Genomic DNA, 288358 nt, shown 5'->3' with positions numbered 1-288358 from the left:
ACTGTGGCCCTGCTCTATATGTTTTCAAATTGTTAGTGGGGTTTTTCCTAAATTTTGACAGCCATTGGACTCACTAGATACCCTATAACTGAATGGCAGACCCCCACCTTTCTAATGGGAACATGTCATACTCGTTACTGTGGCCCAGCTCTATGTGTCTTTAAATTGTTAGTGGGGTTTTTCCCAAATTTTGGCAGCCCTTGCAGTCACAGCATGGGCATTTATAATGGCAACAATTTTTTTACTGAGACCCTCCTCTATGTCTCTTCAAAGGGGTATTGGGTTGCGTCCAACTTTTTGGCAGCCCTTGCAGTCACTGCATATGCAATAACAGTATAGGAGACCCACTCATTAATAATGGGAACAACAAAGAATAGTCGGCTGATGGTTCTCTAACAAAAGCGAGGGCCGACTGCTGGCCCTTTAAGGATAGTAAGGGCCACCTAATGGCCCTATAAAAATAGGCTTTGTGACTTTCAGAGTCCCTCCATCATAAATGAAACAAGATGTGTCTGATGATTTGTCACACACCACATGGCCAGATAAGGTTGTAAAATGTTAAAATGACATTTCCTGGTGATTGCATTTGTCAATGGAAATAAAGGGTCCTTCCACATTACTGGTAGTGCAAAGGCGCTGGAAAAGCGTGCTGTCCCCTCATACCCCAAAATAAATCCAGCAAATATTGCACTCCCAAATGCAAATACCCCTTTCCCTTCCGAGCCCCAGTATGCCTAAACCAAATTTAGTATCCACATGTTTGGCATTTCGGTAACGATGAGAGCCCCTTAATTTATGAGTTGAGTGTCTCCAGAAGCACGAGCTGGGCACAATGTATATAAGCACTACAATGTACTGGGCACTACAGCATACTAGGCACTGCAATGTATGGGCAATACAACGGCAGATTTTCAATTTTCACTCAGCAGCATCCACTGCAGCTTTTTTCTGGAAAACACCCATGGAGTCAAAATTGTCACTACACCTCTAGATAAATTCCCCGAGGGGTGTAATTTCCAAAATGGCGTCACTTGAGGGGCGAGTCTGTTCTTCTGGCAATTACAGGTTCTCTATATGGAGTCTGCAAACTATTTTGTGATAATTTTTTCTCCCAGTCAAACAGTGCCTCTTCCTGCCCGAGTCTCGCCGTGTGGCTAAGCAGTACTGTACTGCCACATATGGGGTATTGCCCAGTATGCTGTAGTGCCCAGTACATTGTAGTGCTTATATACATTGTGCCCAGCTCGTGCTTCTGGAGACACTCAACTCATAAATTAAGGGGCTCTCATCGTTACCGAAATGCCAAACATGTGGGGCCAAAGCAACATTTTTGTGGAAAAAATAGTAATTTTACAATGACTCAGCCCAATGTTATACAATTCTGTGAATCGCCTGAGGATTAAAAATGCTCACTACACACCTAGATGAATTCCTCAAGATGTGTATTTTACAAAATTAGGTGAGCTCTGGGTATTTCTGCTGTTTTGGCATGTCAGGGACTCTTTAAATGTGACATGGCATCTGCAATCTATTCCAGATAAAATTGCCCTCTAGAATTCAATTGACGTTCCTTCCCTTCCGAGCCCTGCCGTGTGCCCAAACAGTAGTTTTCCACCACATATAGAGTATCGGCATACTCAGGAAAAATCACACAACAAATTTTGGGGTCCATTTTCTACTGTTACCCTTGTGAACGGAAAAATTTGGGACTAAAGCAACATTTTTGCGGGAAAAATTTATTTTTTCATTTCCGCGGCTCAACGTTATAAAATTCTGTGAAGCACCTGCTAGTTCAAGGTGCTCACCACACCTCTAGATAAATTCCTTGAGGGGTGTAGTTTCTAAAATGGGGTCACTTATGGTTTTTTTTTACTGTTTAGTAACATCAGGGGCTCTGCAAATGCGACAAGGCATCCACTATCTACTCAAGCCAATTTTGCTCTCCAAAAGTCAAATGGTGCTCCTTCCCTTCTGAGCCCTGCTCTGTGCCCAACTCTTCCATTCAGGCCCGGGGCAGCACTATGGTGCTTTAGGCCCCCTTCAGAACTGGAGTGGTGTAGTGTTGAGTGTGTGGTTGGGGTCCTGTGAGGTACTCCATCCTTACCTGGGAGAGGAGATACCACACCTCGTTCTGAGGTGTAGTACCCCTGTGGCGACTGAACCCTCAGGGGCGCCACATTTACAAATATGGGTATGCATTGCACAGGAGTAAGCAGCAGCAGTAAAAAAAGATTATTTACTCTTTCCCATGACGGTCATCCTAGTGAAGAAGACGGACAGTGTGTGACATGATTTGCAGATCACACCAGATACTGACAGTCTTCATCATCAGGAGTAGTGTTGAGCCACCCCCGTAATGTTCGAGTTCGGTTCGGTTCGTCGAACACCCGTGTGTTCGCCAAACTGTTCGTCGAACTGTTCGTCGACCACCTTCGAACACCGTTAAAACCAATGGCAGGCAAACAAAAACACATAGAAACACATAGAAAACACCTTCAAAGGTGTCCAAAAGCTGACAAACTGCTCAGAAGATATAACTAACACATGGAAAAGTGACAAGTACATATAGTCATGCGAAAATAAAAGAGGTGGAGGAGTAAAAGGAGGGGGAGACACAGATATAGGCATGTCATGCCCTTCTAAAATCCAAAAAGTGAGAAGCCGACACGGCCAGTCCGCTCCTGCCCGTGCCACCTCCGTGTCGCCGGGTTTGTGCCAGAGCCGCGGTGAACCCTGATGGCCAGCCCCCCTCTCCCAATACTGGTGCCTGTCCGCTGGTGGGTCGAGCGAGCCCCCCTGTGGTGGAGGCAGCTCTAAGCTTTTTAATTTAAATTGTCTCTCTAATTTGAATGAATACACTTTAAATCCATTTACAAGGATCTATTGGAGGGCAAGTCTCATGCCAGCAGCCGCGTAATTCCAGCTCCAGTAGCGTCCACTAAAGCTGCTGCAGTTAAAAAGCTTTTATAAGGATCGAGCTCGGCTGTCCACCGCAAGGCATCCTACTGCCAGTCCCAGCCCCTATGCCTTGGGGTGCCTCCTGATGCTCTTCACTGAGTATCCCATGGTCCCGAAGCATTTCCTTTGAAAAAATTAAGTGTCTAAACTACAGGTGGTGTAGCTTGCTTAACAGCCGGGATAATCCGCTGACTAGCAGACACTGCTACTAGGCACAAAGTATTTCCTGGGCTAGATGCAGTTAAAAATTTGTAATTAGATACTCTCGTTGGATGCTGAGAAAGCATTCCATAGAGTCTCCTGGCACGCCATATATGATTCTCTTAAAAAGCTTGGGGTAGGGGTCTAGGGGACCCTTTTATAGCCAAAATCACGGCCCTGTATCACAATACGTCACCTAGGCTGAAGATAAATGGAACTGTAGCACCCTGAGGGCTCGGTTGCTACAGAGGTATTGCACCTCACCCAGAGGTGTGATATCTCACTCTCAGGTAAGGATGGAGTGTGGATCAGGACCCGACACCTGCATGCATTACACCACATTGCCGTGGGGCAGGGCGACCAATATGCCTCTGAGATGGGCACGACAGTCCCTGTCCCTGGCTGGAGTGGGGGGAGGGAACACTGAGGAAGGGGAACCCTGTAGTGCAGGAGCAGGGAGGAAGCAGTTCCTGGGTGCATTGAGAAGGGAGTATAAAAGGTGGGCACCATCTTAGTTCAGTGCAGAGAAGTCTGAGCAGAAGTGGCAGGGAGCAGGGGCTCTGCATGAGCTCTGCTCCGGAGGCGGGCCTAGTAACAGAGGCCCAGGCCTGGAAGAGGGAGAAGGAAGGAAGAGGAGCGGAGAAGGCTCCAGGAACGAGGAATGAAGGGATGCCAGGGGTGCGAACGGGCGAGTCGCCACCGCATGCCCGAATCCACCTGCGTGGAGGGGTCAGGCCAAAGGGGGAGACCGGTCCCCGAAACTAGTGGAGGCAGGAAACGACCCTCAGCTAGAAACAGGAGGCTGTGACATTTTATGTGGCGCAGCCCCTCGCTACACCCGCTAGGAAGGCACCACATAGGGTCAGGGAAACTGGCGCCAAGTTTACCAAGAGGAGGCCCGAGGCAGCCGGACAGAAGGGTTGGTAAGAAAGGCCAGACAAAGGACACACAAAGGGGGTTCTGTGAAGCGCTCCAAAGTTATCTGGGAGTTGTCTGAGCCCCTCACCTGGTGAGCACAGTACGACGTGGGCAGCCGTTACCTGCAGACGTGGTCTGGATAATAAGAACTGTGAGTAAAGGCCCTGGACTGCATCACTGACTCCGTGTCATTACTGCTGCTGCCCTGCACCATCACCCCCATCCTCCGCATACACTGCCCTGAGGCTATACTCCTCCCGTGGGGAGTTATGCTACGCTCTGCTGCACCCACAACACCAGCCTCAGCGGTCTGCCCTGCAGCGGCGGTTCACTCTGACCGCAATCCACGGGTGGCGTAGTCGGACATTTAAACATCAAAACCACATAAATAGTTCCGCCACTGGTTTGACCACCCTGAGCCACGGAACCGGGTCGCCGCCACCAAGACTACAACCACCAGCATCCACCAAAAAGGGTCCGGCTCCGGGTGTCCCAAGGCCCAGGGGGTGCATCAGAACATTTTCATCACCTTTCACAATCACCAATGGGACAAGGCAGGGATGTCCTCTGTCCCCTCTCTTATACATCCTAGTGACGGAGCACCTGCTCTCATCAATTCGCCATAACCCCAATATTAGGTGGATTGAGGTGGGAGGCACCGAGTACAAGTGCTCTCTATTTGCTGATGATGTCCTAGTATATATCACTCAATCACATATATCCATCCATGCTGTTATGGCTGAAATAGATTACTTTGTTACATGGTCAAATTTTAAAATCAATGCAGCGAAGTCTGAGGCCCTCGATGTCTCCCTCCCCAAATCCATATAGGATTCCATCCAGTCCAACTTTCCCTTTGCCTGGCTCTCACAGGGTATCAAATACTTAGGAATTCCTATTCATAGAGACCTCTCCCATCTATGTTATCTTAATTTTGGGCCCTTTATTGAACCACTGGTGTTTTGTGGAAAAGCACATGTACACTGCGTTCCAAATTATTATGCAAAAAGTGTTTAGGAGTGATAAGGGAAGAATTTGTTTGTTTGTCAGTTAAACTCATTGATGGTGATGTGTGTCAGGGCTCTTTATATCACTGTAAGCAATTGCAGACACCTGTGCTAATTAGTTTGGCAGGTGTGTCCAATGAAAGGCAAGACTACTTAAGAAGGCTGTCTCACATTATTAAGCAGCCTACATTTTCTGCCAAAATGGGAAAGAAAAAGGATGTGTCGGCTGCTGAGAAGCAACAAATTGTGGAGTGTTTAGGTCAAGGCATGACTACAATCAACATTGTGCGATGATCAGGATGAAGTGTCTTGGCAATCAAGAAGTATGTAGCTGATTCATAGTACACACGTGTGCGTGCTGATAAGGGCAAATTGAGGACTCTTTCCTACAGGCAATTACGTCAGGTTGAAAGAGCAGCGGCAAAAAAGCCTTGTCATAGCAGCAGACAAGTTTTTGAAGCTGCTTGTGCCTCCAACGTCCCCCGAACAACAAGATGCAGGGTCCTTCAGAGGTTTGCAGCTGTGCATACGCCATCCTGTCGACCTCCTCTATCCACTTCACACAAGCAGAAACGGCTCCAGTAGGCCAAACATTACATGAAGACTGATTTCAAAACTGTTTTGTTCACGGATGAGTGCCGTGCAGCGCTCGATGGTCCAGATGGATGGAGTGGAGGATGGCTGGTTGATGGACACCCCACGCAAACACGGCTACAGCGCCAACAAGGAGGAGGTGGAGTAATGTTTTGGGCTGGAATCATGGGGAGAGAGATTGTCGGCCCCTTTAGGATCCCTGAAGGCGCTAAAGATGAACTCCATAATGTATGTGGATTTTCTCAAACAGCACTTCCTGCCATGGTTCAAGAAGAAGAACCGTGTATTTCACAGCAAGATCATTTTTCTGCATGATAATGCACCATCTCATGCTGCACATAAAACATCTGCATCTCTGGCTGATATGGGCATAAAAGGGGACAAACTTATGGTGTGACCCCCATGCTCCCCTGACCTGTACCCCATTCAGAACCTTTGGAGCATCATTAAAAGGAGTGTCTATGATGGCGGGAGGCAGTTCACATCTAAGCAACAGCTCTGGGAGGGTATTCTGTCCTCATGCAAAACAATTGCAGCAGAAACCATCCAAAACCTGACAAATTCAATGGACGAGAGAGCTCAGAAGCTCCTTTCGAACAAGGGGTCCTATGTGAAAATGTAACATCACCTAGAATAAAGTTTTGAGTTGAAAACTGTTTGATTTCAGTTTCTAACAACCTGCTAATGCTTATAATTTCAAAAATGACCATTTTTTTGGTCTTTATTAAAATGAAAAGGTTGATCGAAAAGTTTGGGGGATCTAAGAGTGTGGCAACCCAGTAGTCATGATTACTTCGAATTCTGACAATATGAGGGTCATGCTGCAGGTAGTGCAGCAAGAAGGCACTTATGTGTCTTGCGAATCTCGGAGCCCCAAAATTATTTTCCGGGCTAGATGCAGCTAAAAATTATTATTAATTTTAAATCTGGTGAAGCTTTAGTATAGATGGCCTAATAGGATCAGTGCTGCACACTGCTACAAAGCCCAAATTATTTTCCAGCCAAGATACAGATAAACATGATTAGTAATTTGAAAGCTTAAAACGGTTGGTAGGGTGATTTTAACCAATCATCAAGCTTTTACTCTCCCCAGGATGACACAGGGGTAGAAAAGTCGTTTCGGATCCATGATTTGTTCATCTTTATGAACGTGAGTCTGTCTACATTATCAGTGGAGAGCCGCGTGCGCTTATCTGTCAGCACACCACCAGCAGCGCTGAACACACGTTCAGACAGAACGCTGGCTGCGGGGCATGACAAGATCTCCAAGGCGTAAGTGGCTAGCTCCGGCCATTTATCCAGATTGGAAGCCCAAAAAGAGCAAGGGTCCAGTGACACAGTCGTGGCTTCAATGTTTACTTGGAGATACTCCTGTACCATCGTCTCTAGGCATTGACTATGTGTCAGACTTCTTGTCTCCTGTGGCCTTGCAAAGGATGGGCTAAAAAAGTGGTGAAATGATTCCGCAAAATTGATGTTACCAGCAGATACTGTGGTTCTGTTACGGTTTGAGTGCTGAACACTTGACGGTCCCACGGTTGGCAAGTTGGAACTGTGAGATTCACTACGTGCACCACTGGTATTTTGTGGAAAAGCACATGTAAGATTCTGCAACAGTCACTGCTGATACTCCTGCATGCGTGCATCCCTTTCTATGGCAGGAATAATTTCTGCAAATTTACTTTTGTACCAGGGATCTAACAGTGTGGCAACCCAGTAGTCAGGATTATTTCTAATTCTCACAATTCGAGGGTCATGTTGCAGGTAGTGCAGCAAGAAGGCACTCATGTGTGTTGCGCATCCAGGAGCACCAAGTCCCTGTTGTGTTGGTGGCGAGGTAACAATCATGCTTCCTTCCTCTGTCCTCTCCCCCCAACCTCGCACAACAGAAATGTGATCAAGGTCTTCCTCATCTGATGAGTCTTCCATCAGTTCGTCCTCCACTTCTTCCTGGGCTCCTGCACCTTCCTCACTAGTTTGGCTGCTACCATGCGCCCTGGTAAAACCATCTACCCCACCCTCACATGCCTGCCGCCTTGGTGCTGCCGACCGTCTGGACCTTGCAGATGTTAGCCCTTCCGCATACAACTCCTCCTCCTCTACTTCCTCCACCTCCTCTTGTGCCACCACCTGACTCCGAATTCTGTTTAACATGTGCTCCAGCATGTAAATCACCGGAATAGTCATGCTGATAATGGCATCGTCAGCACTAAACATCTTCGTCGCCATTTCAAAACTGTGCAGAAGGGTGCATAGGTCCCTGATCTGAGACCACTCCTCCAGCGTGATTTGCCCCACCTCTGAATCTCGTTGGCCCAGGCTATACGTCAGAACGTATTGCACCAGGGCTTGTCGGTGCTGCCACAGTCGCTGCAACATGTGCAGAGTTGAATTCCACCGGGTAGGCACATCGCATTTTAGCCGGTGAAGTGGCAGGCCCAACGACTTCTGTAGAGATGTAAGTCGCTGAGCTGCGGGATGCGAACGGCGGAAGTGAGCACACAGCGACCGTGCCCTCTGCAGAAGGCCATCTAGTCTGGGATAGTGGGCTAAAAATTGCTGGACAACCAGGTTCAACACGTGAGCCATACAAGGCACGTGTGTGACATTGCCCCGGCGAAGGGCCGCACCCAGGTTTGCAGCATTGTCGCACACGGCCTTCCCTGGTTTCAGGTCCAGTGGAGACAACCATTCATGAAATTGGTTCTCCAGAGCTGACCACAACTCCTCAGCTGTGTGACTCACATTTCCCAGACATTTCAATGTAAAAACCGCCTGATGACGTTGAGCCCTACTGCCAGCATAGTAAGGAGGTGTGCAGGATCCCTTCTGAGCAGTTAGAAAGCTTGTGGCATGACCAGACAGGCTTTGGGTGCAGGTGGAAGACCGAGAGGAGGTTGAGGAGGCAGAAGCAGTGGAGGAACTTTGACATAAAGAGGATTGACGCACAACTCGTGGGGACGGCAAGACTTGGACAGCAGCCCCTTGTCCTGCTGTCACCATAGTTACCCAGTGCCCAGTCAGCGACATGTAACGCCCCTGTCCATGCCTACTCGTCCAAGTGTCTGTGGTGAAATGCACCCTGTCACACACAGAGTTTCTCAAAGAAGCGGTGATGTTGTGTGCGACATGCTGGTGGAGCGCAGGCACACCTTTCTTTGAGAAGTAGTGCCGACTGGGCATCTGGTACTGGGGCACTGCGACGAACATAAGGTCTCGAAAATCCTCTGTGTCCACCAGGCAGAAAGGCAGCATTTCTGTAGCCAAGAGCTTGCAGATGGTGAAATTCAACCTCTTAGCTTTCTCATGGCTAGGAGGAAATGGTCTTTTACTTGTCCACATCTGAGGGACCGAGGGCTGGCTATTGTGCTTAGACGGGGTTGATAAGGGTGTCCCCGGCAAACTGCCGGTCTGTGAGGAAGATGCAGGCGGACATGTTAGGTTGCCTTGATCCAAAGGTGGTGCTATCGATGTCGGACAGCGCTCAACACCAGCTGGTGTTACCACCTCCAAAGAAAATGATGACCTGCCAATCACGCTGGCTGTTTCGGGTAAAGAGGTGGCAGGTCTGCGCCCCAAAACAGGTGTGACTGCTGTCCCCCCAGTCACAGAGGATGAAGAGGCCGCGGATGCACAAGATATGGCAGACGGTGGTTGGCCCGGCCGGCTAGGCCGCATTGTAGCACACTGAGCTTCCCACTGCAACTTATGCTTCATGTCTACAGCATGCAGACTGTACCTTACCGGCCACCACCGCACTCTAATCAGCATCTCTGTTTATCCATTCCTCTTACAGGTACGTGACCCAACTTTTCCATCCTGATTTCCATGCAGCCTTCCCTATATCTCTCTGCTCCTACTATATACTAATGGTACGTGACCCAAGTTACACTACCCACCCCCCACTTTCATTTATGACCTTGTTTACTGAACCTTTGAGTATCCTACATCTGGTTCAGCCTTAATCAGCTGATCAAGATGAGCACAGACCACTCCCCTCTGATTCACAGCTGAATGCATTCTGTAGGCCATATATTGAGAACTAGGAGTCTGTGTCAGACTGAAGTCTGTGTCCCTCAGCTTAAGTGTCCATGAGCTGAAGTGTCTGAAATTTGAATTAATCCTGAATTGAACCTGAAGTGAACTGAAGGTACCTGGATACTAAATCACAGTAAACAATGTTTGTTTTTGTTTTCACTCTCACCCCCTTAATCCTTCACTTCTTTCAACCACCCCTAATCCCTACACCTGGAAAGGAACTCTTCATCTCTCCCTCCATTCTCCCCACCCATCTCACCTCTTCCTCAGAGCTATTCCACAACATACAATCCTTTGTCTCCAAACACAGACAGCCACCTCATGCCCTCTCCTGCTCCCACCTAATAACGCTTTCTCTGCTCCTCCTTACTGCCGGCGACATCTCTCCAAATCCTGGCCCTCCTCACCACATCCCTACATTCACTTCCACCCCCTACCCCCGATCTATCCCAAACTCTCGTAACCCTTCTAACCTTACACCCATCCGCCCAGCCCCCGCTTCCCCAGTTCCACTAACAGGAGCTCTATGGAACGCTCGCTCTGTCTGCAATAAACTTTCCTACATTCACGATCTCTTCATCACTAACAAGCTTTCCTTCCTCGGAATCACTGAAACCTGGCTCACCCCCTCCGACACAACCTCTCCTGCTGCACTTTCGTATGGCGGATTCCACCTCTCCCATACCCCCCGCCCCAACGGCAAGCACGGTGGAGGAATAGGTTTCCTCCTCTCAGAAAACTGCTCCTTCACCCAGATCCCACTGCCGCCCGCAATTACTCTCCCGTCTTTTGAAGTGCACTGTGTGCGCATCTACTCCCCCTCCAACCTCCAACTGGCTGTCATCTACCGCCCCCCAGGATCAGCCACCACTTTCTTTGACCACTTCACCACCTGGCTACTTCATTTCCTCTCTGTTGACATCCCCACTATCCTCATGGGCGACTTTAACATCCCCATTGATACTTCCCTCTCAGCTGCCTCTAAGCTTCTATCCCTCACTTCCTCCTTTGGTCTTACCCAGTGGTCTTCCACACCCACCCACAAAGACGGCCACACACTGGACCTCATCTTCACCCGCCTCTGTTCCCTATCTAACCTCTCTAACTCACCTCTCCCTCTCTCTGACCACAACCTACTCACATTCTCTTCTCTCTCCTCCCCGGGGCAACAATCCCCACTCCACAAACTTGAATACCCTCGTAGAAATCTCAAACACCTTGACCTACACTCTCTCTCTGAATCCCTCCTCCCTCTTACAGACATTAGTTCCTTACATGATGCAGATGCTGCTGCCACTTTATACAACACCACAACAGCTGCAGCTCTCGATTCGGTCGCCCCCCTCATGCATACCAAGACTCGCACAATCAACAGACAACCCTGGCACACCAGCCTAACTAAAGAACTGCGACGGGCCTCCAGGGCTGCTGAACGTAGATGGAAAAGGTCCCACTCCCATGAGCACTTCATCGCATTCAAACAGTCCCTCACTACCTTCAAGTCCACACTCACTGCAGCAAAACAAACATACTTCACATCTCTCATATCCTCCCTGTCCCACAACCCCAAACAACTATTCAACACCTTCAATTCTCTCCTCCGTCCCCCAGTGCCTCCTCCCTCTCCTCTTATTTCAGCCGAAGACTTTGCCTCATTCTTCAAGCAGAAGATTGACACCATCAGACAAAGCTTTTGCCTAAAGCCCCCACAGCCCCTCCCCACACCTACTCAACCCTCCTCCTCCAAAACTACATTCTCCACCATTTCTGAAGATCAACTTTCCTCCTTACTCTCCAAATCACACCTCACCACCTGTAAACTTGACCCAATCCCGTCCCACCTCATCCCAAACCTTACCACTATCTTCATCCCAGCCCTAGCCCACCTCTTCAACCTGTCACTAACAACTGGTGTCTTCCCCTCATGTTTCAAACATGCCTCAATCACACCCATCCTCAAAAAGCCCTCCCTTGACCCATCCTCTGTGTCTAGCTATCGCCCCATATCACTTCTCCCCTATGCCTCAAAACTACTGGAACAACATGCCCATTCTGAACTGTCCTCCCACCTCTCCTCCTGCTCCCTCTTTGACTGCCTACAATCTGGTTTCCGACCGCACCATTCTACTGAAACTGCACTGACTAAAGTCACAAACAACCTACTAACCGCCAAATCTAAGCGACACTACTCTGTCCTCCTCCTCCTAGACCTGTCATCTGCCTTTGACACAGTGGACCATTCCCTCTTACTACAGACTCTCTCATCTCTTGGCATCACAGACTTGGCCCTATCCTGGATCTCCTCATACCTAACAGACCGGACATTCAGTGTCTCCCACTCACACACCACCTCTTCATCTCGCCCCCTATCTGTCGGTGTCCCCCAAGGTTCAGTTCTAGGACCCCTGCTCTTCTCCATCTACACCTTAGGCCTGGGACAGCTCATAGAGTCTCATGGCTTTCATTATCACCTCTATGCTGATGACACACAGATCTACCTCTCTGGACCCGATATCACCTCCGTATTAACCAAAATCCCACAATGTCTGTCTGCTATTTCATCCTTCTTCTCTGCTAGATTTCTAAAACTTAACATGGACAAAACAGAATTCATCATCTTTCCGCCATCTCATTCAACCCTCCCAACTGACCTATCCATCATAGTCAATGGCTGCCCACTCTCCCCAGTCCCTCAAACTCGCTGCCTCGGGGTAACCCTGGACTCGGAACTCTCCTTCAAACCACATATCCAAGCCCTTTCCACTTCCTGCCGACTCCAACTTAAAAATATCTCCCGGATCCGCACATTCCTAAACCATGAGTCTGCAAAAACACTAGTGCACGCCCTCATCATCTCCTGCCTTGACTACTGCAACCTCCTGCTCTGTGGCCTCCCCTCTAACACTCTCGCACCCCTTCAATCTATCATAAACTCTGCTGCTCGACTAATCAACCTGTCCCCCCGCTATTCCCCGGCCTCTCCTCTCTGTCAATCTCTTCACTGGCTCCCCATTGCTCAGAGACTCCAGTTCAAAACCCTAACCATGACAAACAAAGCCATTCACAACCTGTCTCCTCCATATATCTCCGACCTAGTCTCCCGTTACATACTTGCACGCAACCTCAGATACTCACAAGATCTCCTGCTCTACTCCCCTCTTATCTCCTCCTCCCACAACCGTATACAAGATTTCTCCCGTGCTTCCGCCCTACTCTGGAACTCTCTACCCCAACGTATCAGACTCTCGCCTACCGTGGAAACCTTCAAAAGGAACCTGAAGACCCACCTCTTCCGACAAGCCTACAACCTGCAGTAACCACCGCTCCACCATACCGCTGCACGACCAGCTCTACCCTCACCTACTGTATCCTCACCCATCCCTCGTAGATTGTGAGCCCTCGCGGGCAGGGTCCTCGCTCCGCCTGTACCAGTCGCTGTCACATTGTGTTCAAGATTATTGAAATTGTTCTTGTATTATACCCCCTTTTTCACATGTAAAGCGCCATGGAATAAATGGCGCTATAATAATAAATAATAATAATAATGTCCATGTGCCGGTTCATGCATGAAGTACTCAAACTATGTATTTTTTGGCCTCTACTTAGCTTTTGCTGACAAATGTTACAGATAACACGAGTTGGGTCATCTTTATCGATCTGAAAAAATGCCCAGGCTATGCAAGGCTTAGCATCCATGCGACCTGAAGAGCCACCACGACTTGTGGTGAGAGGCAGAGTTGTGTTTGAGGATGCAGTTGTTGACGTGCTTCCAGTACTACGTCTCTGTGCAGGAAGGCGCAACCTGACCTCGTCGTCACTAGCATCTTCCTCCACCTCCTCTGCTGACCTCATCTCTTGGCTGACTGTGGGTTGACAGTAAGTGGGATCTCCAACCTCATCATCATCACCCTGTGCGTTATCACACCCGTCGTCCTCAGAGCCAACCTGTTCCTGCCCTGACAAAAAACTAAAGTTGTCGCTCCAATCAGGTATTTGAGTCTTATCATCGTCTTCCTCATTGTCTCCACCAACAGGAGTTACAGTTTGGGAATGAGGGTCTACATTATGGTCAGAACCTTCTGCGTCTGGTCCTGGATCCGACTCATAAAGATTCTGGGCATCAGTGCAGATCATTTCCTCGTCTGGATTCACAGAAGCGCTGGAGTCGACCTCTGATTCCCAGGCTATAGTATGAGTAAACAGCTCTGCAGACTCAACCATCTGTTCTACCTCATACTCAGACGGGCAGCTGGAGATTTGGGAGCTGTGAGGAAGCAAGTGCGATTGGGGTGACACCTTTGAGGACTGGAGTATTTGTGATGATGAAGTTGATGTGGAGGAGAGCCCACTTAAAGGAGCACTTGATATCCGTTGAAGCACCTGCTGTTTTTGTGCCTCATCTGGAATTTGTAGCGATTGGCGTGGCCGTAAGAAAGGGATCTTATCACATTGTCCGCTAAAAGAAGTAGACATTTTAGTTTGGCTGGAAGATGGTCTTTCTTCTGCAGATGTTACTGTTGCTTTAACACCTACCCCACAGACACAACCTTTTTTCCCCTTCCCAACACGCCTATTCCCCTTTCCACCAGCAGCAGGCCTTTTTCCACTCCTTTTGGTGGTTAACTAATTCACAACTCTGGAGTTGTTTGCACAAAAAAACAATGGATGGTAACCGAGCAGAGCTGAGTGGCCAAACTGTGGTATTAGGCCAAAACTATTGGCTGGGTTAGATGCAGAAAAAAATTATATTCAATTTGCAACCTGATGGAGGTCTGTATAGATGGATTAATAGAACAAGTCCCACACACAGCTAGAAGCCCAATATTTTTTCAGAGGTAGATGCAGAAAAAAATATATTCAGTTTGCAACCTGATGGAGGTCAATATAGATGGACTAATACAACAAGTCCCACACACAGCTAGAAGCCCAATATTTTTTCAGAGGTAGATGCAGAAAAAAATATATTCAGTTTGCAACCTGATGGAGGTCTGTATAGATGGATTAATAGAACAAGTCCCACACACAGCTAGAAGCCCAATATTTTTTCAGAGGTAGATGCAGAAAAAAATATAATCAGTTTGCAACCTGATGGAGGTCTGTATAGATGGATTAATAGAACAAGTCCCACACACAGCTAGAAGCCCAATATTTTTTCAGAGGTAGATGCAGAAAAAAATATATTCAGTTTGCAACCTGATGGAGGTCTGTATAGATGGATTAATAGAACAAGTCCCACACACAGCTAGAAGCCCAATATTTTTTCAGAGGTAGATGCAGAAAAAAATATATTCAGTTTGCAACCTGATGGAGGTCTGTATAGATGGATTAATAGAACAAGTCCCACACACAGCTAGAAGCCCAATATTTTTTCAGAGCTAGATGCAGAAAAAAATTATATTCAATTTGCAACCTGATGGAGGTCAGTATAGATGGACTAATAGAATGATGCTATGCCCAAAAGATTTTACTTCACTAGGTGCAGTAAAAAAATTGGTATTCTATACACAGGTGGTATATCTTGCAACACAGATAGGCTACTCCACTGACTAACACACTCTGCAATAGGCCAAAAAGGATTAGCTTTGCTAGATTCAGCCAAATGCTGTGAAAAAAACTTGCACAGCACTGGCACAGACCTGGCTGGCAAAAACTGATAGGAACTGATGTAACCTAGTCCTGAAAAGGACTCCAATTACAATTAGTCTTTACTCCCACAATCTATCTATTTAAGATCACAGACCTGCCTGATAAAAGTCGTAGGAAATGCTGTAACCGAGTCCTTAAAAGGACTGCAATCACAACTATTCCCTACTCCCAAGCTATCTGTAGATTTGTGCGAAAATTGGCTTGAAATTAACAAGGTATAGCGCACACAGCAACAGCGGTGCCGTCTAACACGCAGCTGCAGCAGTGAGAAAATGGTGGCGACGGGGAAAATGGCTTGGTCTTATAGGGCAAGGACATGTGACATACACTGCCAATGACACATGCCCTTGCTTGTGTGAAAAAAAGCACTTCGCTCCGTGTGTGCGCTGCTGATAGGCTGACAGATTGCACCTCCCCACTGCAAATGCGGGAAAGAGAAAAAAAAATGGAGATCTTCATTGTTCCTGCAGAGATCCATCCCCTGCCCCTCCCCCCACCCCGCTGTACACTCAAACTGCGTATTAACATTAATTTTCATCATTACTGAGAAAAAATCCAGTTATGATTTTGGTGCACGAACAGTTATCGAACATAACCTCGAACAGCCGAATTTTTCTCAAATTGTTCGTGTTCGCCGAACGGCTCGAACACCGCCCAAAACAGCTCAAATTTGAGATTGGCGAACAGTTCGAGTAGAACAACGCTCATCTCTAATCAGGAGCTTTCTATGCATGCACCTGAACAGGGAATGACATTCTTGGGTACCCAAGCAAATCCACACTCTACCTGAGAGAAGCAAGATCCCATCTCTATCAGTTTGCTGGAGGAAGGAGGTTACCGAAAGAAAGTAACCTATCAAAGACTGACAGGAGACAGGCAGCAAGCGTGAAGGATGGGGAAGAGAGGGAGAAGTGATGTATGTGCAATGCCCAAGCACTGCACCTGTGGCTCATATGCATAACTATTCAACAGTACATTTTTCTAAAACACAAACACAGGTTTCTAAAGTAAAGCTGTAGATGTAATCAGCATTACAGTGCCCATGCACAGATAGCAATAGTTTGGGGTAGAAAAACTGATGTCAGGCTCCTATAAATGATTGACTTATGGCAGTATGATTTATGGCAGAGTGAAACTAGCACTTGACTACTGTTTGTTTTCTCCTTCTTTTGACAGGACCTTATGGATTTGGTTAAAGGGACACGAAACCTAGACCTAAATGAGGAATCAAACAGAAATCAAACAATTAGCTATTTACCAGTCTGTAAATCTAATACATTATGCAAAGTTCTTTCTTGTAGAAATCAGGGAAATAAACTGGAGTCCTTTCAGTGGAAGTGTGGGTTTAGCTTGTAAGGGGTTTTCCACTACTTTTTAACCCCTTCACCACCTAGCCTGCTTTCACCTTTCTGATCAGGATACGTTTTTCAATTCTGACAAGTGTTACTTTATGAGGTTACAACTCTGGAACTCTTCAACATATCCCAGTGATTCTGAGACTGTTTTTTCATGACAGGTTGTACTTCATGTTAGTAGTAAATTTTGGTCAATATGATTTGCATTTATTTATAAAAAAATCGAAATTTGACAAAAAATTAGAAAATGTTGGCAATTTTCAAACTGTGAATTCTTATGCCCTTAAACCATATAGTTATATCACAGTAGTTAATAAAAGTTATTAAATAATATTTATCACATGTCTATTTCACATCAGAATGAATTTTTTTTTGTTAGGAAGTTAGAAAGTTTATCAGCAATTTCTAATTTTTCCAACAAAATTTACAAAACCAATTTTTTTAGGAACCACATCCCATTTGAAGTGACTTTAAAGGGCCTATGGGATAGAAAGTACCCCAAAGTGGCACCATTGTAAGAATTACACCACTCAAAGTTTATTAACCCTTTAGGGCTTCACCTGAATGTGGAAGGAAAAATCGAAAATTTTACTTTTTCTCACAAAAATATTGCTTTATCTCCAAATTTTGCATTTTTAAAAGGGTAACAGGAGAATATGGACAATATCATTTGTTGTGCAATTTCTCCTGAGAACACTGATACCTCATATGTGGTGGAAAACTACTATTTGGACGCATGGCAGGACTCGGAAGGGAAGGAGAACCAGTTGACTTTTGGAGCACAAAATTGTCTGGAATAGATGGCAGATGCCATGTCATGTTTGCAGAACCCCTGATGTGCCTAAACAGTGGAAACCTCCCACAAGTGACCTCATTTTGGAAACTACACCACTCAAGGAATTTATCTAAAGGTGTTGTGAGCACCTCAAACCTGCAGGTGCTTCACAAACTTTAATAACTTTGAGCAATGAAAATAAAAAATCACAGTTTTCCTATGAAAATTTTGCTTTAGCCTCAAATGTTTTATTTTCATAAAGGTAACAGGAAAAAAAACAATAGCTTTCCACCACATATAGAGAATCAGTGAGAGATTGCACACCAAATTGTATGGTACAATTTGGTGTGCAATCTCTCACTGGTTCTCTATATGTGGTGGAAAGCTATTGTTTTTTGTCAACGGATTGCTTCTGGATCCGTTCTAAGGGATGACTACTGGACATGTGAACATAGCCTTACTTTGTATTTTGCTAACTGATAACAATAAACTGTTAACAATTCTATTTTTAAAAACATTCTAACTTTAGAGAGTTTATTTCCACACTTTGCATAGTATTATACATCAGTATATCAGTTATTTCAACACCTAAAACAATGAGTTTAGTGCCTCTCACTGAATCCTGTTGTGGATAATTAGCAAAGTATCTACACACAGATATGCTGATTGTTTTTAAACACTAGGGCAGCTCCAGCTTTCTTTTTATAACCGTCTTTTATTTTCTTTTGATTTTTGCTGTTTACATACAGCAGTTTTATAGTCTTACACTGATAGTATGTTCTTTATTGCTCCTGTGCAATTGCAAATAGTTTAAGCGTCATAATATACATAAATATTTGAACAGCGGAGGAAAGTCTGTTTCTCCCAGAGAGTAGAGGGAATACTTTAAAGCAAACAATGCCACTAGAGGGATCTTGAATAGGAAACGCGGCCGTATTCTGCCGAGGTCAATACAATAATATGCAGATATATATTTTTGGAATAATAAGTAGCTGATCAGTGATTTGTTTAATTCTAGACTAGCAGATTAAACGTTGTGCTTTGTCTATATTGCAGTTATTGCTATCTTTGTTTGAGAAGGATCACTAAAATAATTCCACTTGAGAAAAATAAATTTGTTTTCTTTTCTGACTTCAAGACCTGAGCTGGTTTAATTAGTTTACTTGCTCTTTGCATTTGGTCAACGAATGTGTCGGCTACAAAGAACAGGCTGCCTTGTGTCTTTTTTTAATATTGTCTGTGAATGGTTGAAAATCAGAGTAAAAGACATCGGTCTTAGAAAGTGGAATCTCCAGGAAGCAAAAATGGAGGCAAACAGTGGAGCTAATTTAGCCAGGCATAGCTGGTGTTGTTTGTGGTTGTCCCTGACAGCAGTGCTGACTCCGAGCACCTGTGTTTGCTTACTAGATTTCCCCAATCTGCTAGAAAATGGCCTGAGCATGTCACATGGCAGCGAGATAGTCCAAGTACCATGGGAATACAAAAGCCTGGGCTTTTAGCAGAGTTAATCATTAATGCGCCTTTTCTTTGTCCCATTCAGGAGTGCTGACAAGCTCTTTGATATTTCATATTTGCCATAAGGTCAGTTGCAGTCATAACCAGGAACTAATGAACACATTGACTCATAGGTTCCAGTTCCATTGCCTTCCTGCACTCAATGTGCAGCCTATCGATTTAATTTTACCTGATTTCAGCCCTTCCTGTTGCCACTTTTTTCCAAATTGTATTTAAAGAGTCCTTGTATTCGATGCCAGGTAAACTGTCAAACAGCATATCCAAGTGTGCTACAATATCCATTCAAATATGGGAAGTAGATGCAGGAGCTGAAAAATCTCCAGTGGTTTTCCCTATCTAGTAACTAGATTTTAAACTGATAGATTTGCAGAACACTGTATTCACAATTGCACTCTTTATGAATCGGGTTTTTGCACAATTATTCTCTGTTATATTTGGCTAATTTGAGAGATCTTCCTTTTGCATGATTTAAGGCCCCCATACACATTAGACTAATGTCAGTTAAACCTGTCAAAATCAATGAGTTCGGCCAACAGTCCAATATAGCGATGCCGGTGATTTTCGAAGAAGATGTAGATCGGGCATGTCCAATTTCAGACTGACAATTGAATTGTTCTACCAGAGATAAGCTGATGGCCGATATGTCAGCCAGCGGTTTTCTCACATAGAACGAGTGCTCCTGTGTATGGGAGAGTTGTCTAATATGACTCTCAGTCGAACGATCGGCCGAAACATCGTTCAGCTGACAGTTATGTAATGTGTATGGCCGGCTTTATGGTATTTACTTGCAGACAACACCTCACACAAGCCCATTTTTTTACTGATTATCTTTTTGGGATTCTTGTTCTTGCATTTTCACAAGAAGAGCTGAATCCCAGATAGACACACTTGAGTAGATGTTGGTCTGAGAAATAGTAGATTTAGGATTTTCGCTCTATGCCTTTTTATATATAGTATTTAAAAAAAGTAAATCCTAATTATTTTATAGATTTTAAATATATGACAAATAAATCAGTTTACCCCTTTTTTCTAGGCGTTTTGGAAGCAGAAACTAAGTAGAAACTCACCAAATCCTCCTCCAAATCACAACACTCCTCAAAAACTTGGAGTTTCTGCTCAGATTCTACTCCAAGAACTCAGCAATAAGACTCCATGTGCACATAGCTACTGAGCAAAAATAATGTTTTTGAGGAGTTTTGAGATTTGGAAAAGTATTTCGGCTTTGTGCGCACAGAGTTGTTTTAGGTGTTTTGGGGCAGAAGGTCTCCAAATCTTCCTCCAAATCCAATGAAAGCAGATTCGCCTCCACCACCCCAAAAAGTTAGCGATTTTGTTATATACTTTTGGGTCAATTTATTAAACAGTTCATGCCAGTTTTCTAGCCTAAGACTGCTAAAAATATTACAAAATTAACTGGTAGTTGTGCAAAAATGTTGTGACTTTATCCATTTTTACACCAGTCAGAGCTAACACTGACAACTTTTTGAAAAATGGAAGGAGCTAGGTTAGGAGAGGGCAAGGCAGAAAGCACCTGAAAATGTATTATAATTTTCCACACTATAGTGGCATAAATTATGACAGAAATGTACACCTGCCATATATCATATGAGTGTTGTGGTGCGATTTTTTTTTCCTGATACTAGCACTGTATCATCTGAAAAAAATTACAAAAATAGTGCTTGCTGTGCTTTTATGGTCTGTGTGGAAAATCATTCATGTGCGCTAGGACACTTATCTATGTTGGTCAGTCTGCTGTTTATGCACAGTATGTTGTACACACGAATTAAATAAAAATATATTCATCTGAATACAGCCTATGAGTTATTAAAGAATCCCTCCCAGGAATTGTTTTATTTCATAAACCTATCTAAATGTTTATGTAAGACCTCTTTCACATGTCAGTGTCTCCAGTACATGTGGTGCCAGCTTTCACAGGTACTGGAGACACTTACACACATAGATCCATTCAAATGAATGTGTCTGCGCACATGTCAGTGTGTTCCATGGACCATGGGCAAAACATGCTGACATGTCTGTTTTTTGCTTACCGCACGGGCCGCAAAACGTCCAAACACATGCACACTGATGACACACAGATGATATCCGTGTGTCATCAGTGTGACAAGTACCGGCGCCTGGGAATTAGCGGCACAGTTCACGCTGTTCCAAAGCGCCGGGTGCTGAAGGAATCTCTCATCATTGTCCCCTGCTTGAGCTGCGATCAGTGCTAGCAAGGGACAATGTTGAGAGTAGTATTCTGCTGCCGCTGTCTCCAAAAAGTGTAAAAATAAGAATAAACTTAAAAAAAATCATTATACTCACCTGGCTTGCGGTGACCGTACACGCTGAGAAGCAGAGGAGAATTACTCGATGCAGCGAGCGGGCCCCTGAACTGCGCTGAGCTCAGTGAGTGGTGTCCTGTCACTCAGTGAGCTCAGTGTAGTTAAGGGGCCCGCTCGCTGCAGCGAATCATTCTCCTCTGCTCCTTAGCGTGTGCGGTCGCTTCAAGCCAGGTGAGTATAATGATCGATAATGCATGTAGTGTATTTGATAAAGGTAATGTGTCATCAGAAAATTACCTACTGTTTCAATCAGGTTTTTGTGTTACATTCATTTTCCATATTACGTCCTTTAAAAAAAATAAAGTGATCTTGTAATTTTCACACTGGCCATTGGGGTTATTTCAGACTTATTTACGGTTTCTTTTTAGGAAAGGGTTTTCAGCAGACTCCTTATCAGCAGAGACAGGATTACAATGACGAGTAATAACATCTCTGTACACAACTAATAACACAGAATCCACCATTCACAAAAACTGATGTCAAAGCTGACCCTGCTCCCCTTCCCTTTACAATGATCTTTGCTTACGCTCATTAGATGCTTCAATATTTGGGTCTGAGTATAATCATTGCTGCTAATATACATGTGAATTTCCTGAAACAACAGTGCGTTACAGCCTAAAAAAGAACCAGTGGCAAGTGGAAAATTGCAAGATTTCTAGTTTTTTACTTTAAAAAAAAGATTGTGATATCTTAAAAAAACTGCCAACATTTTTTTAGAAATACATTTAACACAAAAACCTGATTTAAACAATAGATTATTTTCTGATGACATATTCCCTTACGCTTTTCTTTATATAGAGAAATCCAACGTAGACAAGGTAGGAATTTCTGCATGTCTTACCCTGAGTTGGTGATATTGCTACCATTTATGGGTATTATAATATATAAACTACAGTGGTGGCCAAAAGTATTGGCACCCCTGCAATTCTGTCAGATAATACTCAGTTTCTTCCTGAAAATGATTGCAATCACAAATTCTTTGGTCTTATTATCTTCATTTAATTTGCTTGCAAGGAAAAAACACAAAAGAGAAATGAAGCAAAAATTAAATCATTGATCATTTCACACAAAACTCCAAAAATGGGCCAGACAAAAGTATTGGCACCCTCAGCCTAATACTTGGTTGCACAACCTTTAGCCAAAATAACTGCGAACAACCGCTTCCGGTAACGATCAATGAGTTTCTTACAATGCTCTGCTGGAATTGTAGACCATTCTTCTTTGGCAAACTGCTCCAGGTCCCTGATATTTGAAGGGTGCCTTCTCCAAACTGCCATTTTGAGATCTCTCCACAGGTGTTCTATGGGATTCAGGTCTGGACTCATTGCTGGCCACCTTAGAAGTCTCCAGTGCTTTCTCTAAAACCATTTTATAGTGCTTTTGGAAGTGTGTTTTGGGTCATTGTCCTGCTGGAAGACCCATGACCTCTGAGGGAGACCCAGCTTTCACTCACTGGGCCCTACTTTATGCTGCAAAATTTGTTGGTAGTCTTCAGACTTCATAATGCCATGCACACGGTCAAGCAGTCCAGTGCCAGAGGCAGCAAAGCAACCCCAAAACATCAGGGAACCTCCGCCATGTTTGACTGTAGGGACCGTGTTCTTTTCTTTGAATGCCTCTTTTTTTTCCTGTACACTGTATGTTGATGCTTTTTCCAAAAAAGCTCTACTTTTGTCTCATCTGACCAGAGAACATTCTTCCAAAACATTTTAGGCTTTCTCAGGTAAGTTTTGGCAAACTCCAGCCTGGCTTTTTTATGTCTCGGGGTAAGAAGTGGGGTCTTCCTGGGTATCCTACCATACAGTCCCTTTTCATTCAGACGCCAACGGATAGTACGGGTTGACACTGTTGTACCCTCGGACTGCAGGGTTGCTTGAACTTGTTTGGATGTTAGTCAAGGTTCTTTATCCACCATCCGCACAATCTTGCGTTGAAATCTCTCGTCAATTTTTCTTTTCTGTCCACATCTAGGGAGGTTAGCCACAGTGCCATGGGCTTTAAACTTCTTGATGACACTGTGCACGGAAGACACAGGAACATTCAGGTCTTTGGAGATGGACTTGTAGCCTTGAGATTGCTCATGCTTCCTCACAATTTGGTTTCTCAAGTCCTCAGACAGTTCTTTGGTCTTTTTTCTTTTCTCCATGCTCAATGTGGTACACACAAGGACACAGGACAGAGGTTGAGTCAACTTTAATCCATGTTAACTGGCTGCAAGTGTGATTTAGTTATTGCCAACACCTGTTAGGTGCCACAGGTAAGTTACAGGTGCTGTTAATTACACGAATTAGAGAAGCATCACATGATTTTTCAAACAGTGCCAATACTTTTGTCCACCCCCTTTTTTAGGTTTGGTGTGGAATTATATCCAATTTGGCTTTAGGACAATTCTTTTTGTGTTTTTTCATTGAAGACAAATTAAATGAAGATAATAATACCAAAGAATTTGTGATTGCAATCATTTTCAGGAAGAAACTGAGTATTATCTGACAGAATTGCAGGGGTGCCAATACTTTTGGCCACCACTGTAACATAGGATACTTAATTAACACTATTTTGATCAAAAAAGAGTAAAAGCCATCCCAACGCGACAAGGTGTACCTAAGCGGGACAGTCCCTATCTCTTGTAGTTCACATCATAATGTGTCAACATTCAACAACTGTCAAAATAGATAAGGGCAAAGCAGGACTGGGTCCTGACTGTTAAGACACCTGCCCATGGAAAGTTACTGTATATAAACAAAATGAACAGCCCAAAAAGGGAGAGCCACACCCCTGTTTGTTCAAAGTGCATAAAAAACTAAAGCAAAACCCAAAAAAAATTGAGCCGGAGCATGTGTTAGTAAAAGTGCAATGCATAAGTGTACATTCACACTGTAGCCATTTAACAAACAGATCCTAAGCTAAAATCAAAATGAGTGAATACCCTGTAGTAAGTATATGAATAAATAGTGCATGTAAATAGCAGAGTACTAAGTTAACACTATTTTGATAAAAAAAAAAAAACGTAAAGGCCATCCACTGCGACAAGGTGTAACCAAACGGGGCGGTTCCTAACTGTTGTACTTTACCTCACTATGTGTCAGCAGACGTTAAAATAGACAATAGAATAGTTAGAGACTTATACCCTTTATATGTGCTGACATACAGTATAGTGAGATGAGCTACAAGAGTTAGGGACCATCCTGATTGGGTTATTTACATGTACTATTGCTATTTATTTATTTATTTACTTACTACAGAGGATTTGCTCATTTTTTATCTTAGGTTCTGTCTGTTAAATAGTCACAGTGTGAATGTACACCTATGCATTGCACTTATACCAACATATGCTCCGGCTCAATTTTTGGGGTTCAGCCTACAGCTTTCTAGCTCGCTAGCAAGACCAAGGGTTCCATTAGTTTATTTTCATCACCCCGCTGCAACAACTGATTATCATGACTAGCTTTGTCTTGACTAGCAGCCTCATCCCCTGCCTGTACCAAGTCTATGTCCCCATCTACTGTACATCTACCTGCTGCTGCTTTTCCTGCTCCCCTTCCTCCAAATTCTAGGTATGTAAAATGGACTTTAAGGGTCCCCAACAGACACTGGGTCATGATAGAATCATAAAATCATAAATTGTTAGAGTTGGAAGGGACCTCCAGGGTCATCGTGTCCAACCCCCTGCTCAATTCAGGATTCACTAAACCATCTCAGACAGATGTTTGTCCAGCCTCTGAAGACTTCCATTGAAGAAGAGCTCACTACCTCTCGTGGCAGTCTGTTCCACTCATTGTCATTGTTCACCTTCACTGTCATAAATTTTTTTCTAATATGTAATCTGTATCTCCTCCCTTTCAGTTTCAATCCATTGCTTCTCGTGTTTCCATGTGTATATGAGAATAAGAATGATCCCTGTACAAATATCTGATGGGATTTTGTTGCAAGCTAAACATTCCCAGATCCTTTAACCATTCCTCGTAGGATATAGTTTGCAGTCTGCTTACCATCCTGGTCGCTCTTCTCTGAACTTGGTCCAGTTTTTCAATGTCTTTTTTAAAATGTGATGCCCAGAACTGGACACAGTATTCCTGATGAGGTCTGACCAAAGAGGAGTAGAGGGAGATAATGACTTCACGTGATCTAGACTCTATGCTTCTCTTAATACATCCCAGAACTGTGTTTGCCTTTTTCGCTGCTGCATCACACTGTTGACTTATGTGCAGTCTGTGATCTATTAGCATACCCAAGTCTTTTTCACATGTGCTGTTGCTTAGTTCTATTTCTCCCATTCTGTAAATGTAATTTTCAATTTCTTGCCCACATGTAAAATCTTGCATTTCTCCCTGATAAATACCATTCTATTAGTTGCTGCCCATTTTCAAGCTTATCTAGATCCTTCTTAATCCTTTCTCTGTCTTCTCTAGTGTTAGCTATTCCTCCTAGCTTTTTATAGTCTGCAAATTTGATTAGTTTACATTCAGTTCCCTTATCTAGATCATTTATAAAAATGTTGAACAGCACTGGAGCCAGGACAGAGCCTTGTGGTACCCGACTTGAAACATTATTCCAATTGAATGTGCAACCATTTATTACCATTCTTTGAGTACGATCACTGAGCCAGTTATGAATACACCTAACCGTAGGCCTGTCAATCCCATACTTGGTCATTTTTTCAATAAGAATAGTATGAGATACTTTATCAAATGCTTTGCTGAAGTTGAGATATACTATATCTACTGCATTTACCTGATCCACCCAGTCAATGATTCCATCATAGAAGAAAATTAGATTAGACTGCCATGACTTGTTTGCTACAAACACATGCTGGCTCTGGTTAATTACTGTATTCCTATCCAAGTATTTACATATATGTTATTTAATAATTTGTTCAAAGATCTTTCCTGGTAAAGAAGTAAGGCTCACTGGCCTGTAATTTCCTGGCTCCATCTTCTTTCCTTTTCTGAAGATAGGGACAACATTTGTCCTTCTCCAATCTTCTGGGACTTTTCCTGTTCTCCAGGAATTTTCAAAGATTCTGGCTACTGGTTCTGCAATTTCCTCTGCTATCCCTTTCAGTACCTTAGGATGTAATTCATCTGGATCAGGAGATTTAAATTCATTTAAATTAGCTAAGTGTTCACTCACCATCTCTCTCTTTATAGTTAGTGTGGATTATTTTATTCCTTTGATAGCACAGTGAAGATCAGTTGATGTTACATTTGCTTTCTTAGAGAACACAGATGCAAAATAGGAATTTAAAAGTTCAGCCTTCTCAACATCATTTTTGACCACTTATCCCCTCTTTTCATCCTGTAAAAATCCTATACCATCTTTGGCTTTTCTTTGGCTTTTGACACACCCCCAAAATCATTTTTGTTGCTTTTGGTCTCCCTTGCAAGCCTCACTTCATTGCTGGCTTTAGCTCTTCTAATGCTTGCCCTGCATTCCCTGCAGACAGCATTATGTTCTTCTTTAGATATGCCCCCTCTTTCCATTTCATATACATTTCTTTTTCTCATTTTTAACAAGTGTTGAAGTTCTGTGTTCATCCATCCTGGTATCTTTAAATGCTTCCAATTCTTCCTTCATTTTGGGATTGTTACTGATTGTGCACTGAGAATTTCATTTAGCAAAATCTCCCATCCTTCTTGGACAAGTAGCTGTTCTTCCTAAATCTGTTCTTTCATTCTGGTGAGTGCTTTTCCTGGATAAAAAAAGAGGGGCATGACATAATTGATTGCACACGTGTCTTTCCTGACAAGTTTTGTCACCTATTTGAAGATCGTTAGTAAGCGACTCGCATCGCTCATCAGCTGACAATGTTAGATCTCAAGCCATGCTTCAATTTGTCTGCTGCATGATGTAGTCTTTTACCACTTTACACTGTTTGTACAAATGCTATACACATTCAATTTCAAATTCCAGTGGGTTGCGACAATGCAAACCAACTGGCGCGCTAGCAGACCTTTTTGTTTTTGCAGAGCAAGAAGGGTGTGCATTGAAACTAAGGTCATTTCAAATAAGCAGACACTTTCCTGGCCATGGCCACCACCTTCCTCAAGCGAGAATATTAATGAAAGGAATGTTACACAATTAAATTCAGGCTGTGTTCCATCATGGAGCGGGAGTTACTTTGCCTGACCATGAGGCAGCAGAAAGTTGTGCGCATTGTCATTTACAATAATTCTAAGTTGCAACAGATGACAGTGAGTGAACATTTCCTCAGCACACAATCAGAGATGAACATTTGCTTACATGAAGGACTCGAAGTATGACAAGCACTAGTGGTGGAGGACTATGTTGATGGTGGTGATGATGACACTGATCAGGTACTACTTGAGGATGCATCCTGGCTGACAGAAAGATGAACGTGGTTAGAAAGGGGAGAAGAACACCTTGAGGTGTCTTCGGCTGGCCAGCTGGACTTTGCTAAATGTGCAGGTGATGTTCTTTCATATGCTTTTGGAAAGCCATAGTTCCTAGTCTATATAAGCCAGGATGCCTTCCATTTGCAGAGCCTGCAGACTGCCAAAGAATTATCTGGTAGCAATGTACAAAATAATTCCCACAAATGAGATTCCCTTACAAATGGCACATCACCACTGCGACCAGAGCTTTCAGGTGTGGTTGAGCCTCTTCCACCAACAGCACATGCGGCATCACCTTCTCTATGGCTGATTTTACCCCAAGAATCTTTTAGCCTGTGCCAAGTATCATTGAGGTCAACAACCTTCTTCTCTTATGACTCCCCTCCTTGGCACCCATGTGGTTCCTAGGCCTTGTCCACCACAGAGTCATCATCATTGACATGCTTTATTCTGCTGACAGTTGCCTCAGTGTGTTAAAAACTCAGAGCTAAGTGAAGATGGTAAAATAATAGCTAGATAGATTCATATGCTCGCTATGGCAGCCCCTCCTGATTCTATGCGCTAGACCGCATGATGTGAAATGAAGCCAGGCTTTTTTTATTTTTATTGGCTGAATTGGACTCATGAATCAAATATTCAAATTTGCTGGGACTTGCGAATTTCATGAAATTTTACTAGAAGCTAATCCTTCATGGACAAATCAACTCATCTCTAACAGGAACTAATAAAAGATGAGGGCAGGGAAAGCAAAAGGCCTTTAAGTGTTTTTCAGCCTAAGGTGCAGCCTAATAGTGCACAGCTCATTATCACAAATAGAAATAGAAAGTACCAGTACCAGTAAACATTAAGAGAAAAAAATGAAAATGCCAGAATTGTGGGGTTTTCTGTTACCTCATATCCCAAAAAAGTGCAATAAAAAGTTAGCAAAATTTTGCATGCACCTCAAATTAGTATCAATAAAAATGTCACTTCACTTCATAAAAAAAGAAGTCATCAGTTATATCAACATGAAAATGAAAAAGTTGTAGGTCTCAGAATAAGGCAAAACAAAGCTAAAAAAATTTAAACCACCTCCGTGGGCAGGGTGTATAGTAGTTTTCACCTCAGTATGGAGCACTGCCTCCACCCAAATCTTGCTTTGATCTCTAGGGGAATGCAAGAGTGTTTTCCTCTTCCTCTTCTGGCAGGGAGTGACTCGGGAAACCCGTTTCCACGCTCCGTACACACTCACAAGAGATGAGATTGAAACACTTAACAGGTTTATTTATAAGGGGATAAATGGTGAAAAAGGCAGAGAGAATAACAAGGAATAGCAAAACAAATAGTATTACACAATCTGAGATACAGGTACAATATCTGCCTTGCAGTAGACCTGAATGATATGAGTTACACTTTTCCTTTAAGTGATAGCAGACACACTCCTAACTAATCACACTTAACCCACAAATAGCTGCAGCACTGAAAATAATGCAGTCCAACGTTGGGGCCTGATTACTGCGGAGCGCTTACAGTAACCGTTGGTGCACTTTAAGGTCACAATCAAAGCAAAATCCCTTCAGTAACAATTCTCGTATGAACTTCTTAGCAGCAGAACAAGTCCCAGTAATATCTCCTCAATAACATTTCTCTTATAGATTCTTTTGTAGTCGAAGTCACAGCAGGATGTACCCACTCCTTGATGCAGCGACTCTCTGGTCTCCTTGACCCCGCTTCGGGATGCAGTGTTCAGACACCTGTGAACGAATGGAGTGTGGACAGTATCCTTCTTTGAGATAGACCGGGCATTGATTTTTGCATTGCTGTATATTCCATGAATTGTTACTATTTTTGTCCATGTTATTCACTTTGAATGTGTAGCAAAAGAAAAAAATAATAGCATTTTTTGAAAAAGACTATATGGGTTTATGTCCCTTTATTATACAGATTTTATGAAGCCAACTATACCTGGTCTCTGAGCCAGCTATCATTTTAAAAAACGGTTTAGAGAACGTCTGAAACCCACTCCTGGGAGACACTAAAATGCACTCAGCACAGTTAAAAGGTGTCACTGAGGAATAAAGACCCTTAAAGGGAATCTGTCACCCCCTTGGATGTACCTAAGCTTCTAACAAGGGCATATAGGTTCTAGAATACTTAAAATAGTCATACCTGTATGCCTCATATCTGCGGTCTTGTTCTTTAGAAATCATTTTTTAATCCTGCTTTCTTCCAGGCTCTGGGGTGTGCAGTGCCTGGAAGGAAACTCCTGCCTCTGGTCTTCATTTGCGTGCCTGTCGCCTCCCATCAGCATCACAGCGCCCTGTGATGTCTAGTGGTTGTCCCGCACCTGCGCCTTGCAATTGCAATATTCTACCCTTCTATGGGAATTGGCTTCTTGTTTCTTCTGCGTAGGTGCCGGCATGTCCGGAATGACCAGATCTATAAAAACAATAAATAAATGTGGTATTGCTGTAATCATACTGACCCGATTAGTTTTACCACACTGTGAACGGTATAAAGAAAAAAAAAATTCCTGAATTGGTGTTTTTTGTTCATCCTGCCACCCAAAAATCAGAATAGAAAGCAATCAAAAAATGTTATGTGCCCGAACATGGTACAATAGAAACTCCGACTCATCCCGCAAAAAACAAGCGTTTACATGACTCTGTTGACAGAAATATAGAAAAAGTATAGCTCTCAAAGTATGGCAATGCAAAAACTTTTTTTCGTAAAAAAAAAAAAGTTTTTTTTGTGTGTGACAACAGCCAAATATAAAACACCAATATAATTCTGGTATTGCTGTAATTGTACCGTTCATAAGAATAAAGTCGCCTTATCATTTATACCGCACGAGGAAATGTGTAAAAAAATACATAAAACCAAATCTTGACCTGCTGTTGATTTGTTCATTCTGCATCACAAAGATCGCAGTAAGGCCCGGCTCACATTTATCCTGCACTCTGTGCTGAGCGTTTACACCGGGGGTTTCCATGTAAATCTCTGAAAAGTGTGATTCCAACGGAACGACCGGTGGAAGATTCCCTATAATGAGGCAGATGGAGGCACTGTGGACACTGTCTGGCTTATGAAACAGCAGCGTCCGTCCTTTTAAGCGTGCATAAAAGCACGGTCGGCCACAGTTTTGTGCACTTCTGAAAAGAGGGACAACGCTGAACAGAGGCCAGATGGAGTCCAGAGTAACTCTGCTGCCTCATTATAGTGAATTGATCCCGCAGAGGTTTCATTTGAATGATGTCATTTGGAGAGTTAGATGGAAACCCCGATGTTAGTGCTCAGTGTAGAGTGCCAGATAAATGTGTCCCAAAATTTTATGTAAATTGTTCCCAATAAAACCTTCAACTCAGTCCACAAAAAAAACAAGTCCCCACTCAGGTCCATCATCTGTAAATGTTGGGGCTTCCAAAATGTGGCTACTTGAGGGGGAATTCTGCTGTTCTGGCACTCGGGGACTCTGTATATGGAGTCTTCAAACTGTTCTATGAAAATCTGTGCTCCAATAGGCAAATAGTGCTCCTTCCTTCCTCAGTCTCGTTGTGTGGCTAAGCAGTACTGTACAGACACATATGGGGTATTGCCACATTCAGCAGAAATTGTGTATCAAATTTTGGTGCCAATTTTACCCATTTTGCCATGCCATGTGAAAATATAAAATCTGGAGCTATACCCCTAGATGAATTCCTCAAGAGTTGTAGTTTCCAAGGTCACTTGTGGTGGTTTCTGCTGTTTTGGCATGTCAGTGACTCTTCAAATGTGACATGGCATTTGCAATCTATTCCAGAGAAAATTGAGCTCCAGAATTCAATTGGCGTTCCTTTCCTTCCGAGCCCTGCCATGCGCCCAGTAATTTTCCATCACATATGGGGTTTCAGTCTACTCAGGAAAAATCGCACAACACATTTTGGGGTTAATTTTCTCCTGATATTCTGGTGAAAATGAAAAATTTGGGGCTAAAGCAACATTTTTGTTGGAAAAAATGTTATTTTTTCATTTTCACACCTCAACGTTATAAAATTCTGTGAAACACCTGTGGGTTCAAGGTGCTCACCAAACCTCTAGATAAATTCCTTCAGAGGTCTAGTTTCCAAAATGTGGCACATCATGGGCTCGGCAAACGCGACATGGCATCTGCTATGAATTCCAGCCAATTTGGCACCTCAAATGTCAAATAGTGCTCCTTCCCTTTCGAGCCCTGCTGTGCGCCCAAACAGTAGTTTTCCACCACATATGGGGTAAGAACGTACCCAGGAGAAATTGCACAACAAATTATATGGTCCATTTTCTCTTGGTAATTTTGGGCTAAGGCAACATTTTTGTGGGAAAACATAATATTTTCATTTTTTTTCCACATTGCTTTAATTCCTGTGAAGCACCGGAAGGGTTAATAAATGTATTGAATGTGGCTTTGAGCACCTTGAGGGGTGCAGTATTTAGAATGGTGTCACTTTTGAGTATTTTCTGTCATATAGGACCCTCAAAGTCACTTCACATGTGATTTGGTCCCTAAAAAAATGGTTTTCTAAATTTGGTGGAATAATGAGAAATTGCTGATAAACTTTTAACCCTTCTAACTTCCTTAAAAAAATAATGATTCAAAAATTCTACTGATGTAAAGTAAACATGTAATAAATGTTATGTATTAACTATTTTGTGTGATATAACTTTGGTTTTAGGGAATAAAAATAAGAAATTTGTGAAATATTCAAAATTTTTGCCAAAATTTTCGATATTTCCACAAATAATCTAAAAGAATATTGTCTTAAATTTACCAGTAACATAAAGTACAATGTTTCATGAAAAAAGCAGTCTCCGAATCACTGGGATACGTTGAAATGTTCAAGAGTTATTGCCACATAAAGTGACACTGGTCAGAATTAAAAAATTTGGCCTGGTCAGGAAGGTGAAAAAAGGCTTCGGGGTGACTGGGTTAACATGAGAGCTCGGCTCAGTTAGCCACTGATGTCTTTTCCATGGAGAGAGAGGAGAACGTTTTCTTCAATTTTCATTTGTGATAATAAAGTATATGAATCATTTGTTGACTGAGTGTCTCCACTCCCCTTGTAAAGTGGGTATGTCTTGTACTGACAATGTCCACCCTATCGATCAGATGAATTGTAACCATTATTTGTCAATGTATACATACATTTCCAGGAGGAATAACAAGGAAATTGCACAGTGTAGTACTACATATTCTCCAGCATTCTTTTATGGTGGCCACAAGTATTTACTAAAAATTACATTTGAATGACAAGTTCTCTTTAATCTCAACATTGAAGAAAATAAAGAAAATACAATCATTCCCACCAGACCATCTACCAATCAAATTCAAACTCACAATGCAATGTTTTTACACCTGTTCATACACACACATGCACAGATTAAGAGATATTAGATATATTTTAGAGGTTGCACATGAATCGTTTACAGGCTGAGTGTCCAGAAAGTTTCTTTTCTAGTATTAGAAACATAACAAGTCATTGTTTCTGCAATGTTCTGGACAGACATAAGTGGAAAAAGACAGCTGGAGTACAGTATGCTAATGAAATCAATTGAAAACATAACAGGAGCCCACAATGTGCTGATGTTTGCCCAAGCCAGACATTTGTATGTTAAGTCGGTGTTTAGTAGACATCACTTTGTCTTACTCAGGATGTTGGCTGCTATTTCAAAAATGTCTGTGCAAATGAATTTCTAGTAAACACTTTTATATATTTAATTACTGCTTTAATATCTTCTCCAATGCTAAGTTCCTACAGCAGCTAGAGAAAGGCATATTACAAAAATTCAACAAATATTTGACCATTGTGACAAAAAAACACGTAAAATAATGCCAGCCAAAAAAATCAAGCACCAATAAAAAAAATTTGCAAACATGTTTGATATGAATTCATTATTGTCTGAAAATAAATTGCATGAAGCATGAAATGTATAGACAAACATCCCAAGGCCACCAGGCCATGCTTACTACATTCTCAATGCAAATGACCACACACATGGGAAACTATACTTTTGGCCAAATAGGATCTTCATTTTAATCTATTGAACAAATAGGAACCTCTTTAGGATAGCCACTAGTGATGATCGAGTATGTTTCATTAACCCTTTCCGACGAGCGTGCTCGTTTGCTCACTGAGTATTTTGGCGTGATCTGCATTTCTTTTAATGTCGCCGCGCCTTCAAACAGGCAATCTCTGCATGTGTCACAGCTGTCTAACAGCCGTGACACCTGCAGGCATGGCGACATTAAAAGCAATGCAGAGCATGCCAAAATACTCGGCGAGCACCCGAGCGTGCTCGCTGGAAAGGGTTAATGAAACATACTCAATCATCACTAATGGCCACCAAAAATTGCATTGAAAAGTGGAGTTTTCGGGCATGGTCTTCTGAGAAAAGATGGCTATTTTGCATAATATACTATGTTTTGTAACAAAAGTTTGGTCTTGAGAGTAGGGTGGTCTTCTTGAATAGGTGATCTTTTGGAGAGTTTTCACTGTTTACAGAAATTTAATGTATACAAGGTATATTTAAAATGTTCTTATTCTACAATGACAGCTATGTTTTCCCTGGGAGAAGAGAATTTGAAAACTCCAGTGTGGAAAGCTTTGAAACAATGTGATGATCATATTCCTTATATAAACTAGATGCAAGAAATAAAAAAAAGATGTTTTCCATAGTGAAGAAGACCCTTAAAAATATATGGCAACAGTGGTGATCCACAGGGCAAGTGTGGGTGTAATGCACACGCCCGGACTGACTGGCGTGTGCGTGTTTATGTAGTGATTCCACTGTGCCATGAACCGGAGAGTGCCTGGAGGGGCGTAACTAAGTATCTGCCCGATCCGACCAAGGTCGCACGACGGCATACGACGCCAGTGCACCAGGGAGGAACCGAGCAGAGGAACCAGGGTCTACTCCAGGTCAGACTCCGGACACGGCTGTTGACCCACACCGGGGAATACAGGAACAGGCAGACTAGAGCACAGGCTGGGTAGGGTCCAGTACAGACTGGGAAACAAATTCGAAACCGCAGACGCGGTAGACAGAGCTGAGCAAAGCGAAAACCGCAGACGCGGTGGACAGAGCTGAGCAAAGCGAAAACCGCAGACGTGGTGGACAGAGCTGAGCAAAGCGAAAACCGCAGACGCGGTGGACAGAGCTGAGCAAAGCGAAAACCGCAGACGCGGTGGACAGAGCTGAGCAAAGCGAAAACCGCAGACGCGGTGGACAGAGCTGAGCAAAGCGAAAACCGCAGACGCGGTGGACAGAGCTGAGCAAAGCGAAAACCGCAGACACGGCGGACAGAGCTGAGCAAAGCGAGAACCGCAGACGCGGTGGACAGAGCTGAGCAAAGCGAAAACCGCAGACGCGGCGGACAGAGCTGAGCAAAGCGAAAACCGCAGACGCGGCGGACAGAGCTGAGCAAAGCGAAAACCGCAGACGCGGCGGACAGAGCTGAGCAAAGCGAAAACCGCAGACACGGCGGACAGAGCTGAGCAAAGCGAAAACCGCAGACGCGGTGGACAGAGCTGAGCAAAGCGAAAACCGCAGACGCGGCGGACAGAGCTGAGCAAAGCGAAAACCGCAGACGCGGCGGACAGAGCTGAGCAAAGCGAAAACCGCAGACGCGGCGGACAGAGCTGAGCAAAGCGAAAACCGCAGATGCGGCGGACAGAGCTGAGCAAAGCGAAAACCGCAGACGCGGAGGGAACAGGGCTCTGTTCACACGGAACAGACTAGAAGGGAAAGGCAGAACCAGATACCCACAGGGTACTTGCAGAGAAGTAGCGAGTGGACCACAAACTCACAAACGGAAGTACAGTGACAATGAGCAGGAGTAGGTACGAGTTCAGACTCTGCAGAAAAAGGAAAGGAACGGACATAGAGAAAAAACAGGTAAAAGATAGGAGAGAGTTCAGACTGGAACTGAGTGTACGGAGGAGACCGACACTACAGCGGGATACAGGAGCGGGTCTGGGAATACGGCCCCCAGAGAGGCGGGACGAACAGGCAAGGAGCGTGTTCAGACTGGCCTGGAAATACAGCCTCCAGGAAAGCGGAACGAACAGGCAAGGAACGAGTACAGACTGCAGGTTAAGGTACACAGATAGGACACAGTACAGACATGGGAACAGATACTGCAAGACAGGTAACATAGACAGGACCTGGCATGTCAGAGACAAAAGCCAACTGACAGGGCAAGATGCTCAGGCATGGGTTAATTGGAGCAGCTGTTTTAAATACCAGGTGACAGACAGCAATAGGCTGAGGACGCACAAGGGGTGTGCCTGCAGCAGGTACAAAAAGCAGGAAGTGATCGGGCGCCGCCCTTAAGCAGCAGACACAGTGGCAAACAGACAGCATGGAGGGAAGCCAGAGAGACATTCTGGACTGGAGCTCAAGTGCGCGCTCTTGCACAGTGGGAGATGGACCACTATGCAAGGACGCCGCCAGGTATGTTACAGTGGGTAATAGGCTCACCTTGAAAGGAGATGCTTTTGGCATGCACAATTATCTTTAGCGTGTTTTCTGCAGCCCCTTTTGACTGGACAGGTACAGTACTGCGACCAACAACTCCAAAAGCACTATAACATGAAAAATAGTAATTGGTCTGACCCTGAGTTTCACCTCTCCATAAGCTTTTTTCTTGGCACAATAGAAGACCAAAAGGAGACAAAATCCAGAGTCGGAATTTTGTATTTTAGATTAGTAAGTATATGAATTACAGACTTTCCACTCTTTTAAACTTTTGCATGCTGCACTATGTTCAAACTCTATAAATCCCTCCTTGGCCATAGTCATTGAAATTGTGTAAGATAATTCATTTGCTGAATTCTACATTATAGGATCAGAGAGAAGAAGGGAGTGTGTGAAAACCTGTAATGCTAAGGCTTCCATCACATGTACATTTCCGATACATGTGGCATCCGTTTTTTTCATGGATATCACATGTACCCATTATAACCTAATGTGATCTTCACATGTCCGTGTTTTTACATGGACCGTGTGTTTGTGTGAACCACAATGAGACATGTCCATTTTTTTCTGGCATTGTAAGGAGATGGAGATATTGCCCGTATTCCCCCTTGAAGAACAAGTATGTTATCGTAATATGTAATGTGAATTATGACTTGTGTAAATGATGTTAGTGTTGTGGGCTGCCTGACAGTAGAGAAAGTGAGAGTTAATGTTTGGGACTAGCCCAGAGCCAGAGTAGGAGGGGATAGAGGTAGTTTCCTGTCAGAATGTCAGAAAGGGCCCAGAGGATGTAGAAAGAAGACCTAAGATCTGATCTGGGGAGTGCTGCATGACGTGGATGTCTCTAACAAGAGGAGACAGAGAAGAAAGATAGATAGATCCTAGCGGAGAGAATGCGATAGAAGTAACCGAAAATACAGAGTAATTGATCAGAGACAGGTCTTGTGTCAGGACGTCTAGCAGTGTGGCACAGAGTTTAGAACTCATAAAGGTAACCGGCCTAGTCAGGATCAGAGTTCATAAGATGAAGAGAGTGCCCCGGGCGGGAGTTCCAGAGCATCAGAGACAGAGAAGACAAGTAACGGCCATACTGGCAATATACACTGGGGAAAAAGAGTATTTAGTCAGCCATCAATTGTGCAAGTTCTCCCATTTAAAAAGATGAGAGAGACCTGTAATTGACATCATAGGTAGACCTCAACTATGAGAGACAAAATGAGAAAGCAAATCCTGAAAATCACATTGTCTGATTTGTAAAGAATTTTTTTCAAATTTTGGTGGAAAATAAGTGTTTGGTCACCTACAAAAGTTCATCACAATACTTTGTTATATATCCTTTGTTGGCAATGGCAGAGGTCAAACGTTTTCTGTAATTCTTCACAAGGTTGGCACCACACTCTATTGCTGGTATGTTGGACCATTCCTCCATGCAGATCTCCTCTAGAGCAGTGATATTTTGGGGCTGTCGCTGGGCAACACGGACTTTCAACTCCCTCCAAAGGTTTTCTACAGGGTTTAGATTTGGAGACTGGCTAGGCCACTCCAGGACCTTGAAATGCTTCTTACGAAGCCACTCTTTTGTTGCCTTGGCGGTGTGCTTGGATCATTGTCATGCTGAAAGACCCAGTCACTTTTCATCTTCAATGCCCATGCTGGTGGAAGGAGGTTTGCACTCAAAATCTCACGATATATGGCTCCATTCATTATTTCATGTACATGGATCAGTCTTCCTGGTCCCTTGGCAGAGAAACAGCCCCAAAGCATGATGTTGCCACCCACATGCTTCACAGTAGGTAAGGTGTTCTTTGGATGCAGTTCAGCATTCTTTCTCCTCCAGACACGACAAGTTGTGTTTCTACCAAACAGTTCTACTTTGGTTTCATTTGACCATTCTCCCAATACTCTTCTGGATCATCCAAATGCTCTTTAGCAAACTTCAGACCGGTCCAGACATGTAATGGCTTAAGCAGGGGTTCACGTCTGCCACTGCAGGATCTGAGTCCCTGGCAGCGTAGTATGTTACTGATGGTAGCCTGTGGAACGTTGGTCCCAGCTCTCTGCAGGTCATTCACTAGGCACCCTTGTGGTTCTGGGATTTTTGCTCACCGTTCTTGAGATCATTTTGACCCCACGGGGTGAGATCTTGTGTGGAGCCCCAGATCGAGGGAGATTATCAGTGGTCTTGTATGTCTTCCATTTTCTAATTATTGCTCCCACAGTTGATTTCTTCACACCAAGCTGCTTGCCTATTGCAGATTCAGTCTTCCCAGCCTGGTGCAGGGCTACAATTTTGTTTCTGGTGTCCTTCGACAGCTCTTTGGTCTTCACCATAATGGATTTTGGAGTGTGACTGTTTGAGGTTGCGGACAGGTGTGTTTTATACTGATAACAAGTTCAAACAGGTGCCAGTGCTACAGGTAATGAGTGAAGGACAGAGGAGCCTCTTAAAGAAGAAGTTACAGGTCTGTGAGAGCCAGAAATTTTGCTTGTTTGTAGGTGGCCAAATACTTATTTTCCACCAAAATTTGAAAAAATTTCTTTCGAAATCAGAAAATGTGATTTTCAGGATTTGTTTTCTCATTTTGTCTCTCATAGTTGAGGTCTATCTACAGTATGATGTCAATTACAGGTCTCTCTCATCTTTTTAAGTGGGAGAACTTGCACAATTGGTGGCTGACTAAATACTTTTTTTCCCCACTGTAGTTCCCTAAAGGGGAAAGAAGATTCAGAACCACAGGTATAGAATAGAACATTTGCTAGCTGGACTGTAGTATGAGCTGGGCTGTGGTAAACTAGAAAGGAATGTTGAAGTATAGGCCAATGCAAGATAACCAGTATTCCTGATTAAAAAAAAGTGTACACAAGAGGTTCTCCTTAAGTCGATTCCATCTCATATATAGTTTACCAAATGCAAGTAGAACAATACTCCAGTTTTTCTTTGCACTTGAATACAAAAGCAACTTCACATATAACATGGTTGAAGAACATGCTTGTAGCATATTCACAGCATGATCAGTGCATTCTATAAAATAACAGTTTCCAGATATTACAAGTAGAAAGAATCAATTTTCACAGCAGGTAGATGATGTGGCTACCACCACATTTGCTACATTTCAGGTGTCCACACATGTTTGGTAAAGAGGGCAGACAAAACACAGGAAAGATGGCATGTCACTGAATCATCTTCCTGCTACGAAATATTAGAGATGAGTGAATATATTCAAGTGCAATTGAATTGTATTTGAATTTCCCTAAAATACACATTCACTAAAATGATGATTTTTTTTGTAAATCACTTCCACACGGATTAATCAAAATTGTGGCCACTGGATGCCATTTTACTGAACCATGAAGGGTCATCAAAAATGTAAAAAATAACAGAAAAATACTTTGAATCTCCTTACAATTCACCTCTCCAGCCCCTCTGCTCCTCACCGTCACCTGTTCAGTTCCCATCACAACTTCTGATCACTACCTCAAGCACATAAATCCCCTGGTCTATCACACTAGAAAACTGCACTTAATCAGTATTTTTGACCCACTACTGGTGTTGATGCACAATATTGGTCAAAATACTCCCATGTGAAACTGGCCTCAGAGAATTTTTACTTGTAGCAGATTTGTTATATGAAATTCTATACCTGTCCCATTAATCTCAAGGGGCAAAAAGATGTCCATGTACCTGCATGGAACTGACTTTTGCTACTTTTCCACGATGAGCTTTTGGTGAGTTTTTGATGTTGCAGATTTTCTGCATCTTTTTTGTATCCATTAGGCTGTTTGCCCCAGATCAGGAATTGCAGTGTTTTGGACGCAGCCCACCTGCATCCAAAATGCTGCATTCTATGATACAATCACAGTGGATGGGATTTATAGAAATCCTATGCCCACTGTGCTTCTATTTGACGCTTCATAAACTCACCAATGGAGCGGGTTTACAAGCCGCAGCATGTCAATTATCTGCAGCTGAGACGCTAGTCTCCGCAACAGAAATTTTCCCAATAGAATGTATTGGATACGGTAAATAAGCATTGTTTAATGAGCACATGCAGATTTACCTGCATGATTAGAACGCAGCATTTTGGAAGCAGAGAAAATACACTGCTTCCAATAAATAGGTAGCTTACATTTTTTCTGGAATCCAAGGGGTAACGTTTCTCCTCGTGGAGAGTGACATGTTAAGCATTTCAAGGTGAGGAGACTTTTAAGCCGCAATGATCCTCTGGGAAATATGCAAATTGTCTCTTCAGAGAGGAAGAGGACTAGAACTCTAGTGCCACCTATAGGAAGTAGCAATCCTAAAAGTCAGTATCGACTCTCTAACGAGCCTTGTCACATAACTTAGGATAAAAGCCAGAACCAGACTCTCAATTTGCAGACAACTGTTTTTAGGGGTACTGCCCCTCGTCAATGCAAAGTGTGAAATCTGGTTTGGCTGGGTGAGAGGCATCTAATCCAGCCAAAGCAGATCTCACACTTTGCACTGATGAGGGGCAGTAACCCGAAACACAGTGTCTGCAAATTGAGATTCTGGTTCTGGCTTTTATCCTAAGTCAACTGACAAGACTCGTTAGAGAGTCGATATTGACTTTTAGGATTGCTACTTCCTATAGGTGCCACTATAGTTCTAGTCCTCTTCCTCTCTGAAGAGACAATTTGAATTTTTTTATAAAATACACAGCATTAAAAACTCACCAACATCTCATTGTGGGGATGTAGCATTAGTAGAAATTTCTGCCGAGTTATTCCAGTATTTGTTTAGTCACCCTTTGATGTAAGTACTGCATACTGTATTATATTATATTATTTATATTACTATGTAATAAGCAATAAATCAACTAATCCAAGCAAATTAAAGACCTTTCTCCAGGACCACCAAGATGAGGCCCTTTGACATGAAGGAGCATTGTGAAATAAATATATTGATAAATAGTGGATTAATCTTGCTGATAACAGAAAGTAGTACTACTGAATAGGTGCATGCTTCAAACAAAGGATTCTGTTGAGCAGGAACAGGTAAAAGATGGATGGTTTGTTAAACATTGCCAGCATACTTTGCTTGTGCCATTCAGCGGTCATAGCTAATGGTAACAAGGGCATTGTGTAGCAGACCCATTTGCTAATTTCAGCCAACTTAATGCTATTCCTTATCTTTGTTAGTTTTACAAAGATTAAGGTGGTTTCTATGTTTTCAATGCACTACACTCCTTCCTTCATGAAAAACATTCCTGAAGGTCTAACGTCTTAAATACACATGTCCAATGACATTAGAAAAGCCGGGGCAGGTCCCAGCCTCTTTCAGAAAATGATTTACATAGTTTTCTTTTCAACTGTATTATGCGAAATGTGATCATGACAACACCTCGCTTAATTACCATTGTAGATAAATTATTGTAGCATCATGGCTGCAGGTTACTATTGAATGTTACTACAAGGCAATAGAAATATCCTGAAATGAAAGTGTGGCTCCACTTTCTCCCAATGTCACAAAGCTATTCATAAAAGAAAGCTGGTAAATTTATGATGACATCATGTTCATACAAATTTATTTTTCTACCTAATGTGTTCCACAATTCAAGTTACTTGTAACCTTGCAATTTATTGATATCAAAGAGGTTGTATTGTGTAAAAGCTGTAACACCCGGGCCTCAGTGGTCAGGTGATTGAAGAAAGGGATGACATTTTTTGTAGGGATGACATCATTTTTCGTACCACCAGAAACTTCCAGAGCACCAAGAACTGGAATCACCTGGGGTTAAAGTGGGTTAGTATACCTTCTCGTATTCGATTTTAACTGTTCAGATCATTCCTTTAAAAGAACATATTATTATGGCCAACAAGCCAAATTACCTACATACCAAGCCCATTTCCAGAGTGTAAAGCTTAGAAGGAACAGTGCCTACACATCTTCAGTATCTGTCAGTAAGACGTTGGTTTCACTGACAACTAACTATTCCTCTTGACTGTCCCATTCACATTCCCACCTGCTTCAGTTGAGAGAGAAGGCAATAATGTGCTGGGAGACATCTCTGGGAGCTTATCTACTGAGAGAACAAATCGAGTGTTGAGACTTAACATGCCCATTTGTTTTTCCATCAATATCACAAGAAGTTTGAAGCCTTCTGTCATATGTCATAATAGACCTTCGACAAACTACTAGAGAAACTGTGGTCTGGCTCGGTGGTAGGAGATGTCACGTTCATCCCTTAGGACACACCTGTCCTGGACAAAAACATTCAGCCTCTCAACATTCAGTGGCTTTGGCATTACTGCTCTATTCTATTATAGTTCACTTCACCTTTTTTTATGTAACAACTTCTTGTGACAAATCACAGTTTCCTGAGTCATTTATCTATGGATCCACAAAAATCGAATGTGATCCACATGGGATTAAATTAGTATTTTTGCACACCTATAGATTTGAAAGGACAAGTCCGATATGAAGCACAAAAGAGAATAGTGCACACTGTGATTTTTTTCACAGGGATCCTCGGTCCCTGTGAAAAATCTGCCATCTGAACAGTAAAGTCTGAATTATATTAATCACAGGATATATTAATGAGGATTTTTTACATGCATTTTGGATCAGATTCTGCTCTAAAATTCACAGAAAAATGCTTCAAATATTATTTGATTAAGCTTCTAATTCACTTCAATGGGAAAACACACCTTTAGTCTACATAGTGATTTTTTTTTACACATTTTTTTCTATGTGGAAAAAGAAGTGATTTGTCAATCTTTGACATATTTGTGCCTGAAAAGGAGCTCTAAATTTGAGATCTGAATAAAGCGATATAGAAAAAACATCCCATATGCAAAAAAAGCGCATAAAAAAACACACCAAAAACGAGCCAAAAAACTGTATGGCTTTTTTTACATGAATTATTCAGCCTGAAAATTCGACATTAAAAACTCTTTGTGCATATAACCTCAGACCCTGTCATCAGCTTATTAATATTTGTACTTTTGACAAATTTGAGATAACATGCAATGGTGGTATAATGAAAACCTAGTCATGCACTTCTGGTAAATTCTCTACCTACTTAGATGCGGTTTTGTAGGTGGAATGCCTGGGTGATATCTTGATCTTCAGATCAGGTTTCTCATGTTAAGCATGTCAGATCTGTCCTTCTAAAGCTTCGTGAGAGTTTCTTTTTTTCTACAGTAGATGAATGTGTGCTGAACATTGAGAAGTTTCCTTTCTGAGGATGTTGGACCCATGGGTTTCAAAATTAACTCCTATCTGGTGCTAGAAATATTAAATAGGATTCAAACCACAAATCTGTAGGTGCATAAACAATTTTCGGCATATGCCAATTAATATAACATATTTAATTCCCCAGGGGAGCTTTGCATGGTCTATAACTCTTACGATGCCAACTTGGAATTCCTCACAAGGAGAAATTTTACCCCTTAGACACCTTGTCAAAGGTCTTCCACCTAGCCAACCAGTTATTTTGCTTTTGAACTGATGAGGGGCAAAAACCTTGAAACACATGTCTGCAAATTGAGCTTCTGGTTTGGTTACAGTATATATCCAAGGGCATGTGGCAAAGCTCTTTAAAGGGTTATTCCAAAAAAATTAAGTAACACCCTATCCATGGGATGTTGAATACCTTGATGATCACTGGATGCCTGACTGCTGAGACCCCCAGCAATCCCAAGATCTGCTCCATGAGAATGGAGCCCTGCGGCCCTGTCCTGAATGAAATGTTTGTGCACATCCTAAGCCTCCAGTCCATTTATTGTCTATGGGACTGCTGGAAATAGCCAAACACTGTACTCGGCAGTCCCATAATTAATTAATCTAGCAAAGGCTGTTAGCAGAGGATATTTGTATAAGGAGTTAGTAAAACATATACAATTGCCACTAGACCACATATCAAAATAAAAAAGGGTTCAAAGTTTCTTAAAGTTTTGAGAAGTTGAATATGGAAAAGAGATCCCTTGTATTTAAAGGATTATTCCCATTTCTGCCATTTCCTGAGTTACAGAAACAGCATAGCTTACCGTGACACATCATTTCCTTAGTTCTCATTGACTTCCTGGTGAGCAACCACAACACCATAAATCAGACGCCATTGCCTATTTCCAGAGCCTCATCTCCTGGGGCCAGAGCTTGGACACTGTGATTTCAATTCAGCCATTAACTGACATAGAATAACCCTTAAACTTCTATGTATTATAAGAGATGCTTTTAAGAAGTTCCTTTTAAACAATGGTTGCAGAATGTTATAGTTAAAAAAAAAATGTTTTCTTCGCTAAAGGCACTAATACTTGATGATTGCAAATTCACAATAAGGCCTTATTCAGACATGCATTTTTGTGTACGCTCAAATAAATTAACTATTTTTCATCCATATGCTGGATTCAGTTTTCATCGGCTTTACCACCCGTGTGACATCCATTTTTCTTGAAGGGAAAAACAATAAATAAATTGTGAGCTTCTTCTGCCCATTGTTTTAAAACACACACCAGGTAAAAAACAGAAAGCACTTAGATGACACAGATAGGATCCAAGTAATGTTGTGTTTTTCACGGTCCAATTCACTTGAATTGGCAAGTTTTTTTCTACAAATCAGAAAATATGTCCAAGAAATATAGACATGTGAACATATCTATAGACTACAACAGACACGCAATGTCCAAAGAAGAAGGAACAGCACTCAGCAAAATGGACGCCCGTTTACTCCAAGGAACCAACTTGGAAAAATAGTAGCATATAAAAGGAAAAACAGCATCCAATCCAGGGTGTTCAAGGTATCAAAATTGTAGTTTATTCCCCCAGATTAAAAAATACAGTAATACAGCAATCTGGTGGAATAAACTACAATTTTGATACCTTGAACACCCTGGATTGGATGCTGTTTTTCCTTATATATGCTACAACAGATATGCATTCTATCCAGGAAAAACACACATATAGAACACGAATGTGAAACATGAATGTCTGAATGAGGGTAAGATTGATGACTGTAGAGTAAACTTGATGGCAACAAATGCTAGAACATTGCTAAACTAAACCTTACAGTTCTCATCTGATGCAGTCCTTCAATGGGGCCAAAGACGACACAATCCTGCAACATTCAGCTGGCCCACAAGAGTTGGGTTGCGCCTAAAGAGGCCAACATCTCACTTATCCTTAGTGCTTCTATAGTTTCGAAGGGGAAGCTACCTTTTACCGTCAGCATACCATGTCTAACACTCTGTGTTGATTTGCACCTCCAAAGGTCCTCATGACTGCAAAATCACTACATTTCAGGCTATGTGCCCACGTAGCAGATTTGATGCAGAGCGTTTTTGCCTCTCTCTGGCAGAAAAAAACGCATGCAGATTTACATGCGTTTTTTCTGCCAGAGAGAAGCGTTTTTTCAGCGTTTTTACATGCGTTTTCGCATGCGTTTTTTCAAGCAGTTTTCCAAGCGATTTTGAGCATCGCTTGGTAAAGTGCTTGACAAGTTGGTCACACAATATAAATCCATGCAACCGGCATGGATTTATATAGTGTGACCAAGTAATAGTTAAAAAAAAGAATAAGAATGGTAAAAAATAAAAAAAAAAAAAGATTATACTCACCTTCCGATGTCCTCCCGGTGTTTTGTCCACGCCGTCCGGTCTCTTGCAATGCTCGCGGTGGTGTGAAGGACCTGCGGTGACGTCATTGAGTCATGACTACCCCTCTCTCTCAGCTCCTGTTGTTATCAGTCCTGCAAAATCACCTGCCCCCAGCATCTGCATTTTCCAGAGCAGTTCTCCTAATCACTGCTGGCTTATTAAAAGGCACTGCTATCCATATGCAAATAAAGTGATAAACAGACTTTAGAACAAGAACTGACAGGCCAATAATGTGTCACTGTAGCAGGATAAGTTCAAAAGTAGGACACAGCTACAGAAACAGAACTGCCACTCAAGGAGAAGTGCCCCCGCCCCACCCTCCTACTCCCCCCCCCCAGCCCCAGCAACAAGGAAGTAAGGAAACTAAATACCTGTGCTTGCCTGAAGACACATGTTGAGATTAACCCTTTAAATTTGGGATTATTGTCTCACCAAAAATATAATATTATAAATAGATGCTGTCTTCTTACAAACTTCAACAGGTTTTCCTCTAGGCTTCCCAAGGCAGCAATTATTATATGCTCATTAGTAATGAGTCATTATACTAGAAGGTTTATAAAATTGTCAAAGTCAATCTTTAAAGTCATAGGACTATTTTTGGACAACATATTGTATATAAATTCATAGTTTTGATGTATCATTTCCTTTTCTCTTAACGAGTGACTTAGTTATATTAAACATACTTTTATAAACTGCATTTGCACTGACCTCTTTAAACTGTTGTTTTATCTTTATTATATCACTTGTCCAGAAAACTCATTGGTAGCTGGATGATTAAGATACTGGAGTGATTACGACACAATAATTGCAAACACATATACTAAACACAAGCAATTTCAGGTGATTTATAAAGCAAAATCTGATTGTGCATAGCCAACAGAAGGAAACTAAATTACATCTTATCCAAATTCAAAGAATGACCTGCCCTGGAGATCAGCTGGTATACTTTTTATTAATTTTATAAATGAGCAAATGTACCAGCAAGTAGAGGAAAATCACTAGTGGGCATTGTCCACTACCTGCCTATGAGTAATCCTGAAGAGAGGCATACAGTATAATCTGAAATATTTCATTCTTTATTTGGCAGTTTGTCATGAGGCACAACTAGTTTGCATAATACTAAGCTGCATGCATTAAATTTTGGCATGCTTATGAGACAAAAACTATCTTGACTGACTTATAGAAGCTATCATCAGAAAATTAACAATTATTTCCATCAGGTTTTTGTGTTCCCTGTGTTTAAAAAAAAGAAAACATTTTTGACAATATTTCTTTTTTCATATCACCATCTGACTTTAAAAACAAAATTTGTAATCTTGCAGTTTTCACAGTGGTCACTGGAGCTTTTTAAGTCTCACACTTACTGTACTTACAACAGGGCTCCTTGTCAGAAGAGACAGGTTTTCAATGACAGGTAATACCTATAGCATTGAAGGACTCGTAGAAAGTTGCAAATGATTGTGTTTTATGTACATGTGCAATCTACTGTTTAATGCATAATGTTTCGGTCAGATCCCTGACCTGAATCAAATGTACTGATTGCTTTTAAACAGGGGTTTAGAAAATGTAAACTATATGTTCAGAGAATAGCGTGTCACCGCATTGCTGCTAAAACAACAGGGAGTATGAATCTCAAATAGCCCCAGTGGTCAGTGTTAAAATTGCAAGATTACTAATGTTTTATTTTTTTATTAAAACATACATGTAACACAAACACCTTTAAGGGGTTGTCCAAAACCAGCACTGCCCCCAAATCAGACCATACTGGTTGGGGCGACGTTGGTCTCTGTTTGCTCGTTCTCACCTTACAATGCACACTGACAGTGCACTCTCTTGCTGGCTTGTCACTTGTTGGGCGAGGGAGTGCATTGTCACTGTGCACTGAGAAGAGTAGTGCACAGTGATAAAATCCTACTGAGCATCCAGCAGATATGACAACTAATGCATGCTCAGTAGAGCAGGGATAGCCCAGTCCCTGAAAAGGACATTACTGATGACTATTCCTTTCAAGGTGGGGGCAGATGCTGCGGCAATGTCCACAGCCTCAGCCACCTGATGAAATCTCGTTTGAGTATCCCAGCATGCATTGGGATTCTCAAATGAAGCATCATCACAGAGGAAGTAGTGAAATAAAAATAGAGCTGTTAAATAGCAAAGTGGGGGAACGATAGGGATTCTTTAATTAAAGTTTATTAGAAAAGAGACTAGATTATGACATTAAATAAACAGACATTTAGATTTAAAATAAATTTTAGCTTCTCATCACCCGTTTAAAGATGATTGCTTCGTTACCAGCTACAATTTTATGAGAACACAGCTTGTGATTGGATTACTATGCAGTTGTGGACCATTAAACAACAGTGATTGAAGTTGGACACTTTTTCTATAAAAGGCCACTTTCTGTATTTGTTGCATATAAGAACTATCAGTTGGGTCAGTTACATGTAATTCTTGGAATAACTAGATTGGCACATGTGTAAAACCCAACATTGCTTTTCAACTGTTTACCTGCTCAACGATATCTCTCTATATCTTCCTGTCCCCATCTGGCTCCTCTTCTGTCTGTCATGAATCCTTTCCATTCTGTCTCTTTTGAAGAAGTTTTGTCATTTGTCCTCAATGAGCTTACCCTACTATCTTGAAATCTGTGACCACAGTGTCTGGACTTTGGTTACATAGGCAGTTAAGCCTATTCAAGAAGATTATCAAACCAGCTAATCAGTTGTGCAAATGTACTTCTACAAAGTAAAATTTGCATGTCTCTCTTTTTGAACCTTTTTCTGCTTTGTCTTTTTTAAACCTTAACAATGCTCCCCGTCACTGGAACACTTTTTCAAAGCTAAAGTCTAGCCTATGAATTATATTTTTATGTCTACTGTTAAATTTAGCTTTGTCAAAAGGAGATTAATTTTAGGCCATGTTCATTATTTGGTCAGTATTTTACATCAGTATTTGTAAGCCAAAACCAGGAGTGGGTGATAAATGCAGAAGTGGTGACGTGTTTCTATTACACTTTTCCCATGATTCTTCCACTCCTGATTTTGGCTTACAAATACTGATGTAAAATACTGAAATACTGACCAAACACTGAATATGTGAACATGGCCTATATGAAGATTTTGTCAATGCTAATTTGCTCATATTTAGAAATGAGAGAATCGATTCACAGGAGTCCGGTCTATCAGACAGATCAATAACCTGTTTTCACTGGACCTCTGGGAGGCCTGCACACGCTCTTACCTCCCAGCATTCCTGGCTCTTTTTTTGATTAGCTGGGCTGGTGCAAAGTCATCCTTGTGGCGTGATGCACATACAACGTTACTCTGTGGGAAGCATTCAGAGGAATTCAATTTTTTTCAGATTAGTTAACCTCTATTAAGTGTGAATATTAGAAATTAGCAAATCAATACAAGGCAAATCGAATTTGCCTCAAATTTCTCAAATCTGAATTTATTTTAATTTGCTTTGCCGATGTCACGGGTGTGTAAGAAGTGACAGACAGTCACCCTGCAGTTGGTTGCAAGAGATCTCTACATTTGGCATTACAGACATCTTCTTGGAGGCTGTCTCTAGGACCCATTGGCTACCTCCCTCTGGCTAATTAACAACCTGCCTGGGTGTATTCAGTGTTTCAGAGGGAGGTGCCCGGTGATATTCATTACTACCTGTGAAAGCTTTAGCAAGAGCTGTACTTCGTCCTCTCCGGAGCTTGAGGACGTGTGCGCATTTGTCTGAAGTTCATCTAAAGCTAAGCAATTTCCCCCTGTTTGTCCTCCCCTGTTGTCTATAGTGTTTAGAGGAGATCGACTAGTGCTCATCTCCTCCCTTCCCTAGCCTTAGTCATACACCAGGGAAAGACAGGGCGAGGCATGCGTGCGGTGATTGGTGAAGAGACAATACAGGGACGTTAGGGGAGACAGGGTGACGCTAGATCAACCTAGGAGGTCTCCACTTCCCCCCTTTCCCTAGAGTCTGGGCTCCCTTTCCCTCTTCCCTTTGTGTTGCACTAAGTCTTTCCCCCACCTTGCGTTACAGCCGAATCCAGCAAAATAACAGGTGCTATTTTACCTGATCAAAAAAGGTTGGAAGAGGTTAAAAAAATTAAAATATCATATTCACCTGGTCCTTACCTGTCCTACCACGCAGCCCCGTTTTGGTCTGGTCATCTTTTTCTGTTCATTCAGTGGTGATGTCTCTTAAAAGGCATCTTTGATTCCTCCTTCGGCATATTGTTGCATGGCCTCATAATTGTTGGAGATGTCTTCGAAGAGACCACAACAGTGACTGCACATAAGATGAAAACAAGACACGAGTTGAGCTGTACCGCCGGACAGGTGAGGGACGGGTGAGAATAATTCATTTTTCATATGTTTTACCTATGTTTATTTTGTTCTCGTAAGTGGAAAAATTGAAGAGTTTAATAAAGCATTCTATTCGTACTTAAAGGGGTCTTCCTATAAACAAAAGTTCATTTTAATCAATAGATCTTGGAATAATAATAACTTCCACAATTGAATGTGTTTAAAAAATATATTTCTGTGCTGAGATAATCTTATAAATGTGCCCCTGCTGTGTACTGTGTAATGGCTGTGTCTGACCATGCAGAAACATGGTCTGATCATACTATGTCTTCTGGGCCCGGGGGAGAAAAAAGGCAGAAAGGACTGCACAGGATCACAAATTATTCTTTCTTTGAAGTAAAACATTGTTTGAAAGCAGGCAGGGAAATGTTTTACCTCACGAAAAGAATTAGCTGTGATCCCGTGCCGTAATGTCTGTATACTCTTCTTCCCTGCCCAGGAGATGTGGTATGATCAAACCATGTCACTGTATTGTCAGACACAGCCATTACACAGTACACAGCAGGGGCACATTTATAAGATTATCTCAGCACAGGAACATTTTTTTTAAACACATCCAATTGTGGAAGTTATTATCATTCCAAGATCTATTGATTAAAATCAACTTTTGTTCATGGGAAAACCCCTTTAATGCGAATACGAATCAAATGTATCGGTCTCATTTGAGCAAATTTCCTGAATTTGAATTTTGGCAGATTCGCTAATCCTTGGTAAATATGGTACACATCTAATTGCAATTGCGAAACAGTCTTGATACATTATATACGTTCCATAAGAAAAAGATGTTTATCTTTGAAGGAACATTCCTGTAGTAAGTGATCATTATCTCAAGAGCTTAAGTAGTTTAAAATGCTATAGTCAAATTAGCCAGTATTACTTCAGAAGTAGGTACCTTATCCTTTATAGTTACTGCAAAGTAACATCAGTACTTACTGCATTTTCAGAGCTCATCAACAAAACAAGTATGCAGCCTAAAAGGGAACTGATATGATTAGGGTCACCTGAACTTTAGATTCATGGAGATGCATTTTATTGCAATAAACAGCTAAAAACTGGGATGTGATTATTATGAGGCAGAAAGTAATAATACATAAAGAACTGGTTAGTCTCATTAACAATTATTATATTGACTGTGGTAACAACATATTTTTCCATTCTTCTTTGAATTCTTCACTTTCAGCTTCATGACAATTCTCTCTGCATGCACAAAGGCCATGATTCATCAAGGCTGGCATTTTTCCTTCCACTCTTGATGAACAGTGCGCAAAGGGGTTAAATTCACTAAACTTATTGAGGTGTGTGTCCATTAATGAATTACAGCTGTCATGCACCGCCATAAGAAATGTAATCCTGTCATGGACCGGAGTACATATCTATCATATTTTACCTCCTTTTTGTGGCAGAAATTATCTTGAAGCTTCCCAAACAGTTGCGCAGCAGCACAAAACTAGCGTAAAAATGCCAAAAGTCACTAAATTATTGCGCAACTTCAAGTTGTGTAGAAATTTGGAGACTTTTTAAGCAGTTTTACGCCAAAAAACTGGCAAAAACTGCTTGGCTAATGTGAGCCAATGTTTTTAGTTAATGGGCAATAAATGGAATTATTGTGCCTATTAAGTTGGAGCCTATTTTGCATCAAGTTATGCTTTGTGGTAAACGTGGTAATTCAAATGTATGAGCAGAATACAATGGCAATATTCAGTAGACTCTATTCTTTATGTCCATGTAAAGGTCTATTTTTGAGTAATAAACAATAGGATTTCCTAGTTGGTCTGAACAACTGTTGCTTATATTAAATTTTAGATCTTATCCACACAGATATAATGGAATCCATTTTTCTCCAGTAGTGATTTTTTTATGTTAGGTTAGGTGTGTTTCGACATTAATTTTGGTTAGTGTTTTAAAAGTTTTATACATGTGCCCTACACAACTTTATGTTTATACTTTTGTATAGGTTTACCATGTACTTGGAATTTAAAAAATATCCACAAGTCAACATTAGAGATGAGCGTTGTTCTACTCGAACTGTTCGCCAATCTCAAATTCGAGCTGTTTTGGGCGGTGTTCGAGCCGTTCGGCGAACACGAACGATTTGAGAAAAATTCGGCTGTTCGAGGTTATGTTCGATAACTGTTCGTGCACCAAAATCATAACTGGATTTTTTCTCAGTAATGATGAAAATTAATGTTAATACGCAGTTTGAGTGTACAGCGGGGTGGGGGGGAGGGGCAGGGGATGGATCTCTGCAGGAATAATGAAGATCTCCATTTTTTTTTCTCTTTCCCGCATTTGCAGTGGGGAGGTGCAGTCTGTCAGCCTATCAGCAGCGCACACACGGAGCGAACTGCTGTTTTTCACACAAGCAAGGGCATGTGTCATTGGCAGTGTATGTCACATGTCCTTGTCATATAAGACCAAGCCATTTTCCCCGTCGCCACCATTTTCTCACTGCTGCAGCTGCGTGTTAGATGGCACCGCTGTTGCTGTGTGCGCTATACCTTGTTAATTTCAAGCCAATTTTCGCACAAATCTACAGATAGCTTGGGAGTAGGGAATAGTTGTGATTGCAGTCCTTTTAAGGACTAGGTTACAGCATTTCCTACGACTTTTATCAGGCAGGTCTGTGCTCTTAAATAGATAGATTGTGGGAGTAAAGACTAATTGTAATTGCAGTCCTTTTCAGGACTAGGTTACATCAGTTCCTATCAGTTTTTGCCAGGCAGGTCTGTGCCAGTGCTGTGCAAGTTTTTTTCACAGCATTTGGCTGAATCTAGCAAAGCTAATCCTTTTTGGCCTATTGCAGAGTGTGTTAGTCAGTGGAGTAGCCTATCTGTGTTGCAAGATATACCACCTGTGTATAGAATACCAATTTTTTTACTGCACCTAGTGAAGTAAAATCTTTTGGGCATAGCATCATTCTATTAGTCCATCTATACTGACCTCCATCAGGTTGCGAATTGAATATAATTATTTTCTGCATCTACCTCTGAAAAAATATTTGGGCTTCTAGCAGTGTGTGGGACTTGTTCTATTAGTCCATCTATACTGACCTCCATCAGGTTGCAAACTGAATATAATTTTTTTCTGCATCTAGCTCTGAAAAAATATTTGGCCTTCTAGCAGTGTGTGGGACTTTCTCTATTAGTCCATCTATACTGACCTCCATCAGGTTGCAAATTAAAAATAATTTTTATCTGCATCTAGATCTGAAAAAATATTTGGCCTTCTAGCAGTGTGTGGGACTTTCTCTATTAGTCCATCTATACTGACCTCCATCAGGTTGCAAATTAAAAATAATTTTTATCTGCATCTACCTCTGAAAAAATATTTGGCCTTCTAGCAGTGTGTGGGACTTTCTCTATTAGTCCATCTATACTGACCTCCATCAGGTTGCTGTTATGTTCTGCTACCATAGCTAAGGAAAGAGAGGAGATCTGTCCCTACGATAGAACTCAGCTTTATCCCTACGATGTAACAGGGAACCTGATCCTGCGATCAGACCTGCTAAAGTCCTAAGCTAGTCTGTACGGAGACCTATAGATGTGGGGAAGGAATCCCTACAAGTACTAAGGACTGGGAGGAAAATGGGACACCTCCTAACAGAAATAGTAGCAGACAGACGAACAAACAAAATATATAGAACATAGAGGTCCATAGACCAAGCAAACTAACAGAGTTAGATACAGAGCACAGGCTAGCTAGAAAGTAGTTAAACAATGAAGTCCAGCAAAGCCAGAAGGGCGGAGCAGGATTAAATAGGCCAACAAGGTCATGTGACCAGCAAAGGAAAAAACCTAAGAACAAGGTTCTAACAGTACCCCCCCTTCTAAGAGGATCCTCCGGATCCCCTAGGACCAGGCTTATCAGGAAATCTCCTGTGAAACGCTCTGATAAGTCTGGACGCGGAAACATCATCCGACCTCACCCAAGAGTTATCCTCGGGTCCGAAACCTTTCCAGGCCACAAGATACTGCAAACTACCTCTATACTGTCTAGAGTTAAGGATGCGAGAAATTTCATATTCCCCGTCCTCCACCACCGGAGGAACAGAGGCAGAGGTGTCACAATCTGATACAACAGCTTTTTTCAACAAAGAGACATGAAATACCGGATTAATTCTCCAGGGGGTAGGAACCTCCAACCTAACAGCAGATTGGTTGACAACCTGAAGCACCTTAAAGGGCCCTACAAACTTGGGACCCAATTTCTTAGAAGGAATCCTCAACCGCAGATTCCTAGAGGACAACCAGACCATGTCACCAACAGCGAACAAAACCTCCTGTCGTTTCCTATCAAAGTAGTCTTTAGATTTTCTGTTGGCCTCCTGAAGATTACCACGCACATCCGACCAAACTCTCTCCAAATCACCGGAAAAATTCTCCTCCTCAGGCACGGCAGATCCCAACTTGGAGAACGACCCAAACGACGGATGTCTCCCAGAACAACAAAAAAAAAGGCGAACAACCAGCAGAAGAAGATGTATGATTGTTCAGAGCAAATTCAGCAAGTGGCAGAAACTCAGACCACCCCTCTTGATTGTCTGCCACAAAACAACGCAAGAACTGCTCAACATCCTGGTTTTTCCTTTCTGTCTGGCCATTAGATTCAGGATGATATCCGGACGAGAACGACAAATGAACTCCCAACCTGTCACAAAAGGCACGCCAAAAACGAGCCACGAACTGAGGACCCCTATCAGAAACAATGTCAGTAGGAACGCCATGAAGTCTGACAATTTCCTTGACAAAGGCCTTAGCGAGAGTTTTAGCGCAGGGCAGTTTGACGAAGGGGACCAAGTGACACATCTTGCTAAAACGGTCCACGACCACCCAGATGACAGTAAAACCCTTAGAGGGGGGAAGGTCAGTTATAAAGTCCATAGCCAAATGTGTCCAAGGAGCACTGGGAACCTCCAAAGGACAAAGCAACCCCGCAGCAGGAGTATGTGAGGACTTAGATCTAGCACATATAGTACATTGACGCACCCACTTAATGACTTCCTTCTGCCATCCAGGCCACCAAAAACTGCGACCCACCAGTCTCTTGGTCTCAGAGATTCCGGGATGACCTGCCAACCGAGATTCGTGACACTCAACAAACAAATCTCTCCTAAAGGTCCCAGGCACAAACAACCTCCCATGAGGAGTGTTAGAAGGGGCATTCTCCTGTGCTTTAAGAATCTCATCTTCCAAAACGGAGTCCAAAGCAGCTATCACAACACCTTCTTGTAAAATGTTCTCCTCTTTCTCAGCACCGACTATGGGAGAAAAACTGCGAGACAAGGCATCCGCCTTAACATTCTTAGTACCAGGGATGTAAGTAACGGAGAAATTAAACCGCGAGAAAAACAGTGCCCACCTAGCCTGACGGGCATTCAGGCGCTTGGCAGCATCAAGATATATCAGATTTTTATGATCCGTAAGAACCTGAACGGGAAATTCCGCACCTTCCAAGAAGTGGCGCCAGTGTTCAAATGCGAGTTTAATAGCCAATAATTCCCGATTACCAATATCGTAATTCAGTTCAGTCTCCGAAAAAATTTTTGAAAAAAAGGCACAGGGATGTAATCCATCCCCGTTATCCTGAGACAATACTGCGCCAACCCCCACAGAGGAAGCATCAACCTCAACCAAAAACGGCTTAGTCACATCAGGCTGCATAAGGATGGGAGCAGAGGTGAACCTCTCCTTGAGATATACAAAAGCTTCAATGGCCTCAGAAGACCACTGAACCGCATCAGCACCTTTCCTGGTGAGATCGGTCAGAGGTTTGACAATACTAGAAAAATTTTTTATGAATTTTCTGTAATAATTGGCGAAACCCAAAAACCTCTGTATCGATTTCAAACCAATAGGCCTAGGCCATTCCTGTACAGCTTGAACTTTAACCGGGTCCATCTCAAAACCTTCGCTGGAGATAATGTAGCCCAAAAAACTAATTCTCTGTACAGCGAACTCACATTTCTCCAGCTTAGCAAAAAGCGAATTGTCCATTAATAACTGTAATACCTCACGTACGCTCCGCCAATGAGACTCCAGATCCGGCGAATAAATCAAAATGTCATCCAAATACACAACCACATTTTTGCCGATCAAAGGTCTAAGGATGTCATTAATAAGATTCTGAAAAAATGCAGGAGCATTAGTAAGACCAAAAGGCATAACCAGATTCTCAAAATGACCCACAGGAGTGTTAAAAGCAGTCTTCCATTCGTCACCCTCCTTCATGCGCAACAGATTGTATGCCCCCTTAAGGTCAATTTTAGAGAACCACTTGGCCCCCATTAACTGGTTAAACAGATCAGGAATCAATGGCAGTGGGTAAGGATTGCGTACAGAAATTTTGTTAATCTCACAAAAATCCAGACAAGGACGTAAACCGCCGTCCTTTTTTTTTACAAAAAAAAATCCAACCGCCACAGGAGACTTAGAGGGCCTAATGTGACCGGCGGCCAAACTTGTCTGTATGTATTCCTTCAAAGCCTTTCTCTCAGGAATAGTAAGGTTAAATAAACGACTTTTAGGAAGAGTCGCTCCAGGGACAAATTCAATAGAACAATCATAGTCTCTATGGGGAGGCAAAACCTGCGATTCCTTCTCAGAAAAAACTCTCCAAAAATCCTGAATAGGAACAGGCAATTCTCCCCTATCCAAAGCTGCAATACGCCCGTTACAACACTTGTCATAACATTTATGGCTCCAGGATTTAATTTCACTGGTAGACCAATCCAGTACAGGATTGTGAAATTTTAACCAGGGCAATTCCAATATTACTGGTGAAGGCAAGTTATTCAACACTACCAAATCCAATTTCTCATGGTGAACACCATTAATAGTGAGAGGAAATTCACAGACCTTGAGAGTAATATTCTTCAAAGGGGAACCATCCACAGAAACCACAGCAATGGGGGATGATAAAGGTTCGGGTTTCAATTTGAGTCTTTCCAAGAATCCCCCATCAATAACATTCAGAGTAGACCCACAATCAACAAACACCCGAAATTCCATTAATTTTTCCTGAGCAATTGTGGAAGCAGCTAAAAATACACCCTTGGAATTTAAACAGGCAATACGGGCATGACTGACCATTTTTTTTTCTTTCTTGATACGAAGCTCACAGTCTTTAATCAAATGACCAGATTTTCCGCAATAGAAACACAAGCCTTCAGAAAATCTGCGATCTTTTTCTTGAGAGCGAGGTGCCATCGCTCCAATCTCCATCGATTCACCACTGTTAGTACACACATTCTCATAACCAGAAACTGACATAGCAGAGAATTTGCTCTCATTAACCCTTGCACGCAGTCTCCTATCCACCCGTATAGCTAATTGCATAGCCTGTTGCAAATCTTCAGGTGAAGGATAAGCAATTAGCAGGTCTTTAACCCTTTCACTAAGCCCAGCAAGAAATAGACTTTTCAGAGCAGAATCGTTTCACCGTGTTTGAGTAGACCATCGACGGAAATGAGTACAATATTTTTCCACATTACCTGATCCCTGTCTCAAACGTCTTAACTCTGTCTCAGCTGATGAGACACGGTCAGGATCATCATATAATAGTCCCAAAGCAGAAAAAAAACTATCCACTGAACTGAAGCATGTATCACTAGGTTGCAAAGAAAAGGCCCACTCCTGAGGCTCTTTGCGCAAAAGTGACATTATAAACCCTATGGGCTGGGAATCATCCCCAGAGGACTTGGGTCTCAAACGAAAATACAATAAGCAAGCATTTTTAAATGAAAAAAATTCTCGGTGTTCACCAAAAAATAAATCCGGCAAAAGTACCTTAGGCTCCAAGAAATGTGCTCCAGGACAGTTACTCACGTGCTGACGGAGCTCAGTCACCTCCAAAGAGAGTCCCTGCAGGTGTTTAGCCAAATCCAGAACCGACACCATGATGGAACAGAAAAAATCTTTCCTTAGAGCATTTGCTGGGCTGGACTTACTGTTATGTTCTGCTACCAGAGCTAAGGAAAGAGAGGAGATCTGTCCCTACGATAGAACTCAGCTTTATCCCTACGATGTAATAGGGAACCTGATCCTGCGATCAGACCTGCTAAAGTCCTAAGCTAGTCTGTACGGAGACCTATAGATGTGGGGAAGGAATCCCTCCAAGTACTAAGGACTGGGAGGAAAATGGGACACCTCCTAACAGAAATAGTAGCAGACAGACGAACAAACAAAATATATAGAACATAGAGGTCCGTAGACCAAGCAAACTAACAGAGTTAGATACAGAGCACAGGCTAGCTAGAAAGTAGTTAAACAATGAAGTCCAGCAAAGCCAGAAGGGCGGAGCAGGATTAAATAGGCCAAGAAGGTCATGAGACCAGCAAAGGAAAAAACCTAAGAACAAGGTTCTAACAGTTGCAAACTGAATATATTTTTTTTCTGCATCTACCTCTGAAAAAATATTGGGCTTCTAGCTGTGTGTGGGACTTGTTCTATTAATCCATCTATACAGACCTCCATCAGGTTGCAAACTGAATATATTTTTTTTCTGCATCTACCTCTGAAAAAATATTGGGCTTCTAGCTGTGTGTGGGACTTGTTCCATTAATTCATCTATACAGACCTCCATCAGGTTGCAAACTGAATATAATTTTTTTCTGCATCTAGCTCTGAAAAAATAGTTGGCCTTCTAGCAGTGTGTGGGACTTTCTCTATTAGTCCATCTATACTGACCTCCATCAGGTTGCAAATTAAAAATAATTTTTATCTGCATCTAGATCTGAAAAAATATTTGGCCTTCTAGCAGTGTGTGGGACTTTCTCTATTAGTCCAGCTATACTGACCTCCATCAGGTTGCAAATTAAAAATAATTTTTATCTGCATCTACCTCTGAAAAAATATTTGGGCTTCTAGCTGTGTGTGGGACTTGTTCTATTAGTCCATCTATACTGACCTCCATCAGGTTGCAAACTGAATATAATTTTTTTCTGCATCTAGCTCTGAAAAAATATTTGGCCTTCTAGCAGTGTGTGGGACTTTCTCTATTAGTCCATCTATACTGACCTCCATCAGGTTGCAAATTAAAAATAATTTTTATCTGCATCTAGCTCTGAAAAAATATTTGGCCTTCTAGCAGTGTGTGGGACTTTCTCTATTAGTCCATCTATACTGACCTCCATCAGGTTGCAAACTAAAAATAATTTTTATCTGCATCTAGCTCTGAAAAAATATTTGGCCTTCTAGCAGTGTGTGGGACTTTCTCTATTAGTCCATCTATACTGACCTCCATCAGGTTGCAAATTAAAAATAATTTTTATCTGCATCTACCTCTGAAAAAATATTTGGGCTTCTAGCTGTGTGTGGGACTTGTTCTATTAGTCCATCTATACTGACCTCCATCAGGTTGAAAACTGAATATAATTTTTTTCTGCCTCTAGCTCTGAAAAAATATTTGGCCTTCTAGCAGTGTGTGGGACTTTCTCTATTAGTCCATCTATACTGACCTCCATCAGGTTGCAAATTAAAAATAATTTTTTTTCTGCATCTACCTCTGAAAAAATATTGGGCTTCTAGCTGTGTGTGGGACTTGTTCTATTAATCCATCTATACAGACCTACATCAGGTTGCAAACTGAATATATTTTTTTTCTGCATCTACCTCTGAAAAAATATTGGGCTTCTAGCTGTGTGTGGGACTTGTTCTATTAATCCATCTATACAGACCTCCATCAGGTTGCAAACTGAATATAATTTTTTTCTGCATCTAGCTCTGAAAAAATAGTTGACCTTCTAGCAGTGTGTGGGACTTTCTCTATTAGTCCATCTATACTGACCTCCATCAGGTTGCAAATTAAAAATAATTTTTATCTGCATCTAGCTCTGAAAAAATATTTGGCCTTCTAGCAGTGTGTGGGACTTTCTCTATTAGTCCATCTATACTGACCTCCATCAGGTTGCAAATTAAAAATAATTTTTATCTGCATCTAGCTCTGAAAAAATATTTGGCCTTCTAGCAGTGTGTGGGACTTTCTCTATTAGTCCATCTATACTGACCTCCATCAGGTTGCAAATTAAAAATAATTTTTATCTGCATCTAGCTCTGAAAAAATATTTGGCCTTCTAGCAGTGTGTGGGACTTTCTCTATTAGTCCATCTATACTGACCTCCATCAGGTTGCAAATTAAAAATAATTTTTATCTGCATCTACCTCTGAAAAAATATTTGGGCTTCTAGCTGTGTGTGGGACTTGTTCTATTAGTCCATCTATACTGACCTCCATCAGGTTGCAAACTGAATATAATTTTTTTCTGCATCTAGCTCTGAAAAAATATTTGGCCTTCTAGCAGTGTGTGGGACTTTCTCTATTAGTCCATCTATACTGACCTCCATCAGGTTGCAAATTAAAAACAATTTTTTTTCTGCATCTACCTCTGAAAAAATATTGGGCTTCTAGCTGTGTGTGGGACTTGTTCTATTAATCCATCTATACAGACCTCCATCAGGTTGCAAACTGAATATAATTTTTTTCTGCATCTACCTCTGAAAAAATATTTGGGCTTCTAGCTGTGTGTGGGACTTGTTCTATTAGTCCATCTATACTGACCTCCATCAGGTTGCAAACTGAATATAATTTTTTTCTGCATCTAGCTCTGAAAAAATATTTGGCCTTCTAGCAGTGTGTGGTACTTGTTCTATTAGTCCACCTATACTGACCTCCATCAGGTTGCAAATTCAAAATAATTTTTTGTCTGCATCTAGCTCTGAAAAAATATTTGGCCTTCTAGCAGTGTGTGGGACTTTCTCTATTAGTCCATCTATACTGACCTCCATCAGGTTGCAAACTGAATATATTTTTTTTCTGCATCTACCTCTGAAAAAATATTTGGGCTTCTAGCTGTGTGTGGGACTTGTTCTATTAGTCCATCTATACTGACCTCCATCAGGTTGCAAATCGAATATAATTTTTTTCTCCATCTAACCCAGCCAATAGTTTTGGCCTAATACCACAGTTTGGCCACTCAGCTCTGCTCGGTTCCCATCCATTGTTTTTTTGTGCAAACAACTCCAGAGTTGTGAATTAGTTAACCACCAAAATGAGTGGAAAAAGGCCTGCTGCTGGTGGAAAGGGGAATAGGCGTGTTGGGAAGGGGAAAAAAGGTTGTGTCCGTGGGGTAGGTGTTAAAGCAACAGTAACATCTGCAGAAGAAAGACCATCTTCCAGCCAAACTAAAATGTCTACTTCTTTTAGCGGACAATGTGATAAGATCCCTTTCTTACGGCCACCCCAATCGCTACAAATTCCAGATGAGGCACAAAAACAGCAGGTGCTTCAACGGATATCAAGTGCTCCTTTAAGTGGGCTCTCCTCCACATCAACTTCAACATCACAAATACTCCAGTCCTCAAAGGTGTCACCCCAATCGCACTTGCTTCCTCACAGCTCCCAAATCTCCAGCTGCCCGTCTGAGTATGAGGTACAACAGATGGTTGAGTCTGCAGAGCTGTTTACTCATACTATAGCCTGGGAATCAGAGGTCGACTCCAGCGCTTCTGTGAATCCAGACAAGGAAATGATCTGCACTGATGCCCAGAATCTTTATGAGTCGGATCCAGGACCAGACGCAGAAGGTTCTGACCATAATGTAGACCCTCATTCCCAAACTGTAACTCCTGTTGGTGGAGACAATGAGGAAGACGATGATGAGACTCAAATACCTGATTGGAGCGACAACTTTAGTTTTTTGTCAGGGCAGGAACAGGTTGGCTCTGAGGACGACGGGTGTGATAACGCACAGGGTGATGATGATGAGGTTGGAGATCCCACTTACTGTCAACCCACAGTCAGCCAAGAGATGAGGTCAGCAGAGGAGGTGGAGGAAGATGCTAGTGACGACGAGGTCAGGTTGCGCCTTCCTGGACAGAGACGTAGTACTGGAAGCACATCAACAACTGCATCTTCAAACACAACTCTGCCTCTCACCACAAGTCGTGGTGGCTCTTCAGGTCACATGGGTGCTAAGCCTTTCATAGCCTGGGCATTTTTTCAGATCGATAAAGATGACCCAACTCGTGTTATCTGTAACATTTGTCAGCAAAAGCTAAGTATAGGCCAAAAAATACATAGTTTGAGTACTTCATGCATGAACCGGCACATGGACATGAAGCATAAGTTGCAGTGGGAAGCTCAGTGTGCTACAATGCGGCCTAGCCGGCCGGGCCAACCACCGTCTGCCATATCTTGTGCATCCGCGGCCTCTTCATCCTCTGTGACTGGGGGGACAGCAGTCACACCTGTTTTGGGGCGCAGACCTGCCACCTCTTTACCCGCAACAGCCAGCGTGATTGGCAGGTCATCATTTTCTTTGGAGGTGGTAACACCAGCTGGTGTTGAGCGCTGTCCGACATCGATAGCACCACCTTTGGATCAAGGCAACCTAACATGTCCGCCTGTATCTTCCTCACAGACCGGCAGTTTGCCGGGGACACCCTTATCAACCCCGTCTAAGCACAATAGCCAGCCCTCGGTCCCTCAGATGTGAACAAGTAAAAGACCATTTCCTCCTAGCCATGAGAAAGCTAAGAGGTTGAATTTCTCCATCTGCAAGCTCTTGGCTACAGAAATGCTGCCTTTCCACCTGGTGGACACAGAGGATTTTCGAGACCTTATGTCCATCGCAGTGCCCCAGTACCAGATGCCCAGTCGGCACTACTTCTCAAAGAAAGGTGTGCCTGCGCTCCACCAGCATGTCGCACACAACATCACCGCTTCTTTGAGAAACTCTGTGTGTGACAGGGTGCATTTCACCACAGACAATTGGACGAGTAGGCATGGACAGGGGCGTTACATGTTGCTGACTGGGCACTGGGTAACTATGGTGACAGCAGGACAAGGGGCTGCTGTCCAAGTCTTGCCGTCCCCACGAGTTGTGCGTCAATCCTCTTTATGTCAAAGTTCCTCCACTGCTTCTGCCTCCTCAACCTCCTCTCGGTCTTCCACCTGCACCCAAAGCCTGTCTGGTCATGCCACAAGCTTTCTAACTGCGCAGAAGGGATCCTGCACACCTCCTTACTATGCTGGCAGTAGGGCTCAACGTCATCAGGCGGTTTTTACTTTGAAATGTCTGGGAAATGTGAGTCACACAGCTGAGGAGTTGTGGTCAGCTCTGGAGAACCAATTTCATGAATGGTTGTCTCCACTGGACCTGAAACCAGGGAAGGCCGTGTGCGACAATGCTGCAAACCTGGGTGCGGCCCTTCGCCAGGGCAATGTCACACACGTGCCTTGTATGGCTCACGTGTTGAACCTGGTTGTCCAGCAATTTTTAGCCCACTATCCCAGACTAGATTGCCTTCTGCAGAGGGCACGGTCGCTGTGTGCTCACTTCCGCCGTTCGCATCCCGCAGCTCAGCGACTTACATCTCTACAGAAGTCGTTGGGCCTGCCACTTCACCGGCTAAAATGCGATGTGCCTACCCGGTGGAATTCAACTCTGCACATGTTGCAGCGACTGTGGCAGCACCGACAAGCCCTGGTGCAATACGTTCTGATGTATAGCCTGGGCCAACGAGATCCAGAGGTGGGGCAAATCACGCTGGAGGAGTGGTCTCAGATCAGGGACCTATGTACCCTTCTGCACAGTTTTGAAATGGCGACGAAGATGTTTAGTGCTGACGATGCCATTATCAGCATGACTATTCCGGTGATTTACATGCTGGAGCACATGTTAAACAGAATTCGGAGTCAGGTGGTGGCACAAGAGGAGGTGGAGGAAGTAGAGGAGGAGGAGTTGTATGCGGAAGGGCTAACATCTGCAAGGTCCAGACGGTCGGCAGCACCAAGGCGGCAGGCATGTGAGGGTGGGGGAGATGGTTTTACCAGGGCGCATGGTAGCAGCCAAACTAGTGAGGAAGGTGCAGGAGCCCAGGAAGAAGTGGAGGACGAACTGATGGAAGACTCATCAGATGAGGGAGACCTTGATCACATTTCTGTTGTGCGAGGTTGGGGGGAGAGGACAGAGGAAAGAAGCATGATTGTTACCTCGCCACCAACACAACAGGGACTTGGTGCTCCTGGATGCGCAACACACATGAGTGCCTTCTTGCTGCACTACCTGCAACATGACCCTCGAATTGTGAGAATTAGAAATAATCCTGACTACTGGGTTGCCACACTGTTAGATCCCCGGTACCAAAGTAAATTTGCAGAAATTATTCCTGCCATAGAAAGGGATGCACGCATGCAGGAGTATCAGCAGAGACTGTTGCAGAATCTTACATGTGCTTTTCCACAAAACACCAGTGGTGCACGTAGTGAATCTCACAGTTCCAACTTGCCAACCGTGGGACCGTCAAGTGTTCAGCACTCAAACCGTAACAGAACCACAGTATCTGCTGGTAACATCAATTTTGCGGAATCATTTCACCACTTTTTTAGCCCATCCTTTGCAAGGCCACAGGAGACAAGAAGTCTGACACATAGTCAACGCCTAGAGACGATGGTATAGGAGTATCTCCAAGTAAACATTGAAGCCATGACTGTGTCACTGGACCCTTGCTCTTTTTGGGCTTCCAATCTGGATAAATGGCCGGAGCTAGCCACTTACGCCTTGGAGATCTTGTCATGCCCCGCAGCCAGCGTTCTGTCTGAACATGTGTTCAGCGCTGCTGGTGGTGTGCTGACAGATAAGCGCACGCGGCTCTCCACTGATAATGTAGACAGACTCACGTTCATAAAGATGAACAAATCATGGATCCGAAACGACTTTTCTACCCCTGTGTCATCCTGGGGAGAGTAAAAGATGGATGATTGGTTAAAATCACCCTACCAACCGTTTTAAGCTTTCAAATTACTAATCATGTTTATCTGTATCTTGGCTGGAAAATAATTTGGGCTTTGTAGCAGTGTGCAGCACTGATTCTATTAGGCCATCTATAATAAGCTCCACCAGATTTAAAATTACTAATCATGTTTATCTGTATCTTGGCTGGAAAATAATTTGGGCTTTGTAGCAGTGTGCAGCACTGATCCTATTAGGCCATCTATACTAAGCTCCACCAGATTTAAAATTAATAATAATTTTTAGCTGCATCTAGCCCGGAAAATAATTTTGGGGCTCCGAGATGCGCAAGACATATAAGTGCCTTCTTGCTGCACTACCTGCAACATGACCCTCATATTGTCAGAATTCGAAGTAATCATGACTACTGGGTTGCCACACTCTTAGATCCCCCAAACTTTTCGATCAACCTTTTCATTTTAATAAAGACCAAAAAAATGGTCATTTTTGAAATTATAAGCATTAGCAGGTTATTAGAAACTGAAATCAAACAGTTTTCAACTCAAAACTTTATTCTAGGTGATGTTACATTTTCACATAGGACCCCTTGTTCGAAAGGAGCTTCTGAACTCTCTCGTCCATTGAATTTGTCAGGTTTTGGATGGTTTCTGCTTCAATTGTTTTGCATGAGGACAGAATACCCTCCCAGAGGTGTTGCGTAGATGTGAACTGCCTCCCGCCATCATAGACACTCCTTTTGATGATGCTCCAGAGGTTCTGAATGGGGTAGAGGTCAGGGGAGCATGGGGGTCACACCATAAGTTTGTCCCCTTTTATGCCCATATCAGCCAGAGATGCAGATGTTTTATGTGCAGCATGAGATGGTGCATTATCATGCAAAAAAATGATCTTGCTGTGAAATACACGGTTCTTCTTCTTGAACCATGGCAGGAAGTGCTGTTTGAGAAAATCCACATACATTATGGAGTTCATCTTTAGCGCCTTCAGGGATCCTAAAGGGGCCGACAATCTCTCTCCCCATGATTCCAGCCCAAAACATTACTCCACCTCCTCCTTGTTGGCGCTGTAGCCGTGTTTGCGTGGGGTGTCCATCAACCAGCCATCCTCCACTCCATCCATCTGGACCATCGAGCGCTGCACGGCACTCATCCGTGAACAAAACAGTTTTGAAATCAGTCTTCATGTAATGTTTAGCCCACTGGAGCCGTTTCTGCTTGTGTGAAGTGGATAGAGGAGGTCGACAGGATGGCGTATGCACAGCTGCAAACCTCTGAAGGACTCTGCATCTTGTTGTTCGGGGGACGTTGGAGGCACCAGCAGCTTCAAAAACTTGTCTGCTGCTATGACAAGGCTTTTTTGCCGCTGCTCTTTTAACCTGACGTAATTGCCTGTAGGAAAGAGTCCTCAATTTGCCCTTATCAGCACGCACACGTGTGTACTGTGAATCAGCTACATACTTCTTGATTGCCAAGACACTTCATCCTGATCATCGCACAATGTTGATTGTAGTCATGCCTTGACCTAAACACTCCACAATTTGTTGCTTCTCAGCAGCCGACACATCCTTTTTCTTTCCCATTTTGGCAGAAAATGTAGGCTGCTTAATAATGTGAGACAGCCTTCTTAAGTAGTCTTGCCTTTCATTGGACACACCTGCCAAACTAATTAGCACAGGTGTCTGCAATTGCTTACAGTGATATAAAGAGCCCTGACACACATCACCATCAATAAGTTTAACTGACAAACAAACAAATTCTTCCCTTATCACTCCTAAACACTTTTTGCATAATAATTTGGAACACAGTGTACATGTGCTTTTCCACAAAACACCAGTGGTTCACGTAGTGAATCTTACAGTTCTAACTTGCCAACCATGGTCTGTATGGAGTTGTTCAATAAAGGGCCCAAAATTAAGATAACATAGATGGGAGAGGTCTCTATGAATAGGAATTCCTAAGTATTTGATACCCTGTGAGGGCCAGGCAAAGGGAAAGTTGGACTGGATGGAATCCTATATGGATTTGGGGAGGGAGACATCGAGGGCCTCAGACTTCGCTGCATTGATTTTAAAATTTGACCATGTAACAAAGTGATCTATTTCAGCCATAACAGCATGGATGGATATATGTGATTGAGTGATATATACTAGGACATCATCAGCAAATAGAGAGCACTTGTACTCGGTGCCTCCCACCTCAATCCACCTAATATTGGGGTTATGGCGAATTGATGAGAGCAGGTGCTCCGTCACTAGGATGTATAAGAGAGGGGACAGAGGACATCCCTGCCTTGTCCCATTGGTGATTGTGAAAGGTGATGAAAATGTTTTGATGCACCCCCTGGGCCTTGGGACACCCGGAGCCGGACCCTTTTTGGTGGATGCTGGTGGTTGTAGTCTTCGTGGCGGCGACCCGGTTCCGTGGCTCAGGGTGGTCAAACCAGTGGCGGAACTATTTATGTGGTTTTGATGTTTAAATGTCCGACTACGCCACCCGTGGATTGCGATCAGAGTGAACCGCCGCTGCAGGGCAGACCTCTGAGGCTGGTGTTGTGGGTGCAGCAGAGCGTAGCATAACTCCCCACGGGAGGAGTATAGCCTCAGGGCAGTGTATGCGGAGGATGGGGGTGATGGTGCAGGGCAGCAGCAGTAACGACACGGAGTCAGTGATGCAGTCCAGGGCCTTTACTCACAGTTCTTATTATCCAGACCACGTCTGCAGGTAACGGCTGCCCACGTCGTACTGTGCTCACCAGGTGAGGGGCTCAGACAACTCCCAGATAACTTTGGAGCGCTTCACAGGACCCCCTTTGTGTGTCCTTTGTCTGGCCTTTCTAATTGTAATTGGAGTCCTTTTCAGGACTAGGTTACATCAGTTCCTATCAGTTTTTGCCAGGCAGGTCTGTGCCAGTGCTGTGCAAGTTTTTTTCACAGCATTTGGCTGAATCTAGCAAAGCTAATCCTTTTTGGCCTATTGCAGAGTGTGTTAGTCAGTGGAGTAGCCTATCTGTGTTGCAAGATATACCACCTGTGTATAGAATACCAAGTTTTTTACTGCACCTAGTGAAGTAAAATCTTTTGGGCATAGCATCATTCTATTAGTCCATCTATACTGACCTCCATCAGGTTGCAAATTGAATATAATTTTTTTCTGCATCTAGCTCTGAAAAAATATTTGGCCTTCTAGCAGTGTGTGGGACTTTCTCTATTAGTCCATCTATACTGACCTCCATCAGGTTGCAAACTGAATATATTTTTTTCTGCATCTACCTCTGAAAAAATATTGGGCTTGTAGCTGTGTGTGGGACTTGTTCTATTAATCCATCTATACAGACCTCCATCAGGTTGCAAACTGAATATAATTTTTTTCTGCATCTACCTCTGAAAAAATATTTGGGCTTCTAGCTGTGTGTGGGACTTGTTCTATTACTCCATCTATACTGACCTCCATCAGGTTGCAAATTGAATATAATTTTTTTCTGCATCTAGCTCTGAAAAAATATTGGGCTTCTAGCTGTGTGTGGGACTTGTTGTATTAGTCCATCTATACTGACCTCCATCAGGTTGCAAACTGAATATATTTTTTTCTGCATCTACCTCTGAAAAAATATTGGGCTTCTAGCTGTGTGTGGGACTTGTTCTATTAATCCATCTACACAGACCTCCATCAGGTTGCAAACTGAATATAATTTTTTTCTGCATCTAGCTCTGAAAAAATATTTGGCCTTCTAGCAGTGTGTGGGACTTTCTCTATTAGTCCATCTATACTGACCTCCATCAGGTTGCAAATTAAAAATAATTTTTATCTGCATCTACCTCTGAAAAAATATTTGGGCTTCTAGCTGTGTGTGGGACTTGTTCTATTAGTCCATCTATACTGACCTCCATCACGCTGCAAATTCAAAATAATTTTTTTTCTGCATCTAGCTCTGAAAAAATATTTGGCCTTCTAGCAGTGTGTGGGACTTTCTCTATTAGTCCATCTATACTGACCTCCATCAGGTTGCAAATTAAAAATAATTTTTATCTGCATTTAGCTCTGAAAAAATATTTGGGCTTCTAGCTGTGTGTGAGACTTGTTCTATTACTCCATCTATACTGACCTCCATCAGGTTGCAAATTGAATATAATTTTTTTCTGCATCTAGCTCTGAAAAAATATTGGGCTTCTAGCTGTGTGTGGGACTTTCTCTATTAGTCCATCTATACTGACCTCCATCAGGTTGCAAATTAAAAATAATTTTTATCTGCATCTAGCTCTGAAAAAATATTTGGGCTTCTAGCTGTGTGTGGGACTTGTTGTATTAGTCCATCTATACTGACCTCCATCAGGTTGCAAACTGAATATATTTTTTTCTGCATCTACCTCTGAAAAAATATTGGGCTTCTAGCTGTGTGTGGGACTTTCTCTATTAGTCCATCTATACTGACCTCCATCAGGTTGCAAATTAAAAATAATTTTTATCTGCATCTAGCTCTGAAAAATATTTGGGCTTCTAGCTGTGTGTGGGACTTGTTGTATTAGTCCATCTATACTGACCTCCATCAGGTTGCAAACTGAATATATTTTTTTCTGCATCTACCTCTGAAAAAATATTGGGCTTGTAGCTGTGTGTGGGACTTGTTCTATTAATCCATCTATACAGACCTCCATCAGGTTGCAAACTGAATATAATTTTTTTCTGCATCTACCTCTGAAAAAATATTTGGGCTTCTAGCTGTGTGTGGGACTTGTTCTATTTCTCCATCTATACTGACCTCCATCAGGTTGCAAATTGAATATAATTTTTTTCTGCATCTAGCTCGGAAAAAATATTGGGCTTCTAGCTGTGTGTGGGACTTGTTGTATTAGTCCATCTATACTGACCTCCATCAGGTTGCAAACTGAATATATTTTTTTCTGCATCTACCTCTGAAAAAATATTGGGCTTCTAGCTGTGTGTGGGACTTGTTCTATTAATCCATCTATACAGACCTCCATCAGGTTGCAAACTGAATATAATTTTTTTCTGCATCTAGCTCTGAAAAAATATTTGGCCTTCTAGCAGTGTGTGGGACTTTCTCTATTAGTCCATCTATACTGACCTCCATCAGGTTGCAAATTAAAAATAATTTTTATCTGCATCTAGCTCTGAAAAAATATTTGGGCTTCTAGCTGTGTGTGGGACTTGTTCTATTAATCCATCTATACTGACCTCCATCAGGTTGCAAATTGAATATAATTTTTTTCTGCATCTAGCTCTGAAAAACTATTGGGCTTCTAGCTGTGTGTGGGACTTGTTCTATTAATCCATCTATACAGACCTCCATCAGGTTGTAAACTGAATATATTTTTTTCTGCATCTACCTCTGAAAAAATATTGGGCTTCTAGCTGTGTGTGGGACTTGTTCTATTAATCCATCTATACAGACCTCCATAAGGTTGCAAACTGAATATAATTTTTTTCTGCATCTAGCTCTGAAAAAATATTTGGCCTTCTAGCAGTGTGTGGGACTTTCTCTATTAGTCCATCTATACTGACCTCCATCAGGTTGCAAATTAAAAATAATTTTTATCTGCATCTAGCTCTGAAAAAATATTTGGGCTTCTAGCTGTGTGTGGGACTTGTTCTATTACTCCATCTATACTGACCTCCATCAGGTTGCAAATTGAATATAATTTTTTTCTGCATCTAGCTCTGAAAAAATATTGGGCTTCTAGCTGTGTGTGGGACTTGTTGTATTAGTCCATCTATACTGACCTCCATCAGGTTGCAAACTGAATATATTTTTTTCTGCATCTACCTCTGAAAAAATATTGGGCTTCTAGCTGTGTGTGGGACTTGTTCTATTAATCCATCTATACAGACCTCCATCAGGTTGCAAACTGAATATAATTTTTTTCTGCATCTAGCTCTGAAAAAATATTTGGCCTTCTAGCAGTGTGTGGGACTTTCTCTATTACTCCATCTATACTGACCTCCATCAGGTTGCAAATTAAAAATAATTTTTATCTGCATCTAGCTCTGAAAAAATATTTGGGCTTCTAGCTGTGTGTGGGACTTGTTCTATTACTCCATCTATACTGACCTCCATCAGGTTGCAAATTGAATATAATTTTTTTCTGCATCTAACCCAGCCAATAGTTTTGGCCTAATACCACAGTTTGGCCACTCAGCTCTGCTCGGTTCCCATCCATTGTTTTTTTGTGCAAACAACTCCAGAGTTGTGAATTAGTTAACCACCAAAATGAGTGGAAAAAGGCCTGCTGCTGGTGGAAAGGGGAATAGGCGTGTTGGGAAGGGGAAAAAAGGTTGTGTCCGTGGGGTAGGTGTTAAAGCAACAGTAACATCTGCAGAAGAAAGACCATTTTCCAGCCAAACTAAAATGTCTACTTCTTTTAGCGGACAATGTGATAAGATCCCTTTCTTACGGCCACGCCAATCGCTACAAATTCCAGATGAGGCACAGAAACAGCAGGTGCTTCAACGGATATCAAGTGCTCCTTTAAGTGGGCTCTCCTCCACATCAACTTCAACATCACAAATACTCCAGTCCTCAAAGGTGTCACCCCAATCGCACTTGCTTCCTCACAGCTCCCAAATCTCCAGCTGCCCGTCTGAGTATGAGGTACAACAGATGGTTGAGTCTGCAGAGCTGTTTACTCATACTATAGCCTGGGAATCAGAGGTCGACTCCAGCGCTTCTGTGAATCCAGACGAGGAAATGATCTGCACTGATGCCCAGAATCTTTATGAGTCGGATCCAGGACCAGACGCAGAAGGTTCTGACCATAATGTAGACCGTCATTCCCAAACTGTAACTCCTGTTGGTGGAGACAATGAGGAAGACGATGATGAGACTCAAATACCTGATTGGAGCGACAACTTTAGTTTTTTGTCAGGGCAGGAACAGGTTGGCTCTGAGGACGACGGGTGTGATAACGCACAGGGTGATGATGATGAGGTTGGAGATCCCACTTACTGTCAACCCACAGTCAGCCAAGAGATGAGGTCAGCAGAGGAGGTGGAGGAAGATGCTAGTGACGACGAGGTCTGGTTGCGCCTTCCTGGACAGAGACGTAGTACTGGAAGCACGTCAACAACTGCATCCTCAAACACAACTCTGCCTCTCACCACAAGTCGTGGTGGCTCTTCAGGTCGCATGGGTGCTAAGCCTTGCATAGCCTGGGCATTTTTTCAGATCAATAAAGATGACCCAACTCGTGTTATCTGTAACATTTGTCAGCAAAAGCTAAGTAGAGGCCAAAAAATACATAGTTTGAGTACTTCATGCATGAACCGGCACATGGACATGAAGCATAAGTTGCAGTGGGAAGCTCAGTGTGCTACAATGCGGCCTAGCCGGCCGGGCCAACCACCGTCTGCCATATCTTGTGCATCCGCGGCCTCTTCATCCTCTGTGACTGGGGGGACAGCAGTCACACCTGTTTTGGGGCGCAGACCTGCCACCTCTTTACCCGCAACAGCCAGCGTGATTGGCAGGTCATCATTTTCTTTGGAGGTGGTAACACCAGCTGGTGTTGAGCGCTGTCCGACATCGATAGCACCACCTTTGGATCAAGGCAACCTAACATGTCCGCCTGCATCTTCCTCACAGACCGGCAGTTTGCCGGGGACACCCTTATCAACCCCGTCTAAGCACAATAGCCAGCCCTCGGTCCCTCAGATGTGGACAAGTAAAAGACCATTTCCTCCTAGCCATGAGAAAGCTAAGAGGTTGAATTTCACCATCTGCAAGCTCTTGGCTACAGAAATGCTGCCTTTCCGCCTGGTGGACACAGAGGATTTTCGAGACCTTATGTCCGTCGCAGTGCCCCAGTACCAGATGCCCAGTCGGCACTACTTCTCAAAGAAAGGTGTGCCTGCGCTCCACCAGCATGTCGCACACAACATCACCGCTTCTTTGAGAAACTCTGTGTGTGACAGGGTGCATTTCACCACAGACACTTGGACGAGTAGGCATGGACAGGGGCGTTACATGTCGCTGACTGGGCACTGGGTAACTATGGTGACAGCAGGACAAGGGGCTGCTGTCCAAGTCTTGCCGTCCCCACGAGTTGTGCGTCAATCCTCTTTATGTCAAAGTTCCTCCACTGCTTCTGCCTCCTCAACCTCCTCTCGGTCTTCCACCTGCACCCAAAGCCTGTCTGGTCATGCCACAAGCTTTCTAACTGCGCAGAAGGGATCCTGCACACCTCCTTACTATGCTGGCAGTAAGGCTCAACATCATCAGGCGGTTTTTACTTTGAAATGTCTGGGAAATGTGAGTCACACAGCTGAGGAGTTGTGGTCAGCTCTGGAGAACCAATTTCATGAATGGTTGTCTCCACTGGACCTGAAACCAGGGAAGGCCGTGTGCGACAATGCTGCAAACCTGGGTGCGGCCCTTCGCCGGGGCAATGTCACACACGTGCCTTGTATGGCTCACGTGTTGAACCTGGTTGTCCAGCAATTTTTAGCCCACTATCCCAGACTAGATGGCCTTCTGCAGAGGGCACGGTTGCTGTGTGCTCACTTCCGCCGTTCGCATCCCGCAGCTCAGCGACTTACATCTCTACAGAAGTCGTTGGGCCTGCCACTTCACCGGCTAAAATGCGATGTGCCTACCCGGTGGAATTCAACTCTGCACATGTTGCAGTGACTGTGGCAGCACCGACAAGCCCTGGTGCAATACGTTCTGACGGATAGCCTGGGCCAAAGAGATCCAGACGTGGGGCAAATCACGCTGGAGGAGTGGTCTCAGATCAGGGACCTATGCACCCTTCTGCACAGTTTTGAAATGGCGACGAAGATGTTTAGTGCTGACGATGCCATTATCAGCATGACTATTCCGGTGATTTACATGCTGGAGCACATGTTAAACAGAATTCGGAGTCAGGTGGTGGCACAAGAGGAGGTGGAGGAAGTAGAGGAGGAGGAGTTGTATGCGGAAGGACTAACATCTGCAAGGTCCAGACGGTCGGCAGCACCAAGGCGGCAGGCATGTGAGGGTGGGGGAGATGGTTTTACCAGGGTGCATGGTAGCAGCCAAACTAGTGAGGAAGGTGCAGGAGCCCAGGAAGAAGTGGAGGACGAACTGATGGAAGACTCATCAGATGAGGGAGACCTTGATCACATTTCTGTTGTGCGAGGTTGGGGGGAGAGGACAGAGGAAGGAAGCATGATTGTTACCTCGCCACCAACACAACAGGGACTTGGTGCTCCTGGATGCGCAACACACATGAGTGCCTTCTTGCTGCACTACCTGCAACATGACCCTCGAATTGTGAGAATTAGAAATAATCCTGACTACTGGGTTGCCACACTGTTAGATCCACGGTACAAAAGTAAATTTGCAGAAATTATTCCTGCCATAGAAAGGGATGCACGCATGCAGGAGTATCAGCAGAGACTGTTGCAGAATCTTACATGTGCTTTTCCACAAAACACCAGTGGTGCACGTAGTGAATCTCACAGTTCCAACTTGCCAACCGTGGGACCGTCAAGTGTTCAGCAATCAAACCATAACAGAACCACAGTATCTGCTGGTAACATCAATTTTGCGCAATCATTTCACCACTTTTTTAGCCCATCCTTTGCAAGGCCACAGGAGACAAGAAGTCTGACACATAGTCAACGCCTAGAGACGATGGTACAGGAGTATCTCCAAGTAAACATTGAAGCCATGACTGTGTCACTGGACCCTTGCTCTTTTTGGGCTTCCAATCTGGATAAATGGTCGGAGCTAGCCACTTACGCCTTGGAGATCTTGTCATGCCCCGCAGCCAGCGTTCTGTCTGAACGTGTGTTCAGCGCTGCTGGTGGTGTGCTGACAGATAAGCGCACGCGGCTCTCCACTGATAATGTAGACAGACTCACGTTCATAAAGATGAACAAATCATGGATCCGAAATGACTTTTCTACCCCTGTGTCATCCTGGGGAGAGTAAAAGATGGATGATTGGTTAAAATCACCCTACCAACCGTTTTAAACTTTCAAATTACTAATCATGTTTATCTGTATCTTGACTGGAAAATAATTTGGGCTTTGTAGCAGTGTGCAGCACTGATCCTATTAGGCCATCTATACTAAAGCTTCACCAGATTTAAAATTAAAAATAATTTTTAGCTGCATCTAGCCCGGAAAATTATTTTGGGGCTCCGAGATGCGCAAGACACATAAGTGCCTTCTTGCTGCACTACCTGCAGCATGACCCTCATATTGTCAGAATTCGAAGTAATCATGACTACTGGGTTGCCACACTCTTAGATCCCCCAAACTTTTCGATCAACCTTTTCATTTTAATAAAGACCAAAAAAATGGTCATTTTTGAAATTATAAGCATTAGCAGGTTGTTAGAAACTGAAATCAAACAGTTTTCAACTCAAAACTTTATTCTAGGTGATGTTACATTTTCACATAGGTCCCCTTGTTCGAAAGGAGCTTCTGAACTCTCTCGTCCATTGAATTTGTCAGGTTTTGGATGGTTTCTGCTTCAATTGTTTTGCATGAGGACAGAATACCCTCCCAGAGCTGTTGCTTAGATGTGAACTGCCTCCCGCCATCATAGACACTCCATAATGATGCTCCAAAGGTTCTGAATGGGGTAGAGGTCAGGGGAGCATGGGGGTCACACCATAAGTTTGTCCCCTTTTATGCCCATATCAGCCAGAGATGCAGATGTTTTATGTGCAGCATGAGATGGTGCATTATCATGCAGAAAAATGATCTTGCTGTGAAATACACGGTTCTTCTTCTTGAACCATGGCAGGAAGTGCTGTGTGAGAAAATCCACATACATTATAGAGTTCATCTTTAGCGCCTTCGGGGATCCTAAAGGGGCCGACAATCTCTCTCCCCATGATTCCAGCCCAAAACATTACTCCACCTCCTCCTTGTTGGCGCTGTAGCCGTGTTTGCGTGGGGTGTCCATCAACCAGCCATCCTCCACTCCATCCATCTGGACCATCGAGCGCTGCACGGCACTCATCCGTGAACAAAACTGTTTTGAAATCAGTCTTCATGTAATGTTTGGCCCACTGGAGCCGTTTCTGCTTGTGTGAAGTGGATAGAGGAGGTCGACAGGATGGCGTATGCACAGCTGCAAACCTCTGAAGGACCCTGCATCTTGTTGTTCGGGGGACGTTGGAGGCACAAGCAGCTTCAAAAACTTGTCTGCTGCTATGACAAGGCTTTTTGGCCGCTGCTCTTTCAACCTGACGTAATTGCCTGTAGGAAAGAGTCCTCAATTTGCCCTTATCAGCACGCACACGTGTGTACTGTGAATCAGCTACATACTTCTTGATTGTCAAGACACTTCATCCTGATCATCGCACAATGTTGATTGTAGTCATGCCTTGACCTAAACACTCCACAATTTGTTGCTTCTCAGCAGCCGACACATCCTTTTTCTTTCCCATTTTGGCAGAAAATGTAGGCTGCTTAATAATGTGAGAGAGCCTTCTTAAGTAGTCTTGCCTTTCATTGGACACACCTGCCAAACTAATTAGCACAGGTGTCTGCAATTGCTTACAGTGATATAAAGAGCCCTGACACACATCACCATCAATGAGTTTAACTGACAAACAAACAAATTCTTCCCTTATCACTCCTAAACACTTTTTGCATATTAATTTGGAACGCAGTGTACATGTGCTTTTCCACAAAACACCAGCGGTTCACGTAGTGAATCTTACAGTTCTAACTTGCCAACCGTGGTCTGTATGGAGTTGTTCAATAAAGGGCCCAAAATTAAGATAACATAGATGGGAGAGGTCTCTATGAATAGGAATTCCTAAGTATTTGATACCCTGTGAGGGACAGGCAAAGGGAAAGTTGGACTGGATGGAATCCTATATGGATTTGGGGAGGGAGACATCGAGGGCCTCAGACTTCGCTGCATTGATTTTAAAATTTGACCATGTAACAAAGTGATCTATTTCAGCCATAACAGCATGGATGGATATATGTGATTGAGTGATATATACTAGGACATCATCAGCAAATAGAGAGCACTTGTACTCGGTGCCTCCCACCTCAATCTACCTAATATTGGGGTTATGGCGAATTGATGAGAGCAGGTGCTCCGTCACTAGGATGTATAAGAGAGGGGACAGAGAACATCCCTGCCTTGTCCCATTGGTGATTGTGAAAGGTGATGAAAATGTTCTGACGCGCCCCCTGGGCCTTGGGACACCCGGAGCCGGACCCTTTTTGGTGGATGCTGGTGGTTGTAGTCTCTGTGGCGGCGACCCGGTTCCGTGGCTCAGGGCGGTCAAACCAGTGGCGGAACTATTTATGTGGTTTTGATGTTTAAATGTCCGACTACGCCACCCGTGGATTACGGTCAGAGTGAACCGCCGCTCCAGAGCAGACCACTGAGGCTGGTGTTGTGGGTGCAGCAGAGCGTAGCATAACTCCCCACGGGAGGAGTATAGCCTCAGGGCAGTGTATGCGGAGGATGGGGGTGATGGTGCAGGGCAGCAGCAGTAACGACACGGAGTCAGTGATGCAGTCCAGGGCCTTTACTCACAGTTCTTATTATCCAGACCACGTCTGCAGGTAACGGCTGCCCACGTCGTACTGTGCTCACCAGGTGAGGGGCTCAGACAACTCCCAGATAACTTTGGAGCGCTTCACAGGACCCCCTTTGTGTGTCCTTTGTCTGGCCTTTCTTACCAACCCTTCTGTCCGGCTGCCTCGGGCCTCCTCTTGGTAAACTTGGCGCCAGTTTCCCTGACCCTATGTGGTGCCTAGCTAGCGGGTGTAGCGAGGGGCTGCGCCACATAAAATGTCACAGCCTCCTGTTTCTAGCTGAGGGTCGTTTCCTGCCTCCACTAGTTTCGGGGACCGGTCTCCCCCTTTGGCCTGACCCCTCCACGCAGGTGGATTCGGGCGTGCGGTGGCGACTCGCCCGTCCGCACCCCTGGGATCCCTTCGTTCCTCGTTCCTGGAGCCTTCTCCGCTCCTCTTCCTTCCTTCTCCCTCTTCCAGGCCTGGGCCTCTGTTACTAGGCCCGCCTCCGGAGCAGAGCTCATGCAGAGCCCCTGCTCCCTGCCACTTCTGCTCAGACTTCTCTGCACTGAGCTAAGATGGTGCCCACCTTTTATACTCCCTTCTCAATGCACCCAGGAACTGCTTCCTCCCTGCTCCTGCACTACAGGGTTCCCCTTCCTCAGTGTTCCCTCCCCCCACTCCAGCCAGGGACAGGGACTGTCGTGCCCATCTCAGGGGCATATTGGTCGCCCTGCCCCACGGCAATGTGGTGTAATGCATGCAGGTGTCGGGTCCTGATCCACACTCCATCCTTACCTGAGAGTGAGATATCACACCTCTGGGTGAGGTGCAATACGTCTGTAGCAACCGAGCCCTCAGGGTGCTACAGTTCCATTTATCTTCAGCCTAGGTGACGTATTGCGATACAGGGCCGTGATTTTGACTATAAAAGGGTCCCCTAGACCCCTACCCCAAGCTTTTTAAGAGAATCATATATGGCGTGCCAGGAGACTCTATGGAATGCTTTCTCAGCATCCAACGAGAGTATCTAATTACAAATTTTTAACTGCATCTAGCCCAGGAAATACTTTGTGCCTAGTAGCAGTGTCTGCTAGTCAGCGGATTATCCCGGCTGTTAAGCAAGCTGCACCACCTGTAGTTTAGACACTTAATTTTTTCAAAGGAAATGCTTCGGGACCATGGGATACTTAGTGAAGAGCATCAGGAGGCACCCCAAGGCATAGGGGCTGGGACTGGCAGTAGGATGCCTTGCGGTGGACAGCCGAGCTCGATCCTTATAAAAGCTTTTTAACTGCAGCAGCTTTAGTGGACGCTACTGGAGCTGGAATTACCGCGGCTGCTGGCATGAGACTTGCCCTCCAATAGATCCTTGTAAATGGATTTAAAGTGTATTCATTCAAATTAGAGAGACAATTTAAATTAAAAAGCTTAGAGCTGCCTCCACCACAGGGGGGCTCGCTCGACCCACCAGCGGACAGGCACCAGTATTGGGAGAGGGGGGCTGGCCGTCAGGGTTCACCGCGGCTCTGGCACAAACCCGGCGACACGGAGGTGGCACGGGCAGGAGCGGACTGGCCGTGTCGGCTTCTCACTTTTTGGATTTTAGAAGGGCATGACATGCCTATATCTGTGTCTCCCCCTCCTTTTACTCCTCCACCTCTTTTATTTTCGCATGACTATATGTACTTGTCACTTTTCCATGTGTTAGTTATGTCTTCTGAGCAGTTTGTCAGCTTTTGGACACCTTTGAATGTGTTTTCTATGTGTTTCTATGTGTTTTTGTTTGCCTGCCATTGGTTTTAACGGTGTTCGAAGGTGTTCGACGAACAGTTCGACGAACAGTTCGGCGAACACACGGGTGTTCGACGAACCGAACCGAACTCGAACACTATGGGGGTGGCTCAACACTACTGACAAACAAACAAATTCTTCCCTTATCACTCCTAAACACTTTTTGCATAATAATTTGGAACACAGTGTACATGTGCTTTTCCACAAAACACCAGTGGTTCACGTAGTGAATCTTACAGTTCTAACTTGCCAACCGTGGTCTGTATGGAGTTGTTCAATAAAGGGCCCAAAATTAAGATAACATAGATGGGAGAGGTCTCTATGAATAGGAATTCCTAAGTATTTGATACCCTGTGAGGGCCAGGCAAAGGGAAAGTTGGACTGGATGGAATCCTATATGGATTTGGGGAGGGAGACATCGAGGGCCTCAGACTTCGCTGCATTGATTTTAAAATTTGACCATGTAACAAAGTGATCTATTTCAGCCATAACAGCATGGATGGATATATGTGATTGAGTGATATATACTAGGACATCATCAGCAAATAGAGAGCACTTGTACTCGGTGCCTCCCACCTCAATCCACCTAATATTGGGGTTATGGCGAATTGATGAGAGCAGGTGCTCCGTCACTAGGATGTATAAGAGAGGGGACAGAGAACATCCCTGCCTTGTCCCATTGGTGATTGTGAAAGGTGATGAAAATGTTCTGACGCGCCCCCTGGGCCTTGGGACACCCGGAGCCGGACCCTTTTTGGTGGATGCTGGTGGTTGTAGTCTCTGTGGCGGCGACCCGGTTCCGTGGCTCAGGGCGGTCAAACCAGTGGCGGAACTATTTATGTGGTTTTGATGTTTAAATGTCCGACTACGCCACCCGTAGATTACGGTCAGAGTGAACCGCCGCTCCAGAGCAGACCGCTGAGGCTGGTGTTGTGGGTGCAGCAGAGCGTAGCATAACTCCCCACGGGAGGAGTATAGCCTCAGGGCAGTGTATGCGGAGGATGGGGGTGATGGTGCAGGGCAGCAGCAGTAACGACACGGAGTCAGTGATGCAGTCCAGGGCCTTTACTCACAGTTCTTATTATCCAGACCACGTCTGCAGGTAACGGCTGCCCACGTCGTACTGTGCTCACCAGGTGAGGGGCTCAGACAACTCCCAGATAACTTTGGAGCGCTTCACAGGACCCCCTTTGTGTGTCCTTTGTCTGGCCTTTCTTACCAACCCTTCTGTCCGGCTGCCTCGGGCCTCCTCTTGGTAAACTTGGCGCCAGTTTCCCTGACCCTATGTGGTGCCTAGCTAGCGGGTGTAGCGAGGGGCTGCGCCACATAAAATGTCACAGCCTCCTGTTTCTAGCTGAGGGTCGTTTCCTGCCTCCACTAGTTTCGGGGACCGGTCTCCCCCTTTGGCCTGACCCCTCCACGCAGGTGGATTCGGGCGTGCGGTGGCGACTCGCCCGTCCGCACCCCTGGGATCCCTTCGTTCCTCGTTCCTGGAGCCTTCTCCGCTCCTCTTCCTTCCTTCTCCCTCTTCCAGGCCTGGGCCTCTGTTACTAGGCCCGCCTCCGGAGCAGAGCTCATGCAGAGCCCCTGCTCCCTGCCACTTCTGCTCAGACTTCTCTGCACTGAGCTAAGATGGTGCCCACCTTTTATACTCCCTTCTCAATGCACCCAGGAACTGCTTCCTCCCTGCTCCTGCACTACAGGGTTCCCCTTCCTCAGTGTTCCCTCCCCCCACTCCAGCCAGGGACAGGGACTGTCGTGCCCATCTCAGGGGCATATTGGTCGCCCTGCCCCACGGCAATGTGGTGTAATGCATGCAGGTGTCGGGTCCTGATCCACACTCCATCCTTACCTGAGAGTGAGATATCACACCTCTGGGTGAGGTGCAATACCTCTGTAGCAACCGAGCCCTCAGGGTAATACAGTTCCATTTATCTTCAGCCTAGGTGACGTATTGCGATACAGGGCTGTGATTTTGGCTATAAAAGGGTCCCCTAGACCCCTACCCCAAGCTTTTTAAGAGAATCATATATGGCGTGCCAGGAGACTCTATGGAATGCTTTCTCAGCATCCAACGAGAGTATCTAATTACAAATTTTTAACTGCATCTAGCCCAGGAAATACTTTGTGCCTAGTAGCAGTGTCTGCTAGTCAGCGGATTATCCCGGCTGTTAAGCAAGCTACACCACCTGTACTTTTGACACTTAATTTTTTCAAAGGAAATGCTTCGGGACCACGGGATACTCAGTGAAGAGCATCAGGAGGCACCCCAAGGCATAGGGGCTGGGACTGGCAGTAGGATGCCTTGCGGTGGACAGCCGAGCTCGATCCTTATAAAAGCTTTTTAACTGCAGCAGCTTTAGTGGACGCTACTGGAGCTGGAATTACGCGGCTGCTGGCATGAGACTTGCCCTCCAATAGATCCTTGTAAATGGATTTAAAGTGTATTCATTCAAATTAGAGAGACAATTTAAATTAAAAAGCTTAGAGCTGCCTCCACCACAGGGGGGCTCGCTCGACCCACCAGCGGACAGGCACCAGTATTGGGAGAGGGGGGCTGGCCGTCAGGGTTCACCGCGGCTCTGGCACAAACCCGGCGACACAGAGGTGGCACGGGCAGGAGCGGACTGAACGTGTCGGCTTCTCACTTTTTGGATTTTAGAAGGGCATGACATGCCTATATCTGTGTCTCCCCCTCCTTTTACTCCTCCACCTCTTTTCTTTTCGCATGACTATATGTACTTGTCACTTTTCCATGTGTTAGTTGTGTCTTCAGAGCAGTTTGTCAGCTTTTGGACACCTTTGAAGGTGTTTTCTATGTGTTTCTATGTGTTTTTGTTTGCCTGCCATTGGTTTTAACGGTGTTCGAAGGTGTTCGACGAACAGTTCGACGAACACACGGGTGTTCGACGAACCGAACCGAACTCGAACACTACGGGGGTGGCTCAACACTACTCAGTACCCCAAAAAAGTGTTTTGATCTCACTGGTGTTAGTTTCTATTGCTTTCTCCATGAGCAGACATATCATTGGTGTAATTTGTGCAGCCGCACAGAGACCCAAGAGGGTCCACTTCCACCTCCAAAGCTGCAGCCAGCTTCAGTCAGACACTTAAAGGGTGCATTATGTAGAGCTATTGGACTGCTAAGGGCGCAACTACTGATCTTGCAAAGCTCTTTCTTTGGTCTGTGTCTGCCCTTGGCTTTGGCTTATTTGTTTTTTGTAATTTCAGACTACAGCAACCAGCTTTCATTTTTCCACAGCATTTTAAGAAATTAAAGCTGAGCTGATTCATTGCTATGGACATAAAAGACTGTTTTTCCTATAAATAGTTTTGATAAATGAGACAAAGGTCCCAATTTATCAAAGTGTTTTTGCAAAAATGTTGCGACTTTTGGCATATTCAAGTCAGTGTTCTTCAGATCCGCCAAAATGGGCAACGTTGGGACAGAACGGGGGTGTGATGCCATAACACATCTAATTTATGATGAACTGTAGTGTACCTTATGCCAGAAATCTCACTCGAGACTCTCGCTGTAGTAACATTCATGGCAAGTCGCACATAGGCGCAAGAGGTGTGTGCCTTTAATGAAGCAGGTGCCTCTTACTCCAGCACAACCCCTTACCAAGACCAGCATGAACACAGCCGATCTTGATGAATTGGGGTTTATATGTTTGTTTTCATGTTTTATAACATATTCATATTAAAAAATCAGGATGAAAAAAAACTCTGATGAATCTCATTCATTGAGTTGCATAACTGATCCAAAAATACATAATTTTTCATTTATTCAGTCAAAGTTTGATTTATGCAGTCCCTTGTCTGAATGGAAAGGGAGTCAGCAATGCGGACCTCCTTTCTCTTCACTTCTATTGGTCTAAAGAAGTGGTAGTGCACATGCATTACCACCAGTCCCAAAGAGATGGAGTGCTGGACACATATGCACTACCGCTCAATTTACACAGAGAACGTTGGAAGTCCTGTTATTGGGATTACTGGAGGTCATAGCGGTTACACTCCCAGCTTTCATATATTTATTATCGTATGAATAGGTGAAAAATATTTATGGGGCAACCTTCATTTCCCAACACAAGAAAGTCCTGCTAGAAGTAGGCATCCACTGCACTCCTCTCTACTTTAATTGTTAACACCAGTGGCCCCCAGTATGAAGGCATTTGGGCACCAGTCAAGGAAGTTTACAGGACCCTGGTTTGGCTGCTAAGAAGTACCAACTTGGATGTCAGACAAGAGTCCTGCAAATCTTTTTATTTACCTGTATTGTCAAACTATTTATGAAGTATTGTACTTCCCAGTTGGCGGACAGGAAACTCAAAAAGTTTGTTTGTCGGGTGAAATGATCTTTTGGTTTGCACAAAAGATCATGCTTCTCGGCAGCATATTGTCCTGTGTAAACATGACATGTGCTGCTGAGAACAATAGTAGCCAATGCGCACTAAACCATCTATTATAAATCATTAAGTGAGCATTTAATGTGTGGTCTGAATGTACAGTGCTGGCCAAAAGTATTGGCACCCCTGCAATTCTGTCAGATAATACTCAGTTTCTTCCTGAAAATGATTGCAATCACAAATTCTTTGGTATTATTCTCTTCATTTAATTTGCTTGCAAGGAAAAAACACAAAAGAGAATGAAGCAAAAATCAAATCATTGATCATTTCACACAAAACTCCAAAAAAGGGCTGGACAAAAGTATTGGCACCCTCAGCCTAATACTTGGTTGCACAACCTTTAGCCAAAATAACTGCGAACAACCGCTTCCAGTAACCATCAATGAGTTTCTTACAATGCTCTGCTGGAATTGTAGACCATTCTTCTTGGCAAACTGCTCCAGGTCCCTGATATTTGAAGGGTGCCTTCTCCAAACTGCCATTTTGAGATCTCTCCACAGGTGTTCTATGGGATTTAGGTCTGGACTCATTGCTGGCCACCATAGAAGTCTCCAGTGCTTTCTCTAAAACCATTTTATAGTGCTTTTGGAAGTGTGTTTTGGTTCATTGTCCTGCTGGAAGATCCATGACCTCTGAGGGAGACCCAGCTTTCTCACACTGGGCCCTACATTATGCTGCAAAATTTGTTGGTAGTCTTCAGACTTCATAATGCCATGCACACGGTCAAGCAGTCCAGTGCCAGAGGCAGCAAAGCAACCCCAAAACATCAGGGAACCTCCGCCATGTTTGACTGTAGGGACCGTGTTCTTTTCTTTGAATGCCTCTTTTTTATTCCTGTACACTCTATGTTGATGCTTTTTCCCAAAACGCTCTACTTTTGTCTCATCTGACCAGAGAACATTCTTCCAAAACGTTTTAGGCTTTCTCAGGCAAGTTTTGGCAAACTCCAGCTTGGCTTTTTTATGTCTCGGGGTAAGAAGTGGGGTCTTCCTGGGTATCCTACCATACAGTCCCTTTTCATTTAGATGTCAACGGATAGTACGGGTTGACACTATTGTACCCTCGGACTGCAGGGCAGCTTGAACTTGTTTGGATGTTAGTCGAGGTTCTTTATCCACCATCCGCACAATCTTGCGTTGAAATCTCTCGTAAATTTTTCTTTTCCGTCCACAGGTTAGCCACAGTGCCATGGGCTTTAAACTTCTTGATGACACTGCGCACGGAAGACACAGGAACATTCAGGTCTTTGGAGATGGACTTGTAGCCTTGAGATTGCTCATGCTTCCTCACAATTTGGTTTCTCAAGTCCCCAGACAGTTATTTGGTCTTCTTTCTTTTCTCCATGCTCAATGTGGTACACACAAGGACACAGGACAGAGGTTGAGTCTTTAATCCATGTTAACTGGCTGCAAGTGTGATTTAGTTATTGCCAACACCTGTTAGGTGCCACAGGTAAGTTACAGGTGCTGTTAATTACACGAATTAGAGAAGCATAACATGATTTTTCAAAGGGTGCCAATACTTTTGTCCACCCCCTTTTTTAGGTTTGGTGTGAAATTATATTCAATTTGGCTTTAGGACAATTCATTTTGTGTTTTTTTCATTGAAGACAAATTAAATGAAGAGAATAATACCAAAGAATTTCTGATTGCAATCATTTTCAGGAAGAAACTGAGCATTATCTGACAGAATTGCAGGGGTGCCAATACTTTTGGCCAGCACTGTATAAGCAGGTTTTTAAGTGATCACTGATTATTAAACGTAAAGTCAGCTGACATAAACTGAGCTTTTGTGGGGGTTCACCTTATGTGATACAAAAATCGTGTAAAAGTAACAACAAAATATAAATTAAATAAGGAAAATGAAAATTTAAAAGAGATTTGGGATTTAATAAGTGTAGGCTATTTGATGTGTTTGTCACCTTTAGATGGCTACTTTCAATATTGTAAAGTGATACGGTATTTGGAGATGGGATTTGTATCAGTTTTAAACATTTAGAAATTGTAATTAATCTATTGGATCATATTTGGGTTTCCATCTACGTAAGCACACCATAAACCCCATTCCCCTTTGAATCTAGGATATACAAGCTAATATAAGAGCCAATAGCGAGATATAAGTATATAATAACCTATATAATAACCAATAGCTAGAATTTCTTCAATTTTGTAGTTAAATGTTCTGAGTCTACATATCTCATTCAGCGAGGGCCTAGAGATGTACAGCCTATAAAATTTTTTTTTTTGTAATTTGTTTTACTTTTACATTTACCAGCTTTCACATTTATTATTTGCTTTGAATTCTTTACTTACAATTGGACAGCAAGATTTTGCAGGCATCTGCATGCATACTGTACACATAGACCTGTTTTCTTTACATTGATCTGGTGTTAAAACTCACTATGGTCTTGCTGACACTCTTTCAGAAATGTTAATCCCTCATTCATAGTTGGAATACTAAACGTTCTTTGGTACAACAGTGACAATCACCTTTCTTTGAACTGTGGAAGAAGTGGAAGGACTTGATACACATTCCTACTATTCTTTACCTCCTAAGTTGTCGATTCACTGAGCTTTTAAGAAAGAGTCAAATCTGTGCATAAAGCTAGAAATAAAGTGGTTAAGCTTGTCTTTATGATGGTCGAATTTGTTAAGTGTTTCAAAAAATTGTCATACTGTGTGTTTAACGGTAGCGAGAGCTTCCACGGTTTCTCTTTCTTTATCTGTTCTGATAATTATACTTACTTGATGCGAATATTTGCATGTTATTTAAATGTTAAGATTTTAACAGTCTAAGAAAGCTTAAAAATATACTTAAGAAGTAATCAGTCATTTAAGTATATACACTACCGTTCAAAAGTTTGGGGTCATTTAGAAATTTCATTATTTTTGAAAGAAAAGCACTTTTTTTTTTCAATGAAGCTAACATCAAATGAAATACACTCTATACATTGTTAATGTGGTAAATGACTATTCTAGCTGCAAACGTCTTGTTTTTATTGCAATATCTACATAGGTGTATAGAGGCCCATTTCCAAGAACCACCACTCCAGTGTTTTAACCGGTTCCCGACCGCCCACTGTAGATAAACGTCGGCGCTTGCTGGGCTCTGTGCAGCGCCGATGTTTAAAAACTGTGGGTGGCCTCGCAGCGCTCAGGACCCCCAGGGTCCTGCAAGCGCTGCGATTCCGGTGCAGAGCGTTAGATCTGACAGGGGACATCATCGGGACCTGATTGGATCAGGTTCCAATGATCTTAACCCTTTGCTGTCTTCTATATGCCGCGATCTATAGTGATCGTGGCATATAGAAGACAGCAGGAGGAGAGGGGGTCGTCCACTTACCTCTCCGACGGCCCCCTTATACCTTCCAGGACCTGACGTTGCTATGGCAGCTGGAGGTCACATGACCACCTCCAGATCTGCCATATATGGTGTCCTGCCTGGCTCAGCCTGCAGCTGAAGCCTGGCAGGAGACTCTGACTGTGAAACAGTCAGCGAAGATCTCATGTAATGTAATACATATCTATTACATTACATGAGATCAGTGATCAGAAAAATAAAAATTAATGGCCCATGCAGGGGCTAAGTAAAAATGTAAAAAAAATGTTTTTAAACTGTTAAAAAAAAATCACTAAATAAATAAATAAAAATAAATAAATAAAATATTAAACCAATAAATCCGTATATTTATGCAAAACCAAAAAAAGTACACATATTTGGTATCGCCACGTCCAAAACAACCCGATCTATAAAACTGTCACACTAATTAACTCCTTCTGTGCACACCGTAATAAAAATAAATAAAAAACGGAGCAAAAAAATATGCTTTTTCATCATATTGCCAAACAAAAAGTGGAAAAAAATGCGATCAAAAAGCAAAATGGAAATAAAAATGGTACCGCTGAAAACGTCATCTTGTTCCGCAAAAAAAAGCCACCATACAGCTCCATCAGCCGAAAAATAAAAAGTTATAGCACTCAGAATAAAGCAATACAAAAAAAATATTTTTTCTATAAAATTGTTTTATTGTGTAAAAGTGCCAAAACATAAAAAAATATACAGTAAGTGTAGTAAGTATCGCTGTAAACGTACCGACCCGAAGAATAATGCTGCCTTATCACTTTTACCACACGCAGAACGGCATAAAAAAAACTCAAAAAACAATTCTTGAATTGTTGGTTTTTGTTAATTTTACCTCCCAAAAAACGGAATAGAAAGCGATCAAAAAATGTCCCGTACCCAAAAATTGTACCAATAAAAATGTCAACTCGTCCCGCAAAAAACAAGCCATCACATGACTCTGTCGGCCGAAATATGGAAAAATTATAGCTCTCAAAATATGGCGATGCAAAAACTAGATTTTGCAAAAAAAAGCGTCTCTTAGTGTGTGACAGCTGTCAGTCATAAAAACCAGATATAAATCTGGTATCTCAGTAATCGCACCGACCCGAAGAATAAAGTAATCTAATCAGTTATATCACACGAGGAACGGCGTTAAAAATAAATAAAACCAATTCTTCACCTGCTACTGATTTGTTTATTATGTCTCCCAAAGATCGCAGTAAGGCTCTGCTCACATTTATCCTGCGCTCTGCGCTGAGCACTTACACCAGAGTTTCCGTGTAAATCTGTGAAATACGTGATTCAGACCGAACCCATGACGGAAGATTCCCTGTAATGAGGCAGATATAGGCCACCGTGGATGCCGTCTGGCCTGTGATCCCACGGTGTCATTTGTTTTAGGCGTGCATAAAAGTGCGGTTGGCCACAGTTTTGTGCACTTCTGAAAAAAAGGACACCACTAAACAGAGGCCAGACGGAGTCCAGAGTAACTCTGCTGCCTCATTACAGTGAATGGATCCCGCAGGGGTTTCATCTGAATTACATCACTTGGAAATTTAGATGGAAACCCCGATGTAAGTGCTCAGCCTAGAGCGCCGGATAAATGTTACGTAAAATGTTCCCAATAAAAGCTTCAACTCAGTTCTCAAAAAAAGCTAGTCCCCACTCAGGTCCGTCATCTGTTAAAAATATAAGGGATTTCCAAGTTACTGGTAGCAGAAAGGCTCTGGAAAAGCGAAATGGCCCTTGCCCCTCCCCCAAAAGAAATTCAGAAAATTTTATGCTCCCAAATCCAAATGCCTATTCTACAATAATTTGTTCTCCAGTTGTCAAATAGCGCTCCGTCCCCCCCAGATCTCGCCGTATGGCTGAGCAGTATGATACAGTCACATATGGGGTATTGACACTTTTAGAAGAAATTGTGTGACACATTTCGGCACCATTTTTACTCATTGCCCTGTGTGAAAATGTAAAATCTGAGGGTAAAACATTTTTTTGTGGTAAAAATATAATTATGCTTTTTTCACTGCCCAATGGTATAAATTTAAAAATTAAAAATACTCACTACTTCCCTAGATGAATTCCTTGAGAGATGTAGTTTACAAAATGGGGTCACTTGTGGGGGTTTCTGCTGTTTCGGAATGTCAGCGACTCTTCAAATGTGACATGGTGTCTGCAACCTATCCCAGCCAACATAGCGCTCCTTTCTCTTCCGAACCCTGCCGTACACCAAAGCAGTGGTTTTCCCCCACATATGGGGTATCAGCGTACTCAGGAGAAATTGCGCAACAAATTTCATGGTGCAATTTATCCTATTACCCTTATGATAATGCAAAACTAGGGGATGAAAAACATTTTTTGTGGGAAAAATGTGAAAATTTTATTTTTACAGCTTATTATAAACTTCTGTGAAGCACCTTGGGGTTCAAGGTGCTCACCACATATCTAGATAAGTTCCCTAAGGGGTCTAGTTTCCAAAATGGTGTCACTTGTGGGGGGTTTCCACTGTTTAGGCACATCAGGGGCTCCCCAAATGCGACATGGCGTCTGCTAATTATTCAAACAAATTTTACATTCAAAAAGTCAAATGGCGCTCCTTCCTTTTCAAACCCTGCCGTGTGCCCAAACAGTGGTTTGCCTCCACATATGGGTTATCGGCGTGTTCAGGAGACATTGCACAACAAATTTCATTGTGCAATTTATCCTATTACCCTTATGATAATGCAAAATTAAGAGATGAAAAACGTTTTTGTGGGAAAAATGTGAAAATTTTATTTTTACAGCTCATTATTATAAACTTCTGTGAAGCACCTTAGGGTTCAAGGTGCTCACTACACATCTAGATAAGTTCCCTAAGGGGTCTAGTTTCCAAAATGGTGTCACTTGTGGGGGGTTTCCACTGTTTAGGCACATCAGGGGCCCCCCAAATGCAACATGGCATCCACTAATTATTCAAACAAATTTTACATTCAAAAAGTCAAATGGCACTCCTTCCCTTTCAAAACCTGCCGTGCGCCCAAACAGTGGTTTACCTCCACATATGGGGTATCAGCGTGTTCAGGAGAAATTGCACAACAAATTTCATGGTGCAATTTATTCTATTATCCTTATGATAATGCAAAATTAAGGGATGAAAAACGGTTTTGTGGGAAAAATGTGAAAATTTTATTTTTACAGCTCAATATTATAAACTTCTGTGAAGCACCTTTGGGTTCAAGGTGCTCACCACACATCTAGATAAGTTCCCTAAGGGGTCTAGTTTCCAAAATGGTGTCACTTGTGGGGGGGTTTCCAATGTTTAGGAACATCAGGGGCTCTCCAAACGCAACATGGCGTCTGCTAATTATTCAAACAAATTTTACATTCAAAAAGTCTAATGGCGCTCCTTCCCTTCCGAACCCTGCAGTGCGCCCAAACAGTGGTTTTCCCTCACATATTGGGTATCAGCGCGCTCAAGAGAAATTGCACAAAAAAATTTGGGGTCCATTTTTTCCTGTTACCCCTGTGAAAATAAAAAAATTGGGTCTAAAGTAACATTTTTGTGAAAAAAGTTAAATGTTAATTTTTTTCTTCCACATTCCAAAAATTCCTGTGAAGCACCTGAAGGGTTAATAAAGTTCTTGAATGTGGTTTTGAGCACCTTGAGGGGTGCAGTTTTTAGAATGGTGTCACTTTTGGGTATTTTCTGTCATAAAGACCCCTCAAAGTGACTTCAAATATGATGTGGTCCCTAAAAAAATGTTTTTGTAAATTTTGTTGGAAAAATGAGAAATCGCTGGTCAACTTTTGCCCCTTATAACTCCCTAACAAAAAAAAATTTTGTTCCAAAATTGTGCTGATGTAAAGTAGACATGTGGGAAATGTTATTTATTAACTATTTTGTGTGACATATCTCTCTGATTTAAGGGCATGAAAATTCAAAGTTTGAAAATTGCAAAATTTTCAACATTTTCGCCAAATTTCCGATTTTTTCACAAATAAACGCAAGTGATATCGAAGAAATTTTACCACTGTCATGAAGTACAATATGTCACGAAAAAACTGTCTCAGAATCAGGGGGATCCGTTGAAGCGTTCCAGAGTAATTACTTCATAAAGTGACAGTGGTCAGAATTGAAAAAATTGGCCCGGTTACGAAGGCAAAAACAGGCTCTGGTGCGAAGTGGTTAATGGTACATTGTGTTTGTTAACTGTGTAAGAAGGCTAATGGATGTTTAGAAAACCCTAGAAAACCCTTGCACAAGTACAGTGCTGGCCAAAAGTATTGGCACCCCTGCAATTCTGTCAGATAATACTCAGTTTCTTCCTGAAAATGATTGCAATCACAAATTCTTTGGTATTATTATCTTCATTTAATTTGTCTTCAATGAAAAAAACACAAAAAGAATTGTCCTAAAGCCAAATTGGATATAATTCCACACCAAACCTAAAAAAGGGGGTGGACAAAAGTATTGGCACCCTTTGAAAAATCATGTGATGCTTCTCTAATTCGTGTAATTAACAGCACCTGTAACTTACCTGTGGCACCTAACAGGTGTTGGCAATAGCTAAATCACACTTGCAGCCAGTTAACATGGATTAAAGTTGACTCAACCTCTGTCCTGTGTCCTTGTGTGTACCACATTGAGCATGGAGAAAAGAAAGAAGACCAAAGAACTGTCTGAGGACTTGAGAAACCAAATTGTGAGGAAGCATGAGCAATCTCAAGGCTACAAGTCCATCTCCAAAGACCTGAATGTTCCTGTGTCTTCCGTGCGCAGTGTCATCAAGAAGTTTAAAGCCCATGGCACTGTGGCTAACCTCCCTAGATGTGGACGGAAAAGAAAAATTGTCGAGAGATTTCAACGCAAGATTGTGCGGATGGTGGATAAAGAACCTCGACTAACATCCAAACAAGTTCAAGCTGCCCTGCAGTCCGAGGGTGCAACAGTGTCAACCCGTACTATCCTTCGACGTCTGAATTAAAAGGGGCTGTATGGTAGGATACCCAGGAAGACCCCACTTCTTACCCCGAGGCATAAAAAAGCCAGGCTGGAGTTTGCCAAAACTTACCTGAGAAAGCCTAAAACGTTTTGGAAGAATGTTCTCTGGTCAGATGAGACAAAAGTAGAGCGTTTTGGGAAAAAGCATCAACATAGAGTGTACAGGAAAAAAAAAGAGGCATTCAAAGAAAAGAACACGGTCCCTACAGTCAAACATGGCGGAGGTTCCCTGATGTTTTGGGGTTGCTTTGCTGCCTCTGGCACTGGACTGCTTGACCGTGTGTATGGCATTATGAAGTCTGAAGACTACCAACAAATTTTGCAGCATAATGTAGGGCCCAGTGTGAGAAAGCTGGGTCTCCCTCAGAGGTCATGGGTCTTCCAGCAGGACAATGACCCAAAACACACTTCCAAAAGCACTATAAAATGGTTTTAGAGAAAGCACTGGAGACTTCTAAGGTGGCCAGCAATGAGTCCAGACCTAAATCCCCTAGAACACCTGTAGAGAGATCTCAAAATGGCAGTTTGGAGAAGGCACCCTTCAAATATTAGGGACCTGGAGCAGTTTGCCAAAGAAGAATGGTCTACAATTCCAGCAGAGCATTGTAAGAAACTCATTGATGATTACCGGAAGCGGTTGTTCGCAGTTATTTTGGCTAAAGGTTGTGCAACCAAGTATTAGGCTGAGGGTGCCAATACTTTTGTCCGGCTCTTTTTTGGAGTTTTGTGTGAAATGATCAATGATTTGATTTTTGCTTCATTCTCCTTTGTGTTTTTTCCTTGCAAGCAAATTAAATGAAGATAATAATACCAAAGAATTTGTGATTGCAATCATTTTCAGGAAAAAACTGAGTATTATCTGACAGAATTGCAGGGGTGCCAATACTTTTGGCCAGCACTGTATGTTAGCCCAGCTGAAAACAATTTGGCTGATTTGAGAAGCTGTAAAATTGACCTTCCTTTGAGCTAGTTGAGAATATGGAGCATTACCTTTGTTTGTTCTATGAAACTCTCAAAATGGCCAGAAAAAGAGAACTCTCATGTGAAACTCGACAGTCTATTCTTGTTCTTAGAAATGAAGGCTATTCCATGCAAGAACTTGCCATGAAACTGAAGATTTCCTACAACGGTGTGTATTACTCCCTTCAGAGGAGAGCTCAAACAGGCTCTAACCAGAGTAGAAAGAGAAGTGGAAGGCCCCACTGCACAACTGAGCAACAAGACAAGTACATTAGAGTCTCTAGTTTGAGAAATCGACGCCCCACAGCTCAACTGGCAGCTTCATTAAATAGTACACGCAAAACGCCAGTGTCAACGTCTACAGTGAAGAGGCAACTCTGGGATGCTGGCCTTCAGGGCAAAGTGGCAAAGAAAAAGCCAAATCTGAGACTGGCTAATAAAAGGAAAAGATTAATATTGGCAAAAGAACACAGACATTGGACAGAGGAAGATTGGAAAAAAGTTTTATGGACAGACGAATCAAAGTTTGAGGTGTTTGGATCACACAGAAGAACATTTGTGAGACGCAGAACAACTGAAAAGATGCTGGAAGAGTGCCTGATGCCATCTGTCAAGCATGGTGGAGGTAATGTGATGGTCTGGGGTTGCTTTGGTGCTGGTAAAGTGGGAGATTTATACAAGGTAAATGGGATTTTGAATAAGGAAGGCTATCACTCCATTTTGCAATGCTATGCCATAACCTGTGGACTGCGCTTGATTGGAGCCAATTTCATCCTACAACAGGACAATGACCCAAAGCACACCTCCAAATTATGCATGAACTATTTAGGGAAGAAGCAGGCAGCTGGTATTCTATCTGTAATGGAGTGGCCAGCGCAGTCACCAGATCTCAACCCCATTGAGCTGCTGTGGGAGCAGCTTGACCGTATGGTACTCAAAAAGTGCCCTTCAAGCCAATCCAACTTGTGGGAGGGGCTTCAGGAAGCATGGGGTGAAATTTCTCAAGATTACCTCCGCAAATTAACAGCTAGAATGCCAAAGGTCTGCAATGCTGTAAGTGCTGCAAAGGGAGCATTCTTTGACGAAAGCAAAGTTTGAACGAGAAAATTATTTCAAATAAAAATCATTATTTCTAACCTTGTCAATGTCTGGACTATATATTTTCTAATCATTTTGCAACTCATTTGATAAATAAAAGTATGAGTTTTCATGGAAAACACAAAATTGTCTGGGTCACCCCAAGCTTTTGAACGGTAGTGTATACTTCATAATAAAACCCCAAACATTGTATCTATGGTGATTGTCTTCATACATGCATCAAAACCTAAGCCGTGCAATTGCACATTTGGGTTATACAAATAGACTGTAAAACTTGGCTGGCATTTCTGTATCTGCGCAGTGCAAGCACAAAATGCTAAGTATCTGTCATTGCTAAGAAATCCAGAATACCTAGAGAAAGGTGCTTAGGGATAAAGAGGTTGTCTGGCCTTGTAGTGAAAGTCTGCAGTCACATAGAGTGACTTACAGCGCATGCACCATAAGCTGTCATGATTCTCCATGATTCTGCCGAGGCCAGGCGGTCACGTAATCGGAAGATTGTGATGTGCATACTTCCAGTCACATTCCAACTAGATGTGATTGGCCACACTCTATTCACTTGTATTGAGCATGGCCGAGTATGTCTAGTCTGCACATGACCATATATATTCAAATCGCATACTTGCGTTTCCATGACCGCCCGGTCTTGGCAATGACACTGGAAAACCCTGACCGTGTGCGCTGCTCGAGCTGCAAGGATTCTGAAGTCTGCATTCAGAAGTTGTATTATTGACATATATTAGCTATAAAAGTTGGCAATCAAGTATTTTGTCTTAGAGCCGAGCATGAGAAAGGATACATCTAAAGAAATAGACATAGCAGCATCAGATAGGTGTTGGGAATGCTGTAGCAACAAAATGGCACATCTAAGTTTAATTAAAAATGAGGAAAGACACAAATATAAAAAAGTTGACCAGAAAAATAAAAACATGTACAAGTGCACCCATCGTACCAGAACCTGTTTCCTAGGATGAAAACTGTCACTGGGATACAACCCACATGACACACAGAGGTGTAATTACAATAGGTGCAGGTTTGCAAACTCCTGGGCCCTGGTGTTTAGGGGGGTCCACAAGGTCTCTTTGGACCAAATGTAAAGACCATTATTGAAAATTCATATAACATTTTAGTGGATTAAAAATAAGCAAGGATTACCCAGTTGTAGCATACAGATATCAAGCAAATGTATAACTAAAAATATATACAGGTAAATAGCTGATATAATGCACAAGTATCGATCTAGATGCAGAAACATCAATGATAATAGAATTAAAGTGCAAGTGCCAGTGTAAACCAAAGAATATTGTGCAACCTAGAGCTAATTATAGTCAGTAATCAACATTAAAGTAACCAGTAGGGTGTATTTTACTTACAGCCATAAGAAATGTACAGTTTGCATGTATCATGGCTAACACTCAGACGACGCAGTTTCGCCACGCTTCTTCCAGGGGTGTCGCCGGGGTGATAGCCATGATACATGCGGTGGGATGGCTTTTATGCTCTTTTGATAAAAATATGGTCAACTAAGTACCCTATGTTACTTATATGTACTATTACTGTTTATTTACTGCAGGGTATTTGTTCATTTGTTTCTCTCCTGAGTTTTGCCATAAAGAAATCAGCAAGAAACATAGTTGAGAGATCATGGAACCCAACGCATATCGCCAATGATCACAGCTTCCTTACAGGTATTGACTGTTATCTTGGGCCTATACAATATTGCTATTTCTATAAGTCAATACATTTGTTTTTTTCACTTGATAAAGACGCTGGTATGGCATTAAAACTCATTGTAAATAATAAACCTTATTATCATTATTGTCGAAGATTCGATATACTCCAACAACGCAGCCCCCCTTACATGTTTCATCCAATATCAGTCAATAAAGTCATCTGTGAGCACAAAAAACTTAAATTTTGATTGCTTTCAGGGCAAAAATGCTCCTTGCAGTCCATTACTCTATGGCCAATGCCTAATTTCATGAAACACATGTGAATGTCCTGATATATCAACTTAAAGGGGTTAAGAACATGGTCTGATCATACCACAGCTCCTGTAACAGATACAAAAGTGTCCATAAGTATAAGCCATGCTTTATTTCCAGGTTCCATAAAAAATTGAATTGATCATGACTTTTTATACAGTATTTTACAAAGCACAATAAATTCTTGGCATACAGTACATGCTTTTTAATAGAATGATTTCAAAGAACACCTGTGTATACAATAAAACCTCTTTTAGTCACCTATTTCTCAAGTGAAAATATATACTTAGTTTCTGTAAAGCCGGTAACTTTTCTAGGAAATGTATTTTTGCAACAGAATTTAAGTAGTTGAAGTGAATAAAATGTTTCTGGTGTTCAAAAGGGCAGGCTTCCAATTTATGGCATTTATAATTTATGGCATTTGTAAGTCTTTTGTTATTTTTTTTTCTTCGTCTCCATTTGGCACTTTAAAATTAAGTTTGGGTACACAAAAAATATCTGTGCAAGAAGTAAATACCTTCAAGATGCTGTTCCTGGAGATTAAGATGACGCCATAACACTTCATGTTGTTTTAAGGGCTACATAGTCTGGATTCTCAGGTGCACTATTTGGAAAGAAGTCAATACAAATAAGTATAGTAGTCCATATATCATGTGGTTTATGTCACTTCAAAACTGCTTAGTTTGCGGAAACCAACTTCTGTTTTGAATCACCACATGACAACACAACCCCTCTTAACATAGCAAGACGTAAAAACTAACACCAAGAATGAAACATAAATAAGGCTGCAATGTTTATTAAAGGGGTTGCTCCCTTTCAGATAATGTTCAGCCCCAGTTGCAGTTTATGAAAAATATAACAACCCACTCTCTGAGTCCACCAGCAGCTTTCCGACACTGCTGCCAGTGTCTTGTGTTGGCTGCAGTGGTGATGCCATATTAACAGTGTATCAGTAAATCAGTAAGCTCAGAAGGTGACTTTAAAGGGGATATTCCACCTACCCTGCAGCAGAGCGACTGAGCTCAATGATTGGCAGCCATGCCGCTAACGTGACTTCACCGCCAATGCCAAATATCAGGAGAAACGACAGTGGACCTGGGGATGATGAGTAAAGACAATTTCATTTCTCTATAGCAACCTGCTGTTGGAGACCAACATTTACTGAATGGGAACTACCTGTCACATCTCCTCCTGGATCTGCTCCTGTGACATCTGCTTTCCTCATACAAATTTCTGAATTTTTTTTTACCAGTTAAATAAAACAATTTACTATACATGTTTAGTATCTGCGTACTTGTACTGACCTGGGGAATCATATTGACAGGTCAGTTTTATCATATTGTGAACATATCCGATGAGAAGATAATCAGTGAGGTAAAAGGAGTTCATCGGCTTTGAACTCCACTCACCTTATTCATGTCACTGCGAGTCACGAATGCTGCACTATCATGCACAGCTCGGTGACTCTGCTGGATGCCAGGCTGAATGATTGCATCATGCAACCATTCAGCAAGGCATCTAGATGTAGCAGAGCAAGACTTCTCGCTGGACAACTGGATTATCTTTTCATCAGACAGGTTATTTTTCCTTTTTCCATAATAAATGGGTAAAAGAGGGGGGTGTTTATTTCAAGTAAAGGTGTCAGTGTCTTTATTTCCAATAAAGGACTTTATTGAGGCTGTGTATTATTTACAATTTGACTATGGGGTTAGTAATGGGACATCTAATATACACATCTCTATTACTGACCCCTGGGCATGATGTCAGCTGTATACAAAGCTGACATCAACCTCAATACTATTACCCCACTTGCCAACGCACCAGGGCAAGTGAGAAGAAGGGAGGCTAAGCACCAGATTTCTAGAGCAGCTGAGAGCTGATGTTTTTAGACTGGGAGGGGGCCAATATCCATGGCCCCTTCCTTGCCTATTAATATCATCCAGAAGCTGTCTGACTAGCCTTTGCTGGTTATTAATTATAGGGGGATCCCATGTAATTTTTTTGGGGGGGTCCCCCATTTTAATAACCAGTAAAGGCTAAGTATACAGCTGTAAGCTGATATTAATAGACTGGGAAGCTCCATGTGCATTATCCCGTTCCCAGGCTATAAACATCAGCCCCCAGCAGCCAGCTTTCCCTCAGCTGATTATTAAATTTTGGGGGATCCTACGCCATTTTTTTTCTGTAATTTATTTATTACTTAAATACATGTACAGTAAGCTACACACGTAATGCACTGATTATATATCTCACATATTTCTATCTATCTACCTATACAGCTACCTATCTATCTATCAATCTATCTATCATCTACCTATCTATGTTTTTAAGAATATTTTTTGTTTGAAAACTATCTTTAAATGACATACAGAATTAGTCTGTGTAAAAGCTAATGTAAAAATCGCATTGCATACAGATTTAATTTGCATGTCATTCGGATGCTAGGTGAGAAAAATTACATTGTACTTGCATGACACTCGCATGACACTCATCTGACTCTTCAGAAACAACATCGGACCGATTTTTTAACAGTGATGGGTATGAGCCTTTAGACATATAATGATAGTGAACCTGCTCTCCTCATAGTTCTCACTGCAAAGCTGTGTGCAATTACAAAGTGTAGTGAGCAGAGTAGAGATGATTGTGCATACACCAACAGCTTTCATCACACATCAGTGTAGGGGAGGAGGATACAGCAGAGTTGAGCCTTGTCACTTTACAAACATGTCGGTGGCTGCAGCTCTCCTCTCACAGTCTTGTGTCCCCTCCCCCACACTTGCAGCCCTGAGATAAAAGATGAAGGTGTTAATAATCTCTGCTCTACGCCTGGTACTTTGTAATCAATGTAATCATGCATAGCTCTGCAGTGAGATCAGTAAGGAGAGCAGGCTGTCTGTCATTACATGTCTCACACCGAGAATCCTACTCTAAGCTATTGTGGTGGCATGTTCTTTTTTTCCCCTGCATTATGCTGCCTGCTTATGGTTGGTCAACCTCATGCGGAAAAAGAAGTACACGCCCCCAGAGACGAATCTCTTGTAAGTTCCCCTTGGACTTAACATAAATTCTACACTAAACTTTGCAAGTTAATATCTCAGCAATAGAGAGGGGAACTTAAAAAAAAAAAAACTACATTTTATTCAGCTCTGCATCCACAATTCCGTGATGTGACCAGTTTAACATGCTAAAATTACTGAAAGGTACCCTTCAAGTTATCAACCAAACATGAAACATAAGTATCAAAGTACAAATATTGCTGCTAAAACCAACTGTCGGGTTTAAAAAGGGTTGTCTCACCTGGAGAACACCTTTATATATGCTCTATTTTAGAATGTTGGTATCAAAGAGTAGGTGGCCTCTTTCTCATTTCAATCTGTAAAGCAAAGTGCGAACCAAGAAACTAGATATTACTTTAGGGAACCCTAATTTTTGGGGAATTTTTTTGTCAATTTTTCTCTTTTTAACATTAAAACCCAAGAATTTTTGGAATATTCATTCCCAAATCACAGACAGAGAAAGGACACATCTTAAATAAATGCAAGTCTCGATATTATTGATCTAAATTCTAGAAAATTGTTTGTTTTCTAAGACACACTTAATTGGCAATGATCAATAGGCAAGTGACATATATTACCAAATGTCTTAAGTGCAAGGAATAGATATGACTATTTTATTGAAGGTTATAGAATTTAACAATGTAATTATTAAGTAGCAATATACTGTAATTATGAGACATTATCACACACGATGTTACATGAACTTAATTATTATTATATTGATATATAGAACTCCGTTCAAAACAATTTGGTTTCAACGAAGTTAAGAAGTCAAGTAAAAACAACAGGGCTTTCAAGTTAACAACTATTTTGTTCAATAACTTAAATAAAATGAATAGATTTAAGTAGCATCATAAACATAGATAGATATTGACAACATATGTTTAACAGTTGGAAACTGTCTGCTATGTGAGCTTACTAATTCTAAAATTGAAGGATTGAGGCTCCTCCCCCATGGGCCCATCTGCTAGTGTCGGCGTCTCTGCCTCCTGCCTGGCAGAGACGCCGATCCCCTTACCGTTGCGGCCCTGGTCCGGCGTCCACCGCTCCTCCTTCCCCCCTCACGCTGTGCCTGCCTGGGGTGTGCGTGCCGCATGCAGATCCCCAGGCACTGTGCCTAGGGTGCACATGCGCTCTCCCTGCTTCTTAAAGGGTTAAAGGGGCCGTGCGCTGTCCTAATATGTCCCCGGCCAATAGCTATAGCATTTGCTATATAAGGCACCTACCCCAAAATGGAGGTGCCTGTGCAATGTTGTAGTTAGTGTTGTAACACTCTCTCCAGCACTCAGGTCCCAGTGCTGCCCACCAGCCTGTCTATCAGCCGTACCCGCTAGTCCATCTATCAGCCGTGCCCGCCAGCCTGTCTATCATCCGTGCCCGCCTGTCTGCCAGCCAGCACTGCCTGCCTACCATCCGTGCGGATCTGCCAGCCTATCTGCCATGTCAGTCGGTGTCTGTCATCAGTCCCGTGGGAGTCACCTGCTGTCACACGAGGTTGGTCCCGGAGTAGCACCTGGTCCACCTTCCCGGTCCTTTCCTGGCTCGTTGAGTCGGCTAAGCCGCGTGTAGCCAGGGTCGGCCTGGGTGAGGCCTTTAGTTATGCCCCTCCGGTCCCTCCTTGTTCCACGGCACAGTGGTTCCACCATCTGGACCCGTAACATTGGGTTCTCGTGGTCGTGTCTCGAGAACCCAAGAAATTGACAGAGAGGGTTTATCGTAGCATCTAAAAGGTTAAACTGCAGTATTGATGGATTTCTGCTGTGTAAAACAGCTTGCAGCTGCCGGATATAGAGCAGGCTCAATACATGAGCCTGCTTTTAGAAATACTCCCAACTTCTGCCGTACATATACAGCAGATGTCGGTAGAAGTTGTTTGACACCAGGAAGGGGATGTGACCATTTACCATCATGCCCCCTTAGCTCAAAGTACCCATATCAATCTTGTGGCTCGTCACCATTGACAAGTAAAAACAGCACCATTAAATTCAAAGGAGCTATCATGCAAGAGTTTGAGAGTCATACTCTGAAAAGCTGAAGTTTTTACAGTTCCTTCATTTGACGTTTTGATGGATTTTCTAGGAATGTAAATGACAATGTTATTTCTTATACAATTGAAGAGGGGATTGTTTGTCCATGACAAGTAGGCTGATCTTTGTGAGCTGCTGTCTATAGGTCATCCCTGCTCATCTAATTACCATCTCTTGGGTACCATCTCTTGGTGCTCTCTCAGTCTTACAGAAACTGAAAGACAGGGATTTCCTCACAACACTCCTCCAAAATGCCCTTTCCATGCTCACAGTCTGACTCCAGGAGCTCTTTAACTCTGTTATAAATACATCTGTTTAAAATGCCTCATGATTGTGATGCCTTGAAAGAATTATTCTATCACAAATATTTATCATCTATTCACAGAATAAGTGATAAATTAATTATTGGTGGATCTCCACTTTCCACTAACCAGAGCAAGCATCGTGATCCCTCTATTCTTGAGGAGTAAAGCATTGGGCTACCTGCATCACACCAATGGCAGTTCACATGGGTGACTACTGCTCCATACAAACTCCTTCTGAGCCTGGAGCTTGTGTCCTCATTCTAGTGATCTTGGTGGGAATCCAAGAAAGGGGGCTGCCAGCAATCATACACCTGTCACCTATTCTGTCTATCGATCATAAATATTTGTTATGTAATTTTAAACTCTATAACTTCTCTTTCTGTTGCCATATAAGGCTACGTTGACACACGTTGTGTTTTTTTCTTCAGTTAAATCTGCTGCAAATCAGCTGACAACTTTTCTCTGTCAGGAAAACAGCTGTGTCAAAAATGCAGATTTTCCTGCCTTTTTTGATGCATTTTTGCAGTGTTTTTGCAGCTTTTTTTTCACCACCCATTACTTCCTATGGGTGAAAAAACGCTGCAAAAATGCTGAAAAAACGCTGAAAGAGGTGACATGCTCTATTTTCCAAAAACACAAGCAAGTCAGAAAATACGCAGCAAACAAAAAGCAACATGTGTGAACAGAGAATTCAGGTTTCTCATACACTTTGCTGGTACTGCAAGATACAGCTGAAAATTTGCATAAAAATCTGCTGCAAAATACGCAGCAAAACACAACATGTGTGAACACAGCCTAAGAAGCCAGTTCTGTTTGCTTTGCTTAATGACTTGGAGGACCATGTGTTGAAAACTATTCTCCACTTCTCTGAACTATGGATGCACAAATCAACCAGTTCAGTGCTATTAATTTAAAGAGAACCCATCATCAGGATTTTATTCCCCAAACTAATAGTGTGTATAAAAGCACTTTAATGCTGATTAAATCTTTACCTTTCTTGTAGAAATTCGTTTTGCTGTTTAAGAGAAATTTGACGTTGAAGTTCTATGCTAAGGAGTTGCAAGTGCAGTTGGGTTGGACATTTAACTTGCAGCTCTCCTGCCTCTCTGCCTATTTCCCATTCGCTACCTGCATTATGTCTCTAGGTTACTCATGTTTCAGTGACCTGCCAGTCAAAGACAGGAGGTAGGCAGTGGGCAGAGAAAAGATGGAGAAGTATGAGAGCTTAAAATTGAGTGCCATCCTGATGCAGTTGCAACTCATTAGCATACAATTTCAACTATCGATTTCTGTAAAACAGCAAAATGGATTTCTACAAGAAAGGCCCTTGGCACTCTCCACCAGCAGAAATGTTCCCCCTTAGATCCCCAGTCACAGGCCTCTCACCATAAAAAAATCAGACCTCCTGCTTTGCACTGAGGAGGGGCATCGCCCCGAAACACATGTCTGCAAATGGAGTTCCTAGTTTGGCTTCTTATCCTAATTTATGTGACAAGGCTCGTCAAAGGGTCGATATTGACTTTTAGGATTGATACATCCGAAATATTACGTTTTCTTCCTTCTGAAGAGGCTATTTACATGCAAGAAAAGTAAGAATTTTCTTAGCATTAAAGCATCTTTATATACATGACATTAGTTTAAAGAATACAATCCTGATGACAGGTTCTCTTTCAGATGTCTGCTAAGTATAATAAACTTAAAATTACACTTTGGTCAAAGCTTATCAATTAAGATACACATGTTGCATGAAACTGGGTTTCAGAGAACCTCCAAAAGTGAATCCCAGTGTTATTGGCTGTCCCTCAGTTTTTGCACTAGGCATTACATAATGTATCAGTTTTGCATGTAATGGGGCTAGCCATAAGACCCCCCCCCCCCCCAATTGTGAGCTTTAATTAAAAAAAATAGATATACACTATAATCTGCAGTATTAAATTAAATTTTGAGCTTTAATAACACATTTTCCCAATGCGATAACGGCAAACCGTGACTTATCTTGTTGTTGTAAACTTTATTTGGATAGATGTTATTAACAAAGTGAAAGGTAAAGTCTATATACATTTACCCAGGTAAGATTTGATGAAGGAGAATAGGCACACAGCAGTTTAAGGTTTGGTGTTTATTATGTCATTCTAGTTAAATATTCCTCATCCTTCATTGACTTATAATTATGGAATCTGAAGGCTTAATTAAAACCAAAGCATCATCAAAATTCTCAGGGCAATAAATGCACAGCAAATGTTTGCGTTAGTGTCAAGTTTAATTTCACTTCGACGTAACTGTCTGCTCTTGTATATTTAGTAAGAATGAAGAACAAATGGCTTTGCATAAAAATGACTCTTTGACTAATGCAAAATGTTTAGACATTAGTATCATAGGTAACGGGCGGTAAGTGCCATTCAGTCTGTTTAATGTCCCATTAATTAACCTTTTCCAGTAGCACTTCAAATATATAACAATGGTAAGATGGGCAAAATAAACAGGCGGCATTGTTTGGTTTTCCGGTTTTTAGTAAGACCACTGATTGTCTAGCCTCTTAAAAGTAAGCTTTGTAACGGAGCTGTCTATATTATATGTTAGCACAGTGTATAGGTAAGATGATAGTAAATGGAGAATAAAAATAAAATAAAAGCAATGTGAAAAATAGTTCCATAATATAACCATTTTTTTGCCAAGTTCATAAAGGAAGAGATCCTCAGTAAACCTCTGAATGAAGTCAAGGAATACAGAGGTACAATGGGATCCCGTACACTTATTTTAATGCCCTCATACAGCTTTCAGGTTTCACAGAGTCATTATATTGTAATTTTCTTGAGTCCTAATAGTAACCCAAAACTCATCATCTTTCTGAAAGTTACAATTTTATTATTTTGTTTTTCTATTTAGAGGGAATCTGTCACCAGGTTTTTGCTGTGTAATCTGAGAGCACCATAATATAGTAGCAGAGTCACTGATTCAAGTCTAAAAAATCTCCAGTGGCCAGTGTGTAAACTGCAAGACTACTAATTTTCCTTTTTTTTAATTAAAATCTTGATATGAAAAAAAACATTTAAAAAAAACATGTGCAACATGAAAACCGTATTTAAACAATAGCCTTTAGATACTGCTTTTCCAGTCCACACACAGAGAGATTCACAAAACACCCTGCACACAAACAGGAAAAGCAGTCAGTCAACAATCATCAGCAGTGCGAATAACTATTTACTACTTGTATTTAGATTCTCTTTCTCATTTACACTTAACATTCATTATGCTAACATATGGTCTTACTGTCCTTGCACCACTAATCCTTACTCTCCTTCGCTATCCCCAAACCCCAGCACCCTCTAACCAAATAATCATCTCTCCTTCCCTCTACCTCCCCACCTGACCTCATCTGCAGACCTGCTCCTCAACCTCAGATCTATCCTACCAAAACATAACAGAAGCAAGACACTCTCCTTCTCCAACCTGCTCTACCTCTCTCTGCTTCTCCTCACTGCTAGTGACATATCTCCCAATCCTGGACCCCCACAGCTTGCACCTTCCACCAAGTCCCCCACCTATCACTTCAAACCAACTGCAAACTACCACAATCTCTCTAGCGTAAAATCCGTGCCCCTGACACCCAACCCCCCTGCTCCCTGTCTCTGGAGCACTCTGGAATGCCCGCTCTGTCTGCAAAAAGCTCCATTTTGTCCACGACCTCTTTACCTCTCTCAATCTGTCCTTCCTGGGCATCACAGAGAGATGGCTGACACCCTCTGACACTGCCTCCCCTGCTGCGCTGTGTTAAGGTGGCTTGTTGCACTTCACCCACACTCCTCGCCCTGGTAACTGACATGGTGGAGGAGTGCGTCTTCTCCTCTCTAACAACTGCACCTTTAGCCCTACTCCTCCTCTACCCTCCCTTATTCTCCCTTCTTTTGAAGTCCACTCTGTTCGCCTCTACTCTCCCTGCAACCTCCAAGTGGCTGTCATATACCGACCTCCAGGCTCTGTCACTGCCTTTATTGACCAATTCTCCATCTGGCTTCTTTACTTTCTGTCTGCTAACATTCCCACAATCATCATGGGCGATTTCAACATCCCCACTGACACTCGCCAGTCAACAGCATCCAAACTCCTGTCGCTTACTTCATCCTTTGGACTTACTCAGTGGTCCTCCTCAGCCACCCACACAGACGGATACACACTAGACCTCATCTTAACCCAACTCTGCTCCCTATCTAACCTCACAACCTCCCCCTACCCCTATCTGTCAACCATCTATTCTCCTTCTCATCCCTGTCCTCCTCACCTGTCACCCATGTCCAGCAACAAGCACACCTCCACAGAAACCTTGCACATCTAGACTTTCACACACTCTCTGACTCTATTCTACCACTGACATCCATATCTTCACTCCATGACACTCCATGACACAGACAGTGCCACTGCTTTCTACAGTGCCACTCTCGCATCAGCTATTGACTTGGTCGCCCCTCTTGTGCATGGCGACGAGTCAACAGGCAACCTTGGCACAACAACCTCACTAAACAGCTTCGACAAGCGTCCAGGGTTGCGGAGCGGCGTTGGAAGAAAACACATACTCAAGATGACTTCACTGCATTCAAACAAGCAACACTCACATTCAAATCAGCACTCACCTCTTTTAAACAGGCCTACTTCACAACCCTCATATCTTCCCTATCCTACAACCCCAAACAGCTATTCAACACTTTTAATCTCTCCTCCACCCTCCACTGCCCCCCCCCCAACCTCCATTATCTCTGCTGAGGAGTTTGCCACACACTTCAAAAACAAGATTCACCAAACATGGCAAGTCTTTACTGTCCAACCACCACAACCCCTTCCCCCATAACTTCCCTTCCCAACATCACGGAAAGAGACCTTACTCGTCTCCTCTCCAAATCACACCTCACCACTTGTTCACTCGACCCCATCCCATCCCACCTCCTCCCCAACCTCACCCCCACACTCATCCCATCCCTAACCCATCTCTTCAACCTATCACTAACTTCTGGTACCTTCCCAGCTGCCTTCAAACATGTCACAATCACGCTTTTCCTCAAAAAGCCATCCCTCGACCCAACCGCCTGGTCCAGCTACCACCCCATATAAGTGCTCCCATTTGCCCCCAAACTACTTGAGCAACACATTCATGCTGAACTTTCCTCCCACTTCTCATCTAACTCTCTCTTTAAAAACCGACAATCCGGTTTCCGCCCCACCATTTCACCGAAACTGCCCTTACCAAAATCGCCAATGACTTACTTACAGCCAAAGCTAGCAGACAATTCTCTGTACTCCTTCTTCTTGACCTGTCCTCTGCTTTTGATAGAGTTGCCAACTGCCTCCTACTACAGATCCTCTGTTCCTTCGGCGTCAAAGACCTTGCCCTATCTTGGATCTCCTCATACCTTTCTAACCGCACATTTAGCATCTCCCACTCCCACACTACCTCCTCACCCTGCCCCCTCTCTGTTGGGGTCTCTCAAGGCTCTGTCCTAGGACCCCTGCTCTTCTCAATCTATACCCTTGGCCTGGGACAGCTCATAAAATCCCATGGCTTCCAGTACCATCTGTATGCTTATGACACCCAGATCTACCTCTCTGGCCCAGACTTCACCTCTCTGCTGTCCAGAACCCCAGCATGTCTAGCAGCCATATCTTCCTTCTTCTCCTCCCGCTTCCTCAATGTCAATGTGGACAAAACTGAGCTCATCATCTTTCCCCCATCTCGCATGTCTTCCCCACCTGATCTTTCTTTCACAATAAATGACATCACACTTTCCCCTGTACCGGCAATCCGTTGCCTCGGAGTAACCCTTGACTCTGCCCTGTCCTTCAAACCCCATATCCAAGCTCTCACCACCTCCTGTCACCTCCAGCTCTACAATATTTCCAGAATCCATCCTTTCCTCAACCCTCAATCTACTAAACTGCTTGTGCATGCCCTCATCATCTCCCGCCTCGACTACTGCAACATCCTCCTTTGTGGCCTACCTGCTAACACTCTCGCACCCCTCCAGTCCATCCTTAACTCTGCTGAGCGACTGGTCTATCTCTCGCCTCGCTACTCCTCTGCTAACCCCCTTTGCAAATCCCTTCACTGTCTCCCAATTGCCCAGTGTATCCAGTTCAAACTACTAACACTGACCTAGTGAGGGAGAACAGTGCACGCCACAGGTCCCTGAGATGTGCAGGGGAGGGGGGGGATATGGTAACTAAGCGAGGATTTCTGAGAATAATAAAAAGATAGGCGGGGATTTCTTGGCGTCCAAGCCTGTGCACAACGGAGTTTATGAAAGCAAATTTCTCTGCAATCAAACCTCTACTATGGGCCATACAGGTAAGCATAGATTTACTTTTCTATACCCTGTATGCCCATAGTAGAGGTCTGATATTGCCCAGGGGGTGACAAATTCCTTTTAAATAAGGTTTTGGGGATGACAGATCCACATTAAGGCTAAGTTCACATGTCGCATTTTTACCGTGTTTTTTCCCTGTTTTTTTCTGCGATAAAGCATTTTACTGTCCCAGCAAGCTGAATGAGACTTCTGAAATCTCATGCACATGTTGCTTATTTTTTCCTTGCAGATTTTAAGCAGTTTCAAATCTGCAGCATATCAATTCTTTCAGTGTTTATACCCATTTTAATGAATAGAACAAAATGCATCAAAAGAGCAGCAAACATGTGTATTTTACTCAGCGTTTTTCCTGTCAACAGATCAAATTGGTTGCAAATATGTACACATACCTTAGCACAGTTTCTCAGACTTACCAGCCTCAGTGGGTTTTACCAGTGTTTTCCCGCAACACTTGTGAGGACTTCTATCTCCAGTGCTCATCTTTCTCTAACTTTTGCCGTCTCTTAGTAGCAAGGCACACTCCACTCCTCCTCAGACTGCAGGCTTTGGCTAGCATGTTTTCCACAACCCACCAGAATATCCTGCTTCATGTAGCAGATGGCACCTAAATCTGTACTTACAGTGGGTACGGAAAGAATTCACACCCCTTTAAATTTTTCACTCTTTGTTTCATTGCAGCCATTTGGTAAATTCTAAAATGTTCATTTTTTTCTCATTAAAGTACACTCAGCACCCCATCTTAACTGAAAAATAAAACAGAAATGTAGAAATTTTTGCAAATTTATTAAAAAAGAGAAACTGAAATATCACATGGTCATAAGTATTCAGACCCTTTGCTCAGACACTCATATTTAAGTCACATGCTGTCCATTTCCTTGTGATCCTCCTTGAGATGGTTCTACTCCTTCATTGGAGTCCAGTTGTGTTTAATTAAACTGATAGGACTTGATTTGGAAAGGCACACACCTGTCTATATAAGACCTCACAGCTCACAGTGCATGTCAGACCAAATGAGAATCATGAGCTCAAAGGAACTGCCCAATGAGCTCAGAGACACAATTGTTGCAAGACACAGATCTGGCCAAGGTTATAAAAGAATTTCTGCATTACTCAAGGTTTCTAAGAGCACAGAAGTCTTCCTAGACCTGGCCGTCCAACCACACTGAGCAATCGTGAGAGAAGAGCCTGGGTGAGAGAGGTAAAGAAGAACCCCAAGATCACTGTGGCTGAGCTCCAAAAATGCAGTAGGGAGATGAGAGAAAGTTCCACAAAGTCAACTATCACTGCAGCCCTCTACCAGTCGGGACTTTATGGCAGAGTGGCTTTTCGGAAGCCTCTCCTCAGTGCAAGACATATGAAAGCCCGCATAGAGTTTGCTCAAAAACACATGAAGGACTCCCAGACTATGAGAAATAAGATTCTCTGGTCTGATGAGGCGAAGATAGAACTTTTTGGTGATAATTCTAAGCAGTATGTGTGGAGAAAACCAGGCACTGCCCATCACCTGCCCAATACAATCCCAACAGTGAAACATGGTGGTGGCAGCATCATGCTATGGGTTTTTTTTCAGTTGCAGGGACAGGACTACTGGTTGCAATTAAAGGAAACATGAATGCGGCCAAGTACAGAGATATGCTGGATGAAAACCTCTTCCAGAGTGCTCTGGACCTCAGACTTGGCTGAACGTTCACCTTCCAACAAGACAATGACCCTAAGCACACAGCTAAAATAACAAAGGAGTGGCTTCAGAACAACTCTGTGACCATTCTTGACTGGCCCAGCCAGAGCCCTGACCTAAACCCAATGGAGCATCTCTGGAGAGACCTGAAAATGGCTGTCCACCAACGTTCACCATCCAACCTGACGGAACTGGAGAGGATCTGCAAGGAAGAATGGCAGAAGATCCCCAAATCCAGGTGTGAAAAACTTGTTGCATCATTTCCAAGAAGACTCATGGCCGTACTAGCTCAAAAGGGTGCTTCTACTCAATACTGAGCAAAGGGTCTGAATACTTATGACCATGTGATATTTCAGTTTTTCTTTTTTAATACATTTGCCAAAATTTCTATATTTCTGTTTTTTTCAATCAAGATGGGGTGCAGAGTGTACTTTAATGAGGAAAAACATGAACTTTTTAGAATCTACCAAATGGCTGCAATGAAACAAAGAGTGAAAAATTTAAAGGGGTCTGAATACTTTCCGTACCCACTGTATTATTCATTACCTTTTTAATTTGATGCAGATTATTTAATGTGTAATAATTTTAGGAATATTTTCATACATGTAGTATATATTTACCGTGTTCAGCATAAATTAATACACCACAATAGATTTGTCAGAAAACCTTTTGTTTCCTTTAAAAATCAAATTTTGGGCCATTGATTGTAACTAAGATTTGTTATTTAACACACACAGAAAAGTAATTTTCCTAATAAATTCATTCATGTCAATGTTGCAAAAATTAGTACACCCCAATGAAAGCCTTAGGAGCAAAGCTGAAGTTTACACTTTGAAATTCTAATTAACAAGTCTAATTATTCATTAAATAGATGTCCATCAAACAGATGACTATAAAAGGGCGGTACCTAACAGGAAAACTCCTTCTCATTATACGCTGTCAGCAATGGCACCACAAAGGAGAGAAATGTCATGAGACCTGAGAAAGAAAATAATTTCTTTACACAAGGTCATGCACAAATAAGCCTTCCAACATTTTGCCAGGGCACATGCTGAAAAATATGAAAATTACTTGGACTCTATATTCTGATATGATGAGAACAAGAGAAATGTTTTTGGAACTGATAGCTTCAAAACTGTATGGCATCGCAAAGGTGAAAAGTACAAAGAAAAATGTATAGTGCCTACAGAGAGATATGGTGGTGGAAATTGTTATTTGGTGCTGCATGAGCGCTGCTGGTGTCAGGGAGCTACATTTCATTGATGCTATCATGAACTCATAGATGTACTGCTCTATAGTGAAAGACAAGATGTTATCATCACTCCGTGCTCTAGGTAGACGTGCACTTTTCCAAAATGATAATAATCCAAAACGCACATCTTAGGCCACTGTTGCATTTCTGAAGAACAGGGTGAAAGTGATTCAGTGGCCTAGTATCTCCTGATCTAAACCCAACCAAACACCTATGGAGAATTCTGAAGAGAAAAGTGGAGCATCACTCTCCAACCAGTATTCAGGCTCTAAAAGAGGTTGTTCTAGAAGAATAGAAAAAGTTAGATGTTGCAAAATCTCGCCAACTCAACTTGTTTATTCCATGCCTAAAAGACATGGTTCTGTCCTTAAAAATCATGGAGGTCATATAAAATACTAGATGTAGCAGTTTTTTATGATGGGTGTTTTTATTTTTGCATCAACAAATGTGAGTAAGATGGACGATTTTCTAATGAAAGTTGTAATATTAACTTTACTTTCATGTTATGTGTTGAAAAAATTTCTGTTACACTCAGTCTCGTCGAAATTTCGGTAATTGTTCTTGTGTTCAGTGAGTGATTGAGTAAAATTTTACTTTTCAAAGGGGGTGTACTCATTTATGCTGAGCTCTGTATACTCACTGTTTAAAAGAGATTTAAACAATATAACATTAATTAGAAGAATCTACACATTAGTTTCTTGCAGTTTTAAGTTATTCCTTGTTATGTTAAGATTATGGAGCATTGTGGTGTTTTGGTTGATGAATAGATTAGTCATAAAATAAAATCTAAAATCCTAAAATGACCTGCACATATTCGTACTATTTTATGTAGAATATTATTTGTGGCATGAATGCATATGATAATATAATGCATATAATACTATGCGCTAATGTTATATTTTAATTATAGGTCAAGCCTCATGATTATGTCCAACTCCATAGAGCACTGCAACATTTAGTAAATCACGATGGACAAACAGGTGCTATTCTTCTATCCCGGCACGTGAGGCCATTTCTTAACACAGCAAATAAACAATAGGAGTCATTCTCCTTTTCAGACCTCTCATTGACCACCCAGCAGGGAGAAACTGGAAAAGGTTTTTTTTTTTTCTTAAGACAGTGAGAACACAGCATTGAAAGCTTGTATACAATGCAGGTGTGCTCCTTGACTGCAAATGTTTCATCTGAGCTTGCCGAGCTATTAATTTTCTGCATTGTTGTAGTGTGTTACCTATTCACAACCTAAAACCATTGAAACTAACTCAGCCATCTACTATAGAACGTGCACGTGGCTCAGTCTTGCCAAAATCAACAACGTGCTGGCACACAAAGACCTGAAACGTAGATCAAAAGCAGAAAAAAAAATGACCGTACATTAATAGATCAACGTTTTTAGAATTTTTAATTGTTTTAGACTAGTCTTAATTATATGCATTATTTTCCATACTTTATAATTCAGTTTGTATGAAGGTGATCTAAAAAACGAACCTCAGTGCATTCATTAAAAACTGTATAAAAGGCGACTTAATTTCCTTTCAATGAAATTCCAATTAGACGAGGAAGGTGGGATTTAAATATACTGTATAATATATGAAGAGATGGGTTTAAGGCCTTACTTAACTACAGAACTGCAGCTGTGCTCTTATCTGGTTAGAGGAAAAGGGACGAACAACAATAGGAGCTAAGAAGCCCAAGTTGATGCATGGGAAAGCCATTGGTCGACCATTGTAGCCGTCCTTCTGCTGAGCAAATAGTTCAAACTGTTCATTCCCATCTTCCATTCTCTCCCCGGAACATTGTTTGTGTCCTTGCATTTCATTCTGCAAGGAAGATTGCTCCCTGGGCCTATAAGCAAACAGTCCAGAAAAGAGACGACTATCCTGTTCTTCTCCCTGGAGATCTAGCATTTTTATTTCAGCTGCAAGCTGTCAAAGAACCGGAGAGTTTATGTCAGTGGCATGAATTAATTGTGCTAAGCTGGGGCATGCGATATGTGTCACCAAATGTCCAGAAAAATAATTGTCAATAATGTTTCCTTTAGTATTTACCTCCAATCTGTTCATTTGCCGAGTGCAGAGCTTTAATAGTGCAGCCATGTATTATTCTCTGCCAATTTGAATGAACATTGCTTATGACAAATTAACCAGCTTGGCAGTAATATAGCTGGCTACAAGGAGCCAAGTATATAAAAGGGAGATTCAGCACACCGAATAACATGACATCGAGAACAGCAGTAGACCGGGCACATAGTGCAAGTAGAAATCCAGGCTCATTGTTTATTCTTACCCAAGCATTTCTTCATTTAAAGGCAAGAGAATAAATTGTCTTTGGTGATTTGGGCATTAGAAAATATCGTTTATTATTAAAGGTTGTTCCCAAAAAATCAAGGATATGGTATAAATTACTGAATTACTGATGAGTTCGAATGTCTGATCTCGAAATTAACCAGTACTATAAACAGCATAAAGAGAAAGAAAAATTACAGGTGTTCAGTCACCTTACCTCCCTGACAAAAATGCAATAAAAATACATCAGAACGTCACATGTATCCCAAAATGGTATCAATAAAAGCATTGGCCTAACAAGCGAAAAACAAGCCCTCACACAGCTCTGTTACTTTCCTTTGAGTGTTGCTGCCAGCTTATGATTGGTCTGTGTCATACAGGGAGAAAAAAATACCGCCCCCCTCTCCCACCTATGAAAAGTCTGATAGCACCCACTTGGACTTCAAAAAAAGTTAATTCATCGAGTGGCAACTTTTATTACTAATATCTCTGCGATGGAGAGGTGAAATTTAATTAAAAAAAAGAAAGAAACATTTTATTTCACCCTGCAGCCACTATTAGGCCACGGCTCCACTATCAGTATTTGGTCAGTATTCGGTCAGTATTTTTTCTAAGGAGCGGAAGTCAAAACCAGGAGTGGGTGATAAATTCAGAATAGGTGACTTGTTTGTATTATACCTTTTCTTTGATTGTTCCTCACCTGCTTTTGGCTCCCACTCCTGAAAAAAATACTGACCGAATACTGAACGAATACTGATAGTGGGGCCATGGCTTACATGCAAATTAAAACCACCTGTGGTTCAATTAATGATGATCGGTACACCAGACTTATGGCATCAGATGTGGCAAGGCGGGCTTCCCCATAATGACCTGCAGCAATTACATAATATAGTCTAATGCAGCCAATCTAGGGGGCTATCACTGCCAATATAAATGATAGGGGCCAGACAAAGAACGCCATTTTATGATTGTCCTGTGAAGGGATAAGAGCTCGGAACATACGACATAGGGATAGAAAAAGGACTACTGTGATTGTGGTGAAATACTTCAGTGCTGATGTACCAGTTTTCAAATGGAAGTGGTGCACTCAGTCTGTGAATAATAACACTGGTCAACGCAATTTTTCTCTCCAAACCATAGGAACTCCAAACTGAAGTTTAGCATTCTTTCATTGAGACCATGATCTCAAGCTCTCAATACAGGTTTTGCACACTTTGTGAGGAGCCCAATGCTTGTCTTGGTCTCCAAGTTTGACTTTGAAGTATTCAAAATACACCCTCTTAACAAAGTCAGTAATGTTGCGCCTCTGAGTCTTCACAGTAAAGTTTCCACAGATGTAACAAAAAATATTTGGATCATTTGAGCACTGTCTTCTGCAAGATGTAGAGGCCATTGCTAGATCAGCAAAACATCCTGCAGAGAAATACAAGATAAAAGTTGTTAGCTACCTGAGTTGTTCATTGAATTTCTGTCCCCCCGCCCCCACACACACACACACACCTTAGGTATTGATTCACAAACAAAAAACAGAAAACCAGCAGGATCAAAACAATAAATATCAAAATTCATTGAAACTTTCAATAAATAAAACAGTACCTGCACACGACTGTTGTGTACGTTGAAAACAGTTTTTTTACTTCATCATAAGAAATGGGAATTATGCATGTTCAAAGAAGATATTCTCATATTTATTGGGAGACTAAATGAAAACTAAATTTACCTTAGTGAACCGTATAAACCGGCACTTTTCATGCACTACTTATATTTTTCATGGAATTCATGAAAATGGGCTATATACCTATAGTGCAAAAACGTGATGTGATAGAGAAATTATAAGATCAGATTTGAATTCAGCACCCTCAAATTAGTCTAAAACTGTTCTTAAAGTCCATGCCAGAAAAAATTATTTTTTTTTGTAGACCAGTGTAACCCAAAGATTCAAGTGGTACTGTATATAGGAAAGTGCTGTAGCTGTATAATCTCAGCTGTATAAACTCACTGTGACTGAATTGATTGATCTGAGCTATACTGCAGCAATAGCACATTAATAACAGACTTTTCTTATTCTTCACTCACTGCAAACAAGGAGGACAGTAGTAACCCGCTCAGTGCTATTTTTGCAAATAAAACAAACTCCTCAAAGCACCACTTCAGAGTTTTTTATTGCAGCGATAGAGTGGCGCTGCTAATATAAGTTCCCTGTCCCTTGTCTTATACTTTCCAGCTAACATCTTCAGCTGTTCCAGGCACAGATCCTGTCGGTCTCCAGCAGCTTGTGACCTGCAGATCGCTCTAGTGGAGTTGGAGCAATCTGAAAGTCACAACTCAATGTCTATGAGAGCCAGAACTAGGCTCTCATGGACTTACATTGAGAGCTTGTAACTGTTACATCTGACTTCCAGTCAGTCAGAAGTTGCAGTCACAAGAGGGCTGCACGGTACCAGAGCAGTGCCCGGAAGAGCTGAAGACTGCGGGTAGTGTTTATAATACTAGGGTCAGGGAACTTAGATAAGTAGCACCACTGCGGCGCTAAGCTTCAAAAGAAAACGCTGGAGTGGTGCTTTAATGCAAGACTGTGTCACAGAAAGTGTGCTTCAGCCACTGTACTATGGGAAGCCATTTCTAACCTCCTAAAGAAGGATCTATATAACTGAGAAATTTAAACACATCAGTCTGCCTCACAAAGAAGGGTATGTTGTAAAAAAAAATTTTTGCACACTTCATTGGTTTAATAATCCAATATCAGGCCAGTACACGCCAACCAAATACAACTGTTGGTTACCACTGGATATCATCCATTCTCCCTTAACCATATAGGTTGAGGTCACATAGGGCTGTGTTTTCATTTGAGAGCTTAAAACGGGCTCACACCTAGGAGACTTCTGAGTGTCATACATACATTATCCAGACAAGCCTCTAGCTTAGCTACCGGGGGGGGCAGAGGGTGTGGTTGCCACCACGGGGCGCCCATTCCTTAACTTTATCCGAGTGCACAGCGCACCAATATGGTTAAGCCAGGGCTGCACAGCATGTGGCTCACCGCCGGCTCCCTTTTCCCTGTGCTCAGATGTATTTACATCTCTTACACCTGAAACATCTGAGCAACACAGCAGCGCTGGGAGGTGGGGAAGCGCTTGTCATCTCCCCGCCCTGACGTCACACACTGCTGACCTCATCGCTCAGCTGCCTTGATCACTGAGCCGCAGAGGCGGCAAGGACACGTCATGCTTGCATATTATTGGACATTGGGGAAAATTGAGAGAGGGAGCAGCGTGGGGGTAGGTAGACTATATGGAGAAGTGTTGAGAAAGTATGGAGAGGAAAGAGCATGGGGTCAATATGGAGGAGTGTGAGGACCATTTGGAGAAGTGGGGGACATTATGGAGAGGTGGGGGGGCCGTATGGAAAAATGGGAGTGTGGGGGGACCATATGGAGAAGTGGGTGTTCAATATGAAGAAGTGGAGGGACAGTATAGAGAGGTGGGAGCATAGGGGACAGTATGAGGAACAGGATGGAGAATTGGGAGCATCTGAGGACCCTATGGAGAAGTGGGAGTGTGGTGGGATTGTATGGAGAAGTGAGAGCTTGAAGGACAATATGGAGGAGTGGGAGGACCATACGGAGAAGTGGGGGGCATTATGGAAAGGTGAGAGTGTGGGGGACCGTACAGAGAAGTGGGTGTACAATATGAAGAAATGTTGGTACAGTATGGAGAGGTGGGAGCGTACGGGACAATATGGAGAAGTGGTAAAACAGGATGGAGCATAGGGGACAATATGGAGAAATCGGGGTACAGGATGCAGAATTGGGAAAGTGTGGGAACCATATGGAGAAGTGGAAGTGTGAGGGGATTGCTTGGAGAAGTAGGGGAACAGTATGTAGAGATGGGAGCGTGGGGGGGTCAGTATGGAGAGGTGAGAGCTTTGGGGACAATAAGGAGAAGTGGGGGCACAGTATGGATAAGTTGGATTTATGTACTGACAGTGGATATGGTAATTGATTTATGTACTGACCATGGTCCGGATCGTGTACAAATGTACCAATCCATAATTGATCAGAGGTCGTCATCCGGCTGAGGCGGTCACCTTTCTGCCACTGGTTCCCTACTCTGGCTGTCACCCTGCTGCCGCCGTCCCCTTGCTGCCAAAGTGGGAAAGGTAAGCGCCTTATAGGGACTTTTATTGTATATGAGGGATGTTAATGTGAAGACGGGAGGAGGGAAAGTGTGGTTCTAGTGCTGTATTAATCTACTGTCTGTGGTTCTGACACTGCATTAATTTACCAATAGTCATTCTGGTGCTGCATTCATGTACTGACTGTGGTTCTGTGTATAAGGTAGCAGTGGTCCCACCATACTGTGTATAGGGAAGCTCTGGAGACATCATACTCTGTATAAGGGAGCTGTGGGTCCACTATACTGTGTATAGAGGAGCTGTACATTGGAGGACCCAGTGGACATTATTAAATGTTAAGTGGGTATTTAAGAAGCATTATTGTTATATGGGCACTCAGGGTATTGTAACCATTAAAGGGGCAAAATGTGGACACTTTTCTAGGGCATTTTCACAAGGCATTAATATTTTCAAGGGAGCAATTTAACCATCTAGAGGGCACAAATAACACATTATTACTTTGTAAGGGGCATAGTGGTGGAGTTTAATGTGGGGCAGTAAGAGGAGGGCTATTATTGTGCCAAACAGCAGGTTCAGTAATAGGGACAAATACAGCAACAGTGGCTCAGTATTGGGATATCAGCAGGATGAGGAGTTTGTGCAAGTTGGGAATAGATGGGGACGGGGCTGGAAATGTAAGAAGTCAAATGAGTTGTTATTGTAATCTCTGCAGACGAGTTGTGACTGGAAGAAGCTGTCATATCGGTCTGGGCCAGATGGAAAAGATGGGAAAATGAACTACTCCATCAGAAAGAATGTCAACTGTAAGCTGCTGTATATAACTGTACTGTTATTACTTGTATGGTCTGCAGGTCTGATATCTTCCACTATATGGTCACCATATGGTGGTAATAACAGTGTTGGTCTTTGTGTAGAGATTCATTTTCAGTGACAGTGCAGTCATCTGCTGAGGTTCCTCTATACCCACAATCAGGGTTCACCACTGTAGTTGTACACACATTTACCTGGTTAGAGGACTATTCAGATGTTTTGCCCCCCTGAATCCGTAGCTACTAGTGTTGAGCGAGCACTAAAATGTTTGGGTGCTCGAAGCTCGGGTCGAGCTCGCCGTGATACTCGGGTGCTCGACCTGAGCAACAAGCCCAATGTTAGTCTATGGGAGACCAGAGCATTTTTGCGGCGGCACCCCCGGCAGTCTTTTAAAAGCCTAGCAAGTGCCCAAAACGAAGATGACAGTGCTCAAATGACATGGGGACAGCATGGGGATCGCCCCAGGAAGCATTTCTGCCCCCCAGGTCACTGCTGTCAACAACGTTGTCAGAGGTATTAAGCCACTTTTAAGGGCTCACAATAAAACATTCAAAAACGAAACTGAAACTGCTTTCCTGTGAAATATGTTAAGGAAGCTCCTTTCCAGGGTAAAGACTTGTGTATAAGATAAAATAACCCCCCCCCAAAAAAAAATACTCCTCCACACCTTGGGCTATGTTCACAAGTAGCATTTTTTATGCGTTTTTGCACTTTTGTATTGCTCTCAACCGTGACAATTGTATTCACCGGGAAATGTCATTTTAACATTTTACAACCTTATCTGGCCATGTGCTGTGTGACACATGCATACAATGTTAAAAAGACATGGGAACAGCATGGGGAAGACCCTGGAAGCATCTCTGACACCCAGATCACTGCCTAAAAGTGTGCCCATCAGAAGTGATCCTTGCCGCATCAGAAGATGCAGGCTTGCAACTATCCCCGTGCAAGTCCTTGTCCCAGGGCAGTGTTCAATTGTACATCCCCCATTCCTTGCAATGCAAGCGCAAATATACAGCCAACCACCCACCCACCCCCTGGCTGCAATACCATACTGCTTGCTTGCACTTGAAATTGGGCCTTTTAGGCATGTGGAGGCGGAATCTGGCCACCACGTCATGGCTGCGTTGGCGGCCTGGTATCCATACTCAGTCCCCAGCTGCCCGGCGGCCGGGTGTCCACACTCGGTCCCCAGCCGCCAGGGGGCGGCCGGGTGTCCATACTCGGTCCTGAGCCGCCCCGCGGCCGGGTGTCCACTAGTGTTGAGCCACCCCCGTAGTGTTCGAGTTCGGTTCGGTTCGTCGAACACCCGTATGTTCGCCGAACTGTTCGTCGAACACCTTCGAACACCGTTAAAACCAATGGCAGGCAAACAAAAACACATAGAGACACATAGAAAACCTTCAAAGGTGTCCAAAAGTTGCCAAACTACTCAGAAGACACAACTAACACATGGAAAAGTGACAAGTACATATAGTCATGCGAAAAGAAAAGAGGTGGAGGAGTACAAGGAGGGGGGGACACAGATATAGGCATGTCATGCCCTTCTAAAACCAAAAAAGTGCGAAGCCGACACGGCCAGTCCGTTCCTGCCCGTGCGACCTCCGTGTCGCCGGGTTTGTGCCAGAGCCGCGGTGGACCCTGACGGCCAGCCCCCCTCTCCCAATACTGGTGCCTGTCCGCTGGTGGGTTGAGCAAGCCCCCCTGCGGTGGAGGCAGGTCTAATCTTTTTAATTTAAATTGTCTCTCTAATTTGAATGAGTACACTTTAAATCCTTTTACAAGGATCTATTGGAGGGCAAGTCTCATGCCAGCAGCCGCGTAATTCCAGCTCCAGTAGCGTCCACTAAAGCTGCTGCAGTTAAAAAGCTTTTATAAGGATTGAGCTTGGCGGTCCACCGCAAGCCGTCCTACCGCCAGTCCCAGCCCCTATGCCTTGGGGTGCCTCCCTGATGCTCTTCACTGAGTGTCCCGGGGGACCGAAGCATTTCCTTTGAAAAAATTAAGTGTCGTAACTACAGGTGGTGTAGCTTGCTTAACAGCTGGGATAATCCGCTGACTAGCAGACACTGCTACTAGGCACAAAGTATTTCCTGGGCTAGATGCAGTTAAAAATTTGTAATTAGATACTCTCGTTGGATGCTGAGAAAGCATTCCATAGAGTCTCCTGGCACGCCATATATTATTCTCTTAAAAAGCTTGGGGTAGGGGTCTAGGGGACACTTTTATAGGCAAAATCACGGCCCTGTATCACAATAAGTCACCTAGGCTGAAGATAAATGGAACTGTAGAACCCCGAGGGCTCGGTTGCTACAGAGGTATTGCACCTCACCCAGAGGTGTGATATCTCACTCTCAGGTAAGGATGGAGTGTGGATCAGGACCCCGACACCTGCATGCATTACACCACATTGCCGTGGGGCAGGGCGACCAATATGCCCCTGAGATGTGCACGACAGTCCCTGTCCCTGGCTGGAGTGGGGGGAGGGAACACCGAGGAAGGGGAACACTGTAGTGCAGGAGCAGGGAGGAAGCAGTTCCTGGGTGCATTGAGAAGGGAGTATAAAAGGTGGGCACCATCTTAGTTCAGTGCAGAGAAGTCTGAGCAGAAGTGACAGGGAGCAGGGGCTCTGCATGAGCTCTGCTCCGGAGGCGGGCCTAGTAACAGAGGCCCAGGCCTGGAAGAGGGAGAAGGAAGGAAGAGGAGCGGAGAAGGCTCCAGGAATGAGGAACGAAGGGATCCCAGGGGTGCGGACGGGCAAGTCGCCACCGCATACCCGAATCCACCTGCGTGGAGGGGTCAGGCCAAAGGGGGAGACCGGTCCCCGAAACTAGTGGAGGCGGGAAACGACCCTCAGCTAGAAACCGGAGGCTGTGACATTTTATGTGGCGCAGCCCCTCGCTACACCCGCTAGGAAGGCACCACATAGGGTCAGGGAAACTGGCGCCAAGTTTACCAATAGGAGGCCCGAGGCAGCCGGACAGAAGCATTGGTAAGAAAGGCCAGACAAAGGACACACAAAGGGGGTCCTGTGAAGCGCTCCAAAGTTATCTGGGAGTTGTCTGAGCCCCTCACCTGGTGAGCACAGTACGACGTGGGCAGCCGTTACCTGCAGAAGTGGTCTGGATAATAAGAACTGTGAGTAAAGGCCCTGGACTGCATCACTGACTCCGTGTCGTTACAGCTGCTGCCCTGCACCATCACCAGGTGTGTCCAATGAAAGGCAAGACTACTTAAGAAGGCTGTCCCACATTATTAAGCAGCCTACATTTTCTGCCAAAATGGGAAAGAAAAAGGATGTGTCGGCTGCTGAGAAGCAACAAATTGTGGAGTGTTTAGGTCAAGGCATGACTACAATCAACATTGCCAAGACACTTCATCCTGATCATCGCACAATCAAGAAGTATGTAGCTGATTCACAGTACACACGTGTGCGTGCTGATAAGGTAAAATTGAGGACTCTTTCCTACAGGCAATTATGTCAGGTTAAAAGAGCAGCGGCAAAAAAGCCTTGTCATAGCAGCAGACAAGTTTTTGAAGCAGCTGGTGCCTCCAACATCCCCCAAAGAACAAGATGCAGAGTCCTTCAGAGGTTTGCAGCTGTGCGTAAGTCATCCTGTCGACCTCCTCTATCCACTGCACACAAGCAGAAACGGCTCCAGTGGGCCAAACAATACATGAAGACTGACTTCAAAACTGTTTTGTTCACGGATGAGTGCCGTGCAACGCTCGATGGTCCAGATGGATGGAGTGGAGGATGGCTGGTTGATGGACACCCCACGCAAACACGGCTACAGCGCCAACAAGGAGGAGGTGGAGTAATGTTTTGGGCTGGAATCACGGGGAGAGAGATTGTCGGCCCCTATAGGATCCCTGAAGGGGTAAAGATGAACTCCATAAATGTATGTGGAGTTTCTCAAACAGCACTTCCTGCCATGGTTCAAGAAGAAGAACCGTGTATTCCACAGCAAGATCATTTTCATGCATGATAATGCACCGTCTCATGCTGCACATAACACATCTGCATCTCTGGCTGATATGGGCATAAAAGGGGACAAACTTATGGTGTGACCCCCATGCTCCCCTGACCTCAACCCCATTCAGAACCTCTGGAGCATCATCAAAAGGAGTGTCTATGATGGCGGGAGGCAGTTCACATCTAAGCAACAGCTCTGGGAGGGTATTCTGTCCTCATGCAAAACAATTGAAGCAGAAACCATCCAAAACCTGACAAATTCAATGGACGAGAGAGTTCAGAAGCTCCGTTCGAACAAGGGGTCCTATGTGCAAATGTAACATCACCTAGAATAAAGTTTTGAGTTGAAAATTGTTTGATTTCAGTTTCTAATAACCTGCTAATGCTTATAATTTCAAAAATGACCATTTTTTTGTTCTTTATTAAAATGAAATGGTTGATCGAAGAGTGTGGCAACCCAGTAGTCAGGATTACTTCGAATTCTGACAATCTAGGGGTCATTTTGCAGGTAGTGCAGCAAGAAGGCACTCATGTGTCTTGCGCATCTAGGAGACCCAAAATTATTTTCCGGGCTAGATGCAGCTAAAAATTATTATTAATTTGAAAGCTGGTGGAGCTTAGTATAGATGGCCTAATAGAATCAGTACTGCACACTGCTACAAAGCCCAAATTATTTTCCAGCCAAGATACAGATAAACATGATTAGTCATTTTAAATCTGATGGAGCTTAGTATAGAGGGCCTAATAGAATCAGTACTGCACACTGCTACAAAGCCCAAATTATTTTCCAGCCAAGATACAGATAAACATGATTAGTAATTTTAAAGCTTAAAACGGTTGGTGAGGTGATTTTAACAAATCATCAATCTTTTACTCTCCCCAGGATGACACAGGGGTAGAAAAGTCGTTTCGGATCCATGATTTGTTCATCTTTATGAACGTGAGTCTGTCTACATTATCAGTGGAGAGCCGCGTGCGCTTATCTGTCAGCATACCACCAGCAGCGCTGAACACACGTTCAGACAGAACGCTGGCTGCAGGGCATGACAAGATCTCCAAGGCGTAAGTGGCGAGCTCCGGCCATTTATCCAGATTGGAAGCCCAAAAAGAGCAAGGGTCCAGTGACACAGTCATGGCTTCAATGTTTACTTGGAGATACTTCTGTACCATCGTCTCTAGGCGTTGACTATGTTTCTGACTTCGTGTCTCCTGTGGCCTTGCAAAGGATGGGCTAAAAAAGTGGTGAAATGATTCCGCAAAATTGATGTTACCAGCTGATACTGTGTTTCTGTTACGGTTTGAGTGCTGAACACTCGACGGTCCCACGGTTGGCAAGTTGGAACTGTGAGATTCACTACGTGCACCACCGGTGTTTTGTGGAAAAGCACATGTAAGATTCTGCAACAGTCTCTGCTGATACTCCTGCATGCATGCATCCCTTTCTATGGCAGGAATAATTTCTGAAAATTTACTTTTGTACCGGGGATCTAACAGTGTGGCACCCCAGTAGTCAGGATTATTTCTAATTCTCACAATTCGAGGGTCATGTTGCAGGTAGTGCAGCAAGAAGGCACTCATGTGTCTTGCGCATCCAGGAGCACCAAGTCCCTGTTGTGTTGGTGGCGAGGTAACAATCATGCTTCCTTCCTCTGTCCTCTCCCCCCAACCTCGCACAACAGAAATGTGATCAAGGTCTCCCTCATCTGATGAGTCTTCCATCAGTTCGTTCTCCACTTCTTCCTGGGCTCCTGCACCTTCCTCACTAGTTTGGCTGCTACCATGCGCCCTGGTAAAACCATCTTCCCCACGCTCACATGCCTGCCGCCTTGGTGCTGCCGACGGTCTGATGTTAGCCTTTCCGCATACAACTCCTCCTCCTCTACTTCCTCCACCTCTTCTTGTGCCACCACCTGACTCCGAATTCTGTTTAACATGTGCTCCAGCATGTAAATCACCGGAATAGTCATGCTGATAATGGCATCGTCAGCACTAAACATCTTCGTCGTCATTTCAAAACTGTGCAGATGGGTGCATAGGTCCCTGATCTGAGACCACTCCTCCAGCGAGATTTGCCCCACCTCTGGATCTCGTTGGCCCAGGCTATACGTCAGAACGTATTGCACCAGGGCTTGTCGGTGCTGCCACAGTCGCTGCAACATGTGCAGAGTTGAATTCCACCGGGTAGGCACATCGCATTTTAGCCAGTGAAGTGGCAGGCCCAACGACTTCAGTAGAGATGTAAGTCGCTGAGCTGCGGGATGCGAACGGCGGAAGTGAGCACACAGCGACCGTGCCCTCTGCAGAAGGCCATCTAGTCCGGGATAGTGGGCTAAAAATTGCTGGACAACCAGGTTCAACACGTGAGCCATACAAGGCACGTGTGTGACATTGCCCCAGCGAAGGGCCAAACCCAGGTTTGCAGCATTGTCGCACACGGCCTTCCCTGGTTTCAGGTCCAGTGGAGACAACCATTCATGAAACTGGTTCTCCAGAGCTGACCACAACTCCTCAGCTGTGTGACTCACATTTCCCAGACATTTCAAAGTAAAACCTGCCTGATGACGTTAAGCCCTGCTGCCAGCATAATGAGGAGGTGTGCAGGATCCCTTCTGCGCAGTTAGAAAGCTTGTGGCATGACCAGACAGGCTTTGGGTGCAGGTGGAGGACCGAGAGGAGGTTGAGGAGGCAGAAGCAGTGGAGGAACTTTGAGATAAAGAGGATTGACGCACAACTCGTGGGGACGGCAAGACTTGGACAGCAGCCCCTTGTCCTGCTGTCACCATAGTTACCCAGTGCCCAGTCAGCGACATGTAACGCCCCTGTCCATGCCTAATCGTCCAAGTGTCTGTGGTGAAATGCACCCTGTCACACTCAGAGTTTCTCAAAGAAGCGGTGATGTTGTGTGCGACATGCTGGTGGAGCGCAGGCGCACCTTTCTTTGAGAAGTAGTGCCGACTGGGCATCTGGTACTGGGGCACTGCGACGGACATAAGATCTCGAAAATCCTCTGTGTCCACCAGGTGGAAAGGAAGCATTTCTGTAGCCAAGAGCTTGCAGATGGTGAAATTCAACCTCTTAGCTTTCTCATGGCTAGGAGGAAATGGTCTTTTACTTGTCCACATGTGAGGGACCGAGGGCTGGCTGATGTCCTTAGACAGGGTTGGGAAGGGTGTCCCCAGCAAACTGCCGGTCTGTGAGGAAGATGCAGGCGGACATGTTAGGTTGCCTTGATCCAAAGGTGGTGCTATCGATGTCGGACAGCGCTCAACACCAGCTGGTGTTACCACCTCCAAAGAAAATGATGACCTGCCACTCACGCTGGCTGTTGCGGGTAAAGAGGTGGCAGGTCTGCGTCCCAAAACAGGTGTGACTGCTGTCCCCCCCAGTCACAGAGGATGAAGAGGCCGCGGATGCACAAGATGTGGCAGACGGCGGTTGGCCCGGCCTGCTAAGCCGCACTGTAGCACAGTGAGCTTCCCACTGCAACTTATGCTTCATGTCCATGTGCCGGTTCATGCATGAAGTACTCAAACTATGTATTTTTTGGCCTCTACTTAGCTTTTGCTGACAAATGTTACAGATAACACGAGTTGGGTCATCTATATCGATCTGAAAAAATGCCCAGGCTATGCAAGGCTTAGCACCCATACGACCTGAAGAGCCACCACGACTTGTGGTCAGAGGCAGAGTTGTGTTTGAGGATGCAGTTGTTGACGTGCTTCCAGTACTACGTCTCTGTCCAGGAAGGCGCAACCTGACCTCGTCGTCACTAGCATCCTCCTCCACCTCCTCTGCTGACCTCATCTCTTGGCTGACTGTGGGTTGACAGTAAGTGGGATCTCCAACCTCATCATCATCACCCTGTGTGTTATCACACCCGTCGTCCTCAGAGCCAACTTGTTCCTGCCCTGACAAAAAACTAAAGTTGTCGCTCCAATCAGGTATTTGAGTCTCATCATCGTCTTCCTCATTGTCTCCACCAACAGGAATTACAGTTTGGGAACGAGGGTCTACATTATGGTCAGAACCTTCTGCGTCTGTTCCTGGATCCGACTCATAAAGATTCTGGGCATCAGTGCAGATCATTTCCTCGTCTGGATTCACAGAAGCTCTGGAGCCGACCTCTGATTCCCAGGCTATAGTATGAGTAAACAGCTCTGCAGACTCAACCATCTGTTCTACCCCATACTCAGACGGGCAGCTGGAGACTTGGGAGCTGTGAGGAAGCAAGTGCGATTGGGGTGACACCTCTGAGGACTGGAGTATTTGTGATGTTGAAGTTGAGGTGGGGGAGAGCCCACTTAAAGGAGCACTTGATATCCGTTGAAGCATTTGCTGTTTTTGTGCCTCATCTGGAATTTGCAGTGATTGGCGTGGCCGTAAGAAAGGGATCTTATCACATTGTCTGCTAAAAGAAGTAGACATTTAAGTTTGGCTGGAAGATGGTCTTTCTTCTGCAGATGTTACTGTTGCTTTAACACCTACCCCACGGACACAACCTTTTTTCCCCCTTCCCAACACGCCTATTCCCCTTTCCACCAGCAGCAGGCCTTTTTCCACTCATTTTGGTGGTTAACTAATTCACAACTCTGGAGTTGTTTGCACAAAAAAACAATGGATGGGAACCGAACAGAGCTGAGTGGCCAAACTGTTGTATTAGGCCAAAAGTATTGGCTGGGTTAGATGCAGATAAAAATTATATTGAATTTGAACCTGATGGAGTTTAGTATAGATGGACTAATAGAACAAGTCCCACACACTGCTAGAAGCTGAAATATTTTTTCAGAGCTAGATGCAGAAAAAAAATAGATTGAATTTGCAACCTGATGGAAGTCAGTATAGATGGACTAATAGAACAAGTCCCACACACTGCTACAAGCTGAAATATTTTTTCAGAGCTAGATGCAGAAAAAAATTAGATTGAATTTGCAACCTGATGGAGGTCAGTATAGATGGACTAATAGAACAAGTCCCACACACTGCTACAAGCTGAAATATTTTTTCAGAGCTAGATGCAGAAAAAAATTAGATTGAATTTGCAACCTGATGGAGGTTAGTATAAATGGACTAATAGAACAAGTCCCACACACTGCTAGAAGCCTAAATATTTTGTTCAGAGCTAGATGCAGAAAAAAATTAGATTGAATTTGCAACCTGATGGAGGTTAGTATAGATGGACTAATAGAACAAGTCCCACACACTGCTAGAAGCCGAAATATTTTTTCAGAGCTAGATGCAGGAAAAAATTAGATTGAATTTGCAACCTGATGGAGGTCAGTATAGATGGACTAATAGAACAAGTCCCATACACTGCTACAAGCTGAAATATTTTTTCAGAGCTAGATGCAGAAAAAAATTTGATTGAATTTGCAACCTGATGGAGGTCAGTATAGATGGACTAATAGAACAAGTCCCACACACTGCTACAAGCTGAAATATTTTTTCAGAGCTAGATGCAGAAAAAAATTATATTGAATTTGCAACCTGATGGAGGTTAGTATAGATGAACTAATAGAACAAGTCCCACACACTGCTAGAAGCCGAAATATTTTTTCAGAGCTAGATGCAGAAAAAAATTAGATTGAATTTGCAACCTGATGGAGGTCAGTATAAATGGACTAATAGAACAAGTCCCACACACTGCTACAAGCTGAAATATTTTTTCAGAGCTAGATGCAGAAAAATATTATATTGAATTTGCAACCTGTTGGAGGTCAGTATAGATGGACTAATAGAACAAGTCCCACACACTGCTACAAGCTGAAATATTTTTTCAGAGCTAGATGCAGAAAAAAATTAGATTGAATTTGCAACCCGATGGAGGTTAGTATAGATGGACTAATAGAACAAGTCCCACACACTGGTAGAAGCCAAAATATTTTTTCAGAGCTAGATGCAGAAAAAAATTATATTGAATTTGCATCCTGATGGAGGTCAGTATAGATGGACTAATAGAACAAGTCCCACACACTGCTACAAGCTGAAATATTTTTTCAGCGCTAGATGCAGAAAAAAATTAGATTGAATTTGCAACCTGATGGAGGTTAATATAAAATGGACCAATAGAACAAGTCCCACACACTGCTAGAAGCCGAAATATTTTTTCAGAGCTAGATGCCACTACCTCGTGACTGCTTCGGCAGCGAGGTATCCATACTCAGTCCCCAGCCGCCCCTATTTGTCCCGGTGTGCCTTATACATAAGATTAAGCGCGCATATCAAAACATTACCTGTGCTCTCCCCAGTACCTTTAGTGGGAAGGACAGCCTATTCCGCTGTAGTGTGTGCATGCCAAACCCCTGTTCATGGTACATGCGAATATGCCTCCCACCCTGCACCTGTCATTGCAGACTTGCAACTCTCCCCGTTCAAGTCCTTTTCCCAGGGCAGTGTTCAATTGTACCTCTCCCATTCCTTGCAATGCAAGTGCAAGTATGCAGCCTGCCACCCACCCACCCCCAGGCTGCAATACCATACTGCTTGCTTGCACTTGAAATTGGGCCTTTTAGGCATGTAGAGGCAGAATCTGGCCTCCAAGTCATGGCTGTGTGTCCATACTCGGTCCCCAGCCGCCCTGTGGCCGGGTGTCCACACACGGTCCCCAGCCGCCTGGGGGCAGACGGGAGTCCATAAACGGTCCCCAGCCGCCCCTATTTCTCCTGTCAACTTCTCCCCACACACTTTTCTTAGCCCGGCCTGCTTTAGGGCAGCATTGGACGAGCCCACCAGAGAACCAGACTCCTCCGGTGGGCCCTGACTTCTCCATCAGGGGAGTTAGCATCTGCTTTGTTTTCTTGGAATGCAAGCGCATTTATGTAGTAGCGGCTAGGCCTGAGGTGGTCAGCGTTTTGGCGCATATCCTACCTCCTCCGAGGATTGCTGGATGTTTTCCTGCTACTATCCCAGTTCTATGACTCCCGTTAAAACAAAGCTTCAGATGATAAATGATGGATGAGGTGGTGGCAAAGGAGAAAGAACAGGAGGAACAGGGACCATTCACATCAATATCAGGCCAGTCAACCACATATGTCTTGTAGGATATGTTTCTGTAACAAAAGGAGCGGTTCGGCTACACAGTTATAGGGCATACAGTGAGTGCAATGCCTAACAAAAATTTCGAGGCACTCCAATGCCCCTTGGAAATGACATGGAGGTCAGAGGGCCTTAACTTAACAATTTTTTCCATTTATAGCAACTGGGTCTCCTGTACACTGTTGGCCTAAGCAGTGAATGGAAGACTTTCCAAAAATTATGAGGAACTGCAATGCCCCTTGAAACAGACGTGGATTACAGCGTACTAAAAACCTTCTACCCATTATTGGGGAGTGGGTCTCCATTAGTTTTCGCCTTGGCATTGAAAAGCAAAAGCTGACTAAAATTAGGAGGAAATGCAATGCCCGTTCGAAGAGTTGTGGAGGTTAGAGTTAATTAAAAACAAAATTTCAATGCCCCTTGGAAGAGAGGTGGAGTTCAGAGTGGTTTAACAAGACGCTTTTAATGCCCCTCAGAAGAGATGTGGAGGTCCCAGTAACTTAGCAAGACGGTTTTAATGCCCCTCGAAAGAGAAGTGGAGGTCACAGTAGCTTAACAAGACGGTTTTAATGCCCCTCGGAAAAGTGGTGGAGGTCACAGTAGCTTAACAAGACGGTTTTAATGCCCCTTACAAGAGCCACACAGTACAGCATCTTAAAAACATTATTCCCATTATTGGGGAGTGGGTCTCCCATAGTCTTTGCTTATGCCTTCCAAGCAAAAGCTGCCAAAAATTAGGATGGAGGAACTAGCAATGCCCCTTACAAGAGCCATGCAGTACAGCATATTACAAACATTATTCCCATTATTGGGGAGTGGGTCTCCCATAGTCTTTGCTTATGCCTTCCAAGCAAAAGCTGCCAAAAATTAGGACGGAGGAACTTGCAATGCCCCTTACAAGAGCCATGCAGTACAGCATATTGCAAACATTATTCCCATTATTGGGGAGTGGGTCTCCCATAGTTTTTGCTTATGCCTTCCTAGCAAAAGCTGCCAAAAATTAGGACAGAGGAACTTGCAATGCCCCGTGGAAGAGCTGTGGAGTTCAGAGTGGTTTAACAAGACACTTTTAATTCCCCTCAGAGGAGACGTGGAGGTCCCAGTAGCTAAACAAGACGGTTTTAATGCCCCTTGGAACAGTGGTGGAGGTCACAGTAGCTTAACAAGACGGTTTTAATGCTCCTCAGAAGAGACGTGGAGGTCCTAGTAGCTTAACAAGACGGTTTGAATGCCTCTTGGAAGAGACGTGGAGGTCACAGTAGCTTAACAAGACGGTTTTAATGCCCCTTGGAAAAGTGGTGGAGGTCACAGTAGCTTAACAAGACGGTTTTATTGCCCCTTACAAGAGCCATACGGTACAGCATCTTAAAAACATTATTCCCATTATTGGGGAGTGGGTCTCCCATAGTCTTTGCTTATGCCTTCCAAGCAAAAGCTGCCAAAAATTATGACGGAGGAACTTGCAATGCCCCTTACAAGAGAAATGCAGTACAGCATATTACAAACATTATTCCCATTATTGGGGAGTGGGTCTCCCATAGTCTTTGCTTATGCCTTCCAAGCAAAAGCTGCCAAAAATTAGGAGGAAATGCAATGCCCGTTCGAAGAGTCGTGGAGGTTAGAGTTAATTAAAAACAACATTTCAATGCCCCTTGGAAGAGCTGTGGAGTTCAGAGTGGTTTAACAAGACGCTTTTAATGCCCCTCAGAAGAGATGTGGAGGTCCCGGTAGCTTAACAAGACGGTTTTAATGCCCCTTGGAAAAGTGATGGAGGTCACAGTAGCTTAGCAAGATGTTTTACTGCTCCTCGGAAAAGACGTGGAGGTCCCAGTAGCTTAACAAGACGGTTTGAATGCCCCTTGGAAGAGACGTGGAGGTCACAGTAGCTTAACAAGACAGTTTGAATGCCCGTTGGAAAAGTGGTGGAGGTCACAGTAGCTTAACAAGACAGTTTTATTGCCCCCTTATAAGAGCCACACAGTACAGCATCTTAAAAACATTATTCCCATTTTTGGGGAGTGGGTCTCCCATAGTCTTTGCTTATGCCTTCCAAACAAAAGCTGTCAAAAATTAGGAGGAAATGCAATGCCCGTATGAAGAGTCGTGGAGGTTAAGTTAATTAAAAACAAATTTCAATGCCCCATGGAAGAGCTGTGGAGTTCAGAGTGGTTTAACAAGACGCTTTTAATGCCCCTCAGAAGAGACGTGGAGGTCACAGTAGCTTAACAAGACGGTTTTAATGCTACTCGGAAGAGATGTGGAGGTCCCAGTAGCTTAACAAGACGGTTTGAATGCCCCTTGAAACAGACGTGGATTACAGCGTATTAAAAACCTTCTACCCTATATTGGGGAGTGGGTCTCCCTTAGTTTTCGCCCTTGCATTGAAAAGCAAAAGCTGACTAAAATTAGGAGGAAATGCAATGCCCGTTCAAAGAGTCGTGGAGGTTAGAGTTAATTAAAAACAACATTTCAATGCCCCTTGGAAGAGCTGTGGAGTTCAGAGTGGTTTAACAAGATGCTTTTAATGCCCCTCAGAAGAGACGTGGAGGTCCCAGTAGCTTAACAAGACGGTTTTAATTCCCCTTGAAAGAGACGTGGAGGTCACAGTAGCTTAACAAGACGGTTTTAATGCCCCTCGGAAAAGTGGTTGAGGTCGCAGTAGCTTAACAAGACGGTTTTAATGCCCCTTACAAGAGCCACACAGTACAGCATCTTAAAAACATTATTCCCTTTATTGGGGAGTGGATCTCCCATAGTCTTTGCTTATTCCTTCCAAGCAAAAGCTGCCAAAAATTATGATGGAGGAACTTGCAATGCCCCTTACAAGAGCCATGCAGTACAGCATATTATAAACATTATTGCCATTATTGTGGAGTGGGTCTCCCATAGTCTTTGCTTATGCCTTCCAAGCAAAAGCTGCCAAAAATTAGGACGGAGGAACTTACAGTGCCCCTTGGAAGAGCTGCGAAGTTCAGAGTGGTTTAACAAGACGCTTTTAATTCCCCTCAGAAGAGACGTGGAGGTCCCAGTAGCTTAACAAGATGGTTTTAATGCCCCTTGGTAGAGTGGTGGAGGTCACAGTAGCTTAACAAGACAGTTTTAATGCTCCTCAGAAGAGACGTGGAGATCCCAGTAGCTTAACAAGATGGTTTGAATGCCCCTTGGAAGAGACGTGGAGGTCACAGTAGCTTAACAAGATGGTTTTAATGCCCCTTGGAGTAGTGGTGGAGGTCACAGTAGCTTAACAAGATGGTTTTATTGCCCCTTACAAGAGCCATACAGTAAGGCATCTTAAAAACATTATTCCCATTACTGGGAGTGGGTCTCCCATAGTTTTTGCTTATGCCTTCCAAGCAAAAGCTGCCAAAAATTAGGACGGAGGAACTTGCAATGCCCCTTACAAGAGCCATGCAGTACAGCATATTACAAACATTATTCCCATTATTGGGGTGTGGGTCTCCCATAGTCTTTGCTTATGCCTTCCAAGCAAAAGCTGCCAAAAATTAGGAGGAAATGCAATGCCCGTTCGAAGAGTCGTGGAGGTTAGAGTTAATTAAAAACAACATTTCAATGCCCCTTGGAAGAGCTGTGGAGTTCAGAGTGATTTAAAAAGACGCTTTTAATGCCCCTCAGAAGAGACGTGGAGGTCCCAGTAGCTTAACAAGACGGTTTTAATGCCCCTTGGAAAAGTGGTGGAGGTCACAGTAGCTTAACAAGACAGTTTTAATGCTCCTCGGAAGAGACGTGGAGGTCCCAGTAGCTTAACAAGACGGTTTGAATGCCCATAGGAAGAGACGTGGAGGTCAATGTAGCTTAACAAGACGGTTTTAATGCCCCTTAGAAAAGTGGTGGAGGTCACAGTAGCTTAACAAGACGGTTTTATTGCCCCTTACAAGAGCCATACAGTACAGCATCTTAAAAACATTATTCCCATTATTGGGAAGTGGGTTTCCCATAGTCTTTGCTTATGCCTTCCAAGCAAAAGCTGCCAAAAATTAGGACAGAGGAACTTGCAATGCCCCTTACAAGAGCCATGCAGTACAGCATATTACAAACATTATTCCCATTATTGGGGAGTGGGTCTCCCATAGTCTTTGCTTATGCCTTCCAAGCAAAAGCTGCCAAAAATTAGGAGGAAATGCAATGCCCGTTCGAAGAGTCGTAGAGGTTAGAGTTAATTAAAAACAACATTTCAATGCCCCTTGGAAGAGCTGTGGAGTTCAGAGTGGTTTAACAAGACGCTTTTAATGCCCCACAGAAGAGACGTGGAGGTCCCAGTAGCTTAACAAGACGGTTTTAATGCCCCTCAAAAGAGACGTGGAGGTCACAGTAGCTTAACAAGACGGTTTTAATGCCTCTCGGAAAAGTGGTGGAGGTCGCAGTAGCTTAACAAGACAGTTTTAATACCTTTTACAAGAGCCATACAGTACAGCATCTTAAAAACATTATTCCCATTATTGGGGAGTGGGTCTCCCATAGTCTTTGCTTATGCCTTCCAAGCAAAAGCTGCCAAAAATTAGGATGGAGGAACTTGCAATGCCCCTTACAACAGCCATGCAGTATAGCATATTACAAACATTATTCCCATTATTGGGGAGTGGGTCTCCCATAGTCTTAGATTATGCCTTCCAAGCAAAAGCTGCCAAAATTTAGGACGGAGGAACTTGCAATGCCCCTTACAAGAGCCATGCAGTACAGCATATTACAAACATTATTCCCATTATTGGGGAGTGGGTCTCCCATAGTCTTTGCTTATGCCTTCCAAGCAAAAGCTGCTAAAAATTAGAACGGAGTAACTTGCAATGACCCTTACAAGAGCCATGCAGTACAGCATATTACAAACATTATTCCCATTATTGGGGAGTGGGTCTCCCATAGTCTTTGCTTATGGCTTCCAAGCAAAAGCTGCCAAAAATTAGGAAGAAATGCAATGCCCGTTCGAAGAGTCGTGGAGGTTAAAGTTAATTAAAAACAACATTTCAATGCCCCTTGGAAGAGCTGTGGAGCTCAGCGTGGTTTAACAAGATGCTTTTAATGCCCCTCAGAAGAGACGTGGAGGTCCCAGTCGCTTAACAAGATGGTTTTAATGCCCCTCGGAAGAGACGTGGAAGTCACAGTAGCTTAACAAGATGGTTTTAATGCCCCTCGGAAGAGACGTGGAGGTCCCAGTAGCTTAACAAGATGGTTTTAATGCCCCTCGGAAGAGACGTGGAGGTCCCAGTAGCTTAACAAGACGGTTTTAATGCCCCTTGGAAAAGTGGTGGAGGTCACAGTAGCTTAGCAAGACGGTTTTAATGCACCTTGGAAAAGTGGTGGAGGTCACAGTAGCTTAACAAGACGGTTTTAATGCCCCTCGAAAGAGACGTGGAGGTCACAGTAGCTTAACAAGATGGTTTTAATGTCCCTTGGAAAAGTGGTGGAGGTCACAGTAGATTAACAAGACGGTTTTAATGCCCCTTGAAAGACACGTGGAGGTCACAGTAGCTTAACAAGATGGTTTTAATGCCCCTTGGAAAAGTGGTGGAGGTCACAGTAGCTTAACAAGACGGTTTTAATGCCCCTTGGAAAAGTGGTGGAGGTCGCAGTAGCTTAACAAGACGCTTTTAATGCCCCTTCCAAGACCCATACAGTACAGCATCTTAAAAATATTATTTCCATTATTAGGGAGTGGGTCTCCCCAGTCTTTGCTTATGGCTTCCAAGCAAAAGCTGACAAAAATAAGGACGGAGGAACTTTCAATAATGGCAACACGGACCACGGTCACCCTGTTGGTATAGTGGTGATGGAGGCTGAGGATAAGGAGAAGAACATAAATGAGGAAGCGTATACCCATATGTGGGTGTGAAGCGGTGCATGTGAATACACCTCCCGAAATAACACAGTGGATTTGACTTTATGTTACTCTGCTGTCATTTGGTGGTGATGAGAAGTCTGGCCCAATCCAGCTCTTGTTCATTTTGATAAGGGTCAGCTTGTCAGCATTGTCAGTTGACAGGCGAGTGCGCTTATCAGTTATAAGTCCCCCAGCACTAAAAACACGCTCTGATAACACGCTAGCGGCAGGGCAGGCCAGGACCTCCAAGGCGTACAGAGCGAGTGCGGTCGGCAAGGTACTCCCTCACCATCTTTTGAAACTTTCCACTCCTTGTGAGAGTACTCCGCACCTCAGGGTCTGTCCGAAGGGAGGGTCTGAGAAAACTGTCCCAGAACGTTGACAGTGTTCCCCTGCCTCTGCTGGATTGGAGTTGCGTCTCTCTCGCAAGTACGCCTTGGTTGGGCAACGAACTGTGACCTCTGCCGCTAGCGTGTTCAGATGGGAATTTTTTTAACAGTTCTGCAGCAAGGGCTTTCTGGTACTGCCCTATTTTTGTAGACCTCTCCACCTCAAGAATAAGAGAGTGAAAGTTTTCCTTGTAGCGGGGGTCTACAAGTGTCACCAACCAGTAATGACTGTCACCCAACATTTTGACAACGCGAGGGTCACGGTTAAGGCAGCGTAACATAAAGTCAGCCATGCGTGCCAGACTGGTAACGGGCAAGACTTCCGTGTCCTCACCAAGATGACGACTGACCATGCTCTCCTCCTCCTCCTCCTCCCCTCTGTCCTCAGGCCACCCACGCTGAACCGACGGTATGACAGTTGTACAGGTACTACCGTCTACAGTGCATGATACAAGCTCCTGTTCTTTCTCCACCTCCTCCTCTCCCTCATTGTCCCCCAATGCACATTGGGATGAGATGAGGCTGGGCTGTGTGTAATCGACCGCTACGGCTTCTTGATCCATCTCATCATACTCTGGCTGCAATGCCTGCTCTTTAATTCTCTGCAGAGAGCATTGCAAAAGACAGACAAGTGGAATGCTGACGCTAATGATGGCGCCATTGCCACTCACCATCTTGGTGGACTCCTCAAAGTTTGTCAAGATGGTACATATGTCCGACATCCAGGTCCACTCCTAAGGTCTTATGTGTGGAGTCTGACCTGAATATCGACGGCCTTGTTGCAGCTGGTACTCCACAACTGCTCTCTTCTGCTCACAAATCCTTTGCAACATGTGGAGGGTAGAGTTCCAATGTGTGGGGACATGACACACCAGTCGGTGTGACGGAAGCAGCAAACGCTGCTGCAACACAGCAAGGGCGGCAGAAGCTGTAGCCAACTTGCGAAAATTAGCTGACAGGCGACTTACTTTGACGAGCAGATCTGGCAACTCGGGGTACGATTTAAGAAACCGCTGAACCACGAGGTTAAGCACATGAGCCAGGCATGGTGCGTGTGTGATCTCGCCTCGCCTCAGAGCCGCCACCAGTTTACGGCCATTGTCACACACGACAATGCCTGGATTTAGGTTCAGCGGTGTCAGCCACAGATCTGCCTGCTCTTTCACAGCTGTCCACAACTCACAAGCAGTGTGAGGTTTCTCACCTAAGCTCATGAGTTTCAGCACAGCCTGTTGCCGCTTGGCGGAGGCAGTACTGCAGTGCTTCCAGCTTGTAACTGATGTGGTGATATCTGAGATGGAGGCTGAACATGAGGAGGAGGATGATGCGCAGGAGCTGTACACTGTGGGGGCAACTCTGACTGACATAGGGCCCGCAATCCTCGGTGTGGGGAGGATGTGTTCCGTCCCAAGGTCCGACTGGGTCCCGGCTTCCACTATGTTTACCCAGTGTGCCGTCAGGGAGATGTACTGTCCCTGGCCACAAGCACTTGTCCACGTGTCCGTTGTCAGGTGGACTCTCCCAGTACCTGCGTTGTTGAGGGAACGGCAGATGTTTTGGGACACTTGCTTGTGTAGTGCGGGGATGGCACACCGGGCAAAATAGTGTCAGCTGGGGACCGAGTACCGAGGGATGGCCACCGCCATAAGGTTGCGGAAGGATTCTGTCTCCACCAGCCTAAAAGGCAGCATTTCCAATGCAAGCAGTCGTGAAATGTGCGAATTTAGGACTGTGGCCTGTGGGGCGTTAGCTGCGAATTTCCGCTTTCGTTTAAAGGTCTGGGATATGGACAATTGAACGCTGCGGTGGGACGTGGACGTGGACGTTGATGCTGTTTCTTGAGAAACTGCCATAACAAGTGAAGACTGAGAGGAGGGGGCATCTTTGCATACAGTATGGACAGGGGATTGCCTTGCACACACAACAGGGGGTTCTATCACACGCACAACAGCGGAAGAAGCAGTGGTGACACTCGCTGACACTGGTCGTGGACCCTGGGGTTCGCCCCACAAAGTCTGGTGCTTTGCTGTCATGTGCCTGATCATGCTGGTGGTGGTCAGGCTGGTAGTTTTGTCACCCCTGCTGATGCTGGCATGGCAGGTGGTACAAATGGCCTTTTTGGGGTTATCAGCAGAGTCTTTAGTACAGGTTGTACTGGCAACGTCCCTCGTGTTGGTTGTTACGGGTAACTATTGCCTGCCTTCTGTGTACAGCCACCACACTGCTACTTCCTGCCTGTTGGGGTACTCAGCCTCCCTCACCCTGTGTGCTGCTGGCCTCGCTCTGCATGTCCTCCTGCCATGTTGGGTCAGTTACTAGATCATCCACCACCTCCTCCTCTTCCACTTGCGCACCACGATCCTCCTCCTCACTTCCTGGCAATTGTGTCTCGTCATCGTCCACCTCTTGTGACAAATTGCCAGCGTCGACTTCCTGTGGCCGTGGCTGTTCAAATATTTGGGCATCGCTACATGGGATCTCCTCTTCCACCACTTCAAGCGGAGCAGGCGAGGGGCACAAATCTGGAAATGGACCAGTGAACAGCTCTTCAGAGTGTCCAAGTGTGGGATCAGTTGCTGTCTGACGACACTCGGCATGGTGGGAGGAAGGAGCATCAGGGTGAGGAGGAGTATGCGGTCGAGACTCATGGCTACTAAGATTTGACCGTGTGGAAGACAGACCGGAGGTGGTGGTGCCCAGGTAACTGGAAGTATTATCTGCTATCCAATTAATAACCTGTTCACACTGATCAGTTCGCAATACTGGTGTTGTTCTGTGCTTCCCTAGTAATTTAGTCAAGAAGTGGGAGCGAGAAGATGTGGCTGTTGGTTGTGGCACATTTTCACCTTGGCCACGGCCCCATCCTCTGCACGCACCATCACCAGAACGTCCAGTTCCACGTCCCTTGCCACGCGCCTTGCCCATTGTAAAGGAAGTAAAATAGCTTACACTCGCACTATCAATGGAAAAAGGGTAATAAAAAGTAGATTAGAACCGTGGAAGAGGAAAACCACAGTTCTATTTCTCTGGCCTACACCCGACTCTTTTAAACAATCTGAACAATCAGGGAGAAACTATTACTGTTTTTCTTTACAGAAAAAATAACAAAAGCTGGATAATAGAGATTTTTTACCGTAGAACGGCAACACCACAGTTATAATTTACTGGTGTATACCAGACTTTTTTAAATATATATATTTGCGGCTGAACAGTGAGCAACACACTCAAACTGTTTTTTTTACATACAAATGGCCCATAAGTGGATAATACAGAGGTTTGAACCGTGGAACTGCAAAACCACACTTCTGTCTCTCTGGCCTACACCAGACTATTTTCAACAGATATATTTGTGTCTGAAAAATCAGGGAGACGCTATTAGTTTTTTTTTTGCGCCAAAAAATTCCAATAGCAGGATAATAGAGATTTTTTACCGTGGAACAGCAAAACCACAGTTATAATTTACTGGTGTATACCAGACTTTTTGAAATATATATATTTGTGGCTGAACAGTGAGCGACACACTCAAACTGTTTTTTTTTAGATACAAATGGCCCAAAAGTGGATAATACAGAGGTTTGAACCATGGAACTGCAAAACCACACTTCTGTTTCTCAGGCCTACACCAGACAATTTTCAACAGATATATTTGTGTCTGAAAAATCAGGGAGACACTATTAGTTTTTTTTTTTTTTAACGCCAAAAAATTCATAAAGCAGGATAATAGAGATTTTTTACCGTGGAACAGCAAAACCACAGTTATAATTTACTGGTGTATACCAGACTTTTTTAAATATATATATTTGCGGCTGAACAGTGAGCGACACACTAAAACTGTTTTTTTAGATACAAATGGCCCAAAAGTGGATAATACAGAGGTTTGAACCGTGGAACTGCAAAACCACATTTCTGTCTCTCTGGCCTACACCAGACTATTTTCAACAGATATATTTGTGTCTGAAAAATCAGGGAGACACTATTAGTTTTATTTTTACGCCAAAAAATTCATAAAGCAGGATCATAGAGATTTTTTACCGTGGAACAGCAAAACCACAGTTATAATTTACTGGTGTATACCAGACTTTTTGAAATATATATATTTGCGGCTGAACAGTGAGCGACACACTCAAACTGTTTTTTTTTAGATACAAATGGCCCAAAAGTGGATAATACAGAGGTTTGAACCATGGAACTGCAAAACCACACTTTTGTTTCTCAGGCCTACACCAGACTATTTTCAACAGATATATTTGTGTCTGAAAAATCAGGGAGACACTATTAGTTTTTTTTTTTTTTTACGCCAAAAAATTCCAAAAGCAGGATAATAGAGATTTTTTACCGTGGAACAGCAAAACCACAGTTATAATTTACTGGTGTATACCAGACTTTTTTAAATATATATATTTGCGGCTGAACAGTGAGCGACACACTAAAACTGTTTTTTTAGATACAAATGGCCCAAAAGTGGATAATACAGAGGTTTGAACCGTGGAACTGCAAAACCACATTTCTGTCTCTCTGGCCTACACCAGACTATTTTCAACAGATATATTTGTGTCTGAAAAATCAGGGAGACACTATTAGTTTTATTTTTACGCCAAAAAATTCATAAAGCAGGATCATAGAGATTTTTTACCGTGGAACAGCAAAACCACAGTTATAATTTACTGGTGTATACCAGACTTTTTGAAATATATATATTTGCGGCTGAACAGTGAGCGACACACTCAAACTGGTTTTTTTTAGATACAAATGGCCCAAAAGTGGATAATACAGAGGTTTGAACAGTGGAACTGCAAAACCACACTTCTGTTTCTCTGGCCTACACCAGATTGTTTTCAACAGATATATTTGTGTCTGAAAAATCAGGGAGACACTATTAGTTTTTTTTGTACGCCAAAAAATTCCAAAAGCAGGATAATAGAGATTTTTTACCGTGGAACAGCAAAACCACAGTTATAATTTACTGGTGTATACCAGACTTTTTTAAATATATATATTTACGGCTGAACAGTGAGCGACACACTCAAACTGTTTTTTTAGATACAAATGGCCCAAAAGTGGATAATACAGAGGTTTGAACCGTGGAACTGCAAAACCACACTTGTATTTCTCGGGCCTACACCAGACTATTTTCAACAGATATATTTGTGTCTGAAAAATCAGGGAGACACTATTAGTTTTTTTTTTTACTGCAAAAAATGCCAAAAGCAGGATAAAAGAGATTTTTTACCGTGGAACAGCAAAACCACAGTTATAATTTACTGGTGTATGCCAGACTTTTTTAAATACACTGTGTTCCAAATTATTATGCAAATAATATTTGCTCAGATTTTCTCAAATTACCTATATGAATTGCAGTCATTGTAATTTTCCAGTCAAATAACTATTAGAGTACAATTGAAAGGTTTTTGTACAAACTGCCTATGATAACAGTATATTTTTAAAAAAAGAAAAAACTCAAGCTGCACTCAAAATGGCCCCCGAGACCTGGAGCTAAGTCCAGCAATTTCAGCAACAAGAGCACACAGGACTGTAATGCAGCGTTTGCTGGTATAACCACTGCGTCTCCTATACAGCCTGCCTGCCTGATATCTGGGATGGATATTAGTCCTGAGAAGGACTGTTTGTTTGATCTGGCAGCCTTTACAGACCCTACACTAACTATTTCGCAGGATATACCTCTCCCTAAATCAGTAGCGCTGTCCCTACACTGTCTGATCCCAGCCGTCTGCGTCCAAGATGGCGGCGCCCGGTTTTAAATACTCGAGGTGACGCCGTGCGGCCAGCCAATCAATGTAATGCCCACAACCAACATGGCTGCAGCATTACAGTGACTGGCTGGCAATCCCTGCATGTTCATTGGCTCTGTAAAGAGCGCCAAACATGCAGGGCGGAGACCCGAGCTCCCACCCGAGTAACCCTGAAATGCTTGGTGCTCGCCGAACATCCCGAGTAGTGTGATGCTCGGGCGAGTACCGAGCAGTGTCGAGCATGTTCGCTCAACACTACTAGCTACTCCTCTGCAAACAAAGGCTTTTCAGTAAACTTACTGCTGCAATTCTAATTTTTAGGGAAAATTCAGCTGAACAGGCAAATTTGAATTTCAAATGATCCACTCATATCTACTGTCTATATTTAAAGAAAAAAATATAAAAGGTTTCAATGAACAAATGAAGTATTTTACTTGCGTTAATTCAAAAAATCAAGCCAGGAAAAATGGGACAATAACAGGAGCAATGACTAGCCCAGAGATAGTCACTAAGTCCACATTATACAATGCAATAAATAATCCAGTTAAAGACAATAATAGTATTCATTGTATATAGATATACAGACATATCCTGATATAATGTCCATGCACTTGAGATGATAGGTCATAGTGTGCCTCATTCTGCTAAGATACTTCAATTTAAAGGGAATGAGTCATCAGAAAAAAATAAAACATGAAATCTTGCAATTTTTACACTGTCCAATGTGAATATTCTACACTCATACCTCCTGTTGATTCAGGAATTCCACATGTATCTTATATATTGAAGCATCTAATGAGCATGTATAAAGGTCATTGTGATGGAAGGGGGACTAAGGTCAGCTGTGCCATCACCTATTGTGAATGGTGGATCTTGTTTTATAAACTGTCTATAGTATAGTACATCAGTTGAATGGGAATGGAACTGTAATAAAATGTCATCCATTTGCCTCCTTTCCAGCTATTTCTTTTAGCTGGTTCAAAAAACATAGACATCGGTTCTTTAAAATGAACCTGACAGGTGACACATGCTGCCCAAACCGCGGGCAGCGTGTATCAGGCACTGGCTGTACGATCACAGCCATGTATATTTTGGCAGAGCTGGAGAAACTGGCACCAAAATTTAGTGAATTTTCTAAGCAATTTACGTCAGAATTCTGGCAAAAGTACTTTAAATGGAACCTGTCAGCTGATACATGTTACTCAGAGGCGTAGCTACGGTTTTTGTTCAGGGGGGGCGAAACTTCTGAGTGGGCCCCTTACCAGGTAACCCTGACGGCGGCGCACCCAGATAGTGGATGTAGGAAGACCTCAGCCGATGACGGCGCTGTAGTAAAAATATTCTCTATACAAAGACCAGAACTGATATTACAGCCATATCGTGACATATATTGATAGATGCCAGTCCTGCAGAACATATGAGAGATCACAGCACAGTTATATATAGCGACTTACAGCTGACGTTCTTTCTGATTAAATTGTTCATTTTTCCCGTCCTTTCCATCTGGCCCAGGCAGACACAATGACTTCTCCAGCCAGGACTCAGAGTCTCAGGTCTGCAGAGATCACAACAAAGACACATTTGACTCCTTACATTTCAGGCCCTGTCCCCATCTATTCTCAACCTGCACAAACTCCTCATCCTGCTGATACCCCAATACTGAGCCGCTGCTGTATGTGTCCCTATTACCACACCTGCTGTGTGCCCTCTAGATGGTTAAACAAACCTCTAGAATATAGCAATGCCGTGTGCAAGTGCCCTAGAAAACAGTGCCCACATTTTGCCCCTTAGAAAGTAATAGTGCCCTTTGTGTGCCCCTTTGACAGTCACAATAACCTGAGTTTCCCTATAACGATAACTGCCCACTTAACATTTAATAATGTCCTGAATCTCCCCCCTGTACAGCTCCCATCTAAACAGTATGATGCTCTCCTCTACACAGTATAATGCTCCCTCACTGTATAGTACCCCCCACACAGTATACTGACCCCTTAGTAGCCTCCAAACTGATGGCTCCAACACTGTATGATGGCCCCCACACTGTGCAAAGGCCCCACATTATCTCCCACACTGTATGATGGCCCCCACACTGTGCAAAGACCCCACATTATCTCCCACACTGTATGATGGCCCCCACACTGTGCGAAGACCCCACATTATCTCCCACACTGTATGATGGCCCCCACACTGTGCAAAGATCCCACATTATCTCCCACATTGTATGATGGCCTCCACACTGTGAAAAAAAACCCACATTATCTCCCACACTGTATGACCCTAACTGTAATCCCCACACTGTACAAATAGCCTACATATAGTATAATGCACCAGATAGTCTGCAGTCTGTAGTACAATCTCCCACTACAAGCAGTCTGTAATATAATCTCCTCCCCCCATAGGCAGTATGTAGCATAATCCCCCCCCATAGGCAGTTTGTAGCATAATCTCCCCCCATAGGCAGTTTGTAGTATAATCCCCCCCCCCCGTAGGCAGTCTCTAGTATAATCTCCCCCCTATATGCAGTCTGTAGCATAATCCCCCCCCCATTGGCAGTCTGTAGCATAATCTCCTACCCAAAGGCAGTTTGCAGCATAATCTCCCCCCATAGGCAATCTGTAGTATAATCTCCCCCCAATAGGCAGTCTGTAGCATAATCTCCCCCCCATAGGCAGTCTGTAGCATAATCTCCCTCCATAGGCAGTCTGTAGCATAATCTCCCCCCAATAGGCAGTATGTAGTATAATCCCCCCATAGGCAGTCTGTAGTATAATTTCTCCCCCCCCCCGTGGGCAGTCTGTAGCATAATCTCCCCCCCCCATAGGCAGTCTGTAGTATAATCCCCCCCAAAGGCAGTCTGTAGTTTAATCTCCCCCCCATAGGCAGTCTGTAGTATAATCTACTCCTCCCCCATAGGCAGCCTGTAGCATAATCCCCCCCCCATAGGCAGTATGTAGAATAATCCCCCCATAGGCAGTCTGTAGTATAATCTACTCCCCCCATAGGCAGTCTGGTCTGTAGTATAATCTACTCCCCCCATAGGCAGTCTGTAGCATAATCTCCCCCCCATAGGCAGTCTGTAGTATAATCTCCCCCCCATAGGCAGTCTGTAGCATAATCCCCCCCCATAGGCAGTCTGTAGTATAATCCCCCCATAGTCAGTCTGTTGGATAATCCCCCCCCCTCATAGGCACTCTGTAGTATAATCCCCCCCATAGGCAGTCTGTAGTATAATCTACTCCCACCATAGGCAGTCTGTAGCATAATCCCCCCCCCCATAGGCAGTCTGTAGCATAATCTACTCCCCTCCATAGGCAGTCTGTAGTATAATCTCCCCCCCATAGGCAGTCTGTAGTATAATCCCCCCATAGGCAGTCTGTAGCATAATCTCTCCCCCCCATAGGCAGTCTGTAGTATAATCCCCCCATAGGCAGTCTGTAGTATAATCTCTCCCCCCCCCCATCGACAGTCTGTAGTATAATCTCCTCCCCCCCATAAGCAAAGTATGTAGCATAATATCCCCCCCCCAATAGGAAAAATAAATAAATAAACACAGTACTCACCTCTCCTCCTCATTCCCTCGCTGCTCCGAGCGCCCGGCCCGCACACATCCTCAGCACAGCGGTGACGTCCTTGACGTCAGATGCAGAGGGGGGACTGATGGCAGAGGGAGCGCTCCTTCTCTCATCAGTTAACTTGCTGCGGTGACGGGCGGGGGAGCCTGATGCTGGCACGGGGCCCCCTCTGCCCCACCCATAGCTACGCTACTGATGTTATCCAAACCATGGGCAGCATGAATCAGCCACTGGCTCTATCAGCCACATATATCAGCCACTGGCTGTAGTATACCAGCCATGTTTGTTTGTCTCTGAAATGCTGCAGCATTTTATTACAGTTCCATTCCCATTCAACGCTGCAGCATTTCCGAGAAAAACATACTTTTAACAGTCGCCAGGGACTGATTCGCACTGTGCGCTAGTCGTACAGGGGGGTCCCAGGAGATTCTCACCGCCCGCTGCAAGTGACTGACAGGCCTCCGCATGTACGGCTGTTCTATAGCGCGGCTTGGTCCCCGGCAGCTATTAAAAGTTTGTTTTTCTCTAAAATGCCGCAGCGTTTCAGAGACAAACATACATGGCTGGTATACTACAGTCAGTGGCTGATACACCGTTTGGGTAGCATGTATCAGCTGACAGGTTCCCTTTAAAGCAATTTTGCCAGAATTCTGACATAAATTGTTTAGAAAAATTGCTAAATTTTGGTGCCAGTTTTTACAGCTCTGCCAAAATAGACAGAGCTGGAGAAGGACAGGAGCACAGTGGGGACATTACGCCACAACTTGATTTATTCATGATAAGCTGTGGTGTTCTTTTTGCCATAAATCTTACTCCAGTCCCTGGTAAAGCACTCAAAGGCGCACAGAAGCTCATGCCACTCATCAGACACTCCTGATTTTCTCAATGGTCTTGATAAGGGGACGTGGTGGAGACAGAAGCTCCTGATTTGTAAAGACGTGCACACTCCTTAAGGAATCAGGAGTTTCTGATGAGTTGCGTGAGTCATACCTGTCATTGTCATCCTGCCTTTAATAATAATGAAACTTCTGAAAACTATTTCATAAAGGACTAACTATGTTAGTGACGCACCCCCTGGGCCATATTCTTTAGGGGAATACCCGGAGCCGGATCAGATGGGGGTTGTAGTCTCCGAGTGGCTGTGACCCGGTCCGTGCCCAGGGTGTCAAGCTCAGAGTATGTGGCAGTCCTACAGATGTTATAAAGTTCTTTATGTCGACTACGCCACCCGTTGTATTGCGGTCACTACGGCCGCCGCTGCAGCAGGGTCCGCTGAGGCTGATGGTGTTGGTGCAGCTTTTGATAGTATAACCCCCAACGGGTGGGGTATAGCCTCAGGGGGTCAGGTGCAGAGGATGGGGGTTGTGGTGGTGCAGCATAGATGGTAATTAAAGACAGAGTCGGGTTGTGCAGTTTAGGGTATTTACTTACTGCTGATGTTCCGGTCACTCCAGCTTCAAGTGACCACCCGAGCCGTGCTGCGTCCACCAGGTCCTGAATTCAGCCAACCCCCAAGCAAGTCCGGAGCGTGACCCTGAGCCCTCCTTCCTGTCCTGTCTTCTGGCCGTCCCCACCAGGGATCCACCTAGGTCCAGCTCCCTCGGGCCTTCTGTTGGGAAACCCTTGGCCTTGGGTTCCCTGACCCTACATGTGGTTTGCCTTCAGGGTGGATGTGGTGGGTGGCCGTGGCAGATCCTGCCCACGGCCTCCGGTCTCTGGCTAGGGTGTGCTTTAGCCCCCACCAGTTTGGGATCCGGTACCCAGTTGTCAACTCTTCACCCGGTGATGGACTTTGGGTTCTCAGAGTCCTTTTCTTTCACCCCCTCTGGGTCTTTCTTCCTTTCTCCTCTCTCTCTCTCTGGGGCTGCTCTGCTCCTCTTCCTCTGGCTTCTCACAGACTGACTGACTGTAGCAGACTGACTGACTGTGGCAGACTGACCCTGATCTTAGATGGTGCCCACCTTAAATACTCCCTCTATGTGTGAGCTCAGGTGACCAGCACCCAATGAGCTCCTATCTTTACCCAGGCTGCTCCCCCTATCTGCCCCTACACTACTGGGATGTACCACCCCCCTCCCACTCCAGCCAGGAACAGACTCGGTCGTACCTGCACATTTCTAAGTGGGAGTACCGTTGGTCTGTTACTCGGAAATGGGATGTGTGTAGTGCATGCAGCTTTCTGGGCTCAGTTTCACACTCCATCCTTACCCGGGAGTGGAATATCACACCTCTGGGTTGAGGTGCAATACCCCTGTAGCAGCCGAATCCTCAGGGTGCTACATTCCCCCCTGGTAAACCACAGCACGTCCTCGGGCTGTAAGATGTGAAACACCAAAACATACATTTTTTTTTTTCATAAACATATAAAACATCATATAAAACATTATATATATATATATCAATAAAACTTTTCATATAAAACATTCTTGTAGACTTTTCCTCGCTTCTAGCTCCTCCTCCGGACACTGTGCAACGTGTGCCCGGGAAAAGTGCAACAGTTTCTCTTAGAAAAATGGTTTTCCTATAAAACCGGTAGGGGGCGCTTTAGGACGCGCAACTATTTACAAGGGGTATGGCCGCTCTCAGTCCTCGGCCAGGTATTAGGGAGGAATGACCGCTCTCAGTCCTCGGTCAGTGGGATTTAAGGGATAAACGGGTAAACAGTTCACACTTGCTGGTCCCAACGGGGACTATATTAGCAGCAACAGTTTCTTTGGTACCCCTACGGGTAACTATATACAGCTTCTACTCTGCCGTACTCAACGACGACGTCCTCCTGCTCTTTCTTTGTGGTTTCCTTTAGCTTCAGACCCGTCCGGGTCCTCTTGTTCTTCCTCCTCACACCGCAGCTCTTCCTCCGTCAGGCGATGCACATGGAGGGCGTAGGGTCCTTTGGCACACTTGTGCCGGGTAAAGGTGACCTCGTCCCCGATGTAAAGGTCACGACCTCTGTGTCCCTCCGGTAGGTGGGACTCAACGTCTCTCCTGGTCACGAAGACGTCGCCTGGGGTGCGGTGGTCTCGGATGAAGCCCCACCCATGCTGCATGTTAAACTTGATCACAGTCCCGGTGGTGCGGGGACTATGCGCTGCACGGGGGTCTCTCCTGGCCCGGCTCTTCTGCTCCGCGCTCCTTATCTGGGCTTGTTGTTCCCGGACCCGCCTCTCTCTCCGCTCCCTCTCAAAGACCTCGAGCTGCTGGCGGCAGCACTCTGCACGCTCCGCTGCGGCTGCCCGGGTCTCCTGAGTGAACCCCATGAGATCTTCTCCGGTGGGGTCCCACTCAAACTGTGCCTCCTCTAGCGGGGGCGAGGTCCTTTTTACGGGCTTTGGAGCCGGGATCAGGGGTTCATCTAAGAGTCTCTCTTTCCGGAGTCGGGGATGGTGAAACTCCGGTGGCCAAATAAAGGGCTGCCCATCCGGGCACGTATGTTGGGCAAACAGATCTTCTCCCAGATGCGGCACTCTTGGTTTTATGGGCGCGGTGGTGGTGGCGCCCGGGTTGCCCAGGCCCTGCGGCCAGGCCTGGGGCACCTGGAAAGTGAAGGGCACCGTAAGGACGGCGGCGCCCTGGGCTACTTGGCCCTGCGACCAGGCCGGTGGCTCCACGGAGGTAGGGGGCGCTGTTGGTATTGCGGCGCCCGGGGGTACTAGGCCTTGCGACCAGGCTGGTGGTACTTCCTGCTTGGTCACACTCGGGGTCGAGGCGTGTGACGTCACAGGGGTCGCGGCTGCGGCTTCCGGTTGAGGCCTAGTCTGTGGCGGTGACGTTGCGGTTACGGGCACGGCAGGGGGTACTTCGGGCTCTGCGACGGGGAGCTGGGGCAGGTACGCGGTTTCCCGGCTTGGGGTAGAGACGTTCCCTTTACCTGCCTCCTTTCGTTCGGCTCCCTTCTCGGCGCCGTCTCCGGCCTTCAGTCCTCCTGCGCCATCCTCAGAGGCGGTCTGTCTCCTCGTCTCGGGTGGCGTGCTCCGCTGACGAGTCTCGGTCCGCTGGGCCATCTCTCGGCTCCACTGCGCCAACGTCTCTCGTTGCACCCGGGCCATCCTCCTTGCGAGGCCCTCCAGAGTGGTCTGCGCACACTCCCGGTCTCGGGGGAGCTGTGCTAGGACCTCCACTAGGCCTAGTGGGGTCGTTGCTTCTAGCAGGCTCCTGACCAACGGGTCGGTGCTGCTCTGCTCTCCTTCTGCTGTTCCCGGCAGGCTCCTGGCCAGCGGGCCGGTGCTGCTCTGCTCTTCTCCCATCTCCGGGTAAGCTTCTTCTGGACTCAGCTCTAGGCTTCTTGTCTCCGGGTGCGCTCTCTCCAGACTGCTCCAGGCGACACCCATCTTTGCTCTCTCCTTCTCAGTCCTCCCACTTCGAGGGCGGTCCCGGGGCCACTTGGTGATTGTCAGCTCCAGGGGCGGTTCTTTCACGCTGACAGACACCTCTAGCATCACAGTCTCTGTTGGTGGGGGCGGTTTCCACTTTTGGCACCATTTTCGGTCCTGGCCCACGATGGGAGGCGGCCTCTTGCCACCCTCTGGCACGCCCATAATGGCGTCCGCTCTTCCAAGGCGGGAAACCTTTGGAAATGGCGGGAATCGTCTCCCAGTGGCGGGAAACTCTGCAGATGGCGGGAAAAAGCTGTTAATGGCGGACAACCGGCGGGAATCGACCTGTGATGGAGTCCGATGGCGGGGACCCTCCGGAACCGGCAGGAGACTTCTTTTTGAGGTAAACTCGTTCTTTTCTTCAGGCACGCAGTACCCGGTTGTTGTGGGCACGAAATCCTGCCGACTACGCCAAAGTTGACGCACCCCCTGGGCCATATTCTTTAGGGGAATACCCGGAGCCGGATCAGATGGGGGTTGTAGTCTCCGAGTGGCTGTGACCCGGTCCGTGCCCAGGGTGTCAAGCTCAGAGTATGTGGCAGTCCTACAGATGTTATAAAGTTCTTTATGTCGACTACGCCACCCGTTGTATTGCGGTCACTACGGCCGCCGCTGCAGCAGGGTCCGCTGAGGCTGATGGTGTTGGTGCAGCTTTTGATAGTATAACCCCCAACGGGTGGGGTATAGCCTCAGGGGGTCAGGTGCAGAGGATGGGGGTTGTGGTGGTGCAGCATAGATGGTAATTAAAGACAGAGTCGGGTTGTGCAGTTTAGGGTATTTACTTACTGCTGATGTTCCGGTCACTCCAGCTTCAAGTGACCACCCGAGCCGTGCTGCGTCCACCAGGTCCTGAATTCAGCCAACCCCCAAGCAAGTCCGGAGCGTGACCCTGAGCCCTCCTTCCTGTCCTGTCTTCTGGCCGTCCCCACCAGGGATCCACCTAGGTCCAGCTCCCTCGGGCCTTCTGTTGGGAAACCCTTGGCCTTGGGTTCCCTGACCCTACATGTGGTTTGCCTTCAGGGTGGATGTGGTGGGTGGCCGTGGCAGATCCTGCCCACGGCCTCCGGTCTCTGGCTAGGGTGTGCTTTAGCCCCCACCAGTTTGGGATCCGGTACCCAGTTGCCAACTCTTCACCCGGTGATGGACTTTGGGTTCTCAGAGTCCTTTTCTTTCACCCCCTCTGGGTCTTTCTTCCTTTCTCCTCTCTCTCTCTCTGGGGCTGCTCTGCTCCTCTTCCTCTGGCTTCTCACAGACTGACTGACTGTAGCAGACTGACTGACTGTGGCAGACTGACCCTGATCTTAGATGGTGCCCACCTTAAATACTCCCTCTATGTGTGAGCTCAGGTGACCAGCACCCAATGAGCTCCTATCTTTACCCAGGCTGCTCCCCCTATCTGCCCCTACACTACTGGGATGTACCACCCCCCTCCCACTCCAGCCAGGAACAGACTCGGTCGTACCTGCACATTTCTAAGTGGGAGTACCGTTGGTCTGTTCCTCGGAAATGGGATGTGTGTAGTGCATGCAGCTTTCTGGGCTCAGTTTCAGACTCCATCCTTACCCGGGAGTGGAATATCACACCTCTGGGTTGAGGTGCAATACCCCTGTAGCAGCCGAATCCTCAGGGTGCTACATTAGTCTGAAAAAAAACCTGTGATCAGTGTGAAACAAACAAAATATTGCTAAACATTTTTTAAAAAAATACATTTAACACCAAAACCTGATTTAAACAATAGGTCATTTTGGGAAGCTACATTCTCTTTTAATGAAATCAACTAACATTGCTTTTCTCTGTTCAATAGACTTATGAAAGTGTGGATACTGGAGTAGAGTTGCTGGGAGCACCAGTGGATTTCTGTGGAGAGGTGGCGGCATTCTTTTTTAACTTTTGTTTCTTGAAGGAGTTTACTTTCTCTCAGCACTACCCAAGAAACAAACTCTTCTTGGTGTTTTATTCTTTTATTCTTTTGGTAAGAAAATTGAAGAAAATATTAGAGACCAGAAAGAGCAGACATGTTATTTTCTACATATTGGGACAATGCAGGTGTCCTTCAACAGGAAACATATGAAGAGGATTGACTGCCTGCAATATAAAGGATAAGTCAAAATAACACAATCTATTGTAGATTTTACAAAGCCATAGTGTACTAGAAAAAAATCTTTACCCATTATTATTATTACTTATTATTATAGCGCTATTTATTCCATGGCACTTTACATGTGATAGGGGTATAAATAGCAAAAACAATCACAATAATCTCAAGTCAGCGACTGATAAAGGAGGAGAGAAGACCCTGCCCACGAGGGCTCACAATCAACAAGGGTAGGGTGAGGATACAGTAGGTGAGGGTAGAGCAGGTTGTAGGCTTGTCGGAAGAGGTAGGTCTTCAAGTTCTTTTTTAAGGTTTCCATGGTAGGCGAGAGTCTGATATGTTGAGGTAGACAGTTCCTGTGTGGCGCCCCTGAGGGTTCAGTCGCCACAGAGGTTCTGCACCTCACCCAGAGGAGCAGGTAGGAAGAGTTCCCCTGTCCCGGGCGCTGCAAGCGCCGACCTGCTCCTGGGCCTCTTACAGCAGCACCCCCCGTACCCAGGCATGTACACCCTGGAGCAGCTGCTAAGCCCGGAACCTCCACCCCCGGGCGCTGACTCTGAGGACCTCTTGCTCGGCTCCCTTCCGGAACCGCCACCCCGGCACCCGAGTGGGTGTACGGCGCGCCCTCCTTCGACTGGTCCGCCAGGTTTGAGGAGCAGCAACAGTACCCGCTACTCCCGACACCAGCGCCCCCGGTTGGTTTAGGTAGGACAACCGGGGGGGGGCCTCATGGGGTTCCTGCAGGAGACCCAAGCCCAGGCGCTGGAAAGAAAGGAGTTCTGTCAACGGGAGCTCCTGCAACTCGAGAAGGAGCGACGCACCCTGCGGGCACACTGCGAGCGGTTAGAGGCCCGGAACAAGGCCGCAAAAGCCCAGGTCCGGCAAGCGGAATCTGCCCATCCTAGTCCCCATGAAGAGGGACTGGTCGTAAAATTCGACTTGAAGGCTGGGTGGGGCTTCATCCGCGATCCCCACTTCAGCAGAGACATCTTTGTCAACCGGCGGGATGTTGAGCCCCAACTGGAGCAGGGCCATCCCCACCGGAATTTGTACCCCGGTGACCGTGTCACCTATACCAGACACCACGGGGAACGCGGGTGGTATGCCCTCAAGGTATACCGCATCGTCGAGGAGGAAAAGGACATGCCCCCGGAGTTCATGGCTGATGACCCGGCTGGGTCAGCCAGCAGGAATCAGAAATACCCTCGGCGGGGGCCCCACTACTAGGTGCCAGTAAGTGGGACTGAACATTGTAAATAAGTTACCCGTAAGGGTACAAACTGAAAATTTTGTGTGCATAATTACCAGTCGGGGAATACAGACTTCAGGCCGGGGACTGTGAGGAGCCAAGAACTGATCTTGTATATAGTTTGCACTTCTTAAAGTGCCCTCTATTGGTTTTAAATTTGCAACCCAAGACCTCAGAACAAAAACCCGTTTGGTGTGGCCGAAGACGTGGTCCAGCACCAGGATCACTTAAGACCTGCAGCCACGCCCAGGGCCTATGTTGAGGGTTTTCGGACGGGTCCCTCATGCTGCTTGATTTGCACCTTTACCAGTGAGATGGACACCCTGTTTGGGATCTTACTGCTAGTTGTTAGAGAAAATGTATATATGCAAGTGAAAAGTTTTATACTGTTTGTAATAATGTTAACCTGTAAGTATGTGCCTCACATAAAGGGAAGAAACAGTTTAATAATCTTCTAAGCGAATGCATTCTGAAAATTTTTGTATGTCTAAAACACTGTGTTTTTGCTCAGTTCCAGCCCATGGACGTGCTGTGTTTTACCAGGGGGAAGTGTGGCGCCCCTGAGGGTTCAGTCGCCACAGAGGTACTGCACCTCACCCAGAAGTGTGGTGCCTCCTTTTCTCAGGTAAGGAGGGAGTGCTGCCCGGAACCCCAACACCCGACTTTAACACTACATTGCTCCAGGCCGGCTGGAAGGGCAAGATGCACTGTGTCTCCTGCTGAGCCCTGTCCCTGGCTGGAGTGGGGGGAACCAAAGACAGGGGGAACCAGTAGTGGGTGTGGGTGGAGGATGTAGAGTAGGGGAGCACCATTGTAGGAGGTATTTAAAGGGAAGCCATCTTAGGGTGGTAGAGGTTAGTCGGTGAGGACAGTCAGTCAGTGAGTCGGAGGGGAGCAGAGTCTCTTCAGGAGCTCTGCTCCACAAGTGGGGCCTAGTAATAGAGGCCCAGGAGGGGAACAGAGGAGAAAGGCTCCGTTTTATAGAAGGGATCCCAGGGGGTACGGTGAGAGCAGGAGGGCACCCGTACACCCCGAATCTGCCAGGTGTCAGAGGGATCAGGCCACAAGAAGGGACTGGTCCCTGGCCCAGCCGTGTTACTCCAGGTATCGGCTGGAAAAACCGGAGGCTTCTGCACTTCCATGGTGCAGTCGCCACAGTCTCACCCTAGTCACCGTGAGGGTCAAGTAGGTCTGGGAACTCCAGGTTACCCAGAGGGACTTCAGAGAACCCGATCGGGACTGTGTGTGGGAAGCACAGGGCAGGACGGTGAAGACCCAGCACGAGAAGTCGGTCTAGTAAGGAACATAAAGAAAGCGGGGTTCCGTCAAGCGCTCCTGATATACTTGAGAAAGTGCTGAACCCCTGGTCTGGTGAACGCAGTGCGACGCGGAGGCTGACATTCGTACAGTGTACCTGAGAACCTTGAACAAGAACTGTGAGTAAAACTCGGATGACTGCACTGCGCTGCCTCTGTCAGTTATTTCCGCTGCGCCATCTCTCCTGCACCACAAGTCCCAGCATCACCACCATCTACACCTACACTGCCCCGGGGGGTCCGCTCCACCTGTGGGGAGCAGAAACATCCCAGCTGCCATCCCATCACCCCCGGAGGCCTGCAGCAGCGCCGGTAACTGTTACCGGAAACCACAGGTGGCGTCACGAGACAATCTTTACACTAAAACCCCCTTTTAAAAGAGAGACCCAGAGTACGGGCCCGGGAGCCGACTGCCGTGACCTCCTAAACAAGGTAAAAGGCCCGGGTACCGAGTCCCCTATATTCCCCCTGGGTGACACAGATGCACAGGAGAAATCTTGTATGCGATTGTGGGAAGAGGAGAGTAGAGAAGGATATTTTGGGAGGATAGGAGGTTGCGTGCAGGTAAGTACCGGGAGACTAGGTCACAGATGTATGGAGGAGACGGGTTGTGAATGGCTTTGTATGCCATGGTTATGGTTTTGAACTGGAGTCTCTGGGCAATGGGGAGCCAGCGAAAGGATTGACAGAGAGGAGAGGCAGGAGAATAGCGGGGGGGACAGTTGGATTATTTGAACAGCTGAGTTTAGGATAGATTGGAGAGGTGCGAGAGTGTTATAGGGGAGGCCACAGAGCAGGAGGTTGCAGTAGTCGAGGAGCAAGATGATGAGGGCGTGCATAGTGTTTTTGCAGATTCGTGGTTGAGTAATGTGCGGATCCGGGAGATGTTTTTGAGTTGGATTCAGCAGGAAGTGGAAAGGGCTTGGATATGTGGTTTGAAGGAGAGATCAGAGTCCAGGGTTACCCCGAGGCAGCGAGCTTGTGGGACTGGAGAGAGTGGGCAGCCATTAGACTCAGTTTTAAAATCTAAAGGCACATTAAAGTAAAGTTAAAAACACAACTAATTCTGTTGAGACCGGTCGATCATCCAATGTGTATGAAGTCTATCCTTTTATTTTTCCCGTAGATAGGCTGGTGTCAGACATTTCTGGTGACATCTCAGAAAACATGCACACTTGGCTAAGCCTGGCATCCATGAGTAAGGGAAAAGTCCAGATTGGTTCACAGCTATTGAAGGTACCGGTATATAGTCAGGTTAAGACAAACTGAATGTTAGGCTGTGTGCCCACGATGAATTTTTTAAGCGTTTCCGCAGCGGCAAAAACGCTGCAGAAATGCTTAAAGAATGCATGGTAGAAGGCCTGCCATGTTCCCCAATGATAATCCGCATGTGCTGTGCACATGCTGCGGAGATTTCCGCTGCGGGTTATCATTGCGGAAAAAAACGCAGCACTATCAATTATTTTGCGGAAGCGCTGCGTTTTCGCCGCCATTGACTTGCATTGGAACTCATGGATTCCGCATCACTGCATCTGTACATGCGGAATCCAAGTATTTCAATGTGCGGATGGTACCCGGGTCTGGAGAGGAGACTCTCCTCCGGACCCGGGTACCATAGAACCTGTAAAAAAAAGAATAAAATAAAAAATAAATATTATACTTACCTTCTGATGGCCCGCGGTGTGCTTGTCTTCGCTTTCCGGCAGATCGCGGTGGACTGAAGGACCTGCGCTGCCGTCATTTAGTCATGTGACGGCAGGTCCTTCAGTCTAGTGTACCGCGAGCTGCCGGCAAGCCAGGACAGAGCGAATAAAGACTGCCGGGGCCATCGGAAGGTAAGTATATATTTATTTTTTTATTTTTTACCATTCTTTAAGGTCACACTATATAAATCCATGCCATTTACATGGATTTATATAGTCTGACCAAGTTGTCAAGCACTTTCCAAGTGATGCTAAAATCGCTTGGAGAGCGCTTGTCAACCCGCATGCGGAAATGCATGTGAAGAACGCTTCACATCCGCTTGTCCCTGGCAGGAAAAATGCATGTACAATCCGCATGTACAATCCACATGCGTTTTTTCTGCCAAGGAGATGCAGAAATGCTCAGGGAAAAATCCGGAGCATTTCTGCATCGTGGGCACATAGCCTTAAGGTTCCCATACACCTTAGATAACTTTCAGCTTGTTTGTCCAACAGCTATCTCTCCTTACTCCTACATGCACAAATGTATGGGAGAAGCACAACACAGTGTTCATGTGCTACCAATAGGGAGAAGGAAGAAAGTTGCAACAAGACACTTCTGGCAGCATCTTATCACCCAGGAAAACAAAAGGACTGGATTTTGGTGTTCTACAAGTCCAATTTTTCTCAGTTATACACATTAGATGGTTGGCCAATTCAGTCAAAAACATAGAGTTGAGTGATTTTTCTATAATATGTATTGAGGTTTCTAAGGATTTTCTTAATGACAACACTACATAAAAATAAATATATCCATTGTTTAAACAAGAGAAAAATAATCTAATTTGCTGTCATTAAACCTCTGCTACTCCCAATCTCACACATAATGGTATTTAATCCATATAATCCACATCCAAACCTTCAAACTGATTGCTGTCACTATACTACTATATGAGCAGTTTCTAACATCATCTACCGTCTTCTTCCCCTTTGGCTTATATATTCTAACTCCTCGTGGGCAGGGCCTTCCCTCTTTCTGAACAAGGTTGTCCCAAGTAAGTAAATATTTATTGTATTTGTTATTTTTATTGGCTCCTTTAAAGTAGGTTAACTCATTTATATTTCATATGTACAGCGCCCTGTTTTTTAAAATAAATATTAGTAATAGTAATAATAATAGTAATAATGATATATACATTTAGCTAAAATTGGCAACATATAATCAGTGGTTTACTTTGCATTGGTTCCATATCATAAATATAATCTAACATTCTTCATCCGTAGCTTTCACATTTCAAAATGCAATGGATCCAGATTGACTTTTAAATCCCGAGCCTATGTATATGAGTTCTACAATTATTTCAGGACACAGAAGAGATTATTTTTATCTATTTTTCTGCATGGAAGTTTTTCTTTCTTTTAAAATAGCATGTTCAAAACCTTCACAAGTTCCGCAAATAATAATCCAATTTATATACCGGTAAAAGCCCAAGATCGTGAGAGCCATTGTGTAAATTTTCCACTCGACTTTTCATTATCTACCTGAAGAAAATCAATCTATATGTATGGGATCACCATGCAATTCATGAGATAAATGTTAACTGCAATGCGCTTTGCATATCCTACAGATAAATGTCTCAATACGACTCTGTACTTGATTCTTTTCTGTTTTGTTAGATTAATTTAAGGACAGGTAATTTTTCCAGCTGGGAGGGCGAGCCTGTGTGTAGAGTGTTTGTCTATTTGTTTGCAATATCGACCCTGTAAAATTGTGCTGGTTAATATGTAACTGTAGACAGATATGGATACCACTTCTGCTGGTTGAGCTGGGCTTTCACTCAGGCTCTTTCTTTCATTTTCCTATACCATGACCTTACACAAACAGGACAATTAAATCTAGATCAAAATGAAGCAAAACCGTATAAACTGACAATTATTCTTTAATGTCTTCTTCACCATGTGTCAAGTTTAATTCATTTGTTGTGATGTTTAAATGAAATCTCAGGTAAGAATAACAGAATATTTGAGATGAAAAAGTATTTGGAGCTGAGATGATTTCCAAGTAAAGCTAACAAAATTGCCAGATTTGTGATGCATATTTTGCAATGGCAAAGAGAGTTTTAAAAAATTTCATTAGCTACTTCCTTGAATCTTTGGTTTAACCTGGAAAAGATTGGCTCATTTTGACTTTTGACAAATTTGGACATATGGATGTCATAGAAGGGGAAGCCTGCTGCTCAGAATCCCCTACTGTCAGAGTATAGAACAGCATCAAACCAGCCCTTCCAATTGTGTGGAGAGGGTCCTCCCATGCAAGAGAGTACAAAAAAATTAAGGGCCCTATAGCCAGTTTGTAAAAACAATTGGGTACCTGTGATCACTCTGCAGGGATTTAAGGGGGATGATAGAGGGCCAACCTGCCCGCTTTTCCCCTGGCAAACCACTTAGAAGCCAAGGTTGTTGTTCATCATGGCATCAAAAGGGTTAAATTGATTCAATCACAGCTAACTCCAATCACTGCAGTTACTGGCCGGTGTCTGCTGTATAAAACAGCTCACAACTGCTGGGAATGGAAGAGGCTCAGCGTGTGGGGTCACTCCATACATTCCTCTGGATTTCTGCCATACACGTAAAACCGATGTTGGCTAGAGTGTTTGGAGGCCATGTAACGGGAAGGGATGTTCACCTCTCCACTCCCAGCTCATGGGCTCCATAATATTCACATGGCCTGCTGCCATTGACTGTATGCCACTGATTCCATATAATTATATGGACGGTTATTCTAATTGCCATATGTAATTATACATTTCCCTGGTTACTACCTCAGAAGGGAAAATGAGCAGGCAAAGGCAACTTTCCCCATCAAAATCATCAGCTTCTATTCTGTTCATGTAAATGACGCGCCCCCTGGGCTGTATGGTACTCGGTGCCGGGCCGGTCGTTGCTAGGGGAGATGTCACAGTGGCGGTGACCCGGTCCGTGACCCAGGGCGGTCAATCAAAAGGGGAATATTTACAGGGGATTTATAGTTTTTATATACAGTTCGTGACGCCACCTGTGGTATGCGGCTAGAGAGAGCCGCCGCTGCGGAGCAGGTCCTCTGGAGCTGGTGTCAATGCAGCAGAGTTGGTTTAGCTCTCCACAGGTAGAGCTTAGCTCCAGGGCAGTGTAGATGCTGTTGTTATGGAAGTAGCACTCATGGTGCAGTGTAGTGCAGGGGGTGATGGCGCAGCAGTAATAACTGACAGAGACGGTGGGGTGCAGTCTTCAGGGTTTTACTCACGGTTTTCAGACTCCAAGTTACCAGGGCCAAGGTAACCTCCCACATCGTCCTGTGCTTATGTGGCACCCCAGGGGTCTGGTTTCCACAGTAACAGCAATGTTATGTCTGAGAGCAGGTGGGAGGTCTCTTGGTCAGGAATCCTATGCATGCCACACCTCCTGCCCAGTCCTGGGAGGGGAAGGACTTCCCCTATATAAACCTGGGGCTGAGGCAGGGTTAGTCAGAAGAGTAGAGAGAAGAAGAGAAGCAGTAATAGGAAAGAAAGATCAGGAGCTCTGTGGGAGTCGTGCTAAGAGGAGGTCAGGGCTGGAAGCTGTAGAGCTCGCCCTGATTGAAGATTTCTTACCGGACCCGGAGTCCGAGGCTGTGGGGACTAACTCCTACCCAGCAGCAGAAACCGACCGGCAGGGGATTTCAGGTTCTCTGGCCCAGAAACCCGAAGGCTCGGTCACAAGAGTGGGACCAGCACCGCCGTCGTGGAGCGGAAGCTACTAGAAGGCCCCGAGTCACCGGCCATACGGGTGAGCACCACACGGTACACTCAGGGACATGGGCTACCTTTACCCGCCTCTAGCAAGGTAGCCAGAAGAGTACAATTAGTTGGGGAGGCCTACAACTCCGCCTGGCCAAGGGGGATCCCATCAGCTCAAGGACTGACCAGGCCCCGACCGCTAGCCAGTACTCCGGGAGGGTCTATCTTTGTCACCAGTAAAGACCCTGAACTACACCGCATCGTCTCTGAGTGATTCCTGCTACCCCCATCATCCACGTCGGCTGCCCTGAGGCCATACCCCTCCCGTTGGGGGTTATACCATCCACGCTGCACCATCCTTCCACCGGCCTCAGCGGTCTGCCCTGCAGCGGCAGCTCCATAGCTGCATTCAACGGGTGGCGTAGTCGTCCTACATCTACTGCTAATATACCGCCACTTAGTCTGACTCCCTGGGCACGGACCGGGTCACCGCCACGAGACTACTACCCCTATCAGATCCGGCTCCGGGTAGTCCCTGCGTGCGCAACGCTACATCAGATAGGCCCAGGGCGCGTCAACTTTTGGCGTAGTCGGCAGGATTTCGTGCCCGCAACCACCGGGTACTGCGTGCCTGAAAAAGACTGTTCAAACTTACCAGTGGTGAAGATTCCCGCCATCCGGCGCCATCTTCAGCCTTCTTCCCGCCATCCGTGAAGATTCCCGCCATCCGGCGCCATCTTTTGCCTTCTTCCCGCCATCCGTGGAGTTTTCCCGCCGTTGGACGCCATCTTGAAGACGCCGCGCGGGAAGAAGAGGGGCGTGGACTCCGAAAGCGCGCGAGAACTGAAGCTCCGCCTCACGTCCAGACGTCGCGTAAGGTCCTGGAAGGAGCCCAGCAGACGCTGACGTCACAGGAGCGCGACGGAAGGTCCTCAACCCTGACGATCCACTGCGGAGCCGCGGCCTACGGAAGAGGATCATCGCAAGGTAGGCCACGGTCCACTAGGGGGGAGGAAGATGTCGGATACGGAGGAGAGCTTCACTGCCTCAACCCCCGCCAGCGCCACCGCTGCTGCAGTCATGCCTTTCACCATGCCCTATATCCCGGGAGCGGCCTGGCTACCCCAGTACTCAGGGGAGTCACATACTCTGCATGACTTTAGAGAAAAGCTGGATAGCCTCTTCCTGGTGTACCCCCTCACAGAAGAGCAAAAAGTGAGCATCCTGGTGGCCCAATTAACTGGGGCAGCCCAAAGGGAGGTAAAGTCCTGGCCACCTGGGGGGAGGACTGTCGCAGGGATACTAACCCGGCTGAAGGACACCTTTGATACCCGCACCTCAGCCGAGATCAAGCTTAGATTCTACGGGTGCAAGCAGCGAGCACAAGAGAGTATAAGGGACTATGCACTAAACCTACAAGAGGCCCTGAGAGCCATTAAGCAGACTGACCCTGACGGCGTGGGAGACGAGGACCGGCTGTTGACTGAACAATTTATAGAGGGTTTATATTGCAATGCCCACCGAACCCAGTTGCGGGCAATGGCCTTACAGGACCCTCATCTGGGATTTGCACAGTTCAAGGACAGAGCCATCCGGGTGCTCCGAGAACCGGCACCAGGTGGCGTTGTGACCCACAGACGCCCCACTACCACTTACCACCAGGAGGCGGCGCCCTTGTCGGCAGGGCCTGTGGGAGCTGATGCGCAGGCTTTGAACAATGACCCGGCTCCCGACCTGCACCATCAGGTCCAAGAGCTAGCTAAAAGCGTTGCTGCGCTAACCCGAACTGTGCAGTCTTTACAGGTTTCTACTCCAGGGAAGATCCAGCTGGCATCCGGACCGGAGGACATCCCGTGGCGCCGACCAAGGAGGACCCCACCGGCCAGAGGAAGACCCAGCGACCGATACAACGAGGACGGACAACCTATCTGCCGCCGCTGCAATCAACCCGGACATATGGCAAGGTACTGTCCTTTAAACTGGCACAACCTAGGGTAGAGGGCCAACCCCTAGGAAAAAGATCATCAGGCCCATCAAACTGGCGTGACAAATATGTGGGAGGACGTCCAGTCTTGCCTGTGGTACTGGATGGCATTCCTATGAGTGCCCTACTGGACACTGGGTCACAGGTCACCACCATCCCGTACGTGCTCTTCAAGCAGTACTGGAATGACTCGGATATAACCCGCTACCCTGACGACGACTTGAGTATCATCGCCAGCAATGGTCAGCCCGTGCCACAGATCGGATTTAAAGAGGTGACCATTAAAATCGGTAGAGTCGAGCTGGCAGCCCAGGGACTGATCATTGTGGACATTGACAAGCGCGAGAGTCACCCTAAGATAACTCTAGGAACTAATGTAACTGAAAATTGTCTTGCAGAGGTGATTTTTATTTTACAGCAGGTTGCCAAGAACGCCAGCTCCGGCCAGCAGCGAGTGCTCCAAAAAGAGATCCGGGCACTGATGCGACGGCAACAGGTGGAACTCTCCGGCGGTGAGATTGGTAGCGTGAGAATGTGTGACCCTTTTCCTATTGCCATGCCCCCAAAAAGTGAAATGATGATTTGGTGCCGGGCGGCTATTGGTCTGAGGGGTAGAGATTACCAGGCAATGGTAGAACCAGTTTACTCAGACAGTAGGCCCACCATTTTGACAGCACGGGGGGTGGTCAATGTACGCCATGGGAGGGTGCCCGTTCACATAATAAATATCGGGAAGAGGGAAGTGTACCTGCCCCGGTATGCCACGCTAGCCAAATTGTATACTATCAATCAGAATTCCATACAGTCCGTAGAACCCTTGCCTCCATCTTCTCCGGAGGAAGGTAACGGCTCTAAACAACAAATGGAGGATTGGTGTCAGCAACTACATTTGGGTACTGACTCCACTCCCTCACACCAGAAACAGGGAGTCTATCGGGTGGTTCAAGAGTATGAGAGAGTGTTTAGTAAACACCCGTTAGACTTCGGGCGAGTCAAAGGGGTAGAACACCACATCCCCACGGGAGACCATCCTCCCATAAAAGAGAGGTATCGACCCGTACCCCCTGCACACTACCAACACGCCAAGGGGATGCTTAGAGACATGAAGGAGGCTGGGGTAATCAGAGATAGCTGTAGCCCCTGGGCAGCTCCACTAGTCTTGGTCAAAAGAAAGACAACACCATGAGAATGTGTGTAGATTACCGGAAAATCAACCGTATCACACACAAGGATGCGTACCCCTTACCAAGGATAGAGGAGTCTTTGGCTGCTTTAAAATCTGCTAACTTCTTCTCTACCTTGGATCTCACTAGCGGGTACTGGCAGGTTCCTGTAGCAGAGGCGGACCGGGAGAAAACTGCATTCACCACCCCGATGGGACTTAGTGAGTTTGCCTGCATGCCGTTCGGGCTCTGTAACGCACCAGGAACCTTCCAACGATTGATGGAATGCTGTCTGGGACACCGAAACTTTGAGACGGTTTTGTTGTACCTGGACGATGTCATCGTATATTCCAAGACTTATGAGGACCACCTGAAACACCTGGCGGAAGTGTTCGAAGCTCTGGCAAGCTACGGCCTAAAGGTGAAACCCTCCAAGTGTCACCTCCTGAAGCCAAAGGTGCAGTACCTGGGACACGTGGTGAGTGCGGACGGAGTGGCTCCCGACCCTGATAAGATCACCGCAATTAAGGAATGGCCAAGCCCCTCCAGCGTAAAGGAAGTGAGGCAGTTCCTCGGGTTGGTAGGCTACTACCGAAGATTCATTCCCGGTTTCACCAAAAAGGCAGCCCCTATGCAGGACCTCCTGATAGGCCAGTCCAGGAAAGCCAAGAACCAGAAGCCACCCTTCAGATGGGAGAAGCTGGAAGAAGAGTCCTTCCGTCAGCTGAAGATGGCCCTCACGGGGGATGAAATCCTGGCGTACCCTGATTATAGCCAGCCCTTTATCCTCTACACCGACGCCAGTAACATCGGGCTAGGAGCCGTACTGTCCCAGATCCAGCAGGGGAAAGAACGGGTAATTGCTTACGCCAGCCGAAAACTGCGACCCACCGAAAGAAACCCTGAGAATTACAGCTCATTTAAGCTAGAGTTCCTGGCAGTGGTGTGGGCAGTCACCGAACGCTTTAAGCACTACCTCGCTTCTTCCCGGTTCACCGTGTACACGGATAACAACCCGTTGACACACCTGGACACTGCAAGACTCGGTGCCCTAGAGCAGAGATGGATGGCCCGCTTGTCCAACTATGAGTTTACAATCAAATACCGGGCAGGACGCTCCAATACCAACGCGGACGCCCTGTCCAGGATGCCAAACCTACTGGACGAGGGTGAGGATTCAGAAGACTTGGAAGAGGTCGAACTCCCTGCGTTCCACCGTCATGGGACTATCCAGTATTCCCACCGTGTAAGGGGTAAGCAAGCCGCTACGTTCAACCCCTTACCTCACTACAACTGGGCGGAAACGCAAGACAGTGACCCTGCCGTCCGGCTGGTGAAGGAGATGCTGACTCAGCCAGAAGCTCGCCTTGACCCAGACGCTCCGGAGGAGGCCAAGCAACTGTGGGCAGAGAAGAGTCGACTGTTCCTTTACAAGGGGAAGTTGTGCCGCAGAATGGTTAACTCCCGGACACATGAACTGATCTGGCAAGTAGTGGTGCCAAGAAGGGACGCAGCTATGGTGATGGAGGCATACCACGACGGGGCTGGGCACTTCGGATGGAAGAAGCTGGAGTTCCTGCTGCGCGGGCGGTTCCATTGGGTAGGCATGAGAGGAACCATCGAGAGGTGGTGCAGAGACTGTGGCCCATGCAACCTAAGAAGGAAGGACCGTGCCAGCAAGAAGACCCCCCTTCAGTCCATCGTCACCCGGCAGCCGTTGGAACTGGTCGCCTTGGATCATGTAAAACTGACCCCAAGCATAAGTGGCTACGTCTACGCATTAACCATCGTGGATCACTACTCCCGGTTCTTGGTTGTCGTCCCCGTCAAGGACTTAACGGCTCAAACAGCAGCTAGAGCCTTCCAGCAGCACTTCTGCCGTCCACACGGCTACCCAGAGCAGTTGCTGACGGACCAGGGACCTGCCTTTGAAGCGGAGGTCTTCCAAGAGTTCTGTACTCTGTATGGCTGCCGGAAGATCAGGACGACACCCTATCATCCGCAAACTAATGGACTTTGTGAGAAAATAAACCAGGTGGTGATAGATCTTCTAAAAACATTGCCCCTGGAAGAACGCAGTCTGTGGCCTGAGAAGCTGCCCGACCTGGTGGACCTATACAACCACATCCCTGTAGGTTCCACCAACTGTACCCCGGCTTACCTAATGAGGGCAAGACCCGGTAAGCTACCTGTTGACCTGGAGATGGGAGTCCTGACACCCGAGGACACTTCACCGGAAGCAGACTGGGACACAGAGAGGCAGCAGCAGTACCGGAAAGTACAGGAGAGCGTGGAGCGAAGTCTCTGTCTAGCTAGGGAAAGACAAGAGAAAACTTACAACCAGTATGCTCCCGCTGTTCCCTTGGTACCCGGAGAGCAGGTCTTGAAGAGGAAAAGACGGCTCCACAAGTTGGACGACCAGTGGGAGAAGGACCCGTACATCGTACTGCCCTCAAGCCACGACAACCCAAAGGTCTGTACCATCAGTAAAGACGGAGGGGAAACGACAACCATTGTATCCCGGGATCACCTGAAGAAGTGTCCCGAACAGCTACGGAACCCTGAAGAGGAACAAGAAGACCCTCGACCCGTAGAGGAAAGGGAAGATGTGGTTAGTACTGTGCTCGGAGACTTCCCTCGGTCCTGGACTCAAGTCAATGGTGCAGTTGTGGTACCCGTCCTCACGTTCCTCCAACCAGCATCCCAAGTACTTACGGAGCAACCGGTAGAGCTGGAAGAACAGCCGGTCCAGGAGGCAGAAGACTCCACACAAGCAGATCAGGAGGATCAACCCTCTGCTTATAGTGAGCCTGCCATACCCCTAGTGAGCCAAAGAGCCCATAGACAGCTGCCCAGTTTATCCTTGACAGCTCCTACACCCTGTAGTTCAGGGCCAGACAGTCAGCTCCGTAGGTCCACTAGGACCACTAGAGGCCAGTTACCCGCACGTTGGAGGATTTGAAGTGTTTAAATTGTTTTATTTGTGGTCACCTGTCTGTTACTTGTAAATAATTATGTGTTTCTAGTTATTTTTAGGAGTCCTTGGTGGATTACCGGGAATCCTTGTACAATTGGTTGGAGCGTAACTTAGGAATGGACTAAAGACTGTTAAGGACTCGGGGCAGGACAGACCCCTACCTAGTTACGTCTCCCTGTTTTGGTGAAATGGACACCTTGCTTTTCTTCAAAAACTGCACTCGGTTGCGGACACGCCGTGACCATTCTAATATGTTTTTTTTTTTATTATTGTACCGTTTCTGTTTGTATTGGTTATGTTTTTCTAAAAATATGTTTAGTCCCGGAGTACTAAATTTCACTAGGGGTGAATGTGGCACCCCAGGGGTCTGGTTTCCACAGTAACAGCAATGTTATGTCTGAGAGCAGGTGGGAGGTCTCTTGGTCAGGAATCCTATGCATGCCACACCTCCTGCCCAGTCCTGGGAGGGGAAGGACTTCCCCTATATAAACCTGGGGCTGAGGCAGGGTTAGTCAGAAGAGTAGAGAGAAGAAGAGAAGCAGTAATAGGAAAGAAAGATCAGGAGCTCTGTGGGAGTAGTGCTAAGAGGAGGTCAGGGCTGGAAGCTGTAGAGCTCGCCCTGATTGAAGATTTCTTACCGGACCCGGAGTCCGAGGCTGTGGGGACTAACTCCTACCCAGCAGCAGAAACCGACCGGCAGGGGATTTCAGGTTCTCTGGCCCAGAAACCCGAAGGCTCGATCACAAGAGTGGGACCAGCACCGCCGTCGTGGAGCGGAAGCTACTAGAAGGCCCCGAGTCACCGGCCATACGGGTGAGCACCACACGGTACACTCAGGGACGTGGGCTACCTTTACCCGCCTCTAGCAAGGTAGCCAGAAGAGTACAATTAGTTGGGGAGGCCTACAACTCCGCCTGGCCAAGGGGGATCCCATCAGCTCAAGGACTGACCAGGCCCCGACCGCTAGCCAGTACTCCGGGAGGGTCTATCTTTGTCACCAGTAAAGACCCTGAACTACACCGCATCGTCTCTGAGTGATTCCTGCTACCCCCATCATCCACGTCGGCTGCCCTGAGGCCATACCCCTCCCGTTGGGGGTTATACCATCCACGCTGCACCATCCTTCCACCGGCCTCAGCGGTCTGCCCTGCAGCGGCAGCTCCATAGCTGCATTCAATGGGTGGTGTAGTCGTCCTACATCTACTGCTAATATACCGCCACTTAGTCTGACTCCCTGGGCACGGACCGGGTCACCGCCACGAGACTACTACCCCTATCAGATCCGGCTCTGGGTAGTCCCTGCGTGCGCAACGCTACATCACATAGGCCCAGGGCGCGTCACTTACTCAGGGAGGGGTTCAGCCAACCCTCAGGTACCTCCAGAGTACATAGTGGTACCCCCTTCTGTATGTTCCTTCTGGCCGTCTCCCTGCACCTCACACCTAGTGTACCAATCCAGTGACCATGGACCTTGTCGGGCGACGTCTTCTCTGTCCCCTGGGTCCTCTATGGCTACCTTCTTGGTGAGACAGATGTGGATTGTGGCTCCAGTACCTGAAATACTACAGCCTCCGGTTTCCTAGTTGAGACTTGAAGAACTCTGCTAGTTTAGGGACCGGTCCCCTCTGTGCGACCTGACCCCTCCATCTCCTGGCAGATTCGGGCATACGGGTGGCCTCCAGCACTGCCCGTACCTCTGGGGTCCCTTCTACATTTCTGGAACCCTCTTTCCTCCTCCTCTCCTCCTCAGTCTGTCCTGTGCCTCTATGTCCAGGTCCTCCTCCTGAGCAGAGCTCCTACAGAGCGCCTGCTCCTCTCACTGTCCTCCTCTGACTGACTGGCTCAACTCAAGATGGCTTCTCTCTATATACTATCCATAACAAGTGCTCCCCTGATTTACTTCCTCCACCCACACCCACTACATGGTTCTCCCTACTTTGGTTGCCCCCACTCCAGCCAGGGCCAGGGCTCAGCAGGAAGCGGGACGTATCTTGCCCCTCCAGCTGGTCTGGAGTAGTGTAGTGTTGGATGCAGGTGTTAGGGTCCCGGGCAGTACTCCTTCCTTACTTGAGAGTGAGATACCACACCTCTGGGTGAGATGCAGTACTTCTGTGGCGACCGAACCCTCAGGGGCGCCACATAAACTTATAACTGGAATTCACTATACACTCTACCACACTGATATACTTTAGGGGGTCATATATGAGGACTGGAGTATTGTATAGCAAACAGAAAGAATGGTGTAGGATACCTCCAGGTGGTGGAGCGAGGAGTGAGGCTCCCACCTGATGGTTCATATCACTGTGTCATATGACATGTATTAATTCTAACCCTTTCATGCAGAACAGAATGCACTTGTGGCCCTCATATTGCTTTTGACGTCCTTTAATTGTCAAAATCGTTGTGCTAGCTCACACTACTTATCCATCAGGTTTCTTTTATTTAATACAAAGGGAATTGATAGGTTGCAGTTTGAATTCTGGTGATGGCACTACAAACGAAATTACACAAAATTAAAATATTGTAATTATTTGTGTACCCCACCATTGTAATTAATATTAGGACTCCAAAGATGGAGCTTTGACTAAATTTTTTACACTTTTAAAGGAAATATATCAGTAGGATCAACCCCCTAAGCCATCTATATGGGCATGCAGGTCATAGTGATCTGATTATAGTGATACCTTGATATCTGCGATCCTATGTTTTATTCCAGAGAAATCCATGTTTTTCATATATATAAATGAGCTGTTAAGATATATGGGCCGGACACTGATCTGCATGAGAATCTGACTCCAAAGCCTATTTTTACTAAAAGGTGGTATTACCAGTGTAACTAACACAGAACAGTAGAACTGAACTTTGACTCCTTGCAAACACATTTGCTGCAGTTCTCACAGCTCTGCTGTTTTGCAGAACGGATTGCCTGTGAGAAGGAAGCTACAGCACTATGAAAGGAAAACTGTAGATGAATTTAATGCTGTACTGTGCGAGTTATAATCACACACAGCTCTGCACTGAGATCAAGAGAGCAGAGAGCGGCCATTACATCTCTCACACTGGTAACTCCCCCTTTCTCTTCAAATAATCTATGGAGACAGATTCTCGGGCAGATCAGTGTCTGACCCATAAATCTTAACAGTTCATTTACATATAAGAAAAAGTGGATTTCTCTAGAAAAAGATCGCAGACATCAAATTGTCACTTTATTCAGCTTCCTTTTGCCTACATGCCCATATAGATGGCTTAGGAGAGTTGAACAGTCAACAATTGTCAAACTCATTTCTTATTCATAACTTCCATATGTTGCTGATTTTAGTAATTTAGTAAATTGGTCCTCTGTATATCTCATTTATAGATAAAAGATATACAATAATATAGTAATGATGCTGTACATAACACATAACCTAACATGGATCCATTTCCAAGACAAGTACTATCTACTTACAGTATGCATTGCTTTGAACTCTCAAGGGGGTTCTACATTTCAGGTTCTTTTCCAGAAGATCTGGAAAAATTCAGGAAGTTTTACAAATAAGCTGGTGTGTGTGTCTGTATGTGTGTGTGTATGTATGTGAGTGTGTGCTTGTGTTCAATTTTTCCCCAGCTTTCCTTTCTGCAGACTCTGTCTCTATTTTTCATTTGTCTCTGACCTGGTAGGCAGAGACTAGCTGCTATGATGTCTCCAATATACTGTACACTATATCTATAGTATAACCGTGTCTCTGTCTGAAGCCTCTATAGACTGCGCATGTGCGACGCGCAGTCTGGTTCCAGACAGAAGCACGCATCCAGCCTTTACAGGTAGGAGTACATGGCGCCGGAGATCACGGTATTCGTAGACACTGAACGCATACCGTGATTTCCGACGCCATACTTACATACTTACCTGACCAGGAGGTGCATTGCCACGGCGCCTCTCTTCACCGGAGACTGGGACAGGAGTGAGGTGTCGGATCGGCACATGCGCATAGCGCTATCCAGCGCCATTTTACTGAAGACACATTTGCAGTGTGTCTTCAGCAAAATGGCGGCGGACTGCGCAGTATGGGCACGCGTGTACTTCGGCGCCACACTCCTCCCCTGGCCTCCGGCAGAACAGGGCACCGCAGCGCTGGAGCACAGGGAAGAAAGGTGAGTATAAGTGTTTATTTTTTTGTATGTGTGCAGCGTGAAAGGGATGAGGGGGCAACACATACCAGGATTGGGTGTGAGGGGGCCACACATACCAGGATTGGGGGGTGAGGGGGCCACACATACCAGAATTGGGGGGAGAGGGGGCCACACATAACAGGATTGGGGGGTGAGGGGGCCACACATATCAGGATTGGGGGGGTGAGGGGGCCACACATAGCAAGATTGGGGGGTGAGAGGACCATGCATACCAGGATTGTGGGTGAGGGAATCATGCATTCCAGGATGAGGGGTATCACACATACCAGGATTGGGGGGTGAGGGGTACCACACATACCAGGGTTGGGGGTTGAGGGGACCATACATACCAGGATGAGGGGTACCACACATACCATTATTGGGGGATGAGGGGACCATGCATAGCAGGATTGAGGGGTGAGGGGACCATGCATACCAGGACTGGGGGGTGAGGGGACCATGCATACCAGGATTGGGGGGTGAGGGGACAATGCATACCAGGATTGGGGAGTGAGGGGACCATGCATACCAAGATTGGGGGGTGAGGGGTGTCATGCATACCAAAATAGGGATGAGGGGTACCATACATACCAGGATAGGAATGTGGGGTACCATGCATACCAGGATGAGGGATGGGGTGCCATGCATACCAGGATGAGGGGTACCATGCATACCAGAATAGGGATGAGGGGTACCATGCATACCAGGATAAGGATGAGGGGTGTCATGCATACTAGGATGAGGGATTGGGTGACATGCATACCAGGTTTCTGGGATGAGGAGGCCATACATACCAGAATTGGGAAGAGGGGTGCCATGCATACCAGGATGAGGGGTACCATACATACCAGAATAGGGATGAAGGGTGCCATGCATACCAGGATGAGGGTTGCCATACATACCAGGATAGGGATGAGGGGTACCATATATACCAGGATTGGGGATGAGGGGCCCATGCATACCAAGATAGGGATGAGGAGTGCCATGCATACCAGGATAGGGATGAGGAGTGCCATGCATATCAGGATGGGGTTGAGGGAGCCATGCATACCAGGATTGGGGATGAGGGGTGCCATGCATACCAGGATTGGGGATGAGGGTTGCCATGCATAGCGGGATTGGGGATGAGGGGTGCCATGCATTCCAGGATTGGGGATGAGGGGTGACATGCATACCAGGATTGGGGATGAGGGTTGCCATGCATAGCGGGATTGGGGATGAGGGGTGCCATGCATACCAGGATTGGGGATGAGGGGTGACATGCATACCAGGATTGGGGATGAGGGGTGCCATGCATACCAGGATTGGGGATGAGGGGTGCCATGCATACCAGGATTGGGGATGAGGGGTGCCATGCATAGCGGGATTGGGGATGAGGGGTGCCATACATACCAGGATAGGGATGAGGAGAGACATGCATACCCGGATGGGGGTGAGGGGCCCATGCATACCAGAGTGAGGGATATTATACATATCAGGATAGGGATGAGGGATGGGGTACCATGCATACCAGGATAGGGATGAGGAGTACAACACATACCAGGATTGGGGATGAGGGGTGCCATGCATACCAGGATTGAGGATGAGGGGTGCCACGCATACCAGGATTGGGGGTGAGGGGTGCCATGCATACCAGGATTGGGGATGAGGGGTGCCATGCCTTCCAGGATTGGGGTTGAGTGGTGCCATGCATATCAGGATTGGGGTTGAGGGGTGCCATGCATACCAAGATTGGGGGTGAGGGGTGCCATGCATACCAGGATTGGGGGTGAGGGGTGCCATGCATACCAGGATAGGGATGAGGGTTGCCATGCATACCAGGATGGGGATGAGGGGTGGCATGCATACCAGGATAGGATGATGGGGACAGGATGGGGGCAGCACAAATACCAGGAGGGGGGCAGCACAAACCAGCATGGGAGACCATATACCAATAAAAATGCTTGCCACCAGGGCTTAGAACGGGTTCAATAGCTAGTACAATATATACACACAGGGAAATGGATTCCAGCTCTTATTTCTCTGTAGAGCACATGCCCAGCAACAACAATTAGCATGAAAGAAATTATATAGCAGTACTGAAGAGTGTACTGTAGCTGTGAATCCAGCTCTGGCGTAAGATAAAACATTTATTGGAAGCTGCAGTACGATTAGCCTGTCTCTCTAACTTTGCTTTTTCTTCTCACTGTGCTCCTTACTCCCCTTGCCCTTTCCAAAGGCTTTAATAGCCAGTTGCAAACTGATACTTCAAAGAGTTAGCAGTCTGTCTTGTACTGAACAAGAAAGATTTGATGTTTTTCAAAGTGATTAATAAGTTCTGGAGGCAGTTTGGAAGGGGAGAATAAGTGGCTCATAAGTGTAGAGAGAAGCATATTACACTAATAGGATTAATTAAAAAGTTCCTTATATTCACTTGTACTATTGATTTATGAAAAGTTTGTTGAAAGGACAATGACTAACTTCATCATTGGCTTTCTAATAAGAATATACTTAAATTATATACAGTCTCTCTTGTAACTGTTTACATATTTGGCAAAAAGTCCACCATAAAAGTTGAAGTTGCAAAATAGAAACCAACTGACTGATATGAAAAAGATAATTTCTGAGAAAATAACATTTTCATTTACCTGGTTATCCAGCTTTTATCCATATGGCCTGCTATAAAAGCGCTGGAGGGAAACTGATGTGGTGACCATTCGTATAGTTTAGCACATTTCCATTCATCTGGTACATCATTTGTTGCACTGGATCCTTCAAATTGTAGGATCAGTAAAACACTACAGGTTACATTTTTCCATCCAGTTCACCAATTTTTCAATAGAAACTGGTAAAAATACTGAATGACAAATGATGTTGTTTTGACATCAGTTGTGATCAGTTAATGCACAAAAAATATCCTGATACCATAGATAAATAGAAATCCATTTTTATAGATTTCTTTAAACCTGACAAAAATATCCAATATGTGATCACCACTGCACTTCTGTTTTGAGTTGTCCAATGTTTTTTTTAACAGCTGAGGAAATTTATTATTTTAACACAACAGTCATCACTTACCTAATGTTTCCCTGCTGCTCCTGCACTGTTGCCCCAGTGTTCCCCAATGATCCTGCAATCAATTACTAGCCGTCGTCGAGAGGCTGGCATGCACGGTCTGTGACCACTGGTGTCAGTGATTGACCAGATGACAAGATATCAACATTGCAAGAAGGGCGGGGGCCACCAGAAAAGGGGCACTAGAATGATAGGAAACTGAGGAGGTATGTAGCAGCTGTTGTATATTTTTTATGATATTTGCTCCAATTAGACCATTTTCGGAAAATCCTGGAAAACCCCTTTAAGCGTTTTTATGTCAGATTATTTGACATTAATACAATAAGATCTGATAAATGGTGCAGATCATCTAAAACACACCTTGACATCTCTTTGGCTGAAGAAAGGACATGTTATATGACTCATTACAAGGACTAAGTTCACCCTTGAGATGGGTCCAAAATAATAATTAATAAATCCTTTAAAGCTTGCAGCTTGAACCATGAGAAGCAAACCATAACGGTGATTCATCATACTGACACAATTTGTTTGCATCTTTTGTACTAAAATATGTAGGGTGACAAACTAAGTTGTAGCATTCATGGCATTGTAGTGTTATAACTCCCAACCTTCCCAGATCCAGTGAGAAAGTTTTGAATTTGGGGAGATGTCCCACTGTTTGGGAGGTATGGGGTATATCCCTACTTCAACTCTATGTGTGGCCTCAAAACACAGATACAGTTGAATATAAGGGTGGTGCGTAAAGCCAACATGTCCTTGCGATATCATTAAAGCTAGGTAGAGCTTGACGTTTTTTAAACTCCTTCAGGTCACATCATCTGAGAATATCACATGACCTAAAGGTTTACGCAGGTTTTCAGGTACCAACTGAACTCACAGCAGTGACCAGTTCAGTTACATAGGAGCAGCAAGCAGGGATGTGACAGGCAAGTATAATGCTTGAGTTGGGCATCATACTGTGTGGGAGGGACTGTAGGGGCATTATCTGTGTGTGGGGTAGACTTTGGGGCATCATACTGTGTGTTGTGGCACTGTAGAGGCCATCATACTGTGTGGTGGGGATAGTAGGAGCTATCTTTCTTCGTGTGGGCGGACTGTAGGGGCTATTAAACTGTATAAGTGTGGTGGGGACTTTTCAGGCATCAGACTGTGTGTGGGGAGGTGACTGTAGGTGCCATCATATTGTGTGTGGGGGGCATCATATTGTTTTTGGGGATGACTGTAGGGCCATCAAAAATTAGTGGAATCCGGCACTCACTAGAAGACTTTTTATTGGGATCAAAAAATTGTATAGGAAATATTTGATGTTTGGGTATGTACGACCATCCTCAGATTATACAATAGAGATATATCACTTCATATATATATATATATATATATATATATATATATATATATATATATATACACAGTACAGACCAAAAGTTTGGACACACCTTCTCATTTAAAGATTTTTCTGTATTTTCATGACTATGAAAATTGTACATTCACACTGAAGGCATCAAAACTATGAATTAGCACATGTGGAATTATATACTTAACAAAAAAGTGTGAAACAACCGAAAATATGTCTTATATTCTAGGTTCTTCAAAGTAGCCACCTTTTGCTTTGATGACTGCTTTGCACACTTTTGATGAGCTTCAAGAGGTAGTCACCGGAAATGGTCTTCCAACAATCTTGAAGGAGTTCCTAGAGAGGCTTAGCACTTGTTGGCCCTTTTGCTTTCACTCCAGCTCACCCCAAACCATCTCGATTGGGTTCAGGTCTGGTGACTTTGGAGGCCAGGTCATCCAGCGTAGCACCCCATCACTCTCCTACTTGGTCAAATAGCCCTTACACAGCCTGGAGGTGTGTTTGGGGTCATTGTCCTGTTGAAAAATAAATGATGGTCCAACTAAACGCAAACCGAATGGAATAGCATGCTGCTGCAAGATGCTGTGGTAGCCATGCTGGTTCAGTATGCCTTCAATTTTGATTAAATCCCCAACAGTGTCACCAGCAAAGCACCCCCACACCATCTCACCTCCTCCTCCATGCTTCACTGTGGGAACCAGGCATGTACAGTCTATCCGTTCACCTTTTCTGCGTCGCAAAAAGACACGGTGGTTGGAACCAAAGATCTCAAATTTGGACTCATCAGACCAAAGCACAGATTTCCACTGGTCTAATGTCCATTCCTTGTGTTCTTTAGCCAAAACAAGTCTCTTCTGCTTGTTGCCTGTCCTTAGCAATGGTTTCCTAGCAGCTATTTTACCATGAAGGCCTGCTGCACAAAGTCTCCTCTTAACAGTTGTTGAAGAGATGTGTCTGCTGCTAGAATTTTGTGTGGCATTGACCTGGTCTCTAATCTGACCTGCTGTTAACCTGCAATTTCTGAGGCTGGTGACTCGGATAAACTTATCCTCAGAAGCAGAGGTGACTCTTGGTCTTCCTTTCCTGGGGCGGTCCTCATGTGAGCCAATTTCTTTGTAGCACTTGATGGTTTTTGCAACTGCACTTGGGGACACTTTCAAAGTTTTCCCAATTTTTGCACTGACTGACCTTCATTTCTTAAAGTAATGATGGCCACTCGTTTTTCTTTACTTAGAATTTGTATTATGGAAAGAAAAAAGCAGCTAACAGTCTATTCAGTAGGACTATCAGCTGTGTATCCACCAGACTTCTGCACAACACAACTGATGGTCCCAACCACGTTTATAAGGCAAGAAATCCCACTTATTAAACCTGACAGGGCACACCTGTGAAGTGAAAACCATTTCCGGTGACTACCACTTGAAGCTCATCAAGAGAATGCCAAGAGTGTGCAAAGCAGTCATCAAAGCAAAAGGTGGCTACTTTGAAGAACCTAGAATATAAGACATATTTTCAGTTGTTTCACACTTTTTTGTTAAGTATATAATTCCACATGTGCTAATTCATAGTTTTGATGCCTTCAGTGTGAATGTACAATTTTCATAGACATGAAAATACAGAAAAATCTTTAAATGAGAAGATGTGTCCAAACTTTTGGTATGTACTGTATATATGTGTAGAACTAAGATTCCGGCTGATCATAATTCAAAAAGCAGCCCCTATGTTCCTGGGATCAGGGTTGAATGTCTGGTACAGTAGCAAAATGGCGACCTATGTGGCAAAGGTAGCTTATGTTTGTGTTCCCCTTATATTCCGGGACTAGGGGTTAAATGCCTGGTACAGTGGCGAAAGGCGACCTGCGCAACTGTAGGGCCATCATACTGTGTGTGGGGGACTGTGGGATGAATCAAACTATGTGGAGGGACTGTGAGGTCATCTTGCTTTGTGTTGGGGAACTGCGGGGCATCATACTGTGTATAGGAACTTCAGAGGCATCATATTGTGTATAGGGACTTCAGAGGCATCATACTGTGTATAGGGACTGCAGAGGCATCATACTGAGTAATGAGACTGTGGGGGTATCACAGTGTAGGATAAGACTACGTTGGTATTAAACTGTATGTGTGTGAGGACTATGGGATCATCATACTGTATGGGGGACTTTGGGACCATAATACTTTACGAGGAGTACTTTAGTGGCATTATACTGTGTGGGAGGACTGTGATTGCATCATACTGTGTGGAAGGAACTGTGGGAGCAGTATCCTTTAGGGGGTATCATAGTGTGTGTGGGTGGGCTTTGGGTGGCATCATACTGTGTTGTACCTCCCCATTAGTGTTGAGCCACCCCCGTAGTGTTCGAGTTCGGTTCGGTTCGTCGAACACCCATATGTTCGCCGAACTGTTCGTCGAACAACTTCGAACACCATTAAAACCAATGGCAGGCAAACAAAAACACATAGAAACACATAGAAAACACCTTCAAAGGTGTCCAAAAGTTGATAAACTGCTCAGAAGACACAAGTAACATATGGAAAAGTGACAAGTACATATAGTCATGCGAAAAGAGGTGGAGGAGTAAAAGGAGGGGGAGACACAGATATAGGCATGTCATGCCCTTCTAAAACCAAAAAAGTGCGAAGCCGACACGGCCAGTCCGCTCCTGCCCGTGCCACCTCCGTGTCGCCGGGTTTGTGCCAGAGCCGCGGTGAACCCTGACGGCCAGCCCCCCTTTCCCAATACTGGTGCCTGTCCGCTGGTGGGTCGAGCGAGCCCCCCTGTGGTGGAGGCAGCTCTAAGCTTTTTCATTTAAATTGTCTCTCTAATTTGAATAAATACACTTTAAATCCATTTACAAGGATCTATTGGAGGGCAAGTCTCATGCCAGCAGCCGCGTAATTCCAGCTCCAGTAGCGTCCACTAAAGCTGCTGCAGTTAAATAGCTTTTATAAGGATCGAGCTCGGCTGTCCACCGCAAGGCATCCTACTGCCAGTCCGAGCCCCTATGCCTTGGGGTGCCTCCTGATGCTCTTCACTGAGTATCCAGTGGTCCCGAAGCATTTCCTTTGAAAAAATGAAGTGTCCAAACTACAGGTGGTGTAGCTTGCTTAACAGCCGGGATAATCCGCTGACTAGCAGACCCTGCTACTAGGCACAAAGTATTTCCTGGGCTAGATGCAGTTAAAAATTTGTAATTAGATACTCTCGTTGGATGCTGAGAAAGCATTCCATAGAGTCTCCTGGCACGCCATATATGATTCTCTTAAAAAGCTTGGGGTAGGGGTCTAGGGGACCCTTTTATAGCCAAAATCACGGCCCTGTATCGCAATACGTCACCTAGGCTGAAGATAAATGGAACTGTAGCACCCTGAGGGCTCGGTTGCTACAGAGGTATTGCACCTCACCCAGAGGTGTGATATCTCACTCTCAGGTAAGCATGTAGTGTGGATCAGGACCCGACACCTGCATGCATTACACCACATTGCCGTGGGGCAGGGCGACCAATATGCCCCTGAGATGGGCACGACAGTCCCTGTCCCTGGCTGGAGTGGGGGGAGGGAACACTGAGGAAGGGGAACCCTGTAGTGCAGGAGCAGGAAGGAAGCAGTTCCTGGGTGCATTGAGAAGTTAGTATAAAAGGTGGGCACCATCTTAGTTCAGTGCAGAGAAGTCTGAGCAGAAGTGGCAGGGAGCAGGGGCTCTGCATGAGCTCTGCTCCGGAGGCGGGCCTAGTAACAGAGGCCCAGGCCTGGAAGAGGGAGAAGGAAGGAAGAGGAGCGGAGAAGGCTCCAGGAACGAGGAACGAAGGGATCTCAGGGGTGCGGACGGGCGAGTCGCCACCGCACGCCTGAATCCACCTGCGTGGATGGGTCAGGCCAAAGGGGGAGACCGGTCCCCGAAACTAGTGGAGGCAGGAAACGACCCTCAGCTAGAAACAGGAGGCTGTGACATTTTATGTGGCGCAGCCCCTCGCTACACCCGCTAGGAAGGCACCACATAGGGTCAGGGAAACTGGCGCCAAGTTTACCAAGAGGAGGCCCGAGGCAGCCGGACAGAAGGGTTGGTAAGAATGGCCAGACAAAGGACACACAAAGGGGGTCCTGTGAAGCACTCCAAAGTTATCTGGGAGTTGTCTGAGCCCCTCACCTGGTGAGCACAGTACGACGTGGGCAGCCGTTACCTGCAGACGTGGTCTGGATAATAAGAACTGTGAGTAAAGGCCCTGGACTGCATCACTGACTCCGTGTCATTACTGCTGCTGCCCTGCACCATCACCCCCATCCTCCGCATACACTGCCCTGAGGCTATACTCCTCCCGTGGGGAGTTATGTTACGCTCTGCTGCACCCACAACACCAGCCTCAGCGGTCTGCCCTGGAGCGGCGGTTCACTCTGACCGCAATCCACGGGTGGCGTAGTCGGACATTTAAACATCAAAACCACATAAATAGTTCCGCCACTGGTTTGACCGCCCTGAGCCACGGAACCGGGTTGCCGCCACGGAGACTACAACCACCAGCATCCACCAAAAAGGGTCCGGCTCCGGGTGTCCCAAGGCCCAGGGGGCGAGTCAGAACATTTTCATCACCTTTCACAATCACCAATGGGACAAGGCAGGGATGTTCTCTATCCCCTCTCTTATACATCCTAGTGACGGAGCACCTGCTCTCATCAATTCGCCATAACCCCAATATTAGGTGGATTGAGGTGGGAGGCACCGAGTACAAGTGCTCTCTATTTGCTGATGATGTCCTAGTATATATCACTCAATCACATATATCCATCCATGCTGTTATGGCTGAAATAGATCACTTTGTTACATGGTCAAATTTTAAAATCAATGCAGCGAAGTCTGAGGCCCTCGATGTCTCCCTCCCCAAATCCATATAGGATTCCATCCAGTCCAACTTTCCCTTTGCCTGGCCCTCACAGGGTATCAAATACTTAGGAATTCCTATTCATAGAGACCTCTCCCATCTATGTTATCTTAATTTTGGGCCCTTTATTGAACAACTCCATACAGACCACGGTTGGCAAGTTAGAACTGTAAGATTCACTACGTGAACCACTGGTGTTTTGTGGAAAAGCACATGTACACTGTGTTCCAAATTATTATGCAAAAAGTGTTTAGGAGTGATAAGGGAAGAATTTGTTTGTTTGTCAGTTAAACTCATTGATGGTGATGTGTGTCAGGGCTCTTTATGTCACTGTAAGCAATTGCAGACACCTGTGCTAATTAGTTTGGCAGGTGTGTCCAATGAAAGGCAAGATTACTTAAGAAGGCTGTCTCACATTATTGAGCAGCCTACATTTTCTGCCAAAATGGGAAAGAAAAAGGATGTGTCGGCTGCTGAGAAGCAACAAATTGTGGAGTGTTTAGGTCAAGGCATGACTACAATCAACATTGTGCGATGATCAGGATGAAGTGTCTTGGCAATCAAGAAGTATGTAGCTGATTCACAGTACACACGTGTGCGTGCTGATAAGGGCAAATTGAGGACTCTTTCCTACAGGCAATTACGTCAGGTTGAAAGAGCAGCGGCAAAAAAGCCTTGTCATAGCAGCAGACAAGTTTTTGAAGCTGCTTGTGCCTCCAACGTCCCCCGAACAACAAGATGCAGGGTCCTTCAGAGGTTTGCAGCTGTGCATACGCCATCCTGTCGACCTCCTCTATCCACTTCACACAAGCAGAAACGGCTCCAGTGGGCCAAACATTACATGAAGACTGATTTCAAAGCTGTTTTGTTCACGGATGAGTGCCGTGCAGCGCTCGATGGTCCAGATGGATGGAGTGGAGGATGGCTGGTTGATGGACACCCCACGCAAACACGGCTACAGCGCCAACAAGGAGGAGGTGGAGTAATGTTTTGGGCTGGAATCATGGGGAGAGAGATTGTCGGCCCCTTTAGGATCCCTGAAGGCGCTAAAGATGAACTCCATAATGTATGTGGATTTTCTCAAACAGCACTTCCTGCCATGGTTCAAGAAGAAGAACCGTGTATTTCACAGCAAGATCATTTTTCTGCATGATAATGCACCATCTCATGCTGCACATAAAACATCTGCATCTCTGGCTGATATGGGCAGAAAAGGGGACAAACTTATGGTGTGACCCCCATGCTCGCCTGACCTCTACCCCATTCAGAACCTTTGGAGCATCATTAAAAGGAGTGTCTATGATGGCGGGAGGCAGTTCACATCTCAGCAACAGCTCTGGGAGGGTATTCTGTCCTCATGCAAAACAATTGAAGCAAAAACCATCCAAAACCTGACAAATTCAATGGACGAGAGAGTTCAGAAGCTCCTTTCGAACAAGGGGTCCTATGTGAAAATGTAAGATCACCTAGAATAAAGTTTTGAGTTGAAAACTGTTTGATTTCAGTTTCTAACAACCTGCTAATGCTTATAATTTCAAAAATGACCATTTTTTTGTTCTTTATTAAAATGAAAAGGTTGATCGAAAAGTTTGGGGGATCTAAGAGTGTAGCAACCCAGTAGTCATGATTACTTCGAATTCTGACAATATGAGGGTCATGCTGCAGGTAGTGCAGCAAGAAGGCACTTATGTGTCTTGCGCATCTCGCAGCCCCAAAATTATTTTCCGGGCTAGATGCAGCTAAAAATTATTATTAATTTTAAATCTGGTGAAGCTTTAGTATAGATGGCCTAATAGGATCAGTGCTGCACACTGCTACAAAGCCCAAATTATTTTCCAGTCAAGATACAGATAAACATGATTAGTAATTTTAAATCTGGTGGAGCTTATTATAGATGGCCTAATAGAATCAGTGCTGCACACTGCTACAAAGCCCAAATTATTTTCCAGCCAAGATACAGATAAACATGATTAGTAATTTGAAAGCTTAAAACGGTTGGTAGGGTGATTTTAACCAATCATCAAGCTTTAACTCTCCCCAGGATGACACAGGGGTAGAAAAGTCGTTTCGGATCCAAGATTTGTTCATCTTTATGAACGTGAGTCTGTCTACATTATCAGTGGAGAGCCGCGTGCGCTTATCTGTCAGCACACCACCAGCAACGCTGAACACACGTTCAGACAGAACGCTGGCTGCGGGGCATGACAAGATCTCCAAGGCGTAAGTGGCTAGCTCCGGCCATTTATCCAGATTGGAAGCCCAAAAAGAGCAAGGGTCCAGTGACACAGTCGTGGCTTCAATGTTTACTTGGAGATACTCCTGTACCATCGTCTCTAGGCGTTGACTATGTGTCAGACTTCTTGTCTCCTGTGGCCTTGCAAAGGATGGGCTAAAAAAGTGGTGAAATGATTCCGCAAAATTGATGTTACCAGCAGATACTGTGGTTCTGTTACGGTTTGAGTGCTGAACACTTGACGGTCCCAAGGTTGGCAAGTTGGAACTGTGAGATTCACTACGTGCACCACTGGTATTTTGTGGAAAAGCACATGTAAGATTCTGCAACAGTCTCTGCTGATACTCCTGCATGCGTGCATCCCTTTCTATGGCAGGAATAATTTCTGCAAATTTACTTTTGTACCGGGGATCTAACAGTGTGGCAACCCAGTAGTCAGGATTATTTCTAATTCTCACAATTCGAGGGTCATGTTGCAGGTAGTGCAGCAAGAAGGCACTCATGTGTGTTGCGCATCCAGGAGCACCAAGTCCCTGTTGTGTTGGTGGCGAGGTAACAATCATGCTTCCTTCCTCTGTCCTCTCCCCGCAACCTCGCACAACAGAAATGTGATCAAGGTCTCCCTCATCTGATGAGTCTTCCATCAGTTCGTCCTCCACTTCTTCCTGGGCTCCTGCACCTTCCTCACTAGTTTGGCTGCTACCATGTGCCCTGGTAAAACCATCTCCCCCACCCTCAAATGCCTGCCGCCTTGGTGCTGCCGACCGTCTGGACCTTGCAGATGTTAGCCCTTCCGCATACAACTCCTCCTCCTCTACTTCCTCCACCTCCTCTTGTGCCACCACCTGACTCCGAATTCTGTTTAACATGTGCTCCAGCATGTAAATCACCGGAATAGTCATGCTGATAATGGCATCGTCAGCACTAAACATCTTCGTCGCCATTTCAAAACTGTGCAGAAGGGTGCATGGGTCCCTGATCTGAGACCACTCCTCCAGCGTGATTTGCCCCACCTCTGGATCTCGTTGGCCCAGGCTATACGTCAGAACGTATTGCACCAGGGCTTGACGGTGCTGCCACAGTTGCTGCAACATGTGCAGAGTTGAATTCCACCGGGTAGGCACATCGCATTTTAGCCGGTGAAGTGGCAGGCCCAACGACTTCTGTAGAGATGTAAGTCGCTGAGCTGCGGGATGCGAACGGCGAAAGTGAGCACACAGCGACCGTGCCCTCTGCAGAAGGCCATCTAGTCTGGGATAGTGGGCTAAAAATTGCTGGACAACCAGGTTCAACACGTGAGCCATACAAGGCACGTGTGTGACATTGCCCCGGCGAAGGGCCGCACCCAGGTTTGCAGCATTGTCACACACGGCCTTCCCTGGTTTCAGGTCCAGTGGAGACAACCATTCATGAAATTGGTTCTCCAGAGCTGACCACAACTCCTCAGCTGTGTGACTCACATTTCCCAGACATTTCAATGTAAAAACCGCCTGATGACGTTGAGCCCTACTGCCAGCATAGTAAGGAGGTGTGCAGGATCCCTTCTGCGCAGTTAGAAAGCTTGTGGCATGACCAGACAGGCTTTGGGTGCAGGTGGAAGACCGAGAGGAGGTTGAGGAGGCAGAAGCAGTGGAGGAACTTTGACATAAAGAGGATTGACGCACAACTCGTGGGGACGGCAAGACTTGGACAGCAGCCCCTTGTCCTGCTGTCACCATAGTTCCCCAGTGCCCAGTCAGCGACATGTAACGCCCCTGTCCATGCCTACTCGTCCAAGTGTCTGTGGTGAAATGCACCCTGTCACACACAGAGTTTCTCAAAGAAGCCGTGATGTTGTGTGCGACATGCTGGTGGAGCGCAGGCACACCTTTCTTTGAGAAGTAGTGCCAACTGGGCATCTGGTACTGGGGCACTGCGACGGACATAAGGTCTCGAAAATCCTGTGTCCACCCGGCGGAAAGGCAGCATTTCTGCAGCCAAGAACTTGCAGATGGTGAAATTCAACCTCTTAGCTTTCTCATGGCTAGGAGGAAATGGTCTTTTACTTGTCCACATCTGAGGGACCGAGGGCTGGCTATTGTGCTTAGACGGGGTTGATAAGGGTGTCCCCGGCAAACTGCCGGTCTGTGAGGAAGATGCAGGCGGACATGTTAGGTTGCCTTGATCCAAAGGTGGTGCTATCGATGTCGGACAGCGCTCAACACCAGCTAGTGTTACCACCTCCAAAGAAAATGATGACCTGCCAATCACGCTGGCTGTTGCGGGTAAAGAGGTGGCAGGTCTGCGCCCCAAAACAGGTGTGACTGCTGTCCCCCCAGTCACAGAGGATGAAGAGGCCGCGGATGCACAAGATATGGCAGACGGTGGTTGGCCCGGCCGGCTAAGCCGCATTGTAGCACGCTGAGCTTCCCACTGCAACTTATGCTTCATGTCCATGTGCCGGTTCATGCATGAAGTACTCAAACTATGTATTTTTTGGCCTCTACTTAGCTTTTGCTGACAAATGTTACAGATATCACGAGTTGGGTCATCTTTATCGATCTGAAAAAATGCCCAGGCTATGCAAGGCTTAGCACCCATGCGACCTGAAGAGCCACCACGACTTGTGGTGAGAGGCAGAGTTGTGTTTGAGGATGCAGTTGTTGACGTGCTTCCAGTACTACGTCTCTGTCCAGGAAGGCGCAACCTGACCTCGTCGTCACTAGCATCTTCCTCCACCTCCTCTGCTGACCTCATCTCTTGGCTGACTGTGGGTTGACAGTAAGCGGGATCTCCAACCTCATCATCATCACCCTGTGCGTTATCACACCCGTCGTCCTCAGAGCCAACCTGTTCCTGCCCTGACAAAAAACTAAAGTTGTCGCTCCAATCAGGTATTTGAGTCTTATCATCGTCTTCCTCATTGTCTCCACCAACAGGAGTTACAGTTTGGGAATGAGGGTCTACATTATGGTCAGAACCTTCTGCGTCTGGTCCTGGATCCGACTCATAAAGATTCTGGGCATCAGTGCAGATCATTTCCTCGTCTGGATTCACAGAAGCGCTGGAGTCGACCTCTGATTCCCAGGCTATAGTATGAGTAAACAGCTCTGCAGACTCAACCATCTGTTCTACCTCATACTCAGACGGGCAGCTGGAGATTTGGGAGCTGTGAGGAAGCAAGTGCGATTGGGGTGACACCTTTGAGGACTGGAGTATTTGTGATGTTGAAGTTGATGTGGAGGAGAGCCCACTTAAAGGAGCACTTGATATCCGTTGAAGCACCTGCTGTTTTTGTGCCTCATCTGGAATTTGTAGCGATTGGCGTGGCCGTAAGAAAGGGATCTTATCACATTGTCCGCTAAAAGAAGTAGACATTTTAGTTTGGCTGGAAGATGGTCTTTCTTCTGCAGATGTTACTGTTGCTTTAACACCTACCCCACGGACACAACCTTTTTTCCCCTTCCCAACACGCCTATTCCCCTTTCCACCAGCAGCAGGCCTTTTTCCACTCATTTTGGTGGTTAACTAATTAACAACTCTGGAGTTGTTTGCACAAAAAAACAATGGATGGGAACCGAGCAGAGCTGAGTGGCCAAACTGTGGTATTAGGCCAAAACTATTGGCTGGGTTAGATGCAGAAAAAAATTATATTCAAATTGCAACCTGATGGAGGTCAGTATAGATGGACTAATAGAGAAAGTCCCACACACTGCTAGAAGGCCAAATATTTTTTCAGAGCTAGATGCAGATAAAAATTATTTTTAATTTGCAACCTGATGGAGGTCAGTATAGATGGACTAATAGAGAAAGTCCCACACACTGCTAGAAGGCCTAATATTTTTTCAGAGCTAGATGCAGATAAAAATTATTTTTAATTTGCAACCTGATGGAGGTCAGTATAGATGGACTAATAGAGAAAGTCCCACACACTGCTAGAAGGCCAAATATTTTTTCAGAGGTAGATGCAGAAAAAAATATATTCAGTTTGCAACCTGATGGAGGTCTGTATAGATGGATTAATAGAACAAGTCCCACACACAGCTAGAAGCCCAATATTTTTTCAGAGGAAGATGCAGAAAAAAATATATTCAGTTTGCAACCTGATGGAGGTCAGTATAGATGGACTAATACAACAAGTCCCACACACAGCTAGAAGCCCAATATTTTTTCAGAGGTAGATGCAAAAAAAAATATATTCAGTTTGCAACCTGATGGAGGTCTGTATAGATGGATTAATAGAACAAGTCCCACACACAGCTAGAAGCCCAATATTTTTTCAGAGGTAGATGCAGAAAAAAATATATTCAGTTTGCAACCTGATGGAGGTCAGTATAGATGGACTAATACAACAAGTCCCACACACAGCTAGAAGCCCAATATTTTTTCAGAGGTAGATGCAGAAAAAAATATATTCAGTTTGCAACCTGATGGAGGTCTGTATAGATGGATTAATAGAACAAGTCCCACACACAGCTAGAAGCCCAATATTTTTTCAGAGGTAGATGCAGAAAAAAATATATTCAGTTTGCAACCTGATGGAGGTCAGTATAGATGGACTAATACAACAAGTCCCACACACAGCTAGAAGCCCAATATTTTTTCAGAGGTAGATGCAGAAAAAAATATATTCAGTTTGCAACCTGATGGAGGTCTGTATAGATGGATTAATAGAACAAGTCCCACACACAGCTAGAAGCCCAATATTTTTTCAGAGGTAGATGCAGAAAAAAATATATTCAGTTTGCAACCTGATGGAGGTCAGTATAGATGGACTAATACAACAAGTCCCACACACAGCTAGAAGCCCAATATTTTTTCAGAGGTAGATGCAGAAAAAAATATATTCAGTTTGCAACCTGATGGAGGTCTGTATAGATGGATTAATAGAACAAGTCCCACACACAGCTAGAAGCCCAATATTTTTTCAGAGGTAGATGCAGAAAAAAATATATTCAGTTTGCAACCTGATGGAGGTCAGTATAGATGGACTAACACAACAAGTCCCACACACAGCTAGAAGCCCAATATTTTTTCAGAGGTAGATGCAGAAAAAAATATATTCAGTTTGCAACCTGATGGAGGTCTGTATAGATGGATTAATAGAACAAGTCCCACACACAGCTAGAAGCCCAATATTTTTTCAGAGGTAGATGCAGAAAAAAATATATTCAGTTTGCAACCTGATGGAGGTCAGTATAGATGGACTAATACAACAAGTCCCACACACAGCTAGAAGCCCAATATTTTTTCAGAGGTAGATGCAGAAAAAAATATATTCAGTTTGCAACCTGATGGAGGTCTGTATAGATGGATTAATAGAACAAGTCCCACACACAGCTAGAAGCCCAATATTTTTTCAGAGGTAGATGAAGAAAAAAATATATGCAGTTTGCAACCTGATGGAGGTCAGTATAGATGGACTAATACAACAAGTCCCACACACAGCTAGAAGCCCAATATTTTTTCAGAGCTAGATGCAGAAAAAAATTATATTGAATTTGCAACCTGATGGAGGTCAGTATAGATGGACTAATAGAATGATGCTATGCCCAAAAGATTTTACTTCACTAGGTGCAGTAAAAAAATTGGTATTCTATACACAGGTGGTATATCTTGCAACACAGATAGGCTACTCCACTGACCAACACACTCTGCAATAGGCCAAAAAGGATTAGCTTTGCTAGATTCAGCCAAATGCTGTGAAAAAAACTTGCACAGCACTGGCACAGACCTGCCTGGCAAAAACTGTTAGGAACTGATGTAACCTAGTCCTGAAAAGGACTCCAATTACAATTAGTCTTTACTCCCACAATCTATCGATTTAAGAGCACAGACCTGCCTGATAAAAGTCGTAGGAAATGCTGTAACCTAGTCCTTAAAAGGACTGCAATCACAACTATTCCCTACTCCCAAGTAGTGTTGAGCCACCCCCGTAGTGTTCGAGTTCGGTTCGGTTCGTCGAACACCCGTGTGTTCGCCGAACTGTTCGTCGAACACCTTCGAACACCGTTAAAACCAATGGCAGGCAAACAAAAACACATAGAAACACATAGAAAACACCTTCAAAGGTGTCCAAAAGCTGACAAACTGCTCAGAAGACACAACTAACACATGGAAAAGTGACAAGTACATATAGTCATGCGAAAAGAAAAGAGGTGGAGGAGTAAAAGGAGGGGGAGACACAGATATAGGCATGTCATGCCCTTCTAAAATCCAAAAAGTGAGAAGCCGAGACGGCCAGTCCGCTCCTGCCCGTGCCACCTCCGTGTCGCCGGGTTTGTGCCAGAGCCGCGGTGAACCCTGACGGCCAGCCCCCCTCTCCCAATACTGGTGCCTGTCCGCTGGTGGGTCGAGAGAGCCCCCCTGTGGTGGAGGCAGCTCTAAGCTTTTTAATTTAAATTGTCCCTCTAATTTGAATGAATACACTTTAAATCCATTTACAAGGATCTATTGGAGGGCAAGTCTCATGCCAGCAGCCGCGTAATTCCAGCTCCAGTAGCGTCCACTAAAGCTGCTGCAGTTAAAAAGCTTTTATAAGGATCGAGCTCGGCTGTCCACCGCAAGGCATCCTAGTGCCAGTCCCAGCCCCTATGCCTTGGGGTGCCTCCTGATGCTCTTCACTAAGTATCCCGTGGTCCCGAAGCATTTCCTTTGAAAAAATTAAGTGTCCAAACTACAGGTGGTGTAGCTTGCTTAACAGCCGGGATAATCCGCTGACTAGCAGACCCTGCTACTAGGCACAAAGTATTTCCTGGGCTAGATGCAGTTAAAAATTTGTAAGTAGATACTCTCGTTGGATGCTGAGAAAGCATTCCATAGAGTCTCCTGGCACGCCATATATGATTCTCTTAAAAAGCTTGGGGTAGGGGTCTAGGGGACCCTTTTATAGCCAAAATCACGGCCCTGTATCACAATACGTCACCTAGGCTGAAGATAAATGGAACTGTAGCACCGAGGGCTCGGTTGCTACAGACGTATTGCACCTCACCCAGAGGTGTGATATCTCACTCTCAGATAAGGATGGAGTGTGGATCAGGACCCGACACCTGCATGCATTACACCACATTGCCGTGGGGCAGGGCGACCAATATGCCCCTGAGATGGGCACGACAGTCCCTGTCCCTGGCTGGAGTGGGGGGAGGGAACACTGAGGAAGGGGAACCCTGCAGTGCAGGAGCAGGGAGGAAGCAGTTCCTGGGTGCATTGAGAAGGGAGTATAAAAGGTGGGCACCATCTTAGTTCAGTGCAGAGAAGTCTGAGCAGAAGTGGCAGGGAGCAGGGGCTCTGCATGAGCTCTGCTCCGGAGGCGGGCCTAGTAACAGAGGCCCAGGCCTGCAAGAGGGAGAAGGAAGGAAGAGGAGCGGAGAAGGCTCCAGGAACGAGGAATGAAGGGATCCCAGGGGTGCGGACGGGCGAGTCGCCACCGCACGCCCGAATCCACCTGCGTGGAGGGGTCAGGCCAAAGGGGGAGACCGGTCCCCGAACTAGTGGAGGCAGGAAACGACCCTCAGCTAGAAACCGGAGGCTCTGACATTTTATGTGGCGCAGCCCCTTGCTCCACCCGCTAGGAAGGCACCACATAGGGTCAGGGAAACTGGCGCCAAGTTTACCAAGAGGAGGCCCGAGGCAGCCGGACAGAAGTGTTGGTAAGAAAGGCCAGACAAAGGACACACAAAGGGGGTCCTGTGAAGCGCTCCAAAGTTATCTGGGAGTTGTCTGAGCCCCTCACCTGGTGAGCACAGTACGACGTGGGCAGCCGTTACCTGCAGACGTGGTCTGGATAATAAGAACTGTGAGTAAAGGCCCTGAACTGCATCACTGACTCCGTGTCGTTACTGCTGCTGCCCTGCACCATCACCCCCATCCTCCGCATACACTGCCCTGAGGCTATACTCCTCCCGTGGGGAGTTATGCTACGCTCTGCTGCACCCACAACACCAGCCTTAGCGGTCTGCCCTGTAGCGGCGGTTCACTATGACCGCAATCCACGGGTGGCGTAGTCGGACATTTAAACATCAAAACCACATAAATAGTTCCGCCACTGGTTTGACCGCCCTGAGCCACGGAACCGGATCGCCGCCACGAAGACTACAACCACCAGCATCCACCAAAAAGGGTCCGGCTCCGGGTGTCCCAAGGCCCAGGGGGTGCGTCAGAACATTTTCATCACCTTTCACAATCACCAATGGGACAAGGCAGGGATGTCCTCTGTCCCCTCTCTTATACATCCTAGTGAGGGAGCACCTGCTCTCATCAATTCGCCATAACCCCAATATTAGGTGGATTGAGGTGGGAGGCACCGAGTACAAGTGCTCTCTATTTGCTGATGATGTCCTAGTATATATCACTCAATCACATATATCCATCCCTGCTGTTATGGCTGAAATAGATCACTTTGTTACATGGTAAAATTTTAAAATCAATGCAGCGAAATCTGAGGCCCTCGATGTCTCCCTCCCTAAATCCATATAGGATTCCATCCAGTCCAACTTTCCCTTTGCCTGGCCCTCACAGGGTATCAAATACTTAGGAATTCCTATTCATAGAGACCTCTCCCATCTATGTTATCTTAATTTTGGGCCCTTTATTGAACAATTCCATACAGACCACGGTTGGCAAGTTGGAACTGTGAGATTCACTACGTGCACCACTGGTATTTTGTGGAAAAGCACATGTAAGATTCTGCAACAGTCTCTGCTGATACTCCTGCATGCGTGCATCCCTTTCTATGGCAGGAATAATTTCTGCAAATTTACTTTTGTACCGGGGATCTAACAGTGTGGCAACCCAGTAGTCAGGATTATTTCTAATTCTCACAATTCGAGGGTCATGTTGCAGGTAGTGCAGCAAGAAGGCACTCATGTGTGTTGCGCATCCAGGAGCACCAAGTCCCTGTTGTGTTGGTGGCGAGGTAACAATCATGCTTCCTTCCTCTGTCCTCTCCCCCCAACCTCGCACAACAGAAATGTGATCAAGGTCTCCCTCATCTGATGAGTCTTCCATCAGTTCGTCCTCCACTTCTTCCTGGGCTCCTGCACCTTCCTCACTAGTTTGGCTGCTACCATGCGCCCTGGTAAAATCATCTCCCCCACCCTCACATGCCTGCCGCCCTGGTGCTGCCGACCGTCTGGACCTTGCAGATGTTAGCCCTTCCGCATACAACTCCTCCTCCTCTACTTCCTCCACCTCCTCTTGTGCCACCACCTGACTCCGAATTCTGTTTAACATGTGCTCCAGCATGTAAATCACCGGAATAGTCATGCTGATAATGGCATCGTCAGCACTAAACATCTTCGTCGCCATTTCAAAACTGTGCAGAAGGGTGCATAGGTCCCTGATCTGAGACCACTCCTCCAGCGTGATTTGCCCCACCTCTGAATCTCGTTGGCCCAGGCTATACGTCAGAACGTATTGCACCAGGGCTTGTCGGTGCTGCCACAGTCGCTGCAACATGTGCAGAGTTGAATTCCACCGGGTAGGCACATCGCATTTTAGCCGGTGAAGTGGCAGGCCCAACGACTTCTGTAGAGATGTAAGTCGCTGAGCTGCGGGATGCGAACGGCGAAAGTGAGCACACAGCGACCGTGCCCTCTGCAGAAGGCCATCTAGTCTGGGATAGTGGGCTAAAAATTGCTGGACAACCAGGTTCAACACGTGAGCCATACAAGGCACGTGTGTGACATTGCCCCGGCGAAGGGCCGCACCCAGGTTTGCAGCATTGTCGCACACGGCCTTCCCTGGTTTCAGGTCCAGTGGAGACAACCATTCATGAAATTGGTTCTCCAGAGCTGACCACAACTCCTCAGCTGTGTGACTCACATTTCCCAGACATTTCAATGTAAAAACCGCCTGATGACGTTGAGCCCTACTGCCAGCATAGTAAGGAGGTGAGCAGGATCCCTTCTGCGCAGTTAGAAAGCTTGTGGCATGACCAGACAGGCTTTGGGCGCAGGTGGAAAACCGAGAGGAGGTTGAGGAGGCAGAAGCAGTGGAGGAAAAATGACATAAAGAGGATTGACGCACAACTCGTGGGGACGGCAAGACTTGGACGGCAGCCCCTTGTCCTGCTGTCACCATAGTTACCCAGTGCCCAGTCAGCGACATGTAACGCCCCTGTCCATGCCTACTCGTCCAAGTGTCTGTGGTGAAATGCACCCTGTCACACACAGAGTTTCTCAAAGAAGCGGTGATGTTGTGTGCGACATGCTGGTGGAGCGCAGGCACACCTTTCTTTGAGAAGTAGTGCCGACTGGGCATCTGGTACTGGGGCACTGCGACGGACATAAGGTCTCGAAAATCCTCTGTGTCCACCAGGCGGAAAGGCAGCATTTCTGTAGCCAAGAGCTTGCAGATGGTGAAATTCAACCTCTTAGCTTTCTCATGGCTAGGAGGAAATGGTCTTTTACTTGTCCACATCTGAGGGACCGAGGGCTGGCTATTGTGCTTAGACGGGGTTGATAAGGGTGTCCCCGGCAAACTGCCGGTCTGTGAGGAAGATGCAGGCGGACATGTTAGGTTGCCTTGATCCAAAGGTGGTGCTATCAATGTCGGACAGCGCTCAAGACCAGCTGGTGTTACCACCTCCAAAGAAAATGATGACCTGCCAATCACGCTGGCTGTTGCGGGTAAAGAGGTGGCAGGTCTGCGCCCCAAAACAGGTGTGACTGCTGTCCCCCCAGTCACAGAGGATGAAGAGGCCGCGGATGCACAAGATATGGCAGACGGTGGTTGGCCCGGCCGGCTAGACCGCATTGTAGCACACTGAGCTTCCCACTGCAACTTATGCTTCATGTCCATGTGCCGGTTCATGCATGAAGTACTCAAACTATGTATTTTTTGGCCTCTACTTAGCTTTTGCTGACAAATGTTACAGATAACACGAGTTGGGTCATCTTTATCGATCTGAAAAAATGCCCAGGCTATGCAAGGCTTAGCACCCATGCGACCTGAAGAGCCACCACGACTTGTGGTGAGAGGCAGAGTTGTGTTTGAGGATGCAGTTGTTGACGTGCTTCCAGTACTACGTCTCTGTCCAGGAAGGCGCAACCTGACCTCGTCGTCACTAGCATCTTCCTCCACCTCCTCTGCTGACCTCATCTCTTGGCTGACTGTGGGTTGACAGTAAGTGGGATCTCCGACCTCATCATCATCACCCTGTGCGTTATCACACCCGTCGTCCTCAGAGCCAACCTGTTCCTGCCCTGACAAAAAACTAAAGTTGTCGCTCCAATCAGGTATTTGAGTCTTATCATCGTCTTCCTCATTGTCTCCACCAACAGGAGTTACAGTTTGGGAATGAGGGTCTACATTATGGTCAGAACCTTCTGCGTCTGGTCCTGGATCCGACTCATAAAGATTCTGGGCATCAGTGCAGATCATTTCCTCGTCTGGATTCACAGAAGCGCTGGAGTCGACCTCTGATTCCCAGGCTATAGTATGAGTAAACAGCTCTGCAGACTCAACCATCTGTTCTACCTCATACTCAGACGGGCAGCTGGAGATTTGGGAGCTGTGAGGAAGCAAGTGCGATTTGGGTGACACCTTTGAGGACTGGAGTATTTGTGATGTTGAAGTTGATGTGGAGGAGAGCCCACTTAAAGGAGCACTTGATATCCGTTGAAGCACCTGCTGTTTTTGTGCCTCATCTGGAATTTGTAGCGATTGGCGTGGCCGTAAGAAAGGGATCTTATCACATTGTCCGCTAAAAGAAGTAGACATTTTAGTTTGGCTGGAAGATGGTCTTTCTTCTGCACCTACCCCACGGACACAACCTTTTTTCCCCTTCCCAACACGCCTATTCCCCTTTCCACCAGCAGCAGGCCTTTTTCCACTCATTTTGGTGGTTAACTAATTCACAACTCTGGAGTTGTTTGCACAAAAAAACAATGGATGGTAACCGAGCAGAGCTGAGTGGCCAAACTGTGGTATTAGGCCAAAACTATTGGCTGGGTTAGATGCAGAAAAAAATTATTTTTAATTTGCAACCTGATGGAGGTCAGTATAGATGGACTAATAGACCAAGTCCCACACACCGCTAGAAGCCCAAATATTTTTTCAGAGCTAGATGCAGAAAAATTTTTTATTCAATTTGCAACCTGATGGAGGTCAGTATAGATGGACTAATAGACCAAGTCCCACACACTGCTAGAAGCCCAAATATTTTTTCAGAGCTAGATGCAGAAAAAAATTATTTTTAATTTGCAACCTGATGGAGGTCAGTATAGATGGACTAATAGACCAAGTCCCACACACCGCTAGAAGCCCAAATATTTTTTCAGAGCTAGATGCAGAAAAAAATTATTTTTAATTTGCAACCTGATGGAGGTCAGTATAGATGGACTAATAGACCAAGTCCCACACACCGCTAGAAGCCCAAATATTTTTTCAGAGCTAGATGCAGAAAAAAATTATATTCAATTTGCAACCTGCTGGAGGTCAGTATAGAAGGACTAATAGAACAAGTCCCACACACTGCTAGAAGCCCAAATATTTTTTCAGAGCTAAATGAAGAAAAAAATTATTTTTAATTTGCAACCTGATGGAGGTCAGTATAGATGGACTAATAGACCAAGTCCCACACACTGCTAGAAGCCCAAATATTTTTTCAGAGCTAGATGCAGAAAAAAATTATATTCAGTTTGCAACCTGATGGAGGTCAGTATAGATGGACTAATAGAATGATGCTATGCCCAAAAGATTTTACTTCACTAGGTGCAGTAAAAAAATTGGTATTCTATACACAGGTGGTATATCTTGCAACACAGATAGGCTACTCCACTGACTAACACACTCTGCAATAGGCCAAAAAGGATTAGCTTTGCTAGATTCAGCCAAATGCTGTGAAAAAAACTTGCACAGCACTGGCACAGACCTGCCTGGCAAAAACTGATAGGAACTGATGTAACCTAGTCCTGAAAAGGACTCCAATTACAATTAGTCTTTACTCCCACAATCTATCTATTTAAGAGCACAGACCTGCCTGATAAAAGTCGTAGGAAATGCTGTAACCTAGTCCTTAAAAGGACTGCAATCACAACTATTCCCTACTCCCAAGCTATCTGTATATTTGTGCGAAAATTGGCTTGAAATTAACAAGGTATAGCGCACACAGCAACAGCGGTGCCGTCTAACATGCAGCTGCAGCAGTGAGAAAATGGTGGCGACGGGGAAAATGGCTTGGTCTTATAGGGCAAGGACATGTGACATACACTGCCAATCACACATGCCCTTGCTTGTGTGAAAAAAAGCACTTCGCTCCATGTGTGCGCTGCTGATAGGCTGACAGATTGCACCTCCCCACTGCAAATGCGGGAAAGAGAAAAAAAAATGGAGATCTTCATTGTTCCTGCAGAGATCCATCCCCTGCCCCTCCCCCCGCCCCGCTGTACACTCAAACTGCGTATTAACATTAATTTTCATCATTACTGAGAAAAAATCCAGTTATGATTTTGGTGCACGAACAGTTATCGAACATAACCTCGAACAGCCGAATTTTTCTCAAATTGTTCGTGTTCGCCGACCGGCTCGAACACCGCCCAAAACAGCTCGAATTTGAGATTGGCGAACAGTTCGAGTAGAACAACGCTCATCTCTATTAGAAAGCTTGTGGCATGACCAGACAGGCTATTGGTTGCAGGTGGAGGACCGAGAGGAGGTTGAGGAGGCAGAAGCAGTGGAGGAACTTCTAGATAAAGAGGATTGACGCACAACTCGTGGGGCTGGCAAGACTTGGACAGCAGCCCCTTGTCCTGCTGTCACCATAGTTACCCAGTGCCCAGTCAGCGACATGTAACGCCCCTGTCCATGCCTACTCGTCCAAGTGTCTGTGGTGAAATGCACCCTGTCACACACAGAGTTTCTCAAAGAAGCGGTGATGTTGTGTGCGACATGCTGGTGGAGCGCAGGCACACCTTTCTTTGAGAAGTAGTGCCGACTGGGCATCTGGTACTGGGGCACGGCGACGGACATAAGGTCTCGAAAATCTGGCTGTTGTGCTTAGACGGGGCTGAGAAGGGTGTCCCCGGCAAACTGCCGGTCTGTGAGGAAGATGCAGGCGGACATGTTAGGTTGCCTTGATCCAAAGGTGGTGCTATCGATGTCGGACAGCACTGGACACCAGCTGGTGTTTCCACCTCCAAAGAAAATGATGACCTGCCAATCACGCTGGCTGTTGCGGGTAAAGAGGTGGCAGGTCTGCGTCCCAAAACAGGTGTGACTGCTGTCCCCCCAGTCACAGACGATGAAGAGGCCGTGGATGCACAAGATGTGGCAGACGGTGGTTGGCCCGGCTGGCTAGGCCGCATTGTTGCACAGTTGTTAGAACCCTCCTGTTAGTTTTTTCTATTTTGCTGGCCACATGACTTTTTGCCTATTCAATCCAGCTCCGCCCTCCTGGCCTTGCTGGACTTCAGTGTTACATTTACTCTTAAGCTAGCCAGGTGCCTTGTACCTTACTCTGTAGTTTGCTTGGTCTTTTGACCACTAGTACTTCTGTTTGTTTGTTTCTCTTTGCTCTGCTGCAATTTCTGCTAGGAGGTGTCCAACTATATCCCAGTCTTTAGTTCTTGTAGGGACCCGTCCCTTATATCTATAGGTCTGCGTTCAGACTAGCCGAGGACTTAGGTGGGTCTGTTCACAAGGAAGAGGTCCCCTGCTGCATCGTAGGGAATCAGCTTAGTCCTATTGTAGGGACAGTTTTCCTATCTTTCCTCAGTGTTTGTAGCAGTTCATAACAGTAAATCCAGCCAAAAAATAAAACACTCTAAGGAAAGAAATCCTGATTTCAGCATGGTGTTGGTTCAGGAGTTGGCTCAACGCCTGCAGGGACTGTCTTTGGAGGTGGCCGAGCTCCAGCAACACATGAGTAGCTGTCCTGGAGCGCATTTTGTCGAACCGAAGGTAGGACTGCCAGATTTTTTTTATGGTAAACGGCAAGATTTTTTTTCCTTTAAAAACGCTTGTTTATTATATTTTCGTTTAAGACCCAGATCCTCGGGGAATGAATCACAGCGCATTGGGTTTATAATGTCACTTTTGCGCAAAGAACCACAGGGATGGGTGTTTTCTCTACAACCTAATGATCCGTGTTTTAGATCTGTGGTAGATTTTTTTTCTGCTATGGGGTTGTTGTATGATGATCCTGATCGAGTCTCATCTGCTGAACTGAATTACGACGTTTGAAGCAGGGATCAGGTGATGTGGAAAATTATTGTACATACTTCAGAAGATGGTCGGCTGAAGTGGAATGGAATGACTCAGCATTAAAATGTTTGTTTCTTGATGGTCTAGGTGAAAGGGTTAAGGATCTGCTGATTGCCTTCCCAAAACCTGGAACCTTGCAGGAGGCAAAGCAATTAGCCATACGTGTGGACAGGAGACTGCATGCTAGGAGTAATGAAGAGAAATCTACTGCTATGGCAGCTCCTAGTTTTCAGAGGGTCTGTTCGGTGGGTGGAGAACCGATGGAGATTGGGGCGATGTCACCCCACTCTCAGGAAAAAGACCGCAGGTTTGCTAAAGGATTGTGTTTTTATTGCGGTAAATCTGACCCCTTTATTAAGAACTGTGTGCTTCGTTTGAACAAAGAAAAAAAAAAAGAGGTCAGTTACGCCCGCATAGCTTGTTTAAACTCAAAAGGAGTATTTATTTCTGGAAGCACCTCATTCCAGTAGGAGTTGATTGAATTTCGGGTATTTGTGGATTGTGGTTCTACACTCAATGTGATTGATGAGGGTTTTTTGGAAAAATTTAAATTAGAATCCGAACTTTTGTCATCTCCTATTTCTGTGGTTGCTGTTGATGGCTCTCCCTTGAAAGATATTACTCACAAGGTTTTTGAATTTCCCCTCGCCTTTAATGGTATCCACCAAGAGAATTTGGATTTGGCGGTATTAAATAATTTGCCTGCTCCAGTGGTTTTGGGGTTACCTTGGTTAAAATTGCACAATCCTGCACTGGACTAGTCTACCAATGAAATTACGTCTTGGAGTCCTAAGTGTTATGATAGATGTTGCAACGGTCGCATTGCTGCTGTGGAAAGAGGGGAATTACCTGTACCTATTCAGGATTTTTGGAAGGTTTTTTCTGAGGAGGAATCGCAAGTTTTGCCTCCTCATAGGGACTATGATTGTACTATTGAGTTTGTACCTGGAGCAACTCTTCCCAAGAGTCGCTTATTTAATCTTACTATCCCTGAGAGAAAGGCCTTGGAGGAATGCATACAGACAAGCTTGGCCGCCGGTCACATTAGACCTTCTAAGTCACCTGTGGCTGTTGGATTCTTTTTTGTTAAAAAAAAGGACGGCGGTTTACGTCCATGTCTGGACTTTCGCGAAATTAATAAAATTACAGTACGCAATTCCTACCCACTGCCATTAATTCCTGACTTGTTCAACCAGTTAGTGGGGGCCAAGTGGTTCTCTAACATTGATCTCCGGGGGGCATACAATTTGTTACGTATGAAGGAAGGTGATGAGTGGAAAACTGCTTTTAACATTCCAGTGGGTCATTTTGAGAATCTGGTTATGCCCTTTGGTCTTACCAACGCACCAGCGTTTTTTCAGAACCTTATTAATGACATCCTGAGACCGTTGATCGGTAAGAATGTGGTGGTGTATTTGGATGACATTTTGATTTTTGCGCCGGATGTGGAGTCTCATTGGCAGAGCGTACGTGAGGTAATGCAGTTGTTAAGCGACAATTCACTTTTTGCTAAGCTGGAGAAATGTGAGTTTGCTGTGCAGAGAATTAGTTTTTTGGGCTACATTATCTCCAGCGAGGGCTTTGAGATGGACCCGGTGAAGGTTCAGGCGGTTCAGGAATGGCCTAGACCTATTGGTTTGAAACCAATACAGAGATATTTGGGTTTCGCCAATTATTACAGAAAATTCATTAAGAATTTTTCTATAATTGTTAAGCCGCTGACCGATCTCACCAGGAAAGGTGCGAATACGGTCCAGTGGACTACTGAGGCCATTGAAGCTTTTGTGTATCTCAAGGAGAGGTTCAGTTCTGCCCCCATCCTTATGCAGCCTGATGAGACCAAGCCTTTTTTGGTCGAGGTTGATGCTTCTTCGGTGGGGGTCGGTGCTGTTTTGCCTCAGGAAAACAAGGATGGAGTACATCCCTGTGCTTTTTTTTCAAAAAAATTTTCTGAGACCGAACTTAATTACGATGTCGGTAATTGGGAATTGCTGGCGATTAAACTCGCATTTGAACATTGGCGTCATCTCTTGGAAGGTGCTAAACTTCCCATTCAGGTTTTTACTGATCATAAGATTCTGATCTATCTTGATGCTGCCAAGCGCTTGAATGCCCGTCAAGCTAGGTGGGCACTTTTTTTTTAGCGGTTTAATTTTTCTGTTACTTACATTCCGGGTACCAAGAATGTAAAAGCTGATGCTTTATCTCGCAGTTTTTCTCCCCTGGTTGGTACCGAGGAGGAGGAGAGCATTTTACAGGAAGGTGTTGTGATAGCAGCATTGGACTCCATTTTGGAAGATGGGATTCTGAAAGCCCAGGAGGATGCGCCATCTAACACTCCCCATGGGAGGTTGTTTGTGCCTAGGAACTTTAGGAGAGATTTGTTTGTGGAGTGTCATGAGTCTCGGTTGGCAGGTCATCCAGGAATTTCGGAGACTAAGAGACTTGTAGGTCGCAGTTTTTGGTGGCCTGGGTGGCAGAAGGAAGTCATTAAGTGGGTGCGTCCATGTACTGTGTGTGCTAGATCTAAGTCTTCACATGCTCCTGCTGCGGGGTTGCTTTGCCCTCTGGAGGTTCCTAGTGCTCCTTGGACGCATCTTGCTATGGATTTTATTACTGACCTTCCTGCCTCTGAGGGTTTCACTGTTATCTGGGTGGTCGTGGACCGTTTTAGCAAGATGTGTCACTTGGTTCCCTTCATCAAACTGCCCTGCGCCAAGACACTCGCTAAGGCTTTTGTTAAAGAAATTGTCAAGCTCCATGGCGTTCCTGCCGACATTGTTTCCGATAGGGGACCTCAGTTCGTGGCTCGTTTTTGGCGTGCCTTTTGTGACAGGTTGGGAGTCCATTTGTCATTTTCATCTGGTTATCATCCTGAGTCTAATGGACAGACAGAAAGAAAGAACCAGGATGTTGAACAGTTTTTGCGTTGTTTTGTCGCTGACAATCAAGAGAGGTGGTCTGAGTTTCTGCCACTGGCTGAATTTGCTCTTAACAACCATACATCCTCTTCTGCTGGGTGTTCTCCTTTTTTTTGTTGTACTGGGAGACATCCGTCGTTTGGGTCATTCTCCAAATTGGTATCGGCTGTGCTGGAGGAGGAGAATTTTTCCGGTGATTTGGAGAGAGTTTGGACTGATGTACGTCGTAACCTTCAAGAGGCTAACAAAAAATCCAAGAGGTACTTTGACAGGAAACGTCAAGAGGTTTTGTTTACTGTTGGTGACATGGTTTGGTTGTCCTCTAGGAATCTGCGGTTGAGGATTCCTTCTAAGAAATTGGGCCCGAAGTTTGTGGGTCCGTTTAAGGTGCTTCAGGTAGTTAACCAATCTGCTGTTAGGTTGGAGGTTCCTACCTCCTGGAAGATTAATCCGGTGTTTCATGTTTCCTTATTGAAAAAAGCTGATGTTTCTGATAGGGACGTCACTGTCTCTGTTCCTCCAGTGGAGGAAGACAGTGAATATGAAATTTCTCGCATTCTTAATTCTAGATGGCATAGAGGGAGATTGCAGTATCTCTTCGCTTGGAAAGGTTTCAGTCCCGAGGATAATTCCTGGGTAAGGGCGGATGATGTCTCTGCTCCTAGACTTGTCGGAGCGTTTCAGAGGAGGTTTCCTGATAGACCTGGGCCTGGAGGATCCGGAGGATTCTCATAGAATTGGGGGTACTGTTAGAACCCTCCTGTTAGTTTTTTCTATTTTGCTGGTCACATGACTTTTTGCCTATTTAATCCAGCTCCGCCCTCCTGGCCTTGCTGGACTTCAGTGTTACATTTACCCTTAAGCTAGCCAGGTGCCTTGTACCTTACTCTGTAGTTTGCTTGGTCTTTTGACCACTAGTACTTCTGTTTGTTTGTTTCTCTTTGCTCTGCTACAATTTCTGCTAGGAGGTGTCCAACTATATCCCAGTCCTTAGTTCTTGTAGGGACCCCTCCCTTATATCTATAGGTCTGCGTTCAGACTAGCCGAGGACTTAGGCGGGTCTGTTCACAAGGAAAAGGTCCCCCGCTGCATCGTAGGGAATCAGCTTAGTCCTATTGTAGGGACAGTTTTCCTATCTTTCCTTAGTGCTTGTAGCAGTTCATAACAGTAAGTCCAGCCAAAAAATAAAACACTCTAAGGAAAGAAATCCTGATTTCAGCATGGTGTTGGTTCAGGAGTTGGCTCAACGCCTGCAGGGACTGTCTTTGGAGGTGGCCGAGCTCCAGCAACACGTGAGTAGTTGTCCTGGAGCGCATTTTGTCGAACCAAAGGTAGGACTGCCAGATTTTTTTTATGGTAAACGGCAAGATTTTTTTTCCTTTAAAAACGCTTGTTTATTATATTTTCGTTTAAGAACCAGATCCTCGGGGAATGCATCACAGCGCATTGTGTTTATAATGTCACTTTTGCGCAAAGAACCACAGGGATGGGCCTTTTCTCTACAACCTAATGATCCGTGTTTTATATCTATGGAAGATTTTTTTTCTGCTATGGGGTTGTTGTATGATGATCCTGATCGAGTCTCATCTGCTGAACTGAATTAAGACGTTTGAAGCAGGGATCAGGTGATGTGGAAAATTATTGTACATACTTCAGAAGATGGTCGGCTGAAGTGGAATGGAATGACTCAGCATTAAAATGTTTGTTTCTTGATGGTCTAGGTGAAAGGGTTAAGGATCTGCTGATTGCCTTCCCAAAACCTGGAACCTTGCAGGAGGCAATGCAATTAGCCATACGTGTGGACAGGAGACTGCGTGCTAGGAGTAATGAAGAGAAATTTACTGCTATGGCAGCTCCTAGTTTTCAGAGGGTCTGTTCGGAGGGTGGAGAACCGATGGAGATTGGGGCGATGTCACCCAACTCTCAGGAAAAAGACCGCAGGTTTGCTAAACTATATCCCAGTCCTTTGGTCATCTTTATCGATCTGAATAAAATGCCCAGGCTATGCAAGGCTTAGCACCCATGCGACCTGAAGAGCCACCATTACTTGTGGTCAGAGGCAGAGTTGTGTTTGAGGATGCAGTTGTTGACGTGCTTCCAGTACTACGTCTCTGTCCAGGAAGGCGCAACCTGACCTCGTCGTCACTAGCATCCTCCTCCACCTCCTCTGCTGACCTCATCTCTTGGCTGACTGTGGGTTGACAGTAAGTGGGATCTCCAACCTCGTCATTATCACTCTGTGTGTTATCACTCAGAGCCAACCTCTTCCTGCCCTGACAAAAAGCTAAAGTTGTCGCTCCCTTCCCAATACGCCTATTCCCCTTTCCACCAGCAGCAGGCATTTTTCCACTCATTTTGGTGGTTAACTAATTCACAACTTTGGAGTTGTTTGCACAAAAAACAATGGATGGGAACCGAGCAGAGCTGAGTGGCCAAACTGTGGTATTAGCCCAAAAGTATTGGCTGGGTTAGATGCAGATAAAAATTATTTTGAATTTGCAGCCTGATGGAGGTTAGTATATATGGCCTAATAGAACAAGTCCCACACACTGCTACAAGCCGAAATATTTTTTCAGAGCTAGATGCAGAAAAAAATTATTTTGAATCTGCAACCTTCTGGAGTTTAGTATAGATGGACTAATAGAACAAGTCCCACACACTGCTAGAAGCCAAAATATTTTTTCAGAGCTAGATGCAGAAAAAAATTATATTGAATTTGCAACCTGATGGAGGTTAGTATAGATGGACTAATTGAACAAGTCTCACACACTGCTACAAGCCGAAATATTTTTTCAGAGCTAGATGCAGAAAAAAATTATATTGATTTTGCAACCTGATGGAGGTTAGTATAGATGGACTAATAGAACAAGTCCCACACACTGCTACAAGCCGAAATATTTTTTCAGAGCTAGATGCAGATAAAAATTATATTGAATTTGCAACCTGATGGAGGTTAGTATAGATGGACTAATAGAACAAGTCCCACACACTGCTAGAAGCCGAAATATTTTTTCAGAGCTAGATGCAGATAAAAATTATATTGAATTTGCAACCTGATGGAGGTTAGTATAGATGGACTAATAGAATGATGCTATGCCCAAAAGGTTTTACTTCACTAGGTGCAGTAAAAAAAATTGTATTCTATACACAGGTGGTGTAGCTTGCAACACAGATAGGCTTTTCCACTGACTAACACACACTGCAAGAGGACAAAAAGGATTTGCTTTGCTAGATTTAGCCAAATGCTGTGAAAAACTTGCACAGCACTGGCACAGACCTGCCTGGCAAAAAGTGATAGGAACTGATGTAACCTAGCCCTGAAAAGGACTCCAATTACAATTAGTCTTTACTCCCAACTTATCTATTTAAGAGCACAGACCTGCCTGATAAAAGTCGTAGGAAATGATGTAACCTAGTCCTTAAAAGGACTGCAATCACAACTATTCCCTACTCCCAAGCTATCTGTAGATTTCTGCGAAAATTGGCTTCAAATTAACAAAGTATAGTGCACACAGCAACAGCGGTGCCGTCTAACACGCAGCTGCAGCAGTGAGAAAATGGTGGCGACGGGGAAAATGGCTGGGTCTTATAGGGCAAGGACATGTGACATACACTGCCAATGACACATGCCCTTGCTTGTGTGAAAAAAACAGTTCGCTCCGTGTGTGCGCTGCTGATAGGCTGACAGATTGCACCTCCCCACTGTAAATGCGGGAAAGAGAAAAAAAAATGGAGATCTTCATTATTTCTGCAGAGATCCATCCCCTGCCCCTCCCCCCGCCCCGCTGTACACTCAAACTGCGTATTAACATTAATTTTCAGCATTACTGAGAAAAAATCCAGTTATGATTTTATTGCACCACGAAGTTATCGAGCATAACCTCGAACAGCCGAATTCGTTCGTGTTCGCCGATCGGCTCGAACACCGCTCAAAACAGCTCGAATTTGAGATTGGCGAACAGTTCGAGTCTAACACCGCTCATCTCTACTCCCCATACCATGTGTGGGGGCCTCTGTGGGGCATCAAACTGTGTGTGAAGGAATGTATTCTAGGCAATTATACTGTGTGGGAGATTGTTGTAGGGGGCATCATACTGTGTGGTAGCATCCTACTGTCTTGGTGGAATGTACTGTGTGGGCATGATACTGTGCGGGGGGAATGTTCTGTGAGAGCATCATACTCTGTCTGGAAAGCTTTGTGAGCATCATTTTGTGTGGGTGAGGAATATTTTGCGGGCGCATCATACTCTATATATGAAGACTATAGATGCATCATACTACATATGGTGGAATGTGGGTGCATTATACATTGTAGAAAAATGTACTGTGGGTGAATCATACCGGGTGGAGAGTAGTGGGTACACTATACTGTGAGAAACCAAAGACAAGAAAAATACCCAAATAGCTGAAAGTAAATGTATAAATCGCACAGTGTAAAAATAATAATAAATAATAAAGGGTATTTAGTTAACATAATTTTGATCAAAATAATGTGAAAGCCATCCTGCCACTTCACGGCAACCCTTATGGGACAGTCCTAACTCTAATATTAAAAACCTTACCATTTGTCAAGTGACATACATATGGACAAGGGCAGAGAGACTGGATCCCTAGTGTAAGCATAAAGCCGAGGCAAAATGAGCGTCTCAGCCAAGACAAAGGGCAGCCACACCCTTTTATATGCACTAAAGCATACTGACTGCAAAGAAAAAACCTGAAGGTCTGAACTGAAACGTAAGTTGATGTGCATGCAAAATGTAAATGCATGTACACACAAGGCCATTAAACAAAGAGAAACCAAAGACAAGAAAAATACCCAAATAGCTGAAAGTAAATGTATAAATCGCACAGTGCAAAAATAATAATAAATAATAAAGGGTATTTAGTTAACATAATTTTGATCAAAATAATGTGAAAGCCATCCCGCAACTTCACTGCAACCCTTATGGGACAGTCCTAACTCTAATATTAAAAACCTTACCATTTGTCAAGTGACATACATATGGACAAGGGCAGAGAGACTGGATCCCTAGTGTAAGCATAAAGCCGAGGCAAAATGAGCGTCTCAGCCAAGACAAAGGGCAGCCACACCCTTTTATATGCACTAAAGCATACTGACTGCAAAGAAAAAACCTGAAGGTCTGAACTGAAACGTAAGTTGATGTGCATGCAAAATGTAAATGCATGTACACACAAGGCCATTAAACAGAGAGAAACCAAAGACAAGAAAAATACCCAAATAGCTGAAAGTAAATGTATAAATCGCACAGTGCAAAAATAATAATAAATAATAAAGGGTATTTAGTTAACATAATTTTGATCAAAATAATGTGAAAGCCATCCTGCAACTTCACAGCAACCCTTATGGGACAGTCCTAACTCTAATATTAAAAACCTTACCATTTGTCAAGTGACATACATATGGACAAGGGCAGAGAGACTGGATCCCTAGTGTAAGCATAAAGCCGAGGCAAAATGAGCATCTCAGTCCAGACAAAAGGCGGCCACACCCTTTTATATGCACTAAAGCATACTGACTGCAAAGAAAAAACCTGAAGGTCTGAACTGAAACGTAAGTTGATGTGCATGCAAAATGTAAATGCATGTACACACAAGGCCATTAAACAGAGAGAAACCAAAGACAAGAAAAATACCCAAATAGCTGAAAGTAAATGTATAAATCGCACAGTGCAAAAATAATAATAAATAATAAAGGGTATTTAGTTAACATAATTTTGATCAAAATAATGTGAAAGCCATCCTGCCACTTCACGGCAACCCTTATGGGACAGTCCTAAATCTACAGTGGGAGAACTGTAGGGGGAAGAATGTAATGTGGGAGTATCATACAGTGCATGTGGAAATTTGAGGGAATTATACTGTGTGTGGATGGCTGTGAGGGTGTTTGTGGGAGCTTTGTGGGCATGGTTGGTTCATGTCGCCACAGCTCATCTAATTCATTATAAGCTGTAGTGTTCTCTACAGCAGAAATCTTACTACAGTCAGAAACTGGAGTACAATTTCTGGCTTGGCGGACGGAGGCTCACGCCACTCATCAGCTGCTCCTGATTCATTAAGATGCTTGCACTTCTTAATGAAGCAGGAGTGTCTGACTCCACCTCTCCCCTTCTTCTTGATGAATCGGGGCTATATGTTTTCATCGGCACTTCTTGCAAGGGTAAAAAATGACCCAATTGTATATTTTTTAAAAAGTCCAGATCTACTGATCACTCTACAACACATTTCTACACTAGACTGCCATCTTCATTACCTGTGAACCAAACTGATGAAAATCTCTGAACTGCCTTTGCTCCTTTATTAGCTGGCTGATCACATAGGTCGTGTTTTTTTGGTCTTCGGAGAAGGCACAGCAGTGGTGGTTTTGTGTACCATTTGAAAAAGTCCACTCGTAATTCTTAAGTATGTTACATAAGTACTTGAAGTCTGCGGTACTGACAACACCTTAGACCTAGTGTCTGTAGTGGGGCAAGTTTGGGGTTTCCAAAAATGTAAAGGGGTTTTTCTAAAATCTAAAGTTATCCCCTATTAAATCTATCAGCAGGTTTTTGCTATGTAAACGGAGGACAGCATGAGATAGGTGTTAAAACACTGAACTCAAGGATGTTTCGGCTGTGTGGTGTTGTTTAAGCATTTTTACTGTTTTGTTCCTGATAGTGGAAAAATCTTTTTCTTCCGGTATACTACAAAATACAATCTGTTCCCACATTCCCTAATAGCTCAGTGTGTTAATAGATTGACTCATAAGCATAAGATCACTGGTTTGAATCATGCCTTGAAGAAGCCATGAAGAAGACTTCCCAAAAAAAGAGAAACAGCATCATCCAGCTCATCGATAGTGGTCTCTCAGCCACGAAAATTGCCAAATTGCATCATGTGAGTGTCATGACAGTTTGAAGAATAAGAAATGAAGCCTGGCCATTCATTCTAAAGCCAAGAGGTTGACGTTCAGGCAAAAAAAGTCTGCTCATCACAAGGTCTATCAGTTCAGTGGAGGTGGCTCTAATACTTCGTAAACGTGAGATTACAGATGTCCATGAATGCACCATCTGACTCAAGTTACACAAGTCTGGAATCATGGCCCGAAAAAAGGTGAAGAAACCTAGACTTCAATATCGTTATAAAAAGCATAGGCTTGAGTTTGCGAAAAAGTGCAAAAAATGCACAGTAGAAGATTGGGAATGGGTGATTTGGAGAGATGAGACGAAAGTCAATAGACTGGACTCTGTTGGATGCAAATGGGTCTCAAAGAAACAAGAGAAAAAGGGGCTAATGTATCGAGAAATTGAAGAAACTGTCAAGCTCGGTGGAGGAAGCTTGATGATATTGGGTTGTTTCACAGCCAAAGGCGTTGGATGCAGGACCAGGATCTATGGAGGTCTCAATGTGGAGCTATATATATATGTACCCTACAAGATGAGTTACTTCGTACACACGAGTACTATGGGTATGAAAAGGATGATATCATGTTCCAACAGTAAAAACAACCCAGAGCATATGTCGAAATTGGCAAAGAAATGGTTCAATGACAATGAAGTAGAGGTGCAGGATTGGCCCCCACAGTTCCCAGACCTCAACCCAATTGAACACTTGCGGGTAGAGTTGAAGAAAAAAATGTATACATACCCAAGTGAGTCGACCAGTATGTATCAACTTTGGGACCGTGTAGAAGAGACTTGGGATCAGATTATGGTCAAGACATGCTTGAATCTGGTCCAGAGCATGCCTAAAAGGACAGTCAGTGCTGAAAGCCAAAGGTGAATTTACAAAATACTAACAAAATGATAAAAATTAAAATTTAGATTTTTAGGAGAAAACAGTAACAATGCAGTAACATGACAAGAATCTGCATAACTAATCCTATGGAAAATAGTTGCAAGTCAAATTTATGTATGAGATAGCCAACATGATTGTCTATAAAATTATGGTAGACTCATGTTCAAAGCAATAGTGGATGGTGAGATATGGAGCCTGAAATTCAAAAGTTCAAAACATTGTTACCGTTTTGCTCGTCAGTGTACATCGTTAGAATCAGGGTCTCTTTGTCTATATCATGCTGCTCTCAGATGAGATAGCAAAACCCTGACAGATTCCCTGATTGATTGCTGGTAGTCCGCATGCACCACCTCCGCTCCATTCATTTGAAAGGTAATTGTCGGAAATAGACAAACTCAGTATTCTGCTTTCTCCAGAAATAGATAATAAATGGTGCAGAGGTCAAGCATGCACACCTTTACTCCATTTTTGACAGGGCTGTTATGATCCTGCCACTAACTGTGACTTAAGGACACTGTAAGTAACTGCTTAGTCGTCCTGTAGATAGCAGGGGTATGTTGGGCTGTGAGTGACAGCTCAGCCACTCTATGGATAGCAGGGGCATGTCGGGCTCTCAGTTTAGTGTTTGGTTTTCCTCCAGGTGTTTTACTTTCCGAATAATTGCCAGACTATATAACTGGCTGGCAATGTTAGGTCATTGCCAAATGTAGCTTCAGCTCAGTGGTGTGTATACTCTGTGCTCTGTATTCTGATATTTTTTTTCTTGCTGGACCTTGGATTTACCTTTTGACTACCCATTTGTATAACCTCTTTTGCCTTTGACGCATTCTGATCTTAGTTACCAGACCCCGGATATTGCCCCTGACTATGCGTTTGTCCTATCCTTTTGTCTTTGGTATATTACCTTCCTGGCTTTTGACCTTGGACTTTTTGACCACTCTGCCTGACAGCTAGTTCCTGAGTAGTGACTAGTGTCACACTACAATTAGCCTTACATTTGTCTTTTTCGCCAGTATAGATCCTGTTCACACAATTTGTGATCAGGTGGTAAATCTGACCCAAATTATTCAGGATCTAGCTAAGGAATACTAGAGCCTGGAATTGGCGCAATCTCAGTTGCAAGGTCAGATAGCTAGTTTGGTGAGAATTCCCTATAGATCTCCGCTGTTGGCGGCTGCGATGTCTATACATCCAGACGTGATGTTGGACTCTCTCAAACCTGTAGTGCCTCTTCCTGAGAAAATTTTGGTAGAGAAAAAAACAGTTTAGGGTGTTTAGAGAAAACTGTCTATTTTATTATTTTTTTTAACTTTTTTTTTTGCGACCCCAGGCTTCGGGGGATGAGTCCCAGCGGGTGAGAATAATCGTGTCCCTACTACGAGGTACCCCTCAGACTTGGGCATTTTTGTTGTCCTCGCAAGCCCCAGAAGGGTCTTCTATGGACGCCTTCTTTGAAGCCTTAGGGTTGATATATGATGTGCCTGACAGAATCCAGGTCGCAAAAAAGATCATGAAATTGACACAGGGGCGCCACACCGCTGAGGACTATACTATAGTTATGAGTTTCAGCAATGGTCCACTGAAGGCCTGTGGAATAATGCAGCTCTCAGGTGCCAGTTCTATAGAGGTTGGTCTGATACTTTTAAGGACAGTCTGGTTTTGCATACTTCACCTTGCTCCTTGGGGGAGGCCATGACCCACACCATTCGGATGGATTTCAAGATTCAGAAGAGACGTCAAGAGTGACAGTATGTTTCAGTCATTCTCCTCAAATCAGTCGACTTACTTAAAGCATAAGCGATGGAAGTAGGAGCTGTCAGCACTCAGACCAGTCATAGAATCATAGAATCATAGAATGGTAGAGTTGGAAGGGACCTCCTGGGTCATCTGGTCCAACCCCCTGCTCAAAGCAGGATTCACTAGATCATCTCAGACAGATGTCTGTCCAGCCTCTGTTTGAAGACGTCCATTGAAGGGGAACTCACCACCTCTCGTGGCAGCCTGTTCCACTCATTAATCACCCTGTCAAAAAGTTTTTTCTAATATCTAATCTGTGTCTCCTCCCATTTAGTTTCATCCCATTGCTTCTAGTCTTTCCTTGTGCAAATGAGAATAAAGATGATCCTTCTACAATGTGACAGCCCTTGACATATTTGTAGACAGCTATTAAGTCTCCTCTCAGTCTTCTTTTTTGCAAGCTAAACATTCCCAAATCCTGCAACCGTTCCTCATAGGACATGGTTTGCAGACCAGTCACCATTCTGGTCGCTCTTCTCTGAACTTGCTCCAGTTTGTCGATGTCTTTTTTAAAATGTGGTGCCCAAAACTGTACACAGTATTCCAGATGAGGTCTGACCAAAGAGGAGTAAAGACCGATAATGACTTCACGTGATCTAGACTGTATGCTTCTGTTAATACATCCCAGAATTGTATTTGCCTTTTTTGCTGCTGCATCACACTGTTGACTCATGTTCAGTCTATGATCTATTAGTATACCTAAGTCTTTTTCACATGTACTGTTGCTTAGCTCTATTCCTCCCATTCTGTATATGCTTTTTTCATTTTTATTGCCCAGATGTAGTACTTTGCATTTTTCCCGGTTAAAAACCATTCTGTTGGTTGCTGCCCACTGCTCCAGTTTATTTAGGTCTTTTTGAATCCTCTCTCTCTCTTCTCTAGTATTAGCTATCCCTCCTAGCTTTGTGTCATCAGCAAATTTAATCAGTTTACCCTCAATTCCTTCATCTAAATCATTGATAAAGATGTTGAACAATACAGGTCCCAGGACGGAGCCCTGTGGTACCCCACTTGAGACATTCATCCAGCTGGATGTGAAGCCATTTACAACCACCCTTTGAGTCCGATCACTAAGCCAGTTATGAATCCACCTAACAGTTGCCTGGTCCATTGCATACTTGGTCATTTTTTCAATAAGGATGATGTGAGATACTTTGTCAAATGCTTTGAGAGGAAGCAGTGAGAGGAAGCAGTGGCGCAATCTCGAACCCTGGTTCTACTGTGGTTGTGCTGGACATTTCCTTAAGGACTGCTCGATACGCCCTCAAACGGACAAGCCATAGGGAAACGCCTAAGTCTAGGTGATTGTCAAGGAGGTCAACTAGACTTCAAGGTACCCTTTTATTCCTCAGATAAGATACTGCTAAATGTGGAACTTTCTGAGAATCATTTGATATCTTTGTTAGCTTTTATTGACTGTGGTTCTGCCACCAACTTCATGGATTCAGGGTTGGTTCAGAAATTAGGATTAGGGACATTTAGGTTGGACAGACCCATTCAAAATTTTACCATTGATAGTACACTGTTACTCCAGAACCTTGTCCAGCTGGTAACAGTGAAGTTCACACTTAGTGTGGGAACACCTCATTATGAGTCCATCTCCTACTTTGTGTTGATTTGCCTGCTAAGTTGGTATCGGGGTTTCCGTGGGTATGTACTGTATATATATATAATCCTGATATCGATTGGTGTAGGAAGGATGTTGTTAAGTGGAGCCCCAATTGTCATAAAAAATGTTTTAGGTCTGTACAAATTTGCTCCGGTAGTCTAGAGGGTGTGCCGAAGCACCTGAAAGACTTCAGAGATGTGCTCTTGGAGACAGAGACAGAGACATTACCTCCCCATCGTTCTTATGATATAAATCTTGTCCCTAGTGTCAAATTACCAAAACCTCTCCTGTGCAGTTTGTCGGGAGGTGAACGTACAGTCACGAAAGACTATGTAAATGAAAGTTTACGGAAGGGTCATATTAGTCCTTCTTCTTCGCTTGTGGCTGCTGTGTTTTTCTTTGTTAAAAAGAAATATGGTGGTGTCCGTCTATGCCTTAATTTCCGTGAATTAAACAAAATTATGGTTAAGAATACATACACACTTCCACTTATCTCGAATATAATCAGCTTATTGGAGATTTTATAAACTCGAACTTATATAGACTTATAATTTGATATGTATCCGAAAGGGTGATGAGTGGAAAACTGCATTTTTAAAATCGGAGGCTCTATTTGAAAATCTTTCATGCCTTTTGGGTTAACCAATACGCCAGCAGTTTTTTAAAACTTCAAGAACTATACAGTATCTTTTCTGATTGTACTGGAAAGTTTATTGTGGTATATCTTGATGATATTCTCATTTTCTCACCCGATCAAGATTCACACTATGAATATATCTGTTTTGCTTTACAAATACTTAGAATCCTTTGTTTACTAAATTTTAAGAAACATACTTTTTATTTTCATTGGAGTTCATTGTATAGGCTGAGGGGTTTCAAATGGATCCTGCGAAAGTACAGGAGATAATTGATTGGGTTCAACCTTGTAACCTTAAAGCATTACAACATTGTTTAGGATTCGCCAATTACTATAGGAAATTTCTTAGGGGTTTTTCTCAGCTCGTTAAACCTCTTACTGATCTCACACGTGAGGTGGGCGATCCTAAATTTGATCACTTTATGCAATTGGGGCTTTTGATAAATTGAAAGAGTGTTTCATGTCTGCTCCTATTTTAATTCAACCTGATCTCCAGAGACCGCTCATTGTGGAGGTGGATGCTTCAGAGATCGGGGTAGGGGCTGTATTATCTCAAGGCCCAAAACTCTGACCAATTTTTGTCCATGTGCATTTTTCTCTAGGAAATTTTTATCTGCTGAGAGAAATTATGGAAATAATGATCTTCTTGCTGTCAAATTAGCTTTTGAAGAATGGAGACATTTTTTGGAGGCAGCAGTTCATCAAGTCACAGTGGTGATGGATCATTAAAATTTAGCTTACATTGAATTGGCTAAATGGTTGACCCAGGCCAGATGGTCCTTATTTTTGTCTAAATTCAATTTTTCTTTCACGTTCAGGCAGAGGTCCAAGAATATGAGGGCAGATGTGTTATCACAATGCCTTGACTCAGTTTCTCTTTCTGAACCTCCATCCTCCATTCTTCCTCAGGGCATTGTGGTTTCCATGTTATCCTCCGAGTCGGAAGCGGAGATTCGAAGAGTCCAGTCACTGACTCCATCCACTACTCCTAGGACCAAATTATTTGTACCAGTGTATCTAAGATTGCGTCTGTTACAAGAGTTTCATGATTCTTTCTTGAGTGGTCACCCAGGGGTTACAGCTATGTGAAAAGCCATTGCAAGGCTTTTTTGGTGGCCATCAATATCTATTGATACTGGAGATTTTGTTTCCGCTTGTGAGGTTTGCGTACGCGCTAAATTCTGTCAAAACCAGCCACTTGGGGAATTGGCTCTGTTACCAATTCCAGAAAGACCGTAGACTCATCTTGTCCATGGATTTCATCACATATTTGCCTTTGTCTAGTGGCAATATTGTTATTTGGGTGGTGGTTGACCAATTCAGTAAACAGGCCCATTTTGTTTCTTTATCGGGGCTACCAAATGCTGAAACACTTTTAAGATTGTTTATCAATCATGTGGTGACGCTGCATCAAATCCCTATGAACATTGTATCTAATAGACGGGTGCAATTTGTCTCCAAATAATGGAGAGCGTTTTGTATAAAATTGGGGATTGATTTGTCATTTTCCTCTGTCTACCACCCTGAAACCAATGGTCAGACAGAAAAGACAAATTAATCATTGGAACAAATTGTAAGGTGTTACCTTGTGGCTCAGCAGGAGGACCTGTCCTCATATTTACCTCTTGCTGAGTTCGCCTTTAACAGTCGGATCAATCAGTCCACTGGAACCTCGCCTTTTTTTTTTGTAATTATGATTTTCATCCTTATTTTGCTAAATTTTCTAGGATGAGTTCTGGGTGTCTTGAAGCAGAGGTTACCATACAGAAACTTGGGGATGTCTGGAGGGAAGTCCAAAAGAATATTGGGGTGGCTCAGTTTCACAAAAATGGAAGGCTCAAAGAAAATGTCTGGCTGGTCTCAGCATCAGGGTTTCATAACGTTTGGTTATTTTCAAAAAATATTACGTTGACGTTACCATCGGCAAAGTTGGGTCCTAAATTTATTGTCCCATATGAGATTCTGGAGATAATCAACCCAGTTGCCTTTAGATTAAAACTTCCTCCCTCACTTCGTATGCCAAATGTTTTCCACAAGTCCCTGTTGAAAGAGTTTATCCCTTCTGTATTGTCTCCCTTGTCTCTGCCTCCACCAATTTCCGTTGATGGAGGGTTAGAGTATGAAGTGCAGAGGACTATGGATTCTCGGACAGTCCGAAATTCCCTCCAATATCTTGTTCATTGGAGGTGATATGGACCAGAGGAGAGATCCTGGGTTCTGGCTCATTCCATAAAGGCTAATATTCTAGTAAGGGCCTTCCATCTTCGGTTCTGGCTCATTTCATAAAGGCTAATATTCCAGTAAGGGCCTTCCATCTTCGGTTTCCTAGAAAACCTGGGGTCCCGTGGCCCCCATTAAGTAGAGGGGGTATTGCCATGATCCCGCCACTTGCTGTGTCCCAGGGATGCTGTAAGTGACTGCTTAGCCGCCCTATGGATAGCAGGGCCGTGTCGGGCTGTCAGTGCTGTGTGTTACAGCTCAGCCACCCTATGGATAGCAGGGGCATGTCGGACTGCTAGTGTCTGGGTTTGCTCCAGGTGTTTTCCTTTCCGGAAAATTGCCAGGCTATTTAACTGGCTGGCAATGTTAGGTCATTGGCAATTCAGCTCAATAGTGTGTTTATTCTGTGCTTTGTGATCTGATAATCTAATCTTTTGTTGCTGGACCTTGGATTTAGCTTTTGACTACCTGGTTGTATAACTTCTTTTGCCTATTTATGTATTCTGACCTTAGTTACCAGACCCCGGACTTTACCCCTGACTATCAGCTTGCCTTATTCCTTTTTCTTTGACGTACCTTCCTGACTTTTGACCTTGGACTTCTTGACCACTCTGCCTCATGGCTAATCCGTGAGTAGTGTGTTACAAGCAGGGCCGGCGTCAGCACCCGGCGTACCCGGGCAAGTGCCGGGGCCCTGGAAAATCAGAGGGGCCCACCGCTCACTCACTGTCGGGGCCCGGGCCCTGCCGCCCACTCACTGTCAGGGCCGGGCCCACACACCCACCCGCCCACTCACTGTCGGGGCCGGGCCCACACACCCACCCGCCCACTCACTGTCGGGGCCCTGGCCGCTTCCTCGGCACCTGTTCAGGGACGCTTGATTGCTGGCACTCCCCCAGACATGGCCGCGCGCTGTCCGGCTGTGTCTGCTAGTAATGACGCGGCAGGGTCGACGGCACTGCACCTTTAATTGTGCTTGTGTGTCGCTCCTGCCGCGTCATTACTAGCAGACACAGCCGCGCAGCGCGCGGCCATGTCTGGGGGAGTGCCGGCAATCAAACACCGTCGGAGGTCCTGCACAGATGGGGGAAGCGGCCTGGACCCGACCGCAAGTGGGCCCCTCTGATGGTCCAGGGACATGATGTCTGTGACATGCCGGGGGCCCTGCACTGCCCCATACCTGAGGAGCTGCTGGACAGGACACTGGACCGGGGACAGGTGAGTGAGGCTTCCCCAATCCCCATATTAAAAATATTTGTAATGGGTCTGTGTGAGTGCATGTATGTGAATGTCAGTGTGTATAACTGTGTATATATATTTGTCTGTTTTATATATGTCTTTAAGAATTTGTGTAAAAATATGTGTATGTCTGTATGTGTACAAATCTGGGTACCGTGTGTGCGTGCATATGTCTAGGTACCGTGTGTGCGTGCATGTGTCTGGGTACCGTGTGTGCGTGCATGTGTCTGGGTACCGTGTGTGCGTGCATGTGTCTGGGTACCGTGTGTGCGTGCATGTGTCTGGGTACCGTGTGTGCGCGCATGTGTCTGGGTACCGTGTGTGCGCGCATGTGTCTGGGTACCGTGTGTGTGCGCATATGTCTGTGTACCGTGTGTGCGCGCATATGTCTGTGTACCGTGTGTGCGCGCATATGTCTGTGTACCGTGTGTGCGCGCATGTCTGTGTACCGTGTGTGTGCGTGCGTGTCTGTGTACCGTGTGTGCGCGCGCATGTCTGCGTACCGTGTGTGCGTGCGCGTGTCTGCGTACCGTGCGTGCGCGTGTCTGCGTACCGTGTGTGCGCGTGCCTGCGTATCGTGTGTGCGTGCGCGTGTCTGCGTACCGTGTGTGCGTGTGCATATGTCTGCGTACCGCGTGTCTGCGTACCGTGTGTGCGTGCGCGTGTCTGCGTACCGTGTGTGCGTGTGCATATGTCTGCGTACCGTGTGTGCGTGCGCATGTCTGCACATGTGAAGGATGAGGTGGCAGGCTGGGCCCTGTGTACTATATATATATATATATATATTTCTCCGCCATATCTGTGCATCATGAATCGTGTATGTGTTAAAAGGGCCCACTGAGACTCTTTCGCCCGGGGCCCAGAAAAACCTGGAGCCGGCCCTGGTTACAAGGATTCCAAACCACTGGTTTTGGTCTTCAGGACCCTAAAGGTTGGACTTTCAATGACCAGCGAGTTATGCCTTTACATTTTTGGGAATCCCAAACTTTCTATATCTACAGACACTGGCTCTATTTCTTTTTTTTCATAGAATCAATACAATAACTATATGATGTTTCTTCATGTATGATGGGTATTTGGCCAGAACCATTCTAACATTAATGAATCTTGTGAATACCCTTGTCACTGAATCCTAAAGAATAAATATTTAATGAAAACAGCTCCACATTGCACAAAAAAATTGTGACTTTTCAAAGTGTTTTACAATGGTTTTCTGGTGAAAACCCTTTAATGATGCCCCTATGGTTACACTTGGTGGGATAGTTCAGCTGCAGATTTGTCCATAAATCTGAGACAAATCTGCAAATCTACAAAACCGTGATATGTCAATTTTGTTATGAATTTTGGTCCAGATTGCTTGAGGTAAAATCTGGTAAGATCCTAATCATTAGCTTGACTTAAAGGAATTATTTGCTTTTATGTACAGTAACTAAAGCTTAAAGGGTTTGCCTCATCCTCTTTTCTTCAGGAGCACACCGCTCCTCTGCCTTCCGACTTCCTTCTTGCTGGGTGCAGTGAATTTCTGAAGACTGACAGTTCAGACCAGCGGCATGGTCTGAGCTGAGCGCTCTGCCATGCTGCTAGCAGAGGCAGCTTTGCCTATGCTCATGGGAGAAGTGAAGGGAAGCTGAAGCTGGCTGGATACAGCAATCTAGCCAGTTAAAACAGCTCTTAAAGCATAGAGTCTGCAATCAGCGCACGCTCTTTGACTAGGTAATTGGCCACTCTGAGATTGCATGGTTGCCGCTAACCTAGGCAAGAAGCTATGCACAATAAAAGGAAATATCCCTCCATTCTTGAGGACCAAACTGATTTTTAATAAGAATCAAATTGCAATGTTGCTTATTTTAACAATCAGGTTAAAGTTTTACCCATTAATGAAAACGAGACAACCCCATTAATAACTGAAAAATGGAATGTTCTACAATTCTCCAATATGCCTTCTAGATCAATTGCTCAGTTTTCAATATCTTTGTTTTTAGTCATCAATGGCAAAGCTGTGAAAAATTGTTCAGTTGATGATCACAAAGGTTTCACCTTCTCTGGACATTGACAACAGCGGGTCTCAATGGGTAAACAGTATATACACACGTGGTCAAAATTGTTGGTACCCCATGTTTAATGAAAGAAAAACCCACAATGATCACAGAAATAACTTGAATCTGACAAAAGTAATAATAAATTAAACATCTATGAAAATGAACAAATGAAAGTCAGACATTGCTTTTCAACCCTGCTTCCACAGAATTTTTAAAAAAATGAAACTAAAAAAAAATAGTCCTGGATAGAAATAATGGTACCCATGAAAATAATGTGACAAAAGGGACATGTTAAATCAAGTTGTGTCCACTAATTAGCATCACAGGTGTCTACAATCTTGTAATCAGTCAGTGGTGTGTACCATACTCAACATGGACCAGAGGAAGCAAAGGAAAGAGTTGTCTCAGGAGATTAGAAAGAAAATTATTGACAAGCATGTTAAAGGTAAAGGTTATAAGACCATCTCCAAGCAACTTGATGTTCAGAAATGTAAGATCTATGGGACTGTAGCCCACCTTCCTGGATGTGGCCGCAGGAGGAAAATTGATGACAAATCAAAGAGACTGATAATACGAATGGTAAGAAAGAGCCCAGGATAACTTCTAAAGAAATTAAAGGTGAACTTCAAGTTCAAGGAACATCAGTGTCGGATCGCATCATCCGTCATTGTTTGATCCAAAGTGGACTTCATCGGAGACGACCAAGGAGAACACCATTGTTGAAAAAAAATCATAAAGCAGCCAGACTGGAATTTGCCAAACTACATGTTGACAAGGCACAAAGCTTCTGGGAGAATGTTCTATGGACAGATGAGACAAAAATGACGTTTTTGCCAAGGCACATCAGCTATATGTTCACAGACAGAAAAATGAAGCATATCAAGAAAAGAACACTGTCCCTACTGTGAAATATGGAGGAGGCTCTGTTATGTACTGGGGCTGTTTTGTGCATCTGGCACAGTGTGTCTTGAATCTGTGCAGGGTACAATGAAATCTCAAGACTATCAAGGGATTCTAGAGAGAAATGTGCTGCCCAGTGTCAGAAAGCTTGGTCTCAGTCGCAGGTCATGGGTCTTGCATCAGGATATTGACCCAAAACACACAGCTAAAAACAACCCAAGAATGGCTAAGAGGAAAACATTGGACAATTCTGAAGTGGCCTTCTATGAGCCCTGACCTAAATCCTATTGAGCATCTTTGGAAAGAGCTGAAACATGCCGTCTGGAAAAGGCAGCCTTCAAACACGAGACAATTGGAGCAGAATACGGAGTGGGCCAAAATACATGTCGAGAGGTGCAGAAGTCTCATTGACAGTTACAGGAATCGTTTGATTGCAGTGATTGCCTCAAAAGGTTGTTCAAAAAAATATTAAGTTAAAGGTACCATCATTTCTGTCCAGGCCTATTTCATGAGTTTATTTTTTTTTTAAATTCTGTGGAAGCAGGTTTGAAAAGCAATGTCTCACTTTCATTTGTTCATTTTCAAAGATTTTTAATTTATTATTACTTTTGTCAGATTCAAGTTATTTCTGTGACCATAGTGGGTTTTTCTTTCATTAAACGAGGGGTACCAACAATTTTGACCACGTGTATATGTCCATTGTTTACTTTACTTTTCCTAAGTTGATGATAGCTGGGTACAAGCAATACAGCAACTCATGCATGCTACGGGAAAAAACTCAATGATTTGCCAAATTGTCCATATCTCTCAAATACAGGAGGAAATTAAAATATAGAAAGACAAAAAGTTTTTCCTGGACTTTCCCTAGAAGTTAACAATATCAATATCCCAACACCCCCACCACGCAAATGATTGATGAGGCATTTTATACATTTTATAGTATCTGTGCCATGGTGTTATAGCTCAGTCCCATATGAGTGAATATGACTGAGCTGAAATACCGGGTATAGCTACCACTAAGTGTTCTTAACCGTACCTGGAAGACAATAAAAAGGACACAGCACTTGCCAAAGTGCCCCTGTGACCCTTTCAATCAGCTGATCTATTTGGGTGATGAGTTGGATCGCCACTAATCTGATACTGATGTCTTATCAAAAAAAATAAAAAAATATTAAAGTTCCAGAATATCCTTTTATTAATAGACCAGGGGTGCACAACATGTTCTGGTCTGCTGGCCACATTGTCATACTGAAACAATTGATAGAAGAAAAGGAAATTCAGCTCCCATAAAAATAATGAATGTATTAAATCTAAAATCTAAAAATATGATGCAAAAAGGTACATACTGTATATCATCCGACATAATGACCAACCATATTAGCGTTCAAATGAATAGAGGACATTAGAGCATTGCGTTTCGAACACAGCTAAGGCGTCCTTTTTCAAAGCCTTTTTGTATCATATTTTTATATTTTGGATTAAATGAATTAATTGTTTTTACAAGAGCTGGATTTCCTTTTCTTCTATCAATTTGATTCACGTCTGGTCAGGACGTTTATCCGTGCTCCACCGTTGTTCATTGATCAACTGCTGCAGGTGAGCTGGCAATATTTTTTCATATTTTTTCTTATTCAATACTGAAGCAATACCAAAGACCACAAAAAATTTAAAGTGGTACTTACATGAATCACCAGAACCACCGTCAGTACATGAATACATCATAAGAACCAAGTTTTAAGTATTTGAATAGGATTTGAAGAGTTTCTGCTCAGTTTGTGCTCCAAAATAAAAAAGTCAGTGACGCGCCCCCTGGGGCTGTGGAGTACTCAGCGCCGGGCTGGTTTGTTCTTTTAGGATAGTCACGGTGGCGTGACCCGGTCCGTGGCCCCGGGTGGTCAATAACAGAGGGGAATAAAGTTTTGGGGATAAAGATTAGTGACGCCTCCTGTGGTATGCGGCTATAGGTGGCCGTCGCTGCTGTTCAGATCCACTGGAGCCATTGGTGATGCAGCAGAGATGGTTCAGCTCTCCACGGATAGAGCTAGGCCCAGGGCAATAAAAAGGTAGCTTTGTTGTTGGTGTAGTGCAAGGCAGATAATGCAGCAATTAAGTCAGGGACATAGCGGGGTGCAGTCTTCAAGTTTTTACTCACAGTTCTTATGATGTTCCAGGTTACAACTGCCAGCAGGTTATAACAGCCCACCGAGTCCTGTGTCCTCCGGGGAAGTGATCCAGTCAATTCTCAGATAACTTGGGTGCACTTGATCGGGACCCCCTTCTTGTGTACCTTTCCCGGGTCGTCTCTCTCTGCGCTGGCTCTCGCCCTCCTGCCCTACGCCTCACACACAGTGTCCCAAACCAGTGGCCGCTGGCCTTGTCGGGCGACGTCCTCTCTGTCCCATTGGTCCTATATGGCCACCTTTTCAGTGAATGTGTGTGGTTTTGGCTATGGCACTTAGAGATACCACATCCTCCGGTTTGCTAGTGTAGCACCCTGAGGATTCGGCTGCTACAGGGGTATTGCACCTCAACCCAGAGGTGTGATATTCCACTCCCGGGTAAGGATGGAGTGTGGAGCTGAGCTCAGAAAGCTGCATGCACTACACACATCCCATTTCCGAGGAGCAGACCAACGGTACTCCCACTTAGAAATGTGCAGGTACAACCGAGTCTGTTCCTGGCTGGAGTGGGAGGGGGGTGGTACATCCCAGTAGTGTAGGGGCAGATAGGGGGAGCAGCCTGGGTAAAGATAGGAGCTCATTGGGTGCTGGTCACCTGAGCTCACACATAGAGGGAGTATTTAAGGTGGGCACCATCTAAGAACAGGGTCAGTCTGCCACAGTCAGTCAGTCAGTCTGTCAGTCTGTGAGAAGTCAGAGGAAGAGAGCAGAGAGCAGAGAAGCCCCAGAGAGAGTGAGAGTGGAGCAAGAAAGACCCAGAGGGGGAAACAAGAAGGAACTCTGAGAACCCACATACAAACCTAGGGTGAAGAGTTGGCAATAGGGTACCGGATCCCAAACTGGTGGGGGCTTAAGCACACCTCAGCCAGAGACTGGAGGCCGTGGGCAGGATCTGCCACGGCCACCCACCACATCTACCCTGAAGGCAAACCACGTGTAGGGTCAGGGAACCCAAGGCCAAGGGTCTCCCAACAGAAGGCCCGAGGGAGCTGGACCTAGGTGGATCCCTGGTGGGGACGGCCAGAAGAAAGGACAAGAAGGAGGGCTCAGGGACACGCTCCGGACTTGCTTGGGGGTTGGCTGAATCCAGGACCTGGTGGACGCAGCACGGCTCGGGTGGTCACTCAAGGCCGGAGTGACCGGAATATCTGCAGTAAGTAAACACCCTGAACTGCACAACCCGACTCTGTCTTTAATTAACATCTACGCTGGACCACCACAACCCCCATCCTCTGCACCTGACCCCCTGAGGCCATACCCCTCCCGTTGGGGGTTATACTATCTAAAGCTGCACCAACACCATCAGCCTCAGCGGACCCTGCTGCAGCGGCGGCCGTAGTGACCGCAATCCAACGGGTGGCGTAGTCGACATAACGAACTTTGTAACATCTGTAGGACTGCCACATACTCTGAGCTTGACACCCTGGGCACGGACCGGGTCACAGCCACTCGGAGACTACAACCCCCATCTGATCCGGCTCCGGGTATTCCCCTAAAGAATATGGCCCAGGGGGCGCGTCAACTTTGGCGTAGTCGGCAGGATTACGTGCCCGCAACACCCGGGTACTGCGTGCCTGAAGAAAAGAACAAGTTTACCTCAAAAAGAAGTCTCCTGCCGGTTCCGGAGGGTCCCCGCCATCGGACTCCATCACAGGTCGATTCCCGCCGGTTGTCCGCCATTAACAGCTTTTTCCCGCCATCTGCAGAGTTTCCCGCCACTGGGAGACGATTCCCGCCATTTCCAAAGGTTTCCCGCCTTGTCAGAGCGGACGCCATTATGGGCGTGCCAGAGGATGGCAAGAGGCCACCTCCCATCGTGGGCCAGGACCGAAAATGGCGCCAAAAGTGGAAACCGCCCCCACCAACAGAGACTGTGATGCTAGAGGTGTCTGTCAGCGTGAAAGAACTGCCCCTGGAGCTGACAATTACCAAGTGGCCCCGGGACCGCCCTCGAAGTGGGAGGACTGAAAACAAGAGAGCAAAGATGGGTGTCGCTTGGAGCAGTCTGGAGAGAGCGCACCCGGAGACAAGAAGCCTAGAGCTGAGTCCAGAAGAAGCTTACCCGGAGATGGAAGAAGAGCAGAGCAGCACCGGCCCGCTGGCCAGGAGCCTGCTGGAGACAACAAGAGGAGAGCAGAGCAGCACCGACCCGTTGGTCAGGAGCCTGCTAGAAGTAACGACCCCACTAGGCTTAGTGGAGGTCCTGGCACAGCTCCACCGAGATCGGGAGTGTGCACAGACTGCGCTGGAGGGCCTTGCACGGAGGATGGCCCGGGTGCAGCGAGAGACGTTAGCGAAGTGGAGCCGAGAGATGGCCCAGCAGACAAGAACCCGTCAGCGGAGCACGCCACCCGAGACGAGGAGACAGACCGCCTCTGAGGATGGCGCAGGAGGACTGAAGGCCGGAGACGGCGCCGAGAAGGGAGCCGAACGAATGGAAGCAGGTAAAGGGGACGTCTATACCCCGAGCCGGGAAACCGCGTGCCTGCCCCAGCTCCCCGTCGCAGAGCCCGAAGTATCCCCTGCCGTGCCCGTCGCTGCAACGTCACCGCCGCAGACTAGGCCTCAAACGGGAGCCGCGACCCCTGTGACGTCACACGCTTCGACCCCGGGCGTGACCAAGCAGGAAGTACTACCAGCCTGGTCGCAGGGCCTAGTACCCCCGGGCGCCGCAATACCAACAGCGCCCCCTACCTCCGCGGAGCCACCGGCCTGGTCGCAGGGCCAAGTAGCCCAGGGCGCCGCCGTCCTTACGGTGCCCTTCACTTTCCAGGTGCCCCAGGCCTGGCCGCAAGGCCTGGGCAACCCGGGCACCACCACCACCGCGCCCATAAAACCAAGAGTGCCGCACCTGGGTGAAGACCTGTTCGCCCAACATACGTGCCCGGATGGGCAGCCCTTTATATGGCCACCGGAGTTTCACCATCCCCGACTCCGGAAAGAGAGACCCCTAGACGAGCCCCTGATTCCGGTTCCAAAGCCCGTAAAAAGGACCTCGCCCCCGCTAGAGGAGGCACAGTTTGAGTGGGACCCCACCGGAGAAGACCTCATGGGGTTCACTCAGGAGACTCGGGCAGCCGCAGCGGAGCGTGCAGAGTGCTGCCGCCAGCAGCTCGAGGTCTTTGAGAGGGAGCGGAGAGAGAGGCGGGTCCGGGAACAACAAGCCCAAATAAAGAGCGCGGAGCAGAAGAGCCGGACCAGGAGGAATCCCCGTGCAGCACATGGTCCCCCTTCCACCGGGACTGTGATAAAATTCAACATGCAGCACGGATGGGGCTTTATCAGAGACCATCGAGCAAGAGGACCCGGACGGGTCTGAAGCTAAAGGTAACCACAAAGAAAGAGCAGGAGGACGTCGTCGTTAAGTACAGCAGAGTACAAGCTGTATATAGTTGCCCGTCGGGGCACAGTGAACTGTTGCTAATATAGTCCCCGTTGGGACCAGCGAACTGAACTGTTACCCGTATTTCCCTTAATCCCACTGACCGAGGACTGAGAGCGGTCATCCCTATTCCCATTACCTGGCCGAGGACTGAGAGCGGCCATATCCCTTGTATATAGTTGCGCTTCCTAAAGCGCCCCCTACCGGTTTTCTAGAGAAACTGTTGCACTTTTCCCGGGCACACGTTGCACAGTGTCCGGAGGAGGAACCAGAAACAAGAATGTTAATATGAAAAGTTTTATGATGCTGCTAATATATGTTTTATATGTTTTTATTATGTTGTTTATGAAAAAAATTGTATGTTGTGGATGTTTTTATATCTTACAGCCCGAGGACGTGCTGTGATTTACCAGGGGGGAATGTAGCACCCTGAGGATTCGGCTGCTACAGGGGTATTGCACCTCAACCCAGAGGTGTGATATTCCACTCCCGGGTAAGGATGGAGTGTGGAGCTGAGCTCAGAAAGCTGCATGCACTACACACATCCCATTTCCGAGGAGCAGACCAACGGTACTCCCACTTAGAAATGTGCAGGTACAACCGAGTCTGTTCCTGGCTGGAGTGGGAGGGGGGTGGTACATCCCAGTAGTGTAGGGGCAGATAGGGGGAGCAGCCTGGGTAAAGATAGGAGCTCATTGGGTGCTGGTCACCTGAGCTCACACATAGAGGGAGTATTTAAGGTGGGCACCATCTAAGAACAGGGTCAGTCTGCCACAGTCAGTCAGTCAGTCTGTCAGTCTGTGAGAAGTCAGAGGAAGAGAGCAGAGAGCAGAGAAGCCCCAGAGAGAGTGAGAGTGGAGCAAGAAAGACCCAGAGGGGGAAACAAGAAGGAACTCTGAGAACCCACATACAAACCTAGGGTGAAGAGTTGGCAATAGGGTACCGGATCCCAAACTGGTGGGGGCTTAAGCACACCTCAGCCAGAGACCGGAGGCCGTGGGCAGGATCTGCCACGGCCACCCACCACATCTACCCTGAAGGCAAACCACGTGTAGGGTCAGGGAACCCAAGGCCAAGGGTCTCCCAACAGAAGGCCCGAGGGAGCTGGACCTAGGTGGATCCCTGGTGGGGACGGCCAGAAGAAAGGACAAGAAGGAGGGCTCAGGGACACGCTCCGGACTTGCTTGGGGGTTGGCTGAATCCAGGACCTGGTGGATGCAGCACGGCTCGGGTGGTCACTCAAGGCCGGAGTGACCGGAATATCTGCAGTAAGTAAACACCCTGAACTGCACAACCCGACTCTGTCTTTAATTAACATCTACGCTGGACCACCACAACCCCCATCCTCTGCACCTGACCCCCTGAGGCCATACCCCTCCCGTTGGGGGTTATACTATCTAAAGCTGCACCAACACCATCAGCCTCAGCGGACCCTGCTGCAGCGGCGGCCGTAGTGACCGCAATCCAACGGGTGGCGTAGTCGACATAACGAACTTTGTAACATCTGTAGGACTGCCACATACTCTGAGCTTGACACCCTGGGCACGGACCGGGTCACAGCCACTCGGAGACTACAACCCCCATCTGATCCGGCTCCGGGTATTCCCCTAAAGAATATGGCCCAGGGGGCGCGTCACTAGCTGAGTCTTGCAGTCCTCCACTAGTCTGGGGCCGGTCCCCTACTGTGACCTGATACCTTCTCCCGACTACGGTCTGCGTGAATTCGGGTACACGGGTAGACTCCGCACTTCCCGTGCCCCTAAGATCACTTCTTTGTCTCTGGAGCCCTTCTCTGACTCCCTCGCTCCTCTCGTTCTCTCTCCTAGTGGGCCCCTCTGACTGGGCCCTCACTCTGTCTGGACCCTACTCCTCAACGGTCCTCACTCACTGGGCTCTTCTAAATGTTTCTACCTGTCTTTTTATACTGTCTGTCATGTGACCCATGTCACTAACTGTCACTCTACGTGGTCCCCTCTACCTTTAGTTCTTCCTTGTGTGCTCCTCTAAACTACTTCCTCCACCCACCTCCTCTACCTAGTTCCCTCCTCCAGACTGGGACAGGCACTGTGCTCTCCCTCAGGAGCAATCTTGCCTTTCCCTACTGGAGTGATGTGGTGTTTTATGTGGGTGTGTGGGTCCCGGGTAGTGCTCCCTCTTTACCCGAGAGTGGGGTACCACACCTCTGGCTGAGATTCAGTACCTCTGTGGCGACTGGACCCGCAGAGGCACCACATCAGCATTAACACGCCCAAACTTAAAGTGAGTTTTGGAACAGAAACTCAACCTAATCCTCCTTATAATCTCAAAAATCTAAGTTTTGGGGATTTTTCAGTTTTAACATAGCCATGAAGCACAATATGGATTGCTATATTTGCACAAGATCAGAACCATTATCAATACATGAATGCAGTGCCAGAACCACAGTCAGTACATGAATTCACCACTAGAACAACTGTCAACAGCAGATGAATGCAACACCAGGACCACCAACAGTACATTAATACATCACCAGAACTACTGTGATGAAACAGCTTCTTATCTTAATCAGCCAGATGTCTAGATTTGTTATAGCAAGAGAAATACACTATTGTGTTTGTGTTGACTTGTGAATGTATATATATTTCTGTGGCTTGTCAAGAAGGATATATTATTATGTGTCTAAACCAGAATGTTGATTGCTCTTCGTCTGGAAACAATAATGTTTGTTAATATGCTAATTACATATTATGCTAAAGCCAGCTAGTTGTTGATTTACAAGAGCCCCCTGATATACCAACTATATAAATTGATTAAATGCACAAACAATGAGACCTGAGCCCTGTAGAATAATACCCTCCCTAATCCTTGACCTGTGGATGTGTACTTGAAAGGACAACTGTAACTATTTAAGGGACATATGCCTCTGAAGCAGGGAGAATTGAAAGAGAGAATCAAAGATCAGACAGATTCTTCAGGACATCAGTTTGGTAGCATGGCTTTATAAAGAGAGACACAGATTTGGATTCTACATGATTCTGGTCTAAGGGTACATGGCCCTGATTGGAAGGATACGGATCTGCTCCATTGACCATCAGAGAACCCATGGATACATTTGGAGAGACGAGGTTGGGACAATGAAGTCACCTGACCCCATGGATATGTTGTTTGGGGTTGCCAGGTGGGACCCTCCGGTCACCTAGAACCCATGGAGACGGTCGGAAAAGCCAGATTGGGACCAGACGGTTATCTGGCCCCATGGAAACTCTTGGAGAGGCCAGGGTGGGACCCTCTCGTCTCCTGGCCTTGTACCTCAATGGTCTGTCAGCTTCCTAACTTTGCCGCTACCTCCTCTCTGTGGGAGGCTACCAAAAGCGGGAGGCCACTTTTTGACGTAGTTGGCCCTGGAAGTCCCAAAGTCGCAGCTGTTCTATCCCCGGCAGGCCAGCGGAAAGGTGAGACTGTGTAATGTTGTACCATCTTGGGTATTTGCTGTGACTGTTCTATCTGTTTATTGTCTGTTTGGTGGTTCAATAAAATATTGCCACACTGCTTTACCCTCACCCTGTGTTGTCTGAGTAGTATTATGCCCACGGAAGACCCCGGATCTTCACAAGTACTGTCAGTACAAGAATACAGCACCAGAAGCACATCAGTACATCACCAAGCTTAGTACAGAGATCAATTGCAGTGTCATATCTGCATATCATCATATATACTTGTATCATGTGAACCTGCAAATCCCAGTATGTCCTTAAAAATGGTTAGAAGATACTGGGAGTTGTTGATATCAGCCACCATCAGATTGTGGACCATAGAGGAACCACAGTACTGAAGAGACATAATCAGTATCACCAAAACACATTTATATCCAGCTTCCGTACAGCTGTCATCTTCTCTAATTGAAGTCGTTCTCATTCCTTTTGTCTCCAACGAGATTTCATGCCCACAGTTCATCTCTCCAGACTTCCCTCATCTCTGCTTTTTTGTAGCATATCCTGACACGGTGCCCTTAAAAATAAAAGTATTATTCAAATGCTTATGTATAAAAGTATTGTCCATGCTGTGCTCCTGAATAAATAATTGTCAATCACCGTGCTTCCAGCACAAAATATCAACAATGCCTCCACACACTGCCGCCTTCCTTAATGTTACCCCATAATGTCCCCCCATAATGTCTCCTCTCACTAATTTGCCCCCACTTCCCCTCTCCAAAATATCATCCCACATTGTCCCTCTGTATAATATCCCCCCTCCACTCTTCTCTATAATGTCCCCCCTTCATAATTTCCCCCCCATTGCCCCATAATGTACCCTCACAGTAAAACCAAATTGTGATGAGGTCAGCATGTTGGGGAGGGGTCTGACGAGCACTGCTCTGCCCTGCCCCAGTGCCAAAGTCTTCAAATGTATTTGACGCGCCCCATGGGCCGTGTGTGGGGGAATACCCGGGGCCGGGCCTCTGTGTAATGTCAGGGGTTGTAGTCTCCGTGGCGGCGACCCGGTCCCGTGGCTCATGGTGGTCAAACCAGTGGCGGAACTGTTTACTTGGTTTTTAATGCTTAAGTGTCCGACTACGCCACCCGTGGATTGCGGTCACTGAGAACCGCCGCTGCGGGGCAGACCGCTGAGGCTGATGTTGTGTGCGCAGCAAAGGGTAGTGAGTGCAGATCATGGGGGTGATGGTGAGCGGGCGCAACAGTAATGACTCAGAGTCCAGTGATGCAGTCCAGGGTCTTTACTCACAGTTTTATACTCCAAGCTATTTCTGCCGGTAATGGCTGCCCGCGTCGTACTGTGCTCACCAGATGAGGGGTTCGACCAACTCCCAGGCACCTTCGGAATGCTTTTCAGGACCCCCTTCGTGTGTCCTTTCTCTGGCCTGTCGTACCCCACAATTGACCACATTTCTGTCCAGCTGCCTCGGGCCTTGGCGGTCAAACGTATGTTCCGTTTCCCTGGGTCCTATATGGTGCCTTCCTAACGGGTGTAGTGAGGGGCCGTGCACGTGCAATGCCACGGCCTCCGGTTACTAGCTGAGGGTAGTTGCTCTCCTCCACTAGATGAGGGATCCGGTTCCCTTTCTTAGCCTGACCCCCCTACTCTGGTAGCGGCGGGCGTACGGTGGCGACTGGCCGGTCCGCACCCCTGGGGTCCCTTCACTCCACTCCTGGAGCCTCCTCCGTTCCTCTCCTCTCCTTTCTTCTCCTCCAGGACCAGGCCTTGAGACTTGGCCTGCCTGCGGAGCAGAGCCCATACAGAGCTTCTGCTCCAAGCCTCTTCTCTCTCTGCTCTCTCTCTTCTCTCCTTCTCTGTGACTCTAAGATGTTGCCCACCTTATATACTCCTACTTTCCAGTGCACCCAGAATCTACTCTCCCCACCCACACACTACCGAGTTCCCCCTTTCTAGGTGTTCCCTCCCCCCACTCCAGCCAGGGACAGGGACAGTTGCGCTCACTCTTGGGAGCATTGTCGCCCTGCCCCCCAGAAATGTGGTGTAGTGCATGTGGGTGTTAGGGTCCTGAGCCACACTCCATCCTTACCTGGAAGTGAGATATTACACCTCTGCGTGAGATGCAATACCTCTGTAGCGACCGAACCCTCGGGGCCTCTACATATTCACGTGGAATAAATCTCAATTATACACCATCACTAATTGGAAGAGCTAACCACAAAGAAAACACAAGTCGGATCATAAATTTAGCATTTAGCACACTCAGTAGAATTTGATCAATGAAAACCATGGGTTTTTACCTATTTTCTTACATTGCAACCTGTGTTTAAATATTTTTGTAATCCAATTTGTGTGTAATGCATCAGCACTAAATAGTCTAATTTGGTGTGTTGAAGTGAGAAAAATATAGGCGTAAAATTTAATTTATGGGATCAAATGAATAAAAATTGGCATGTGCATATGTAGTCACCCTTTTGCAATGAAGTCCCTAAACATTTCTGGTGCGAATAATTACCTTCATAAGTCACATGCTTAGTAAAAGGAAGTCCAGTTGGGTACAATCTAAGTGTCACATGGTCTGTCAGTATTTATACACCTTTTCTGAAAGGCCACAGAGGCTGCAACACCACAGAGCAAGAGGCACCACTAAGCAAACAACACCATGAAGACTAAGGAGATCTCCAAACAAGTCAGTGTCAAAGTTCATTAGACGTACTAGTCAGTGTTGGGTTATAAAAATATATCCCAATCTCAGATGATCCACCGAAGTACCATCAAATCCATTATCATCAAATGGAAAGAACATGGTACCATAACAAACCTGTCAAAACTCTTAACCTGGGCAAGAAGTTCCCAAGCAGAGACTGGAGTATCTGTCCATATGACCACAATAAGCCGTACACTCCAGAGAGGTGGCCTTTTTGGAAGAGTGGGCATAACAAAGCCTTTACTTACACACAAAAATTGTAAGGCTCATTTTGAGTTTGCCAAAAGACATGTAGAACACTTACCAAATGTATGGAGGAAGAGGCTGTGGTCATATGAGACCAAAATTTAACTTTTTGGCCACCAGGGTGAACGCTATGTCTGGTACCAAACCAACACAGCTCATCACCCCAAGAACACCATCCCCACAGTGAAATGTAGTGGTGGCAGCATCATGCTGTGGGCATATTATTCGGCAGCAGGGACAGGGAAAATGGTCCGAGTCGAGGGGAAGATGGATGGTGCGAAATACAAGGATATTCTTGAGCAAAACCTGTTTCAGTCTGTCAGTGATTAGAAACTGGGATGGAGGTTCTCCATCCAAGAAGACAATGACCCAAAGCATACTGAAATAGCAACACTCAAGTGGTTTAAGGGGAAACATGTAAATGTTCTGGAGAGGTCTAGTCAAAGCCCAGACCTTAATCCAATTGAGAATCTGTGATTAGACTTGAAGGTTGCTGTTCACCAGAGGAAACCATCGAACCTGAAGGATGTGGAGCAGTTTTGCCTTGAGGAATGGGTAAAAATCCCAGAGGCAAGATGTGGAAAGCTCATAAAGACTTATCCAAAGCGACTTCCAGCTGTAATTGCCGCAAAAGGAGGCTCTACAAAGTACTAACTTTGGAGGGTGAATAGTTATGCACATTGAAGTTTACAGTTTTTTGGTCCTATTTATGGTTTGCTTCACAATAAAAAACAAAACCAAATGTTCACAGTTGTAGGCATGTTCTTTCCATGAACTGATGCAAACCCTCAAAAAAAACTGTGAAATTCCAGGTTGAGAGTTAGCAAAACAAAAAAAATGCCAAATGAGGGGGAATACTTTAGCAAGCAACCGTGCATATATACAGTTGAAACCAGAAGTTTACACACACTATATAAAAAGACACATATGCATGTTTTTTCAATATCTGACATGAAATCAGAATAAACCTTTCCTGTTTTAGGTCAGTTAGGATTTCCATAATTTTTAATATTTGCCAATGCCAGAATAATGAGAGAGAGAGAGAATGTTTTAAGGCATTTTTATTACTTACTGCAAAGTCAAAAGTTTACATACACTAAGATTACTATGCCTTTAAACAATTCTGGACTGCCCAAATGATGATGCCATGTGTTTGGAAGCTTCTGATTCTGTTTTTTTGGCAGCATCTGAGTTAGAGACACACCTGTGGATGTATTTTAATGCACACCTGAAACACACTGCTTCTTTGTGTAGCATCATGGGAAAGTCTAAAGAAATCAGCCAAGATATCAGGAAGAGATTTGTCGACTAGCACAATTCTGGCTCATCCTTTGGTACAATTTCAAGATACCTGAAGGTGCCTCATTCATCTGTACAAAACAATTATACGTAAGTATAAACAAGATGGGAATATCCAGCCATCATACTGCTCAGGAAGGAGACAGGTTCTGCTTCCCAGAGATGAACGTGCTTTGGTCCGACATGTGCAAATCAACCCAAGGACAAAAGCAAAAGACCTTGTGAAGATGATGGCGAAGCAGATAAGATTGTGTTAATAACCACAGTGAAATGAATACAGTGTCAACATAGGCTGAAAGGCCACTCTGCCAGGAAGAAGCCATTGCTCCAAAAGGAGCATAAAAAAGCCAGATTAATGTTTGCAAATGCACACAGGAACACAGACCTTAATTTTTGGAGACATGTCCTGTGGTCTGATGAATCTAAAATTGAACTTTTTGGGCACAATGACCATCGTTACGTTTGGAGGAAAAAGGAAGAAGCTTGGAAGCCTAAGAACACCATCCCAACTGTGAAGCACGAGGGTGGCAGTATCATGTTGTGGGGTTGTTTTGCTGCAGGAGGGACTGGTGCACTTCACAAAATAGATAGCATCATGTGAAAAGAAGATTATGTGGCAAACTTGAAGCAACATCTCAAGATATCAGCCAAGAAGTTAAAGCTTGGGCAGAAATGGGTTTTCCAAATGTACAATAACCCGAAGCATACTGCCAAAATGGTAACAAAGTGGCTTGAGGATAACAAAGTCCATGTTTTGGGGTGGCCATCACAAAGCCCTGATTTCAATCCAATTGAAAATTTATGGGCAAAGCTGAAAAGGCAGGTGCGAGCAAGGTGACCTACAAACCTGGATCACTTACACCAGTTTTGTCAGGAGGAATGGGCCCAAATACCGAACAACTATTGTGAGAAGATTGTGGAAGGATATCCCAAACATTTGACCCAAGTCATTCAGTTTAAGGGCAATGATACCAAATACTATATAATATATATGCACTGCATTGTGAAAGTATTTGGCCCCCTTGAACTTTTCTACCTTTTGCCACATTTCTGGCTTAAAACATAAAGATATAAAATTCAAATTTTTGGGGGAAGAATCAACAACAAGTGGGACACAATCGTGAAGTGGAGCGAAATTTATTGGATATTTTAAACTTTTTTAACAAATTAAAAACTGAAAAGTGGGGCGTGCAATATTATTCGGCCCCCTTGAGTTAATACTTTGTAGCGCCACCTTTTGCTGCGATTACAGCTGCAAGTCGCTTGGGGTATGTCTCTATCAGTTTTACAAATCGAGAGGCGGAAATTCTTGCCCATTCTTCCTTGCAAAATAGCTTGAGCTCATTGAGGTTGAATGGAGGGCGTTTGTGCACAGCAGTTTTCAGCTCTCTCCACAGATTCTCGATTGGATTCAGGTCTGGACTTTGACTTGACCATTCTAACACCTGGATACGTTTATTTTTTAAACATTCCATTGTAGATTTTGCTTTATGTTTGGGATCATTGTCTTGTTGGAAGATAAATCTCCGTCCCTGTCTCAGGTCTTTTGTAGACTCCAGCAGGTTTTCTTCCAGAATGGTCCTGTATTTGGCTCCGTCCATCTTCCCATCAATTTTAACCATCTTCTCTGTCCCTGCTGAAGAAAATCAGGCCCAAACCATGATGCTGCCACCACCATGTTTGACAGTGGGGATGGTGTTTTGAGGGTGATGTGCTGTGTTGCTTTTAAACCAAACATATCGTTTTGAATTGTGGCCAAAAAGTTCGATTTTGGTTTCATTTGACCAGAGCACCTTATTCCACATGTTTGGTGCGTCTCCCAGGTGGCTTGTGGCAAACTTCAAACAAGACTTTCTATGGATATCTTTGAGAAATGGATTCTTCTTGCCACTCTTCCATAAAGGCCAGCTTTGTGCAGTGTACGACTGATTGTTGTCCTATAGACAGACTCTCCCACCTCAGCTGTAGATCTCTGCAGTTCATCCAGAGTGATCATGGGCCTTTTGGCTGCATCTCTGATCAGCCTTGTTTGAGATGAAAGTTTAGAGGGACGGTCGGGTCTTGGTAGATTTGCAGTGGTCTGATACTCTTTCCATTTCAATATGATCGCTTGCACAGTGCTCCTTGAGATGTTTAAAATTTGGGAAATCTTTTTGTATCCAAATCCGGCTTTAAACTTCGCCACAACAGTATCTCAGACCTGCCTGGTGTGTTCCTTGGTCTTCATGATGCTCTCTGCACTTGAAACAGAACCCTGAGGCTATCACAGAGCAGATGCATTTATACGGAGACTTGATTACACACAGGTGGATTCTATTTATCATTACCAGTCATTTAGGACAACATTGGATCATTCAGAGATCCTCACTGAACTTCTGGAGTGAGTTTGCTGCACTGAAAGTAAAGGGGCTGAATAATATTGCGAACCCACTTTTCAGTTTTTAATTTGTTATAAAAGTTTAAAATATCCAATAAATTTTGTTCCACTTCACGATTGTGTCCCACTTGTTGATTCTTCCCAAAAAAATTAGAATTTTATATCTTTATGTTTGAAGCCAGAAATATGGCAAAAGGTAGAAAAGTTCAAGGGGGCCAAATACTTTCACAATGCAGTGTATATATACTGTACATATACAGTACAGACCAAAAGTTTGGACACACCTTCTCATTTAAAGATTTTTCTGTATTTTCATGACTATGAAAATTGTACATTCACACTGAAGGCATCAAAAAAAAGTGGGAAACAACTGAAAATATGTCTTATATTCTAGGATCTTCAAAGTAGCCACCTTTTACTTTGATGAATGCTTTGCACATGACGAGCCCCCAGAGCCATGGGATACTCTGCAGCTGGGCCTCTGGTTGCTGAGGGATATCACGGTAGCTGGCCCAGTCCGTGACCCAGGGCGGTCAGTAAAAGGGGGAATAGTTTATAGGGGATTTGGGAAAGTGTTCGTGACGCCACCTGTGGAATGCGGCTAAGGGGTGCCGCCGATGCGGAGCAGTCCTCTGGAGCTGGTGTTACGGCAGCAGGGATGGTGTGGCTCTCCACAGGTAGAGCTAGCTCCAGGGCACCGTGGGGTGTAATGGATAGTGGTGCAGGGGAGAGACGGCAGGACAGTCCCGGAGGAAAGACGGACACTCACACGGGGGTAGTTTCAGTACCTTTACTGCAGATGGTAGTCAGGTACGGTCCCGGGTACTTGTACAGTGGTGGCCAAAAGTATTGGCACCCCTGCAATTCTGTCAGATAATACTCAGTTTCTTCCTGAAAATGATTGCAATCACAAATTCTTTGGTATTATAATCTTCATTTAATTTGCTTGCAAGGAAAAAACACAAAAGAGAATGAAGCAAAAATCAAATCATTGATCATTTCACACAAAACTCCAAAAATGGGCCAGACAAAAGTATTGGCACCCTCAGCCTAATACTTGGTTGCACAACCTTTAGCCAAAATAACAGCGAACAACCACTTCCGGTAACCATCAATGAGTTTCTTACAATGCTCTGCTGGAATTGTAGACCATTCTTCTTTGGCAAACTGCTCCAGCTCCCTGATATTTGAAGGGTGCCTTCTCCAAACTGCCATTTTGAGATCTCTCCACAGGTGTTCTATGGGATTCAGGTCTGGACTCATTGCTGGCCACCTTAGAAGTCTCCAGTGCTTACTCTCAAACCATTTTATAGTGCTTTTGGAAGTGTGTTTTGGGTTATTTTCCTGCTGGAAAACCCATGACCTCTGAGGGAGACCCAGCTTTCTCACACTGGGCCCTACAGTATGCTGCAAAATTTGTTGGTAGTCTTCAGACTTCTTAATGCCATGCACATGGTCAAGCAGTCCAGTGCCCGAGGCAGCAAATCAACCCCAAAAACATCAGGGAACCTCCGCCATGTTTGACTGTAGGGACCGTGTTCTTTTCTTTGAAAGCCTCTTTTTTTTTCCTGTACACTCTATGTTGATGCTTTTGCCAAAAAGCTCTACTTTTGTCTCATCTGACCAGAGAACATTCTTCCAAAACGTTTTAGGCTTTCTCAGGTAAGTTTTGGCAAACTCCAGCCTGGCTTTTTTATGTATTGGGGTAAGAAGTGGGGTCTTCCTGGGTATCCTACCGTACAGTCCCTTTTCATTCAGACGCCGACGGATAGTACGGGTTGACACTGTTGTACCCTCAGACTGCAGGGCAGCTTGAACTTGTTTGGATGTTAGTCGAGGTTCTTTATCCACCATCCGCACAATCTTGCGTTGAAATCTCTCGTCAATTTTTCTTTCCCGTCCACATCTAGGGAGGTTAGCCACAGTGCCATGGGCTTTAAACTTCTTGATGACACTGCGCACAGAAGACACAGGAACATTCAGGTCTTTGGAGATGGACTTGTAGCCTTGAGATTGCTCATGCTTCCTCACAATTTGGTTTCTCAAGTCCTCAGACAGTTCTTTGGTCTTCTTTCTTTTCTCCATGCTCAATGTGGTACACACAAGGACACAGGACAGAGGTTGAGTCAACTTTAATCCATGTTAACTGGCTGCAAGTGTGATTTAGTTATTGCCAACACCTGTTAGGTGCCACAGGTAAGTTACAGGTGCTGTTAATTACACAAATTAGAGAAGCATCACATGATTTTCAAACAGTGCCAATACTTTTGTCCACCCCCTTTTTTAGGTTTGGTGTGGAATTGTATCCAATTTGGCCTTAGGACAATTCTTTTTGTGTTTTTTCATTGAAGACAAATTAAATGAAGATAATAATACCAAAGAATTTGTGACTGCAATCATTTTCAGGAAGAAACTGAGTATTATCTGACAGAATTGCAGGGGTGCCAATACTTTTGGCCACCACTGTAGGTGGTGAGCACTTCTGGTCTTGCTCCCCAGTGAGCGGGTGTAAGGCCTCCTTTCTGTATCTTCCTGTCTCTCTCCCTGGAGCTTCTGACCTGCCTGGAACAGGGTCTAGCTCCCTTGTTGTTTCTCTCACCCATGCTTGGCGGCGAGGGTTTTCCCACTGGTTACCACGATCCCTGGACGCTGGGGCCTTCATGGTACCTAGTCCCCTGAGTGTGCGCTATTCACGGGTGGACTGAGGGATATGAAATCCTCCTCAGTATGCCGGATTCCCTACTGGGCATAGAGATCCCAATAGGCTCAGGCTCGGTGCCCGGCTTGCAACAAGGGACGAACCCTCTGTGGTTCCTCTGTCCCTCATGGCTCTTCTCTTCTCCTTGCCTTCTAGCCCACTCTAGGCTCTCACTGGCCAGACTAGCCCGCAGCTTCGGCCTAGCCTGGCTTTCAGCCACACAGACTTCAGCTTGTCTGGTGCTGCAGCATCGTGTCACACTCACTGACTGACTTCCTGAACTCCACCCCCCAGTATATATATACCTGACAGGGCTCCATCTAGTGGACTTGGGTGGAGGTGTCTGCATGTATTGAGGCCACTGGGGAGAATCCCATCTGTGCAACACCCAGGAGTTCTGTGACAGCCTGCAGCCGCAGGGCGTCACACACACTCTTGGCATTCTCTTGATGAGCTTCAAGAGGTAGTCACCGGAAATGGTTTTCACTTCACAGGTGTGCCCTGTCAGGTTTAATAAGTGGGATTTCTTGCCTTATAAATGGGGTTGGGACCATCAGTTGTGCTGTGCAGAAGTCAGGTGGATACACAGCAGATAGTCCTACTGAATAGACTGTTAGAATTTGTATTATGGCAAGAAAAAAGCAGCTAAGTAAAGAAAAACGAGTGGCCATCACTACTTTAAGAAATGAAGGTCAGTCAGTCCGAAAAATTGGGCAAACTTTGAAAGTGTCCCCAAGTGCAGTTGCAAAAACCATCAAGCGCTACAAAGAAACTGGCTCACATGAGCGCCGCCCCAGGAAAGGAAGACCAAGAGTCAACTCTGCTTCTGAGGAGAAGTTTATCCGAGTCACCAGCCTCAGAAATCACAGGTTAACAGCAGCTCAGATTAGAGACCAGGTCAATGCCACACAGAGTTCTAGCAGCAGACACATCTCTACAACAACTGTTAAGAGGAGACTTTGTGCAGCAGGCCTTCATGGTAAAATAGCTGCTAGGAAACCACTGCTAAGGAGAGGCAACAAGCAGAAGAGGCAAGTTTGGGCTAAAGAACACAAGGAATGGACATTAGACCAGTGGAAATCTGTGCTTTGGTCTGATGAGTCCAAATTTGAGATCTTTGGTTACAACCACCGTGTCTTTGTGTGACGCAGAAAAGGTGAATGGATGGACTCTACATGCCTGGTTCCCACCGTGAAGCATGGAGGAGGAGGTGTGATGGTGTGGGGGTGCTTTACTGGTGACACTATTGGGGATTTAGTCAAAATTGAAGGCATACTGAACCAACATGGCTACCACAGCATCTTGCAGCGGCATGCTATTCCATCCGATTTGCGTTTAGTTGGACCATCATTTATTTTTCAACAGGACAATGACCCCAAACACACCTCCAGGCTAGGTAAGGGCTATTTGACCAAGAAGGAGAGTGATGGGGTGCTGCGCCAGATGACCTGGCCTCCACAGTCACCAGACCTGAACCCAATCGAGATGGTTTGGGGTGAGCTGGACCGCAGAGTGAAGGCAAAAGGGCCAACAAGTGCTAAGCATCTCTGGGAACTCCTTTACGATTGTTGGAAGACCATTTCCGGTGACTACCTCTTGAAGCTCATCAAGAGAATGCCAAAGCAAAAGGTGGCTACTTTGAAGAACCTAGAATATAAGACATATTTTCAGCTGTTTCACACTTTTTTGTTAACTATATAATTCCACATGTGTTAATTCATAGTTTTGATGCCTTCAGTGTGAATGTACAATTTTCATAGTCATGAAAATACAGAAAAATCTTTAAATGAGAAGGTGTGTCCAAACTTTTGGTCTGTACTGTATATACATATATATATATATATATATATATATATATATATATATATACTTTTATCACTTAAGGTAAGTGGATCTGGCAATATTCAAATCTGGCAAACTTATTCTCTCTATATTGACAATTTGAATGTCCCATATTATGCTCTGGAATCTACCCAAAACCCAAGACATTATAAACGTAATATGTAAAAAATAAAGAAAATACTTATACACACCTTACCACTCACCTCTCTGGCCCTTCTGCTCCTCACTGTCCTCTGTCCAGTCCTCATAGAATCATAGAATCATAGAATGGTAGAGTTGGAAGGGACCTCCTGGGTCATCTGGTCCAACCCCCTGCTCAAAGCAGGATTCACTAGATCATCTCAGACAGATGTCTGTCCAGCCTCTGTTTGAAGACGTCCATTGAAGGGGAACTAACCACCTCTCGTGGCAGCCTGTTCCACTCATTAATCACCCTAACTGTCAAAAAGTTTTTTCTAATATCTAATCTGTGTCTCCTCCCATTTAGTTTCATCCCATTGCTTCTAGTCTTTCCTTGTGCAAATGAGAATAAAGATGATCCTTCTACAATGTGACAGCCCTTGACATATTTGTAGACAGCTATTAAGTCTCCTATCAGTCTTCTTTTTTGCAAGCTAAACATTCCCAAATCCTGCAACCGTTCCTCATAGGACATGGTTTGCAGACCAGTCACCATTCTGGTCGCTCTTCTCTGAACTTGCTCCAGTTTGTCTATGTCTTTTTTAAAATGTGGTGCCCAAAACTGTACACAGTATTCCAGATGAGGTCTGACCAAAGAGGAGTAAAGACCGATAATGACTTCACGTGATCTAGACTGTATGCTTCTGTTAATACATCCCAGAATTGTATTTGCCTTTTTTGCTGCTGCATCACACTGTTGACTCATGTTCAGTCTATGATCTATTAGTATACCTAAGTCTTTTTCACATGTACTGTTGCTTAGCTCTATTCCTCCCATTCTGTATATGCTTTTTTTATTTTTATTGCCCAGATGTAGTACTTTGCATTTTTCCCTGTTAAAAACCATTCTGTTGGTTGCTGCCCACTGCTCCAGTTTATTTAGGTCTTTTTGAATCCTCTCTCTCTCTTCTCTAGTATTAGCTATCCCTCCTAGCTTTGTGTCATCAGCAAATTTAATCAGTTTACCCTCAATTCCTTCATCTAAATCATTGATAAAGATGTTGAACAATACAGGTCCCAGGACGGAGCCCTGTGGTACCCCACTTGAGACATTCATCCAGCTGGATGTGAAGCCATTTACAACCACCCTTTGAGTCCGATCACTAAGCCAGTTATGAATCCACCTAACAGTTGCCTGGTCCATTGCATACTTGGTCATTTTTTCAATAAGGATGTTGTGAGATACTTTGTCAAATGCTTTGCTGAAGTCAAGATATACTATATCTACAGCATTTCCCTGATCCACCCAGTCAGTGATTCTGTCATAGAAGGAAATTAAGTTAGTCTGACATGACTTGTTAGTTACAAACCCATGCTGACTCTGGTTAATCACTTCATTCTTATCCATGTACTTACATATATGTTGTTTAATAATTTGTTCAAAGATCTTTCCTGGTATAGAAGTCAGACTCACCGGCCTATAGTTCCCTGGGTCCACCTTCTTCCCCTTTTTGAAGATAGGAACAACATTTGCTCTTCTCCAGTCTTCTGGGACTTCTCCTGTTCTCCAAGAATTTTCAAAGATTATGGAGAGTGGTTCTAAAATTTCTTCTACGATCTCCTTCAGTACTCTGGGGTGTAATTCATCTGGACCTGGAGACTTGAACTCATTTATGTTAAATATTCCCTCACAATCTTTCTGTTTACAGATAACTTGGATTCCTCTATTCCTTTAAAAGGACAGTGAAGATCAGTTGATGTTACATTTTCTTTCTGAGAGAAAACAGATGCAAAATAGGAATTAAAAAGTTCGGCCTTCTCAACATCCTCTCTTACCATTTCTCCATTTTCATCCTGTAAAAATCCTATAGCATCTTTGACTTTTCTTTTACTTTTGACATACCCCCAAAATCCTTTTTTATTGCTTTTGACATCTCTTGCAAGCCTTAATTCATTGTCAGCTTTAGCTAACCTGATACGCGCCTTGTCGCTTTCTTCTTATCACCCCCACAAGCACTGAAATCCTGGGCCTCTTCACGTTAAGCCAGGACCTCCAGCTCTGATGATACCTAGAACGGTTCTGAAAATGCATGAATAATGTCACAGTGCACAACATCATGACCTTACACGCTTATGCGCAGAACCGTCCTGGGCCAAACAAAGTAATGCCAAGGTGTTAGTGTACCTGTAATGAAGAGTAGAGAGGTCCAGCTATCATACATTATGCCTTGATCCCAAAAGTAGTACCGGTGTGAGGTTCACTCACGAAGGCCTCTTCATTGACCTCATGCAACTGCTCTCAAAGTCTATGATAGTGCTGAGCGAGATGGCAATGGAGGCTAGAATGGAGGTGTAAACTCTTCAGTGATGAGACCCACTTTTGTCTTGAATCAAGTGATAGCTGGATATTATATCTGGAGACATCACACCAGTCCTAGTCCCAGGATTATGGTGTGTGGGGGCATAATTTAAGGTCACCCTCTAGCCTTCAAACCAGGGACACAAACATCTTAATATTACATTGATTTTGTCAATAACTTCATTTATAACATGCCAAGGCTTGTAAGTGGGTATACTTCTGAGCATGGCATTCATACTGAATAAATTGAGGTGTTTTTAAAATATATTTTAATTTTTTCATAATTTGCATATCATTAAATTTTTAATTCTTGGTAATGGAATGTACATATACAGTCATGGTTAAAAGTGTTGGCACCCATGAAATTGTTCCAAAAAAATAAGTATTTCTCCCAGAAAATTATTGCAATTACACGTTTTGTTATACACGTGTTTATTTCCTTTGTGTATATTGGAACAACACAAAAAAAACTGAGACAAAAAGGAAAATTAGACATAATTTCACACAAAACCCCTAAAATTGGCAGGACAAAATTGTTGGCACCTTTCTAAAATTGTGGGTAATCAACTTTGTTTCAAGAATGTGATGCTCATTTAAACTCACCTGTGGCAAGTAACAAGTGTAGGCAATTTGAAAATGACACCTGAAACCAGATAAAAAGGGGAGAAGATGACTCAATCTTTGCATTATGTGTCTGTGTGTGCCACACTTAGCATGGAGAACAGAAAGAGGAGAAGAGAACTGAGGACTTGAGAACCAAAATTGTTGAAAAATATCAACAATCTCAAGGTTACAAGTCCATTTCCAGAGATCTTGATGTTCCCATGTTTTTAGTGCACAACATAATCAAGAAGTTTGCAACTAGTGTTGAGCGAGTATGTTCTGTTCCAAGTATGCTCGGGCCGAGCTCCGAGTATTTACAGCTGCTCGGTGATAAGGTTAAATCGCTCCCGTGTGCATGATTTGCAACTGTTTGACAGCTTTATTACATGTGAGGAATGTGTAAGAAATAGACATTCCTCACATGTATTAAAACTGTCAAACAGTTGCAAATCATGCACACGGGAGCGATTCAAACATATCACCGAGCAGCTGTAAATACTCGGAGCTCGGCCCGAGCATACTCGGCGAAAGGGTTAACAGAATATACTCGCTCAACACTATTTACAACCCATGGCACTGTAGCTAATCTCCCTGGACATGGATGGCAGAGAAAAATTGATAAAAGGTTGCAATGCAGGATAGTGATAGTCCTTGTAGCATGGGCGTCTCTGCCCTCTCCTAGGCAGAGACGCCTTCCCCCTTACCGCCGCGCTCCTGCTCCAGTGTCTTTCAGCCTCCCTGCTGCTGCTGCTGGTGCAGGCAGCCTCCCGGGCACTGTGCTTAGGATGCGCGCGCGCGCACTCCCTCCCTCTTGAAGGGGCCGCGCGCGCCATCCTAAGAAGTCCCCGGCCAATGGCCGGAGAACTCTCCCTATTTAAAGCTCCTCCTCCAATATGGAGGTGCCCGTGCAAGGTTGTTGCTTTGTGATACTTACTTTGCTTCTGCCCTCAGGTCCTCTGCAAGTCAGTCTTGTCCGCCAGTCTGATCTTCAGTTCAGTCCGCCAGTCTGACTAATTTCCAGCCCAACAGTCTGCCTTCAGTCCAGTCTGCCAGTCTGTCTAAGGGCTCTGCCTGCCTGCTTGCCTGGAAGCACCTGCCTGTTACCTGTCATGCCTGCTAGCCTGCTTACCTGGAAACACCTGCCAGTACCTGCCATGCCCGCTTGCCTGCCTTTACCTGCCGTGCCCACCTGCCTGCTTACCTGGAAGCACCTGCCTGTTATCTGTTGTGCCCGCCAGCTTGCCTACCCGGAGCACCTGTCTGGCTATCAGCCGAATCAGCCTGCCTGACTACCTGGACCACCCTTCAGCTTGTCTGCCGTGCTCTTCCGCTGTACCGGTCAGTTCCTGCCTTCAGACCTGTGGGAGTCACCTGCTCTCATACAAGGTCGGTTCCAGAGTGGCACCTGGTCCCTCTGCTCGGTCCCTCCCTGGTTCACGGAGTCGACTGAGCCGCCCTGCGACCCTGGTCAGGCCGACTAGATACTTAGTCACGCCCCTCTGGTCCCTCCTTGCACAGCAGCACAGAGGTTCCACCACCCAGATCTATAACAGTCCTGATGGTGGATAAGCAGCCAAATCAAGTTCCAAAGAAATTCAAGCTGTCCTGCAGGCTCAGGGTGCATCAGGGTCAGCGTGAACTATCCGTCAACATTGGAATGAAATTAAACACTGTGGCAGGAGACTCAGGAAGACCCCACTGCTGACACACAGAAATAAAAAGCTAGACTGCAGTTTGCCAAAATGTAAATGAGTAAGCCAAAATCCTTCTGGGAAAGCGTCTTGTGGACAGATGAGACCAAGATAGAACTTTTTGGTAAATCACATCATTCTACTGTTTACTGAAAACAAAATGAGGTCTACAAAGAAAATAACACAGAACCAACAGTCAAATATGGTGGAGGTACAAAGATGTTTTGGGGTTGCTTTGCTGCCTTGACTGTGTGCAAGGCATCACAAAATCTGAAGATTACCAAAGGATTTTGAGTTGGAATGTAGTACCCAGTGTCAGAAAGCTGGGTTTGAATCCTAGGTCATGGATATTCCAGCAGGACAATGACCCCAAACATACTTCAAGAAGCAACCAAAAATGGATGGAAACAAAGCACTGGAGAGTTCTGAAGTGGCCAGCAATGAGTCCGGATCTAAATCCCATTGAACACCTGTGGAGAGATCTTGAAATTGCTGTTGGGAGAAAGCGCCTTCAAATATGAGAGACCTGGAGCAGTTTGCAAAAGAAGAGTGGTCCAAAATTCTAATTGAGAGGTATAAGAAGCTTGTTGATGGTTATAGGAAGCGATTGATTCAGTTATTTATTCCAAAGGGTGTGCAACCAAATATTAAGCTGAGGGTGCCAACAATTTTGTCAGGCCCATTTTGGGGGTTGTGTGTGAAATATGTCCAATTTGCCTTTTTTTGTCTGTTTTTTGTGTTGTTCCAATACACACAAAGGAAATAAACATCTGTATAACAAAACATGTGTAATTGCAATAATTTTCTTGGAGAAATACCATACTTCATTTTTCTGGAACAATCTCAAGGGTGCTAACACTTTCAGCGATGACTGTAATTTGGTGGCCACCACTCCTAAAGTTTTAGAACAATTGTGTATTCAAAAATGTATGAGTAGCCATACACACAATACCATAATGACATAGTGCGGACATTAGAGTAAAGAATGCCACTGCGTAAAATAGTTCACTCTACTGCTTACTAATGTACATCCATGTGACAACAGAAATTTGTACAGTGTTACACATTTAACATTATACAAAGCCGCAACATATTATATATAACCCCATAAATATTGCATAGATATGACCATTCTGGATTTATTGAGATAATCATGGAAAATACTGAGATAACTATTAGAGTTTACTTCAGCCACAAATGCATGCAACATCTTTTCAAGGTTATTCATATTAGTAGGAGTAAATGTGTTAAAGAGGTTGTTATCAGGAGGCAGCGCTGCAGTTACTTATTACAATTTATTGAATCGCTGTCCCCTCAGGAGATCTCCTGGATGCATGGTAATAGACGCTATGGAAGAGGTGAGTGCAGCCCCAGCCTCCTGTGATGTCCTGTTTGAGACTGTTCTCAAACAAAACGTCACACAAAGTGCAGTAAAAATCACATTTAGGGATTAGATATATAGGGAGAAGTGTAGGGTATTTTATTAAAAAACTCATTACAGAAGTGAGTAGGATGTAAAGATAGGTAGTTAGAAATTTCAGACATTTCAGATAAAACATTTTTGAATTGAAAGGCTATGTTTGCACGTTGCGTTTTTGCAGCATTTTTTGCTGCGATTTTTTATGCAAATTTTCAGCTGCATTTTACAGTACCAGCAAAGTCTACAAGATTTCAGAAATCTCAAGCACACACCTTGTTTTTTTTTCCTGACTGTTTTCTCAAAGAGTTGCGTTTTTGCAAAATGCAGCATGTCTCTTCTTTTAGTGTTTTTACAGCGTTTTTCACCCATAGAAAGTAATGGGTAGTGCAAAAATGACGCAAAAAATGCAAGGTTTCCTCCGGGTTCTCCGGTTTCCTCGCACACTTCAAAGACATACTGATAGGGAATTTAGATTGTGAGCCCCAATGGGGATTGTGCCCATAATGTCTGTAAAGTGCTGTGGAATTAAAGGCGCTATATAAGTGAGTAAAATAAATAAATATTTGAAATGCAAAGAAAAACCACTGCATGTTCCAATTGTACTCACATTCTATTTTGGATTATTGCTGTTTTTCTTTGTGATTTTTTTCTTAGATAGACAATAAAAATACAAATAATAAGTCTTTATGCAAAGATTACTTCTTTAACTTGATTGCTACACATGTTCATACTGATTTTTTTCTTCCGTATAATGAACTCAGCAGTGAATTTCCCCAAAGAGAACTTGGTGCAGAGATGCAGAAGAGTGCAGAGAGAGGAGAGCAGAGAGAGGACTGCAGAAAGAGGAGAGTGCAGAGAGGGGTGCAGAGAGAGGGGTGCAGAGAGAGAGGGGTGCAGAGAGAGGAGAGTGCAGAGAGAGAGGGGTGCAGAGAGAGGGATGCAGAGAGAGAGGGGTGCAGAGAGAGGAGAGTGCAGAGAGAGAGGGGTGCAGAGAGAGAGGGGTGCAGAAAGAGGAGAGTGCAGAGAGGGGTGCAGAGAGAGGAGTGCAGAGAGAGAGGGGTGCAGAGAGAGGAGAGCAGAGAGAGAGGGGTGAAGAGAGAGGAGAGCAGAGAGAGGGCTGCAGAAAGAGGAGAGTGCAGAGAGGGGTGCAGAGAGAGGGGTGCAGAGAGAGGAGAGTGCAGAGAGGGGTGCAGAGAGAGGGGTGCAGAGAGAGGAGAGTGCAGAGAGGGGTGCAGAGAGAGGGGTGCAGAGAGAGAGAGTGCAGAGAGGGGTGCAGAGAGGTGCAGAGAGAGGAGCGAGAGAGAGAGGTGCAGAGCAGGCGTCCAGTGATCGCTCCATGCCTCATTGTGACACTGCAGCTCTTCTCCAGAGAACTCACATCAGGACAATGTGCTCCTCCTGACATCCCCTGATGAATGGAGTCCAGGCAGGTGCATCTGTGCCCATTATACCAGGCTGCCTTGTCATTGTCACAGCTGCAAAAGGACAACCAGGGGACAATAAAGCTGGACTTCCATGTACATTCTTATTATTGTTTGTTTGCTGTTCCTCGTGCATTTGGCTCAGGGACTTGTATAACTGAGCATAAATTAAAAGTGTTTATCTCAATTTCAGTTTAATAGCAGGGTTTGGAATTGGAGGCCAAAAACGGCATTGCATTATGCATGTTGTATTAGCTGGCAATATCTGCAGTATTATATGTCAATTTAAAATGAATGATAATAATCAGTGTTGTTTACAAATATATTAACTAGTATTATTGATGAATATGCATATGGATATGGCTGGAAAATAGTGATCTGTATTATCGTAGAAATACTGGGGGTTTTTAGGAAATGTGGATCAGATAGATCGATAGAGACAGACTAAAATATTTTAAAAAGAATCTTTGCCTTTTATGAAAGTGAAAAGTACTATAATTTTTTTTTTAATATAATGACATTCTTAGTCATTTATGCATGTAAAGGCCGGTGATCTAAAGGGTTTATTATTACCCTGCTCTCATAAGGTTAAGTGTTGATCCTGCTACTTTCACCAATGACACTCTGGGGACCCTTCAATTACAGATAAGAGCCAGGCACTTCCTTCAGGTTCCTGAATAGACTATTCTTATATCAAGATCGAAACTAAATTAATAAGTGCAGATTAAAGCGATCTGGGCTCGTGGAAAACTGTACAAGCCTGATATAGTTATATATAGATATATAGATATATATATCTATATATATATATATATATATATATATCTCAAACTATGGATAGATAGATAGATAGATAGATAGATAGATAGATAGATAGATAGATAGATAGTAAAGGAGAATATGAGCAAAATTGATCTTGATATCTGAAGCTTAAATTCAATATTCAGTAGTAGTGCGGTTCTTTACTTTTAAATAATCAATAGATAGATAGAGAATAGATTGATCTTAGAATGAATAATACACTATGACAGGAAGATGAATAGAATAAGAGATAGATAGATAATCTATTAAAAGAATATATGTAATACATAATATATTCTAAAATATCTATAATAGAATATATTAGATATATTACTGAAAGAGAAATAAAAAAGAAATATACAGACATGCCAGCTGTATACAATATTGTCTCCATTATTTGGTCTGACTATGATATCTGAAGGATACACTGTCACACTTTGCAGTTTAGCTTGAGGAGATACCAATGAATAAACGCACATAAAAAATAACCCCCCAAAAAATACAAGATTTCCTAAAATTGTAATGCCAATAAAAAACTTGTTGAAATAAAAATAAGAATACACGACACAGAGTAAATGGAGTGTGCATAGAATCTCCCCATATCACATATTCTACAACTGGAAAGCAATAAGTCAATAACAGCACGATCTCCCTAATGGTCGTAAAGTTGATTTAAACAGCAAATAAGAAAGTGATTTTACATTTACAAAGTGATATTTTTCCCCTGTATGACAAACAGTCATAAAAACCAACTTACCTTACAGCACATCGCAGATCAATATTTATCTGTACACCCCAGTGCCATATCAGCCTCCGGTACAGATTACCTGGCTGTTTGTTTTCTTCTCTTGCATTTTTTGTTTGCTTTTCTATTTTTTATGTGTCCTTTTTTATCACATTATCTTAGATTTTTATTTTTTGTCGTTGTTCTTAATAATACATTTCCCATAACAGAAACCTACACGCAGACTGTTCCATTAATGAGAGATATTTTCAGCAGCCGTTTAGTTCATTAAGGTGGTAAATATTAATTAACATGTAAATAGTAAGTGTGCACTTCCAGCCTGGGCGCCATATGCTGGGAGCCTATAAAGCCCTCTCTCTATAGGTCCTTATTTAAGTCTCCGATGCTGTTATTGCTGTGACCCTTCACAGTGATTTAATCTGCCATTTACAATGTGACTTTATGTACTGCAGCAAGGAAATGAAATTATACAACGCTCTTACCAATGATCTGAGAGACTGATGCCTCTTATGGGAATTATATACAGAAAAATGACCTTAGAATGGTTTATCACACTCTTCTCAGGTCCCCTAATCGATGGTCCAAAAGTGCAAAAAGGAGTTTACTGTCAACTCTGTAATTTCACTGTAAAATCATACAAGCATAGATTTTCTCATATATATATACACACACACACACACACACACACACACATAGACATATACATACACACACATTATATATATATATATATATATATATATATATATTTGTCTCTATATATATATATTTATATGTCTCTCTCTCTCATATATATATATATATATATATATATATATATATATATATATATGTATATATATATATATATATATATATATATATATACACACACACACACAATCTATACCTCTATGATTTAAAAAGAAGTATATATTTATACTTACTACTTTTTAAATCATAGAGGCATAGATTGTTATATATATATATATATGTATATATAATGGTTATTTTCTTTTTAGAACAAAATTAACCAATTAATATTGGCATTGAATTAAATGGTTTACACAAAATTAAAGTAGTATTAATAACCACAATTATTTGTCCTCCTGATAGCTGTGAAATGCTACTAAAGTAAAAACAATATAGATGTATTGCAAATAAAATAGTAACATTAGCAATTTTGATTTCATTAGATTTTATTATAAATAAAAAAAATTATAAATAAAAATATGTCACTAGAAAAAAAAGTGACAATACAAATAAAATAATAACAATGAACTTGAATATATCTCATATATACAGCCTAATATTAATATACCCAATAATTAATAACGATAATGTTGATAATGATGATGATGATGATGATGATGAAGACTGTGAGGGCAATGTACTTGATATACACTTAATAATGATATATCTAATAAATAGTAAAATATTATTGCTGTTATTGACAACAATAATAATATCAATATGCCATAAGCAAAAAAAATAAAATATGAAATAACAATAATAATATATCATAAACTACCAATAGTAATAATAATATTCATAATAGTAAATAAAATAACATTAATAATTATAATATACCTACTATACAGTAAATAAATAATGTAAATAATATAATAATAAATAACGAAAATAAAATAACAATAAATATATTCAATACTAAATACTAATAATTATAATAATAATGATAATACAGTCAGTTTATTTGCCATTGCTGTCTTCCTCGCCACCTCTGTGATGACAGCAGACAGTTACACTAGCACCACTATTACCATTGCTGCAGATAACCTGACCTGTGTGTAGCTCTATTTCCTGTCCTGGCTCAGTCATCATTGTCACCACTGTGTGAGATGTGGCTTTCAGAGCAGTAGTATGCAAAACCAGGGCTTCTAATTATAACCCACACAGCTCCACTTAACCTGTCCCTTCCCAGAGCAGCAGAAATGCAGCTCCCTAATGTTCTGCCAGCAGCCTATGCACGAATTGTCCCTGCACCACAATGGCTGCAGTTCATTCATTGTTCTGTGTTACATTTAGCAGGGTGACTCCACTCCTTCACCTATTGTTTCATGTTTTCAGTAAATATCTAGTAGTTACTTCACTGCTTCATGTGAGGTTTGCAATCCTGAAATCACATTAGGAGCAAGATGGTTCTGTGATTCTTTCACCCCACATTGCACATATATTGTTGCTATCACCAGTATTTATTTAGAATTAGAATTTTTTTAGATTTGTTACATACACTGCTTAATCCTGTATAATGACAAGGTTCTGCTTCTATTGTTTAAAATTACACATTTATAGCAAACTTGTTTCTGAGTCCTTCAACATTTTATATAAAATCTGTAGAATAGATGTTATTTGGACTTGACTCCTGCATCCAGAAGGCAGATATGGAAAGCGCTGGTGTAAGGCTCTTATCAGACTGGCTTGAGGCTTTTCTTTCTCTGTATAAAAAAATATATATATTCAAAGTAAACATAGTAGATGTGATATTTCACTTCTTTTCATCATTTACATGTCACCTCATTCCTGGACAGCAGAGGTGAATATTAATTTATTCATCACTATATTATGTCTGCAAGATTCATTTTAAGGATATTGATATGAGTTATAGAGATAGATAGATAGATAGATAGATAGATAGATAGATAGATAGATAGATAGAGGGAGATATAAAAAAACTAAGAAAAATAGAAAGAGATAATTTACAGATAAACAAAATGAGGGGCATGTATTAAGGCTTTGGAGCCACTGTTCTAGCATCAAAAAGTTGCATACTTTGATGCACGCCATTTCTACACAAGAATTTGTGAATTTTGCAATTTTACACCTCTCTTGACACTCAAAATATGACATTTTTAGCTTTGCCATTAGAGATTTAGACTAATTTATGATTTGCAACTTTTTGAAAAAGGACCCATCTCCAGGTAAAAAGTGGCCAGATGATGTGCTTTTTTTATTCTCATTGCTCCCCTAAGCATTCTGATTTTTTTATTCTGTTTTGCTGTTGTTGTTATTTTTTTTTAAACCCGCAATGCAATGTGGGCCATTTTTCAGTGCTAATGTTTAAGGTCTTTACCAAGGTGAAGTGGGTAACAAGATTCTCTGATGAGGGTGGGGGTTTAAACTCTGCATAATTATCCTGTGAGCAACACCCCCTTGTAAAGACTAAAAAAAAAATAGCACTAAATCAAAAGTCCATGTCTCAGGAACTGTATGACAGATGAAAAGAAAATGGAATAAAATATGAGTAAAAACTGGCGACTTTTGACCTGGTGACTGGTTCTCTTTTAAAAGTTGTCAAAAAAGTAATATGCTCAATACCAAGGGGGTGGTGTATAAAGTGGAGTAACATATCTAGACAGAAGTGTCAAGCTCCTGAGACAAATTAAAATTATCAAACATCGTGCAACACAGAGACAAAGAAAAGTAACTTTAAAAATGTTCCTGACAATACATGACACCAAAAGAGCGATAGAGCGATAGATAGATAGATAGATAGATAGATAGATAGATAGATAGATAGATAGATAGATAGATAGATAGATAGATAATCATGCTATTTAGGCCACGGCCCCACTATCAGTATTTGGTCAGTATTCGTCAGTATTTTTTCTCACGAGTGGGAGACAAAACCAGGAGTGGGTGATAAATACAGAATTGGTGGCTTGTTTCTATTATACCTTTTCTTTGATTGCTCCTCACCTGGTTTTGGCTCTCACTCCTGAGAAAAAATACTGACCGAATACTGACCAAATACTGATAGTGGGGCTGTGGCCTTATTGAAATATTTGTTGGAGTTCAGTTTATTTTTGGATTTTTAATACTGGAGCCAGTAGTTTGATGGATGGAAACGTGCAGCCGTGTGGATTATATGCTTGTGCTGCTTTAATTCCTTGACCAAACAGACAGACAGATAGACAGATGATGGATGATAGATAATTATTATTATTATTATTCCACTTTTTTAAGCCGGCGGTGCGAAGTGAGGTAATTTAATATCTGCTGTAAAAAAACATCTATTAGGGGTTAATCCTACTAAATGTTCCCTATTCTTGCACATGTCCCTATGAAATATAACGCAGCCGCTCGTCTTCAATTAGAAATGAGGATAAAGCATAAAGGATTTGGCGGCATTAAAGGTAAAAAGGTCAGCCACATATCATCAGGGTGTCTGTCACTAAATGAGTATTTGGGCATCTTATTGCTAAGAGTATCAAGGGGATTCCAATGTGAGGAACAAGGAGGGCTGAGAATGTGACACCTGGGTGCGAGTCTCTGGGCCAGTGTCAGTGGGTAAGGTCATTCTTTAGCTCCTCAATCCAATATTGACTTTTCCCCTAAAATACAAAATGTTTTTTCTTTCCTGGGTATGTAAGGAAGGAGTCGTGGCTGGATGGGGGTTGCTTGGATGCCTCTCTGGTGTAATAATGAATGTAATATTGGAGCGTACAGAGAAGGAGACAAGTGCCCAGACTCACTGGTGTGGAAAAAGACATGGGTTTTTCTTGAGATGTTTACAAAGGAAAGGAACGAGCAAACTACTGCTTTAAACCAATCAATGGAAGAACGGAGTCTCCAGTTACAATGCTGACCTCTGGAAATGAGGCCTTCCTCCTGATAAGTGCAGGTTAGACACCTGAGATAAACCCCTTTCTGCTACTCTGATGGGGACTTAGATAGGAACATCTCATTCCTTATCTGCTGGGAGATTTAATTGCTTGTGAGTCTCTGTATAATAGAAAGGAAACTGTAAAAGGAACTTAATTATCCCCAGTCCAAGGGTAACTGTTATTGCAATGCATTATACAGCGATGCCTCTTTGCAGGATATTGGCAAATATCCTGAGTGGTGGGTTCTGCTCCCAGACTGTGGATTCATAAAGGGCAGTATACTAAGTATACAGGCTGCATGGTCCAATAGGTTTATTAACATCACAAGTACAGCACAAATTATCCTGGAGCCTTCTAGTATGGCAGCCGGTAATTAGGTTTCCATATGGTAAGTAAACAGGTTTATGTGATAGGGCGGAACAGTTCTGGGGCCTGGAGATCCCAATGAAAATGCTTCAGGGTTGAATCAGACGGGCGTATAAATCCAACCGAGATCGGATTGCCATGCTCGGACTGGCCGGCAGCTTTCCTGACCCGAGCGTGACAGCTTTATATATTTCTATGCAGCTGTCACAGTCGGGTCGGGAGAAGTCCGAGCATGGCGATAAAATCTCGGTCCGACTTACACTACCATCTGTCTGCACACTTACCTGGATCCATTACTTAATGGGTCACCATGTGCTAATGTAATTTCATTATGGTAAATTGGTTGCACAGGCATTTGTAGGCTATGTTCTCATGATGAGCTTTTGGTGAGTTTTTGATGCTGCAGAATTTCTGCACATATTATGTAAATTAGGCTACTTGTGGTTTTTCATTGCGTTTTTGAGTGTAGTTTTTTACATACATTTTTATTGCGTTTTTATCACTGCATTTGTTGTCTCTTGTTCGTATGTCATTTTTTAAATAAAGCTGCTTTGTTTTTGATACTTCCTGGTGTTTGGCTTTGACAAAACTTTATTGATACAGTCATATGCATATTACATGCCATTTTGACCCATTTCCGCCTCAGAAATGCACATATGCGTTTCCTACCTGTGTATTTTCCGCATCTAATGCAAGTCTGTGGGAAAAATCGGCACATAAAGCTCAGCGTTCCAGCAAGAGAAGTTGACATGTTTCAGATTTTAAACCTGCACCACAGGTCAATTCACTCTGTGTTAAAAAAAAAAAAAAAAACACAGTAGGCATGAGAATTTCTATAAGGCCACGTTCACACGTTCAGTATTTGGTAAAAAAAAATTTATCTCAGTATTTGTAAGCCAAAACCAGGAGTGGGTGATAAATACAGAAGTGGTGACGTGTTTCTATTATACTTTTCCTCTGATTGTTCCACTCCTGGTTTTGGCTTACAAATACTGAGGTAAAAAAATATTCACCAAATACTGCAGAATGCAAAAAATACAAAGAAAAACCACAAAATTTGAGCTTGGTTTAAGTTGGTATACATGCAGCACATAAATTCATGTTTCACAATGGCCATGAATCAGAAAAAACTTCAAAGTTTTTAAGCAGTTTTATTTAAGTAGGCTTGTAGATTTTTCTGATTCATGGCCATTGTGAAACATGAATTTATGTGCTGCATGTATACCAACTTAAACCAAGCTCAAATTTTGTGTTTTTTCTTTGTATTTTTTGCATTCTGTACAAACCTGGGTGCAGCCTCCCTTCTTAGAGCTGGACAACACATTTAAAGCTTCCCTTGGCTGGTGATCACAGTTTGGGACTCAGTCCTTTGTCTGCCCTTATTCACACATTGAGGTCAACTTTGACACATGGTAAGGTTTTTAACATTAGACAGTGTAGGACCGTCCCGAACTGGTTCACCTTGTCGTGGTGGGATACCTTATATACTATTTTTGATCAAAAACAGTGTTACTAAGAACCCTATTTTATTTAAATGCACTTGCATTTTATTTATTTACAGCAGGGTTTTTGTTCATCTTGCTTCTTGTAGGTTTTACAAATACTGAGGTAAAATACTGACCAAATACTCAATGTGTGCCCGTGGCCTAAGGCGCTGCGCTTTTGACACAGCAAAAATATGCATTGTCAAAAACTCATCGAGGGCACACAACCTAAAAGGGGTTGTCCAATGCAAAACAAAAATATATTTTTTAAGGCATGGATGTTTTCATAATAAGAAACTGAGGCATACTCATCTGTCACCAAAGAGGACCTAGCACAAGCCACTCTAGAGATAAAGAGTCTTGTAAATTATTAAGAACTGTTTCTGTAGAAAAACAGATTTCACATGGATGACAAGTGAGAAAATAATCGTCCAAGTTTTCTAGATGAAACTTTGATGATTTTTCACATATGAGGGTCAATCAATAAGTAATGCCTCCTATTTTTTTTCTCTTTAAATAAAGTAGTTATATTAAATATTTGAATTTGGCACAATTCCTCAAACCTTCTTCTCCAATCCACAGCAATTGCAGCTTCTTGCGCCAACAGGTGGCAGGACTGTATCCGTTTGCAAAATGGCTGACATCGATATTCGTATTAGACAACGTTCTGTGATTGAATTCTTGCATGCAGAAGGTGAAGAGCCCATTCGAATTCATGAGAGACTGAAAAATGTGTACGGTGATGCAACAGTGGATGTCAGTACTGTTAGACGATGGTTTCGTCGCTGTAACACAGCTGAAGGGCCATCATCGTTGGCTGACAAAATGCGGCGTGGCAGGCCAGTAACCGCAGTGACTCCAAGCAACATTCAGCGAGTCAATGGCATCATTCGTGGTGACCGCCAGGTGACTGCAGATGAATTGTGTGGCATTATCTGCCTCAGTAAAGGCAGTGTGATGAAAATTATTGGACAACTGGGATACAGAAAAGTTCTTGGTGGGTCCCAAGAATGCTTTTTACCATGCTGGAATACATGCCCTTGTTAAACGGTGGACCAAGACTGTGGAAATGGATGGAGATTATAATGAAAAGTGACAAATTAATCGTTAATGTTGTGGTTTTCAACCTATGTAATTGCATTTGAATTTCTTGCCAATTAAAAGGAGAAAAAAAATAGGAGGCATTACTTATTGACTGACCCTCGTATTAACCAAGCCTAATGGGGGACCCTTTATGAACTTCTTGAACTAAATGTTTGACCTAGATAAAATAAAAAAACTTTCTCACCTCCCGCGCCAGCGCCATACCAGCGGTGTCATCACTTCCGTGGCTCTGGTGCAGTGGAAGGACACGCGGTGCCCTGCTCCCAATCCTCTCTGGCCTGACCATGGTATGAAATTAAACATGAAGAGGAAGTCAGATATCACCTGCAGCCCTGACTTCCTCTTCATGTTCAAAACGCCGGAAGGTGGAGACAGTGACGCCAGCACTGATTGGACACCGGGCTCACGTGTCATTCCACCGCACCAGAGCTCCGGGAGTGCTGACACTGCTGGAACGATACCAGTACAGGAAGTGAGTATAGATTTTTTTATTTTATCGGGGCTAAACATTTAGTTCAAGAAGAGGTTGTCCAAGTAGTGGACAGCCCCTTTAAGGAGTCCATGCACCCAATGTAGCTGCAGACCAACCCCCATTTACATGCACCCTTGGTTCAGCTGAGAATACAGGGGTGTTAAATGGTGAATCTAAAGTAAGCCGCTAAACTTCTCTGTAATTCAGCAAGCCTCATCCTTCATTGGATGAAAAAAGTCAGGGATCCCCAATACACATGAGATAGTCGGCCACCTCCACTGAAATCAGTCAGTATGGACGACTTTATTCATTTATATATATATATATATATATATATATATATATATATATATATATAAAAAAGCATCTGTATCTTTGGGTTTGGGCTATACAACTACATGCCATTTTGTCTCAGGTTGGATTCACACATGCAGTTTTTGTGACTTTTTAACTTACTTTTTTAAAGCCAGGAGTGGATACAAATGAGATTAGAAGTATTATTTTTGCCATTGTATTTTTGTTCTCTTTGCAGCTAGCAATCATTGGCTAAAATACTGCATCAAAAACTGCCAGATATGAAACCTGTCACTTTATTTCAGATTTATGTAATAACATTTCTGGATAGAAAATAAAGGCTGGAATAATATTTGCATAGCAGCCAGGAGTAATAAAGGTGAAGCCTTCTTCCACTAAGTACTAAGGAGTGGCCACTATGTTAGGTCAGCCGGCAGTCACTAGAATACTAAGCCCTGAAAGTAATAGAGTCACTTTTGTTTGCGGAGTCCATCAGGTAGGGTCAGGCAGAGTTCTGTGCCCCCACCCTTCCCTGCCTGTCACTTTTTTTCAGCAAGCTTGAAAATTAACTTCAGCAAAGAGAGATTATTGTTGTTTTCCAAGCACTCCAAAGCACTACAAACTAATAAAAGCCTAATACTCCTAGCAGGCTACCCTTACAAATGTAACCCGGGGAGGCTCAATAAAGATGATTTTCATATTTACATTGAAAACAAGAGGAAAATAGCAGCTGAAGCCATGCTGTGTACCTTTGCAATTTACAACTTTGCTAGCAAGGTGTGAACTTTACCCAGTTACTTACCATGTTTAAATATGAGTAGGTCACTGCATGTGAACATGAAAGCCATTGGCTAAAGTTCACACCTGGCACAACATCCTGTAAGCAAGCGACTTATCATTAGTCAGCTGCCTCTCAAATCAATGACTCACTCTGGAATTGCCCCCCTTGTCCTATATTTTTTCTCTTGTGTGTCATAATAGCAGAGGTCTCCAGCTGTTGATTTTTTTCTATGAGAGCTTACATCTACGTCATACAAAGTCATTTTATTTTTATCATTGTTGCAATTATTAGCCATGTATTATTTCTTTTTTTCTGTCTCCTTGCACTACAAAAACCCAAACTGACTAAGCCCCCAGCTATTTGTATCAAAGAGTGAACCCTCCTCCCCTTGTTAATATAGCAATAAATGCTTTGGTGGTCTTCTACTGGTTTTCTCCCAGCTGTTGCAAAACTACCAATCCAATCACTCCATGATTTTTCTTAGGGCCACCACACACATTGGACTAGTGGACAAATCCACCAAAATTGACGGGTTCAGTCAATAATCTAATGTGTAGAGGGGCTCCGGCGGAATGATTGTCGGGGGAGATGTTGAACGGTCATGTCCGATTTGGGACCGCTGATTGTATTGCTCTTCCCGAGATAAGCCGCCGGCCGAAATGTTAGCCGTCAGGTTTCTCATAGAGAACCCCGCAGCGGGTACGTATAGGAGTGTCCGCTGAGATGGCTGCCGGCCGGAGCATCGTTCAGCCAACAGCCATCTAATGTGTATGGGCGCCTCTAGGTTTTCCTGAGTTCTAATTTATAAAGTGAAGAATAACATGTTCCTATACATTGTGCAGATTCATAAAGACCAAAATTGAAAAATAAAATATCACACAAATCTCACGATTTATACATACAGCAAATGGGCAAATATTCATGGACGGTATGAGACTAAAATTTCATGTCTATTAGGTTACGTTCACACAGCCGTATTTTCAGTCTGAGTGCTGTGTGTGAAAAAAATGGACATCACTCAGAATAGTGATTAGCGAGCGTGCTCGTTTAACCCTTTTGCCGAGCACGCTCAGGTGCTTTCCAAGAATCTTGGGCATGCTCGTATATTATGTTCCTGTCCCTGCGTCTGCAAGATTTACGGCTGTAAGACAGCCTCAACATATGCAGGGATTACCTGTTTGTTGGGGAATCCTCATATGTGATGAGGCTGTCTTGCAGCCGTAAATCATGCAGATGCAGGGACTGGAACATAATATACGAGCATGCTGAAGCTACTCGGTAAGCACCCAAGCATGCTCGGTGAAAGGGTTAAACGAGCACGCTTGCTCATCATTAACTCAGACTAATGTTATTCAATTGGGCTGTTCAGATGACCGTGTTTTGTATATGGACTGTGTTTGCGTGAATAAAATCCGTGTGCACCATTCTTTTCCGTAAGTCGGATGACACTCGCCCAATCAAGTTTATGGGTGTATAAAAAAATCGGATTATCCATATAGCATCTAATTTTTACATATATATTGTAACTCTTTAACATAGGAAACTGTATTTGTCCTTCACATTTTAATAACTACCAATGTATAAAAATGGATGTTATACGAATGACTATACAGATAAAAAATAGTCATTTTTTTCTGGTAGAAATTTAAAGTTAGCCTTACAGAAATGTGATTTCTAAAATATCTTAAACCTCAATTAAAAAGCTCGTACATGGTAGAGCATTGTACCCTAAGCCCGTAGAGAGGAGCACCCATTCCTATAGACACTCTGTGAGCTGCCATTTGGTGCATCCGTACAACACTATATTACACAGATATTATCCCCATAAAGTAATTATGGAGGCTCTTTCTTTTAAGGCGTCTAAAAAATGAGCTGCTAATTGGAAAAAAATAGGTGCACAAATCGCATCAAACTCAGATAAATTCTCATCAGACTGTGATTAGCATAATCCGGCCAATTTTCTGGGATGAGAGAAAATACAATGGTGTGACCCTCGCCTTATGAACAGTCATTATTGATTATTGGATGTTAAATGGGCTCTAACATAGAAAAATAAAACCTCACTTGTTTGGGTTTCTTCCAGTTTCTTGCTAGTTTTCGAAAGACATTTTAGAAGTTAATGTTAAGGGGGAAAAATGTTATAAATAAAAAAATTATAACAATGTTCATCATATCTTGATCAGTCTAGGAAACTAAGGCTATGTTCACATGTCCAGTAGTCATCCACTAGAATGGATAAAGCAGAAATCCGTTGGCAAAAAAAGTTGTGCAGACACAAGTGTTTTGTCTGTTTTCAAAAAGCTGATTTCAGCTCGATCCATTTTTTTTAATACTGAAGTCTATGGAAAACGGATCCGTTAAATAGCCATCCATTTCTCTTTAATTTCAATCTGATCCAGTAAGCAAAAAACAGATCCTTTTCAAATGAAAAAAAACAATGGATCCGTTTTCCATAGACTTCAGTGTTAAAAAAAATGGATCCAGCTAAATCAGTTGTTTAAAAACAGACAAAAAAAGTTGTTTCGGCACAACTTTTTGCCAACGGATTTCTGCGGACTCCATTCTGACATGTGAACATAGCCTAAACTGTAAACCCCTATGGGGTGCTTGGCCTAAATGACAATAATGTGTGTACAATGCAGTGGCTTATATTGGGACTTGATAAACGATGGGAAATAGTCACTGGACCTGTCATCGAGATGCAGAGCTTATCTAAAAAACTACAACACATTTTCCAAAGGGCATGTAGCATATGTGGCAGAGACATGCCTGGTTAATAACAGGTGAAACCTGTTGTAGGGCGAGTACAAGGCGCATGTTTAAGATGACATTTTATTTAACAAATAAATTATTTAATTACTGAAATTTCTTTTTCCCCCTTAAATAAGTGAGACTATAGACATCCTCATTTGCACTAATAGATGCGAAACTATTTCTAGAATTGTCCTCCATTGTCTGGACAAGTGGTTTCTGCTAATGACAGCGCCAACAAGTGACAGAGTTTGTTCCCAGCTGTGTACACTGCACTTACTTAAATACTTATGTAGGACTGCTGAGAGGGACAGCGTTTCACTTCACCCCACACAGCCAAATGACGGCGTCCACCCCTGAGTGACAGACAGACTCATTAGTGTCAGTGACTATCAGGTAGATATTTTAGGGGGTAGACGTTTCTCTAATAGATGCTGATACTTTGCATTCAGCCAGTCAAATATATGATTAGGCCTCAAACCTTTATGACGTGAGCGAGGCCCAGTTGTGTTGCTGGATTTTCGCTAAGCAAATTGGCCAAAATTTGGATTTTCCCGAGTTCATAAATTTTGGGAAATTTTACATACGGTATATATTTTAGACAGCAAATCAATTCTAAAATATTCCAATCCAGCTAAATGACTAGGTGTCATGCACATCCTGATATTTTGAGGCCTTGTCAGCTCAAATGGTTCAAAGATGCAGCAACACAGTGGGAGAAGATGCCAAAAAACGGGTGCAGAGAGGAGGGAGCCACGCGGCTGGACGGGTGAAGGGCGGGGTGAGTAGAATTTATTTTTTATGCTTATTATGTGCCACGGTGTGGAGAGACCTCAGATCATAATAAGGCACATTCGATTCACAGGTAATAAATTCAATGCATATCACATTTCCTAGTTAAATTTGAGTGGATCTATTTAATATAGTTATATAATTATATAAATTGAAAAAAAGACATAGGTTGAACTTGATGGACCTATCTCCACCAGCTATACATTCTCTATTGCTAATTATATAATTACATTTCAGCATATTCACTCATCACTAATATACAGTATATATAGATATATATATACAAATGTTAAGCTTGGCTCCAAGCTCTGCTGGCTCAGAGCAGTCACAGACCCCTCCTGCCAGCAATTCTGCGGTTTCTGCTATTGTCATGTCGACAGAGCAGCTTCTTCTCTTCTGTTCTGCTCTGTTGATGGAGTATCTCTGCTGAAGCAAACTACTTGCCTGTTCTGTCTGGCGCTGATCTATGCTGACACAGAGAAGTCATGGACCACTCCTGCCAGTGATTCTGCAGGTTCTGCTGACATCACACCAACAGAGCAGTTTCTTCTCTTCCATTCTGCTCAGTTGATGGGGCATCTCTGCCAATGTCATGCTGATTGACAGATGGATTCCTGCTGCCTAACTGTGCCTAAATGCTGTCGATCAGCAGACCAGAAGACATTAGCAGAAGCCGCAGAATCGCTGGCTGGAGCGGTCCGTGACCACTCTGATCTGGCAGAGATTGGTGCTGGGCAGAACAGGCAAGTAGTTAGCAACTACCTGCTGGTAAGTTCGTAGACCCATAGCAAAAAATAAGCAACGTTCTGGAAAACCCTTTTTATCCTATTGCCACACATAAATTGCCTAGCAGGTCTTAGTACTCAATACATCAATACATGAGGAGTTGGGCTGGAGTCAAACACTCCTGATTTATGAAGAGGCATACACCTATTCATGAATCAAGCACATGGGGTTAATGGTCTATACCTCTGTGTGTGCCTCACCACAAATGCCGTAGCAAACAACGCCATTCGTCGTGAATTTGACAAACAGCAGTCCTCCGCTCTGACAAAAATGAGGTCAGAACACCAAAAGTTGCATAATTTTAGCACAGTCTCCAGTTGTTCCAAAACTATGCAACATTTCAAAAATTTTTATTCCACAATACTAGTGTAAAAGCTTTGATGGAATTGGGCAATTGGTTTTTAAGATTTTTCACTGATTCATCACTTTTCCATTTGTATAATATGTAACCTCCACCCATTGTTTCAAATTGTCCTAGAAACATGAGCCACCATTCAGCCTTACAATAGATAAAGGTGGAGAAAACTATTAGAAAAAAGTTGTATCTTTTGCAAATGAAAGTTTGTGATAACTACTGATATATGTTTCTAAAAATATAAAAAAAGGATTGCAATGTTGTATGTATTCGATCACGCAATATTTATATATTGCTTGACCGAATGCTTATTGACGATCATTCATTGCTCCTTGTTCTTTATAAACATGCCCATTTTCTACCATTTCTGCTTGCCATGTTGATGGTCAGAGCACTGTAAAGTTTCATTGATTGGCTGCATGACAATCAATGCTTATCTAATGTATGGGCAGCTCATGGAAGAGTATATTTACAATGGATGGAAATGCTGGCAGCTTTTTGTGTGGATTTGCCCAGGGAAAATTTCTACTGGGTTAGTATAAGAGCCCAGAAGATGTGATCCAAACTACACACTGAAACTCAACATATGTATTTATTTAAATCTTTATTTATACATCTGCATCACATTTTTTTAGGGGATTTTTTCCATGTACTTAACTCCTTTTAATGTAGAGGGTTGAAATCTGCAGTGAATGCCACTGCAAATCTTTCACAAAAGAGCAAAACTACAGTTTTTTCCATCCGTTCTAAGTGTACACCAATAGTGTCATTGTTCCCTACTTGTTATCAATGTAACCCTACCCTTCTGTCATTAAATGAGAAAAAGAGAGTGGAAAAATCGAACAATTGAGGTTTTATGTATGATGAGGCATTTACATCTAAAGAATTTCCATCATAAAAAAATCTATAAGCACCTAGCTGTATGGGACTTGCTTGTTTCTTTCTGCAGAAGAGTCATACCATAGCCAGTGCAATACTGATGAGTCTTCCCTCCAATCTACAAAATATGGTTGTAAAGGACTAGATTAAGACAAGTGGTGGCACCTGGGCAAAATATGTATGAAGAAACCTCTAAGTGAAATTAAAGGGATTGTCCACTACTGGGCATCTCCTTCTTAAGAGCTAATGTAGCCATGATAAAATATAAAAATAATATATACTTACCTCTCAAACTGACACCACTCCTCTGATGTCAGCACCTTGTCTCGTGATGGTCATGTAATAATGTTCTATCACAAAACCGCTGCAATCAGTGGCCTTTGATCGGCTGCAGCCTTTCATTATTCTGTTAGTCTTTCAGCATTCTACTGACTGTCTGCAGTGGTCACCTGACATAACAATGTCACATGTTCTCCAAGAGACATAGCACATCAGAGTGCCCGTGCAGGAGTTGAATATATGTATATTTTTTTATTTTATCATGATCACTTTAGCAATTGGACAACCCATTCAATGACTAGAGCTGCCAAGCAGCATCCTAAAACCTGCTACTTACTGTAAAATAATGTGCTTAAGGCTAAGGGCCCACGATGCAAAAATGTTCAGGATTTTTCCTGAGCGTTTCTGCATCTCCCTGGCAGAAAAAACGCATGCGGATATTACATCCGTTTTTCCTGCCGTTTTGATCATGCGATTTCGCATGCGGGTTGACAAGCGATTTTAGCATCACTTGGAAAGTGCTTGGCAACTTGGTTACACTATATAAATCCATGCAACCAGCATGGATTTTATATAGTGTGACCAAGTTAGTTAAAAAAAAGAATAAAAACGGTAAAAAAAAAACCATTATACTCACCTTCCGATGGCCCCCGGTCTCCTTATCCGATGCGTCTGGTCTTCCAGGTGTCTCGCGGTTGTGTAAAAGGACCTTCCATGACGTCATTTAGTCATGTGACTGGTCACATGACTAAATGATGTCATGGCAGGTCCTTTTAGACCATCGCGAGCTGCCGGGAAGCATCACTATGGAGACCGGAGGCCATCAGAAGGTGAGTATAATGTTTTGTTTTTATTTTTTACCATTTTTATGATGAGCGAGTATGTTCTGTTCACCCTTTCGGCGAGCATGCTCGGGTGCTCGCTGAGTATCTTCAGTGTGCTTGGGTGTTATGTTTTAGTCACTCCGTGCTCATGATTTGCGACTGTTTGACAACTTTAATATGTGTGAGGAATGCCTAAGAAACAAGCATTCCTCACATGTATTAAAGCTGTCAAACAGTCGAAATTCATGAGCCCAGAGTGAAACATAACACCAGAGCACGGCTGAAGATACTGGGAAAACACCCGAGCATGTTCGTAAATCTCGAGTAACGAGCATGCTAGCTCATCACTAATAAACACTCAAAAGAATGAACATATGCATTTCTGTTTACAAACCACTTGATGTTCATATATTCAGCATTTTCAGCATTTTTTAACCGCTTCCGGTTTCAAAAAGTGATTAGAAGTGAGCTGACCATTCTTCAGGCATTTCCCGCTCTGCTTCAAAAACAGACTTTTTTTAATTCTGGAATGAAATTTAAAAAAAAAACGTTCGGAAAATACCAGTACAAAAGATGCCCCAAAAATGATGGAAAAACATTAAAAAAAACACTGGTGGTCAAAAAATTTGATAAAGTGACAAAACAGGAAACAACAAAACAGGAACTGAAAAAAAGGAGGCTTGAAGGAAGAAAAAGTCAGCGATTCCTGAAGCGTTTTCCTCTAGAAAAACTCATCATGTTGGCCCATCTGAAAAAGACATCGTGTGTGCAAGCCCTAAATAGCCGCAATTGAAAAAGGAGTTTTTTTGGAGACTACAACAAAGCTGCCATTACAACATGGACTATAGAGGCAAGATCTTCAATGCCATGACAGCAATGTACATGAGCCTCTAAGGTAATTAAAATAAGTAGATATCCCCTGAAAAATCTGAGTGAATATTTATTTTAACCGTATTTTCTTTTTTCATCTGAATTTTGGTAATGAAAATGAATATTCACTTCTCCTACTTAAACATAACGGCTCAGAATATTTAATCATGTTTAATTGCCTAAGGGAAGAATATATAAATTTCAGCCGTTCAACCTTCATTTGTATCACTTACATATAATTAAGAGCTTCAATTGCAAAGCAATTTCTTTTTTAAACAGGTCACTAGCAAAGATGATTGCAAGGCAACTCTGAGACCAGATTCACCACTAACAAAGGGCTAATCCACTGGGAATAATGCAGTCGGCTTTTAAAGAAGGCACAATCAAAGTACCTTGTTAGAAACTGAATTTTAAATGTCCCAACGTTTATGATTTATAAACCACGTTCACACATTCAGTATTTAATCAGTATTTTACATCAGTATTTGTAACCCAAAACCAGGAATGGAACAATCAGAGGAAAAGTATAATAGAAACACATCACCACTTCTGTATTTATCACCCACTCCTGGTTTTGGCTTACAAATACTGATGTAAAATGCTGACCAAATACTCAATGTGTGAACGTGGCCTTAGGCTATGTGCCCACGATGCATTTCTGCATCTCCCTGGCAGAAAAAACGCATGCGGATTTTACATGCATTTTGTCTGCCAGGGACAAGCGTATGTTACGTGTTTTTAGCATCACTTGGAAAAGTGCTTGACAACTTGGTCAGACTTTATAAATCCATGCAACCGGAATGGATTTATATAGTGTGACCAAGTTAATAGTTAAAAAAGAGTAAAAATGGTAAAAAAAAAAACATTATACTCACCTTCCGATGGCCCCCGGTCTCCTTCTCCAGGGCGGTAAGTCTTGGGCGACTCACGGTGGTGTAAAAGGACCTTCCATGACGTCATTTAGTCATGTGACAGGTCACACGACCGTCGACGTCAGCTGTCTCGTGACCTGTCACATGACTAAATGATGTCATGGAAGGTCCTTTTACACCATCGCGAGCCACCGGGGAGCCAGACTGTGGGCCATCAGAAGGTGAGTATAATGTTTCTTTTTTATTTTAAATTCTTTTTTTCAGGTACTATGGTACCCGGGTCTGGAGGAGAGTCTCCTCTTCTCCAGATCCGGGTACCATCCGCACATTGAATCGCAGAATATCTGCATGTGCACATGAAGTCATGCGGATATTATGCGATTCAGTGCAAGTCAATGGCAGCGAAAACGCCGCGATTATGCAAAATTAATGGTAGTGCTGCGGATTTTTCCGCAATGATAATCCGCAGCGGAAATTTCCGCAGCATGTGCACAGCACATGCGGATTATCATTGGGGAACATGGAAGACCTTCTACCAAGCATTTTTTAAGCGTTTCTGCGGCGGAATTGCCGCTGCAGAAAAGCTTAAAAAACACATCGTGGGCACACAGCCTTACAGAGTGAATGGCACTTGTCACCATAAAACGTCATGTAATAACAGGGGTATAATGTAACACAGAGAAGCTTCCCTCTTCAATCTCAACAAAGCCAAACAATTTAGCAACTAATATGAATGCTGTAAAATAAAGGTACTGCTTTCAAAAATAACTCCCTAAGGAAAAACTCAAGTTTTTACATTAAATTTTCCATTGACATATTATACAATAGATCTTGGAATAAAAATAATTTCCACAATTGGATGTGTTAAATTTTTTTTTCCTGTGCTGCTGAGATAATCTTATAAATGTGCCCCTGCTGTGTACTGTGTAATGGCTGTGTCTGACTGTGCAGGAACACGGTCTGATCACACCACAGCTCCTGGGCAGGGGAGGAAGCAAAAGAGAGGATACAGAAGGGGCAGCAGGTGATCACAGCTTATTCTTTCTGTGAGTTAAAAAATTTCTCTGTTTGTTTAAAAACAATGTTTTACCTCACAGAAAAAATGTTTTACCCCACAAAAAGAATCAGCTGTATATTGCGTCCTCCCCACGCAGGAGCTGTGGTATGATCAGACCATGTACCTGCACGGTCAGACACAGCCATTACACAGTACACAGCAGGGGGCACATTTATAAGATTATCTCAGCACAGAAACATTTTTTTAAAATATCCAGTTGTGGAAATTTATTTTTATTCCAAGATCTATCGATTAAAATGTACTTTGTCCATGGAAAAACCCGTTCACACAAGTATATAACAAATTGACCCATTTGCATCCATACAAAATTAAAGATTTTTCATCTCTATTGCCATCCATAAGCCATCTGTAGGTCATCTGTTGTCATCCATTTTTATACGTCGGCAGTGAAAACAGTTACGAGACCAAAGGCAGTTTCTTGTGTTAACAATTGCAATGTATTCGTAAAAATCGGATGTTGTACGGTTGATCCATACGAGATCTGATTTTTTCTGAATATCCATAGGCTTAAATGGGCAAGTCACATCCAATCTTAATTTCACATATTTTAGGGTATTCCCTTATATAATTACTTCTGATGTCGTAAAAGGTTTTTGCACAGGGCAAGAAACAATAAAGAAGAGTTTGAGAGGGTTCAAAGGAATTCAAGTAGGTGGAGTTTTTTTTTTAAGTTTAGGAAAGACACAGATGCGCTAAATAAAATGAAAGGGCTCTTTGCAACATTGAAAGTTAGCACCTCTGGAAAGGATTGGTGATGACTTATGGATCGATGATCAGACTGCTGGGATCCAACCAATACAAAAGTTTTGCTCTGAAATTCCCCTTGAGGATGAAGCAGTGGCCGTGCATATTCATCCCCAATTCATTCATTCTCCATATGACTGATTCAAAAAGTGTTTTGCGATAACTTGCAACATAGGGCATTTCCTGTGAACTATATTAATTTTTTTGATACACCTGGGAAAAAAAGAAGCGCAATCAAGTGCTTTCGACAATAATAAAAAATCATGGGCCCCATGACTTTGTATATGTTCGTATATTATTATTTTGACATAATTTTTTTCCACATTTATTTGCTGTTAGACTCTGTTCACTTGCAGCCTTTGCCATGCGTAGAAAGTAGCATGCTACCTATTTCTGCAGTTGATGTCTTTCTCCAATGGGGACGAAAAACTGGAGACAATTTTCTGAACCATGTGAATGGAGGTTTAGGAATCCCACTATATCCATGAAGTGCGGATTGTCATTGGAGTTGGTGGAATTTGGAGAGAAATCTCCTACATAATCTAAATCTATTCCAAAAAATGAGCAGAGCCTGAATGTTCATTGATTTTTCTTTTTTTCTTTTTTTTTTTAATACACTTCATAAGCTAGCAAAACATCACTGGCTATTATTTTATACCCATTGCTACCATTTACAGTCTAGGTATAATCTATAAACCTCAATATTTTTAAAAATGCCTAGAAAATATAATTCTTTTAATCTATTAGTAAATGAAAAGACTTGTGTTTGCTCCATTGTTGTCATTCATTTGAACTGATATGGCTTAGTTTACAAACAACTAAAATATTATATTGCAATTGTGCAACTAAAATATTATATTGCAATTGTTAGTGCAACATGTAAATGATCATAATAACTATATCCTGTTAGTAATATCTGGACTAAATTTCCACCAGCCTGTGGATAAATAACCGCTCCGATCTATGCTGGAGGCTTATCACATTTCCTTCTTACTTTTGAGTTGGATTATTTTAGATTCTATATGGACCATATCATTTGATGGCAGAAAATAACTCAGTCTGTAATTGGATTGATCTTTCAATTAAAATAATAATTTGTTAAGTTTTCATTATTTATTATTTTTTTCCTTAAAGGAATCTCTTTACTTTTTACAACACCCATAATTTTGCCTTATGCACATATACTCTTTAGCTTTTCTGTCCGCTTTAGGCTACATTCCCACAATGAGTTTTTGGTGAGTTTTTGACACTACATATTTTTTTAATGCAAGTAACCTATGTTACTTAATGGGTGCAGAAATATCAAAATCTCACTAAAAGCTCATTGTGGGAACATAGCCTTAGGCTACATTTCCACAATGAGTTTTTCGTGTTGCATATTTTCTGCAGTATTTTTACATCTATTATGTAAAATGGGTTACTTGTGTTTTTCTCATTAACTTTTTAAGTGCATTTTTTTTACATGCATTTTTATCGCGTTTTTGATACTGTGATTTTTCTCTCTTTTTGGTAGGTCATGTTTTAAATAAAGCTGCTTTGTTTTTGATACTTCCTGGTATTTGAGTTTGCCAAAACTTTATTGATACAGTCATGTGAGGATTACATGTGTTTTTAATGCATTTCCGCAGCACATATGCATCTCTTACCTGCAGATTTTCCGCATCAATCAGAAAATAAAACTCATTGTACCTGCAAGAGACATTGATTTGTTGCGGATTTCAAAAACACACCACAGATCAGTTTACACACGGTGGGCATGAAATTTCTATAAATCTCATCAGTCTGGCACTATAAGATGAAGTGAGAATACACAGTGTCAAATGCTCACCAATATGCAACGTGGGAACTTAACCTTAAAGGGGTATTCCCATCTCCAAGATCCTATCCCAATATGTAGTAGGTGTAATAATAATAATATTAGGAAATATCTCCAATTAGAAATGTAGTATAGTTCTACTAATTAGCTATGTTGCTTACCCCATATGTAGGGCATTGCAGTAGCTTAGGCATCCATGGTTATGCCCACTAACAATTAACTAACAGTCACTATATGAGTGGTCATAACCATGAATAACTAAGCTACTGCAATGCCTGCACATGGGGTAAGCAATATAATGAATCAAAAGAACTATACTACATTTCTAATTGGGGATATTTGCTAATATTATTAGTATTACACATACTACATATTGGGATAGGATTTTGGAGATGGGAATACCCTTTTAAAGAGTAACCATCGTTTAAAATTGTATTTTGTAAATCAATAGTTTACATGACAAAAAGCAACTTTGTAATATAAACTATTAGAGAAATCTGCTTCTTTCTCTTGCTGGACTGATCTTTCTTTGTAAAAATTCTCAATTCTGAGGTAAAATCTGTCTTCAGTGAATACAGAATGTTACATTACTGAGATAGGAGATTGCAGCTGCTACTGATTAGATTCGATGCAAACATGGAGAGGTAGAATCAGGAAGGAGCTCTGCTCATAGCTCCTCCCTCCCCCTCACCTTTTCCCCTCTACATAGCTCTAAGGGGTAACGTTTCTCCTTATGGAGAGTGACATACCGGCTCTGGCATGCCAAGGTAAGGAGGCTTATACGCCGTGCAATGTGCCTCTGGGAAATTTAATATGCAAATTGTCTCTTCAGAGATGAAGAGGACTTGAACTCTATAGTGCCCCCTATTGGAAGCAGTAATCCTACAAGTCACAATCGACCCTTTGGCTATGTTCCCACACGTTGTGTTTTTCAGCGTATTTTGCTGCAGATTTTTATGCAAATTTTCAGTTGCGTTTTGCAGTACCAGCAAAATCAATGAGAAACCAGAATTCTCTGTTCACACATCTTGTTTCTTTTGCTGAATATTTTGTGCCTTTGTTGGGTTTTTGGGAAATAGAGCATGTCACTTCTTTCAGTGTTTTTTCAGCGTTTTTTCACCAATAGGAAGTAATGGGTGGTGAAAAAAATGCTGAAAAAACGCATAAACACAGCTAAATTTTTTCTGCATTTTTTTCTGCATTTTTGATGGCAAAATAGAAATGGGGTTCTTTTTTTCACAGAACTTTATGTACAATACATCCATAAATAGAGACAGAAGGACGGTGAAATAAAAGCTGAAAAAATGCACAAAAAAACACGTCAAAAACGCAGCAAAACCTTCATTTTTGATGCAGCTGATTTCCTGCCAGAGATCAGTTTTGCTGCAGATTTCTGACATAAGAAAAACACAACATATGGGAACATAGCCATTAACGAGTCGTGCAATATGACTTAGGATAAAGGCCAAATCAGAATCTCAATTTGCAGACACGGTGTTTCTGGCTATTGACGCTCATCAGCACAAAGTAGTTTGGCTAGGTGAGAGGCTCTGGACTGAGGTCTAAGGGGTAACGGTTCTCCTTGTGGAGAGTGACACACCAGCTCTGGCATGCCAAGGTAAGGAGACTTATTCGTCGTGCAATGTGCCTCTGGGAAATTGAATATGCAAATTGCCTCTTCAGGGATGAAGAGGACTTGAACTCTACAGCGCCACCTATCAGAAGCAGTAATCCTACAAATCACAATCGACCCTTTAACGAGTCTTGCAATATGACTTAGGATAAAAGCCAAATCAGAATCTCAATTTGCAGACACGGTGTTTCGGGCTGTTGGCCCTCGTCAGTGCAAAGTATGAGAGCTACATAAAATCTTATCAGTAGCAGCTGCCATCTCCTATCTCAGTAATGTAACATTCTGTATTCACTGAAGACAGATTTTACCTCAGATTTGAGAATTTTCACAAAGAAAGATCAGTCCAGGAAGAGAAAGAAGCAGATTTCTCTGACAAGATATATTATAAGATTGCTTATATTAATGTGAACTATTGATTTATAAAATAATAATTAAAGCGAAGGTTACTCTTTAACTCTTCATGAATCAAGGTTAGGATGTTCTTATGAAAAATTGTTTTTCATCCAGAAATTTGACAATCTTTCATCTGTATGGTGTTACGCAAGTCTGTTTTTGACATCCATTTTATACATCCACACTTTAAAAAAAATAAAAAGGCCAAATACAATTTCCTATGTAATCATTGCAATGGATCTGTTAATGGGTGCCATACGGATGGTGTTCATATTGCATCTATTTTCTTATGCTCCCACTGAGTTGGGTAAGTCTGATCTGAAAAAAACACTCATGTTGTGTTTTTTTTCATGATTATTACGTGTGTAGAAACGTTAATAAGAACTAGCCATTAGTTTGCATTGGTCCGTGTGCTGTTCCACAGATCAAAAACACTTGTCTGAACAAGCCATTACAGAAATACCAAACTATGCCTAAATAAGTCTATTTCTAGTGTGATTTTTTTTTTTTTTTATAAATACCCTTAACATTACTTGGGCAAAAATATTAATTAAAGAATTACTTCACCGCTAAATTTGATTCCATGAATTAGTTTGCAATAATTTTACAATTCAGCGGCCAAGGAAAATATTAAAGTCCTGTTTATTTGCTTACCTTGAACTGCGGCTCTAACATACGCTCATGCAATTTGTCATTGCAATTATGATCCTAAATGAAGGATCTATTGTGAATGCAAATCTAAATTAATCAACACTCATGTAAAATTAGTCACAAAAACTGGCCAAGGTTAATTAAGTTTCCCGCATTATCTCAAGTAAGCTTTTAATTGTGGTATATGCCCTTTGAGAATTAATTGAAATCCTTAGAAAAAAAAAAAACTAAATGCAATTAGATTCCTTGATGAATAATAACTCAGTAGGATTTTCTGCTCTAGCCTAGAAAGAGTTTGTATAAAAAAAAAATAGAATTAGGGTGAGGCCACATTTTTATTGGTTTGACATTTCTTTTTGGTTTTGCACCACAATTTTGCCACTAATGTCTGTCCTAACAATGCAGATACAAATAGCCATCACAGACATAAAGCAAAACAGTTTAGGCAATAATTTGCTATTTTTTAGTGATGGTAATATTTTTAAGGAAAAAAGCCTAAAAACACATTTTTTTTCTTTAATAAATTGAAATTCATATGTGGGCCATAGTTAGAGAAGGACTGAGGGATGATGAAAGCCAAGGAAGAGTACAGCAAAACATAAATTTTGACTCTAAATGGCCATCACAATATTAGTAGCATCTTAGTGTTAGGGCTCATTCACACAGCAGTATTTTCAGTCCGAGTGATGTCTGTGTTATTCAATGGGCAGTGCAAGTGAGCGATTTTTTTTTTTTTACTGACCAAATCTGGGTGTCAAAAAAAATGACGGCATGGACTGGTTTCTTCCGTAAATTGGATTAGACTCGACCATTCAAGTTTATGGGTGTGTAAAAATAAATCAGACACCATACAGAGCCACAGTATAGTATCCGATTTTTACGGATACATTGTAATTCTGTAAGATGGGGAACTGCAAATAGTCCTGTAAATGATCAATAGCTGCTGTTGTAAAAAATGAATGCAGATTACAAGTGAGAAATAAATCGTCCCACTTTTCCAAATTATTTTCTATATGCTTGTGTGAACTCATCCTTACGGTAACCGTATGGGAGTACTTAAAGGGGTCTTCCATGAGCAAAGTACATTTTAATCAAAAGATCTTGGAATAATTATAACTTCCATAATTGGATGTGTTAAAAAAATGTTCCTGTGCTGAGATAATCTTATAAATGTGCCCCTGCTGTGTACTGTGTAATGGCTGTGTCTGACCGTACAGGAACATGGTCTGATCATACCACAGCTCCTGGGCAGGGGAGGAAGCAAAAGAGTATACAGACATTACAGCAGGGGATCACAGCTGATTTTCCCTGCATGTGATCCCCCGCTGTAATGTCTATATACTCTCTTTTCCTTCCTCCCCTGCCCAGGAGATGTGGTATGACGAGACCTTTTTCCTGCATGGTTGGACAATTCCATTACACAGGAGGCACATTTATAAGATTATAACGGGACAGGAACATTTTTATTTATACATCAAATTGTGGAAATTATTATTCTAAGATCTATTCATTAAAATGTTCTTTGTTCGTGGGAAAACCACTTTAAGTTCTGTATTCCACCATATAGTGCCTCCATGATAAGTAATGCATTTAGATGAGAATATCGCCATATAAACAAGCATGTTACTATTTTATTCTTGAGTATTTTTGAGGAATCTGTGTACGATATGTGGGTGGTGAGTTTTGTGATCTTTCTCCAGTATTACCAAATTTTGAGCATTTCTAGTCTAGGCATAATTTGAAGGCTATAGACCTCAATGAAAAATCTCCCACAGGGCCCCCAACTGTCTAAGGTCATCCCATATAGGCCAAATGAACCTTTTGGGTTTCCATAAACTTCAAGGACATAGTGTGACTGTAAACCCTGCACTCTTTTTATGCATCAGATGGGTTTTTGGACTCTCCATAGCATTAGGGTAAGGTGCAGTGTCGGACTGGGGTGCCCACCAGTACCAACTCCAGGGCCCCACTTTTCAGCTACATGCAAATGTGACATTCTCGTCAGTCACAAATTTATATAACAATGAACTGGGCAGATTGGTAAATGAATAAAATGCTACCTTTGTGTGGACATAGTGTTTCAACTATATTGTACCAAGTACTGCTCATGTAAGAGCGTGGGGGCCCACCGGAGGATTCTCCTGTTCACTTGTGGGCCAGTCCAAGCCTGGTTAGGTATACTTCTGCACCTCCTATAGCTCATCCCCTTTGTGTGCAGATCCTACACAATTGGTGAGAGAAAAGACTGATCTGATTTCATGCCTTGTGGCAATGTAAGAGGCATTTTAAATGCTTTTCGTGCTTCACTAGACTATGTAAAAAAGGGAGAAAACAGAGCATGGCTAAGATAAAACGGTGTGACATAAACACACCAATCTATACAAAAAGGTGGTATAGGGAAGGGAAAACTTAGTGACATGTCTAGCAATATGAACCACTGTGATAAATTTGGCACATTTTCAGATTAGTCTAGTATAATTGTCTAAATTGCATGGTAATTTGTAGATGAATTTTGCAATGCTCTTGTATATACCATATATAGTAAAAACAAGTGCATGCTTGGGGCTCTGCAGGGACATGGAAGCCTGTCAGTGGTATTGATTTGTTTACTTTTTGTAATAGGGTAAATGGGCACAATAGCTGATCTATGGAAAAATCAACAGTAAATCCAGACCTGGCCACAAGATCATACCCTGCGCATCTTTATGACCAATGTGCATCCTCAGATTGGATTCAAACAGAAAGAAATTTTCTCCATAATAAATCAGAATGTAATATTTTGCATTTGTTTTGACCTTGTTCTGCCATTCAGGGACAGATAAGGCATCAACTATGGAAGGATTTTTATCATGTGTGTTCAGGCACAGTACACATCAGTGCCCCGTACCACCACATGGTTATAAATGGAAACAAAGGGAGAACACAAAAAAAAGAATGTCTAGATATAAGACACTATACAAAGGTGCTTACAAAAAAAGACAATAAATCCAAAAAGTATCATTACAAAAATATTGAAATTAATTTTTTAATAAGTTTGATGCGTATCCCTTACTGTTTTATTTTTTCACTTGTGCTAGAATTGCTGAAATCAGCAAGTGATCATTTACATAAAATCCCTCATTCTTTCACATCAGGAAGATCTAGTTAACTCTCCTCCTCCCCTCTGGTCTCCCTAGCAGTGAAAGGGTTACATCGAAAAGTGCACGTGTTGATGGGTCTTTAAGAGTTGGTCAGAAGACTAATTATAGCTGGTGCAAGGGAGCTGGAACACCCAAGTAGATGTGTCTCCCAGGATACTGATGGAGACCTATTTTACAAGCTGTAATTCTGCTTTACCCTATTGCAAGGCAGGACAGTTCACACTACCCTGGTTTATCTCCTATTCTTTAGGAATATTCCTAATCCTATATTTCAGCAGGGGAATCTCCTCGCCTTATCCCTCGTTCCTTACATAACTCACTGAGCTAAAAGGCACACAAACAGGTGTGTGTATAAGAAAGATCCCTAATTCCAGACTTACTGCACCAGTCCTCGTAACCATTTAGCTCAACACCATTTCACAGCATGGATTTTACGTAGCCAGTTACTAAGGAAATTCCTTTAAAAAAATAGATATTATCCCTTATTCAGACATTTCTTTTTCACGTACTTGTTCTATCCAAGTTTTTCAAGGATAGAATACATACCAATTATAATCTATGGGGCAATATTTTTGAAGACTGTGCGTCTGCAAAGAAGTCAAGGAGACAAGTCCATTTTTGATCCATGTCATGGATCAAAATTACCCATACAAGTCTATGGGTAGGTGAAAATCACTGAGAGCACATGGATGCCATCAGAGTACCGTACGTTTGCGGTCCATGATTAACATTATAATAGATAGGAGAAGCTTTGTCATTTTTTATTTTTTCATATGTGAAAATCACTGAACTACTGATGGTAAAAACTGACACTGATCAAACACTGATGAAAAATTCTAATGACACCTGCCTTTTTTGTGTACGTGAAGAATCACTGATGTCTGAATGAGGCCTTAATAAAATGGACAATATTATAACCCGGAAGAGACATAAATGCAAAGCTGATTAAAAAAAAGTACTAAAGAGGAGAGCAGAAGAGGAATTTACAAAAATTCTAGAAACGTCTTGGATAAATTACTCGGTAAATTCTGATTATAAAAGAAATATTTGTTAGGGAGGTTAAAGGATGATTGCAATGAGAAACGTCATTCCTGTTAAAGTTTCTGTTTAAGAAGAAGGAGAGAGTGGCATAACTTAGTTTTAGGATGTTAGCATGGTTTTAAGAGGAAACTAAAGAGGTAAAATAGTGGTCATAAGCCCATAAGTGTGAAATATATATAAAAACTTTATTCATTTAAACAGTAAATACAGGAAAATGAGCAGAACAGTGAAGAAAGGGGCAACTCCCAGATGCAGACTCATCGCCGAAACGCCCATTGGGGTGCCATTCCTGAAGGATAGGACTGTTTGATGGGTTTGTGCCTTTTTACATTTACCATTATATTAGTTATATATGTATTTTGCTTGTACCACACTATTCCCATACTTACATTCATGCTATCATATGTGTTGTGTGATGTCCTCTCTGCTGTGTCTGTAGCCCCTTTCTTCCCTGTTATACTCATTTTCCTATTTTTACTATTTCAACTAATAAAGTTTTGATATACATTTGACACTTATGGTCTTATGACCATTATTCTTCCTCTTTAGTTTTGATATTCGTTTCTGGTTTGACCTCGTATTTAAATCCCCATTCGGACCCCTATATACATTTCTGGTCACTTGGCCCAACGCTTTATATATATATATATATATATATATATATATAATATAACATAATATAATTAATAATAATATATTATATATATATATAGTATAATATATATACACATATATATATATATATATATATATATATATATATATATATATATATATATACACAATTTCTTTATTGCATATTATTGGGTTATGTTTTTGAGCATCCTTCAAGGCATTATTTGTTTATTGCATGTTATTGGGTTATGTTTTTGAGTACCCTTCAAGGCATTAAGGAGTCTGCCACCCAAAAACATAATTTAAGCTAAAAACATAGTCGTGTAGGGAACAAGGGGACATATCCCCAATAAAAATCATACCTGTAGTGTAGCAAAAAAGGTGCACCCTTGACATGTCAGAGCTCTTAGAGCACTGTTCAACCCCCTCAATTTGCATGCCTCACCGCTTTCCTGTAATTTGTTTGACGGCACTTGCTTGATCAGAGAGAGTGCTCCCTGAAAAGAAACCTGTGGCGCATGCGCACACAGCAGCCATCCCTTCACTCTGCTGCAGCCATTCGCTATGCTGATGCACTCTTCAAAAAAAACAGAAAGTCCAACCAACTTTCACATTCACATTTTTCCTGCACTAGGCCTCAGACCAGGGTATTTGCTTGTATGCAAATCATATCAAAACTGACAGGAACCATATACAAAACCCTACAGTACAGTTAAATGCAACTCATTGTTGACCGTAGGAAATAATTTAAGGCTGAGGAGACAACGACTGTAGTGTTTTCAATAGGATTATGGAGAGGACAAGCAGAACATTTTTCATCGTGTAGAAATTTATGGAATCGATTCATTTATAAACAAGTCAGAAACATGGAATAATATGAGTTAGAGATACTTCCAAAGTAATAGATTAGATGGAACTGATATTGCTGTCCAACTGCTTAAACAGAACCTGGCATGCAAAATAACGGTGTTAACCTGCAGATATGGCGTTAATCTGCAGGTTAATAGCGTTCTGACACCTTGCGGTGCCTGCACTGAAAGCCCCACTGCCAGAACGAAATAAACTTTATTCCCGCCCGCAACATTCTGCTTCCAGGGATGGCACTGGCACAGTTTCAGTCACTGCTCTGTTTACAGAGAGCGGTGGCTGTAACCCTAATGCCGAGCCTGCTGTCAGTCAATGTCGGGGGTGCGGTTACAGCAGCCGCTCTCTATACACAGAGCTGTGACTGAAACCATGCCGGTGCCACTGCTGTTATTGGAGGTCGAATGCAGCCAGGGGGGGAATAAAGTTCATTTCTTTCCGGCAATGGGAATCTCCGTACTGGCACCGCACTATGTCAGATTGCTATTAACCTTCAGATTAATCCCATATCTGCAGGATAATAGGGTTATTTTACTTGACAGGTTCCCTTTAAAGGATTATTCAACAATAAATACAAGTTATCCCCTAGAACCCCAAAAGCATGGCTTTCGAGCACCATCCTCAATAGCGCTGAGTTGCACAAGCTCTGCCTTCGTTCCATTTATTGTCAATGGGACTTGACGGATAATGCCAAGTACAGCTATTTCCTGCAGTCCCATATACAATGAATGGGGCATCACTCCATTCAAGACACTGCTACAGAGTCCCATTCTTGGGTTTCCAGAGCCCTGATCTCAGAATCATTGGGAGGACCCAATGGAAAGACGCCCAGTGATCAGCAAGTTATCCCCTAACCAAGAAATAAGAGATGACTTGTTATTTTGGGAAAAACCCTTTTAGATCTTGTTTCCAATTATGTGGCCATCCAGTATTTTTTCCACAGCATTTCTACCGAAACTAATTCCTTATGTTTCCATGCGATCATCCACAGTCAAGTTGCTCATTCGTTCTTGTGCTAGATTGATCCTAGAGCCGCATCAAAAATTGTTGTACGCAACATTTTTGCTCAGGCGATAGACAACGGACGATCAGACACAACGGATGTATGGAGACCCAACCTAAAACATTTTTCTCTATTAAGTCTCCACAGCGCGAACCTTTATGAATCACACTTCTATCCTTTTTATTCATCAAAAGGGACACAACGTTTTTTTTTTTTCCCAAAACCATCTCATGATAAGTCATCTCATCATCAGGGCATCCCTGGCCAAAACTTAGAGGAAGAGCGGGGGACAGGGGAAAGGAGACATATTAAAAAAAAGGAGTAGGAGAAAATGGAATAAATTATAGACCGTCAAGGGATAAAAAAAGAAAAGAAAGAAAAAAGTTTGTCCACAAGTTTAAGAGTTAGAAAAAAAAAGTTGGAAAAAATATCCAATCTTTTTAATCCAAACAATCTTCTTACACAATTTTGCAAAAAAAAAAAAAAATTAGAAAAGTGTTTCTTGGTTTTATTTGCTGATTTATGCAAAACTAGTGACTGGAAAGAGATGTAATTAAATCAAGTTACAAAAGTGAGAAAGATCAACAAGCTGCAGAGACGGCCATAGTTGTCCTTGTTCCCATGACAACGGAATAGCTCCAGCCTGTGATGTAGTTGAGACTTAACCAAAGGCATTTCTGGCTCAGCTGACATTTGAAACCTTTTTTTTGTGAGAGATCCATCTGATTTCTCTGGAATAGAGAAGTGCCTTCTCGCCTTTGACTGATAACAGTAACCTTCCACATTGCAATCCAGTTTTGGATATAGGGAGCCTAAGGCCAAACACTTTCTCAGATGTAAAGGAGCCGCAAGTGATCTGTAAGCACAAATCCTCTGTGAATTAGATGAATCAAAATGAATTCAGCGTTTGAAGGTATTAGTTTGGCTGGCAAAAAAAAAAAAATCACATTTTTTAGCATAATCAATTAAAGCCTGCTCTAAAGACATAAAGGGGGCTTTGAAAATGATCTGGGGGATTACACGATTCCAATACTGTATGAAAACGGTTGGGGTGACGGATTCAAGAACACACAATGTGAGATTTATCAAATCCTCCACATTAATCAGACATTTTTTTCTAGACATGGACAAGAGAAGGAGCACAAGGCCTCGGCTCTGTGCATGGAGGGTAACGTCAAATTACTTCACAGGTCATAGATGCGACCATTTTTGGGGCATTGTTTCTAAATTAGAACAAGAGCTTTACATAAATATAAGATACGATTGTGATTGCTTTGTATAGTTGATTGCCAACAATTAGATATGTAAATGGGGCCCTTGTATCCAATATCAAACGACCTCCAAATGTGGCAAGTATACTGGAAAACACAGACCATAAATGTGCAAAAATGGGTGCAAAGACCCAAGGTTATCTCCAAAACCTCTTATATACAAATCGAAAAAACGTGGGCAGCACTCCAAAGTCAGATGGAGAGAAAACAGACTTCAATCAGCACTTGTGACATTTTGGCTCAAAATGGCGGAGCCTTTCTCAAACCAGGTTGATTTACATTGCATGAGCTGATTAAAATCCATTTTCTTATCATCTGACTTTGGAGTGATGGCACCATTTTTTGGCTATATATATATATATATATATATATATATATATATATATATATGTATATATATATAATGTGAAAAAATGAAAAAAATATAAAATAAAGAAAAAATAGTAGCAGCACCAGCATATAAAAATAGGATGCCAAACCTCCCAGGCATAGACCAAAACTTCAATATAGTTAAAAAAAATTGGAGGCAGCACACCATATGGAAGGTGAAAAAATAGTGCTATTTAATAGCCCATAATGGCGATGTTTCGGTTCTAAAACAAGAGTCTCTCAAGGTTTTCATTTTAGAACCCAAATGTCGCCATTATGGACTATTAAATAGCGCTATATTTTCATCTTCCACATGGTGTGCTGCCTCCAATTTGTCGAAAGATATAACTATATCTAGATATATATCTATATGTAGATATATATCTATATATATATATCTATATCTAGATAGATATATATATATATACAGGAAAAAGGCAGCACTGCCTAAATGGAAACTGGCATAGAAGATATAAAAATCCCAAAAAAGAGGCAGCACATCCAAAATAGTGAAAAAGTAAGGATCCTTTATTCACCAACACCAGCTACGATTGATTTCTTGTTTTATTATTATTTTTCCCCATTTTTTATTGAGGGTTGTCTAAGCAAGTACAGTTTTCAGCATGTGTATATTATCATGAAATGAAATATTCCCACCAAAAAAAATGATATACACGTATTTGAATATTTAGACATCCGGTGTATAATTTCAATGTAAGTGCCATTCAATAAAATCTTGAAAAAATTGAAAAATGTTAGCAATAAGTACTAATGTTTTATAAAAAATGTATACTGAATTCTCATTGTGTCCCCATTATATTATTACAATGATCATTTAAACTTGTAAAGAATATTTTGTGAAATCTACTAAGGATATTTCATCTAAAACCCACCAAATGATATAGATCATGGGTTGAAAATGAAATAGCTAATTTTGAGCCATACCTCTACAGGCCAGCCTTGCCTTCTAAAGTACCATAGCATTAAGAAAGTGCCTATTCTGAACCTGAGCTATCAAAAGGCCATTCCCATCTCAGGCAGCATTGAGTGGCCTCTGCTGAGGTTACTCCTCTATCAAAGGATTGGAAATGAAGTACGTGGGTATACACTCATTTAAGGACAAGTAATTGACAAATCCAAAGACCTGCATTACTAGTGAAATGGGAAGATATTAATTATTTATAAACGATTAGCCTTTCTGTGTGTCCTGTACAAATTCTATCTTGTACTGGAAATATAACTTGTCATACCAGTCAGGGGAAAAGGGGAAACAGACAGGTATTATATAAGAACTGGGGGAAGGGATAATGGAATTAATACAGTACAATAAAATTGTAAAAATAATAAAAGTAATCTATTGTGATAATAGATAGATAGATAGATAGATAGATAGATAGATAGATAGATAGATAGATAGATAGATAGATAGATAGATAGATAGTGGACTAGATATTTTTATTATAATTTTTAGAAAAGACATTGAAGTTTTGCAATCTAAAGTTATCTAATCATCATGTAAGTTAGCCTTTACTAGATACAATAAACTTTTTAATTTAATTCTTAATTCTTTATTTATTCATTTCTATCATAATCAGTTTGCATTGCAGCTGTTTTCCATTTACCAGGTACTGTTTTAGAGGAACCAGTAATATATTATGTATTTGAAGTGCAATAAAATAATTAAAAAGAAATTACCACCTATTTAGTTCAGCATGCAGCAAAGCTATCCTAGAGTATAAATGTTACATAATATAATTTGTCATTCTATGATTTATTTATCATTGTCATTTTATTGAAAGATTGTTTTTTTACTGGATATGAATAGTAATAATATTAGTAAAATCAATAACAGTTGTAGTAGTGGAAGTTACAAATTAATATTAATATTTTTATTATGAGCAAGAATATTACTACCTGGATCTGACTTTAAAAAAAAATCGTAAAATTAAGTGATTTGCACAAAAAAATGAAATATTGCATTATTATTATTATTATTATTACTATGCATCAGTATTGTAAAATAAAAATATTGCTAAAATTGTATATATCAGTATTTTACAAAAAAAAAGAATAGCATTAAACAGTATAATAAAATTATATAATTAGTTTCCCTTTCTTTTTTTCTATTTTTTATACAGGATTTGAAATGTAATAAATAGGCTTTTCATATACTAAAATAATGACACCAGTTACAGCAAAATATGATGTAAGAAATAATATTTTTCTAATAAATAATACTAACACTGCAACAACAAATAATAATATTAATAAGAAATGATAATAATATATTAAACTTTGGAATCAAATATTGCTAATGCAAATTTTAAAGGTAATAGTAAAATCTGGTAATTTTAAAAACCTAAAATATATATATATAGAATAGTTCAGATGAACTAGACAAAGACAGGTGGAATCTGTCAAATTATATTCTAAACATTTATCCAAAAGATTTTATATACCCCCCAAAAATGACCTTGGACATGAAAAGTGTGTGAAGCTCTGCTTGGCATTGGGGCTTCCAAGAAGCAAGTGCTTGGACTGGGAAGAGGGTCCCCTACCTGCTCGCTGCCTAGTAGATGCTGGTGACAGCTCCACAAGAGAAGAACTTCAGCTGCTTGGACTTGTGGCTTCTCCCTCCTTCATTTATTGGAGAGCAGCGGCTGCTTTTGTTGACTTTAGCACAAAGCAAAGATTTCTGCTGCCTTCTAGTTTACAGACAAAAATGAATATTTTACCAAGATATTGATCAGCTTTATAAAATACACTTTGAGCTAATGATGAAAAAAAAAAACAAGTGCAAAATGCAGAAGTGTGTGAAGAATGACGCATGGAGGAAAGTTTACCCTCCTGGAATTTGGATCTACAAATTTGTGTTTACTGTCTCTGTTTATTCACAGATCACGGATGCTTAAACCAGTAAGCACTTGGAAAATAAATGTAGTAGTGCCTTGTGTCACCCCCACCCTCCCTGAGTACAAAACCCCAAGTCCAGACCCCTGGGTGGCAGACTGCAGAGGAGCCACAGGGTGGCTATGCGCTACAAGACTGACATGGCTGTGACATCCTTTTCTGTGTGTGGGGGGACAGAACTACATGTTATCTGTTAGGATCAGTCAAGTGAGAGACACTAAGTAGTTTAAAACGAGCAGTTAACAATGGACAAGTGATAGGAACATAGCAGGTTATAGCATCACATTCATAGGGCATTGTTCACAAATCAGCCCCATTCCTGGCTTCATTCTCTCTCTCCACAGGAAGCTTTTATGTGCTAATGAAACACATTTCATGCTCCCTTTTCAACGTGTGTGTCCTTGCAGCCTGTGCCCTGCCTGCTGGAGGCTCCTACCAGCGACACAATGTGCATGGGAGGGAGGATTTAAATGGTATTTTCTTGCCTTGCTCTGCCATTGCCTGGGCGCGTGGGAAAAGTCGCTTTTTAGAGCTGGAAATCATATTTTCTTAAGACTCATTTGTGGTTTTTACAGTCTTTTAGTTGTCATTTGTGATGTCATTTTGAGTGTTGTAGTCACAGTTCAAAACTCTGTACAAACTGTAACATTCCTATCCAAACTCACCCAGGAGGAGAGGAGCAGAGACTGAGCCTGGTGCAAGTCACAGGAGGCAGCTCATGGCCTTCACCATGTATTAATGCTGAATGTACCATACTGGTGAGCAGGCTGTTATAATATGTATAATATACTAATTTACATAGTAATTACTATTATACGCTGTAAAATGGAAAGTAGACAACATGTAGACGATAGATAGATAGATAGATAGATAGAATATTAAAGAAATATGAATAGAATAAGATATATAGATAATAAAATGAATACTATAATATGAAAGGAATATGGATAGAATAAGATAGCTGGATAGATAGACAGAAATATAAATAATAAAATGAACAATGTAATAAGAAAAGAATATGAATAGAATAAGATAGATGAATAGATAGACTAATGAATTATCTATTAAAGTAATTAATCTAATACTCAATATATTCTAAAGTGTCTATATTAGTATACATTAGATAAATTACTGAACAATAAAGAAAGAAAGAAAGAAAGAAAAAGAAACGCGATTATAGAGAAAATAGAATTTTGTTCACTGCAAAGTCAAAATAAACTAAAATATCAAAAAAATATATATGGATAATTGAAAGACAGGAACTAGAGGAATTAAATGTAAAATAACAGGGCTAAAGAGATTGTGGAAAATAAATGTATATCGACTGATTTCACATAATTTACTTTCCTTTATAACCAAGAACCTTTATGCCCTTGTTGTCTACATATCACACTCTCCCACGAAACTGCCTGCAGAGGTGATACCAGCAGTTTAATTCTCTCAGCAAAATTTATATACATATATATATATATAAAATATATCTTCTATAAAAATATATATATGTAATCATTATTATTTTTACATTACATTAAACATTCTTCTTATTTTCCCTTTGTTGATTAATCAGGGTTGGCTAAGGATCCTACGGCCAGAATACATTCTACACTCTAGAACAGTATCAGCATATTGAACAATGAGTGCTTAGATCAAGAGGGATTTATCATGTTACAGAAAGTCCTACGTTATGTATGTTATATGCATATATGTGTGTGTATATATATATATATATATATATATCTATATATATATATATATATATATATAATACATATATATAAACACACGGACGCATGTGTTTATGTGTGTGTGTATATATATATATATATATATATATATATATATATACTCAAACATATATACCCACACACACACACACACACACACACACACACACATATATATATATATGTGTATGTATATATATATATATATATATATTTGTATATAGATGGAAAGATAAATGGAAAGATAGATAGATATAGATAGATAGGTTCTGTTCACATTCTAGTCATATATTCTGCATGGTGATCAGGAACCATTGTCAGATCCCAAATTCGGGGTATACTATATCCGGAACTATAGTCATAGTGATTATGAGAGATGAATAGAACATCTGCTTAATGTTATAGGAATTGTCAGAAATATTTGTCTACTGATGAATATAATTGTCCTTTACATCTCATTTGTCATTTGTCATTGGAACCCAAAAATAAAAATCCAGAAAGAAATGGCAATACAATTTTAATAGAGATTGTTAAAACCTGACTGGGACAGGTCAGAATACATAGTCATAAATAAAGTGTACAGAAACCATAAATTAAGCCTTTTCAAGCATTTTACTTAGAAAAAAAAACATTAAAATTTGTGAATTACAACGACATTTCCTTATTTTTACATGGAACATTTTTACAGACTTTTGGTCCTTTTGTAGAAACTACACGGCATATAAGGATCCACCACATTCACAAAAAAATATACCCCCTGCAACAAAGTGGGAACACAAATTGTATTCAAACGTAATTCAGCAAACCTGACAGCTAAAAAGGGGGTCAAAACAAACTGTACAGCTGAAGGAAAGGGGCAGGGAGCACATACTATTGTTGTACATGGATTTATACAGTCATTGTAAGCAAGTCCATTATGCCTGTTGTCTAGAATTAGGAAGAGTTCATTATGGGTCTGGAATACACACCTTGATAGTATGAGGTGTCACTGGAAAGGGGTGAAGACTCTAAGCCAGTTTTGTTCGTTACTGAGCTCATTGCTAAACTACCTGCCATGGGGGAACCATATCCTGAATAATGCATCACCTGTTCATATGCTTTCAAGTCCATTTTATGGTGGTGGTGATTGTGGTGATGGTGGTGATGATGGTGTTGCTGTTCAGAGGACATTAGATTGTTGATGGAGAAAGGGTGGTTGAAAGAATAGTGGTGTTCTGGTTTGAGGTGGGATTGGGCGTCATGGGACAACACAGAGTGGTGCTGGGAGAGCAGGTGTTGGGCTTGGGAGACAGGAGAAGTTGTATGATCTGGGCTCAGACCTTGGTTTGACTTCATGTCAACAAGGGTCCTCTTCTGTTCCTGGCATGGGGATGAACTGGAGTGAGGAGACTCATTGCCTCCAGAACTTTCCGAGCTGCTGTTGGTAGCAGCAGACCCCACACTAGATGCCCCCTCAGAGAGTTTCTTCCCACCACTGTCTCTGGGGTTGTGCTTCTTCTCGCACTTGAAGCGCTTCTGGCGTCTCAGGTAGCAGCCATTCTCAAACATGTTACCAGAGTCCGGGTGGAGAGTCCAAAAAGAGCCTTTGCCAGGTTTATCTGGAGACCTCGGGACTTTGAGGAAACAGTCGTTAAATGACAAAGAGTGGCGGATTGAGTTCTGCCAACGCTGCTGGTTCTGTCTATAGAAGGGGAATAGGTCCATGATCCACTGGTAGATTTCACTCAAGGTGAGCATCTTGTTAGGAGACTGTTGGATGGCCATAGTGATGAGGGATATGTAAGAGTATGGAGGCTTGGCATGGGTGTAGCTCCTCCGGTAAGTTTTAGGATCCCTGGATCTGTTAATATTAGACTGTCCATATATAGGGCTCATCGAATTGATGTTGGTATAGGGTGCCAGTGCGTTCATGGATGATGCCTGGGCGCTCATGGGGCTCATGCTGGGGCTCAGGTGAGTAGCCATGCTCGCTACTCCGGAACCCATGCCAGCCATAGCACCGGTGCCAGGAGACATGCCAGTGAGAGAAGGGCTCATTCCAGTGTTCACATAGGACATGTTCATGGAACTTGCTGTCATGTTAGCCGAGGTGCTCATGGCTGACATACTCATATAGGTGTTCATCGTGTTCATGCTTAATCCGGCATTCATGTTACTTACTGAGGAGTAAGCCTGGAAAATTAATAGGGCACAGTTACTAATTGCAATTAAATGAGATAGTTAACACTGATATAGTAATATTGTCATATATAACTGCAGTGCAATGTGAAATTACACATAACATTTATGAGTGTATGCGTAATTTATAAATACATATATATATATATATATATATATATATACATATATACTCGCGTACATATACCGTATATGTAGATCTCTCTCTATTTATATATACACATATATATTCGTGTGTATAATTTATATATATATATATATATATATTTATATACCCACATATATACACACACTTACAGATACCATATTATGTATATATCTATATATTTATGTATATATATGTGTGTGTGTATGTTGTGTAATTTATATATATATATATACACTAAATGCATACACACATATATAAACACATACATATACCATATATGTATCTCTCTCTATCTATACACATATATATATATATGCGTGTATGTGTAATATATATATATATACATATACACATACATTCATATACATATATACTTATGTGTATATATATATATATATATGTACATATGTACGTGTGTATATATATATCTGTATATACACACGTGTGTGTATATATATATATATATATATATATATATATATATATATATACAGATACTACTTGCTGTGTTTTGTTTTATTTTGCACTGAGGTCAAATAAAGAAATAATAATTTATCAATATTAGTGTACATATATATATATATATATATATATTAAAATAGATGTAAATACTGATTCTTCTTTTCATCAGACATAAACAGACCTACAAAGGTTAACTTTGACACCAGCTATTTGATAAAATACCCCTCATACTTAATAACTTAATATTTAACTAGTAAACAAATGTTAATTTAGCTGGGAAACTACAAATCCGACAAATAATGACTTCCTGCGTCCTTCTGTGCCTTGCTCTGTTATTACTATCCTTTCACTGCTGTTATATTAGCTGATCCCATAGCAGAGGAGAGAACTAGTCAGGTGCAGCTTGTGTTACCCAACCTTGAAACCACCAAAAATGAATCCTAGAAGTGAACCCAAATACTTGTCAACCAATTGCACTGTATTGGTGGTGACCTACTTCTTCATAATCAGATGAAAATGTCACAAGATGACTCTCCAGAAAGTTTGATTAGTTGTTATATTTACTATAAGAACTTTTTTTTTTACTTTCTCTCTCCCCCCAAGTGTTCCCCCCACCCCACCCCATGCCAAACATAACGTTGTTGGGATAGTGTGTGGCTCAGTCATCGAAGAGGATTTGGAGGCGCCGCAAGTCAATATTTGATCACAAAGTTAATATTATCCCAAGGCTAACAGTGTGCTATAAAGAGAGAGAATGACAGAAAGTAGAGAGATAGCTGGTTACCTCTGGTTCTGTGTAGTAGCTGCTCCAGTCGGAATGTTCGTGTCCTTCCATTTTCACAGCTCCTAGCATACTGGAAGCTGAGTGCATGGCAGTTTAAAATTTAACAGCAGCAACCAACAACAGTGATAGCAACAAAAAGAGAGAGAGAGAGGTAGAGAGAGGAACCCTCCCTCCCCAGCACTCCCTCTCCCTCTCTGAACTAGGAGGGGGAAGGAGAGAGCTGCAGCTTGGGTTGTGCTACTGCAGATCTGAGCAGTGGCTACTGGGCTGGGGAGTGAAGGGAGGACAGCTCAGGCTGGTAGAGTAAGTAGTAGGGAGAATGGCTGCTGCTAGCCTTCACAATAGTGGTGGTGATAATGATGATGATGATAACAGTGCTGTGGTGACGTTGCTGCTGCTGGGTGATATAGCATGCAGCTCTGGAGGAACCTCCAATCCCAAAGTCCTCAACAGCCCATTTGAATAATCAGCTCACACCTAGGCGTGGGGCTCTTCCTTGGCCCCCTATTCTACACCTGCCTTACACCCAAAAGAAAAGTCATTTGAATAGATTCATTAAGATTTAATCTCACTGACCAGTCCAGGGGGGAGGGTCCCTGGCACTGTGATGTCTGCCATGGAGTCACAATATTCATTTTTATCTGTCATTGATTACTTTCAAACCAATACTTATTAGCTACCACTTCTACAAAGGAAGTCAGCGCAGCCATGCACTATGCTAAACACTGCAAAACATCATGTAAGTGATGAAATCAGTGCAACCATACACCATGCTACAGTCAGAAATATTACATGTACACCTGGAAGCAAGTGCATCTAGAAATGATAATATCTGTATAATACTCACACACATTACAGTCAGTGTATAAGTATACTATTCCTTACAAATAAAATACACACTGATCTGAGAGTCAATGTAATCATGCATCCCTCCTCATTCATACATGCATATTCAGATCTATCTATCTATCTATCTATCTATCTATCTATCTATCTATCTATCTATCTATCTATCTATCTATCTATCTATCTATCTATCTATCATATATCTATCACCTGTCATATTACTTAGAAGGAAATCAATGCAATCTATTTAGTAAATAATGCAGTAGGAAATCAGAGTACTGAAAGTATTATTCTATTTACAGGTAAAAAAAATCACGACATAATGGCATATGAAAAGTACATTTTATGCACATTTAAAATGCAAAACACATATTTATCTTTACATCATCTTATAATTCCCTTCTAATACACAGGATAAATCTTTGCACATGTAAGTAATAAATACTATGTATTACATGCTACACAATGCACACATATATACAAGTATACTATGTACGACATGCTGCAAAGGTAAACGGTACATACACTACAAAAGGCACTAATGCAGTATATATTATACATGTATAAAAGGCAGCACATATATGCATCATATTTACAGATACATTATAAACACACTATTGACCATATGTTAAAAATGCAGCATCACTGTAAGCTTTTTACATGGATAAAAAGAAATGAGAGAAATAGACAGATAGACAGACAAATAGATAGAGAAATAGATAAATAAAGAAATAGACAGATAAATAGAGAAACAGATACATAGAATATACTTAATATACATGTATATATAAGAATTTTACATGGATAAGAGGAAATCAGATAATCTAGGAGACATAGACA

At 43.6% G+C, this 288358-nt stretch overlaps 1 protein-coding gene and 1 long non-coding RNA gene across 6 annotated transcripts; both read right to left on the bottom strand.

The window, feature by feature from the left end:
- Window positions 1–112125: 112125 nt before the first annotated feature.
- LOC141257638 (uncharacterized) lies at window positions 112126–281560 on the bottom strand. Of its 5 annotated transcripts, XR_012318092.1 has the most exons (6): window positions 281025–281560; window positions 251975–252094; window positions 248117–248770; window positions 238770–239068; window positions 112678–114327; window positions 112126–112554 (listed from the first exon to the last, which is right to left on the bottom strand). It is a non-coding gene; the product is annotated as an uncharacterized lncRNA (long non-coding RNA). The 5 variants fall into 5 exon arrangements; XR_012318089.1 differs by having other exon boundaries at window positions 112126–114327; window positions 281025–281493; XR_012318093.1 differs by lacking the exons at window positions 112126–112554; window positions 112678–114327 and adding an exon at window positions 226440–226561 and having other exon boundaries at window positions 281025–281493.
- Window positions 281561–283600: 2040 nt separating this feature from the next.
- On the bottom strand, window positions 283601–287069 carry FOXA2 (forkhead box A2). Its single transcript, XM_073672445.1, has 2 exons — window positions 286673–287069; window positions 283601–285272 (listed from the first exon to the last, which is right to left on the bottom strand). Exons 1-2 carry the CDS (start codon window positions 286757–286759, stop codon window positions 284034–284036), a joined length of 1326 nt encoding a protein of 441 aa, XP_073528546.1. The 5' UTR covers window positions 286760–287069; the 3' UTR covers window positions 283601–284033.
- Window positions 287070–288358: the final 1289 nt, after the last annotated feature.

The sequence above is a fragment of the Phyllobates terribilis genome, unplaced genomic scaffold (genome assembly GCF_046119375.1).
Source record: "Phyllobates terribilis strain yellow unplaced genomic scaffold, ASM4611937v1 Scaffold_3__8_contigs__length_932513732, whole genome shotgun sequence".
NCBI lineage: Eukaryota > Metazoa > Chordata > Amphibia > Anura > Dendrobatidae > Phyllobates > Phyllobates terribilis.
Note: the sequence above shows the minus strand (reverse complement) of the source record. Positions and strands in the feature narration are given on the sequence as shown.

Excerpts from the sequence above, each read along its gene's own strand:
- FOXA2 (XM_073672445.1), bottom strand. The coding sequence starts at position 286,759 with ATGCACTCAGCTTCCAGTATGCTAGGAGCTGTGAAAATGGAAGGACAC. Across the intron at positions 285,273-286,672 it reads GCTACTACACAGAACCAGAG|GCTTACTCCTCAGTAAGTAA; the intron begins GTAACCAGCTAT and ends TTAATTTTCCAG.